The sequence below is a fragment of the Podarcis muralis genome, chromosome 11, assembly GCF_964188315.1.
Source record: "Podarcis muralis chromosome 11, rPodMur119.hap1.1, whole genome shotgun sequence".
Lineage (NCBI taxonomy): Eukaryota > Metazoa > Chordata > Lepidosauria > Squamata > Lacertidae > Podarcis > Podarcis muralis.
This window is the reverse complement of record NC_135665.1, coordinates 39,083,428-39,371,785: the sequence shown is the minus strand read 5'-3', so window position 1 is coordinate 39,371,785 and position 288,358 is coordinate 39,083,428. Positions and strand designations below refer to the sequence as shown.

Here is a 288,358-nt window from a genome sequence, read left to right as displayed (position 1 = left end):
AGGTAAACGGTGTTTCTATGCACTGCTCTGGTTCGCCAGAAGCGGCTTAGTCATGCTGGCCACATGACCCGGAAGCTGTACGCTGGCTCCCTTGGCCAAGAAAGCAAGAGTTGGCCACGACTGGACCTAATGGTCAGGGGTCCCTTTACCTTTACCTTTATGTTTCCCTTAAATAAACCGTCTTTGTCTTTTACATTTCCTTTTAAAGGATCCTGTCATTTAAGATTTTGCCTTGGGTCAAAATCTTAAAGGTAAAGAAAAACTTTCATTTACAAGTATGCCCTATGATGTTTCAGAACATAATAACTAATATCGTTCTAATAACGTTAAACGGGTCGGTGTAGATCCAGCCCAGGTGCCACATTGCAAATTCATCATTATAAAAAAACAAAAACAGAAACTGGGTAGGGCAGTGGCTGGAAAGAGGGAGAACATGAAGCCTCTCCTTCTTTAATGATGTATTGGGATTTCTGTGAGAACAAGTAGGCATGCTCAACAGGAATAAATGGTGACACATCATCAGGTGCTTGTGGAACGCGCTTTCTCCTTCTGTGATTGTGAGCACCAGATAACAGGTATGAAAAGCTTGGTGAAACCCTGTATGTTTCCCTACATTTTAGTGTTCTTCCATTTGACAGCTTAATATTAAAAATGGGTATCGCAAATAGGTTTTTGTTGTATCTCCCCTCCCCCCACCCACTTAACATATTTACCCAGATAGGGTAAATCCAGACTAAATGGGGGTAGGGGGAATAAGGGCTGGCATTTTGATGCCAACAATGCTGTGTGGGTGCTGGAAAAATCTGGATACATGTGCAGTACTGGTACTACAATAAACACTCATCACCATCAAGAAGAGCAATTTCAGAACGCTGTCACATTATTGTTCACACATCAGAAACATTTCCCACTTCTTTTTAAAGCACTGAATGATATATTGTTTTTCTGGGCAATGACATTGAAAATAAAACCTGTTCGTTTTTAATTTTTTAATTGCACGTAATACCATTAAAACAGTATTAGAATAATTTTCATATGAACAAACTGCCCTGATCCAGTTAGGCCCCAAATGTTAGGACACTACAATAAGAATCCAGCATTTTATGCTCAAACATCCTAGCAGATTGGAAACTCTGTATGTTTATATGTGCCACACTTGAGCTGCCAGGCTCTGCCTGTCAGTCAAAAATAAAAATAAAAATGAGTGTAACTGAAATCAAGATGGGCAATGTTATTAATATCAATAGGAGTGCTAACCTGGTCAGCGATTATATGAGGTGTAGAGACTGAAAGCAGTCCCCTCTAACCAAATCCTAGCAGCCCCACCCATCTTGACTGGAGGTAGGCCTGTGTGGGTCAGTCCTCAACCAGCTGGATTGCAGACAATGAGCACACTCCTCCCAATAATTTATTCTTGCTGGGCCCTGTGAAAATGCATTGGAATCAATTCATTTCAAAAGGGACCAATGGAGAAGTTCCTGGCACCCGACCCCAGTGAGTGTAGCACAAACATTTTGGCAGTCCTTTAGTATACATCACAGAAAGTAGTAAGTAAAGAGATAACTTGTGTGTCTTGGTGCTATGTAGGATCACAGAACCTAATACTGAGTCAAACTACCAGTCAGTCTAGCTCAGTAATGTTAGCAGCTGCTCTTCAGGGTACCAGAGAGCGGTCTCTCCTAGTCCTACCCAGAGATGATGGGGATCAAATCTGCAAAGCAGATGCTCTAACACTGAGCTATGGCTCTTCTTTCTGTGTATGTCTGCACGTGCGCCTTATGTGAATGATTCCAGTGAATAAAAACAACTTCGGAAGAGAGTTAACCACCACCCAGGGACTTCGCATGTGGGTGAGTTATGTGGGCTCTGTGAATAACCTCACACTTTTGTTCCTAAGAGGAGCTTCCTTGATCTGCTTTTGAAACTTCCCCCAAGTATAAAAAATACTTTACGAAGTAGTGTTGGCAAGGGGGAATGTATGATGGAAGTCCTGTTGAAGCCACTGAGTTCACAGAGCATTTCTCTGGCTTGTAGTTCTTAAACATTAACTTATCTTAGAAGAAGGAAACAAGGCCACCCCAAGCACATTCTATCCGATTTTTTTGTTGTATTGCATGTAGTTCGAAAGAAAATGTTTAGCTTTGCTTCACAAATTCTGGAAGCTCCATGCCCGTATGCAGGTGAAGGACTCCTGGCTCCTCCAACACAAAGGCAGGGTGAGCAGCATCGGTGAATTTCTGCCGGATGGCAAACAGGAGCTGCCCTCTTTCCGCGTTGAAAAATAAGAGTCTTCCAGCATTATAATCCAGCAGAATGCCAATGCGGGGAGGCTGTTCTGTCACAATGACATCACTCATTTCACCACGATGGAGGACCTTATACAGGAAACTGAAGAAGAGTGCAAGATTAGGTCAACAAGAATTCACTGCACAGCCTATCGCAATATTTCTTTCTATCTGCCAGATATTAGCAAATGGAAACCCTTAGCGGCTAAAGCTTTAATACACACATTTTCACACATTGAAATGCTCCCCTTTGGTGCAGATGAGTGCTGTGGTAAAAATAAGGGGGTACTATCTGGTTCTGATCATGTAATATATGCAAAAACGTGAGGTGGGTTGCAATGATTTTGGAAGCATTATGATTGGATGAAGGAACGAAGGAGTCTGGAGCCTGATGAACGGTGTTGTCAGAATTGCCAAATCTTGGGAGGATTTCAGAATAGCAGTAATCCTTGCTCCATGTCTGCTTGCCTGACGGAACCATCTGTCCTCTGCCTTACGCTGCAGTTCCCAAGCTGGCTGTTATGCAGTTGTGAAGCACTGTGACACACAGCTCACTGCCAACTGCTTAGCCCTCCCAGAATAGCTCAGTTGGTAGAGCACGAGACTCTTAATCTCAGGGACATGGGTTCGAGCTCCACGTTGGGCAAAAAGATTCCTGCATTGCAGGGGGTTGGACTAGAGGGGCCTCGTGGTCGCTTCCAACTTTACACATCTATGATTCCCCTGAGTGCTGCACAAAGGGACTTTGATGGATGGGTGAGACAGCCCACCTGTCAATCATCTGGTGTCATAATGACGCCAGGTTCTTGGCAGGTGAGTTGTCCCCAATGAAAGTTGGCCTGCTTGGGTAGAGACAGGTAAGGATGTGGCATGCTGGGCCAAAAAGGGTCCCCATCCACTGTGCCTAAGGTGGCGGGTTAACTTAGGAGGTGTAGGCCTGGCTGCATGGCTCACACCGATCTGTTTGAGAACAGACAGGAATGGCCAGACGGCTGAGGAGGAACAACTAGCAGGCTGCCACCACTGCCGCTCAACAGCTGCAATCGCCTCGCTCTGTTTAATGGTAGGGCCAGCCCAGGCAATTTATCTGGATCCAAGTTTTCTCAATGCATGCCTATGAGTAGCACTCACACACACAGTTGATTTCTATGAGGATGGAGTGATGGGGTGTCGAAGAGGGCAATTTACCCAGATCCAGCTTATACCAATGCATTTCAATGGCTATTTGAATGACTTTTTAAAGTCTATTTACCCCAGTTGTTCCTTTGGAGACAGTTCCTTAAAATGGCCATATGAGCAAGCAATCCATCACTCTTGTTTTAATGCATTCTAATGGTCCTTTGGCCAATTCAGCATCTTTGTATATTCATTTGGAAGGAAGCAATGCATTCCAAGGGTCATTTTCTGTCATTTGTTTTAGCGTGTTGTCCTCTCCCCTCCCCAATATAGAGCCACCTGCTGTGCCAAGCTTGATGAAAAAAGCTAAGATGGCTTTTACTAGCACTATCTGTTCAAAGCCAGCAGATATTTTTGCATTTCAAGGTGAATATCAAAAGCAACAGAAGCTTCTGACAATGTCTCTTTTAACTTTGGATCCTCAGTGGTACTGATGGAATTGCATTTGGCTCTGTGGCCTTTTATTGCAGACAAGCATTCCACATTCCCATGTTGCAGAGCAAAGCAGCAAGGGTGGCCTTCCCTTTTAACCCTAAACAGTTGCTTTTGCTTTGTTTAGTAAACTGAATGTTTCACACTGCAGAGAATATCCGCCCTCCCTTCCCCACAGGTGGGCGGGGTTTGCGGCACCAAGCGAGGCTCACCTGGGCGGGTGCCACCCACCTGCCTGAGCTGGCCTTTGACGCGCCCCCGGCCAGGGAGGACAATGGACAGCCGGCCGGGGGTGGGCCTAAGGCCAAAGGAAAAGAGGCTGACTCCGGGGCTCAAGCCTCTTTTGCTGCTCTTCCTTCTGGGATCAAGATCAGGATCAGGAGTGTATCCGGCCTTCTTTATTTTTGCTTGCATTTGGGCGGCGGGGGGGGGGCATCGCTCCCCACCACCGCCTGCCCGGTGCCCCTTCCTACCCAGGCGGGCAGCGCGGGGCTCCAGCAAGGCCGCGGCTGGGCCTGCTTGCTTTGGCAGCGGGGGGGGGCACTGCTTTTCCTTTGGCATCCTCCAAAGGACGCCCATTGTAAACGTTTTGCTCTGATATGCACATCTATTTCAATCAACAAAGAGTCCTGTGGCACCTTAAAGACTTAACAACTTTTATTGCAGTCTAAGGGTCCACTCCTCTCCATGAAAGCTTATGTCATAATAAAATTTATTAGTCTTTAGGGTGCCACAAAACCCTCTGTTGATTTTGCAGCAGCAGACTAACATGACTGCAACGCTGGAATTTATTTCAATGTAATTGATTGAAAGTCAAGTGATTAATCAAATGACAGACCTAGGAGACGCCAAACACAAGGATTAGGTCATTCTGGATGGATGGACTATTCCGGGTTTTACTTCCCTAATAAATACGCAGGTTGCTCCTAAGCCACAGTCCCTCCCCCACCCAAAACATTAAAATAATAACTTTGTGTAATCAGTCATTCATTTCCAGGTGGTTAGCTTAAACAATGGCTTGTTGGAAACATGCCAAAGTCATAGCCCATGGTTTGACGATGGTTTGTTTCAGCAGGTGATAGTTAAAGATCAACCACAGTTTGTCAGGTTTGGACAAGCTGCAGTTTGTGAAAGCATCTCAACCTCTCTTTACAGCCATACCAAAGCAGGGAAGGTAGAAGTGCATGAATCCAAAGATTGCCTCAGCTCATTCCCATCATGATAAACCATGTTTTAGCATGAGGTCCAGTTACCACCATTGTGCATAGGAAGCCTACCTACATTTGGGTAAAAACACATAGGCTCCTGTAGAAACCACACCTTGAATGGACAGAGATTAGGAGTGGGTCTAGACGATGCAATTCCAGCCCCTCTGGGTCAATCCCCTCTGCACACACAGTTCTACACAGAAGTAAATTACCACACAGGACAAATAATTCTGACCTGTTGCACAGAGCTGTTCCTGAGATAATTTATGTGATGCAAATTAAACACTTGAAATGTGTTACATACTATAAAATATTTCAGGAAGCGGGCACCTTGAAATGCAACATTACAAGCATTAAATATAACCTGCCATTGATGGTTATGGCTGTAATACTAAAACTCCTGATCAGATTATGGAAAGTGGAAGCCTAAGAAGCACCCACGACGTAACCTTATCTGCCAGTGTAGAGGACAGGGAGTATATCATCAGAGCACTATTCTCAGTCACCAATCATCCAGACTTTCAGAGTCCTGGATTCTCTCCAAAAAAACATCCCTCTCCTTCGCCCTGTCACCTGCTAAATCATCAAGATGACCCTGGGTGAAGCAGCTATGGTAGAAATGTCTCACATACACAGGAAAATCAGACCAGGGAACAGACGGGTCGATCTTGTGGTTGGAGTATTCATTACAGCTACAAATTCCAGAGGCTCAAATTTCTGCTCCTATTTCAGTTGATGAAAGTTGTGCCATCCAGAAAAACCGGGAACAAAATATTGAGATGGGATTTCTTTGAGCCACTATAATCCTAATCGTTCAGACTCAGTACCCCAGCTGTAAATGGGCCTTTTTCACAGGGTTGTTGTAATCATGGCAAGGGAAACTGGGTGCCAATAGATGTTTCCCTCCTGCAGCTGATAGCAGCTTATTACCGAGCACGGATAAAGGGCTAACATTCCTCCCAATTCATTGTGAACCTCATCTTGCTGCCCACAGCTGTTGCTTAGGATTGGAGCATTAAAACAGGATGAGAAATTGCAGATCGTGGTGATAAGCCAATGTGCAACTCAGCATCCATATTCCACGCCACTAGTGTAATACCTGGAGGGAGCATTTGCACATCTCTCCTGCACTGAGATGTATTGAGCTGTCCCTGCATCTGGAGCCTGTTCATCTCATACAAGAAGATGTCCAAAGATGTCCTCCTTTGGACATCACTTGTGCATATGCTTCTTGCCACTTTCCATAACATCCAAGCTGTCCTCCAAGGCAACACGTCACTATTTATCACTCCCTCTAATGCTCAACTCTGGTGGCACCAAGCCGATCATTTTGTAGGCCAAGCAGCACTACCCACAAACAAAATTTCCAGTGAATCTGGGGGAACCTTGAGGGTTGCAGAAGTACAACACTTAATAATAAATGACGCCCCTGTAAGTGCTGTATACCTTTTAAAAGTTGCCAAGTATCTTCTAGTGGCTTACAAACAGAAAATCAACACACACCCATGCACCCATAGGGGAAGGGAGGAGAAGGAATAGACTGGAAAGGACATGTAATTTCACAGCTTATTTAAAAAATAAGATGTTCTTCATTACCTTGTCTTGCTAGGACAATGCAAGCACCAGGAAGCATTGTTCTGACCTAGGATGCTGTCTTGTGGCATAGTAGAATAGCAGATCCCAACCTTGTAAGCGGAACAGCCACTCACAGTTGTTTCCCAGTAGTGACATCCTCGAGCAGACAGGAGCTCTCCTAGTACTGGGGAGATGCTGCACACAGAGATAACAGAAACAAATGCAGCATTATATTGGCCAAAGTCAAACAATGGTTTGAACCTTCGACATCAGAAAGCTCCAATGTCTTCACCATGGGTAGGCAACCTAAGGCCCGGGGGCCTGATCTGGCCCAATTGCCTTCTAAATCCGGCCCATGGACGGTCTGGGAATCAGCATGTTTTTACATGAGTAGAATGTGTCCTTTTATTTAAAATGCATCTCTGGGTTATTTGTGGGGCATAGGAATTCATTCATTTATTTATTTTTCAAAATATAGTCTGGCCCCCCACAAGGTCTGAGGGACGGTAGACTGGCCCACAGCTGAAAAAGTTTGCTGACCTCTGGTCTTTACCTTTAACAGTGAGATTTCACCTGCCTCAAAAGAAGAAACAAGCCTGTGTTGCATTTTTTAATGTATGCATATTGAAATTTATCAGTTGTCAAATATTCAGGATAGGAATATTTGGCTTTGTTTTTAATCCAACCAGTTCAGTAACGAGAGAGAGAGAGAGAGAGAGAGAGAGAGAGAGAGAGAGAGAGAGAGAGAGAGAGAGAGAGATGTGCCCAGTATAGATTTTTACAAAGCAATTTTGCGTAATACAATGCATTTTGTATGCTATTTTCACCAATTTGCACATTCTTTCACCCTAGTACACACATTTTTGTACACACTCCTTGGTTCTGAAATGAATTAAGAATTGAATTGGTTGTGTTTTGGTTTGGAAATTGCCAATTTGGTGGTTTCATGCTTCGAGGCAAACTGAAATGAATTCCTGTCATCCCTAACCTACATAGATCTTCACATCCTGTTGACAATAAAGCTCAATAGTAAGGAGGAGTAAATATGAGTAGACTTACCCAGTGGCTTCAGTTTCCTCAGGAAGGCATATCATGGTTCCACTTGGTGACACTTGCAAAGCAGGCGCAGCTGTTTCTTTCATTATGTGAAATCTAGTTCCTGATGTGATTCACAGGAAAGAAATAAAATCTACTTCAGGGATTATTATTACATTGTGCATTTGTAGTGAATCACAAAATCTTAAGGCCTACAGTAATCACTGCCAATGAAACAATGTACAACAGAATTTACTAAAAAGGCATTTGCATTTCCTTCTGAGACAGAAAGGAATCCTTTCCCACGAGTTAGAAAGTGTTTATCTACCTCTGGTCGAGATGAGAGCAGCTTCACTCTGTTCACTTGTCCCAAAGATGTTAATTGCTCTCACGTAAAAGAAATAATTTACATTGGATTCTAGGTGAACTTTCATTTCAGGTCGTTTAATTCCAGCCAGGGATCTGAAATATATAATAAACATATTCTGAATTCTGTGGAAGAAAATCCATAACTGTTTGCCCTCTCAAAAATCACTCCTGGCCCTCAAGCTGCTTTTCTCTCAGCAGGGGAAAAGATAAAGGAACCTTTATTTTTCTCCTTAAAGAGGGGAGAAAGACAACTTGGGATTTTTAAATATATACACACACATACACATTTTATCAGTATTGATACAAAACAGTTCCAACTTAGACAAAAACTCTAAGAAGAAACAAGGTAAAAAGCATTTTCTCACAGAAACCATTGCCCGAAGTGCAGTTTTTAAACAGAAACATTTATGGTGGGGTTGAAGAACAGGACCTGGCTTCCTGCAGTTCACCAACAGTGGGGCCACCCACCTGTCAATCACCAGGTGTCATCTGTGATGCCCATGGAACCACAAGGTTCCTGACTGCTATGTTATAGCTGCCTTTGGAAAGACAGTCCTTTCAAAAAGATGAGCATGATCACAGGGAAGGAACTTTGGAGACTCTCCCTGTATGAGATTGTCAGAAGCCATGTTTGCAAGAAGAGCTCTCAATGAACCACTCCCCTTGCCAACTTAGTGTGGTGCATCAGTTTTGCAGAAACGGCTACATGACAAAATCCCCCCAAAGCAGGTCCAAACTGAGAAGACTATGAAGTGGAAACAAAAGAAAAACGATGACAGCAATCCTAATGAGTGGCCGGGGATGCAGACAAGCAGATTCGCTGCCGTATCCAAAGCCTGTCAGGGCACAAGGAGTGTGTTTGTGAGGAGTTGCGTTCTTTTTTTGCTGCACCAGCTCAAAAGACCAAAGAAGGATGTTCTTCTCATTATAGGGGACTGGAATGCTAAAGTAGGGAATCAAGAGATAAAAGGAACAACTGGCAAGTTTGGCCTTGGAGATCAAAACGAAGCAGGGCAAAGGCTAATAGAGTTCTGTCAAGAGAACAAGCTGGTCATCACAAACACGCTTTTCCAACAACACAAGAGACGACTCTACACATGGACATCACCAGATGGGCAGCATCGAAATCAGATTGATTATATTCTCTGCAGCCAAAGATGGAGAAGCTCTATACAGTCAGCAAAAACAAGACCTGGAGCTGACTGTGGCTCAGATCATCAGCTTCTTATAGCAAAATTCAAGCTTAAACTGAAGAAAGTAGGAAAAACCACTGGGCCGGTAAGATACAATCTAAGTCAAATCCCTTATGAATACACAGTGGAAGTGAGGAACAGGTTTAAGGATTTAGATTTGGTGGACAGAGTGCCTGAAGAACTATGGATGGAGGCTCGTAACATTGTACAGGAGGCAGCAACGAAAACCATCCCAATGAAAAGGAAATGCAAGAAAGCAAAGTGGCTGTCCAACGAGGCCTTACAAATAGCGGAGGAGAGAAGGCAAGCAAAATGTGAGGGAGATAGTGAAAGATACAGGAAATTGAATGCAGATTTCCAAAGAACAGCAAGGAGAGACAAGAAGGCCTTCTTAAATGAGCAATGCAAACAAATAGAGGAAAACAACAGAATGGGAAGAACCAGAGATCTGTTCAAGAAAATTGGAGATATGAAAGGAACATTTCGTACAAAGATTACCATAATAAAAGACAAAAGTGGAAAGGACCTAACAGAAGCAGAAGACATCAAGAAGAGGTGGCAAGAATACACAGAGGAACTATATCAGAAAGAAATGGATGCCTCGTACACCCCAGGTAGTGTGGTTGCTGACCTTGAGCCAGACATCCTGGAAAGTGAAGTCAAATGGGCCTTAGAAAGCACTGCAAATAACAAGGCCAGTGGAAGTGATGGTATTCCAGCTGAACTATTTAAAATTTTAAAAGATGATGCTGTTAAGGTGCTACACTCAATATGCCAGCAAATTTGGAAAACTCAGCAGTGGCCAGAAGATTGGAGAAGATCAGTCTACATCCCAATCCCAAAGAAGGGCAGTGCCAAAGAATGCTCCAACTACCGCACAATTGCACTCATTTCACATGCTAGCAAGGTTATGCTTAAAATTCTACAAGGAAGGCTCAAGCAGTATGTGGATCGAGAACTCCCAGAAGTGCAAGCTGGATTTAGAAGAGGCAGAGGAACCAGAGACCAAATTGCAAACATGCGCTGGATTATGGAGAAAGCTAGAGAGTTCCAGAAAGACATCTACTTCTGCTTCATTGACTATGCAAAAGCCTTTGACTGTGTCGACCACAGCAAACTATGGCAAGTTCTTAAAGAAATGGGAGTGCCTGATCACCTCATCTGTCTCCTGAGAAATCTCTATGTGGGACAAGAAGCTACAGTTAGAACTGGATATGGAACAACTGATTGGTTCAAAATTGGGAAAGGAGTATGACAAGGCTGTATTTTGTCTCCCTGCTTATTTAATTTATATGCAGAATACATCATGCGAAAGGCTGGGCTGGATGAATCCCAAGCTGGAATTAAGATTGCCGGAAGAAATATCAACAACCTCAGATATGCAGATGACACAACCTTGATGGCAGAAAGTGAGGAGGAATTAAAGAACCTTTTAATGAGGGTGAAAGAGGAGAGCGCAAAATATGGTCTGAAGCTCAATATAAAAAAAACGAAGATCATGGCCACTGGTCCCATCACCTCCTGGCAAATAGAAGGGGAAGAAATGGAGGCAGTGAGAGATTTTACTTTCTTGGGCTCCATGATCACTGCAGATGGTGACAGCAGCCACGAAATTAAAAGACGCCTGCTTCTTGGGAGAAGGGCAATGACAGGCCTAGACAGCATCTTGAGAAGTAGAGATGTCACCTTGCCAACAAAGGTCCGTATAGTTAAAGCCATGGTCTTCCCAGTAGTGATGTATGGAAGTGAGAGCTGGACCATAAAGAAGGCTGATCGCCGAAGAATTGATGCTTTTGAATTATGGTGCTGGAGAAGACTCTTGAGAGTCCCATGGACGGCAAGAAGATCAAATGCATCCATTCTTAAGGAAATCAGACCTGAGTGCTCACTGGAAGGACAGATCGTGAAGCTGAGGCTCCAGTACTTTGGCCACCTCATGAGAAGAGAAGACTCCCTGGAGAAGACACTGATGCTGGGAAAGATGGAGGGCACAAGGAGAAGGGGGCGACAGAGGACAAGATGGTTGGATAGTGTTTTCGAGGTTACCAGCATGAGTTTGACCAAACTGCGGGAGGTAGTGGAGGACAGAGGTGCCTGGCGTGTTCTGGTCCATGGGGTCACGAAGAGTCGGACACGACTAAACGACTAAACAACAACAACAACAACTACTTATAACAGCTTCAATGCTCTTAAACAGGTTGTCAGACTCTAATGCTAGAAGCTGTTTTTTCACCAACTTCCACCAGATAGCACCAGAAGCTGAAGAATAAAGGACATACCTTCTCATGGTTGATTTCTTTTTTTAAAGCATTATTCTTTGTTCATAAATATAGTCAACGTCTTTTTACTTCATACATATTCTTTATGCTGAGCAAACAGCAGTCACTGTCAACACAGTTCTGCATCAGAGACCTTGAGAGGACTGGTCGCTACATCTCATTTATTTATACAATGCCCTTTCGCCATTAAAAAAACCTGAAGGGTTGAAATACACTCCAACTTCAAAGAGAGCTGTTTTCAGCTAGAGTGGAGTTCAAAGGCTTTCATATTCTTCTTGCATGCCCAGCCACAGAGCCCCCTCCCCAACCCCGGCGCACCCAACTGGGTGCTGTGTTTGGGGGTTGGCTGGGCTAAGTAGATGGAGGGTGGACCTGAGGGAAGCCTGCCTCCCCCAGGTCCACTCACCATGCCCCCCCCCCCCGGCTGCTGTGGATTGGCCCAGTTGAATGGATGGGTATTGGCAGGAAGACAGGCAAAGATGGTGCGGCATGCCCAAGGGGAGAGGAGGTGCCGCATCAAGCTGCAACCACTGCTCACCAGGAAAGCTGGTAAGCAACCATTTTAATCTGACCCGATTTATAGGCTCCTTCACTCTTATCCCAGAATAATACAATAAATACAAAATCAAATATAACTCAGCTTCATGAAAACGAGTAGCCTGTCAAAGGGGAATGTGACTGCACAACCTCAATTCAACAAGGCACATGTGTAATTTCAATCAGGTGAACATTTGTGCTCCTGGTTAGCATCAGTGACAGAGGTCACCTGTCCAGTTGATGTGTTGCAGTTGGGAAGGGGGATCTCAGTGGCAAGGTCTGCTTTGAATACCCACATTCAGTGAACAAAACCTAAATCAGGGATGGGAAACCTGAGACTTTTGAGATGCTGCTGGTCTAGAAACAAAGCCTTATGAAGAATGGTTGAAGGAGCTGGGTATGTTGAGCCTGGAAAAGAAGAGACTGAGAGGAGATATGATAGCCATCTTCAAATATTTCATGGGCTGTCACATGGAAGAGAGAACAAGCTTGTTTTCTCCTGCTCTGAAGGGTAGGACTTGAACCAATGGATTCAAGTTACAGAGGTACCTTGGGTTAAGAACTTAATTCATTCTGGAGGTCCGTTCTTAACCTGAAACTGTTCTTAACCTGAAGCACCACTTTAGCTAATGGGGCCTCCTGCTGCCGCTGTGCCGCTGCCGCACGATTTCTGTTCTCATCCTGAAGCAAAGTTCTTAATCCGAGGTACTATTTCTGGGTTAGCGGAGTCTGTAACCTGAAGCGTATGTAACCTGAAGCGTCTGTAACCCGAGGTACCACTGTACAAGAAAGAAGATTCCGACTAAACACCAGGAAAAAACTTTCTGACAGTAAATGCTGTTCAACTATGGAATGGTCTCCCTTGGGAGGTGGTAGGCTCTCCTTCCTTGGAGGTTTTTCAGCAGAGGTTGGATGGCCATCTGTCATGGATACTTTAGCTGAGATTCCTGCATTGCAGGGGTTGGACTAGATGACCCTTGGGGTCTCCTCCAACTCTAAGATTCTATGATTCTATGACTCTCACTCCCATCAGCCCCAGTCACCATGGCCAATAGCCAGGCAAAAGCAGCAACCAAGGGATCCAAGTGGTAGCAAAGACCACTGATATTATTCACACGTTCAGCAAAATGGGTACTTCCCCCCCACCGTAGATTGCCTGTGTCAAGTGTGCTGATTTCATGGCAAACTAGAGAATATTCAGTGCAGCCTTAATGAAGACTAGAGCAGTATATGCGCAGGGCCTTGGCACTCGGATACCAGTGCCCTCCTACATATCATCCACACATCCACAATATTTTCACATAACAAATGCTAGCTGTTCCACATTTCCGAGGAAGTGCCAGCATATGCAGCAAGCGCAGGAAAACAAACGCACACTCACTGCAAACAGAGATAAGCAGTCAAATGCAGTCAACCCTCCCATATGGGAACAACTTGTAACAGAACTGCAAAGGCAGAATGCTACATGGCAAGGTATATCCAATGTGGGTCACCTTGGGAGTTTATTTACTTAATGACAGATAGGCAGGGTATAAAAAGTTTTAAAGAGATAACAATTTGAGTGAAATGACTCCTGCACCATATATTTAAGTCTCTAGGGTACCACTTTGAACAGTCATGGCTCCCTTCCCCCAAGCATTATGTGGTGTAAACCACTGAGACTTGGGCTTGTTGATTGGAAGGTCGGCGGTTCGAATCCCCGCGATGGGGTGAGCTCCCGTTCCTCAGTCCCTGCTCCTGCCCACCTAGCAGTTCGAAAGCACGTCAAAGTGCAAGTAGGTAAATAGGTTCCGCTCTGGTGGGAAGGTAAATGGTGTTTCTGTGTGCCAGAAGCAGATTAGTCTTGCTGGCCACATGACCCGGAAAAACTGTCTGCGGACAAACATCGGCTCCCTCGGCCAGTAAAGCAAGATGAGCGCCGCAACCCCAGAGTCGTTTGTGACTGGACTTAACTGTCAGGGGTCCTTTACCTTTTTTAAACAACTCTCAGCACCCTTGGCCAACTATAGTTCCCAGGATTATTACAGTTCAAGGACACCTTCCAGCCAGATAAATGAACTAGAAGGGGATGTGGAGCAGGAACACATTGTGGAGGATGTGGAGCACATTGAGGAATATGGCCTGGAGCTGAGGTATAGCCCAAGGAGGCTCCAAGAGCCAGGCAGAGAGGGCTGGAGGGGTACATTTGGCCTCCGGACCTGAGGTACCCTGCCCTAGAGCTAGTGTAACTAAAGTGACAGCAAGGGAAGAGCACAGATAATGTATTGCTAAGATATTGATCACAGCAAAGGGGGGAATGGTTCATTCCTTTCTTAGTCTCCAGATCAGCTTTGGGGTTTAATATAATGTAAACTATCACAATCTGTTGAACAATAGGTTTATCCACCTTACCTTCCTCTGCTCTTTCCAGGCATGGTTCATGTTCTGTGTGAGAGTGCCCGACCTTTGTTTGCTTTCCACATGAAAACCCACTTAAAGCTCACCTGGAGCAAACAGCAATCTGCAGAGAACCCAAATTGACATTTGCTCCAATTGAGCTTTAAAGAGCAGTTTTTTACGGAGAAAGCTCAGGGCCAAAAACCTCCCCGATGCTCAGACCCAGAGCGTTAAGCACAGACCTGTGCCTAGAAACAGCAAGGCAAAAGGGAAGAGCGGATAAGCTCTATGTCACTCCTATGACAGAAGAAGGTGGTGGTGAGGTAATCAGTCTTTTAAAATACGCTGAGCACTACAGATGGTCTATATAGCAGAGTCTATATACTACAGCCACGCACTTTAAGTACCACTGAAAATAGAATGGCTCCATTGTACTAGCAGAGCGTGACAGATCCTGGCAGTCTTTCAAGATTACGCGGTTGCTATGAGAGCTTTTGACAGAATGCAGAGGACATAAGAAAGAAAGGGACAAAATACACTACTTTTTAAATGTACCATTCCTCTTCCTCTAAGACAGGAAGTTCCTACGCACATTCTACAACTTTAGGATTGATCCCCCCCCAAACACACACCCCCCCCGCTAAAAAGTTATGGGAATCAAACTCTATTGCTTTTGGCTACAATCTACGACTAACTGCGCTTCTCCTCTTCCCCTCTAATGTACAATGTTATCTCTTACTACACATAAAAAATGGTGAACTGTTATGCACGTCAATGCTTCATCAGCAGGATCATTTTTACCGTAAGCAATGCAACTGAATTATCTGGGAATTAGTGTGGATGAATGCAGCGGGAATTCTGTTACAGCGTCCCCTACAGGCAGGGAGGATGAAGGTGGACTTCACAGCTGGCAATGGCTGCTTTGTCAGGTTCAGTGTTGGTTCTGTACAAATTGCTAATCAACATTTGCTTCTCCTCCCTCTGACTTATAATGAACTAAAGGTAAAGGTAAAGGGACCCCTGACAGTTAAGTCCAGTCACGGACAACTCTGGGATTGCGGCGCTCATCTCGCTTTACAGGCCAAGTGAGATGGCATTTCTCCGCAGACAGTTTTTCTGGGTTATGTGGCCAGCATGACTAAGCTGCTTCTGGTGCAATGGAACACCGAAACCAGAGCAGCGCATGGAAGCGCTGTTTATCTTCCCACCAGAGCGGTACCTATTTATCTACTTGCACTGGTGTGCTTTTGAACTGCTAGGTTGGCAGGAGCTGGGACCGAGCAACAGGAGCTCACCCCATCCTGGGGATTCGAACCACCAACCTTCTGATCAGCAAGCCCAAGAGGCTCAGTGGTTTAGACCACAGCGCCACCCGCGTCCCTTATAATGAACTAACTTGCTTCAACTCTCCCAAACTTCTGTTCAGGAGAAATGACTGGAAATTTGACCAGTTATAGAAAACTCCACATTCTGCTAACCGTGGGTGTAATCCTTTGCACATGCAATAGGAAGTAAATTCCATTGGATTTAATGGGTCTTACTTCCAAGTAAATATGCTACATGTCCGCATTGCTCCTTACACTACAGCTAACAGATAAGCCATTTACTAAATGAAGGAATGAAGAGAAGCAGGTTGGATGGCAGCTAACAGATTGAAGTTGAATCCTGACAGAAGTAGTGTTTCTAGGGGACAGAGGGCGGGCAGGTGCGGGGGACTCCCTGGTCCTGAATGGAGTGGCTGTGCCCCTAAAGAACCAGGTGTGCAGCCTGGGTGTCATTTTGGACTCACAGCTGTCCATGAAGACACAGGTTAATTCTGTGTCTACCAGCTCCATCAGGCATGCCGGCTGAGACCCTACCTACCTGCACACTGTCTTGCTGGAGTGGTACATACCCTGGTTATCTCCTGCTTGGACTACTCAAATATGCCCTATGTGGGGCTCCCTTTGAAGGTGACTCGGAAACTACAACTAATCCAGAATGTGGCAGGTAGACTGCTAACTGGGAGAAGCCACTGGGACCATATCACACCAGTCCTGAAAGACCCCAAGTACATTTCCGAGCACAAATCAAAGTGTTGGTGCTGACATTTAAAACCCTAAATGGCCTCAGCCCTGTATACCTGAAGGAGAGTCTCCACCCCCATAAATATGTATACAGATATATATTTATAAAAGTAATGATGCAGTAACAGTAATTAATTATAAATACTTATGTTTCCATTAGGGGTTTGTTATTAGGGGAAACCCTCTGGTACGATATTACTTCTAACTCGTAAAGCCATAATGTTGGTGCATTGTAGGAGAAAGTTAAGCTGGAATATAAATGGCATTCTTTTTCTATTTTTTAAACAAATAAAAAGAAAACAAAATTTACTTCCCATCAAGAGACTTTACTGCTATATTCTCCCAACTGCATTTATCCAATTGCTTGCTGAATCGATGACCCTCATTTGCGGCTTTGATGATTCTAGGAAATTTGCTTTTATTGCTGATTCAATTCCCCTCTTTCTGTATGAAAGACACAAGGAATTATGCCTTCCATAATTTGCTTTCTTTTATTTAAGGGAAATAAAGAGAAATCAGCCACAAAAATAGCTCTCCTTAGCTTCCCCTCTAGCTAAGCATTCTTTATCATGGACCTCAAGTGACGCTAGAGAGCCAGGCTGCTAGGAATTATCCCATTTTCTTTGCTGCTGTTTGCAGCAGGATAGAAACATCAGTCAGAGAAAAAGCAAGCATTTGATGTTTGCTATAGACTGGGGTCTCGAACAGGGCTGGATGAGTTCCCAACTTTTAGTTCTCTCATTTTTCCAATCTTAAATTCAATTGTCCAGATTTCTGTATCAGTCTGTGATTTCCCCAAGTCCCACATAAGTCATCATGAAAATTCACCATCATTAAAGTGTGCATTTCTCCTCTTGTACACACTTTTGTATGAAAGTTTTCCTAATTGACACATTCTTGCAAACCACCATCTGTAATATAATGCACTTTCCCCTAATAAACATATTACTTGATTGGATAACAGCATCACACAATGCAGAGAAATACAAACTTCATTTTAGTTTGCATATCATTTCGGGAATACAAATCAAATAGGTTTGCATTAAAATGTGAGGCAAACCAAATCTCTCTTCCATCTGTGGACTAGAGATTTGGCAAATGCAAATTTCATCAGATAGCTGTTTTTTAGTCCTGTTTTCCCCAGGAGTGTGAATTTGTCAGGTTTGCATTAAAATGTGAACCAAACCCACCCGAATTCTCCCCGCCCTGACACTAAAGCACTATGTTATGGCAACATTTAGATGAGTCTAGTTTGGGACAGCAAGCTACTTGATACAGAGATTTTAAAAAACTTGTGATGGAATCTGTTACCAAAGCGCCTTCTGTCCATGTGGGAGTAGGCCTGGTTTCAGGTTGGACCTTACTCTTCACCCAAGTAACAAATGCTCAGAGCAAGACTGATTTTCAAATCATGTCCCATAACACAAAGCAGTGCTAATGCATCTAAAATTCTACTCAGGTTTCGAGTGCTGCTCTCTTCTTAATTTTGATCACAGGGAGACAAAAGTGTTCCTTCAGCAAGTTTTGCTATTGCAAGCTGTTTTGAACAGACAGCTTTCTGTGTCTCCACAAAGCTGTAATAAACACAGCAGATGTGGCAAGACTGAAGAGCTTGTGAACATCACTTCTGTTCTTCAAATGCGATCATGAGCGCAAATAGACCGTGTGCTTGAGATAAGAAATCACACTAGAGCTTTCAGTGGCTATTTCATGCAACCAGCACATTTTGTGTATGCACCTTCTGTCTGGGAAAATATGGCTTCTTTAGTGTGGCAGGTCTTTAGAGGAGCTGGAAGGGAGAGCTTTCCCTCTCAAAGAATTACAGAATTGTAGAGTTGGAGGGGTCATCTAGTCAAATGCCCTGCAACTCAGGAATTTTTTTGGCCAATTTGGGGCTCGAACCCATGACATTAAGAGTCTCATGCTCTACCAACTGAGATTTCCCAGGAGTCAATATCACAGAAAAGTTGCAAAGCTGCTTAACCCGCCCCCCAAATTAAAACAAAATGTGTAACCACTAAATGAATTGCAAAAATAAAATAAAATAAGCTTTTTTGAATCATAGCAATGCTCTGTCCCTGCCTTCAGCTAATGAATTAATTACCCCAGTCTTTGCTCTGGAGCTCATCCTTCTTTCCCCAGGACAGACACAGCTCCCGGGATGGAGGCCAGTATGCAAATACACATTGCTCCCTTTAACAACTTGCATTTGCCAGCAAAACAAAATGCAAACAAAAAGCAAAAAAACAGGAAGAGAAAATGGTTCTCAGGTCCAAATGAACCATTATGCTAAGTAAACTATAGAGGAGGTGGCACAAGCAAAATGGGAGCCTCCTAACTTATCCTTTTTAAGATAAGGAATTCACTGATAAGAAGAACATCACCATCCTTCTTCCAGGACTGGGCTCCTAAGCTCAGAGCAAGTTCCCCCTCCATCACATGCTCCATCACCTGGGCATCCCTCCCCAACCTGGTGCCTTCCAGATATTTAGGTTTGCAATGCAGCATCAGCACCAGCCAGCTGGGGAAGATCTGGAAGGTGCCAGATTGGGAGAAAGCTGATCTAGTGCATTATTATTTTTTTGCAGGTGGGGAAGACAGCGGAGATCTGCTCAGCATGTTTATTACACTTGTAGCCCACAGGTCCGCCAAGCAGCTCAGGGAAGCATATAGGAGGGATGTCCCATTGTCTCTTTATAACAGTCATTCCATCAGGCTGAACAATATCAGTTTAGGGTTGTACACAATGTAGTGGCATATAAAGCAACTGACATTCTTGTTCCACTGGCAAAACGTTTCACACCAGTGGAGCAGAGCTGCACAAGCGGAATCTGTTACGCACCAAGTTTCCATTGGCACAACCATTATGTTGGATTCCTCTGTTGCAGAACAATAAAACTCACCCATTTGCTAGCGTGAGAGCCCTTGACCTAGCAGACTGAGAAGCTGGGATACGTCCACATAGAATCTGAACTGCTGTATCTCTGATACAGGCCCAGCATCATCCACTAAGTGGATAGCAGTTAGGAAGAGTGCTGCAGTTATGCCGGCCTTGCTGTCTTTGCAGATGAACTCAACAGGAAAGAAAGCAGCTTGCATAGGATGTTGGTGCAGATAGGTCAGCCTAAGGCCTCGTACATCTAATCCATTTCTGGAGGGCTTGGACAGGACCCAAGGAAGCCTTTGGGGTTTAGTCTCTAGTAGTTTTGTTCTTTAGCAGCACAAATTAAAGGTATTTCTGATTTTCCGAGTATAATCTCAGAGATTAGCATCTGGCACAAATGTTAATCTCCATGGCAAAGCTGATCTCTCTTAGGAAGATCGAGCCGCACAAAATTATTTCCCCTCAAAATAATCCCAATTCTGGAACATTCCTTTTAGCTTCCAACCCATCCCATCTGCATTTCAGAGCACAGGGGACTGACCTCAGACCTTCTCCTTCAGGAGAATACTGTCTGCAGTACTCGAGCGTGAAAGAGTCTGTTGCTTCTGGGTTACTGGTGCTCCATCGGATGGTGGCAGCGTCCCAACACACACTGCATTCTTCTGCCTTTATTACAGGGGTTGGGGGAGCTGCGAATACAACATCGTGTTAGCTCTGCTACATAGGGATAGCTGCAGTCTTCATAAACCGAAAGGAATGAGCGCATTAGTATTGCTAATATCAAGCTGACACTCCTCATCAATTTCTTTAAAGTCTTATCCCCCCTTCATATGTTTTCCTTCCTCAAATGGGAATAATACACACAGTGATAAGATCTAGACAAGCTTATTATTACTATTACTATTGTTATTATTTATTATTATTATTTATTATTATTATTATTATTATTATTATTATTAGGAGAGGCCCTTTGCTTCATTTGCTTTTTTGGAAGGAGGGGGGAATAACAGCTAGCAATTAAAACAATTAAACTAAAAATAAAGCTGAGTGCAATTAGCCTAACTCATGAAGTCTTCAATCCTACACTAGTGGCCTTAGATTAAATGTGTTGCTTGCAGTAACATCAGGAGATTCCCCCTCACCTCCCTGTAATCCTAGGTATTGGGAGGGAGCTAGTTCCATCAGTACCACAATGTGTGGGAATACACCACCCTTCCACTATGAGAGGGGGAGGTGGGCTTTAAATGTAATAAATTAATTGCTAGCCACCAGGTGTTGAGTAATGTACATGCGGGCAGCACTGCATTTTGTCATGTTTAAAGGTAAAGGGACCCCTGACCATTAGGTCCAGTGGTGGCCGACTCTGGGGTTGGGGTGCTCTTCTCGCTTTATTGGCCGATGGAGCTGGCGTACAGCTTCCGGGTCATGTGGCCAGCATGACTAAGCCACTTCTGGCAAACCAGAGCAGCGCACGGAAACGCCGCTTACCTTCCCGCTGGAGCGGTACCTATTAATCTACTTGCACTTTGACGTGCTTTCGAACTGCTAGGTTGGCAGGAGCAGGGAACGAGCAACAGGAGTTCACCCCATTACAGGGATTCGAACCGCCGACCTTCTGATTGGCAAGTCCTAGGCTCTGTGGTTTAACCCACAGCACCACCCACATCCCTCTTGTCATGTTTAGCTGTATACAAATCATTGGCATCATTGGCATCATCATTGGCATGTATGAACCAGCCCAATATGCATCTCATAAAGACATCCATCTATTTGAAACATCTCCAAGGGCACACTCGTACAAAGATCAATACAGGGCACAGAGGCCACATTCTCCATGCATTCCATTAGACACCCTCTGTATTAAACACAGAAAAACTACAAACACCGGGGAAATTTGCAAGCTACTTACCCGTTCTAAATGTGGATTTGCCACTGGGAAAGCTACATCCTGAGTAGTTCACAGCCATAACCCACACACTATAAGAGTGACCTGGTTCCAAATCTTCCAAAATGCAGTTGCTCTCCTTCACAGTAACGCGGTATTCTTCTACCAAGCCTAGAGCAAGTAAATACACACACACACAGGAAAGAAGTCATGAGAATGTCACGGCAGGTCAACAATAACTCACAAGGTGTCAGTGAAATTAACTCTTTATTCAAAGATACAAAACAGCACAGGCCTAGTGAGCGCAACTCCTCCTGCTAGATTTTGCCCCAATAAGGCAGTTGCGAGGACTGAAGGTCCTTGCCTTCCCACCGCTCTCTAAGACTCCTCCCTCCAGGTCCTTTCCAAGCAATCTGAGACCACACCACCTTGTTTGTCTCTGCTCTGCCCTCTTCATACCTCTGCAGGTTCTGGAAGACTAGGGGGAAAGGGGCGTTCGGGAGCCAAAATGTCCAATTTCCAGGTCGTTCAACAACCAAGGTATGGCTATACTATATTTAGAAACCAGCTCTGCTATTCATAGTATCTAGGGAGGTACAATTCTGTCTAGTTGGTACTATTGTATCTTATTAATATTGTTCCTTAACAGTGTGCACCTTTATACAGAAACAAGTCCTACTTTGTTCAATGGAGCTTATGCTCAGGTAAGTGTGCCTAGGATGCAGCCTAAAGAGCACTTCGGGGCCAATGATTTTGTCACTTTTATTTTCATTCATTGTCACTACGACCCATGCATTTCCTGTATGTACAGTTGTACCTCGGGTTACATACGCTTCAGGTTACATACGCTTCAGGTTGCAGACTCCGCTAACCCGGAAATAATATCTCGGGTTAAGAACTTTGCTTCAGGATGAGAACAGAAATCGTGCTCTGGCGGCGCGGTGGCAGCAGGAGGCCCCATTAGCTAAAGTGGTGCTTCAGGTTAAGAACAGACCTCCAGAACGAATTAAGTACTTAACCCGAGGTACCGCTGTATATTCTTCAGCCTTGGCTTCCTACCCAGCCTTAATAAATTCTGAATTTCTACAACTCCACCCATGCATCCACGCATCCAGATTTTGATGCGTGTTGTCACAAAACTGGACACGTAAGAACGGGAAAACAGCACCTTGAAATGAAGATAGCAAAGTAGCCGTTTTAGCTTCAATAGGGATGCCGCACTTATGTAAGAGACTTACATTAAGATTGCCCTCCAATAAGGAAAGAGGAGGAATGAGAGAATGGGCAGGAAGTGGTGCAATGCAAGACTTGTGACCAAAACAACAGCAAGTTTAATGCGGTCCAAACATTTGCGCAAATAACTCTAGGAACTGGAGCATAAGAAACAAAAGATCACTGATGTAGTGCACATTTTCTGTGGCTGATGAAAACTGCCATTCTAAAACATTCTTAGATGCTATCATATTGCTTTTGTATCATGTCTTTTATTGCTTTTGATTTACTCCTATAATTTGATTCTATAAACTTTTCCCTCTCCAGCTTCTCCAGCTAGCAGAGAGGCACAATCACTCACGCACCACTTTGTTCTCTGTTTCCTGGGCATTCCTCCATACAATAGACCTGGAAAAAATCAATGACATCATCTTCATTCACAGTCCAATACACTGCAATCGATGTGCTTGTAGCTGAGTTTGGATCCTGAGGTTGTAATTTTGGAGTCTGTGGGACTGCAAGAAAATAGGCAATCAGTTATTCATACACCTCTCTGTTTGCTGAGCATTCCAGGCTGCAGCGAGGAATGGATAAATCTGCCAATATGTCTCATTTTTCTAGTTGTATATTCAGTCCTCCACGTTTCCACCATTTGCCATTTTTCTTTAAAAACATTCCTCAGGATAATTCCTTAGCATTGTAGTGCAAAATTCTCTCTAAAAATATATATTTTTCTATATAGTTTTGAAGCAGAAGTGTATGACTCCTAGAACTGCCCTCCCAGCTGCTCAGGAGTTTGAGCCTTCAACGTACCATATTTTTCGCTCTATAAGACGCACCAGACCATAAGACGCACCTAGTTTTTGGAGGAGGAAAACAAGAAAAAAAATATTCTGAATCACAGAAGCCAGAACAGCAAGAGGGATCTGGCTTCTGGGATAGCCGGGCGAAGCCTCTTCAGGGCAGCAGGATGAAGGCTCCCCCTGCCCTCAAGAGGCTGCGTGCGGCTAAGCCAGAAGCCAGGACAGCAGATGAAGGCTCCCCCAAGAGCCGCGCTCCCTTTAGAGAGCGCACGGAGCATACGTGTGGCTCTTGGGGGCTTTTCCCCGAGGAGGGAGAAGGGCAGCCTTTCTCCCTTCTCAGGTAAAAGCCCCCAAGAGCCGCACACACACTCTGCGCGCTCTTTAAAGGGAGCGCTGAGCAGAGCCTCCCGCCTGCATTCACTCCATATGATGCACACACATTTCCCCTTACTTTTTAGGAGGGGAAAAGTGTGTCTTATAGAGCGAAAAATACAGTAACTGATCAACACCTTTATGGGGATTTGCGAAAATCTAAAAATGTGTCTATTCCACCTAAGCATGCAGATATTGGGGCTATTGATCCCAACTATGTAGGATGTCTGCAAAGAGAGGTTCAAAACCAACATCTCTCAGTATTAAGTTACTTGGTTGAACAAAAGAAAATACTCCCTTCCTCTCCTTCCTTGGCAGATTTCCATTTGACGTGAAATGAACATTAAGATCCATATTAAAAAAAAAAAAAGTTTTCTGCTTTCGGTTATTTTCTGATGCAATCATGAATTCCTGTGGCACTAACAAAGCACATGCTGACACCAGCAGATTTTCTGTGATTAAGGAAAAGAGCTGCCTGTCATTCAAAACATTCATCTTTCCCATCACCGAACACAAATGAGATTATATTTCCTTATTTACTCAGGCTGGAGACAGAATAATTATTTCAGCGAGCATGAAAGCCTGTTAACCCACCATGGCAATGAAGTAGGTGCTAAAGTAGAGATGGAATAGTGTACATCACAACATTGGGGGGTTAGTTTCAACCCTTCCACACCCAATGCCATTTCCCCAACAAATTTCCCTCCAAAAAACCTGCTGTTTGTCCTACTTTGGAAATTTCCATTAAGAAACAAGTGCAGGGGGAATAATGTTATACACCTTCTTCAACATTGTGTTTCCCTATCAGATCCCAGCCCCAAGACTGATATTTTTTAAAAATGGATCCCCTGCTATTTAGTTTCACCCTCTTTCTACCATTTGAAGTTAACAAGTTTTTGTGGAGTTAAAAAAAATTACGAAACACAGATTGAAATCCAGTTATCTCATTGTCGGAGTTCCATCAGAATCGCACCAGCAACAAGTATACACACAGAGGTTTTTTAAATTTTATTATTATTATTATTATTATTATTATTATTATTATTTACTTATTGCAGGAATTTTTGACTGTTTGGCTTTGAGATATTGTGTATGTGTATGTCATCATTATTTTGTGTATATCATTATTATTTTGGCATTGTAAATATCATTTAAGACTCTCAAGTATTAGAAGGTGCTGAGTTTTTTGTATATTACTGTCAATGAAATCACATACAGAGTGATATACTCTGTATTCCTGGGAAAGTGGTATTGAGACTGAAAAATCTGCAAAATCTCTTTGTCTGGAGGCAGCGTCGGAGCAAAAGAAATGAGGGCATACCTCACGAGGTACCAATGCTTCTTGCTAAAACATTTTTGTTGTGGTCCAGTTTCCATCACTGTAGTGGTGGAACATCAGTCCAGGTGAATCAGAGTTTTCACTTAGGCATGCAAGACAGGCAGTGGAAGAATCAAGATCTAAGCTGAAAAGGGTTTCTGATACTCTTGACAGGGACTGGCCCAAATAACAGCTTCCCACACTACTGATTCATCACTAATCGAGAAATCGGGTCCTCCCTTAAAGAGGGCACGTATTGTGGTGAAACCTGGACAATCGACACCCTGTGTTGTGGGTGGGTACGATTGGTCAGCCACAATACCTGATTGGTAGGTCCCTCGAAGCTGGGTTCAATCTGGCCAATGGGACGCAGTCCAAACGGTTTGCAGGACCCTTTTATGCCCATGCGTGTGACCCAGAGCTTCCTCTTTCGGCGCATGCATTCGGAACACCCGCCCACCTCTCCCTACTTTTAGGGCTTGTTGCTCTTGACCTTGCTATGCCGTCGTGTGTCGTCTGTCATTGGGACAGGGGCATGGCAGGAATTTCCCCCACTTGGCTGATTGGCTGTTGCCATTTGGGTTTTGCCTGCCGCGTAGCAAATTGTCACAACTTGTAAGGTTGCGGATAGGCTCTGGTTCAGGTGATAGGGATGGGAGAACGCTCTCGCCATCCCTATGTGAAGGGTATTCTGTTAAAGGAATCCAGGGACTCGATGATTTGGTCAACACCTGTGAGGGGGTTGTGTCCATGCCTGAGTCCAGCGGGACATTTGGGTGGTGGACTGAGCCTGTTCCCAGCTTTCCGCTTATCCAGGTGTTCACCCTTGGCTGACCTATGCTGGTGGCCTGGGTCAGGGCTACCTGCGTGGCAGGGAGCTAGTCAAAACAGAGCCTATGCAACCAGTCACTTTATGTAATCAATAAAGTTGTGGCCTAAATTCTGCCAAAAACCAAACCAAAAATTTGAGTCAAGTGTGAATTTACATAGGGGGGAGGTTTCTGGGTCTGAACATGCAAATGCAGGAAGTGATTCAGTTCTAAGTACAGGAAGAAGAAGAAGAAGAGTTTGGATTTGATATCCCGCCTTTCACTCCCTTTAAGGAGTCTCAAAGCGGCTAACATTCTCCTTTCCCTTCCTTCCCCACAACAAACACTCTGTGAAGTGAGTGGGGCTGAGAGACTTCAGAGAAGTGTGACTGGCCCAAGGTCACCCAGCAGCTGCATGTGGAGGAGCGGAGATGCGAACCCGGTTCCCCAGATTACGAGACTACCGCTCTTAACCACTACACCACAACTGCTGCAGAAAGAGAGGAAGGAAGTTGATGCAGGACTTTATACATGAATCCTTCATCTGGATGGAGTCACCAGGGCTGAATCCACTAAACTGTGTAGTCTTCCACTCTGTTTGTGGGGATGTGTTACAACTCCCATATGTGGTAAATCAACACACACTAGACACTCTCCAAAATTCTCTTTTAAAAAAGAAAAATTGCTTTTCTTGTGTTTTTCAAATGGTAAACACTTGTATATTTTGAGGGGAGGTGTGAGATGAACTAAACAGCTGGCTTCTTGTGAAGAGACATATATTTATACACAGTGTCTCAGCTTTACCTATGGGCAAATAGGCGACCAATTTCTAAAACAGTAATTTGGATGGATTTTGTTGCCGTCGCAAACACAATTTGAAATGGTTTCACTTTAAAAAGCTGGTTATACATAGCTGATTTTGGCACCAAAATCTACTTTTCTCAGTAATGACACACACACACACACACACACACACACACACTCCCAACAAACATAAAATTAGATGCTGGGGGAAAGGTGAAGGAGTGGGTGGCTGCAAATGAGCAGTTCTCAGAATTCATATTTCTTGTTAAAATGCTTTACAAGAAGGCTAATAAAGCAACATCGGTGGGGTGGAAAATTAGTTGCTTTCTGTGTCCCTGAAGAGGAACCAACCTATTAGATATGTAGGACCATGCAAGGGACCTCAAAGGTAATCTGGGTCAACTCCCCGCTACCTCCAAACTGATGCAGGAAATCTCTAGCAAAAGAGAGATCCTTGCCTTCTTCCAAGGCAGGCTTGTTCCATCAGGAAGTTCCTGTCACAGATGCAGCTGCTCAGCACTGCTCAGAACATCAGGATTTGTTTGACTGGAGGAGGGGCAATGTGGGTTTCAGCCCCAGAAGGGACCTGAGGGCAAGGCATGTTGACTCTTCCTGGCCAGAAATAATTACTAAATAATGAAGTGAGCCATGTATTTGCAGGGGCAATGTTAAAAGGTGGAAACTCCAAGCACAAGGAGATCTTCCAGGGAGATGAGCAGGCATGTGGTTGGGCGCTGTGTGAACGGGACTCTGGGCTTAATAAGCCTCTGGCCTCACCCAGCCGGCTGTTACGTTAACAAGCTCTCCTTTTTCATATTGCCCCGGAAGCACAACAAGAGGAAGTGCAGCTCACTTGAACTCCTTCTTTGGGCCCTTGCTTATACAGTGGTACCTCGGGTTACATACACTTCAGGCTACAGATGCTTCAGGTTACAGACTCCGTTAACCCAGAAATAGTACCTCAGGTTAAGAACTTTGCTTCAGGATGAGAACAGAAATTGTGCTCCAAGCGGCAAAGCGGCAGCAGGAGGCCCCATTAGCTAAAGTGGTGCTTCAGGTTAAGAACAGTTTCAGGTTAAGAAGGGACCTCTGGAACGAATTAAGTTCTTAACCTGAGGTACCACTGTAATGTGCGAAGATGCTCTGCTACAGATGACTGGGGATCATGATTAATCTAGACCTGCAGGTGACTTGTCTTTTCAGCATGAACAAGAAGTGATAGTTGCTCCTTCTCCAGTTTCCTCCTCCATAATCCAAGCACAATCAGGCTTCACTTCAGACTCAGCTGATTACTAATTACATGCAGAAGCCAGCAATGTCACAGTTCCGTTCCTGTGTACATCTCCTCCCTTTTTTATTTTTTAGGTTTCATGCGTTTTCAAGCAATGCACCAAATGTTTGCACAGATTCTTACCAGGCATGTGTTTTAAGGTCTGGTTGCCATTCGCTGAGCCACTTGCAAAATGTTCAAACTGTGAGAAGGCAGGTGGTATCTTTTCCACAGCCAGAATATTCTCCACTGCAGAAAGTAACCTATGCAAAGGGAAATATATACCCATTGAAAGGCATTTCCATAATATGTGTGTAACATCAGCTCATGGTTTGCACTATGTACCTTTGACCCAAGCTCCCCTTTCCTTTCTGTCTTCTGGCAGCAATCAGAATATTGATTATTTCCCCCACTGCATGCAGGAAAAGAGAGCAGGCAAAACAATTGGCGAGCAGCAGAATGAAGACACAGCTGCCCAATTCTCTCCTGCTGCCTCAGAACCCTTTAGGGAAAAGATGGATGTCTAGATTCTTACCTCAAAACCCAATTTGGAATTAGACTAACAGGTTGCTCGTACTAAACCTCTCTCTTCTTCACAACTACTAAAAGTGCAGCAGCCCTGACCTCTTTTTAATATAACAACAACAACAAGAACAACAACAACAACAACAACCCTCTTTCCTCTAAGGAGCTTGAAGCAGTGTACATGGTTCTCCTTCTCCCCATTTTATTCTCACAACAACCCATGAGATAGATTAGGCTGAGACATAGCCCAAGCATGAAAGTCACCCAGTGAATTTCATGCTTGAGTTTGAAATTGAAGATATAGCACTGCCTGGCAGATGCATAACTGCCCAGTTCTGGAGCAGAGTAGTGTTCAGAATTAAAGTTCAATGCAAGCCCCTTAAGAAATGCAGGCGTTCAAATGCACAGACAATATCCTTTGAAGTGTTTCTTGAATGCAATAGAAAATTGACTGTAGCATCCAGGAAGCCGGCAGATTCCAAAGAGATAATGTACAACAGCTGGTGGTGAGTCGCTAACAACCCCCCAAAAATGAAAGCAAAATGGATTAGAAGTAATTAGCTCTTATTTGCCGAGCTCATTTTAGAGAAGGAGAAAAGAATATATTTTTAACCCTGAGACAGAAGAAACATCCAAAGATTTTTATGCAAAAGATTGGTGCCGCTGAATGCAACTGAATTATTGTTTAAATAGCAAATAGACAATGGTCTAGTTCAGTGTTTCCCAACCACTGTTCTGCGGCACACTAGTGTGCCGCGAGATGTTGCCTGGTGTGCCGTGGGGAAAATTTGAAAGTTTTTTTTTTTTTTGTAAAAGTCAAATTGGGTCCTAATCTATCCCTCGAGCGCCTCTTGTCCGTTATTGTGACGCATGAAGCGTGTTCCCGCCCACTCCCCTCCCTCCCTTGCTTCTCTCTCTCTCTCTGTGGCGTTCTCCGCCGCTTCCTGCTGGGCATGCGCAGCTCGCCTCGCGCTTCCATTCCGACCCCTCCTTCCCCCGACTACCCCACCGCTCCGTTCCTTTCTCTTTCTCGCGTGTCAGAGAGCGGCGGCGCGAGCGCGGCGGTTCCCTCAGGGCTGACGGAGGGCTCGAGGAGGAGGAGGCAGGACGTGGAGGCGGAGAAAGTGGCGGCGGCCACCCCCCACCTCCGGCTCGAGGCCCGCGTAGAAAGCTGAGGGGGAGAGATAGATAGAGGTGGGCGGCGGCGGCGGCGACCACGACCAACCGCCACAGTAGTTGTAGCGGTGGCGACGGCGAGCAGGGACTCCCGCTCTCTCTCCGCCGTGTCTCTCTCTCTCTCTCTCCCCCGGGCCCGTCCGTTGAGTCTCCCGCGCGCCTCGGCTACAAGATGAGCATCGAGATCCCGCCGGGTCTGCCTGAGCTGCTGCAGGGCTACACGGTGGAGGTGCTGCGGCACCGGCCGCTGGACCTGCTGGCCTTCGCCGCCGAGTACTTCGCCAAGCCGCGCTCTCCTTCCTGCCTCACTTTGCTGCCTCCTCCCCCCCACCCCCAAAGCTTGGAGGTTCCCCGGCGCTGACCCCCTTCTCACACCTGTTCGCGCTCCTTGCACGGAATGGGGCGGATGGGGAGGAACGGGGCTCGCCGCTGCCTCCGCTCGCCCTCCCCCCCTCCGCCGGCGGTCCCGCGATTCTTGGCTTTTTGGCGGTTGGCACAGAAGGAAGGCAAGGGGGAGGGGAAAAAATTGAATCTTACACTTTCGTGCGTCCCTCCTGGCGTGACGCTGTGCACTGACGTCACGGGGCTGTAATGGTGGCGTGCCTCGAGATTTTTTTCATGAAACAAGTGTGCCTTTGCCCAAAAAAGGTTGGGAAACACTGGGACTCTAGTTTGCACCTAATATTAAACCATGGTTTATTAAACAACAGCTTATTGTTATGTGGGAAACCAACCCAGCAGCTTAACTATGGGTTATCAACTATGCTTAAAGATTGCTCATTAACCAAGCTTTATAGCTGATTTATAAAACTTAGCTATTGTCAATTATATTTCAGCATTCTGTGTGAACCCAGAGCTGCTCTTTAACTATGGGTGTAAAAAGCCGTCACCATCCAGAAGCTACGGAGCCATGAGTGAAGAACAGGTCTACCTGGCTTGCCTCTCCCTCCTTTAATGGAGGAAGGGAGGCATAAAAGGTGTAAGTCATTGTCTGTCCAATGTCTCATCTTTGACTATGGCTTATTGCAGGAGCAGCCAATGTGGTGCATTCCTGATACTTTGGATGACAACTCCCATAATTCCTGACCATTGCACATGCTGGCTGGGGCTGATGGAAACTGGAGTCCACAACTTCTGAGGGACACAACATTGGCTACCTCTGTTTTATTAACTAAACATGCTTTACTGTTATGTGCTAATGAGGCTAATGAGTTTGCACTTCTTTAAATAATGCAAGTGGGAATTGCAAGAAAAAGTTGCACTGTGTAAGCCTCACTGTTCCTGTTCAAGGTCCCAGCCAGCCATGATGGTTCATTCACTGTGAGAAGTGAAACTACAGGGAACCAGGCAGAGGGCCTTTTCAGTAGTGGCACCTGCCCTGTCGAATGCCTTCCCATCAGGTGTCAAACAGATAAACAACTAGTTGACTTTTAGAAGACGTCTGAAGGGAGGTTTTTATGGTTTGTGTCTTATTGTGTTTTTTATATTTTGTTGGGAGCCACCCAGAGGGGCTGGGGCAACCCAATCTGATGAGCAGCATATAAATTATTATTATTATTATTATTATTATTATTATTATTATTATTCCCCCATTCCACTATTTTATTTGGCCTTGGAGGTTTTAGTAGTGCATGGGCAAAACAGTATTATCAAATAAGCTTTCAACTGTCTGAAATGCATGCCCCCCCCCCGCCCCCCAAAACCCTACAGTCTTATCTCTTGCCATACATCATTTCCAAAGTCAAATAAATGGTCCCTGGATTGATATTAATTTTACTATGGGGAGTAGCCCTTCTAAAAACGATCTCAAACTACATGCAGCTTCAATGTAATCCTCTTGGCAAAGGAAGCAGAAATACCAGGACAAGTTCAAAACTCATTGGCCTAGCAGGACTTCTGTGGTCTAAATTTAGCTCAGCCTACCAAAGAGACGCCTAGGATCATTTTCATTAACATTTCATCTAACATTGAAATTAAATCAGCAAAACAGGAACACTCACAAATATTGGCATTTTAACAGAATGCATCTGGAATTTTAAAATGGTTGTGTACAGCAGTGATAAACACCTGCTTTTTAAAAAATCAGCTACATAGATGCTATTGCAGGAAAGACAGAATTGAATAATGCCATATTTATTAGTATTTAAATGATGAATGAGAAAATGCATGCAAATATTTCAAACACTTTCAGCTGCATTACCAAGCACACAATTTCCTCCTTAATATCTGGCGAGGAAATGGCTGCATGCCTTCAGCGGAGCTTGGAAGTATTAAAAAGCATTCAAACATGCCGTTCCTAATACTCACTATAATGCACCAAAACTACATTTCATATACCTTTTATTTATTTCTTCTGATGACTATGGGAAGAAAAGGAATGTGGGAAGGAACAGATTAATGCGTGTCACAAAATTATACTGGACATCAAATCCACAAGATCCCATTCACGGACATATGCCCCAGCTCTGACATTGTACCAGTTCAGACATGCACAACCTTCCTAACCGCATATGCATTTTGCAGAATCTTGCCCTCCAGAGGTGCAACACCACAGTGATATGCATAATACCTGCATTTGAGACTTTGCAAGCTTCAATAACTTTATAACATGAGTTAAGAGCCCACCATGGATCCCTCAACCGTATTGCATTTCAGATTACTTCCAGTTGTACAAATTAATTAGCAATGGTATAGTTTCAGAGATGTGGGGGTTCTTCTCCAATGTGCCAGATGTATAGCACAGGGGAGGTGAGTATTTATCATCCCAGAGGCCACATTCCCTTCTGGACAACACATATGCACATATCTGTTTTCAATCGTAATCCATTCCGGAAGACCATTTGAGTTCCGAAACGTTCAAAAACCAAAACTCAATAGCCAACAGCTAGGCCTTAGGATCTTGCACTCAGCAGAAGCCGCGTTTTTTGTTCAACTTCTGAGGCATATTCTAAAACCAAAGCATTTACTTCCAGGTTTATGGCGTTCGAGTTCCAAAACGTTTGTCAACAGAGACATTCAAAAACCGAGGTACCACTGTACCAGCGGTGGGTGGGCAGGAAATGTAAAGGTTGCCTTGGTACAACAGGCTACTTTCACTTTCTACACACAATCTCACAATATTATAATCTAATTACTTGTGTTGCTCATAGCTCATATTCTGCCTGTGAGTTCATCATTCTATAGCATTTCTTTAAATAATCTGAAAATGGCATCCATTCTTCCATAAAACACTCATCATTAGATTCTCTTAATTTTGCTGTTAATTTTGATTGCTCTACATAGTCCATTATCTACCTTATCCATGAAAAAAGTGCTTTCTTTGTGGCAGCAATCTTGCATGGTGCCGCAAATTGTGCATTTTGGGGTGCCATGCCTGGAAAAAAACACTGTGATCCGATCTCTCTTGGGTGACATGACTTGTGTAGGAGTGTGGTCCCAGAAGCTGGCACCCCAGTTTTAGTCCACTTTCTATTGGAGGTTATGGCATCGTTCAGAAAGTCTACTGCAGGCATAGGCAAACTCGGCCCTCCAGATGTTTTGGGACTACAACTCCCATGATTCCTAGCTAGCAGGACCAGTGGTCAGGGATGATGGGAATTGTGGTCCCAAAACATCTGGAGGGCTGAGTTTGTCTATGCCTAGTCTACTGTGCTAAATATTCATATTGATTTTGAATTGTATGGAATTTTATTCTTTAATTCTATGGTATAAAAACTGTGATGGGATAAAAGAATCAACAAAAATATAATTAAAGATCACCCAGCATCTAGCATAGCACATTATGACTGCTACAACAAGCAGAAAAACCATTTAAGCGGTCTGCTGAGACCCCCAACAATTTTCAAGAGGTCCATGGGGGGAAGGGCACTGAATTAGGGTCACTGCAGCCCAACAGCACAATCCCATTTTTGTGATTCTCTTCCTCAGTGGGCTTTACTAAGTGGTAAGTGCACAGAATTGGAACCTGACAGTGGATTCCTATGTGCATTTACTCAGGAGTAAGTTCTGCTGTGTCCCATAGGGCTTACTCTTAGGTAGGGATTGAAGCCTAAGCCTCTATAGTCTCCCAGGTAAGTGTGTATATAGGTTTGCAGCCTATAATTTCTATCCCAGTTATGTGATGGGTCTATGAGTATTTGCACGTAGATTTAGAACAAATGGACATAGATTCTATTCCTTTGTTATGTGGGTAGGAATATAGTCTGTGTGTATATATTTTTTCAACACAATGCACACTTTTTACCAGCATTAAGTGTAATTTTATACTCACACTTAGGAAAACAAAATCATCCATTTCTTCAGTTTCCTTTAAGATCGCCTCCAACATGTCCTTTGCTGTATCAATGTATTCTTGAAAATTAACCATCTGTTCATAAAGATAGTCCATTTTTGCATTCTTTACTTCCTCAAAGCTCTGCTGCTTTCTGTCATGGTGCCCTATCACAGTCTTGATGATGCTTTCATTTTGCTCATCCAAAAGCTGCTCCTTTTCCTTACAGTTTTCCTAGAGGTTAAAAAAAATTCCAGATGTTGGAAAAAAATAAAATTCATTGGTGAATTTTTCTCCTGAGCACTGGAGATTTCAGGGCCACTTCTCCCTGCTTAGATTGTTCAGTGGTGACTAGCAACAGCTTTCCATGGGGTTCACAAAGAGGGTCTCTTTTAGTTCAGCCCAGAGACTATAGACGATTGAAAGGGAAATCACACAGTGATGTCAGGTGATTGACAAGTGAGTAGGTCTCGGGGACTAGGCAAGACTGGGAAGATCTGTGTCTGAGACCTGGGAGAGCCTGCTGCCAGACAATGTAGAACTAATGGTCTGATTCAGAAAAGTTGAACTAATGGTCTGAGAAAGAAAGGAAGGAAGGAAGGAAGGAAGGAAGGAAGGAAGGAAGGAAGGAAGGAAAGGAGGTGGCAAAGTGAGAGAGTGATGGGGAGGGAGAGAGGAGAGGAAGGGCATGACAGAATCCGAAAAGTGTGTGGTTAAAAATAAGGGAGAAAAAAAGGATGGCCACACTCACTTTCAGTTCCTGCCCTGCCCACTGCTGTCATGTAGCTCTCAAGAGATTAGACCTGAGGGAACGAAAGGCTTGGCAGGAGAGAGAAAAACCACCCACCCTTGGGCTAAAAGATTGATGGTTGACTTGAACCCTTCAGTAGTTCTATCTATTTATTTGAAAACTGCTTAATATTTTAAAAATCTCTAAGCGATATATAACATAAAAACAATAAGCAATATCACAAATACCAATACAGAATCTAAAAACAGTAGTATAAAGCCACAGAAATGCAAAGGAAACCAGAAATTCAGAAGATTCAATGAAATAATTTGAACTGAGTTTGTCTCTTTGACAACCAGCTTCCGAAAGGCAGAAGGATGGAATGTTTCATACAAAGCTGGAATGAGTTTTGTGTCCATTGCATGCTGGTAAAAGTCACCTCTTTCATAGAAAGAAAATGTTATGTTCATATCGTGGCCCATCCAGTTGAATGATTGTTTAAAAAAAATTATCAACAAAAATAAATTATCAACAAATAAATTCTCAACAAATGAGAAGGAAGGCAGATGCCACACACTTACCTCGAGAGAATTAAACAGAGCCTCAATCTCACTGACAAACCCCTCGATCTTCAAAGATCTTTCTTGCAAAACATCTAGGAATCCATCCAATTGGCTCTGAAATATTGAAGTTTCACAACCATCTAAATAAAGTGGTCAGGAAGTTGCGAGATGGTGCTATCATATTTTACATAAAAACTAGACCAAAACAAAATGTTTAATCTCAGAATGCATCTTATGGCTCAGTGCTTTATTGATATACTGCAAGGATCAGGCCCATTGTCCTGGTAGCGTCCCACTGACAATAATTTCCCAAATCCCCACCTCTGGGGATCACTGTCCCCACAGGGGTCTCGGGGACACTTGGTGAGGTTGTACTAGAACAAAAACCACACTGCAGGATAAGGAAAATTATACAAATGAGTGTGATGATTTTAAGCCAGGCAATAAGTATCACAAAAGATTAAATAAATTGGAAGGCACTATGGGGGCTTCTTCGTTTTTCCTTTCTTTATGCAACTTGAAAATTTTCATAGATTTAAGCAGTAAACTGATTAATCCACTAAAACTTTAGTTGATGAATTAATTGTCATTAGAGGGGTGAGACTGACAGGCAGACTTTACAGAAAAACCACCTGCCTTGGCTTTGGGATATTACTTAGATAGGGAATGGAAAATAAACGATTAAAGATGGCCTCTCCTTCTAGCAACAGGAGATTGTTAATTCAATGATGAAGCCATATCCTTCAAAAGGCACTCAGGCTGAAGCTTGGGCAAGACACAGTTTTTAATAAATGGAATCAATTAAGCAAGCAGTTCACTTAAGAACATAAGGTGAGACCTGCAAGATTGGTTCAAAGGCCCACCCAGAAGCACCCTGTTCTTACCACATGCCCATGGGAAGCCCAAACATGGAACCTCAGCCACAACAGCACTCTTCCCACTTGCATACCTGCCAAGTGCCCCAGAAAAGACGGGACATCCTATTTTTTCATGCAAGGCCATTTGGGGTGCAGCAATCTTGCACTGAAAAAAACTCCCAGTTTTGGGGGGCTGTATTTTTGGGTGTGGGGCAAGAGCGAGGTGCAGGTCACATGACTTGCCAAAGGCGCACATCCTGGAAGACACCTATCCCCATTTGGGGTCTCCAAGAGCTGGACAGTATGCATTTGTGATTCCCAGCAACTTCTGTTCAGAAGCATACTGATCTAAATAAAAAGGCTTTCTTATTACAAACTAAGGACAGGATCCCCAAAGGCCTATGCCTGCCTTCAAACCAGTAAAATAATCTTCATTAAATGATATCTAAGTGACTAACAGCCTGGTTTTATTTTTTTGATCTGCTTTCTTTCCTGTGCTTCTGAAGCTGTTTCTCAAAAGCTGCCCAGGATGTGGTTCTTGAGATAATAGAGACAGCACTCATGAGTTATAACTGTCTGCCATGCAGGAGCCTCCTTGACCTTCCTTGGGTGCACTTGGCCATCTGTGCAAAAGCAGTTTGTGCTTTCATAAACACTCTTGACTTTAATCAGATTCCTCTATATGCCTAAAAAGGAAGGTTAAAGGAAGGCTGGAAATTAGCATCACCTATGAAATATAAAAGCAGGGACGTGGGTGGCGCTGTGGGTTAAAGCCACAGAGCCTAGGACTTGCCAATCAGAAGGTCGGCGGTTCGAATCCCCGCGACGGGGTGAGCTGCCGTTGCTCAGTCCCTGCTCCTGCCAAGCTAGCAGTTCAAAAGCACGTCAAAGTGCAAGTAGATAAATAGGTACCGCTCCGCCGGGAAGGTAAACAGCGGTGCTCTGGTTCACCAGAAGTGGCTTACTCATGCTGGCCACATGACCCGGAAGCTGTACACCGGCTCCCTCGGCCAATAAAGCAAGATGAGTGCCGCAACCCCAGAGTCGGTCATGACTGGACCTAATGTTCAGGGGTCCCTTTACCTTTTATGAATTATAAAATGCACAGCAAACTATACTGTGTGCATAAATAGGGGGAAATCATTCTTCACTTCCAAGGTGAAAGTGTTTTGTGGGAAAAGAAATGTTTAATTCCGTGCGCCCCCCAATAGCCACGATCAATAGCTGTACTGAGCATATTGCATAGCTGATGAAAACTGAAGCAGTCAGAGTTCTGTTGTCTGAGTACCAAAGAACTCAGTAACATGTGGATAATGGAAATGAGACACACTGGTCAAGGATCGAAAGCCATCTTTTTCCTGGTGAAGCAGATCACATGAAGGCTAGATTTCATTCCTGGCTCCCTCTCCAAGTTACAGAGCCAGGGGATGATGTCATGGGACATGCTCAAGTCCTTTGACTTTGAAGAAACCACTCTAGGGAATGAAATGGAGGCATGTGACTTCTTTGATATTCTTAGCAACTGCTTATCTTTCACAGTTGTAGTATGATTCTCTATATACTGAGAAGGAGGCGCTATTAAAAATCAGTGGGAATTTGGCTATGTACATCAATGGATTTCACCCTTTAAAAAACAAAAAAAAGCAAAAACTCTTCACTGGAGTCAAACGTCATGAAAGGGCATGTTAGAAATCTTGTCAGGCGAGCCATTCTTTTTTTCAGCCTCTATCCCTCATCTGTAAAATGTACATACTAATGCTATCCTGCCTACATTCTGCTCTTGAAAGCCCCCTCAGATTCAAATATGATTTTCCATGCAGAATAGGGCCCTGCAGCTGAATCAGTGCTGGTGCAAAGACCCCCTTGGGCCTTCATGAGAAATTGTGCTGTTATTTGGATCCTAATCATTAAATTTAATCATTAAATAGGGATACTCAAGATCTGGTTAATCTGAGGAGGCATCACATTGAAGCCTGTATATTAGAGAAAGCTAACCAGTTACCTAGATTCAAGAGGACCAACAAGGAATCAAAGTGCTTATATAGAACTAGGGAGAACCACCATACCATTAGGCAGAATAAGAAAGACACCTTAGGCAAGTTGCGCTGTGGTGGAGTGGTTTTAGCAGCCTCACTCACTTTCCCCTGCACCCACTAACCTGCACTGTACATAAGTACAGTGGAGGAGGATGCCCAATCACCAGTGCTGAAGGAAGACTCAGTCCCATCTGGTTGGGTTATGGATGTAGAATGGTGGAGAGGGAAGTGCCATCTTTTCCTTCAGCTCAGGCAGGAAAAGCTCTTGGACCAGTTCTGCAAATAGGACTTTAAAATTCCAAACTAAGGGCCAAAGCAGATGCAATGCAGGAAAGCCATCATTGGATCACCCAGCTAATTTTGACTAATTTTGGTCAGAGTGGAGGTCCTGGAGCAAGGGATTTTTTTTAGTATTTGCATTCTAGCCATGTTCAAATATATAAAAGAATGTCATATAGAGGAGGGAGACAGGTTGTTTTCTGCTGCTCCAGAGAAGCGGACACGGAGCAATGGATCCAAACTACAAGAAAGAAGATTCCACCTAAACATTAGGAAGAACTTCCTGACAGTAAGAGCTGTTCGACAGTGGAATTTGCTGCCAAGGAGTGTGGTGGAGTCTCCTTCTTTGGAGGTCTTTAAGCAGAGGCTTGACAACCATATGTCAGGAGTGCTCTGATGGTGTTTCCTGCTTGGCAGGGGGTTGGACTCGATGGCCCTTGTGGTCTATTCCAACTCTATGATTCTATGATTCTTTCCAGCCAGAAAAAAGAGGTGACCACTCCCACACAAGGGGCTAAGAATATAGTTTAATTGTGGAAACACTTTCATTAATGCTGTTGCGCCTGGTGTGTTTCCAAGCAAAATTGCTCTTCCTCAGAGACAACTGTGAGACAAATTAAACACGATGGGTGATATCCAATGTTGGTCATAATCAAAGTAGATCCATTGAAAATCAATGGCTTTAATCTTAGCCTGTTTATGACTAACATTGGATGTCACCAAATACAATCTGCCTACATTAGGTCACTAACCTTTATTGGCTTGTCTGATACTGCAGTGTATCTTATATAGTCCAATGAAGCATCCCTAGTTAAGCATCAGTTTCAAAGAGAACACGGGGCTGTAATTCCAAAAATGTTAATTGCTTACCTTTAATTCAGTCACAGCTATATCCAAGTTTGTCACAGTGTGCTCTTTATGCTCCCCAGAAAGCTTGTCCTCAGCAGAGATGGGACATTTACACTGGCGGCAATAACTATCTAACAGTTCATGATCTGATTCTTTCTGTAGGACTTCAGTTTCTGGAACATTTCTTGGTAGCTTGTCGAGACCCGTCAACTGAAATTCTTCTTCCTCAGCATACGTATTTGCCTCTCTTTCATTCACAAATTCATAACTATCACTAATGCGGTCTGAGGATTTTCTGTCATCAAACAGCAGCTCTTCATGAACCACTTCTGATGATGTTTCTTCCTCAAAGACATCATCTCGGCTAACCATTTCGTAGTCCATGAGCTCAGCTAGATCTTCATCAATGTCACTGGACTCTTCCTCTTTAATTGAATATAATGGATAGGTATCAAAATCATGTGACAACAGAGAGTAGTCCAGTTCCCCAAAAGGCTTGTCAGGTATTGCTTCAGGTGGTGGTTGGTATGCTGCTTCTCTGCTGGACTCAGTTAGATCACCCACAATATTTTCTCCTACTCTTTTTTCAGATGTTTGTCCCTCAGTGTCCCTACAGAGAGTATGTTTATGGTCTAAAGGTTGTGTATCCTGTGCTATTAACTGGTCTTCTGGTTGTCCCTCACTTTGCCAGGGAGTGCTAACATGGTGGAATGCTGCATGAGATTGTGTGCTTTCTTCAACAGGTTTTGGGACAACCACATGAGCGTCTGTTATTTCAGATTGCTGGTTTTGGCCAACTGCAACTTCCTCTGATTCATCTTGCACAGATATTGCATTTTCAAAGACACTTGCTGCATAATCAAGTATTGGACAAGACTCCTCATCGCTCGTTTCTTCTGGTAATGCTTGGCCTGTTTCTTCAGGCATGGATTCTTCTTCACTTCTTTGACTGCTGTCCTCATTACTTGCACCTGAACCAAAGAGCCCACTTCCAAAAGGAACTGCATGTGTGGGCTGGCAAGTTTCAACTTTTATGTCACCCATGATCTCAACTGGCCTATCTATCAATGCATCATTCAACCCCTCCAAAATTCCTTTTGGAGACAAGTCCTCTGTTTCCACATGTGTTTCAGCTAGAATGTAAACAGGCTGAGACTCCTTGTCATCTAATTCATATTCACCTTTTGAAACTCTTGCTTGATTTAAGGCTTTTACAGTCCTAGGCTCATCTTTTAGAACCTGTTCTCTCTGGGATTCTTCCAAATTTGGACCATCAGCTTTAGAAACATCCCTTTCAAAGCCCAAGGATTCATCTTCTCTTCTCTGACTGAGTTCCTCATTACTTGCTCCTGAACCATAGAGCCCACTTCCAAAAAGAATTTCATTTGTGGGCTGACCATTTCCAACTTTTATGTCACTCATGATCTCAGCTGGTCTATCTACCAATGCGTCATCCAGCCGTTCCACCGTCCCCCTTGGTGACGAGACCTCCGTTTCAGCATGTGCTTCAGTTAGAATGTGAAGAGACTGAGGCTTCTTTTCACTTGGTTCATCTGCACATTTTGAAATGCTTTGTAGGGTTAAAGCTTGTTCATGAATACCTTTATCTTTTAGAACTTGTTTCTTCTGGGACTTTTCCAAAGTTGGAGTGTCATCTTTAGAAACATCCCTTTCAAAGCACATTCCAGTACCATCATCTCGAGTAGGGCCTCTGGTGTGAGCGGATACGTCAGTATTCTCAGTCTCTTCATTTGATGGATATTTATGGCTATCTTCCTTAGGTTTTTCCACAGCTTCTTCATAAAGATCTTTATATAAAAATGCCAAAGTAGGTGGCACCTCGAGAAGCTCAGGATTGACTGTAGTGGCAGGCAAAGAAATTAATGGAGATTGGGATAGCACATCTTTTTGTGTGTTAGATAGGGGTTCACCTGGCAAGTTAAGCTTATCCTCTGTGTTTTCATCCTTTTCCCTAACAGCATCAATTATTTCATCTTTGATTAATATTTTTGAAGGGTCTTCATGACTAGCTGTTGTGTTTTCTTTCTCAGCCATTCTATTGAAGCCTTCATCCAAATTTCTTTCTAGTGAAGAAAACTCTATAATATTTTTTGTGCCTGCAGTTGGAAATGTTGCAGAATTTTCTACGGTAACTTCAAATTGCCTCTGTACATCCTTAAAAGACTGTTCGTTTCCTGTCTGGATGAAGCAGGTCTCATCAACGACAGTATGCTTTTCAATGTGCTCTATACCATTATCATTTACACCACCATCTTCATTGGTTTCTTGAACAATAGAAACTTCCTTTTTCTTTTCTACACTTTCCTGGACCCCCTTTTCCTTGACAAGTTCATTTGATTTGCTTTCCTTATTTTCATGATTGTCCTCTTCTATGCCTTCTGAGGTTTTTACACTTATTTTGCACCTTGAAAATTCCTGGTCAACAGCCATATCTCCAGCATCATGGAATGGTTTTCTTTTCTGCAATGCAGCTGTTTCCAGGTGTTCTAATCTCTCTGGCATATGCTTCTCTTCTTCTTTATCAGCTGAAGAATTGAGTGGAGCAGCATGAATATTCACTACCTTGTTACCTTCAGAAATCTCTTTTCCTTGACGAAATTCAACACTAGGTATGGCCATCTCCCTCAGTTTCTCGTGATCTTTTAATTCCTTTTCAGGCTCTTTCAAAGTTATCTCCGCACTAGGCAAACACTTGATTTCTTCCATTTTCGAAAAGTCTCCCGCACTAATTTGTATTGTCTTGTTGTCAGTCGTATGTGAGTCTGCAGAAGATACTGAGGAATGCAAGTTGTGTGTTAAAATATCATTTATGGGCTCTGGTATTACAGCATCAGAAGGCTCATTTGGAATTAAATTAGGTAGCGTAGGAGTCTCAGAAATATTTTCCCTTTCATCTCGATAAGTAACATCTGCTTCAGGTTTACTAGCAAACTGTTCCACTTCAAAATGTGTTGTAGGAAGCTCAGTTTCTTCGTTAATAGTTACATTAGTCTCAGGGGGGCTAGTTGAAATGCTTTCTGATCTTTCTATTAACAAATCAGCTTCCTTGAAAGGAGGCTGACTGTCTAGATTCTCTTTTTCTGAGGTCAAAGTAGTATATATTTTCTTTGCCTTAGCAAAGAGAAAGGCTGCAAAAGACAAGGGTTCTTCTGGCATCACGTTAGCTACTTCGGGAGGACGCTTGGTCTCTTGTTCCTCAACTTCTGCAATTAGATCCAGTGAAGCAGAGCTGGATTGATCCAATACAGATGCTGGTGAGACTGATGCTGGTTGTGAACGAACTTCCTGCTCCTCTGCTTTCTCAGTGAGAAGAGATGCATCTGGTGGTGGCTCTCCTGGGAATTGTGTTTCTGTGGAATAAGATGAACCTAAATGTTCCAGATCCAGTGATGCAGTTACCAGTGGATGCTGGACTTTCTCATTTTCCTGTACTGACAAAGCAGACTCTTTGCGTTCTAACTTGACAGCTTCAGTCCTTGGTGCCTGGATTTCTTGCTCCATAACTGCATCCGTCAGCTCTGATAACTTAGAAACTCCAGAATCCACTTCTGCAGGTTTGTTAAAGTAGCCCTGACCTTCCTGCGATCCTGTCTCACCAGGAAGCTGCAATGAATCTTGAACAGCTGCAGAAGAGTAAGGCTGAGCCCTTTCCACCTGGGATTCTTTTGCTGACTGCAGTGAACGTAGGTGTTCCAACTCCTGTGGCAGGACAGGTGACTTTAGAGGAGCATCTTCCTCCTTTGTCTCTTCAGTGCCCAAAATTACCGTTCCTTGGTTTTCTCTTTCTCCCTTGTGATGCAATATTTCTTCATGTACAGATGGTACAATGGAAGGTGAATATAGGGGAGCTTCTTGCTTCTGGATCTCTTCAGTAGAATCCAGCAAGGTCACATCTTCTAGCTCTGGTTGTGCTGTTTTGGGGCAATGCAGCTCAATGTCCTGGCTCCTTGCTTCAGGCTGTGCTGCAACAAGCAAATGAGACTGACCGCCTTGCACATCTGCCCCTCCAGCATCCAGATGTTTTGACTCTTCCCTCAGAAGTGAATGAGGCTGATCTTGGTTCTCTTCTTCAACAGCAGCATATGATGAAATTACTTCCTTAGAAAGTTGTTCTGAGGATAAAGGTGAGGAAGGAGGGGCTATTTCCTTTACTTCCTCGGAAACAAAATCTTCTGGAATGGAATTTGATTCCTTTGGCGTCATCTTTGTGTCCATAGGTGACACAAGTGGCTCTCCCTTGGCTTCACTAATGAGGAAGGCTGCAAAGGACAGTGACTCATCTGGCGCCATTTTTGGAGTTTCAGGAAAGGGGGTTTGGTTTTCTTCTATCTTGGCTTTATCCTCAAGAACTGAGGAAGAGTAGCTTGGCTGCTCATTTAATGCATTTAATGCCTCATTTAATGCATCAGATAAATAGCTTTGGCTCTCCTGTGTTTCTGAACCAGCAGTAGGATATCCCAATTCAGGTGTTGGAGTTAAGAGTGGATAAAATTCAGATTCTTCTCTTTCTGATGAGATGACATGTTCATCTTCTGATTCTGGAGACACAAACGTGTGTGATTGAAGGTTTCCTTCCTCTGTGTTCTGAGCTGGGAAAGGTGCCTCTAAATGTTTTTCTGATTCAGATACCATATGTGACACTTTCAGATAGCCTTCTTCCATTTCTGCAGTGACAGCCTGAATAGCCTGATATGTCACCTCTTTCAATACTGGTTCTGTAGTGTCACATTTCTCTGCTTCAACATCAGTGTATGGTATACTTAAAGAACCAGATTCAAGGGCTGCTGCTGCTGCTGAAATACCCTGGTCTTCCTGTGGTTCTGTCAAATATACCGACTGGGATAAATCTTGTCCAGTTGCAGATAAATGAGTCTGGATCTCATTGACCTCCATTTCCTCCTCTGACTGCAGTTTACTGACTGATTCCATTGGAAGAACTGTACATGATAACTGATGAGTCGTTTGCTCAATCTCTGACTCCATCCTCCCTTGTTTTCCTGGCATGAATACAGGATGCAGTGAAGGCTCAGTGATGGATTTGTCAGGATGCCTCTCTTTCTTATCTGCATCATCAACAGAATGCAATGCAGTTGCTTCTTCTAATGGAAATGATGCAGAGGAATCCTGTTTAATGCTCTCCATTGTTGATTCACATTCAGCCGAATGTTCGGGTTCAAACTGTGTGGTTGCAAATAAAGGAAACCAACCATCTTGCTGGCCTTCCTCATCCTGGTCCTCAGAACTCAGCTTTGCATCTGAAGGTGGGCATTGCTGGTTTTCTTCTTTCGCTGCTTCTTGGGGTGGAACAGATGCTTTACTTGGAGGTTCTACAGATAAAGGCGAAACCAGCTGAGTTGTTTTCCTATCTATGGCAACATCCGGCTCTCTTGAAATAGACTCTGATTCTTCTGATGGAACTTCTGTGGGAGACAAAGGATGAACTTCTACTTTTGTTACTTCAGCTGTTTGGAAGGTGGCAGTGGGAAGTGATACTTCTGCTGTTTCAGCAGCTGTCTCAGGAGAACAAGGCAGGCTGTCTTTTTTCTCCATTTTCTCTGTTGGGTAGGGTAAAGCAGAGCATCGCTGTTCTGAAAGCAGTGTTACAGTTTCTAGTGAAGGCTGCTGAGTCTCCAGCGTTTCTACCTTCTCAGCAGATGAAACAGATGACAGCTGCTCTGAAGAGTCGAGTGCTTCAGCAGGAGAGTTTGCACTGACTTCGTTACCTTTGAGATGCAGTGGCTCCAAGAGTTCAAATCCCTGTGTTGCCTTTATAGGTTCAGAGATGACTGGATGTTCGCTTTCTGACTGTGCACATGCTAGAGAGTGTTGCTGGATTTCCTCTCTCTGTGCTTCGGGAATAGGGAGTGAAGAATCCAGCCACTGAGATCCTGGCTGTGCTGGCTGATTTTTAATTTCACTTATTGAGTGCAGTGCATCTGACTGTTCTGGCTGTAGTGATGCTGTCACAGATACCTGTGTCTCAACAGCTTCCTTTGCCAAATCTGGTTCCAGGCGCTCGTTTTCTCTTTTCTCTGCTCCACCCATGAAGTGTGTGGGCTGTGAAAGTCCAATATGTTCCTCTGCAACTTCACAGGAATCGCTCTGAGGCTCCGGTGTTTCTATTCTGCTAGCTGCAGAAGATAAATTGGGTGCAGTTTCAGCTTCCCCAACTTCCCATTCTTTCAACGGATACATCAAATGTGCCGGCTCTGCTTGCAAAAGTGTGGTTGATTGCTCCTGCGCCTCTTCTTTCTTTGAATATTCCACCTCCAGCTGTTTCTCTTCTTGCTTTTCTCTTTCACTAACTGGAGGAGGTAATTTTGCCTGCTCAGACACAGGCTCTGCGGGTTCAGGTGAGCAAACAGGGATGTCTTGCTTCCCTGCCTCTTCAGCAGAATGCAACAAGCCTGAATCTTTGATCTCAAATTGTGAAGGGATTGTGAAGCCAATATCTGGGTTTCTGATTTCAGTAAAAAGAGAGTCTTGGGACTCAAACTGCTCAGCAGCAATATTATTTGGGTACTGCACATCCTGAGCTGCAGATTCTGATAGCTTAGAGAAAGTTGAGTCATCCTGATTCTCTGCTTCATTAGCAGGCTGGGAAAGGGGTTTGGTAGAAACAAGTGGAGGAGGCTGCATTTCCTCCGCCTCCGCCTCCTCCTCCTCTGTTTCAACAAGGAGGCTGGGCAACTTTTCTGACACAGTATTTGCTGTATTAGAAAGCTGAGATTGCTTTCCCCTTTTCTCCATTCTGTCATGACGATCTGGTGAAACAAACCTTGCCTGTTCTGGGGCTGTCATTCGCATGGCGGGGGAATGTGATTCAGTGTCCAACTTCTTTGCTTTGTCAGTATAGAGCGGTGAAGTTGGTGGTACCATTTTGGAAGCCTTATCTGGAGGTTCAGGCAGAAAAGACCGCCGCACTCGCTCCTCATCTCTGCTACGGGGAACAGTCTTTGCAAGCATTGCCTGCATACGCTTGAGATGCAGGATTTCCTTCTGGTTATTCTTAATGGTGGCTTGTTGTTCAAGATGCTTTAAAGATGCCTGGAACATGGCTTGCCTGGTGAATTTTTTGGGTGGTTCTCTTGGCTTCCTGATTAAAACAACTGTAGGCGGAGGCAAATCCATATTGTTCACCCGGCGGAAAATCTTTTTATTTCTTTCTTCCAATGCTGCAGTGAGTAGCTGAATCTTAGCTCTTACCGTTCCTTCGAGGGGCAGCTCTGCTTTTTTCATGAAAACATTTTCTTTTTCTTCTGGCAATGGATCCACCGCTTCCTGTGTAATTTGTACCAAATAGTTTTTTATCTTTGAAGGTTGCACTTGAATGGTCCATGACTGTGGATTAGCAGGATCTAATTCTCTTTCCAATGCTTTTGCTTCCGTTGGCCTTCCAGAAAAGCCACGTTTTTCATTGTCTGGGCCCATTTTCTCATTTGGTGACAGGGGCACCTGAAATGGTGAGTTCCTTGTTCTTTTCTGTACCATCTTTCCTTCATCCATCAAAGATATAGATTTCCCTGGAGGACCTTCCATGTAGGAGTTTTCCATACTATAAACACCAGACGTAGCACTAGTTTCTGAGGCTTGGGATGTGGAACATCTACTTGAACTTGTCTCCCACGTCTGTGCACTATCTTCACTATGAATGGCATCCATGGCATCCGATTTTACCTCTTCATGCTGATTAAGGCTTTTTAAACTGCTAAAAAAACACAAATTTAAGAAACTATAACCTTATTATTATGATTACTATTATTATTATTAAAAACAGAATCACAGAAGATTAAAATATATCAATTACGTGTGTGTTTTTCTATTACAGCACATTATAGCATTGACTGTAAGTGTGATCTCATGAAAAAGAATTTTCATTTATTCAAGAATAAAAAACCTACACCCTGCCTACTTTCTAAGGAATGCAAGGCAGCTAACAAGTTATAATGCAACAACAATGTATTTTTTAAAAAATCCTCTAATTCAGGGGTCTGCAACCTTTAAGACAAAAAGAGCCACTTGGACCCTTTTTCCGAAGGAAAAAAAACTGGGAGCCGCAAAACCGGGAAGGTGACGTCGGGACAGTGCGTGACTAATGCACGCACCGCCCCCATGCGACGTCACAGCCAGTACAGCGCCCGCCACAGTGGGGAGTGTCGGGGCGCACAATGCACCTCCTCCCCTCGCTAGTATCCGCCCCGGAGCCGTGGCAAAGGTGTAAAAGAGCCACATGCGGCTCCGGAGCCGCGGGTTGCAGACCCCTGCTCTAATTAAACCCCCATAATAAAAAATAAAAACCACAAAACCACAACAACAATTCCAGCAAAGCCAAGCACCAGACAATCAGCTGTCAATCAAGGTTTCCCACAGGCATTTAGGTGGCCCCTGGAAGAAGAGAATGCTGGACTAGATGGGCCATTGGCCTGATCCAGCAGGCCCTTTGGAATGGATGCTGCCTGAAGCCATATAGTGACAGAGGCTGATGCACCTCATTTGTCAAGACACGCCACTCAGAAGGGTGCAAAAATGTATTTTTCAATAGAAATACAGTGGTACCTCGGGTTAAGTACTTAATTCGTTCCGGAGGTCTGTACTTAACCTGAAACTGTTCTTAACCTTAAGCACCACTTTAGCTAATGGGGCCTCCTGCTGCTGCCGTGCCGCCGGAGCACGATTTCTGTTCTCATCCTGAAGCAAAGTTCTTAACCTGAAGCACTATTTCTGGGTTAGCAGAGTCTGTAACCTGAAGCATATGTAACCTGAAGTGTATGTAACCCGAGGTACCACTGTATAGAACATCTCACCATAGTGTCTATGTGCCTGCTCACTTTGATATTTATGCACTAAAAGTTAATGGGCAACTTCAAAGTCCCTGCTCTTCCTTTTTGTGGTTCCTCGTCTTTAAACTGGACAGCCCTTCAGACAGAGGACCCCTTCAAAGAGAGAAGTGTCCTCTCTAAAGTAGGGCACATGGCCACCCTGTAAGATACAGAATACGTGCCTTTCAGAGTTGGATACCTACCTACATTAATCTAAGGTGTTTCAGTTAAAACATGAAAGCTATGGTGAGGCATCAGGCATAAGCCTGCATTTTATTAATGTTTGATCAGGACTTGTATATTAAAGAGGGCTTAGATTTTCAAAAGTTTCATGCCAGGCAGACCAGCTGCTTAAGAAAACACTGGCAATGTTTTCCTCCTAGACAAGGGGCCCCCTTGATTTATAGCAGGAAAATAACTTTCAAAGTCGTAAAAGCTGAAATTACAGGCTGAGAACGGACACTGACCCTACATGTTACAGAAGATAACAAAGGCAGAGATAAATATAATTAGGAATGAGTAAATAGTAAAATAATACCAATGTGCCTCCCAGTAAAATGAGCTAGATCTTCTTTCCAAGGTTAAAGACCAAATGGAGAAGCATCTGGCTGGCAGAAAGAAAGCATTTTTGGGAAGTCTTTTTTAAAGCTGTTTTCTTTCTTAAACTGAGAGAGTTTAAGGGTAATAAATGTTGGGAAGATCTAATGGGAAAAGCAACTGGCTGAAGAGGGGGGGGGGTAAACTAAAGAGGCTTCTTTAAAAACTGTTTTTTTACTGAGTTCCTTCCTTTCTACTTTGAGAAGCTTTATTCTTTTAAAAGGTTACCTATGATAATGTATGAAATATATTAGCTTAAATATATTGGTTTAAATGTAACTATGCAAAGGATTTAGAAAGTAACAAATTTAGATGTTAGATTCTTATTTCATAGAGTCCTAGAGTTGGAATAGACCACAGGGGCCATTGAGCCCAGCCCCCTGCCGGACAGGAAGACGCCATCTGGGCAGTCCTGATATATGGCTGTCAGACATTTGTTTAGAAACCTTCAAATGAAGTAGATCTTTCAATGTTGATGTGAAATTCAAGATCCTTGACATATGTTTAAGATAAAAATTTAAGATTAACCATTTGTTTTAGAAGGCAATAGGGCAAAGAGGGCAAGAGGTGAGCTGGTAATTAAGATTCCATGTAAGATATATTATTACTTATTTGTCATTTATAGATGTAACAATATATAGCTCTTTGTCTCCCTTATAAGGACAGGAGGATATGGGTGTATCTTTTGTGATTGGATATAGCAGGCAGCCAATAGGAATTTCAACCAGGCTGATTGGACAGATGCAGCCCAAGGAGGAGCAAAGGGGGCTGGATTAAGGGAATATAAGTGCTGGCCATAATGGCAGGAGGCCAGGCCAGAGCTTGGTAACCATATACCACTGTGCCTCTCATTTATTTGTCTGACAAATAAATTATTATTATTTTAATTTCTCTATTGCTGCGTTGAATATTTCATTCCAGCTAAGCGTTAACCACAAGCAGGGTGCTACAATGGGAAAATATTAACCCAATATTAACCAGGCTCTTGTTGCTTGAATAGAGACAAACCATTGTTTTAGATCTGTTTTAGACTCTTAAAATTAAACAGGAGAGCTAAGAAAAACAGATCAAGGGCCCAAACTTAGACCCTACGAAGAGATACAAAGCCTACTCACGGGTTGGTTGCAATATCATCAAGTGCATGACTTGTTAAAAGAAGACAAAAAGAGTTTAGGCTTTGATGATAAAAAATCAAAATTTAACGTAGAGGTTATAGATAGCAAGAACAAAACATTGTCTAAAATATATGAGATCTTATTGGAGTGGCAGACAAAAGATGAGGAGGTCAAGGAGGCAATGATTAAATGGGCCATTGACTTTGGGTATAATATTGATTTTGTAAGGTGGTCGGAACTGTGGAATAGTACCATAAAATTTACGGCCTGTACGGCATTGAGAGAGAATATTTGGAAGATGTTATATAGATGGTACCATACACCGGTGAAGCTGGCCAAAATGTATAGGTTACAGAACAACAAATGCTGGAAATGTGGCGAGGTGGAGGGTAATCTTTATCACATGTGGTGGCGTTGTAACAAGGTGAAAGGCTTTTGGGAAATTATTTATAATGAGCTTAAAAAAATATTTAAATACACCTTTCCCAAAAGACCTGAAGCCTTTTTGTTGGGACTGATGGGCAAAGAAATTAAAAAAGAAGATAAGACCATATTTCTTTACGCCACCACCGCAGCAAGAATTATATTGGCGCAAAATTGGAAAGTGGAAAATATACCCAGTTTAAGTGATTGGCAGGCCAAAATGATAAATTATGCCGAGTTGGATAGGTTAACAGTTAAAATTCGAGATCAAGACGAACAGAAATTTCAGAAAAATTGGAGTAAATATTGGAACTATATAGGAACAAATCTATAAAGCACTGGTGGGGATAGGAAAAATTTACTAGCGACTAAATTTGATTTGTGAAAAATAAGTACGGGAGTATGGAACATGTTTGATACTTACCAAAAGGGTGGAGGGGAGTCCCAGGTCTGAAAGAGTGTAGTATATTATGGTTTGTTAGAAATATGTGGTAAACCAGTTTCTTTTTTTGTATAGTCGAGGGAAGGGAAATAATAATTTAAGTAAACAAAGTATACTCTATATGTTAATGTATTATAAGATACACTTAGCTTGGACTTTGAGTATTTATATGTATTCTTATTGTTACCTTCTCTCCTTTTTCTTTGTCCGTGTTTTTTTCTTTTTGTATAATCTCAATAAAAAAGTATGATGCAAAAAATAAAAAAAAATAAAATTAAATTAAACAGGAGAGAAAGAAAGGTGAGAGAGGATTCATAAACAAATATGTTGACAGGAACAGTATTTCTGCTCCTGGCTCTTCGTCCACTGCCTCTCTCCTATCCCTGCAATATGTACTAGGATAAGAGTTCTTGCTTTTAACTAGAAGAAATATTGACCAGGTACAGTAATAGCAGCAAATCTTCACACTTTTTAATGCAGTGCTCACTGCCGAACAGATTGCCCAGACCTGCTGCAATCGATCAGTGTCTCATGCCTCACTGACACGTCTTCTGTGTTTTATTTTGAATGAAGCAAACCTCCCAGCGTAGGATGATATGAGGCCGGCCAGCTTTGGCTCTGGCAGACAGTCAAGTCCCACCAATTCAGTTGAGCAATTTCCTTCAAAATCAGAACTGCATCCAAGCCGGTGACTGAGCTACATATGTAACCAGAGAACTTTAGGGTCACTTGTTTGTTAAGTATTCATCCTGATTTGTTTGCACCAAGTTTGTAGGAAGGTTATACGGCATCCAAGGTTTATTGAGAATTCATGATGATCTGCTGGCAGGGAGGCTATTTAACATCATGTCACACGACTGTTATCCCATGTTTCCCAGTGCATTTTCCTCTCTCTTTCTTTAGTGCAAGAAAGCTATGTATTTTTTGCTCTATAAGACGCACCAGACCACAAGACACACCTAGTTTTTGGAGGAGGAAAACAAGAAAAAAAATATTCTGAATCTCAGAAGCCAGAACAGCAAGAGGGATCGCTGCGCAGTGAAAGTAGCAATCCCTCTTGCTGTTCTGGCTTCTGTGATAGCTGTGCAGCCTGCATTCGCTCCATAAGACGCACACACATTTCCCCTTACTTTTTAGGAGGGAAAAAGTGTGTCTTATAGAGCAAAAAATACAGTAGATTTATTTGGGGAGTGGATTTGTGTTCAAGTGTGCCAAATCCACTTAGCATCAGAACATAAGAAGAGCCTGATGGATCAGGCCAATGGCCCATCTAGTCCAGCATTCTGTTCTCACAGTGACCAGTCAGATGCCTATGGGATGCTTGCAAGAAGGATCTGAAAGCAGCAGTGCTCTCCCTGATTCTCAGCAACTGCAGTCCTCCTGCCTTCCGAGCACAATTCAAAGTGTTGGTGCTGACCTTTAAAGCCCTAAACGGCCTTGGTCCAGTATATCTGAAGGAGTGTCTCCACCCCCATCATTCTGTCCGGACACTGAGGTCCAGCGCCGAGGGCCTTCTGGCGGTTCCCTCACTGTGAGAAGCCAAGTTACAGGGAACCAGGCAGAGGGCCTTCTCGGTAGTGGCCCCCGCCCTGTGGAACGCCCTCCCACCAGATGTCAAAGAGAAAAACAACTACCAGACTTTTAGAAGACACCTTCTAATGTTTATTAATGTCTATTAATAGTCTATTAATGTTTAATAGACTATTGTATTTTAATATTCTGTTGGAAGCCACCCAGAGTGGCTGGGGAAACCCAGCCAGATGGGCGTGGTATAAATAATAAATTATTATTATTATACCATGAAAGCAGAGCAAAGCCATTGTGGTTAGTAGCCATGTGTAGCCTTATCCTCCATGAATCCCTTTTTAAAGACACCCATGCTGGCAGCCATCTCTACATCTTGGGGAGTGAATTTCCAGCACATCTCCTCAGTTGCACCCAGATTACATTTCACCCTGGATCTGATATCTTGCACCTAACCTTGGCTTGACCTTGACTTTCTGGGTGCTTTTTGCAACCGCTTGGTAGCACCATGTGAGAGCCAAAGTCTTCTGTGGATTCTGTTGGGATGTGGGCCTGCTCTGAATGGGGGTGTAACCCTTCTGGAGGAGGGGGCACCTAGCTTGGTGGTGCTCTAGGTCCATTCCTATAGCTAAAGAGCCTCGGTGACACTGAGTGTCTTCTCTATCAGCTTTGACTGGTGTCCCAGCTGTGCCCCTATCTGGACAGGGATAGCCTAGCATCTGCAGTCGATGCTCTGGTAACCTCTGTTCGGATTACTGCAATATGTTGTATGTGGGGCAGCCTTTGAAGATGGTTTGGAAGCTGCAACTGGTGCAGAATTCAGTGGCCAGATTGTTGACTGGGGAAGGATAACCTGAACATATATACACCAATTCTGGCATGACTGCACTGGTTACCAATTTGGTGCCCAGGCTGAATTCAAAGTGCTGTTTTTGACATATAAAGCCTCATGCAGCTCAGGACCTCAATACCTCAAGGATCAGCTCTCCCCACGTGAACCAAACTGGACCCTGCAATTGTCATCTAAGGCCCTTTTCCATGTGGCCCCTTCACTGGAGACCCACACTGTGGTAACAAGAGAATGGGCCCTTTCTGTGGTGGCTCCCTGCATCTGGGGTTGCTGTCCCCAGAGAGGCTTACCTGCCAACCTAGCAGTTCGAAAGCATCCCAGTGCAAGTAGATAAATAGGTACGCTGAGGCGGAGAGGTAAACGGCGTTTCTGTGTGCTCTGGTTTACATCACTGTGTTCTGTTGTGTCACAAGTGGTTTAGTCATGCTGGCCACATGACCCAGAAAGTTGTCTGTGGACAAACGCCAGCTCCCTCGGCCTGAAAGTGAGATGAGCACCGCACCCCATAGTCACCTTTGACTGGACTTAATCGTACAGGGGTCCTTTACCTTTACTTTTTTTTTTTACCTGGCACCATCTCTGTTTTATTTTAGACACCAGGCAAAAACCTTCAGTGGTTTGGGCTCTTAATTTCAATGGTTTTGAGTGCCTGTGGTCTCTTTTAGTGGGGGAATATAGTGCAATTTCCTCCTCTCTTCCCCACTATGCAATCTGCATTTTAAAAACCCCTGTTATTTGTGTTTTGACATCATTGCTTTAGAAGCGCTGATCTTGGCAGCTGCCTCCCATAAAATGTAGTTCTGCCCTCAGCACAGCAGCTGGCACAACTGGGTCATAAGTACACTTTGAGTGCTTGAGAGAGAGAAAGGGCAAGACAACTTCACTTTTCTGCTCCCACTTCCCTAATCCAGCTCGCTCTCGTGCTGAAGATGAATTTGCAGCTACATTTTTAAAAACCACTAACGCTACAGCCACCCTCACTTCAGGGCGCAGCGTAAGAGATCATTTGGGCGAGTTCCCAGAGACAGGCAACACATTTATCAAGTCACGTTAGTCATTTCCATTAATCACATTCCCATTCTTCTTCAGAAGCAACACACACAGAGAATCCATTTGGCTAATTAAACTACGTGTAAGTAATGCAAAGTCATTTATCCTTGCTATATTAATCAGGGGCGTAGTGGTACATGCTGAGGTGCAGGAGCCGATCATGACAGCTCCCATAACTGCACTGCTAAGAAAAGTCTGCAAATGCAGGCAATTGTATTAATCCATTATTAGAGATATGTACACACACACCAGAGAGCACCAGGACATGTAAGCACCATGCATATAAGTATCAGGGTGGTTGCAATTGTATGCGCCGTTCAACCCAGGAATGATTGCGCATCAACAAATTATCTTCGGCCCAGATGAAATGCAGCTTTTACCCTTTAATTAAAAATGCAAACCATCTCGCAAAGGAGTGTTGCCATTTAAATGGCTAGCATGAAGAAATAGGGACCCCATCAAAGAAAACAAAAGAAGTATCCAGCCTTAACTTCCTACAAAAAGGGTAAATGAAGATTTAATGGCTGGGGGAATATGGCCTGGCATTTTGATGCCAATGATATCCTGTGGGGACTTTCTACAAGAGGATCCATCACACAATAAAACATCCATCTGAAAGCACCTCCAGTATTAAATCTACCTTGCCCCAGGGGAATTTCAGGAGAACAAAGCTGAGCTGCAAATTCAGCCTCAGGAAATTCTTCACACAGTGCCGTAAATGAGCTACGGTATTTGCTACCATAAAACATAGTGGTGGGTCTCCAGTGTGGACAGTTTTTAAAGGGGATTAGACAAGACTAGAGGATAAGGTTATCAATAGTTATTCGCCATGCTTATATGCTACCTCCAGTAGCAGCAATATGTCTCTGAATACCAGTCACTGAGGAGCATGAGGAGGACAAGAGTTATGACACCCTGACCCTGATTGTGGGATTCTTATAGGCATCTGGTTAGCTGTTATGGGAAACAGAATGGTGGACAAGATTTGGCTTTGGTCTGGTCCAGCAAGACTCCTCTTATGTTATTTAGGAGGGCAGATGGGCCAAATTGGAGCTGCATAATACCTGTTCTGCCTTTGTAAGAACTTGATCATTTAGTGTGGCAACACCCTGCCTATTGAGATCAAGTAGGCACCTTCAGTTGGTGCCTGATAAAAAGATTCCCAGATGCACAGAAAGTTGAGTTGATTTTAATCTGCTTTTATATTTTAACTTTTGTAGGTTTTAAAGTACGGTTGTGAATTTCCCCTCAATTTTATCGTTTTGTCTTTCTGTAAACCACTTTGAGGGTTTTCACAATCAATTTTAGGAAACAAACAAACCGATCTGTGGCATGACGACTTTGGGGGAACCAGTTTTTGCCGCTAGGTTTCCCTCTTTTAAAAGCAAGATGTCTTCTTCTTTTATTATTATTAGATCTAGGTAGGGCAAACCAGTTGAGCAGGTAAGGCAGTGATCTAGTAGCCCCTCACCACCACCAGCATGCTGGCTAGGGCTCTGTCTCCATGGGGGACGGCTCCAGGGAGAGGAGAAAAGGACAATTCAATAACCAAGTGACAGCAGATCTTGAGCCAAAGCAGCAAGACAAGGCTCCCTGTACTACCAAGTGTTCACCTCCAGCAGTTCAGACCTCCCTGGTTTCAGTGGGAGTTTTTATTTTGTAGTCAAAATGGGCTTATTGCTACAAAGTCCTGAACCAGAAACTGGGAACCATCATGGTAAACTTTTCTGGCTAGGAATCTTCCTTAACTATATACGTACATCTGCTACTGCTTTTGGGGTGCCCTTTCCATTCATCTATTGGGTGCAGAGCTGAAATCACCCCATTTTTAGGAGCCCTGTGCTGTCAGACCAAGCAACAAGCCATGCCGAAAGTTCATGAAACCCAAACGGCCTGTAGCCTCCAAACACAAACTGAGTCACAACCACCACTCATTTCCACACACACACACACACACACACACCCCGCAAGCAATCGATTCTTTAATTAAAGTTCTCCCCCACCTCTCATTGCACCGTGGGTTATGGCGTTTTCAAAAGAACAAATTAAAGGACTCGTCCGCTTCACTTACACACACACACCCTGAGAGTAATGGAGATTGATATGCAGTGACGAGCCAGCTCGGAAGGAGCAGGAGGGGATGCCAATCCAACTGGCACAACGCAGGATCTTTAAATAGAAAATGCCTTTTGCACACAGGCCAGGCACTTTCAGAATCACAACCAGCTGCATTCAGAATCGTCAGAAAGCTCCCCCTCATCCTCAAAACTTTCATCTCCTTTTTGATGCCGCACGGCATTTGCACAAAGGCACTGCTCCCCGTTTCAGTTCTCCAGAACTTCTTGACAGCCTGTAAGTAGCCTGCAGAGTCTCATTTTTGAAAGGTATCGTACCTGTTTGGCTCATATTCATCCTCCTCTTCAGCTTCCATGGAGACGTCAGGTGATCCGTCAGACTCGTAGTTGCAGTCGGTCTCCATTTTGTCCCCCAGGTCACTTTCCCTAGCTGTGTTTATCCCCCTCTACTCAATACTCTCCAGGGTTGCCCGAAGCAAACTGTCATCCACAGCAGCTCGGCTCTCCTGACTCAGGAAAGTCTTTAAATAGAACGACGGAAAGTTGAAACATCAAACCGCTGCTGCCACCTTGGACTGGCCACTGGGTCCTAACACCACCTTGTTTCCAGGGCCAGCAAATAGGTGGCTGGCCTGCAAATTAGTGGCCTTGATCTATCTATGGCTTCCCGGGCCAGAGCTCAGGCAGGCCTAACCACCTGTGGCTCTGAATGCAGATAGAGGTCTTCCCCTGCAGCATCCAGACAATCCAGGAGACTACTATCACATTCTCTCTTGCTGGATCAAGACATATTTGTTTCTTATCATATTCACATCATGTTTTCCCTCTGAGGAGTTCAAGATGGTCTCTCCCTTCCTGTTGTATCTTCACAAGAAGCCTATGAGGGAGATTAGGCTGAGAGTCTGTGACCGGCTCAAGGTCACCCAGTGAGCTATGAATTGCCATTTATACTTTGTGTTATGTAAGAACTTTTCGCATGTGCTCTCTTGTCTATATGCAGCACATGCTCTCATACACACACAAAAGTACAGGGGCACAGGATTCTCATGAAATGTTACTGTCCAGCTGTGGAATCAAGTAACAGAAGGAGGTCTATCAGCATCCCTGTTTGCTCATTCGCTCTTTACCCTTCCCATTTAGTCGCCTCAGTTCTGAGGCAGAAGGACCTCAGCTTAGCAGTAGAACATTTGGCCTTGCATGCAGGAGGTCCCAAAACCAATCCCTAAGTCTACCATCAGGGCTGGGAAAATATGAGCTTACCACATGGCAGCAAAACTGAAATAGTTTCTTCTTGTTATCAACTTTGGTTAGTCTATAGATTTATAAACTGTACAAAAAGTGACATTCTATTATTTTTTTATTTATTATTATTATTATTATTATTATTATTATTATTATTATTATTATTATTATTATTCCCAAAGGTCTCAGGGTAGTTACAATATAAAAACACAATATAAAAGCACAAAAGCAATTGAATAACACCCCCCACCCCATTCCAGCACATTTTAAAAAGGGCATTATCTTGGGATCATTGCTGAAAATGTTCTGTCTTGTGTCTATCAACCTAACTCCTCCTGATGAGTACCCAAGCAGGGCTCCCACAGAGGCAGAGAGAGAGAGGTGATCTGAGTGATTCACACCATTGGCACATGCAACCCACTATCAATGCAACATGGAGCCCAGCCACCAAGAAACTGGTGTTTGTGAGTGTGTGTAGCAGTAGCAGCAACATGTAAACTGTGTCCCAGAACATACTTCTAGCCCATCATATTAGGGCTAGCCCCATAAGTCGTGTGCAAGGCTAAAAAGTTTAAATCCAAATTTCTTCACATCACTGAGATTCATAAAGCACTCTTCACAATACTACCAGGCTACACAATAAGAGCCGAGAAGCGGATTGAAAGAAAAAGGTGAAATATACAAAAGATAGCTTTATTTTCAATACAGAAACTTTATTCCACTTGACACAATAAAAATATTAAACTTAGAGGGGAAAGGAAGTTCGACATCAGTGAAAAGTAAACATTTGTTAACATATGAATTGGGCTGCAATAAATATTAGAGGCACAAATTGTGCAACAGCAGATCTAAAATAAGTCTCATACTTCTTGGGGGGAAAGTTAAAATTTAAGTTTTCTTAAATCCTGATTTATATAGCAGCTGACCAACATACAAATATTTACACAAAAATAGAAACAAATTAAAAGAACAACAACTTGGCTTATCGTAGCAGCTATTTTTCGCAGTTGTCACTACTTTATATATATATATATATGGAAAGAAAACGGTAGGAGAGGGCTCAACTCATGGTGGCTCCACAATTTACAACAGAGCAGTGGGATGGGTGAATGAGGAAGTGGAAAGAACGTATGCTTCCTTACACTGCTGTTGTGGCGCAGGAAACTGGGGAGGGGGTTGTACAAGCCATGGTACCATCCTTGTAGGATCCATATATCACAATGGAAGTGCAGTTAAGAGGAAGTACAATTCTCCCTTGCGTTTCCTTTCCCTCTGCTTCACTGTAATGTTCAACGCCACCCTCAGTCTGCAGTGAGCATCAAGCAACATAGAGCAGTCTGCCATAAAAAAAAATCTTACCTGCAGTGCCTGTAGATCAAGTAGGAACACAGAGCCCACTGACCATTCCTAATGGCAGGCAAACTGCCTGACAACATCCTGATTTTTTGCAGCCCCAGGGTGGCCGGAAACACACAAAATGCTTTTCAAACCGAAGGGGCTGCTATACATGGATGGCAGGCTGCATTCAGCTCAGCATGTCACACATTATGCAAGCCTAACAGATGATTCAACTGCCTTGAAGTTATTCTGCTGCTTAAAAAAAATCCAGTAAAGAATACAACCCCCAGAAATTCTCGCTGAGGTGGCAAACCTGCTGCATGAGTTGTGCCACTTCAGACTGCAGGTGGGGGGGGGGGGGCCTCACAACTTGAACAGGCTCTTCCATTTAACGAAATTCCTTCCACACAGGAAGCTGCAAGTCAGGAAAAGGTTGTAACCTGGCCTCCTTATACCCAGCACCTGGTTTTCAATGTGGAAGGGAATTCTGTTCTATGGAGGAGTAGTCAGTCCTACGCAATCTAAAGTAGCACAAACCAAATACATTTGCAAGCTCATTGAGAATTAAGCCAGATCAGCATCATCATTTAGGGTGTAGTTGTTATTTTTTCTTTAAAAGTTGCTGTTTCTTATTACAAGATTATTAAAAGCTGAAAAGAGCCAAGGAGAGCCAAAGTGCATATTGCATTTTGCAGCTGTAAAGCAGGAGCTACTCTCTCGCGTAAGGAAATGTGCACAGTATGCTATACTTTAAAGTCACGGCCTGACTGTCATACATTTCATCTATACATTTCAATATTCCATGTGGCTGAGTCAAACCACTACAACGTAAGTTAACAATAAATCAAACTCCCAACAGATTTGCAAAATTAGTATTACAGCAGTCTCTTTATTGGTCACTGATTCAATATGTTTCGGAAAGCCAGTCTTCAAATTGTTAATGCATTTCATGAAGGTTGCATTTAATTCTTACAAAAGTTTCCTTAACAAAATTTTGAAAGAATAATCTCCTCTTTAAAAATAAGATCAGTGGGAAGGGAGGGGGGAAATGCATCCCGGGGTTTCAGTAATGTCTTTTGTGTATTTCAGAATGGTCCACTTAAGGAGAAGGAAGCCAATTATCTTTTCTGTAGAGTTGCTCTTAAAGGTAGTACACAGTTCAAGTCCCTCCTGTCTCTCAATCTCTGCCATGACTATGAAACAGAACAAAATGCAAAAATGAACATACTGGAACATATTAAAGACAACATTAGTAAGATTCACAACCAAAGTAAGTACAGTGCACAGTGTGCAAGGGGTTGAGTGTGCCATAAGAATTTCTGACTCTCTTGAAAAGTGAATCATTGCAGGGCCATTTCCTCAAACCACATCCACCTGCCCCACACTGGACAGCATATGGACATCAAGTGTGGGACAGGTAGAGACACAGCTGTCTTAGTGGGCACTCCGACTGTTTCATGGCAAGCAAGACTTGCTGTCAGTGCTGATCAGCTGACTAGTGGTGACAGCAAGCCCTGGTGATATTGGCTGTGCTGCAAAAGTTTGCAAATGGAACTGCTCGTTCAGCCCGGACACTGAGATCCAGCTCCGAGGGCCTTTTGGCTGTCCCCTCATTGCGAGAAGCGAGGTTACAGGGAACCAGGCAGAGGGCCTTCTCGGTAGTCGCGCCCGCTCTGTGGAACGCCCTCCCATCAGATGTCAAGGAAATAAACAACTGTGACTTTTAGAAGACACCTGAAGGCAGCCCTGTATAGGGAAGTTTTTAATGTGTGATGTTTTACTGTGTTTGATGATTAATTTGCTAGAAGCCACCCAGAGTGGCTGGGGCAAGCCCATCAGATGGATGGTATATAAATAATAAAGTATTATTATTATTATTATTATTATTATTATTATTATTATTTCAACGGCCCAAATCACCAGAAGTTGTCATGTTGAATGACTGATGGGCTGGCTGACCCTCCCACCTCCATTGGCCAAAGCCCACTTCCTGCTCCTGCAAGAGGTTTCAAAATATGATTTACATTTATTACAGCTTGAATTAGCTACATAATGGTACCTCGGGTTACATACGCTTCAGGTTACATACGCTTCAAGTTACAGACTCTGCTAACCCAGAAATAGTACCTCGGGTTAAGAACTTTGCTTCAGGATGAGAAATTGTGCTCCGGCGGCGCGGCAGCAGCGAGAGGCCCCATTAGCTAAAGTGGTGCTTCAGGTTAAGAACAGTTTCAGGTTACGAACAGACCTCCAGAACGAATTAAGTACGTAACCAGAGGTACCACTGTATAAGTTCCCAGATACTTAATTTTAGAAGTCAAACTACTTTCCAAGTATGAAACACACTGAAGACAGTACTCTGATCACCGAGGTCATGACATGCGAGTTACAAGCAATCTGGCTACAAAAAGGTCCTATGGCAAGGCTCCTAAGGAGATGCATTTTCCTTCTTTGAACAGCAGGTACATTTGCCTGATTTGAAAGTCCTCTCAATTTCAAAGTCATTTGCCTTTGGAAGTTGCTGTTTGAAAAACATAAGGCCAAAATCCCTTTGGGTGCACAGAAAGAGTTGCACCGTTCTTTGGATTTCAGCCATGGAGGGGGGAAGAAAGCCAAGGATTAATTGCTTAGAAAAATCAGAGAAGCACAAATATGTCTTGGATCTCAAGTTTCACGGGGGGGGGGGGGGGGCAATTTTCTTCAAACAATTATATGTAATCACTTTTTTGTGAAGCTTTATTGGACTGTTGTGCATATTTACCTTGCGAAATTCATCTAGGATAATGTCAAACTTCTGTTTTTCATGTACCGCTCTAGCTGTGTTTGTTCGATCAAAAGGTTCTGAAAAGGTCAAAAGAGCATTACCAGTGATGTAGCTTTCACTAGGGTTTGTTTGGTGTGTTCTTTTTATTCTAAAGCAGCAGTCCTAAAACTATTCACTTAGGAAAAAATACACTGGAATCAACAAAGCTATATGAAAGTATAGGACGTATGGTGATCTTACATTTACTCTATTTTCTGAGAGAGGGGTAATCAAAGTGAAATATTTTTCTACTGTAGTTTATTTTTTGCATTGCAAGGGCCATAATCTGAGCAAATCACAAAACCCTAGCAATCATGAAGTTGTGTTGAGCCATATGAACATACTCTTCTGCAAACTACAATTTCAGTGCACAATTATGTACGCTTATCTTAATGAAACTGATACAAAGGGTTAGATCCACATAATGGGAGTATTTTTTTCAATTTTAGTAGAAATTATTACTTGAATGAATGAATGAATGAATGAATGCAAATAACAGCTGCATGTTCCTGAGAATCTCCAGGCTTTGCACAATTCTTCAGGATTCTCTTAAATACATACATGTTTAAAGCAATTATCAAAAGGAGAGAACAAGCAAAAACCACACCAATACGTGAAAAAGAGAACAGACTACACAGCCTCAAGGCAGCTTTTCTGGCATAAGGAAAAGGCCACTGCTAGGAAAACATTGATTTCTTTATATGATTTTTTACCCACTTTTCACAGAACCTCTGTGGAGCAGGAATTCTGCAGCTTAGGGACTGCTCTTCCAAGCTGCAACCGTCAGATGTCAGGGGATAGGAGAACTATTCAAGGGCCCCATCCACCCCATAGCATCTGAGGAGGTCTATGGGTAAGGAAGCTATCTTTCAGAGGACTGAGTAACGGTTGTTCCAAGATGAAAAGTATTTAAATGATGGTGAAATATATATCTCACAATACTTAATACGCAGCAGGGAATGATTCCATGGATAAATCAGTCTCTATTTTAATTCTCTCTTTGTAAAAACAACAGTAGTAGTGAGAGGCTTTGTAAGAATGGTACAAGCGTTAATTGAGTAATGACGTACTGTACTGACAAACTAAACATTGTATCTTTATGCAGTGGGGCTGTTCACACTTAACGCCAAACTATAGTTTAGAGCATGGGTGGTAGATGCTGTGGACTACAACTTCAATCAGCTTCCACTAGTTGTGTTGTAGCCCAACAACATTTGGAGACCACCACATTGGCTACCCCCAGTTTCGACTTATGAAAACAAGCTTTGGGCTTCCATGCACCCATCCTCTGAACATCAATATGCAATTTCTAATCCCCACGTGCAAAAAACATTCATTAGCCTACTTGGACAAAATAGCAAAGGATGCTTTGCAACAAACCAGAAATTGGCATTGTATTTAAAAAGCCCCAGTACTGCTTAAATGTTCTCAGCTTGCAGAAAAACACTCTTCACTCCAACAGATTATATATGTATAACAGTTAAGTTACAAAAAAGCTTCAGAATTTACCTTCTACACAAATGAACTTGTTTCTCCATTCAACACCATCAGGTCTTGGAATGGCCTTGCCTTCACGAACTGAAATCATTTGACTGCTCCAACTAGCAAAGGGAAAACGATTGTAATAAACTTTTACAATTTGGGTTTTAAAAAAAAAGTTATTGTGTAATGATCCTTATTTATTTGGTAAGCACATCACTTTGAAGCAGCTCAGAAGAATGGAAAATAACCTAGAAATGCCACTGTGGCTGTTGCAGGTGGCAGAAATCAGGAAAAGCTGTGCTAGGCTAAAGTAATCAGGGTCACAGGGAAGATATATATAGGACCAGGTAGAAATTTGGAAGATAAGAAACTGGACCTCAGATCTTGGATTCCCCATTTTTGCTAATGACTCCCATTAGCAAAGTTCCAAAAGGGGGGGGGGGGAATGTAGGTCAGTGAAAAGAGAAATGTTATAGCATCATTTGGCTTATATCCCAACTTGTCAATAAATTTAAGAAAAAATAAGCTAAAGGAAAGAGTTATGTAACAGAATTAAGCAGATCACAGCAGACAGTAATACCATTCCGCTGGACTCTGAACCAAGCTAACCATTTTTTTGCAAAATCCATCTGGCTTCTAAAAATCACTGGAAAAAAGCAGTTGCTTTTCAGCACAACAAAAAAGCCCAAATATTAATAACTGCCTTTTGATATTAAGTTATTGAGGCCGATATATGTACACACATGGGGAAATCAAAGACAGAATAACATATTTTGTAATTTCTTCGCTAAGTGGGCATGTAAACACTTCTGGTTTTATGGACACCTCCAAAAAATTTCCAGAACTATTGAACCTATAAGGGAAGCAATGCAAAAATTATGAAACTGAATGGAAGTCATAGGGTTATCCAATATGGCAATTATTTGCTCTAAGCTCTACAAAAAAAAAGGTTGGGGTGGGGGGAGAGGATTCCAGAACTTTTGTTGGGCAATTATTTCATTGGAAATAATGGCTGCAATGTTTAACCTAAAGGTACCCCTCTAAAACATATAAAATACTCACTAGGAGAACCCCCTTCATTATAAAAGGCAAGGAAGAGAGACGAAAGGACCACACATTGCAAGAAACACCACAACCAGGGCAGCAGCAAGACTTATCCCAATAACGGTCCTGGGAGTAGTATAAAATCACCATTCTACACGTAGAGAAGCAAATCTGAATGCCAGTTTGAAAGCTTTTGAAAATTTAAATCCATGTATATGAATTGTGTATGCACTTGATATATCTAATACTATTCATTCTGAGTTGCTGGTCAATCTAAGCTTTGCCACAGGAGGACACAGCAAATCCATACTTATTTTTGTTTTATCTATCAAAATACAGATTAACCATAGGTTGACCTTAAATCTGAACTTGGTAGTCTGTTATGTAACTAAAAAGCAACAGCTTAAAAGTAGGAGTTTTTGAAATGTCCCACTGAGACATTTTAAACAATTTTACACCATGAAAAATTCAAACTAATGGGCAGTTAAGACTGTGCATTATTGTAACACGGAGAAGATTTATGAAAATGTTATTACTGCCTATTTATCTTCCGAAATGTTCCATGTTTCTTAATAAAAGTGCAATTGCTTCATAAAATTTAAACTTTCCTATTAAGTGGCAAATATTTAAATTTTTATCTAGAGGGATCATTTAATCTTAAACTCCCTCTCACTGGAGATATGCATGACATTTACACCAGTAACTGCTTTGCTACTCATTGGTAGCTGGAAACCTACCACCTTCCCTTAACGGTATAAATGAAATAGGACATTTAAGAATTTTTGCAGTCAGAAGGACTTCAGGAAGCAGATCATTTCCTCACTCCCCTACAGAATATATTTCTAGGATATGTTTAATTTAGCTAGCATTTTCAGTAAAACAGAAGTACAGTGTTTGCTTAAGACATCCACGATTATGTACTAGTCAGTAAAAACAGCATTCACCCAAATTTAGTTGTGCGGAATAAGTGAAGCAAACTTAATCTTGAATTTGTATTTACAAATGGTACTTTTGACAGTGCTTTGCCAATTCTACTGTAAAACTGACTTCCATTCTATTACAGTGCTCAGCAATATTTCATCCTGCTAAACCAGCTGCTACATAGTCCTATGGTGGCATATATATCTCTGAACAGCAGGTCCATCCCATAGGCAGATCTTGCTCAGTACTTAAATGCACATGGGTACAACTGTGAGGAGGTTTTCCTTTACAGTCGTACATTGGTTTTCAAGCAGCTTAGTTCCTGAACATTTTGGCTCCTGAACGTCACAAACCCCAGAAGTGACTGTTCCAGTTTGTGAACTATTTTTGGAAGCTGAACATCCAATGGGGCTTCCGTGGCTTCTGATTGGCTGCAGGAGCTTCCTGCAGCCAATCAGAAGCCGCGATTTGGTTTTTGAACATTTTGGAAGTCAAACGGATTTCCAGAACGGATTCCGTTCAACTTCCAAGGTACGACTGTATATACAACACCCCCTAACTCCATTTTGGTAAACTATGAACTGCAGACTGCCAAATTATTTGTGATCTAAGTCCAAGAACTCTCCCACTGATTTATTAACTTTTCTTAGCTTGTGCCGTACATTTTTAACCTCCCTTTGCATGTAAACCATTAAGCCACCCAGCCTTAACCTCTCACTATGTGCATTTTTTACACATGGGCATGTTTTTAAAAATTCAAAAGGAAAGCATTCCCTACCAAATGGAAATACAAGACCTTTTAGTTCATTTGTAAATTGCAACCAGTGCAGAACCAGTTAGAACCACCAGAGGCAGATTAGGCTTCATTAAGTGACAAGCTGATCACTCACTCAAATTCTGTAGCATAGTATTTCAGGAAGCCCAGCAACAGGTCTCCAAGCGTTGACTGGTTTTTTGAAAGGTAAGGAGGAATGGTGCATGGGGCTCGATGCACAAGGTGCAGCTGCATAGTAGGATCAAAAGATTCCTGTAAAAACAATAAGAGACCGAGAGACTGATGCTTAATGTGTCTGTGTTCTGGTGCTATAATCTGTTAATATGTTACTGAACATGCAAAAAAAAAAAAAATGAGGCCAAATAAGTCCAATTCAACCTGTAGTACTCACTTCCAACTAACATGCAGTATGGAACAATCGGAGAGACTTGAAAAACTCAAACTTAAATTGCAATTTTTTAAAAAGGAAATCCAGATTTGAGCATATTATTGTCAGCTTATTTTCAAAACATCATGTCTGACTGTGCAATGGGAAAAACAGACCGCATCAGCATTAGAAGAAGAGCCAGACGCTGAAAAATATAACTCTGGTAACTGGAGGATCAGCTTCCTAGCCTCAGACAGATTCTCTCTCATCCATCCCAAGCACAAAGCTAACATCTGCAAGGAATGCCCCTCCCTGACCCTTTTGAGTGCTCCTCTGTCTGTATCTTGCATATAAATGTTCTCATCTGTAATACAAAGGAATGCCACCTCAGCATATATCCTTCTATTTTGCTGATTTGCAGCATGCAAGGAAGTTGGTTTTAAACTCTATCAGGTAATTAAAAGATGCCCATTAAAATGAAGGGGTAGCACAAGGAATGGTGCAAAGCTTTTGCTTGCTAAACATAGGAGCAAGTGTTTTGGAGAGAACAGAATGTTAGACATGGACCAAGGAGATCTGAGTTCCTGTCCCAATCAGCCATGAAGGTCAGTAGGTGGCCCTGAACAAGTTACCATCTCTCAGCATATATTTACTTCCTACAGTTGTTGGGCTACAGTGGGAAATTGTTGGGTACACAAGCCTGAGCAGCCTTGAGTTCCAGTTGCCTCACCTCAAAAAGAATACCGTAGAATTCAGAAAAGGGCAACCAAAATTATCAAGGGAAGGGAGCAACTCCCCTAGGAGGAAAAACTTGCAACATTTGGAGCTTTTTCGTTTTGAGAAAAGGCGTGTAAGGAGGCAACGTGATGGAAGAGTATAGACTTATGCATGGCATGGAGAAACACTAGGACTAGCGGATTTGCATTGAAGCTGAATGTTGGAAGATTCCAGGCAGATAGAAGAAAGTACTTCTCCACACAGTGCAGTTCAACTGTGGAACTTGCTTCCACAGAAGGCAGTGACGGTTGCCAGCTTGGGGTTTTAAAGAAGATTAGAAAAAAAATCATGGCAGATAAGGCTATAAGGCACAATGGCTATGCTCTTCCTCCACAGTCAGAGGCAGTTTGTTTCTGAATACCAGCTGTTGGAAACCATAAGAGGGAAGAACGTTCCTGTGATCAGGTCTTGCTTGCACCTGGTGGGTCACTGTAAGAACAGGATGCTGGACTACATGGGCCACTGGTGTGATCCAGCAGGCTTTTTTAAACTGAGGGAATGGCAGAATGCAAATGTACAAATTTGCCCCTACAGCTTGACTGCAAAACTGGAGCCCTAATATTAGAAATGTGTGTTGAAAGTTTGACAAAATTATACAAAATACTCAACATGCCGGCAGCCATAAGCAGGGAGAAGATGACGAGGGGTATCTTCTTACTGACAGGGCTAACTTTCTGTGTTGCTTTAACACAGGCCTTGCTAGGGTTTTACTGAAAAAGGTGAGAGGATAGTACAGTACCCAGCCTTTCCCCCACTCTTAACAAACCCAAACTGTATAGAGTAGATAAGGTGCATTAAGCAGGAAAGTTCATCAACGCTATTGCACATTGACAAAGTAAAGTAAAACCATGTTATTCATTCTAGATGCAAAAGACTTAGAAATGTTTATTTTGTTTGCCCTCAAAGTTATCAAATGAGGTCCATCACTAACCACATCTTACAACAGGAGAACTATAGCTAGGAGTACCAGCTGAAGCCCAGGCACAGACAGTATGCATGATGGGACTCAAATGCAGGTCTCATAACTTTGGGAGGATTATTGCCTTGATAGCCTTCTTGTTGGGTTCCCCAAGAGCATTTAAGACAGCCATTGTGGGAGCAGGATGTTTTACTGACTGGAACTTTGTCTGGATCCATAGGGCTTTTCTTACATTCCTATCATGTACCAGAAATTTAGCGAAGTTAGGAAGTGATAAAACTCTACTTAAATACTTGCCAGAAAAATGCAGTTACATCTGGTAATTCCCAGAGGTACACAAAAGTAACCAGAAATAGGAATGTAGTCCTTGTATAAGGATTTACAAGTTTCCCAAGATCTGTGGGTGAAATCCAGTTGTGCCCATACATAAAACAGATTTCCACAATGAGACTTCTCCTTCCTCACCAACCCTCTGCAGCTCCCCTTCTCCTCTGGAGAGTTGGGGGACCCTCTGGAGAAGATGGGGAACACAGGGAGAAGAGTGGGGAGGCAAATTCTACCGGCACAGTTCTGAATATCACTGTTGCATTTAACTAAACCCAAAAAACACTATGGTCAATGCTTCTTGTTTTCTGTAAAACTAACTGTAAAGTTCATAAGCCCATAGGGGGGGAAATGAACTGTCCATGATAATGGCATGCACCCAGAGCCTCACAAGACCCATGATTGCATATTAACTGAAAGTGCCCTCGTGCAAGGCAAATGTTTCAGAATCAGTACATGTCAAGCAATGCAGTCTGCTCAAACACTTATTTTTCTGTCCACTATAAGGGAAATGAGCCTCAGGCTCATATCCGCCTTCACTCCAAACTGCTCCTCTGAGCAGAATATAATGCCTGGTACAAAACCATGTTTACCCGGGATCTTCCTGAAACTGCTCTAAAGGGTAGTGACACAAGCAGCAGGAGCCTGAGACCAACTCCCCCTTTCATACTGAACCTTTTTGGTTTTTAAAAACGCTTTACTGTGGTACCTCAGGTTACATACGCTTCAGGTTACAGACTCCGCTAACCCAGAAACAGTACCTCGGGTTAAGAACTTTGCTTCAGGTTGAGAACAGAAATTGCACAATGGTGGTGTGGTGGCAGTGGGAGGCCCCATTAGCTAAAGTGGTGCTTCAGGTTAAGAACAGTTTCAGGTTAAGAACGGACCTCCAGAATGAATTAAGTACGTAACCAGAGGTACCACTGTATTCACTAATTTTGTAATGCAAGTATCAGCTCAATGACACAGCAGGTATATAACCCAAACCTTCTGACTACCTGAAACTTACTAATCGGGTGTTTATCATATTCCGGCACGTATTCATCAGGTACAGTGGTGCCTCGCAAGACGAAAAGAATCCGTTCCGCGATTCTTTTCTTCTAGCGGTTTTTTCGTCTTGCGAAGCAACCCCATTGGCGGCTAAGCGGATTAGCGCTATTAGCGGCTTAGCGGCTAAGCTGTTAAAAGGCTATTAACAACTTAGCGGCTTTGAAAAGGGGGGGAAGCGGGGGGGAAATGGCGAGACTCGCAAAACGTTTTCGTCTTGCGAAGCAAGCCCATAGGGAACTTCGTCTTGCGAAGCGCCTCCGCGACGGAAAACCCTTTCGTCTTGCGGGTTTTTCATCTTGCGAGGCATTAGTCTTGCGGGGCACCACTGTATGTGTATTCCAAAATCTCACTCAGTGCTCAACTGTAGTTGTGGGCCCTTGATTGCACAGTATATGTAAAAGAAACCACAACCACAAAAGTATCACACCCTAAAAAGCCAACATGAGATGAAAAGAAACAAGAAGAATGGGAAGTTGTGTTTACTTTGGATACAAAATGCATCTTGTCACTAGGCTTTGTATAAATGCTTTTTTTCTTATTTATTATAACAAAACATTGTGTAAGCGGCCCTTGGAACACCAATTGGCCATTGAAGGGCAAGATATACAATTTTAGAAATAAAGCACATGATTAGGAGCTACACCAATACATTGGCCACAACTCCCATTCATTTCAATGGAAACTGAACAGGAAATGATGTAGCCAGGTTATGCTCATAGGCAACAGTGTTTAAAAACAGGAATTTTAAGTTACACAGTAAAGTGTAACCATACAAGTGTGTGGTACTAGCTACACTTAACTGATATGTGAAAGTCAATTAAGCATTAAAAAACTAAATTTTAAAAAGTCAAGTGACATGAATATGTAGTATTAATTACATTTACAAAAACGGTAAAACAAAATTTCAGATTTATTGCAACATTATAAATGAGCTATGAAACTAGAGTACAGTAACTAAGTAGTTACTAAACTATGTAATTTTTAAAAATGCTGTATTAACACTAACCGAAGACATGAGATCGCAAGAAGACAGATAAATCTGCTTACTCTAAAATGTTACCATATGTCAGAAAGTTTTCCACTGTTCCTTGCTAGCCTTTGAAAAAAGAGCATGTAACTGCTGATGTTAATGTCTAACTGTGTATGATCAGCATTTTAAAAAGCAGATTCTCAATATGAGTTGATAAACTTATGCAGAGAGTGTGGATGCTCTACAGAACAGTTTGCTCAGCACAATTTTAAATAAGTAGTAAGGCACCAATATGGTGAACAATACATAAAGGTTTGATTCCACACAGATACATATGCAGGACGACAATAGAAAACAATATATTTTTGTGGTCGACAATGGCTATCCACTTGCGCAAAGCAACTTCTAGTTTCTCTTCTCCCCGCTTCCAGTCCCTGTGTGGCCCCAGATTTTAGGGACATGTGGGAAGCTGCTGGGAGAAGGAAGGACAAAAGAGCCCTACCGCATGAGTGGACGCCTGCTTCAACCTTCTCACCCTTGAAACTAAAATACTGTTTAGTTTAAACCACTTCGCTTCGGCATGCGTGCATGACAAACTTTTTTTAAAAGATGGGTTTATCTTGCAGCATAGGGAATTACTTTGTCAACACAAAACTTTCCAACACCCATTTCAATCCACCCTTAGCCTCTCTTGTTGAACAAATCGTGCAGCATCCACAACATGCTTTAAGGAACTAAAATTAAGGAATAAGCAACCTTGCTCATCTCTTATTCTTGCCAAATTGAGCCCCGGAAGTCATTACTAGGACCTATGAGAGGGCTCGGTTTTAAGCTGCTTCCACATTAGCCCAGCTTTCCAGAACTACCATCCTTTATTTACTTACTCTGTCATCAGCCTGCTGTCTTATTGTCCTCCCATGTTTCTCTCTCCACCCTGCCCCCCCCCCCACCGGCAGTATTTGATGTGGGTGGGTGTGGGAGAGAGAGAGAAAGAGAGATAAAATGTAATTGCAGCTTCAGTCAGGCTGGTCTCTTAATTGCATCAATGTCAGTTCCACTTTCTGCAAGGGGAGGCTTTAATTACATTTCCTCTCCCTGGCTTTTTTTAAATAGCAAAACTGTGCTATTTCAGTAAAAACAGAAAAAGAAAAAAGGGGGGAAAGCACAGAAGCCAGTAATTAATTCCCCACTAACGGGAACATGCATTGGGGCACTTAAGAGGCTATACTAATGCTCCAGCTGTGATCTCTCACGTCACCAAAAACCAGTCAGAAGGGGAGGCCCTGCTTGTGCTACTCTCAATGGGCATTTGTTATGGGGATATTACACATGGCTGGGCCTTCTCAGTGGTAGCCCTGCAGCTGTGAAGCTCTTTGCTCATGGAGATTCTGTTATCCCTCTCACTATGGCCGCTCAGGCAACCATTCTATTCTTTGTCACATAGTAAGCACACAGGTGGCGCTGTGGTCTAAACCACAGAGCCTAGGGCTTGCCGATCAGAAGGTCAGCGGTTCGAATCCCCCATTGTTCGGTCCCAGCTCCTGCCCACCTAGAAGTTGGAAAGCATGTCAAAGTGCAAGTACCGCCTCAGCGGGAAGGTAAACGGCCACCCCCGAACTGAGCTGCCCAGTGACTCTCTTCCACGGCTCCAGAAATTGCTTCTGCGCATGCGCCAGAAATTGCATCTGCGCATGCGCCAGAAATTGCATCTGCGCAGGTCTGCGGCACCGGAAATCGCTTCTGCGCAGGGGCGATTTCTGGCGTCTGGGCATGTGCAGAAGCGATTTCTGGTGCCAACGCGCCAGTCTGGCCCACAGAGGATCTCCGTGGGAGTGAGCTGGCCCATGCCCAGTAAGCCTTGCCGACCCCTGTGTTAGGTTTTACTTTCCTGTTGTATTTTATGTTCTTGATTTTTACTTGCAAACCATGCAGAAGACTTTTGTCATTAGGTGGTATGTAAATATTGGAGATAAATAAATAAATATGATTTTAATTATTGTTGTTAGCCATCCTGGGTAGGTTATTATAATAAGTAGAACCAAAACAGCTGGCCCTGCAATTAAAACTTTTAATTGACATTAGGAAGGACCTTTGCTGAATGGAACTTACTTGTGAGTAAATACTGTAGAAGGATTCTGCTCCAGGACAAGGGAACTACTACTTAATGTATTACTATATGAAGTGCACCTCCATTTTTATTCCAAACTCAGCTAATTATGGGGAAGAAATGCCTCAGCAGCACTAAGCAGCTCTAGTGTGGAAGCAAGCTTATTAATTTCATTAGATTCTGTATCCATTTACGCACTGCATAGTCCCAACATATACCTACAGCACTCACTTGTATTGCTTAACCTTCTGGCCTCACTTAAAAGAAACAAATCAAACATACCCCTAATCACTTGGCAGACCGCTTAAATCCTGATGAAGTGAGCTCTGGCCCATGACAGCTTCTGCCACAATGGATTACTCTTTAAGGTGCCCCAAGGCTCTTTGTTGCCTTTGCAACCACACACCAATATGACTACCCCTCTAGAATGTGAGACAATTATTTCCCAAGTGTCATGCCTCAATTACTGCCATTCACTCAGCTGCTCTGTCCCAGAAAGCCACACAACAAGCGCTCTGGGCACTGAAAAATCTATACTTGAAGGTCAAGGAGCACGCTTTCCTAAATACATAGCAAAAGATACTTTATGTAACAGCAATACCTTCCGAATATATGTATTACCTGTGCAGATTGAGTGAGCCGCCTTGGAAGAATTCCCTAGATACTCCTAACAGGTTACTGTGTTAGCAGTAATAATGTGAAGAAAGTGTATCTCATTGTTCAGCAGTCTGGGACACAGTGGCCTAGATCTCACCAATTCAGTCATGTGAGCCCCCACTTGAAGTCTGAAATAGTCCAGACATAGATTTACTGCCTTGGTCAGATCTAGGCCATTATGTTGGGACATTTTCCACCTGTTTCACAGCAGATTCTGTTTGTTTGTTAAACCCTTACAGCATAAATTTGTGGCAACTGAGCTAGTCTAGGATAGCAAACACTCCACTGCACATTTGCCCCAGGCATGATAAGAAGATCTAGGAGGGAGGCAAGCGAACTCTAATCATGCAGCTGCAAAGTGAGCCAACTTAACATGATCTTGAGGCATGCAGATGATCTGGAAAGAAGGCCAGCTTCAGGAGCATGTGAACTACAAGGCCACCAAAGGCAAATGGGCTACAGAGAACTAGAATCCAGAACAGTACCAGATAATCATGGCACGGCACTGATATGCCCTATATGCAGAACAGAAAGGACACAAGTCTGATTAAACGCAATGTGCTTCACTCCTAAGTGCACACAGTTAGAAGCAAGTCTCAAGGAAATAAATGGGTCTTACTTCCTAGCAATGGAACCTGATCAGAACTATTCTGTAAAAATTTAGCTTGTATGAAACAAAAGGGATTGGGGAGGGATCCAGACTGCAAGGGGAACTTTCTACAAACATGGGCATACAGTGATGGCTCACTGCACAAATCTAACAAGCATGGTCATAGGCTTATTTTGCCATTACCCAAATTTAAAAGCAACATTCATATTGTAGATCATCCATTTTTAATAAACATATTATGTAGTAATTTATAAGAAGCACTTACTGGGTAATTTTTTTGGAGGGATGGAAGGATAGGTTCAGGTAGGGCTATAAAAAAAAAGTTTAAAGTCGCTGTGATTCATGTACTTCACAGAAAACAACATACCAGCTACACCAGTGGTGTGAACTGAAGGTCTAGAACTAAATGCTTAACTCCAAATGTTAATTGCTAGGCCTTTAAATTAAGCAAAATTACCTTTCATAAGTTTGTGTGAAACTTGGTTAACCATTCTATAATATGAAAGTTACTCATCTAAGCCAAACTTAGTAATATATTGCTATTTGGTGTGTTTACACAGGGTTTTATCTAAGGCCATGTGGACATTTTTCACTATGAAAGCAATGGGAATTTGTTACAGAACACAGGCTTCTGAAGAACAAATGTAGATTCTTATCTATGAAAATGCAATGACTCTTTCAATACTACCTATTTCTCTGGTTACAGAAAGCATAGTCTGCCTCCATAAAAACAGCAACTGTTACTAAAAAATACTAAATAAAAAGGAGTCTTCCTAATTATTTACATCTTTTTGCAATTCCTAACCAAATCCCAAAACCATGTAAATACTGAGGATACTGCCTCATAATATATGGTAATGCCAAAAGGAGGATGGGGAAAAAAGTTTTCTTCCAGCTGAATTAACTTTTACAAACTTTGGCTGAATGACCATTCTGTCCCAATTGCTCCCCTTCGGTAACTGAAATGGGCTGGCATTTTATTAATTCTTCAACAAATGAAGATGATCTATACAATTGTACTGAGGCAGCAATCTTATAAACTGGAGTGTCAAAACACTTAACTGGGTCTCTTAACATCAAAACACATAACTGGAAGACAAAAAAGTAGCTACAGAAGTCACATTCTGCTATATCCAAAAATGGTTTGCAATACGATACATTAGTCCTCAGGCTTTCTCATTTTTTTGTGAGAAAGCATGAATGAATAATGAAGTTTAGTGTTATTCCTAGTGCATTTAAGATCCACCCTATGTTTTTAATTCAATGGAATTCAATACATTTTACCCAATTTATGGCACACCTCATCCAGCTCCTTAAGAACTGCTGTAGTTCACAAAGTGCATACTTACCAGTTAAATTTGCCAACATATGTATTCCAATTGGTCTAGAATGGGTATAAAGAAGCTGTGGTCTCCCAGATGTTAAGGCATTACATCTGCCTTAGCCACTATGGCCAAACATCAGAAATGATTTGTTTTAGTCTAGCAAACATCTGGAGGGCCATAGGTTCCCCGATCCTGTTCTTAAATAAAGCTAATAGTGCTCATACCAGCCTCTTCTAAAATAAATACTTGTCCACTTCCTAGTTTCTAATGGAAGCTTCCACAATAACAAGGTGAACAGAGGCTGAGTACTAATACATTTATAGGATTTCTATTTTTTTAATCTTCCAAATTTCCCATTTTATACAGCAAAAGAACTTCCTACCAAAAGCAAGATCTGAAAAAGTTTAATATTTTAATGACAGTTTGGAAACTTTAGCTGGTGCAGAACAGCAAGATGGTTTTAGCATATTACACTGATCCTGGCCCAACTGCACTGGCTGCTAATTAGTTTTCAGTCCCAATTTCAAAGTGCTGGCTTTGACCTATAAAGCCTTAAGCATCTCTGGACCACAATACCTCAAGGTCCACCTCTCTCCATATGAATGTACCTGGACCCTGAGATCACCTTCTGAGGCCCTTCTTTGTGTGCCTCCTCCACAAGAGCTTCGGAGAGCGGCCACCAGCCCATTTGGTTTCTATGCTGAGTGACTGGAAAGTCTTTGCCTCCTGCGCATCAAGCACAGAAGTGTCGTAGACAAGTGGTGGAAGGATAGAGCTATCCATACATCTGCCACTAGCCCACTTAGTTTTGTGCTGGATAAACTAACAAGGCTTTGTGTCCTGCACTTTCAGCATAAACACAAAGGGGGAGTGTGGCCCCTGGACAAGGAATTTGGTGGGGTGCCAATTTCCAGCTTGCTTACTATGCCGCATGGGGGAAAATGGTGAAGTCCTCCCCATTCTATATGGAGCCCAGAAATGCAGAAGGCTGTCAAGGGCAGAATGTTTTGTTTCTCTTCTAGAAGCCTGTTCACTTGCCTGGGTGAAATCCATCTAGCCCTTGAGATTTCCCCCTCACTCCTCATGTCATAATACTTGGTGCCTGTGCTCCAAGCAGTCCTTGCGCATTTTTTGCCTAGATGGAATGTGTCCTTTGACTGCAATAATGCCACTTCCTTGCTTGGATGGAAAGGCAGGTGTGTGTGTTTTCCATGGCTGGAATGTAACCTATTGTCAAATCCTTTGCTCCACCCACTATTGCTTCCTGCCCTGCCCAACAATGACCCTGCAGCTCCTGAAAAGATTGCCCCCAAAGGGAATGCAGCCCTGAGGCTCCTCCTGGTGATGAGGTAAGTGGCTTCCATTATACAAGAATGAAGACAAGAACAAGAATGGTGCAGTGGGGAAAAATGAAGGACTTGCACCCAGAACCAAATATATTCAATTTGCCAAAAATTAATGAATGGTCACTATTGAAACTTCACACCTCTATCCACTAAATGGATATTTTTTAAGGAAGATGAACAGCATTCTATTGCACGTAAGTGTAATAGAAATGTATAATAAATAATAGCAGCAGCATTAGTTACTTGCTTACATTAGCTATTACTTATATTACATTTTAAAACACAGTTAGTTACAAGATTATTAAGATGGATGGGAGGTATTCCAATTTGTTTCCTGCTGTTAGCTGTATTTTAAAATATCGCAAGAAACCCAACAATAATCCTACAGTATTTTTTCATGAAGTTAGATCACGGAGGAATGTCAAAACTCTGAAAGAAGAGGAATATGTATGCTTAATGTAAAAAAAAATATTCTAGGGTGATATACTGAGAATGTGGCACCATGTGAAGGTGTTAAAAAGCACTTTATCTAGAGATGCTCCTAGAAGTTCTAGAACAGTGGCGAAACGTAAGCAGGAAGCAATCCAGGTAAGTCAGTCAGGGGTTGGGGGCAGACTACCAAAGTTAAAAATATACTTACTTTGTAAATAGTGCAAAACCATCAACACGAGACTATAGCTGCTTAAAGTGCCTCGGCTGGCATCATTTATGCCACGAAAACTTGCCCACTTCTTAACAACAAGCACTAATGGACGCACTCGACTCTCAACTGTGAACAAAACAAAAATGTATCAGGCAGAACAGCTGAGCCAATCTCATTAGATAAACACCTATTATAAAGCTCCACACACACACACATGTATTCCCACTTTTTCAATGAATATATCATTGCCACCCACGATTCCAAAATTGTAGATATCAAAAGTGGTACAGTGGTACCTTGGTTTACGAACTTAATCCGTTTCGGAAGTCCGTTCTTAAACCAAGGCGTGCTTTCCCATAGCAGCGGGGGACTCAATTTACAAATGGAACACACTCAACAGGAAGTGGAACATGTTCTGCTTCCAAGGCAAAGTTCACAAACTAAAACACCTACTTCCGGGTTTGCAGCGTTCTTAATCCAAGTTGTTCATAAACTAAGCTGTTCTTAAACCAAGGTACCACTGTACTGTCTTTTAAATAGTTTTTACCAGTACTTCCTTGCTGTCCCCTATGCTTGGAAGTCTCTCTACCTATGGAAAGCCACCTCTCTTAATAGTGACCTTTTTGTATGAAGCCTTTTGGCTTAATCGCTGGTCCTTCTCCCTGGCCAAAATAAGAAAGAGCAACAATATTTGATCATATTAATCCCATGTTATAGTTTCTTCTCTTGCCCCATTTCCCTTCTTTGTTTTCGAACCCTAAGCTCTCCCTTTCCACCTCCTCTCTGTGCTGTCTCCTCGTCCAATTTAAATTTAGAATATTTAAGCTTCTTTGAGCCAAGTCCTGTCTTTTTAGCTTATATTCTTCAGTAAAAATGGCATTGATGGTGATGTCCTATATACTAACAGTAAAGTCGTTCTCTGAAGGTGTATCCTTAGAGCCAGCCATGCATTAGAAATATATTCAGGTTTAGCGGGGGGTGCCTCATTGTTTGCACAAGTCCAGAAAAGCTTGAAAAATATCTAAGGGGAGGGGAGAAGGAATCACCAAAACAGCTCAGTGGTCTACTGACTGTTTGTGTGGTGGTGATGGTAAGGAAACAGCACACCTGGAAGGGGGAAAGGAATGAAGTACAGTGGAAAACAGCAGGACCATGCCTTGCTACATTTTGTTGCAGGTTCCTTTTGTCTAAATAATAGTAATATTAACAACAATAGTAATAGAACAGTAAGTAAATTATGAGGCTAAATTATATCAGGCCTATATTAAACTAAAAGGGGACGCGGGTGGCGCTGTGGGTAAAAGCCTCAGCGCCTAGGGCTTGCCGATCGAAAGGTTGGCGGTTCGAATCCCCGCGGCGGGGTGCGCTCCCGTCGTTCGGTCCCAGCGCCTGCCAACCTAGCAGTTCGAAAGCACCCCCGGGTGCAAGTAGATAAATAGGGACCGCTTACTGGCGGGAAGGTAAACGGCGTTTCCGTGTGCTGTGCTTGCTTGCCAGATGCAGCTTTGTCACGCTGGCCACGTGACCCGGAAGTGTCTCCGGACAGCGCTGGCCCTCGGCCTCTTGAGTGAGATGGGCGCACAACCCTAGAGTCTGTCAAGACTGGCCCGTACGGGCAGGGGTACCTTAACCTTTACCTTTTATATTAAACTAAAAGCATTAGGCAGTGAACAAAGTAGCAATTTATTAAAAGTATGCCTCAACAACTGAATTTTGATACATTTGGTGTGTTTTTCAATAATAATAAAATGTTTGCAGCTTAATCCTATACAAGCTTCCTCAGAAGTAAGTCCCACTGAAATAGCTGGATTCACTACCAAGTATGGACGCGGGTGGTGCTGTGGGTTAAACCACAGAGCCTAGGACTTGCCGATCAGAAGGTCGGTGGTTCAAATCCCTGCAACGGGGTGAGCTCCCGTTGCTCAGTCCCAGCTCCTGCCAACCTAGCAGTTTGAAAGCACGTCAAAGTGCAAGTAGATAAATAGGTACCGCTCTGGCGCGAAGGTAAACGGGGTTTCTGTGCGCTGCTCTGGTTCGCCAGAAGCAGCTTAGTCTTGCTGTCCACATGACCCAGAAGCTGTACGCCGGCTCCCTCGGCCAATAAAGCGAGATGAGTGCCGCAACCCCAGAGTCGGCCACGACTGGACCTCATGGTCAGGGGTCCCTTTACCTTTACCTATGAGTATCTAGTATTGAAGCTTAGATACTGAGTAGCATCTCAGTTTGCAAACACAGAAAGAGAATCTTAGGTAACTGACCATCTATATTTATAAAAAATACAGACTACTTACTGTATGCATAGGTTCTGAGAAGGAATGTATTTCTTATTCCTACAACATTGTTTACATTCAAGTCAAACTCCACACAGCTAGAGGAGAAAAAAATAAATTTGCACAAATTTAACAAATAAATCCTATATATTTATTGGGACTTATATATAGCATAATCACAAGACTTTAACCAGTGTACATAATCAATAACACACAGCTAAGGAAAACTTTTCAAAACAAGATCCCTAGATTGTATTTTGCGTAGGTTTGCTGAAACAAAAAAGTTTGCAGCAGGCACCTAACACAGTTACTTCTTTATGGTATGATTAAAAACATTGTTGTGGAACTGATTTACGAACACAAGCCTGCTTTGCTTTTCAGAATACCATCTGTGTTTCATTTGTGTGCAAATGTAAACAAAAACAGGGCTAGTGTTTTCAGAACTGTCACTCGTCTGAAAAAGTTGGATTAAAACCCTATAATTTCTTGGTACAGCATGCTGTCATCTCCACCCAGTAGCTGGGCAATAAAACTCAAGTGTTCTTGCCGCTGTAACCTATTTCCCACTTCAATGAGACATTTTTCTGGAGTGATCATTCCCTAAGGTACATGAAAAATTTGGAAAGATTTATACCAATATATAACCACAGAATATGCTGAAACACCCAGAAGCATCTTTGCTGAGCCACAAACAATTGCAAGTTTTCCAAATATTACCATTTTCACCTTTATGTGATTTACAGATAAAGTCCCCGCCCCCATGAAAAGTGTTAACAGCCAAAACACCCTTTAGTGAGTGGACAATACCAGAAATGTGAAGCTTTAAGCAAGCTTTTTTTACTGAGCAGGTTATCATGCCAGCTCAGATCTGGTAGTCTCTGGCCTGGCAGCTCTGCCTCTGAATTCTAGATGTGGAAGGTTGGGCTATGGATCAGTGGGAAATAAAATGCACTTGGCTGCTGCTCAAAGGCATTTACTGCTTTATGTGTTCCAGTACTGAGCACAGGCAACAATTAAGCGCTGCTCACAATCTGACTCTCAATTTGCTCCATAGCAAGCCACATATTTAAGCAGACACATGATTTATCAAGGTCCTGGGAAAATGGATTCTAATGAATTCTAAAGCAGGATTGAACAACTTAATATAATTAAGGTAACTGTAATGGATTGATCTTAGCTGGAAACCAAAGCCTCGTGACAAGTAGCAAGTTAGCACAAAAGGTACAAAATTATTTTCCACTTTACTAAGAGAACCAGGAAATTCTGACAAAGTTTGGAGTAGCAGAAGTGTAGAAAATAATGCACTTGCCCCCTGATACTTGGCAGAAAACTATGTGCAAAGAGAAACAAAGAGCAATCCATGCAAGCAAGACTCCCTGGCAGAACTATGGCCACGTCCAAAGCCCTGCCAGCTAGCAGGAGCCAGTGTTGAATAGAGGGCTCTTTTCCCATTAAGAAGAGTCTTGTGGATCAGGTCAACTTTGTACCGTGGCCAACTAGATCCATAAGGAGAGCCCCCAAGCGAACATATGTGCAGCAGCACTTGTTTCAGCAAACCTACGCAACTGGTATTCAGAGACATTCTGCCTCCCAACAGCGGAGGTGGAACACAAGCCTTATCCTCCATGAATTTGTTTAATCCTCTTTAAAGCCATCCAAGTTGGTTGCAACCACTCTCTCTTGTGGGAGCGATCTCCATAGTTTAACAAACGACACTGTGAGTAAGTGTCTGTCCTATATCTTCCAACATTCAGCTTCATTGGATATTTGAGTTCTAGTGCTATGAGGAAGGGGGAAAAACTCCTCTATCCACTTTCTCCACACAATGCACAATTGTATATACCTCTATCATGTCTCCTCTTACTCGCCCTTTCTCACACCATCACTGAATATAGCTTGCTGCCTTAAGAACATAGGAAGCTGCCTTCTAAAGGCTCAGATGACTGAGCCATCTCGCACGGTATAGGCTACTTCACTAGCAGCAGCTCTCCAGGGTTTCTGGCAGACATCTAGTATATCACATCACCTGCCACCCGATCCTTTCAACTAGAGGTGTTGACCTAGGGGTTGGACCTTCTGTGTTCAAAGTCTGTGCTTTACCACTGAGATACAGCACAGTTAATAGTAAGACAGACACAGAAATACAGGGAAAACAAAAACAGAGACTTAAAAGAGGAAGTCTTAAGAGAGAAGCTGGAAGAATCAGCTGAAACAAAAGCAGAAGCAACCCCTGCAGACTTTGCTATTTCTATAAAGAATGCAAATCAGATGTAAACACAGACATGAAAACTTGTGTTTTAGCCACATTGGGATTCTGATGAAGCATAACCTCCCACAAAGACATGGCAAAGCAGAAAGAAGAGATCCACTGTACGCCTTTCAACCTACTCTCCAGCTCTAAAGTGAATTAGGGCCCCTTTATATTGTATTAAAATAATGAATGGAAGACAATCCATTTATTATGGAAGCCATTTATTGGAGAAATTAAATCAGCTGTCACACAGAGAATCACTCTGCTATAAATAAAATATAACAGCATAAAAGGCAAGCATATCAAAATACCAGGACATACCTTAAGCCCCACTGAAATCCATATACAACAACTCACTTTTGATTCATTTCCCACTGATTATGCAACAGGGGCATACAGTGGGTTGGGTAACAGTAACCATTATCTTATTAAGAACTATGCCACACAATAAAAAAGAACCCAGCACGTTTTTTCAAGAACAAGATTTAAAAACTAATGGAAATTATAGTTACCTGACTTTGTCCCTGAACTTCACTATTGGCACTTTTGCTCGAATCAGCTGAGGTCTCTCAATATAGTTTGCTGAAAGGGAAGAGGAAAAAGAACATCTCACAGATATATTAAACAGCATTGGGCAAAGCAATTACACTGTTTTAGCCTGGTTAGATAAGAGTTAGATAAAGGGTTTTATGACACAGCAATTCTTAAGCTGTACTGCACCAAACATGCACACATTTCAATCATTCTTATTCAGTTCATGGATAAAATTGTATTTGGTCAACCATCAGATCTCATTAATTTCCAAGTTCAAGACCGACTGCAGTTGTTTTTTAAAAAAACACTAAGAAAGCATGCAGATTAATGCCTTGGGCACACTGACAGATGACCTTAAAGCTGGTTTGGAAGCTGCAGCTAGCACAGAATGTGGAAGCTGTGCTGTTGAGTGCGGCTACCTACCATGAGCCCCACTTCTGAAATAACCGCACTGGCTGCCACTTTGCTACCAATCCAAGGTTAATGTGCAGAGTTGTTAAGGCAGCAGAGAGCATTGTTGGCTGCCCACTCTCCACCTTAGAGCAGATTTATGCCACAAGGTGCCATAGGAAGGCACTGGACATAGTAAAAGATCCATCGCATCCTGGTCACTGTCTCTTCGAGCTCCTGCTGTCGGGACGGAGATACAGGACGATGAAGACAAGAACGAGCCGTCTTAAGAACAGCTTCTTCTCCAGAGCGATCTCGGCCCTGAATGGGAAGCCTGGACTTTGAAAGTCATCTAATCTTCCTTGCTGTATTATACTGTATTGTTTTAATTAGTGTTTTTATAGTTGTTTTGATTTTGTGTGGAGTGCCCTACCTGGGTGGATGGAGCAGCCAAGTAATTTCGTTGTCCCCGAGAGGGGGCAATGACAATAAAGATATTATTATTATTATTATTATTATTATTATTATTATTATTATTATTATTATTATTATTTTGTTTCCTTATAAAGCCTTAAACAACTCAAGAACAGTAGGAACACCATCCATGCCCTTATATAGACATTGTAGAATGTGACCAGTCTACTGAGATCCATCTTGAGATAACCAGAAGGGAACAATGGCGGAGTGTATGTTAACGCCGCCCAGGGCACATGCGCGGGTCATTCCCCCCCAAAGGGTGCTGAGGGAGCCCACTACAGCTCACCTTGCAAAGGGGAGCTCCAGCCAATTCTCCTCCTTCTCTCCGCCCCCGGGTCAGACCTCTTCCCCTCTTCCAAAAGAACGTAAGGACCAACTAGGATTACGTCAAACATTTAGTACAATTGGGTGGCTTTACTACGGCTTTTGTATTTGTGTTCTATTTTAATGAGCTGATTTTAAGAGAAATATATTTGTATTGTTGTGAGCCACCTTGGTACCAGTGATGAATGGCAGCATAGATATGCCTTAAATAATGAATTGCGGGGAACCTCAAATCCAAGCCATTCACTTGGGCAGGCATAAATGCAGTCTTAATTAAGTTAAATTTAAACTTTTTCATGTAAGGGTTTCTTGCCCATTATTGCATATCACAAACCATTAGCCAACCATCATTTCACTATAACATAGTCTAGAACTTACAAAGCTTCCGACAGAAGTGTTTTTGGAGTAAGCTGAGTATGTGTCTTGCTTCAGTCTTCTGATTAATCTGAAATAAATTACGTCCATTAATACTCAGATGCATTCAGGAAATGAGTGAGGGTTGTATCTAGAAGTGCATGAATTGCATTCCACTTCCCCTCTTCTTCTCACGCACCCACACAATCTGCTTCAGAGGGTCCCCCAACCTTCTGCAGCAGTTTTTGATGGTGTGCAGGGGGCTGCAGGGAAGAGGGGGAGGTTTTGTTGTGCAAGTAGAATGGCAGTGTTGGATACAACCCTGAATATTTTATATCTATTAAAACAAACCAGGGGAGGCATCTGTTAAAAACACATGAAATTAAATAGAAGCTAATTAAAAGATCACATCTTTCTACATCCACCGTTGCAACAACCTATGCATTCGTAACTTTCATGTGTCATTTATGAAACAAGACCAAAAGGGTTAAAATGATCGGTGCTTGAATAAGAACACACTGGGAGTCCCATTCAGGGCAGATCCTACAACATACCCGAAGTAAAGAGTCCAGTTTGGAGGTATCATTAAAGGACAGATAAGTGTCGTGTGTGTGTATGTGTTTCATTCCCTGGATATAACATTGGTTTTTCCACCTCAGGCCCCCAAATTATATTATGTAACTATTATGTAACTATATTATGTGTGAGATACCGCGAATAAAATAATCAGAGTGATCTTGCCCTGTTATTTACATAAAAAATACTTGTTATGCTCACACACCATTTTTCACTTAAGATTAGAAAACAGAAAAAAAATTTTCAGAACCAAAGAGAGGCACTGTGAGTTAAGTTGCACTTCCTGGAATACAACTTAAACCCCTACTTGAATAAGGTGTATTTGCATAATGAGTATTGCTAATCATTAACAGCTTTCATGAGGAATGAGAATAATGCAAGTAGGTCTTTTTAAAAGCACGATTAAAGCTAATGCAGCGTGTAATGCAGTTACATTGTTAATCTAAGTGATAGTATGGTTCCAGAAATGTGATTATTTTATTCAAATTATCTGGTGAAGTTTCCATTCTATTAAGAGGTACTCTTTTTTAAAAAATGCATATGATCCATCACTAATTGCCCTTTTTTCTTCTCGGCTACAGAGAAGCAGATTCATTTTGGGTGTTTTTGCTACAGGTTCTGCTCCTCTGAAGTGTGCCTCCCCTCTTCTTAAAAAGCTGTCTTGTGTCAGCTGTCTTGTTTTCTGCCTTCACATACAGAAAAGAATGCATACAGTACATAAATTCTGCAAGTATACCTTTGGTGGGGCGGCTGTATGTGACCTTATGCATCTGATTGCCCAGCAGGCAGAAGGAACAGCCAGGTAATATGAACTGCCTCTACCATAGGGATGAGGAACCTTTGGCCTGGGGGCAACCAGTTCCAACTTGGCTGCTTCCTCCAAACCACGTCCACCTATCCCACGTGTGACGTGGCTTGCTGTCTCGCCAATCAGCTGATTGGCAGTGAAAATAAACCAGCTAGGATCAGTTGCAAAATTGAGTTCTCCATGGGCAACTCCACAGCCAGTTGATCGCAGCAGAAAAGCAGGATCCCTGGGAACTCCATAGCCAGTAAATTCTTGAAGAGACTTGCAAAGAGCTCAGAGTGCTTTAAAGAACAATTATTAACTGATCTGAAGTAGTTCAAAGTACTGTGCAGGGTTCTTTGCAAGACAGGCATGCCACTCTGAAGTCCTTGTGATGTCAGGTGATCGAAAGGTAAGTGGGTGGCCCTGCCCACCTATCATATTTGGCCTGTAAGGGTTAAGGGAGATAAGGACCAGGCCAATTCTTCACCACCGTTCTACAAGTATAAAAATATTTGCACTTGACCATGATTTGTTGGGGGCCCAAGTCATCAGGCAGGGGCAGAAAATGCAAAAAGAAAAAGACTCGGGTTTAGAGTTCCATTAATTTCCTTTTAACTAAATTTGTTAAAGATCTCTGGCATCACAGCCCCTTCCTACACCGCAGCTCTCCTTCCAACCTCTCTCAGAAAAAAGCTAAGAATCTTGGAAAGCTATTTTCACAGAGAGCAGGTTTTCCTTCTAGTACTTACTGGCTGCTCTTTAACCACCAGGCACAGGTCACCATCGCTGCTACGAGTACCAAATCCATTTAGCGAGGATCCAACCAAAAAGAGTCTACTATCTGCAAGGAAAGAACCATACAACAAAATCTTATTCTTTAGAAGAAGGGAATAATTAAAAACATGGCTATTTGAGTGTCAGAAATGTATGGAATGATAACATACTTGGAAAGATCTGCTGAATTTCTCTCTGGAGTTGTGTTCGGCAAAGCTCTTTTTTGTTCAAGTCATAGGTTTGTTGTTGACACACTTGAAATAATTCCAGTATTTGCTGACTTAGCTAAACATGTGCAAAAAACAAACCAGCATTTACTATACAACTATCAGTATGATCTTTTATACATATATAGTAAATACATTTGTGTACACACACACTTTTAAAAATGTTTCCCCCCCCCCAAATCACCTATCAAAGTCATACAAGAATTCACTGTAAATAAATGATTTAGCAGGAGCCTGATTAGTGAGACTGGTCTAACTAAAGGCACTCTAAACTTTGCTATTCTACAGACAAACATCTGTTATTGGACAGCACACAGGCAATTAAAATTGTTGTTCTTGCTGCAATAATACATGGCTGCATAGTATTACTATTGCTGCTTGAACACGATCAGCACTGTGGAAGTTTTACTATTAAAAGCAGTGTTCCTTCAATCTGCTCCCACAATAGAAGCAGGCATCCTCTTTGCAACTACAGGATAAATCATTTACTATTATCCTTCAACATTCTGCCATTCCCATTGCAGTCAGGGGCAAAGGTGACAATTCAGATGCACATTCCCCAGCATTCTTCAATTATATTTTAACTATTATTATTATTTTACAAAAAGCACTGGCTGTGGCAATGAATCCCAACACACTCTCCCTCCCTCCCTTGGGAATGGTGTTACTGGTTCTATATTGACTGACGGCAGGAGTGGCAATCTATACTTGCTCAAAGAGTCATCCTTGCTCTAAGACTCAGTGTAAATGTTTCCAACACATTGGCTCTTTAAGATACCCTTCAGCTCCTCTTGCAGCCCAGGATTTGGGAGCCACTGTCTTGCACAGAAAACTTTATAGAAAGGAAAAGAGCACCCGTTCTCAATTTTACCTTATCTTTGGCCACAGGGAGTGCAGTTTCTATAAGGTCAGGAAATGAAGCTTCTTGTAAGGGTGGCACACATCCCGTCAAATCAGAGATGTAATGTGCTGGAAATAATGGCGAAGGAATTGATCCAGGGAATGACCGCCTGTGATCTTCTGGTAAAGGCACTACTTGGTTAGCTGAAGCAGGTTCATGATGAGGTGAATGAAATCGCTGGCGCTTCACTTGATAAGGAACATCCTGATCTTTCAGCCTCCTAAAAATGTAAGAGGGGTTTGACTATTCCAGTTTCAGTACTTAAATATGCAAGCGGGGGGGGGGGGGGCTGAACTGTCAATGCTACCAATTAATCACTGTGAATATTCTAGCAAGACTGTGTATTATTTTTAAAGAGGAATGCCCAACTTTGATATGATGCAAATAAAGTCTTAAAACAGGGAACTCAAAAGAATGTGCAAGTGCTCAATTTGTGTCCCATAGAAAGACAATGATAGATCAAATTGCCAAGCCATTCTTATGCACAGCAAATACAGTTGTGTTTTTGTGAAATACTTCCTATTCAAGAGAGAAGTTCTGAATCTGAAGAGAGTGCTACAGTGAGAAGTTGTGTGCAATGTGTGCCCTGTGATAAAAGTGGGAAGGAAGAGGAAGTAGTCCATGGGGGACGATGATGACTCAAGATCCTGGCCAGTTCTTATTCCTCACACACTTCACCCTTATCAGTACAGCAGTAAATCTGGTTCACACATTCTCATAAGAGCAGCCTTTCCGGACCAGACCAAAAGCCTATCCAGTCCATCATACTGCTTCTGGTCTTGAAAATATTATTAACTTGTAAAATACCAGTAAAGATTCAGGGACCAACACCTAAAAATGCCAGGGTCTCTTCTGTTTATCTGCATATGGTATGACTCCATTGTTTTCAGTAAAGTTACCAAAGCTACAACAGATGTGTTCACAGCCATTTTCCCTTGTGGGTATGGGAAGGGAATAGTCACTCCCTAGCTTTTCTGTGGTTGCAAATAGAAAAAAACGCATGAACAGTGCCTCAAACACATAGCAATATGCACCCTTAAGAACAGTAGAGAAATACAGCTGGGTGGGAAAAGACTCCAGACTTCCCATTTTGAGAGTGTGTCAGCATCTAACAAGATAGGCATCATAATAAACAAAATGTGGGCAAAATGTCATAAAATGTCTCAAAGAGTAACACCTTTAATAGGGCCACTTCAGTATTATATTTATATTATTTTATAGTGCTTTATTCTAAGGGAACATAACATGGAAGAGAACCACAGAATGCACTTACTTTCTGCCTCGGAATGATGCAGGTGCAGCTGGTGTATGCACTGGGCTGCCATTTCTATAGGCAAAAGGTGGAGGTGAAACAGGTGGGATGGTCAGAAGATTACCACTTACTGGAGTTCTAGGAAGATTAAAATGCAGTATGATTATTCATACCAGTATTTTGAATTTAAATTTAAACATTCAGACAATAACTACTTAAGTAATAAAGTGAACATGCATGATACCATTCAGTGCTGTGATTAAATACAAACTACTCAAGTTTATTACTCAAACTTTATTTTCACTGCAAACCTAAAGCTCAACTGGACATTAAATTGCTTCTCTGTGGTTGTTTACGTCATAATGTTAACACTGCAAGTAGGCTTTTTAAAAATCCAAGATTTGTTTCTGGCAGCAAATTTCAGAATAAAATTCTACCATACTTACGTTGTACTCTGGAATTGCTGGTGAAAGAGAACAGGAGGTATGTTCACTGGAAGATTAATGAAGAAGTTGTATTGTTGATGTTCTAGTGGGAAGGGTGGATGACCCAAGTTGGAAGAATTTGGGAACATGCTCTTCTATGCTGAAAGTAAACATGTATTCTTCTACCTATTATTTAAAAAAGAAAAAACTGAAATCAGGCAACTAAAGTAAGTCATAAGGTTTACATATATTAGCCATTACTACAAGCTGATAACTTCTGAGTGATTTTTGGCAATAACGTGTTGTTACAACGTAATTTTCCTTAAATATTCACAAGCACAGACACATCAAAATTTGTATTTATTATTTTCCAGATGCATTGGGAAAGCAAGGTAGGCACTCTTAATATTTCCAATTCATGATCTTTAAAAGGGGGGGGGGGGTTTAAGGCCTAAGCAGACCAGATACCTTACCTTGAAATGCCCAATGTTCATAAACAGCACCCACAACTACTCTACAAGCAAATAAAGACTAATCAATCATGAAAATAATTTTAAAAACATTTATATGTTTTCCTCTATAAACAAGATCCCACTTTTGAAAAAGGAGTAGGAGCCAACTGTTCTATAAGAGTAAATTCATTCTTTTTCCTTCAGAATTTAAAACTTCTATAGATTCTAATGACATCTCCCAATTTAATAAAACAATATGCCAATAAAATAATGTGCCAAACAACGATCCAAGTGGGATTTTTCCCTTCAAAAATTAAACTTGTTTAGAATCCAATGAAACCTCCAAATTTTATAAATAAAAGAATATGCTGAATCCAGTTGCACGAGACTGTTACTATCACAAGTCTTGGATACATGCCCCACATTGGGCAAAAGATTCCTGCATTGCAGGAGGCTTAACTACATAACCCTGCTGGCCCCTTCTAACTCCACAGATCTGAGTGTAAGACCCACTTTTCCACTTGCCAATCTGTCTATATTTGCATAAACAGTGCCCACAAGACAGCAGGCCCCATTTCGCCATTATGGTTAAGAACCATTAATAGAGTTGTCCTTCATGAATCTGTCTAATCCCCCTTTAAAGCCATCTAAACTTGTGGCAAATTTTCACACACAATTATGAGGTGGGAAGTAAAATGTTATTTTACTCATCCTCAATCTACTGCCACTCAATTTCACCAGGTGACCAGCTACTAGCAGTTCAGAGAAAGTCAGTATGTACATGAACATGGTTAAGATTTTTTGCACTAACAGGCACCAATTTATTCATAACTAAACGTTATTTTCTATTTTGTTGCTCATTCACCTCATTAGACTTCTTAGCAATTTCCTCGTGTTCCTGAACAACTTGGTGTCATCCGCAAATCTAGTCAACTGCTCATCCATTACTCTAGATCACTTAAGAAAAAAGTTAGACATTACCAGTTCTAGTACGGATTTTTTAGCCTCCACTGTGAGAAGTTCCCATTTATTCCTACATTTATTCAGGAGCCTTTCAAGATGAACTGGGTTAGATCACCCCTACTCAAACCCCAAAAGGCTGCTGGTGTAGGAGTTACTTCCGCAGGTAACCTCCCATTTTGATTCATCTTCAACAAGGCTTGTTCTCCTATATGTTTAAATCAGGGCCCAAAAGCAATTTAATACAGGGCACAAATTATCATCTCCCTGTTCAAAGCACTCAGAGTGATCTGGAGATAAGGAATGAAGTAAAGAAGGTATCTGATGAAGAAAGCATAGTAATGGGCAACTTCAATTACCCTAACACACACTGATAAATACATGTTTGGATCATGATGAAAAGAAAAAATTTCTACATTTCCTAAATGACTCTGCCCTACAGGGATTCCTACAGGCATCTGGCTAACCACTGTGGTTGGAAACATGATGCTACCTGTTTGTTCTGATCCAGCAAAGCTGGTCTTCTAAGATTCCCTGTCATTTCCATACCTAACCACATTAAACAATAAACATGCCCCACTGATTTCACCGATCTCCATATGCCTACCTTAACAGTGTCCTCGTTTTAGGCTACTAGTACCAGCGTACATATAAGTATCTGTGTGTTCCCTTCCAAGATAGCTTGCTACACAATTTTTCCAAGAAGGCCAATCTTTTTAAACAGCCTCTCTCTCTCTCTAAACAGCCATCACTGATTTCTGTGTGCCAGTCACCAAATTCTACTGACAGCCACTTTGGTGACCTTAAAACATCCCCACCACTGTGTGCAGACCATGCCCCACGGATAAAGCATTTCCCCTGTACAGTAATCGTGAACGAGCTTGCTCTCGGGTAGAACCTTGCCTGTCGTAAGTAGCCCACCAGATACAGAACGGAATCATCACATTCTATTTTATTTTTTAATGAAACCGAGCAACCGTTCAGCGCGGCCTTGGGAAGAAGCTCTTTCTGCCTGTGTTGCAGACAGCTCCGTTCGAAGGATTTGGCAGCACATGCGAGTCCACGCGGGCATCGCCGGCGCGAGCGAGGCAACTTTCTGGTGGCCGATAAGCTACAGAGAAAGCAGCACACACACCCCGAACACCACTGACGTCACAAGAGCTGTTGTTCCTTATCGGTAATCCGTACCCGGAGCATCGGCCAGGCCTTCGGGCCCCACCAGAACCCCCGCAAGGCACTCGCGACCGCCGGGAGCCTCCCTCAAGTCTACCACCCTGTCTCTCCCCAGAGTTTCTAACACCTCCCCCCATGAACAAGTACCTCAGGCCCAGCCGCTCCCCCCAGCACCTCGAGTATCTGAGAAACGACCCCTCCCTTCCCTCACACACCCGCCGGGTCTGGCGCCCCGCTCGCTTCCAAGCGAGAATCTTGAGGGGGAAATGTGCGAACGGCCACGTAGAAACCGTTCCCCCCCCCAAAAAAAAAAGTCTCCGCCCCCCGAATGGTATCCGTTCCTTCAACTTACTCCGGTGCGGGAGAGGCAGCTGACTGGGCAAGGCCCAGCGCGCTCCGAAGCCAGCGGACTCGGCTCTGTTTTCTTCCCTTCCTCCTCTCTAGAGAGAAAGGGAAGGGAGAGGCGGGATCTTCCGGAAGTAACCCGGAAGCGCTTGCACCAGGCCATCTCTATGGCTGAGGCCTCGTTCTGCCCCGGATCCAGAACCAGCCAGAGCGGGAGCGAAGGTGTTCGAAGACGTCGCGAGCGCCCTTCCGTCGCCGCTCTCTCCGCTCCGCGGCGTTCCTCTCCATAGTAGTGGCTCCCGTCCCACTCTGCGCATGCGCCGCAGCCGGGTTTAAGCGCGACTAACCGCCTGGAGTTGGCTTGGTATTGCTTAGCGCCAGGCGAGGGTTGAGAACTCGACGTGATCCAGGGTGCTTCCTGGAGAGTGAAACCTTATTTCGGAATTAAATGGCAAGGCATGGTATTGAAAAGAACATGTTACCCAGTTATGTGTGTGAGGGTTTCTCAAAGGCAGCGGGAGAGTTGGCTCCGTGGAAGATTCACCCATTTTGCATGCTAAAATTCCTCAGCTTGGCTAAGAAACACGAAGGCGAATCAAGTCAAGTGTAGAGTAGACCGGCTGAAGGCAATGGAGTTAAAACTACATTAATGTCAGGGGGGCTGTTTCGAGCACGACTGCCTTGAGCCAGCCCAATACATATTTACTTCGAAGTAAGTCCCTCTGAATTATTAGGGTTTCTCCTCACCTAAAGGGCCATAACAGCCGATAACTTCTCAGGAAGTGTATTTTACCAGCTATGCTTCTTGTTTGCTAGCTTCTGACTTCTTCAAACGTTTTATATTGTGACGGATGATGTACAGTGGTACCTCAGGTTACATACGCTTCAGGTTACAGAATCCGCTAACCCAGAAATAGTGCTTCAGGTTAAGAACTTTGCTTCAGGATGAGAACAGAAATCGTGCTCCGGCGGCACAGCAGCAACAGGAGGCCCCATTAGCTAAAGTGATGCTTCAGGTTAAGAACAGTTTCAGGTTAAGTACGGATCTCCGAAACGAATTAAGTATTTAACCCGAGGTACCACTGCACACTGCTTTGGACACTTAAAATGTAAAGGTGAAATAAGATAGATGAATAAATCAGCCGTATAATGTGCATAGACATCAATTACAGGTGAGGAGAAGCAGGTAGGCAATCAGTCTTTAATCTAAAGGGTGTCCCTCCCTCACTCTCTGGTACTGTTAGCTTGCCGAGCCCCCAAAACTCTCTTAACTACCAAAACTGCAGTCTATCTCTTGTGCCTTTGCACAATGACACAGAACTAGATTACACCATCCTTATGTGGAGTTGGGAAGTGTATGCCCCCTCATCCCTTTTCTGAATATCCCAGTGGTCATGTATCAAGAAGTCATTTTCTAACCTTAGCTTCCTTCCATAGGGACACATCTTTCCATGAGTATACATCACCTGTTCTGGGCTATTCACACTCCTTTGTCAAGTCCAAGACATCTAGTATCATAAAGCAAAAACACAGAAACAGTCCTATTCACAGAAATTCACAGAACAGCAAAATCCATAGCACTTATAATGTGTTCCTTAAAATTCCAGTTTATGTTTGTATTTTTGACTAACAGTCTTGTGAGAGATTGTGGTATATTCCCCTAATTTCTGTATATGATTGGCTGCACATATTTGTTCTAAAGGGTTTTTTTCCTGATATTGCTTCCTTGAATAATGCCTTTTATGATGCTATTGTCTTTTAGTTGTAGATTTCTCTGTGGTTTTACTAATATCTTCACTGTTTTTATTATTCTGTATTGCTTTCAGGGGTTTTTTTTTGGGGGGGGGGGTTGTTTTGCTAGCTGCCTTGAATATTTATTACAAAGGCCTGGCCAACTACATTGCCAAGTCAGGATATAAAAGGTAATAAGTACGTAGCTGTTGCCAGTTAACTATGGTACACAATACCTACTTATTTCCAGGCTGAACTGGCAATAACAAGGTCCTTTTTATCCTTTCTGCCAAAAGCAACAACAAAATGGTTGAAGATTCAGCCTTCCTTCTGGGACAGCAGCCAAAGCAAGTGTTCAGCATAAATAAATACAATGCAATGCATATTGGGGCAAAAAAGAATCCCAGCTTCACAGTGATAAAATCTGAACTGGCTGTTAACTAAATAGGAAGCTAACTTGGGATCACAGTGGACAGTTCAATGAAATGGTCAACTCAGTGCACAGCAGTAGTCACACACTATTTATTAGAAAAGGGATGGAGTAAAACAAGCAGTATCACATTATTGGTGTGGAATAGTGTGTACAGTTCTAGTCATTCCATTTCAAAGAGAGATATTACAGTGAGAAATGAAAATAAGGGGTTGAAGCACCTTATGTAGTCACCTTTAGCTCAGAAAAGGGACAGTTAAGGTGGGGGAGATATGATAACAGTTTTTTTTAAATTATGCATGGTGTTGGAGAAGTAGATGGAGGTATTTTTTTCTGTGATAGAACTTGGGGACATATAATTGACTTGATATCAATTAAGGACAGACAAAATAACTTATTCACACGATGCGTAGTTCAGTGCCCTAAGATATGGTAAGGGTCACTGGGATTAGACAAATTCATGGAGGATCAGTCAATTGAGTACTCTTAGCCATGATGACTAAATGGAATCTCCAGGTTCAGAGAAACTGTAACCATAGCTCAATGTTAGTGGCTCAAGGTGAGGAATGGAGAAAGGCTATTGCCTTTATACCCTAAATGTTGGCTTCTGGGAACCACCTGGCTAGCTGCTGTTGGAAAGAGAATCCTGGCTGAGATGGACCTTTGTTCTGATCCAGCAGGTCTGCACTTACATTCAAATGGCACTGCATTAAGGTTTAATGGGGCTTATTCCCAAGTAAATGCGCATAGCCTGAACATGACCCTTCTTTCTTGTTGCCAGTTTGCAACAAGACGTTTTTGATATTTTTGCATATAATTTAATTTATATGATATATCAGAGGGACCAATATGACCTAGTAAACCAAACGTATTGAATACTCTCTTCTGGCAGCACAGACATAAATTACATTAATTGGGTTTAATTTCGTTCAGTTTCCACAGAGAAAATTGTAGTTTTCAAAATATAATACCCATATGAAGTACTTTGAAGTTCATTCTGGGAAGAAAGCCAAAAGATCAGCTTAGCTAGCAGTAAAGGAAATTTTCTTTTCCAGTGAAAAAACATCCCTCTGAAAAGGCAATATAGGCCTTTAATAGTACCAAAAATGCAATTCTAAAATGGACTTTTAAGAAACAGGGCAATAACAGAGCCCGACAAGAAAATAACAAAGCTTCTAAATGACAACCTAACTTTATTTTAAAGCCTAAAAAATTAATAGGCGAAAATTGGAATGCGACTTTCAGTATCCTTCTGTGCATATCACACACAATATAAGATCAGACTAAAGATTAGACTATCATTATTTTACTGTTGTCTTCAGTTTCCCTAAGCGTTCATTTAAAGGTTGATGCTGCAAGTCTTCAAAGAACTGGATCACACTGAAACCTCTGCAAAAGACTGGCCTTACACCCAGCAGATTGGATCTCCTGAAAGTTTTCCTTAAATAGACAGTGTGCCTGGGCACTTCTCTGCACAGCCTCTACCATGCCGTCTCAGGCACATCTGGTTGATTTGCCTGCTGACCCTCAGAGACATGGTATCCCCCTGGAACTGAGCAGGAGTCCTAGCTCCACCTCCTTGATAATTGGTAGGGATTCATTAGTGGCAGAGTCAGGTATCTAAGGTTCAATTTAGCCCTTCTTTGATCAGTGCTAGAAGGTATGGCAGGGCCAAGGAACCCTTTCGAGGCCCTCCTCCTGTCAATAAGATCCTATTTCCCCAAACCCATTGATATTGCTGAGGATTCCTCAGTCATAAAGAACACTCGGGTTTTGGTCCAGGATATTAGTTTAGATTAGGAGTAGCAAATGTGTTCCCCTGCAGAAGGTTTTGGGCTACAGCTCCCTTCATTCCTCACCATGCTTGCTGATGGGAGCTGAAGTGTGACGACATCTGGAGGGCACCAGGTTGGCAACCCTGCTCTGGAGGATGGGGCTAATAAAATGTGCATGGATTTCTTGTATTGCAGGGTGTGTTTTTTGTAGTCAATGATTATTTATTCACCTACCCACCCCACCTACCTTAAGCTGTAGTGATTTTACGTTTGCACCTTTTCCTAACACACATGTAGTTGGAAAGGGGGAAGCTTTTTCAGGAAGCTGGTGCAACTGAAGCCTTAAAATGGTGACCAACTTTGCATAAGCACATCAAAGGCAGAACATCTTGAATGTTCTGTGAGCTGAATATTAATACTTTTGTGATTTAAAATGTTGATGTGCAGATTAACTACAGGGTTAGACACTTTAGAAACGTCAAGCTCCTTAATAATCCTCTATTGGCAAATTTATTCAATGCAAAAAAATAGTATGTTAATGCAACACTGAGGCTAAAAATTTAAACCTGCAAATGGAAGAGAACTCAAAGTTAAGGTTTCTATGGCAACCATAACAGGAACTCTTAATATATGCAATATGCTATGGGTTTAATTACCCCCTTTATTGATCAGCTTTATATAAGAGCTCTGAATTATTAAATTCATTAACCAATGTTTAATTACTCCAAACATGCTGTTCATACTATTATATTTAAATTTCCTTGACACATGGTTCTGTAGGTCTTTGTTCATTATTACCAGTCTTGTATTTTTTAAAAAATCTGCCTTATGCCAAAAAGCTTTAATGACTGATTTGTAATTTTAATCCTTATATGGACACAAACTCTGTATCTTGAGTTATAAGCTTTAGTTAAGACAGCACAGCAGGTGTTACAGCTATTGCAAGCAGTAGCCAGAAGTGGAAGCTGCAACAAAATGTAGCAGTCATACTCTATGCCATCTTCCACCCAAAACTTGCTCAGCATTCTGTGGCCTGAGCACCCTTTGTAGGTTGTATGAGGGGAGGGTTCCCCCCTAAATATTTGTGGCATTTCTGAAAATCCTGAAGTTTCACTGAGCCACTTGATACCACCCTCTTTTGTGTAGATGGTGCCATTTTGGCTACATAAACATTGGCACCAATGCATGAATATAAGAAATGGAGAGAATAAAAAGTACCGGTAATAGATCCACTGTTATTCCTAGCATAACAACCATTTATTAAAGCCAGGCCTGGGACCAGGGGTCACTACCATCAGGCAGTTGTAATATTAATGGGCAGTTGCTGAAAGCTGAAGCTCTCAGGAAGCTTCGCCACCTAATACGTCACGATCCCATAATGTCTGTTATGGCCACCTGAGTGCAGCATGTATCTTGGTGCTGCAGCACCAGTGGCTTTGGTTGGTGACTGGCTATCATTCCTGGGGAGAAATTAAATTCAGTTTGCATTTTAAAGGGAACATACTGTATTTTTCCGTGTATAAGACGCTCCCATGTATAAGACACCCCCCACCCCCCTATTTTGGGGGACTCCAAATTAAGAAAACACCCCTTAGCACTACCCGTGTATAAGACGAACCCCAATTTTAAACCAATTTTTTTGGTAAAAAGCCCAAGTCTTATACATGGAAAAATATGATACATAATTTACACTTTCTGTAAAAAATCAAGAACTGAAACACAACCATCATTTGATATTTGGACAAACATAGAAACTTTCATGTGAGGTAAATGCCTACAAAGAGTATACTAAACCACTTTATATAAAAAGTGTGCCCCAGCAGTTGTGCATTATAATGAATTCAGCTTATACAATGTTTTTCCTTGATTCTACTATTTTCTAAAATAAGGTTTTCAGATCACTGGGGGATGAGAACTATCTAAAAGCTTAGAATTAATGAAAAATGAAACAGATATGTCCTTCCGTGAACCTAGCAGAAAACACCAAGTCTACGGGAGGTTTCCACCCCTTAAAATATAGTTAACAAAAGCATAGCTGGGACCAGAGATTAGCTATAGTTTTTGAACTACAGGAATACACCCACAGTCTGAGATTCTTACAAACACCATTCCAATTCTGAATTATTTTAATCACAAATTGTATGTTGTGCGCCTAAAGAGTACAGCTGTGCCTTTGGCAAAAGAAAATCTAACTGCACTACTGTGTATGTCTACTCAAAAGTCTAATAGATTTCAACTTACACAGGGTTTACATTCTGGGGATCACGCCTAAAGCCAAAATCACATATACAGTGGTACCTCGGGTTAAGTACTTAATTCGTTCCAAATGTCCGTTCTTAACCTGAAACTGTTCTTAACCGGAAGCACCACTTTCGCTAATGGGGCCTCCTGCTACCGCTGTGCCGCCGGAGCATGATTTCTGTTCTCATCCTGAAGCAAAGTTCTTAACCCAAGGTACTATTTTTGGGTTAGCGGAGTCTGTAACCTGAAGTGTATATAACCTGAAGTGTATGTAATCCGAGTTACCACTGTAGTCAAAACTCATTGGGTAACTCTAGCAGTGGGAGACGATGTCATCTAGAGATGATATGATTGGTGAATGTACAAAAATGCTCAGTGTGGAATAGTGGTTAGAGTGTTGGGCTAGGACCTGGGAGACCAGGGTTCAAATCCCCACTTGGCTATGACCTTGGTCCAGAGCTATGGTTTTGGAACCTCCCACCCAAAATCCAGTGGGGGAGCAAGATCTGCTGGAGTGCTAATGCTGTGAACCCATCCATATTATGCTCAGTCAGTTTATATGTGTAAATAAAACCATGTATAACCAGGAACATGGTGCACCTCCCCCCAAAAAAATCACACCACACAGAGATTGGGGTGTGTATCACAATCCTATTGTTAAACTTGTATCAGGCACACTGGAGAGTCTTTTAGATCAGACGCTCGCTCTCTGCACCAGGAGCATTGTTAAGAGATGGCCTAGGCACGTTCCTCAGACTTTGTTGGACGATGAAAGTGCAACTTCCAGGCTTCTGGAAAAGGAGACTTAGTTGGAGTCATAGTTCCCTCCTCTGCCCCATCATCTAGAAATCCATGGCACTATTTCCTGATCTTGGAGAGTCTGATCCTGAGGCCATTACATCTCTCTTCTTTATAAAATAATTATTGTTACAAATTTTGAAGCATTGAAACATTTATCACTTGCTGCAGCAGGGGCGGCGGGGCGGGGAATCCACTGCAACTTCTTACACTATTAGTCCAAATGATACGTCAGCATGACCCACAACACAGAAGATGATTCCAAACAGAGCCTAAAACTAGAAAGGAGGAGGAAGCAGCTGCAAAGCTTAAGAGGACTGCTGCTAAGTGCTTGCCAAAGTGGCTTCATTTTGCGGGGGAGAAGGGAATGGAAACTCAAGTTCTGGAAGGTCTGAAGCAGGGAACTTGCCTTGCACACATGGGCTTTCTTTGGGATTTAGAACCCTGTGTAATCAGGGTTCTAAATTACATGAAGAATCTGTAACCCTACCTGCACTGTACATTTAAAGCAGCGTCCTAGGACTTTAAACAGTCTTGGCTTCCTGCAAATAATCTTGAGAAGTATTGTTATGGGTGTTGAAGGAGACTGCTATTCCCCTCACAGAGCTAAAATTCTCAGAGTTCCCTGGGAAGAAAGATTTAACTGCTAAACTACTCTGCACTTTATGTTCTTTGAACACCTGAATAGTCATATTTGGGCATTAAAGCTTTTACTGTTGCTATTTTTGAGTGGGAGTCAATCACATATTGGCGAATTCAGGATGTGCAGTTATAGTTGATTGGGAATTCTTGTGACAGAAACTCACTTCCCCAAAAGACTGGACTTTTGTGATAAGGAAAGGGGTGGAAAATGCACTGGAAAGTGTGGGATAACACTTGCTCTGTCACAACGTCATCTAACCTCCTCTCAAACAAACCCGGATGCATGCTCAATAAGCAGGTGATTTGCAAGCGCCCTAGAAATCTTTCCCCCAATCAGGAACTTGGATTGCACAGGTTTCTCTTCCTCCAACCCCAGCTGTAGCTGTTCATTCTCAGTTCACAGTGAGGAAACAAAGTGAGCTGGTAATGCAGTAGGAGATCTTACGTGGCCAGATTGCCTTTCCTCTCTGCATGCTGTAAAGGGAAAGCCCTGAAATGCCTCACACAGGTTATTTTAACTCTGCCTAATGACTGCTAATGAGGGGACGGATAACTTCTATCCAGAAGAAAAGGCATTAATAAATCAGTTTGGATTGTTGCCTTTCCTTGCCCAATCTGAGATCTTGAGAAGATTGGAGACCCTTAGAAATAAGCTAACAGAGATGAATGCTCAGGAAAAAGTAAGAGAGAAAGAACCGGCAACGGACCAATTAAAGAAAGAGAACCTCTCTGAAAAAGCCAAGACAGACCCCATGAAAGATTACTCTTATAATACCTCTGCAATTGCAGAGATAAACCTGTTAACAACAGATCTAACACAGTGCGCAAGGGATAAACTACCATCTAAGAAGGAAACCATCCTTATGGCAACCATGAAAGACTACCCTTATAATACCTCTGCAGCTGCAGAGATAAACCTGACAGCAACAGATCTAACACAGTGCGTAAGGGACAGCAACAATCTACCATCTAAGAAGGAAACCATCCCTATGACAACCACAACGCGCTCTTGGACCAGCATGAGATACCTGGATGAGGATGAACTTGGTATCAGTCAAATAGAACACCTCAAGGTAGATTCGCCAAAAAAAGGAGTACTGATCACTAATGTTAGCACGCTGCACCCTTCAACTGATTCCATTGAGTACCTGGGCGATAATATATCTATGGACATTGCCAAAATGAATGAAATCCAACCAACAGATAAAAAGATAGGCCCAAAAAATCTTTCAAAGGCAAATTGACTAAGATCAATTTTTGGCAAGACAACGTGCAACCTTGCTTTGCTAACTTGGAATATTGCAGGTTGGCAAAAGAGGGTTTCTGACCAATCCTTTGCTAAATATATCCAGAGACATGACATTGTGTTTCTCCAGGAGACCTGGAGCACAAGTGAAGTGGAGTTAAATGGTTTTTCTGCGTTCTCCCTCCCAGGTCTTTTAAGTACTAGAGGGGGGCGAGTTAAAGGTGGGTTAGTTACTTTAATCTCAACAAGGCTAAGGGCCATATTTAAAAAACTAGACCCACTAGACCATCTGGCCACAGCTGTGCAAGTACAGTGGAGAACCCACAGCTTGCTGCTAATTAACGTATACCTACCCCCACAAAGAGAGAAAAGATTGATAAGAAATGCTTGGGCTCAGTTAGAACAGTATCTTGACAAACTATCAAATCAATTTCCTGATGCCTCTGTAGTGGTGGCAGGCGACCTAAATGCCAGAACTGGACAATCTGATGAGGCTTTGTATGCCCATTTCCACGAAACAGTCCCCATTATAGAGGAAACCCACCCAATACCAGCTAGAATCTCAAAGGATAAAGGCTGCAATTATGCCGGCTTATGCCTATTACACTTGGTCAACAAGTTGGACTTGGTTATACTAAATGGCCGTACAGAGGGGGAGAAGGTCGGAGAATTCACATTTATATCTAACAATGGCGCCTCCACAATTGACTATATAATCGTGTCGTATGATCTTCAAAACAAAGTTTTGGAATGCAAAGTGGAGGAGCGCTTAGACAGTGACCATCTGCCATTAAGTGCACTCGTAGCTGCGGGAAAGGATTTATCCTGCGCTGAGAAAATCGAGCATTCGAGCCCTACAGCTTTGGAGCTCAGATATTCGCGTATCAGATGGACAGATGAACTGCATAAGGAAATTTCAAGTAGGCTATGTTCAAAGGAATTCCTCACTAAGAGAGAAAACCTTATAACTTCCTCAAGCCATGAATTAAAGATAAATTTATTTCAGGAGTTAATTTCACTCCTTCAAGATTCCCTGAAGGAAAAAAGGAACAGGCCAAGTAGGCAATCCTCAGTATATAAAAACTCCAAACCCTGGTTTGATCAAGAATGTCAGGACATGAAGCTAAACTTACTGAAAAAATACAAGAATTATAGATCTGCCAATTTACCCCAACTCCCCACGGGTTGGTTTGAAGATAAACGAAATTATAAAATTTTGATCAAAAACAAAAAACTCCTGGCACAGAAAAGAGAATGGAAATGCCTAATAGATGCATCCAGAGAGAGAGATTCGGCCACCTTCTGGAGACTGGTAGCAAATGGAGTGCGATCTACTTCCTCAGAAGTGGAGTATACTATACCTGCAGGGACTTGGGAGGCATTTTTCCAATCTTCATATTCAGCTCTGCCTTTGACACAGCCACTAATACAGTGTGCGGCAGGTGATGAGTGGCCTCCGGTGTCGGTTGCGGAGATTAGGAGGCTTATTCAGGCACTCAAACACAGAAAAGCCCCGGGAGCAGATAATATCTCTCCTGAGCTTCTCAAAGCCAATATTGACTGGTGGGCCCCAGTCCTTGCCACCCTTTTCACCAGCATAGATCAAACAGCAATAATACCAGAGGACTGGGGATTGGCAATCATCGTTCCCATATTCAAGAAAGGCTGTAGACTTGATCCAGCCAATTACAGACCAATCAGTCTCTTAAGCATCATTAGCAAACTTTATGCAACTCACTTACGTGAAAAGTTTGCGGACTGGCTGGAACAGGAGCACATCCTAAAGGAAGCCCAGGCTGGTTTCAGGGCACATAGATCAACTCTAGACCAAGGACTGGTATTGCAACATCTAGTGGAGAAATACACCTCAAAGAAAGGAGGCTCTCTCTATGTAGGCTTTATAGATTTCAAATCAGCTTTCGATTTGATACCCCGGCACAGACTTTGGGAAAAATTAAATGCCACAAACATCGATAGACGTCTTTTGCTTCTTATCCGTAGACTACATGAAAATACTCGGATCCGTGTTAGATGCGACCGTTATGGGAACCTATCAAAGGAAATCCAAAGTTTCCATGGTGTCAAGCAAGGCTGTGTTCTTGCCCCTATTCTATTTAACTTCTATATAAACTCCTTAGTCGGAAAGATGGAGGAAGCAAGTACTCATTCCCCAAACCTAAATAATATACCAATCCCAGTCCTTTTGTACGCAGATGATGCGGCACTTATTTCCTTCTCTTGTGTGGGTTTAAGAAAACTTTTACGAGCTCTTACAGAGTATTGCGAAGCTGAACACCTAATAATAAATTACACTAAATCAAAAATTATGGTGTTCTCCAAGAGAAAACTCCGACATAAATGGAAAATTAATAACCAACCTATTGAGCAAGTAACATCTTTTAGATATCTTGGAATAATTTTTGATGAGAAGGGATCTTGGTGCCATCAGATTAAGAATTCCATTGTAAATGCGCAAAGATCTTTCAGAGCTATCATAAGATTCTTTTACAGAAAAGGAGGTCAATATGTTCCTGCTGCCTCCCAGGTCTTTGTTGCAAAAATACTTCCACAATTGATGTATGGCACCCAGATATTTAATTGTCAAAAACTCAAGTCCCTGGAATCTGTACAAACTAAATTTTACCGCTCCCTACTAGGGTTACCTACCTGTGTCTCCAACACTGCCATTAGGCTGGAGGTAGGTCAACTCCCTATTAATGCCAGGATATGGATCCTGAAGATTCACTTCTGGCTAAAACTCATATTTTTCCCAGTGGGAGTGGCTCCATTGACTCTACTAGACCCGTTCCAGTCTAAATGGAGATTGTCGCTTTATGAAAAATTGAAGGGCCTGGGGCTTTCCCCACAAGAACTTATAGCCTCAGGTTTTGAAAAGGCTAAAATGATGGTGAGCCAGCGAATAGGAGATGTAGAGCTTCAGGACCATATGAGCAAGATAGATAAATATCCAGCTATCCAAGATTATGGAAAAGGGTTTAATCTAACCCCATATTTGCTGGATCTACAAATCGCAAAATATAGGCGGGCGTTTACCCTTACCAGATTTGATGTACTGCCATCTGCCTTACTAAAGGGCAGATACGAGGGCACACCCTATGCTGAACGAGTTTGCCCATGTGGTCTGAAGGAGGTGGAAACGGCTTCACATGTGTTGTTACACTGCGACCTTTATGGGGATATCAGGTCACTGTTTATCTCCCCTATCGCTCAGAAATTTCCAGGTCGATCTGAATCTCAGCGGTTGAAAATCCTACTAGGAGATAAAAACCCAGAAGTAACACTGAAAGTGGCCAAGTTTTCTGCGGCCGCGATCAAGCGGAGGGCATTAGTTGTAAAAAAGTAAAAGATCTGACCCCTGGACAAGCCCCCCCTTTTTTTAAGTCTATACATATACTGTAGTGCATATATGAGTATATATGTGTGTGTGCATATATGTATTGTTTTTATGTATAATTTTACAACTTTTAATTGACACCATCATTCCCTCGTAAACTACTGTTGCCTTTTATGTTTTTTTCTTTTCTTCTGGTCTATGACCGTAATAAATTTATTCATTCATTCAAAGTGAGCTGGTAATGCAGTAGGAGATCTCACGTGGCCAGATTGCCTTTCCTCTCTGCATGCTGTAAAGGGAAAGCCCTGAAATGCCTCACACAGGTTATTTTAACTCTGTCAAAATCAAACCTACTGAAATCATGAATTATCATAGAATTTGTTACTGATTCTACAGCAGGAAAGGGCTGGTGTATCAAATGCTTTTTTAGCCACAGCTCTGCCATCTGCAATATAATGACAGGCTTTGTATCCATTGCCATTTACAGTGTAATCAAATGGGCTGTGTCACATTTTTTTGTATGAAATAAGATCTGAGTTAGAAAGATCACGAACTCTTTGTCTTTACTGCTATCTTTTGCTTTCTGGTAGACACACTGTTGCCTAATCACAAAAATCCTAGATTTCTGACTTTACTATGTGGAAGCAGTCACTTCTCCACCCCAGAAGAGCAGCAAATGGCTTAAAAATAAACCAGCAAGTTCCTTCTCCAGACAATAGATGTAGCACTCTAACTTTATTTCTGTCTAATTAGCTAGCTCTGATTCCTAAATGTGAATCATCAGCTAAAAACACTGAAAGGCAGGAGTAGACTAGTTTCTTACAAAATAAATAGGCAGAATTGTACCTACATCTTTCCCCTTGAAACTTGGAGCCTACAACAAATTGAGACTTGTTCTTTTTTCTTCTTTAATTGGAAATCCAAGGATTATGGCTCATCCAGAACAATTGTTTCTCCTGTTCCCTTGCAGACACTCGGGCAGGGAAGGGAGCTGAAGCACCATATATTTATTTCAGATCTTCCTCTAAAATGCTTGAACATAACACGGTGGTTTTAAAAGCACTCGAAGGAAATGGTCAAATTGCCCAAATGGGTTTCAAGGCAGGCTGGATGCTGATGATGGAGATGTTCACACACCACTACTCTTCGCAAGCACCATCGCACATTGAATAGCCTTGCCATTTATAATGGGCAACTAAAAGGCATATTGACTGAAATGCATATCACCATCCTCCTCTTTGCAGCACATGTGAATAAATGCATGATTGCCTCCCTGTTGTGACGCCGCAACCTTGTTTGCAGTGTCTTCTACAGTTAAGTCAACCAAACAGCAAAATAAATGTGGGTGGTAAGGAGCAACAAATATTGAATGAATTTTGCCAAGAGCAAAGATGAAAAGGTCAACATCGTTTGTACGGCAAGATCTATCAAATAATCGGTAAAAGTCCAGCCATGTCAATATGTGTCATCTGGTATTTTGAAGTTGATCCATGATGATGATTGCAATTTCTTGAATACATAATACTTATCCATTAGAGCTCTGAAGTGTTGTTTTATAAACATTTCACATAATGTGTGTTGATTAGGCTGCTCAGCAATCAGTTTTGGAAGGTTCATAAATTCTATTGAACTGGGACCATTACAATGTACAAAACTTCAAAAATGCAACATTTGCATGGCTATTGCTAACAATATGTGGATTCTTTTGTAGCGCTTGAAGTGTTTTCCAGACATGAATCCATTAGTGGAGCCTGGTGCCAAGACTCCTGATGCACACAATATATTCCCAGCTCCTGAAGGCTCTAAAAAATAACCAAGTGAACTAAAGTATGCCATTTGAATATGAAATGGGCCAAAGCAAATTAAAATATTGTCATAAACTGGTGCTTCTGTGAGTTATATTTGCAATGCAGGTTTTGCAATGGCTAGATAATAACGAACAACAGCAACATTTTCTCCACATTCCTCTGCTACAATCTACCAGAGTTTCAGAGTTTTTGAATTATATCAAGGGCAGTTTTAGATTTTCAGTGTACACCATCACCTAGTTCATCCATGCATTCCAGCTTCGATCTATGGGTGTCCTAGTGACGTGAGAGCACAACATTATGAGAAGAAAATCAATTCTATATCAGCCTTTTATGTTTTGAAATGGTTATGCTGATAAATTAATGCATGTGAAGGCTTTCAATGAACGTCTGTAACTCTGAGACTGGATGTCATTATGGTAGTCCATACATTCTGATACATTTTTTAAAGTTTGCTTGCAAAGTCATATCCTAAATTCAATGGAATACAATTTTGGGTTCTTTTTGAAAGACTTGCATCTGAAGCACCTCTGAATAAAAGTTTCACTACTGGAAGCTCATTGGGCAATAAGTAGTCTCTATGCATCTTTGAGAACTCCTTCCCCTTTGGCTCCTGCATTTGTGCATCCCCTTATTCCTCCCATTGGATCAACAATTCCTTTATCATTTACATTCTTGCTAACAGGATTTTAGCATTGGTCATTAAAATTTTGCAAAAAATTTTTTATCATATAATTTTAATAGTTGTATATAGTTTGATGTAAAGGCACAAAGCAGCACAAACCTGGGATTGCTGCTGGAAGAAAGTCTGTTCCCTGCTTCAAGACCCATTTCCACCTGGCCTAGGGGGCGGGGCCCAGATTCACCCTGATCAGCTAAAAGGCTCCTGGGAGGCTGGAGGGACATTGTTGGGTAGGGGTACCTGGCTAAAATGTTTTAAACTGTTCTAATTTTGGATCCTCCATTTCATTTTTGTCGGATTGGTGTTGGTTAAATATTTAGTTGGGGTTGGTGGTTAATTTGGGTATAAGTGTAAATTGTTTATTGTTGTTATTATTGCTATTGGTTTTTATTGCTGTATTGGTTGGTTGGTTTGTTGCTTGTATAGGATATCTTGTTTTTGAGTGTTTGATGTTTTGTTGTGTTTTATAAGTTGTAAGCAGCCCAGAGAGGCTGGGGAAACCCAGCCAGATGGGCAGGATATAAATTAAATTTATATAATTAATTTACTTAATTTAAAAAAAAAAATAGTCAAAGGTTTTTTAAAAGGTGTTTTGGTTTTTGTATACTTGAATAACATTTTTTAAAAATGTAACCAAGCTTTTCAAAAAACGTCTTTAAGTGTTTATCAGTCATCCAAATGGTGTTGCAGTCAGTTGTCTGGATTATTGGGAACTGGAAGGTTTACTGATTAATATTTCTGGAACTTAATGAACTAGGTAGTTACTTTAAAGAGAGAGAGAGAGAGAGAGAGAGAGAGAGAGAGAGAGAGAGAGAGAGAGAATGGAACATCTGTGACACAGCAGCTAGGCCTCCATAGGTTCTTTTGTGCTACATCTCAGGTTACAAATTATGTTACAAATTAGTGTTTAAATTCTAGTTTTGTGCTTTATTTCAAGCACTATATATAATTTTGTGTTCCATCATCAGGAATGCTTTAGTAACCAGGGGTTACTGTTTAAATGCCCAGCACCAGGCAAATGTTCTGGCCAATAAATCATGTCAAATACCCACTAGATCCTGTAGCATGCTTACTAAATTTTGACCAAGGCAAACCTTTGTATGTAATGTCCATATTCTATATATATTAACTGCTGCAAGGCTACTTTAGGCAAGAGCATGGAAAGATGCTAATAAACTAACTAAGCAATTACACACACACACACACACACACACACACACACACACACACATATTAATAAATTGTATATCACCACCATAAAATATCAAGACAATGTACAGGTGTATGAAAACATACAAAGTCATTCACAGCAATACAAAGCAGTAATTAAAATGGCTACTGAATATAATTTTTAAACAACTGCATAGACTTCTCAGCATAAAAAGTCTCTGAGACACTATTAATTAAATATTTATACTGATTAAATATAGTTATACACATATGTATATGTCATTTATGATAAATAAGGAACAATGAATGTACCACCCAACTTTTGGACTAACAACTTTCTTACTAACAGACAGTGGTGAAACTGCGGAGAGCAGACAGGGGTGTGGCTGGTGCCCTGGGGGGCGTGGCGCTCAGCCACCGCAATGGCACCCTATTGGAATAGTGGTGCCGGGGGCAGTCTGCTCCCTCTGTACCCCTGTTCCTCCGCCAGTGCTAAGAGAGCAATTCTAACGACTGTGCTCAGGAGTTTGTTTTTTTAAATGTAGATAATGGCACTGGCAGCTAGTGGTTATCTTATGCTTTCCAATACAATTTTCGGTTGCTTTTCATATGAGAGCTTTAGCAGTTAGCTATGTGAAGGGATAATTGCAGTAGAAAGTGTGGGACAGCCAATTTTTGTGTGAATAAATAGCCTATATGGACGTGTCCTTTAAGGAAGGGAAGCAAAAGGTAGTTTTGCTGTCAGCTTCATCTTGCTGTCAAGGTGGAGTCAATACTGTACAGTCATGGGTTGCCTCAAAGCTATAAAATGAAGATATGGTTGCCTCAAAGCTATAAAATGAGCTCCCTGCCAAAGTACATATATGTCTATCATTCTTACTTTTTAAGGCAGAGAAGTTGCATATCTGTGACACTTTCAAGGGCTTTGAGGAACCTGTTGGTGATGTAGTACTACAGTTTTATTGACTTTTTTCCTTTAGAGAGTGTTTAGTATTTGCTTTTGATATTTTATGTTAATTGTACATTTTATATTATTACACTTTATTAATCACCTTCTAAACCACTGTCACAAGTTGATTTACACATAAAATAATTAAAAACGGTTAAAAACACAAATATGACAAATGCATTTAAAACAAGATTAGAACCCTAACAAGTAAGACACTTGTGGGAAAGACCCGTTCCTTTGTGGTGAGCTGTCTTGTATGAATATGTTAAAACAAAAAATAATACTGGACAACTAGATCCACATAACTTTGGCTCCTAGCATCACTGGAGGACTTTCAAAAGCAGTTTCTGTTCTGTGGCAATGAGGGTCTCCTGTTCAAAGAGTAAAACAAATTCTGGCAAGCCGGAAGGAAAATCTACAGATCTTATTGGAGTTATAGAGCAGTAAAGAGTAGGAGTTTTTGCTGACATGGGGTGGGGATTAACCTGCAGAGGCTAGATGGGAGATAAACTAAGTCTGTGTAGTTTATTAAACTAATATAGAATAAAACAGAATATTGTTGTACTAGTCAAGGACCATATCAAAAAAGAACAAAATAGAATATATTTAAAGTGCATATGAAAATAAAATATATTTAAAACTCCAGATAAAATATACATTAAACAGATTTTTTTTAAATTAAGACTTTAACATTTAAAAAATAAAATAAGCATAGTAATATATGTCAAAATGAATTTATATTCTGAAAACTCACTAATCTCCACTACAGTTTTGGGAAATGGATTCCAAACATTTCTTTTCCTGAGGCTTGAGGCCTATACTGTAGGAGGTGCCCTTTCCATTTACATACTGATTAGTAGCTTGTAACAAGAGCTTAATTTTTCTTTCACGCTCCAATAGTCCACATTTTTTATTAAGGGCTCTAAATAGTGTTAGGTAAAAGCTTTCTGGTATTCTATTTTCTTGGGATATGACAGTTTTCATATTGATGCTGCTAATGTTTTGCTCTTTCTGACCCATACTTGAAGAAGAAAGGGCAACTGTGTCAACTCTTGTTTCTGTACCTTACATTTCCAAGTGAATTCCATACTCCTGTCATAAATTTGAACATTTTAAAATGAGAAATTACCCAAAGCTAGAGCCTATCTTCACCCATTTTAATTTTGTACCAATAATTACACTTCCTAATATGTATTAAGTCAGAGACTGCCTCACCTTTGAGCTGAAAATCAGTATATCAATAAACCATAGAGATAACAACATACTTCCTTCACAGTTTCAATGTAACTGACATTAAATACCAATTAATACATATTTCTACAGGCACTTGTGTTACTAGTATCAGAATACCTCTCTGGGAAGTTCACTATTATTGCTTGAGGCGATAGGTATCGATGTGAGGCCAATGTACTTGTTGAAACTTTGAATGGATGCATGGAAATTAAAGCATCCAATTAAACAATGTAGTTAATTCAAACTGTTTTCAAATTAGAAAGCTTGTTACCCATTTAATTTTCTTTGTTGTTTCCTTTATACTCCTTTAAACAGCAGCAGCGAAAGCAAGTCTATAAATAGCAGCATGTATGTTTCCCGTGAGACATTTTGGTTTTTATTAGCTAATCAGAACCTGAGGTAGATTTGAGTTAACTAATGGATCAGATGTGGGGAAATCTACTTCTTCCCACTTTGGCTGATGGCCTTTACAAGGCAAATGTATAATTTTCTCTGCCTCATTTGGAATGTGCTGTTCTTAAACAACTCTGCTTCTGGAATTAGAAGGTTCTAGAGGTTTCCATGGGGACGGCAGTTGAGACCGTTGAGAGATTTGAAGAGTCAGCACAAGAACATCACAAGAGTAAACGACAGGGCTATGTGTGTAAAGACCACCAAAAACGTCTCAATATGAGCAAAGAATGAATGAGGTAAAAAGGAACCACAAGGAAGTGAATAAAGAGAAAAAAGGCTAAAGAATGACAAAGGAAACAAAAGCTCCAGGTCATTGACATGCAGGTAGGAAGAGCTGAATTGCATTTATTTCCTTCCTTTGACTAAAAATTACAGTTTTACTCTTCTATCATGTTACAGAATACTATGTTTCAATTTCTTTTCATTCATCTGTGTAAATTCCTGGCCGTATATTTGTACGCAAACAATTAGCATTACAGGATTCCAATACAGAAATGTTTTCCTATCTATATATAGTATTACACGAACTCTTGTGGAACAGTACTAGCAGCTTATTTTAATTCTGCTTACAAATTCTTCCAGATCCAGCAGTAACAATTATATAAAAGATTTTGAGGCTGCTCAGTCACAAGTCTCTCTAAGCAGGGTCAGCGTGTCCTGTTTTGCCACTTGAGGCGAAATGGGAAGTGCTTCCCGCCCTGCTGCAACCCCCGTTGAAGCATCCCTTAGCTAGGTTGTACAGTGGCAGCAAGTTCTGCTGAGATCTCACAAACATCTTGCAGAAAATTGGTGCTTGCTTCTCCACAGGTGGCGGCAGGGCAGGTGGGGCTCCTGCAGGAATGCTGCCTTGGGGGCTTCCGCTGCCTGAGACAGCTGCTACATCCCACCAGTCTCTAAGTGGTGTACATAATAAAATTATTGATAAAACACAGCTGAATTCCACAAACTGCTAAAAAACTTATTATTATTATTATTAACAAAAACACATAAAATCAGTAAAACTTTTAATACAAACAGATAACTAAATTATATGTCTGTTGATACATGAAAAGTGGGTTTCTATTCAGTTCCCTGGTTCTGCCCCTGGTGTCTAGATAGGAACTGGGAAATATTTCTGTCTGACACCTGGCAAACAGCTGCTGGTTAGCATTCACAATTCTGCCCAAGAGGAACTGATTTGTTGGTTGATGACTTGGTAGAAACAGCTTCCTGTGTTCCAGTTCAAGAGGAGGATCGATTCCCTTTAGCAATTCACAGCATTGGCTTCTTTCTAAATTTTTAACGTTTTTGCCATCATACTTTCTAATTTAAGCTGTAATCATACAAGCCATCTTTTATTTGAAAATTTGTTTATTATATGCAATCATAGAAGTCATCTTTAACACAAAACCAAAAAACCCAAAGATGCGTAAAATTCTACTAAAAATATTTTACAGTGCAATCTAGTTGTTGCCCACTTCATCCTTAGACTATGGGTAGTATAACATTCTATTTATTTTAAGTATTTATGAGTTGCTCTTTGAGTAAAAATCTCCAAAGCAACATATAAACAACATCAAAGAGGACGTGACCCTTTTAGCATTGTGCTAGCTAGCTGCCTGCCTGGTTTGCAATTCAAATTGCAACGCTGACTCCCAGCATCAGAGTCTGGATTTGACTTGCTTCAGGGCGTATTTGCTACTTTCACGGCATGTTTTCAGTCTTTGGGTGGAAAACGAAGAGTCAGAACTTTTCTTTCCTAGACAAGCAATTTTTTGAGGGTATCTATGGGGGGTGGGTGGTTAGACGACGCACCAGGCGCAAGCCAAGATCCTGGAGGTGGGTCGCAGCAGCCCAGCCTATCCTTCCCTCTCTTTGCACTCGCGCGCTCCCCTATTCCATTCCCTATTATAGAAGCGCTTCCGGCGGCGTGGACCAACCTGACATCATCCCCCGCACCCCGGTGACGTCAGCGCCGGGAGCAGTGTGTGACGGCGATGCGTAGGGGAGCGTGGTGACGTGCCCTATTTAAAGGTCCCCGAGTAGAGGATGGAGGCAGAATAAGCAGGTGCTGCCGCGCGGGGGGTTCGTGGCTGCGGAGTAGCCGAGAGAAGACATTGCACCGCGCAGCCCCGCAGGGAAAGAGCTGGGCCCGAGTGGAGGGGCAGACCCCGCGCCTAGCCCGGGTTGCTTACACGCCGCTGCAGCCGCAGCCCTTCCACCGTCGCGCTTTTTTAATTGCATTTTTTGGGTTTGGGTGGCTGCGGGCGCCGGTGGGAAGGACGTGGCGAAGGGAGAGCGGGGCGCCCGTCTCTTCTCTGGCGCCTCCAGCTCTGAGCGCCGCCCTCCCGGCTCTCCCCCCTCACGCCCCCAGCCTGTCCTGCGCGGGAAACCGGCAGAGGGAGAGAGTGAGGGAGCAACCGACTGAGGCGGAGGCGTGTGCGAGGGCGGGGAGAGGAGGAGGAGGTGTGAGGCGGGAGGATGTGAGCGGGCGGCGCGGAGAGGCTTTTGCGGGCAGGGAAGAGCCTGAGTGGCCGGGCACGGATTGACCCTGCGATTGGAGAGCCCCGCGCCCTGACTGCCTGCCTGCCTGCCTGCCCGCTCGTCGGAGGAACGGTGCCTGAGGTGTTGTAGGGGCAAGCGCCCTCCTCCTCCTCCTCCCGCTGTCGCCGCAGCAGCCCGCGCTGTGGCCCCGCTGCTGCAGAGAGGGGCGCGAGGGGGCTCTGCTGCTATCGACGCGGTTACCACCACCGCCACTCCTCCTCCTCCTTTTTCTCCTCCCGCCTCGCTGCTGCTGCTGCTGCTGTGAATGATTGATCTGCCAGCTCCGAGCCGGAGGAAGATGCTCCCCCGCTGCAGAAACAGGCGTGCCTGAAGTGGGGACCTGCCACATCTCCCCTTTAGCCCCCCACGTCTTCATCATCCCGCCCTTGCAAGGGATGCGCGGCCGGTGCCCTGCCTCAGCCGCCGTTTTACCGGAGCCCGATGTCAGCGCCGGCGAAACGGCTTCTTCCTCCGCCGCCGCCTCCCGCTGCTGCTGCTGCCGCCGTCGCCGCTGCTGCTGCTTGGGAAAATGAAGCGACACCCCCCATTCTGCTGCTGCTGCCGGCGGGGGTGTTAGAAGGAAGGGCGGCGCGGAGCGCTGCGCACACCGCAAGCCCCCCAATCCCGCTCTGCACCTGAGACGGACGGCGATCCGGGGCTCTCGCCGCCGCTCCAGGGCATTTGTATTAACTGCCGACGGCATAAGCGCTGCTGTGGGGTTTCTAACCCCCCCCCCCTCCACCTCCTCCCTGCAGAAGGAGAGTTGGCTTGGTGCTGCTGCTTCTACCTCCTGTCCGCCGCCTCCTGGCAGGGAGCTGGAGCTGCCCCTGGACCCCGTGGTGCAGGGGGTGCGGAGGAGACTGGCTCCGGGAGGCTATGGGGGAGAGTCCCCTCGGGCCGACTCCCTAGCCAGACTCCCTGTCTTCTCTACATAAGGGTTTCTTCCCCCTCCCCCGGCCACGCTCCCACATGCCTGTAGACTCTAGCGTTTGAAATTCTGCTGAGAAGGATTATAGGGCCCCGTGGATTTCGTGGAAACACCTGGGATCTACTACAGGAAAAGGCAGAAAACCAGACCGAGAAGGAGTGTCAGCACTGCTAACTAGCTGGGGTCCAGTTGCCGCGTTGTAAAAGTGCAAGGCAAATCCATTTAGGAATTGGTCTGCTTAAACGACTCACATAGCACGTCTCCATTGGTCATCATGGGGTAAGGATTTCATACTGAATCTAGGAGTTGTAAAGGAGGGAAGTGGGTGTCTTTAACATGTCCAGGTTCCATGAAGTCTGGAATGCTTGCCTTTTAAAGGTAGGCCACGTCATTTCCACTATTATCTGTAAGAGAGGCACTGTAATAGGTAACTACAGTATGTTGGAATTTAAATCGGCACTAAGACTACCTTCCGTAATAGCTAAGTAAATATCTTGCTTCTTGGTTAGCAGCACCGAGAAATGTCACAAAGGCAATGAAACCAGAGACTTATTTATTCAGCTTTGAATATGGATAACGTTAAATATTACTGGAATGCTTCAGCCATAAAACAGGAAACATTTGTTGCTCTTGTTTTGTCAGCCAGGTCTGACAATCAGTGATCCTGTTTTCCATAAGTACTAGAAAGATAATGGAAAGAGGAATATACAGACTCTCTTTTCCTGCAAGCAGTTAACACTCTGAGAAAATCCTCTTTAGTCAAAATATTTTAAAATGCTGGGGATTTTTTTTTTTTTTTTAGCCCTGCTGGTTGCTTTCAAAAGTGAGGAAAATGGCTCCTTAAGCAGCTTGTGGGTTGGGTGAATGGCTATTCCAAAGTAGTTTGTACACTATTGTACTACCTTTTCGTTGATGGTGCCAACCACCAGTACAGCTATGAGAGTTTTTGAAAGTGCCACTTAATGCATACAGTATACATATGTGTATTTTTGCAGTTGCGGAATCTGTATTGGCTGGAATGTGCATGGAGTTTTTTGTTTTTTTAAAAGATGATATTCTGCTTTCTATCTTTGGTTAATATTATTTTACATATTCCCCTCTCCTCACCCAAAGAATCTAAGGATCATGTGATAGCTCAGCTTGTAGAGCATGAGACTCTTAATCTCAGGGTGGTGGGTTTGAACCCCACGTTGGGCAAAAAATTCCTGCATTGCAGGGGTTGGACTAGATGATCCTTGTGGTCCCTTCTAACTCCACAATTCTATGATTCTATGTGTGAAATGAACTGTAATCTAGATGCTTCTTATGTATCAAGATAATACATGTGTGGTTAGTTTACATAGTAAAGTGCATGTCATGGTTAACTAGTGAAAGGCAACAAACAATACTGTTATGGTTTCTGTTCTCCTATGACTTACGGTGTCTGTAGGGCTCGGTCATTAACTAATTGTCCTGGATGGTTTCTTCAAGAAGGCAAAGGAGGGGCCAGTGCCTGAAACCCCACGCCCTAAAGTGCCCTGAATTCAAGTTCTGTTGCTACAAATATAACTTGCAGCACCTCTATTTTTGTCTTCAAGTTGGCAGCTCGGGAGACCAGGCAATATCTTGGGCTAGGGAGATGTGGTCCAAGTTCCTCATTGTCAAGTATACATAATGAGCTTGCAAGCCATGCTAGACCTTTCTTTAGTTGATTGAACCCAGCGAAAGGATTCATCTGCATGTGTAATATTTTGTGTACAGGTCTAAGCTAATCATAATTTAACGTTCTCTTTGGTAGATCCCTGTGTGCTGTGGATTTTCAGTGAGCGTAATTGCTGGGAAGGCAGAGACCTTAGTAGAGTAGATGAACACCTTTTTCCTATTTCCTCTTAGAGTCACTGTGTGTTGCCTTGTTTCTCTCCTTTCTTCTTCTCCTTAAACCAGCCAGGGGCATCTCAATGGAAGAAAGGCATGCAGAAAGAAGCTGCTGGTTTTCAGTTCACAAACTCCCTCCCTAAACTGTCTTTTTATCTATGGGAGAGAGATGGAGAGGATAGGGAATAGAGAAACAAGGGCTAAGCACCTACCTACCCGCATAGGCATTTGGTTTTTTAAAAAGTAAGAAGAAATAACTATAAAATATTGCTTAATCTATAACTTGAGATTTAGTGTACCTTGATTGCACCAAGTAGCAGAATGCCAACTTTCCATCTTCAGTCTTTTCTGAAACCTGAGACTGCATGCTTAGGTTTTCTTTGCTTGCTGGGGACAATCAGTCTTGCCTGTAGATTTCCATGGCTTTTCCACTTCATGGGATTTTGTGGCCTTGCTTTCTCTCTTGCTTTTGGTCTACTTGGATCTGAGCTTCAGTATTGCCATTGAATGGTTTGTGTTTTATTTTAGAAAACCTGCTTCTGGCCTTGAAGAACCTAATCTATTACATCCTAAATCTAAAGGCCTGAATCTATGTTGCATGCAAAAAGGCCTGATGACCCCACTGCTTCTGTAACATGGCTCTTCTTGGGACAACAAAAAGATTCTAGTGTTCACTTACATGCTTTTTTGTGTAACATTTAAATGCTGCCAGCACAGTTATTAGAATGTGGATTCCAGTGAAATCAGTGGGATATTTACAACATACTGCATATGTTTTGTACTGAAGAACAAAGCACAGAAAATCTAAGGCATTAAAAATTATTCCCATTTGCCAAAGGACCTTGAAGCTTTACAGATATTCCTTAGGAAGTTGTTACTTGGTTGGATACACCTAGAAGCAAACATTTGCATCTACATGCAGGCAATATAGCTCCCTGATCTTAAGTTTTGTTAAAACTGCCCATTCCAAAATGCTTCTGTGTAGCATTCAGGTAATTTGTTTTCTGTCTGCTACTTGCCTTAGCCACCCATGTGAAAAGTTTCCCCCTCATGTTCTGTAGATTTGCCAAATACTTCCCCAACCTGGTTCACTTTAGACTTTGTTGGACTCCAGCTCTCTCATAACTCAAGATAGTATGGCCAGTTGTCGGGGATAATGGAAGTATTTACTGGAAAGGTGGGCCAGACTAGTTTTGGGGAGTATGTTTTGACATCTCAAATCCTTGTCAGATGTTTTTCCTCTTTTGTCATTCTGTCCATACATATCCATAAATTAACTGAAACTTCTTGATCATTCCATATCACGTGGTCCAACTTTTTTACCTCATGTCATCCAATTTTCTTAGGATTTTGTACACTTGTTGAATGATCAAAACTAAGTTTAGCAACAAAATAAATATCAAACAACATTATGACACTGCTGGGACTGTTTAACTGGTGCCAAGATAACATCCTTTCTATCTAGTTCTTATTTTCAACAAATGAGTGCAGAAAAGAAGAAATGCTCCTAAAATGACAAAAAGAGTGAAAGTGATCAAGGGGGAACACAAGGATTTCATTGCTACATCCAGTCCAACAGAAATTGTGACCAAGGTGTACTTCTTTAGCAATGAGAGGGAGAAGTTTGACATTGAAGGAGGTACAAAATCTCTGGATATGGCTGAGATAACTGGGTATGCGACCTGTTAATACAAGCTAACATGTGAATACAAGCTAACATGTTGACCCATGTGCTGTTGGTGGACTATAAAAGTGAAGAAGCAACTGTGACCTTCTTACACATTTTCCCCATAATTTTGTTTGATATGCATTTTGTTTTAATGGTCACAAGATGAAGTACTAACAAGAATTCTTTCAAAGTGTTAATTCTATCATGCAACAGCAAGCTATCAATCAGCTTTGGAATACATTTTTAAAAGAAAAGCTTGACTGGCTTTTCAGACACCTTTTAATTGAATAACTTTCTAAAGAAATGCCTGCAACGACTAATATTATAGTTGAAGTCTTGTTTATTTTGTTATATATTTCCTCCAAGAAGACCCATTTATCCTAAATAGAAGCCAATAATGCAGACATGTATAAGGCAGACAGATCCCATTGAGATCCCAAGATAAAATTTTACAGATAGCTATTAGAAATATTAAATAATGAACACAGTTTTTTGGAAACTTTTAATCATATTTTTATCACTTTTTAAATTTTGCAACTTAAATTTAAAATTTTCATTTTTAAGTAAGTCCACCATGTGACATATCCTGTTAAAGCCCACAAAGTTCTGAAAAGATTGGTGTTTTTAGTTTTGATGTATCTCAATCCTGGGCTGAGCTTTAAAGGTTTTTGTGTAGTCGCTAAGGCCAAAATTGTCAATTTTTTGAAATTTCAAACCATCATAACTCAAAAACAGGATGAGAGGAAAAATTAAAATTTTAGATTTAAACTTAGTTTTGATCATCCAACAAGTGTACAAAATATTAAGAAAATCAGATGACATGAGGTAAAAAAGATGGATCACTTGATATGGAATGACCCTTCTGTTATCTTGATGGCATTCTGTGAGTGCATAACCCTGTGAAAATAACAATAGTATAGACTGGTATATGGTTTTTTTAAACCCAAAACAGAACCTTTGTTGAACCTGTCTGGCTTGCTAAAGATCAGCAACTGCTGGAGTGTATAATACTCTTAGTCATGGAATGGTGGTTGTTTTTATCTACTCTTATGCAAAAGCTATAATGAGCAGGCTTGATCATCTAGAGAATCTTCCATAGACTGTATGTATAAAAAGCCCGATACAAATGGAAGCAGCAGATATCCACAACAAGTTGTGTGTTGAATTTTGCCTAAGCCTTTTTGGCACCTGGCTGCATTCCCATCAGTCATTGGGTTACTCTAATTTTGACTCAGGTATATATGATAGCCAGCTGCTACAGACATAACACTGCTGGCTAACATTTCATGTTTCTACAGAGTATATTAATGAAAGCTCTAAAATCATGTTACCAAAAAGGCCAGACTATATGTGATGGTGGCTCCTACTTGAGTTTAAAACCCAGAACTGCTCCAATTGCATATTTGTTGTTGTTTTTAAGTATTTATAGGCTACTTTTTGAGGTAGGGGAGCCTGAGATAGGGTTGTGGCTTAAGTGTGCGTTAGTGTGGAGCACTGAGCTCTGTATTTTGCTTCCTGCAGCATCTCTTCCTCAAGTACTGTCTTCCTTGGCTAGACGTCTGTACCAGAAATTACAATACTCAGTTGGACAAAAATGTGCTTGGAATTAGGGACTGTTTCGGCCCCTTTTTCCTCTTAAAACCCACCCCTCTTTTCTATGTGATTTTGGGAGTATTATTTTTAAACACAAGGAGAGCTATCATTACTACCATGGCCCTTTCTTCCTACAAGGTGATGATAAAGACGCGCAGCCAAGCGCATGGTTTGCCTGCATATGTTTGTGACATTGTTACTGCTTCCCTCTTTGCCCACATTGAGTTAGCATGTGAAAAATGACAATCTGACCTATAGTTTATTAAATGTAACCCGTAATTTACTAGGAGGTATCTCCATTGACATGTACTTAAATCACAGATGTAGTGGCAAAAAAATGCAACTATTTATTGCCTTAGAGACAGAAAGATGTTGAAGACTGGCAAATTATTGCAGTTTTAAATCTCTTCTTTTCATAGATTCCTGAAAAATTCTTAGTTGCAGACCTAAACTAGATAGTTATAATTTAGTACTGACATGTGCAGAAAAAGGACTTGTTTTCTTCAAAAGCAAGCATGAGCAGCATGGTTTGGCATGTGAAATTATTCTAACTGTTGTCAGATGTTTGTCTCTCTTGTTGTTCCATTCATACATAGTATTAAATTATCTGAAACTTCAGCTATCTAGGTGGCATTCTATGAGTGAATAATCCTTTGTAAGTAGCACTCCCGTTTACTTGAACCTCTTATTTGAAATATCTGTCCCAAAGGCAAGTAGTCCCCCTTTCCCCATGCAGCTTAAAGTATAAAGTCTGGCAGAGAGAAAATGAAAGAAGGAAGGAGTGCTCAGAGAGGCAAGGACAGGGGCAGGTGGGTGTTTGCAAATGCAGTGGTTTGAGTTGGGGATGGAAATTGAGGACTAAGCAGTGGCTTCATTAAAGGGGGGTTTGGCAAGGAGGTGGCATCACATAGGTGTTCTGGGGTGGAATTCCAGACCCAAGAGGCAGTGTTGCGGAGTGATTAGTACTAGAGTTTACTGTGGAGATCCTTGTTCAAATTCCTTCTTGGGCATAAATGCTACTTCATGATCCTGAGTCAGCCATTCTCTCTTTCTCAGGGCTGCTTTGAGGGAGGAAATGGTGTAAGTTGTATGTACAACACACTTTGTGTTGATTGTATTGACAAACAGTAATATGGAGTAAGGTGTCATCGGGGTCTTAGGGTGAAGGGCAAGTAATAAATAATTAAATGATGATGATGATACCCAGCTCTAATTGTAACATATGAATCAGGAAATGCCATGAAAGCCCTGGTTTGGTGCCCGGACTCTGTGGTGGGCTGTTGAGGGCCAATAAACTCACTCTTAACCATGACAGCTTTCCAGGCAATCAGTCAGTTGCCTGCTTTGGAAAGAGTGGGCTCCCCTCATAGAGCAGGTTTGTAGTCAGGGAATGTTCCTGGATCCATCTTCATCACTAGAGGTCCAGCTGACCTCAGTGGGTAAAAGCGCCTTTTATCAGCTTTGGCTGGTTAGACAGCTGCTGACATTTCTGAACTGGATGGCCTAACCATTGTCATCCAGGTAAGCGCCAGGTTGGATTACTGAACTGTGCTGTATGTAGGACTGCCTTTGACATTTGTTCAGAGGCTGCAACTTTTCCTGAGAAATTCTTTCACCACCGCTGAAAGAATTGCACTGTCTGCCAAGTAGCTAAGTTCAAAGTGGTAGTTTTGGTATGTAGAGCCCTATACAGCTTGGACCAGGATACCTGAAAGACTGTCTCGCTGGAGAGGGCCTCCTTACAGATGCATCTTATCAGGAGATCCGTTCTGTAAAATAAAGGCATCTGGCCTTTAGTATTGTGGCACTTACCCTTTGGAGTTTCCTCCTGTTAAATATTAGACAGGCACCATCTCTGTTGCCTTTTCAGCGCTTACTGAAGACCTTCTTCCAATAACCTTTTAAGTAGTGATCTTTCCTAGTTTGCATCTGTATTGGAGATGCGTTAGATGTGTCATCATTTGTGTGTTTGCCTCCCTGGGTTCCTTTGGGAGAAAGGACAGGATATAAATTTAATTAATATTAATATTATTAACAACAACAGAGAAGAAATGGTGGTTCAGAAGAACAGAACAAAGGCAGTTGAGACTGGCAGGGTAGATTACATTGTATCAGTTTTAGATTATTTCAGATTACAGTGATGCCTTGGTTTTTGAACGTCTCTGTTGACAAACATTTCGGGTTTTGAACACCGTAAACCCAAAAGTAAATGTTTCAGTTTTCGAACATGCCTGGGAAGTCGAACATGCCACATGGCTTCCACTGAGTGTGAGATCCTGAGGCCTAGCTGTAGGCTATTGAATTTTCGGTTTTCAAACGTTTCAGAACTCGGAACAGTCTTCTGGAATGGATTACGTTCGAAAACCGAGGTACCACTGTATGATTATCCTTGGAATGGAAGCATGGGAAACCACTGTAGAGTTCATTATATGCTTTTTAAATCTTTCAGCAGAATTTTGTCATATTCATTTGTTGTGTTTAAACCACACAAACAAATATATTTGCAATCTCAAGTACTCATGTGGATTGGACCAGTCATCCATTTGGTACAGCATTCTGCTTCCCACAGTGACCAATCGTATGCCTCTACAATGATGGCCTGAAGAGAATAGCCCTTGCCAGGTGATTCCACATAGCCATTATGGCCAATAGCTATGGTTGGAACAATTCTTCATCAACTTATGGTCATAATCACATTTTGTTATTATGTGTGGTATAAAGCAGGGGTGGAGAAACGTTTTGGTTGGATGGCCAGATGTTTATTTCCCACACCTCTGGGAGGCCAAATTTGGCAGGTAGGCAAGGCAGCCCACCTGTTGTAATACTAAATCAACCACTCTGTGGCTTGTTTCCCTGTCCGGTTAAGAGAAGCGATCAATAATCTTATGTACCGTAAGTGGATAGAGGATTTCAGGCAGCATACATTGTTCACCAAAATAAAATCATAGCAATTATCCTAGCTTCATGGCTAAGTGAGGTTTTGAACCCAGGTTTCCTAGGCCCCTAGCCCAGCAGTCCTACTACTGAACCTGTACACTGCAGTACCTCTATAAATCACAGTATAATAGAAATCTACCCCGCCTCCTTGCAGCGCCAAAAATGGTGTGTGCATCCGCGATCATGGACATGCCAATTGCACACAAGGGGGTCGGGTGCCTGTGTAAGCAAATGTCCACCTTTTCTCACAACCATTTCGGCAAAAGAGAAAGCTGGGTTCTTCCATTAATTTTCTCAAGAATTTCTAATGTAAAAGCAAAGGGTTTGCAAAAAAGACACACACCCCAACCTCACTCAGTGTGCCTGGACAAAATCCTTCTTCCTCTCTTTCTCACATGCAAGCATATTGAGGGAGGGAGGGAAGCAATAAATGAAACTGTGCACACTCAAAGAAGCAAACAACTTGGGTCTATTGCAGAAACCTCCCCATTGGATTCCACCTTCAGGGGCTTAGAGAGATTAAATTTTGCTAGTGATTTTTATGACAGGCTAAGCAGAAAAGACGGACAGAATCATCTCAGTCACTGGAAATGTATTGATATTATTGTGAGTGACAGGTCAAAGACTGGACCATGGTGTTGGAGGTTTGGAGAGGGGTTCAGAATCTTGGCAGAGCTATGCCCCTCTTTGCACATAAGACAAACCGTCCCTGGTTTAATAATGTTAATGTAATGTTGTCAGAGTGGGACGCAGGTGGCGCTGTGGGTTAAAGTCTCAGCGCCTAGGACTTGCCGATCGAAAGGTCAGCGGTTCGAATCCCCGTGGCGGGGTGCGCTCCCGTTGCTCGGTCCCAGCGCCTGCCAACCTAGCAGTTCGAAAGCACCCCCGGGTGCAAGTAGATAAATAGGGACCGCTTACTAGTGGGAAGGTAAACGGCGTTCCGTGTGCTGCGCTGGCTTGCCAGATGCAGCTTGTCACGCTGGCCACGTGACCCTATAGAGTGAGATGGGCGCACAACCCTAGAGTCTGTCAAGACTGGCCCGTATGGGCAGGGGTACCTTTACCTTTACCTTTTTAATGTCAGAAAACTCTGCTGTTATGAGCTCCTTGGAGGCAGAACTGTTAGCATTGAGAAAGTGCTCTAAGCTGCCCTGAGCCCATGGAATAGAGTGGGATATTTAATATAGTGGCCTCCTCTGCTAGGTGGCTGAGACACAGCCATTCACTTCAGTTTTACTTGCTGTTAACAGTGCCTCTAAATCCCCTGTTCTATGTTACTAAAACTGGTAAGAGATTGTGCTGGTGATGGAGAGGCAGGCCCTTAAGTGTAGACAATGTGCTCCATCATGTTCTTCATGGTATTGGTGCTCTCGCAGAGAACACCATCACACCTGCTGCTACTTTGCCAGTTGAAGATTAGAATTAAGATTCCACTAGTAGAACAAAGGGACAGATTTTGTTTCGATTCAGGAACCCTTTTGCTTTGCTGCCTCTCCCTGATGCTTCAGAAGCATATGGGTTAAGTCTGACACACTTTTGACTTGAAGAGTCATGCCTGGGAAGAGGCATGAAATGCCATTACCATTGCTACTGTGAAATTTTAGAGTGGATGTTTAGTGAATTTGATGTTAATCATTATGTGCTATTAAAGATGCCACACTCTGGCATCATAAAAGTTACTGTCTAAAAAGATCTATGCAGGTAGAAAATGGAAGAAGACACTGTTGAAGTAATGAAGACTACATCTGCTAGCAGTGTCATGGGAGCTTTGCACCTCTCTTGCAGAGGCAATATTTGTGTGATTGTGTGCTTCCTCCTGGGCACACAGCAGAGTTGCTTTGTGTTGCTGATGCACAACCCAGTCAGTTGGTAGAGCAGTTGCTTTGCACTTGAAGCTGTGTCAGTTGCCAGGTTATCTCATGTCACACCAATCCTGATTTACGATGTACTGAGTACTTACAAACCTTCCTGCATTATTCTTCTGCCTGAGAGCAGAAGCATGGAAGAGGTAGTCATAGTCTTGGAGTTGTTGAACACAGACCATGTCCTGGAATCTTCTGTTTGATAAATACGGTACTGCCAGATTGTCAGGCCTTTTGCATAGAAATGCTGTACATGAACTATATACAAATTGCTCTTGGCAGCAAGGTCATGCAGAGCCAATTCACATGATTAAACTGACATGTTGATATGTCTTGAATTCACCTTGTTGTGAATAAATTGTAATTTCTTATTGTTATTCATGTCCTACCACGTAAAGATGTCTTTTGCATGGTAACATAGATGATGAGTTGCGTACTGAATGTGCAGTAAAACAGTTGCACAATTTATTGCAAAGTACCAAATTGTATCAAACTAATTTAGTGTCCAGGGACGCGGGTGGCGCTGTGGGTAAAACCTCAGTGCCTAGGACTTGCCGATCGCATGGTCGGCGGTTCGAATCCCCGCGGTGGGGTGCGCTCCCGTCGTTCGGTCCCAGCGCCTGCCAACCTAGCAGTTCAAAAGCACCTCTGGGTGCAAGTAGATAAATAGGGACCGCTTACCAGCGGGAAGGTAAACGGCATTCCGTGTGCTGCGCTGGCTCGCCAGATGCAGCTTGTCACGCTGGCCACGTGACCCGGAAGTGTCTGCGGACAGCGCTGGCTCCCGGCCTATAGAGTGAGATAAGCGCACAACCCTAGAGTCTGTCAAGAATGGCCCGTACGGGCAGGGGTACCTTTACCTTTAATTTAGTGTCCAGGTTTTGACATGTGGTCCCAAGTCAAACTGTATTATGGTTGCCGTAGGGAACCTGCTCTTTCCTTTTAAAACAGTGTGGAAGATTCTTTCACATGAAATGTCTATACTCAGTTGTTACTATCAACTTGTAGAGCTTTTGCGGGGGGGAGGGGAAGCACAATTAATATGTTCCTGCTGTAGTAGGTTATCTAGAATACTGATAGGAGACTGTTGTCTAGAATACAACACCCAGCTGACACATTGTCATTAGAAAGCATTCCAGACCCTCAATCTCCCAGAACCCAGCAAGCCTTAAAAGTAGGAGAGCAAAGAGCTCAAAGACAGAGGGCATGTAGCAGCACCCGTAGAGGAGACGATGAGGATGATGAATGTGTAAGTGGAAGAGACGGGGAGGGGTGGCGATTCACTCGGGACAACGCCATTATCCAAGAGGCTGGGTTCTATAGCCTCTCTCTGTAAAGATTGAAATAAAAATGGAGGGTAAGAAACTTTTCCTTGTCTTTATACTTTCCTGGGCAACCAGCCGGGAGCTGCTAACAGTCAAGATCCGATGATCCCCAGGCAAGCACCTCCAGATAGTGGAGATGTCAGGTGCTATCCTGGTGCCCAGGCGTCTTCACTTGGTCAATAGGTGGAAATTTGAACACTATATATGAGTATATTATATAGCAAGTGGGGACTCATGAAAATTAGCAGTGCTTGGTAGGGGCTAGAATGATGGGTACAGGCACACACATAGGTCCTTGGAAACAGTTGGCAGGGGGTGAAAAACCCTTCCAACACATGCTCACAAAGGAACACTCTCAGACAGACACCCCAGCTTATCTTTTAATTCCATTGTAGGTGCATAATGTAAAGAGGTACTAAGGGTATTGAGTTGGAGATCCTGCTCATTACTACAGGATTAGTGATTGCCTGAGCAAGACCAGCTGGATGTCATCCCTAAAGCAATAAGTGATTGTGGTATTTTGTTTTAGGGGAAGTATACACCAGGCCCCCCAGAATTTACTTTGTCTTAGGCAAAGCCTAGCCCAGAACCTTCCCTGTGATAACTTTCTATGTGTACGGGATTCTTTTTGCATGAAGGATGATTCAGTTAAATAAGCCAGCCCAGTCTATAGGGTTTTTTTTGGTTCCCTCTGTGGGGAGAAAAATAGAAACCACAGAAAGGACACTGCTAAGCAGCAGGTCTTCTGCTTTTCATGGCAAGTCCCAAGACTCCTTTTCAGTTAGAAAAAAAGAAAAGAAAAAAGTGTATCTTGTAGTTTGGCTCTGACAACTCTGTCTTATTATAGGAAGTGACCTGTAGAAAACTCTGAAGCCTAGAGAAGCTCACTAGGTTACTTCAGGATTGTTGCCTCTATTAGCAAACAAGTTCAAACATTAATTGTAAAATTTAAGAAAATCTTTTTTTTATTTAGCTTGACTACCTGATCTACTGGTACTATCTACCATATATTTAAAAATAAAAAATCCAAACTAGAATTATGCATAAAATGTACTTTTGCATAGTGATGCATGCAACTTGACTTCATTCAGTTTTATTCTGAATCTGGTGTGTTGTCTTCTCTAAAATAATACATCTGATTTTGGAATTTCCATGATTCCTACTAAGGAAAGGTGATTTGATTTTTGGTGAAGACGAGGGTGTACACATGGGGTTTTGCCTCTATATTGCCTTTTGAAGTTGTAGAATTTTGCCATTTAAGTTAGTCAGAGTAATCTAAGTTTTTTAGCAAAATGTTTATAAATATAAAATATAAAGCTTTTTAAATACAATTTTTAAATAAAAACTCTCATACTGAAAAGCTAGCAGATTGTAAACTACATGGGTACAGTAGTCTTTTTTCCATGTAATAATGCTGAACTTGACCTTTTAAGAGCTATAATGCTAGGCACCAGTTGTTGAGAAATAAAGAGCTTCAGATAAGCACTTGAAAAATAAATCTAAAATAAATGCTGTGAAGATAACAGAAGCACTGGAGCCTCCTAAAGCTGATTATAGCAGTAGGCCTGGTAGCTCCTTAATGCTAAGCACTATCAGCTATGGAAATTTCTCTTGCACTGTTTTGTTCTGGTATAGCAAGAATGCATTTAAACCAGATGTGCTTAGGAACAGAACTATAGTTTTCATTTTCCTTTTAAACACACTGAAAACCTACAGCTGTCTCTCAGCAACTGCTTGCTGGTTGACACTGAAATACATACATAGTAAAAATACAACCAGAGCTACCTGTGCCAATTCTGGTATCTTTTAAAAGCTGAAGACATAATATGGGCTCCTCCTACCTTCAAGTTAATGAAGAATGTATTATGGAAAAATACTGAGTTTTCAAAATGGAGTCTTCCACTTCCTGATTAAAAATGGCACTGCGGGAGGCAGTGGAAGACAGAAGTGCCTGGCGTGCTCTGGTCCATGGGGTCACGAAGAGTCGGACATGACTAAACGACTAAACAACAACAACAGAACAGAAGAGTACCTAATGCTACAATAGTTTTGCCAGGGTAGCTGTGTTGAACATTACTCTAAATATGCTAAAATCAAATCCGTATGCATCTAGACTTGGTAGGTGTTCTTGTAGTTTAGAAAGGCTTGCTGAAATCAAAATTGTTTTTTTTTTAAAAACCTGTCACATGCACAGAATCTCAGTTCTTATTAGAAAAGAAGTGCAACTGGATTTGTTATTCTAAGTATATTATCTGTGGGGATAAAAACCTGTGCTACTAAGTGGTGGAAAAGATTAAGGTTTGGATACTAAATTAAGAATCAACATCCCAGTCATAAAAGAAGACAATGGCTTGTTGAAGGAGATTGTTTCAGTGGTTCTCTGGATCAAAGGCAGCATCTTCGGTGGTCACTGGAGCCTGGAGGTTTCTTTCTCGCATTTTATGGCTCGCCACATACCAAGCCTGGAGCATCAGCACCTGGAGGCTCATAAAAGCTGGAAGCAAACAAAGAGAGGTTTGCATCAAGGTTTGCTTCTCTGTGGGAGCAGGCCACCCTTGTTGTTTCAGAGTATGCACAACTCCTTCCAAAGGCAGCATCCCATCGGTGTTTTGATGGGGGCATGCAGGTGTCCCTTTCCTTCACACAAGAGAGTGAAGGAAGCCTGGCTTTTTAAAATCCCAAACTGGATATATATATAAAAAACTGATTTTCATGCTTTGCCCTGACTGTTCCTATTTATTCCCTTTTATTCCTCCAATACAAAAAGAAGGCAATGTCCCTAGGCAAGCCCCTACATGTTCCAACTTCAAAATCTTATCCTAACTTTAATAGCTACCGTAGTTCTTTCATGGCAACTAATAGAAATTTCTCTCTCCTACATAAGAAAATGGTAAAGTGCTACAACCATTGTAGTTTGAAGTAGAAATATTGATGCTCTGTGTGGCATCAAATTGTGGTGTGTCTGGGGGAACAGGGCTAGACAATGGAAGCTATGGGTAGTGGGCTGTCTGGGGCTGGATAGTAAAGGTGTTCTATATTCTAAATGTTCCTGTCTATATCCTGCAGAAAGCACATTCCAAACAATTGTTAGTTTGCTAGTCTTGATAGTGCTAAATAGCTTATTATTCTGTAAGAAAGTGATAGAGTTTAATAAAGGTTTAGTACAATTCAGAAGTCTCAGTGATCCCACTGAGACTTAATTGCTTAATTGCTTTTGTTTAAATATGGTGATTTCAATTGCAGTTTGGTACACCTAGTATCATCTAGATGAGTATCCCTATTTGTCTTTGTATGAGTGCATTGAGAACAATTCCATATCCAAGGTTTTGGGGCATATCATTGAATTGATGGAAGAATATGACAATGTCCGAGGTAGAAATTGCAATTAGTGGTTTTGAAGAACAGACATTACTGAAATAATAGTGTTTACACAGGTGGTTATTTCAAAGTAATACTGTAACAACAACTCCGCTTTTAAACTTGCTACTGCTAACATCAGTGTATTTAACTTTTGGAGAACAATTAAGTTAACTTCAGCTAATAAGTAACACCCCTCTGCAAAGTAGTTGTGCACAGAAACAAGTACAATAAACCCTCCTAAAAGTAGACTATAAAATTAATAATGCAACAGGTTTTTACTCACTACTATCCTTAGAATTAAGTTTGTACAGCAGACCTCTTTTCCCTACTGTCTCTGAACAATGGCAAATTAAACCTGCTGGAGAATGTGAAAAATTATTGGATTAACCTGATTCGTAAAGAATGTGTAGATGAGCTTTAAGATGCAGGTGGTGAAGTTCATTGTTGGTGCCCTTATTTTAACCCGAAGAAGAGTGGTCTTGAGCTCTCAAAAGCTTTCAGAGTCACCATCTGGAACTGGCTCAGCAAGAGGTGCTGTATACCTAATGGCTCATCAAGAGCTTTACTCCGCCAAGTGACAGGCTGGTTGAGACAATCTTTCCAGCATTTATTTATTTTTGTCTGTTGGTATGTTAGAATAAATACATATAAAATTTTTTAAATCTACATTTATAACAGAAGTTACCATTTTTTGTAGTCTTGCAGGCACATCTGGAATTTTAGAGAATACAGTGGGCATCATCCCTTTCTTTGCTTTTCTCCCCGCTTTCCATAGTGTTACAGATAAAACAGGGACAGTAGGAGAGAAAGAGAGTTCACATACATATTCTTTTGATTCTCATGAATCTGCCTGATTTTACACAGTGAACTTCAAAACACCATCAAATTAAAGCTTACCTTGGTAGACTACAGAGTAAAATTGTACTTCTTGTTATTGTCATCACCTCAAAAACGTTGATCAAAGGCATGTATCTCAATGATACATTTTTTAAACATAGGGTGACAATAGAATCACCAGCAAATTGGAGAACACTTGTGTGGAAAAGTGGTGGCCTATTTAATAGTGGCAGTTTTGAGAAGATCCTTTGTAAAAATTGAGTACCCATGCCTGCACTGGGTGGTTTTTTAAAAGAGGTGATTAGTGATGGGAAGAGTAGGGGAAAGAACCCATTAAAAATGATGCCATTTCAAGGGGATCCAGTTTACTGAATAAGATGTACATGTTTTCATGTGTGTGTGTGTGTGTGTGTGTGTGTTCTTTCTCGCGGTGGCATGCCTCTTCCTCTGCCTTGGTGGCTTTTGTTTCCCTCCCTCTCCCCAGTCTCCCAGATTACTGCCCTTTCCACACTTTTCCTCCTACCCTTGGTTGCTGCACCATCCCTCCAGCTGCTCAGGTGTCAGCCTGTGCTTTGATGAGCACACAAAGCTGAATGAGGGCTGTGGGGAAAAGTGTTACTCTTACTCCTTTAACTCTGTACTTTTTATGGTTGGGGATGCGGAAGGTAACCACTTTCCCCAACTTATGACAAAGGGAGAAATGGCAGGGGGAGGTGCTTAGAGGCTTTGTGGGCACTATGTTGGAACCCTAGCTTTATACTGAGTCAGGGCATCGTCTACTTGAACAATATCTATAGTGTTTCTGGCAGTTATTATCTAGGGTTTGGACTAATGTCTTTCCCAGTCCTATTGCATGAGATGCTTTAACAGGAAATACCGTATTTTTCGCTCTATAACACGCACCTGACCATAACACGCACATCGTTTTTAGAGGAGGAAAACAAGGAAAAAAATTCTGAATGAAACAGTGGATGTATCGTTTTTGTGCTTCATGCTGTGGCCACAGACATGTGATCTGATGGTGAATTTGGGGTAGCTCAATGCAAAGATCCTGAGGATCCATGTGGATCCATGCTTTTTAACCACATTTTTGCACCATTGCAGCCCCAGGCAACAGTGGGTGTGTGATTTTTGGGGGGCAGGCTGCTATGTGATCTGATGGTGAATTTGGGGTGGCCCAATGCAAAGATCCTGAGGATCCATGTGGATCCATGCTTTTTAACCACGTTTTTGCACCATTGCAGCCCCAGGCAACAGTGGGTGTGTGATTTTTGGGGGGCAGGCTGCTATGTGATCTGATGGTGAATTTGGGGTGGCCCAATGCAAAGATCCTGAGGATCCATGTGGATCCATGCTTTTTAACCACATTTTAAGTGGGGAGTGAAGGAAAAACACAGAAGGGACAAGAGAGCGGTGTGCAGAGAAGCAGCTGGCTAAGAAAGCAGGAGAGGGATTTAACGGGAGGTAGGAAAAAAAGGCAAAAGTTTCCACAAACCGAAGCCAGCTTTCTCTCTCCTCCTGCATGTTTTCTGGCTGCCTGCGAGGAGCACGGAGAGGAATTAAAAGGAAAGACCTCTGCTTTCCCCTCTGCTTGCCTGGAGGGGAGGGGATTTGCCTGCTCTTTGTTCCGTTTGAGCAAACACAGCAACGAAACAGAGGAGGGTGGGCAGTAAGACCCTGAGGCAGAATGCAGGAAAGCAGCCACTTCCTCTTTTCAGGTTTCCCTTCTCCGACACAACGCGCTTTGATTTTTGCTGATTTTTGTTCCTGTGCTCCCCTAATCGGCTCCAGGGACACCCCCCCCCCACATTCGCTCCATAACACGCACAGACATTTCCCCTTCCTTTTTAGGAGAAAAAATCTGCGTGTAATAGAGAGAAAAATACGGTACCATGGATTCTGGGATCATTATATATTCAAAGTATGTACTTCTCTCTAGACCAGGGGTCAGCAACCTTTTTCAGCCATGGGCCGGTCCACCATCCCTCAGCCCGTGTGGTGGGCCAGACTATATTTTGAAAAATAATAATGAATGAATTCCTATGCCCCACAAAAAAACCAGAGATGCATTTTAAATAAAAGCACACATTCTACTCATGTAAAAACACTGGGCAGGCCCCACAAATAACCCAGAGATGCATTTTAAATAAAAGGACACATTCTACTCATGTAAAAACATGCTGATTCCCAGACAGTCCATGGGCCGGATTGAGAAGATGATTGGGCCGCATCTGGCCCACAGGCCTTACGTTGCCTACCCTTGCTCTAGACTCCTGTTGACCCCAAAGGAACCAATGTGAATTAGACTTGGTAGCTCTCAAGCTAAACATGTATCTCCCCCAGATATCTTTTGAAATCTAGTTAGCCCTGAATCTGAGTGTACATTAAACTTGCTAACTTACCTACAGCCCCTAAAGGGATGGAGATTTGTCCCTTTATATGCAAAGATTTGACAATGAAAATGGCTTCTCCACCATACATTCAGAACCAAAAGGACATTTCCCCCTATTCTGGGTTCATATTGTGTCCTGCCCCATGTGGTGGCCTAGTTATCAAAAGAAATAGATACATAGCTATTCCAGGGGTAACTCAGTCACAAGCCAGTTCTGAAAAACTGGTCTCCTTGAGTGGTGAAATCATCCATAGCAAATTCTAATATCAGGAACCAACTCAACAATCTCCTAGAGAAAGTCTGTGGCAAGTGATCCTGAGTTTATCAAGAAACAATATTCTCTGCATTTTTAGGTTCCAGTGCATCAGTAAAGCTCTGGAGATTATGAAAAGATGAAGGCAGTTCTAGCTTCCATGGCTTTCCTTATGGTATGGTATATACCAGCGTCCGCCATGCTGGTGCCCTCCAGATGTTTTGAGCCCAAAACATCTGGACGTTCCCAGTATGAGGGACACTGGTATATTCTTCAAGTAAATACAATAGCTAGGCACATTTAAAAAAAAAAAGGTTTGTCATATTGGCCATAAGGAAGAACTTGAAAATCCACAGTTGGACAAAACCTATACGTATTATGACTAGTGTATCACATCCAGGATTTTGCATAGCTGACCTCATGGCTAAAATATCCAACACAATGCTTGTACCTTTTTGTTTTTCCTTGATTTCTACCCCACAACCACTGCTTTGTGCTACTTCTTGTGACAATTTTTGTTTTTGTGAGAATTTGGTGCCCAGCTGAATTTTAGAATAGTAAAGCAACAACTCCTAAGTTTCAGATCTCTTAACGGTATAATTTTTAATGAGGCTCCCAACTAGTGGTGTTTTTTAAACACTTTAAAATTGAGTGATTTTCTTCATAAGGGGCAGTTTAAAGCTAGCAAGATTGCCAAACGCTTCTCACAGAATCAGGAATAGAATATGTTTAGTGATTGGGTTGTTGACTGGAGTGACTGGAGTGCTAATCTAAGCAAGGTCTCAACATATATTTTAATCAACTAAAATTCTTTAAGGACTGGTAGCAGAATTGTTTTTCCCATTTAAATTTTAGTGGGTACTGTATTGGTGTGAAATGCATAGCAGAGTGCAGCTGTAAATGAATTTCGGCCTTTTGAGTGGCTTTAAGGTTGACTTGCCAATTGAATATACCTTATATTTGTTGCTAGACTTCCATTAAATATCACTATCAAACGTTGCTTTTAAAACTGTCTTGTCAGATGTCCTTGGTGCATTCCATATAAGATAGCATGTTATACACGCACACCATGAGAGGAGAAAACGAGTGCATAATACAGATGCCTGGGTCACAATGACCTTAACTGAGAAGCATATTGTCTACTGTTTTGTTTAGCCTGTTATCTAAGGTGGATTTTTTGTGGGCATTACTTTAGATTGCTTGGCTTGAGATGAAATTTTATAGGCATGGCAAAGTGTAGCAGGCTGTGACATATTTGCAATGTGTTTACACTACCAAGCACATGTAGCAGCTGCTTCCATCTGTGTTCCCCACACAATTTCCCCACTCATTTTAAAACGGTTTGCTAAAATACCCCGTGGCTTAATATTTTGTAGGGAGCAGAACTTGCTAAAGAAGCAACAGCACAGCTTTCCTTGTTTTCAGTGCTGAAAATATGTGTGACATAAAAATGGCTGCCCCTCGGTGGGTATTTTGGCTGCAGGGTGCCCGTCTTTTTCCTAGTTTCTCAATGAGAACAACAGCATACACATATCAGTGAATTCAGTATATTCCAGTAGTTAGTCTTGCTTCTCCCATGTTTCAAGTGGACTGCTTGCCCTTTAAAAGAGAGATGCATTTTGATTGACTGTAGTGAGGACTCTTCCAGGTTGGCTCAGCTGCTTTAAATATTTATGCTTGTCTTCTTCACCCTAACTTTTTCCACTAGGTTTTTCCCTTTGTGCCTTCTCTACTGATGAAGCATTATAATGCATTGCATTTTTTTTTTAAAAGCCTACTCATTTTATCCACTGTGAAAGAAGAGCAGTATAAACATAAGCCACAATATTGCCATTTTGGTCACCCAGCTACTAGACTTGGAAAGAGTGTAGCTTCATGGATAGACTTTTCCACCCTCCCCACTTCTTTGAGCAGCGAGAAAGGAAAGAACACTGGGAAATTATGGAGTTTCTGTAACACTGGCTTTATTTACAATTACACAAATAGTGTGTGAGAACAACAAGCACACCTGCAAGGCAGCAAATCAGATTCCCACATCAGATTCCCCAGAAAGAGATCCTGAGGCACATGTGCCATCCACTACTTTCTTGCTTATCTGTTTCCACCTGTTTCCAAATTGCTAGAAATGCTATTTCTCCAAACATTCACTCCCCACTTTATGCACACACATGCATGTGCACATAAGCAGGGATGCTCAAAGAGTTCAGTGCAGAGTTTTGTTCAAATTCCGCCCATCTACCACGGTGTGCATGTTAAAAATCAGGGAGTGGATTGTTTAAATCAGGGTTCAGCAAGATTTATCTTGCCTGGGCGGATCGATCCTGCGTAGATCCCTCCATGGGCTGGATCACGAGTGCGAGTGCATGCGCCCGTGATTTTCTGTGTCTGCGCATGCACGCCCGCGATTTTCAGTGTCTGCGTCTGTGCAGATGTGATTTTCGGAGTCTGCACATTCGCAGATGTGATTTTCGACGCTGCAAAAGTGAGTCCCCGCTCCGCGCTGGTTTAGCACAGTGTATGTGCAGGCAGCTCAGTTCGGGGGCAGCTTGTGGGCCGGTCAAAAGACCTCCGCCGGGCGCTTCCGGCCCATGGGCCTTAGGATGCTGACCCCTGGTTTAATTACATATTTACAGTGGTACCTCAGGTTACATACGCTTCAGGTTACATACGCTTCAGGTTACAGACTCCGCTAACCCAGAAATATTACCTCGGGTTAAGAACTTTGCTTCAGGATGAGAACAGAAATCATGCAGTGGCAGCGCAGTGGCAGCAGGAGGCCCCATTAGCTAAAGTGATATTTCAGGTTTAGAACAGTTTCAGGTTAAGAACAGACCTCCAGAATGAATTAAGTACTTATACCGAGGTACCACTGTATAGTATTACAAGGTGGTCCAAGACCTGCTTTAAAAAAATCCCCATCTTCTCTCCCACACCCCTGCCCTTCCCAGTATGGTTGCTCTAGGAGAGGGTTAAGGAGTAAACCCTACACAGATCCAGAGTGGAGTCCCTAAGACAGTTGGATGGAACCTTGTATGCCTCCATCTGGCAACTCCTGCAGCCAAGCTGGTGCCTAATGTATTGCTCTATTTCCCTTTGGACCACATCAGCAGGATGAGCAGGGGTTGTTATCATCTAGGCAACCCTGGACCTCCATACACGCTGCCCAGAGAGGTCACTTCTGTGTAGCTAACATAGCAAAAACTATGGGAGGCAGTTACATGTTACCGGTCTCTGCAGGCACAGGAGGTGCTGTGATTCTCCAGTGGTTTGCCTTCACCCCCAGAGGAACACTCCATTGTCTCTTGATACATGTGGATGTCAACAACCAATGACATATTTAAGTATGCGTTTCTGTGTGGACTTTTAATAAAATCAGATTAATGCAGAAGTAGGATGGCACAGACTGAGGAATGATCACATGTGGAAGTGACATGAACCAGAAATAGACACATCAGTCCACCCCTACAGATACACTGTAACAGAAGAGTGAGTGGAAGAATGACTGAAAGCCATGGAGCGTGATGGAATGCTGGGTGGAGTCAGAGTGACTGACAGGTGGAGGGTGTCTGAGAATTACAGTTGAAGTGGAGTTGTGAGAAAGTGTATGAAAGCAGAGGTAAAAAGTAAGGATAGCCATAAAGAGGAAAATTGGTAATTTTAGATTAGGCTATACCAGTAAATGGGGACGCGGGTGGCGCTGTGGGTAAAAGCCTCAGCGCCTAGGGCTTGCTGATTGAAAGGTCGGCAGTTCGAATCCCCGCGGCGGGGTGCGCTCCCGCCGTTCGGTCCCAGCGCCTGCCAACCTAGCAGTTCGAAAGCACCCCCGGGTGCAAGTAGATAAATAGGGACCGCTTACAAGCGGGAATGTAAACGGCGTTTCCGTGTGCGGCTCTGGCTCGCCAGAGCAGCGATGTCACGCTGGCCATGTGACCCGGAAGTGTCTCCGGACAGCGCTGGCCCCCGGCCTCTTGAGTGAGATGGGCGCACAACCCTAGAGTCTGTCAAGACTGGCCCTTACGGGCAGGGGTACCTTTACCTTTATACCAGTAAATATACAGTGTTCTTCTGTACTATCTATGGTAACTCAATAGGTAGTGGTGGCAGGTATTGTGAGGGTCTTAAAGGGAAGTTGGTGAACTAGATGTTTGAACTAATTACTTCCAGGGACCTGAGCCTTGTCACACACACCTTTTTCTGGAGATGGTGTGATAGGTCACCTCCCCCAAATTCTGACTTTCCCTTTGCCAAACAAGAGAGGTCTCAATATAAAGAAACAATGAACTCCCATAAAAAAGCACCAACCAATCATTAAGGACTATTAACCAGTGATCTACTAACAAAACAGAATTATTAGGTCAGTGATAGTGGTGCTTGCTAATTCCTTCTCACCCTATGCTTAAATGGTGGGAGGAATTCACTCAAATACCATTTTTTTGTATCAGGCTTTTAAGTATTTTAAAAGAGTTATTTCTTACCTTAATGTTCAAGGCTGAGCATTTTAAGAAAATGATTCCAAGTTCCAAAAGTGACTTTACTAGAATTAAAATTAATTAAATGAATTAATTTACTTGATGACTCTTGGGGTTCCTTCCGACTCTATAATTCTGTGCTTTTCTCACTACTGTTTAAGTCGGGGTAGGCAACAAGCAGCCCACAGGGGTCATTTAACCAGCCCACGAGTCGCCCCCAAACCGAGCTGCTCGCTCGACGAGTCCCCGTGCATTGCGCTAAACTGGCACAGCATGTTGCGGGGACTTACTTCCACGGCGCTGGAAATTGCGTCTGTGCATGCGCAAATGCTGGAAATTGCAGGGGGGCATGTGCAATCCAGCCCACGGAAGGATCTCTACTGGAGTGAACCGGCCCAGGCGAGGTAAACCTTGCCAACCCCTGCTTTAAGTCTTCTCTGTGCCCTTATTTCCTCTGTCTCCTAAACCTTTTCCATCCTGTTTCTCCTTAATTATAGATAGTGTCATCAATGTACATAGCACCATCCATCTTAAAGAGAAGTTACCCAAAGTGAACACAATAATCCAGCTTTATCTTTACTAATGCCAAACAGTGTGGAAGTATTTGAGGCTTCTCTTAGTATAACCCTAGATAGCACTCTGGCTCCTTCAGTGCAAATGGAAATGGGAAAAATCAGCCCAGCCAGCCACCCACTCTGGGTTGGCGATAATCCTATTAGGAGAACAGGAGATGAGACTAGATGGTGCCTGCTGGCTGGGTGGGTGTGTGGGGGTTTTTGCTTTATAATTTTTCTTTAAAATATGTCTGTTCAGTTACATCACAGTTGTATTTCAAAAATGGAAACTACACAAGCAGAAAAAGCTACAAGCAGGCTCAAAGGATCTTTGGCATGGTTTACTGCTTAAAGGTAAAGGTAAAGGGACCCCTGACCATTAGGTCTAGCCACGGACTACTCTGGAGTTGCGGTGCTCATCTCGCTTTATTGGCCGAGGGAGCTGGCGTACAGCTTCTGGGTCATGTGGCCAGCATGACTTAGCTGCTTCTGGAGAACCAGAGCAGCACATGGAAACGCTGTTTACCTTCCCGCCGGAGCGGTACCTGTTTATATATGTGCACTGCATGCTTTTGAACTGCTAGGTTGGCAGGAGCAGGGACTGAGCAATGGGAGCTCACACCGTCACAGGGTTTCGAACCGCCAACCTTCTGATCTGCAAGCCCTAGGCTCTGTGGTTTAGACCACATTGCCACCCACGTCCCTGGTTTACTGCTTACTACTGGTCAAAAAACTACTTCATTTTTCATCTCTCCAAAGTCAATCCAAATGAGTGTTGGGATCAAACTGGGGCTGTAGCTAGGGTGGGAAAATGAGGCTTAATGGAGCCTCTGAACATTGATGGGAGCCGCCCCTTAAAAAAACATGGGAGGGAGCAAAGTGCCTCAGCCCCCAGGAGCTGGCACTTATGCTGCAGAACTTGCATGCAACTCTTGTGGGACTCCTTCCATGGCAGTGGTGTGTGGTCAGTGGACCAAGGGAACAAGGCTAGTCCCCTAAATGTTTCCCTGGTGTCTCCTTTCCAGAGCCCAGGAAGCTTCAGCCTGGCTTAGGGAGAGAGGTGCAGTGCTCACAGGCATGACATCACAGTGTCCCCCGTCCCCCCCGCCCCCAATCACCCTTGGAAGCTGGCACCTCTGGCCCTAACTCTTTCCTAAGAAAAATTTCACTGCACACCATTGTTCTGTGGAGAGGCTCACCTAGTATATACTCTGCTATTTTTTACGTATCTGGCAAAAACCTTTCTATTTTATCAGGCTTGTTAGGGATGTTAGATTTGAGCCTGCTATTTTAATTAGAATTTTGATTCTTATGCAAATGGTATTTTCCGTTCTTAGTAGTGAAGTGTACATATACATTTTGTAACTAAATAAGAATACCTTGGGTAGGATGAAGGGGCAGAAAGGTTCCCTCTGGTGTTGGTAATGTTTGGAGACAGTGATTGAAGAATGCAGAAAGAACCTGCCAAGAAACCTGGTTTTTATTTTTGCTTTGTGTGTACAAGCATGTATCAGGGTGGTAAATGTTAAGCCTTGTTGTGGCAGCTGTTGTAGCAGCTCTCAGTGCTTAGGATATTGTTGCGAAATATTAAAATAACTTTGTTATGAAGTGTAGAAGGAAGTGAACTGTGAAAATATGATATAACAGGAGTCAGATGGCATTTACCTGAGAGTTACCTCTAATGTGTGAAGACATACAATGTGAAGTAGCTGAACTAGTAAATAAATTATGCCACATCACTAAAATAAGAGGCTATAAGAAAATAGCCAGTGTAATACCAGCTTTTTTAAAAAGAATGAGACAGGATCCAGAAAATTACAGACCTATCAGTCGCTACTTCTCCCCTACATAATTAGAGAATGGTGCTAAAGTCTTCAGATTGTTAATTACAATTGCAGTGCAGTAGTAGAACACTGATGAGTAGCTACTAGATAACATCAGCAATCCTAGACAGTCTATATGGAAAAAAATCTTTCCATCTTTTAAACTTTAAAAATGGAAAGGATTAAACCTGGAAGAGAAAAAACTGGTAGCATTAACACTCTAGATCTTTTAAATGTACAAAGTTACATAAGTCATTTATTTACACACAATCCTATGAAGTTGGCTGGTGGATATTCTGCATTTGCCTTAGGCTATCCAATGAGTTTTGTGACTTAGAGATTTAATCTAAGGGATTAAATCACATATAAGACACTTAATTTGATATTTCATTGATTAACTATTCAATACTATAAACAATTCTCTGCTATCACTTTCAAATTGCCCCTGTTGTGCAGATTCTCCTCAAGTGCAAGCAACAAGCCCCTAGCCTTGACTTACCTTGATGTCCAAACTAGCGCATTGTTTCTGTCCAAACAAGCCAGGTTTGGGAAGCCAAGGACAAACCTTAGCTTAGCATCATGACTTGTTTGGAGAGAAGCAAACCATTTTGTACAGAGTGCTAGATTCCTGATCACAGCAACACGATGATTGAATTAATGAATTCATTGGAGTTAATGGACAGCTCAGATTCTGTACTTTTTCCCCCCTAGGCAGACATAAGCAGATATTTTATACATGCCTCAACAGCCATAATATTAGATTGTGAGATAAAGGCTAAAAGAGACAGTAGTTGTGATCTACCATGTGAAGCATTTGACAGGAAAGCAACAAATATTTTTCAGTAAGTCATAGCTCATGATATCTAGGGCTTCTAGGCTATTGAGAAAAGGATGAGAAAAGTCCTCTCACTAGGTTTCGCTCAATGGAAGAAAATCACACTTCTATTATTGACAGTTAGTGTTAAAGAGGTTGACAGATGGAGAATGAGGGAGGGGGAGGTGGTGTATCAGTAGTGCCTCTATATTTAGATATGCCTCCTTTATCTGACTGTACAGCTGGCCACTCAATTTATTTTAAAGGACTTGTGCTTCCCTTTCCTGTGAGTACTTTTCATGTGCTTCACAGATATATCCTACTCCATGCACGCAAGTCTGTGGGGGCCAAGTACATTACTCATGCAAAGTGAAGTTCATAGGGGCCAATGGATGGACTATCCAAATGACTTGTGTACAACCATATTGCGTCCAAATCAGATTCATCACTTTTACTTTCTGCCCTTCAGGGAGCAACCCATCTACAGCACCCGAGCTCATGTCTTCCAGATTGACCCTAACACGAAGAAGAACTGGGTTCCCACCAGCAAGCATGCTGTTACTGTGTCCTACTTCTATGACAGCACAAGAAATGTCTATAGGATAATCAGCTTGGATGGCTCAAAGGTAAGCTATCTGACAGTTTAAACTCAGGTAAACTTCTACGTTTAATCTGTGTCCCCCCCCCCTTTTTAACGTTACTGAAAAGTGATGCAAAATGAGAGCACCACTCTTGGAACTTAACATACAATATAATACTTTATTAACATTTGAAGTTGGTCGAGAAACCTGTTTGGGGACTGCTTGTCTCCTCTGACTTCTCTGTCTCTCAATTCACTGTAAAGGAGGAAGGAGGCTAAAAGGCATTCTGCTTGGAGTATATATCTTTAGTTCTAAGTAATATGACAGATACTATGTTGAGTAGTTTTATTTTTTTATTAATATTAATGTAGAAATCCATTTCCCACCAGAAAATCTAGTCTTATTTTCCCTGTGTGCCAGAATGTCAAAATGTCTATACTAAACATAACACTGCATATTGAGGAACGTTCTAATGTTTGCATTTAATCAATCTGTTCAACAGCAACAGTTGATCCATTTACTAAAATTTGATTGCTACCCTGGGCTCCATTGGGAGAAAGGGCAGGATATATGATAGATAGATAGATAGATAGATAGATAGATAGATAGATAGATAGATAGATAGATATGCTGATAATATTGAATGTGAAGATTTCAAGTCTAAATTACCATTTGGAAATCAACAGCTTGATTATTTCAACTGGCATTTTCTCTCCCTCTCTGAATCTTCTTTAAAATCCTGACATGGTTCAAATATATTGTATCTTAGGTAAATTGGTTCATCAATGTGTTTAGATTACATTATCCAAAACTCATCCTTCCTGACTAGAGTTAAAAAAAAAAAACCTTCAAGGAAAAGGCCAACTTCCTGCATACTTGTGCAGAAAATATAGATTATGTCACCCAAGTTCATGGTGTAACATAAGCAAAAGAAAAATGGAGGTCCCTGCCTCAAAGGAGTTCACAATCTAAATTTTGATAGCAGGAGAGACAATAGAATACTATTAAAACATCTGCATTGTTTGCTCTGTGGTGGAAAAAGTTTTTTTCATTTAAAAAAATGGCATTTTGCTAATTGTCCTATAATTGTTGGGGCTGGGGTGTCTAAAGATGTGCTGATTTCATGATCAGGCACTTATAAAATCCAGCTGCCTGGCCTCCAGTATTATGAGCAGTTTGTATTCTTGGAGTAAATCAGTCTGCTAATTCATTAAGAAAACTAATAGATGTCAATATGCAAAACAGATATGGATGCTGTACGATTTATTTCAAACAATAAAAGATCATGTAATTTTTCTATTGTATCCTGTTGGTAAGGCACAAAGTAAACTTCTGATAATATTTCCACTGCCATTCAATTTCGTTCATGCTGTAGTGGACTCTTGCAGACATTTGAGTAAACATGCAGTGTTTCATGTAAGGATTCAGTTTGCACAATTATCTAGCACCACCAACTGGATGATTTAAATGTAGAAAGCTAAAATATTCCTTCATTTTTCAACAACTATATGGTACCAACTCCTCATCTGGATGAAAGGCAGCTGCTGTCAGTACAAAAAATATGAACCTTTGACCTAGGCATTTTAATTAGGATTTCATTGGCTTCAGTGTCATTTGTATCTTTTGAAAACCTATTCCTTGGAATGAGGCGCAATTTAAAGTTACTGAGGTTTGAATGAGTATTTCTTTCTCCAGTTTTGCTGAGTGGCAGATTTCAAGCTGCTGTGGTAAGTCTCGATTTCTAATCCCAGGGAAGATGACCTTTGGATTCAGGAACTGATCTGACTATAGGTGTCAAACTTCCCAAGGCCCTGGTCTAAATTCAGAGCTAATTATTGCTTTAAAATGAACCTTCTCCAGTTTCTGAGCAGTAGTTTACTAAAACAAAGTGCATAGATATTATATAAGCTACATTTTTTGAAAAACCTGAAAAACACAGAATAGAGTTTATGGCACATACTTGCTAATTAGGTTTCATTAACCTAGACTTCTGAAATAAATTAAATGTGGAGTATTATTGCTATCTTGTTCTTGACTTTTGCTCAACTGTTTCATCCAAAGAGTCACATACAAGAGCACATTATAAAACTACATGTGATGCATAAGATCTGTGGATCGAATCATCCAACATTTCAAAGCAACTGTAGGAGAGCTCAAAGTTGAAGATGTGGGACTATTTAACTCTATCCTGATCTTACTACCCAAAGCTGCTTATTAGCCCAGCAGAGGGGGGATGTGCTGTAACTTTTTCTCCCTTTGGGGCTAGTGGCTGCTTTGTGATGAGACAGTTAAGCAACCCTTACTCAGTCCCACAAGCTTTGATCCAATTTGGAGTTTTCCTGTGGTTGCTTTAAATTGTAAGGAAAACTGTGTTTTGGAAAACTGAATTACAGATTTTCTGTGTAATGTACATTTTCACTCCTCTATACAGTGTACCTCAGGTTACATACGCTTCAGGTTAGAGACTCCGCTAACCCAGAAATATTACCTCAGGTTAAGAACTTTGCTTCAAGATGAGAACAGAAATCGTGTAGTGGCGGCGCGGCGGCAGCAGGAGGCCCCATTAGCTAAAGTGGTGCTTCAGGTTAAGAACAGTTTCAGGTTAAGAATGGATCTCCGGAATGAATTAAGTACTTAACCTGAGGTACCACCAGCCATTTTTAAAACTAATGCAGCATGTTTCAAAGCCCCTCTTAACAATGCCTTTTTGGTGCATACCGGCAGAAGAAACAAACCTTCCAATACAAACTCCTCCCTTTTTCTACACACTGTTCCACATGGTGCTTTGATGTTACAGCAATTGCTGAAGGGAAGCACAACATTCCTGATTGCCTGTTCAGTCTCTTAAAACAATGATAATCCCAGTAAGCTTTTTCAGGAAGGCTGCTAATAGCAAACCTCGCCATGTGAATTAAGCAATAACATGCTCTCTGAATCTTATCTGATGACTGTTTCTGCCACCTCAGCAGGTTTTTTTTTTTTTTTAAGGCTATAATCTTGTGCCCAATTAGCTGGGAGCAAGCCTTGTTGAATTTAATGGAAATTACTTCTGAGTAGACATGAACACGATTGTGCTGCACCAGATGTGTTTCTGCCAATCCTGTGCTAGCTTCCTAATTTTAAGGAGGTGCTATCTGTCAAACCTGATGGGTTTGTAATTCTATAACTTCAATATCTCCAACATTTTTAGTGTAGTGATGCTGTCATACAACAGGCTAATAGAGAGCGACCTTCATTTGAATCTTTGTACTAAGACTTTTTCAAGAGGATTGGTCTCAACCTTCCATAAAAGCCTTAAACACGATTTTTAAGGGTGACACAATGGCTTACTCATTAGTGCTCTTTCTAAAAGCTGTACTTGGAATTGTTTGCAATCTTCATTGTAAATAAAAAGAGTGCACTTGATTGTGCCTTTCTAAATGTTTAACATTTTCCATTTTCTGGTTTTCTGAATGCCATCTGCATATAAACATTTACCTGCTTCAGAGGTACAGCCTTTGATTTTTCCAAAGTCTCTGGCTATTTAGGGACTTGTAAGGGAATAGAGTGATGTGTCCACTGCAGATCTAGCTGCTTCCAAGTCTAACTAGCAATAACCTGGAGTAAGGCTAGAGACCTGTCAGCAAATAACTGTAATGAGAAAAGGTTCCTACGAGAATATCCCCAGGATAGCAAGTTCAGGGGAGTTTGGGTAGAAAAGAAAGGTAGCTTGCTCTGCCTCTTTCAGTTGCTGCTGTTAGCCTATCTCTGAAAAAACTCCTCTGGGGAATGGTTGCATAGCTTTTCACCCCCCCACCTTTATCTCTGTTAATCCTATGGGGGGGAAAGATTCCGTCATTATTACACCCATTTTACAAAGGGGTGGGCAGGGCTGTGGCTGAAGGTGTCCCCGTTTTTTAATTAAATTTTAATTAAAGGCTAGGATAACAACAGAAAAAGCTCAGCATGCAAGGCAAAAAATCCGAGGGTGAGCACAGCTCTCTCCAGCTTTCCAAAAGTGGGTCTAGCATCATTCTGAAATTTTGAGTCTTCCATTCTGCCCTCCTTTTATCCTTACAATTACTCTGAGAGCAAGCAGGAACTGGAATCCATAGCTGGATCTACACTGATCTGTTAATCACTAACAAAATTCCACCTTCTCCCTCTTCAGGTTGCTGTTCAACATGCGAAGCTGACTCCCATGGCGTTAAGGGAAGCTTTATGAGTATATTACTTCGTTATTTCATAACTTCTTTTCTTTTTTGCAGGCAATAATAAACAGCACCATCACTCCCAACATGACATTCACTAAAACATCACAGAAGTTTGGTCAGTGGGCAGATAGCAGAGCAAATACTGTTTATGGCTTGGGATTTTCCTCTGAACACCATCTCTCAAAAGTAAGTAAAAGGCAAGGTAATATCTCAACAGGGTCTTGAAGTGTTGTCTAGTTTGTGTCAGCAAAGATGCCTCCCTCCCCCTGCCCTGGAGGAAGACTCATCAAGGAAACCATAAGTTGCCATTATATTCCTCCAATTCATAGCAGCAAAAGCAAAATAATTGCAGGTTTGGGAAGAATAATGCCATATAAACATTAATTCTCAAATTTATTCTTTTGCTCTTTTAATATTTTACTATTCCAAAGGCTGAAATAGATTTTTTTTAGCCTATAAAAAGTTACTAAAACTACTAAAGCCATCAGTCATGAATTTGCAGAACCCTGGATACCAAAACTAAGCCTGGGCTTCTTGTTAGGCAGAGTGAGGCAGCTGCCTTAGGTAGCAAGTGCTGGGTGGTGCAGGAAGTAGCAGCAAGACGTTGGAGCTGCATGGGCCTGCCCTGAACCCCATAAATGAGCTTGCTGCCCTCGTGGGCAGTGGAAGATGCTTGACCCATCACTAGAGTCAAACCAAGATACAACTGCCATTCTGCTTAGTTTCTGTACATGGAATGGGGTGAGTGGCATCATGTTGCTTGCCAAATGACCAAAACCCACTCAACATTCAAAGTCCTTAAACTTTGTTCAGGATTGGACTTGGCAGCACTTCTCCATGTGCATTACCTGTTTTGGGTTGAGAGTGCTCTCATCTAATCTTACATTTATATAACCTGATGGAGAAGGTGAACCTTATGTGTTGGGTTGGAGTCAGTACAAGTTACATTGGCCAATGAGTGGTTTCCTTGAATTGACCAAACCAGTGGCACTGAAGACCATAATTCATTCAGGTTTTGTTCTGATTTCTGCTTTGGTTGGCTTGCTTTCATTTTATGATGGTGAGGCATGAAGCAAAGACCCAAGCTGGAGAAGAGGCAAATAGTGAGCTACATGGTCAGAGCACTGATATTGTCTTCCTCAGCTCTCCATATAATCTTGTTCAATGGGTTTATATTCACTTTTAAAGTGGTATGGGATCTCAAATGGAGGACACCCTCTTAAAACCGCACTTGACTATTCTAGTGAACGTTTGCCCAGTCCCACAGTTCACACTCCCCCTTCCAGCTGAGAACCTACAGTGGCCATGGTAACAGAGCTGTCTTTGGTGCAAGAGAGATTTGGCAGTGGGCACTCACGGTAATAATTTTCAGGGTTTAACCCCAATAGTGCTATAGTGTAGCTTGAGCTCTAGGAATACAGGAAGCTGCATTTATACTGCATCATATTGTTTGCCATCTAGCTCAATATAGTCTGCTCTGACTGCCTGTGACTCTCCAGGGCCTCAAGCGGAGGCCTTTCTCATCTTCCGTTACCTGACCATTTCAACTAAGGATGCCAATGGATTGTATCCAAGACCTTCTAGATGCAAAGCATGTTCCCTACTAAGCTATGATCTATCCATATAGCTATTAGTTTCTGTGTGTGAAAAGTAGGCTTTTAAGAGTATCCTATATATGGAGCAGAGTATTTGAACAGATGTAGCCCAGGGAGCATTGACTTCTTGCACATTCTTTTGAATTGTTACAGCATGCAGCTGTTCTACAGAGAAGTATGTAGTGGGGTACATGTGGTTTTGTGCACGGTATCTGAAGAAAGCGTTGAATTTGGAAATGGTTGTGCTGCCTACTTGTCAGAATTGCTGGAACAGATAGTTCTGTGGAACCAGACAGGTGCTTGAGTAGTGAAAATTAAACAAATGTAAAAGCAAGTGTAAGCCAGTTAGATTGGGAACAAAAATGGCTTCTTGGCAAATTACAAAAGGATTATTTTTCAAATATAGATGCCTGCACACATGTGGGGACAATTCTTGGTGATAAAATGGTCAAGTAAACCAGAGGTTTATATGCAACAAAGAATTAAAGAAAATAAGGGAAAGCTTGTCCTCTTTCCTCTCAAATTTCTCCACTGGCCCTTGGGAATCTGTCCTCCTATATGCTCCCCAGCTCAGAGTGTGACTTACTTGTGAGAACCAATGACAACAACAACAACAACAACAACAACAACAACAACAACAACAACAACAATTTATTATTTATACCCCGCCCATCTGGCTGGGTTTCCCCAGCCACTCTGCAGGTAGAGACATCAGCAAGTGTAACAGAGGAGCATATGCCAGACCCTGTACACTAGGAGAATTCTTCTCTGATTTACTGTTCATAATGTCTGAATTCAAAGGTTCTCATCCACTGATAGAGAGAGCCTTTCTCCAGTGGAGAGAGGAGCCTTTGGCTCCCACCTAAAGAACTGATGATTCATATCATCTGAAGTAAAATGCCATTTAAAATTGATTACTTACACGGGATTAGAAAAAACCCACAGAGCCTCTTGCTGAGGAAAAAAAAAAGGCTAGCAAGCTGTATTCTGAAAATTAATGGTGACTAGTACTGTAGAAAAATATAGTAGGATCAGAACAGCAACAGTTTCCTTATCAATCTCTAGGCAGGAATATTCAGCCATGGCCTTTCAGCAGTCCTTGCTTTACTTCAGCAGAAACCCAGCCAGTCAGTGGGTAAAAGAGCAAGAGCATTCAAGTATACCTAAAGGTCCTCTTCCCTGATACTGCAGGCTCTAAATGGTTAACTGTTATACCAAAAGTTCCGCGCATAACTGACTTTTGACTACAGGCTAGATGACAGTTTTTGAAGAGTATGGGTTAGGACATTTTTGAGAGGTAGCAACCTGGTTTAGCAATCTGAATAGCTGTTCCACATTGCATTTTGCAGATAGAATGACAAACAGAAGACAGATTCTTTGTGACCACAACCACTAGAACATGGTATTTCAAAAATGGTCTCTATAAACCCCTGTTGATTATTGGAGAGCAAATGTTTTTCTCTAGCCCAATTCATTATATAGAATATGTTCTGCTTAGCAAAGCTATGCTATATACAGTGTATAATTATGTAATCTTTGCCTTTAGTTTGCAGAAAAATTTCAGGAATTTAAAGAAGCTGCACGGCTAGCTAAGGAAAAATCCCAAGAAAAGATGGAATTAACAAGTACACCCTCACAGGTGCGTTTGTTCTGGTCTCTGTTCAGATTGGATTCTGAATGCTACTAACTTCTTTGCAGATGGGCTTCATTAATCCATTTTACTTTGCAGTTTGGGAAGGACAGGTGCTTAGTTGCATGCAAACTGTTTCACAGTCCTGTACCTGGTTTGACAATAGTTATGTTGAAGAATGCTCTGTAATAGATTCTGTGGGGCTTTTGTGGGAGTGTGTATGCAGCCCCAGTAGCAGTAATTTATATTGTCTTAAGGTTGGGATAGGGACGCGGGTGGCGCTGTGGGTTAAACCACAGAGCCTAGGACTTGCTGATCAGAAGGTTGGCAGTTCGATTCCCCATGACGGGGTGAGCTCCCGTTGCTCGGTCCCTGCTCCTGCCAACCTAGCAGTTCAAAAGCACATCAAAGTGCAAGTAGATAAATAGGTACTGCTCCAGCGGGAAGGTAAACTGCGTTTCCGTGTGCTGCTCTGGTTCGCCAGAAGCGGCTTAGTCATGCTGGCCGCATGACCCAGAAACTGTACGCCAGCTCCCTCGGCCAGTAAAGTGAGATGAGTGCTGCAACCCCAGAGTCGGCCACAACTGGACTTAATGGTCAGGGGTCCCCTTTACCTGTACCTAAGGTTGGGATAGCACCAACACTGGGTGAGTGGCATAGCGAGCTTGCATACAGCCCTTCACTATTGCAAGTTCAGCCCACTTTTGGCTCTGGCTTCACTCATCATAGAAGACATGTGCATGCACTGTTTTTCCCCCATGGGTCAATCAGTGACCCTTTGTAAGAAGATGATTTCATGCCCCTGTTAACCTAATCACAAATACCTAAGTTTGGGTTTTAACTTTTATGCTGCACCAAAGGAGATCTGCAACAAAATGCTGCTATGCAAAATGCCTCTAGCAGGAGTACTCCTATTCAGGATTCAGATAGCGACTTTTCTAGAATACTGTAAGAAACTGTAGGGACCAGGTGGAGGACAGCAGGATTATTTCCTAGACTGGCAACTGGCTGCAGTGTGCAGTTGCATTCTTATCTCCAATCTAGGGCAACTGAGGAGCTAGGGAGGAGGGCAGAGAGGATTTTGGGCAGTGAGGATAATAGAGGAGGGCAAATCTAAGCAAAGTGGGTGGGTGGGAATGCTGAGGAAAGGTGTGCTGTGGAAGATGGAAAAAGAAAAGGCAACTTAGGGGCTCCTGGCCTCAAATTGTTATATCTTGCCCTCAATAGCTATTTCTTTCCCCAAAAAGCTTGCCAGGATTAGAGGGCAGGGAATCCTGAGAGAAGTATGGGGGCACAGGACGCCTGCAAGGAAGACTGGAGATTTAATCCTATCTGCCTAGGCTGTGCATGGTTGCCAAGCAGGCAAGCAAAAGCAAGGAAGTACTCAAGATACTTATGTCCTTGCTTTGTCTCACACACCAGCTAGCGGCTGTTTCTCACTTTGCTTTTGAGCATATTTCTCAAAAAATGACTGCTTTCAATTGAACTCTGTCTCAGTTTTTCCAGTCCACATTAGTGGCAGTTATTGATGGAATTTAGCGCCCTGTGTGTTGTTGTTTACTCCCCTCAGTTAGTACCTGCCTACATTCCTGAGTTCCAGAAACCTGGGGTCCATTTTGGGGCATGCACACGTGCATTCATTTACCTGTGCACATGGCCATAAAAAAGAGAGAGAGATACAAACTTTATAATATACCAGACTTTCCCAAAACAGACTTGAACAAAACTATGGATTAAAAAATAAATTTTTAAATGTGTGTGCTGCACCAGTGGAAGTAGAGGGTGTGGTGATAGATAGGAAAACATCACCACAGAAGTTAAAAAAACAAACCACCTACACAATATGCTTCAGTGTGTCCACAGCTGAGTAACATGTGATGTTATCTTTGATATTTTTCTTACCACATTATCCATGGATGGAGAAAAACTGAATTAAATGGGGGAAACATGTGGGCTGCCACTTGGATGAGGACAACTTTGTGTGGGATGACATGAAAAACATCCACACATGGCATGCATCAATTTAAACTGTGGTGTGTATGTATCTGGGGTGCAATATGTTCAGTGTAAGATATTAGATACCAATGACAAAAACTGCACAGGTTGGATTTTTCCTACTGAGCACATGTTTCTACTAAAACTGTTACAGCAAAATATTTCTATTTCACAAGCTCATGAATGATAATGGAAATCAAATGATAAATGCTCCCATCTACCCTACAACAGTACATCCTAGATATTCTATAGGATAGCTGCTTCTATCTTACATTACAGACAATTCCACCTAGGACATGTTTTGTGTCTTGGGGGCCTAACATCCTTGGGCACTTTGGCCTCAGTACAATATGCAGAAATCCTAATATCCTCCTATGTGTATTCTGGAGTCTCTCTGTCCTCCCCCGCCCAAACTGAGATTCTAGCAGGGTGTCCTAGCAGGTAACATTTAGAAAAGACAATTGGCAAGGCACTTATAGAGTATATGCATAATTTTCCTGGCTGAGGTGAGGTCACTTGAAGCTATAGCTGTAGTTTGGTGTTAGGTACTAGCTCAAGAACATAGAGTACAAACACAAAGCTTACTCTCAACAATGAGAAAAAATTAATGTTTATGTGTGGTGTGAAATATATGTTACTGCTCTGTGGAAGCTTCCATCGGATAAAAAATTCAGTATGAAAATTCTTCAGTTAGAAGGAAGATGTTATAAATATGGAGGAAAACCAGGACCAGTGTTGCATGTGGATTCTATCTCCTCTCACTCTTTTCCTTATGTAGTAATTCACTTGCAAGTATCAACAAGGCTTTCATGAGTGGCATTTGGTATTTATATTTTAATCTGAATTTATTTATTTATTATTTACTGGTGCATTAATTTAAATAGCTGCTAGAAATGGTCAGTTGTTGTTTTTTATTTGTCATTGCAACCCCGTACCTTTATTACCTATAAGTCTTCTGGCACTGCAGCTTTAAGAATAGTTGTTGAAAAGCTTAGAGGAAAGCTTTTAAGTATACCCAGTGAATATTATAATATCATTGCCCCTGTTAGTTCTCTTACCTTCCTTGTAACCACCGCAGGTGTTCAATCTGCACTGAAATACAAAATAAAGCCTTTTAGAAATCAGGCAACTTTCTGTTAAAATGCAGAATTTCACGCTGCTTTGTCTGGAGTTTCTTGAAAATAAGAAACTGCTATTTGGTTTTACTTAGAGAACACTTCAGCTGTTATAGTTACAAAAGAAATATTGAAAATGTGAACCTAGTGCATGTCTTAAACACTTTCTTAAAATACTAATAGCAATATGTTCTGATACTTAAATGATTGTATAGCAGTAATCATTTGCCCCTCCCCGCCCCAATCCTATAATTGGAATGTAGAAACTGGTTACCCTTTTGTCACAGAGTAAAGGTAAAGGGACCCCTGACCGTAAGGTCCAGTCGCGAACGACTCTGGGGTTGCGGCGCTCATCTTGCTTTATTGGTCAAGGGAGCCGGTGTGCAGCTTCCAGGTCACTTGGCCAGCATGACTAAGCCGCTTCTGGCGAAACCAGAGCAGCACACGTAAACGCCATTTACATTCCTGCCGGAGCGGTACCTATTTATCTACTTGCACTTTGACGTGCTTTCGAACTGCTAGGTTGGCAGGAGCAGGGACTGAGCAACAGGAGCTCACCCCGTCACGGGGATTCGAACCGCTGACCTTCTGACAAGCAAGCCCAGGGTTCAGTGGTTTAGACCACAGCACCACCTGCATGTCACAGAGCAGCTTGGTCCAAAGGGTTAGGTTCATGCAATATCCAGGACACTGTGTAAACCTCCCTGACCAGTCAGCCTGAATCACATTACTTTAAATGGCCGTGAGTGTCTTGAGTTTTTCCTCATACAAGACCCAGGACTCGTATATTTATTCCTGTGGATGGATGATAACGTAATAGGGAACATAAGAAAGTTGGCAGTATGCAGTTTGAACTGTATTGTTTCCTAGGGCTGCTATACATGCGGATTATTCCAGACATTACTGGGATTTCAAAGGCAGAATTGATGTTCGGGGGGAATTTCTGAAAGCTGGTGCTTTTTTGTATTTGGGGTGCCCTGGTTTTTACTTTTTGAAATATGGCAACCTTACTGTTTCCTAATTCATGAGTTTTTTTCTGTTTACATGTATGGTAACTGGTGAAGACTGTTAATTAACATTAAATACCAACATGAAGAAGAATCATTATCGCACGATCACCTTTGCTGACAGTTGCACTATTAATTCTGTGCTTCTAATCCCTAAATAAATTTCAGTTACTAACAGAAATACTGTGTTATTTTTTACAAAAAGTAAACTGAAAGTTACTTACAATATAATACAAAAATTAAAACCAATACAACAAAACCCTTAAAACATTCATATATATAAAATACGGTCTAACACATCCCATCCACTAAAGGCGGTCACAATATTTAAAACTCTCCAGGTTGAAGGCCAAAAGCCGGGCTAAAAAGAAACATTAGTGCCTAAAAGTTGCTAGTCATGGCACCAGACATGTCTCCCTGAGAAGCATTCCATAAGCAGGGAGCCACCACTGAAAAGTCCCGTCCTCATGTTGCCACCCTCTGTACTTCCCCTATTCCACAGAGAAGGACCTTAGGTGATGAATGCAGGGTCTGGGTTGGTTCATATAGCGGTAGGTGGTCCTTGAAGTATTGCAGTCTTGAGCCCCATAAAGCTTTATAGGTCTAAAGCTTAGAATTGGGTCTGGAAGTTAATTGAAAATGTACCAGAATTGGCTTTATATACTCAAACCATCTTGCATCAGCCAACAATCTGGTTGCTGAGTTCTGCATCAACCATAGTTTCTGAACTGTCTTTAAAGGCAGCCCCACATATAATGCATTGCAGTAATCTATTAATTCATGAGGTGTTGTAAGTTCCCGGACTATCATATGGATTCTCAAGCACACAGGGATGTGGGTGGGTGTGGAAAAAGAGAGGGGAGGGATTTCCATTTGATTCAGACCTAGCCTTAGGTGATAAGGCATCTTTAAATATGCTGCAACCAGATGGTAAATAATTTTCCAGCTAATGTGATTTTTATTAATATGTGGCAAGAAGTATTTGATCTATCTTGGTTTTTTAAAAATTCCTATGACAACCTGACTTACAGAATTTGAGTCATTTATGCAAACGTACAGGACAATTTTGTATTCATTTGCTCTGGATTTTAGTACACATGTTTTTAAGCTGTTGTGTAAAACTCCCGTTTCATATTGGTACACAAATACTGATTTAAATGGATATCTGTTATATAACGAGGAACATCTTAAATACAGCAAATGTAATAACAGCTGTGTCTTAGTCAATGGGATATACAAACTACTACAGTATAGGTATCTTAGGTCTTTTGCATTTGTTAGTTTATTTCCATACAAAATGGAACTTAAATGTGGTGTATATGTCTTTAACTACTAGAAAAGTCAGAAAATGGGATCCAGAGTCCCCAAAGTGGAAACATTACCATATCCATAATATTTGGAGTACTACCATACTGCTCCCAAAATTGAAATTTGGAGTGCACATTATCCTAGACACCCTGCTTAACTAGAGAAAACTGAAAATTGTCCCCCTCTCCTTCAAAAGCAAGGGTCTGGAGTTTAACCCAAAATTGTTAAAGTACTCCAGATCAACCAGAAAGCTGTAATTTGGTATACATGTGGCCCAAGGCATACTGATTACTAGTAAAGATGGAAACATGGTCATATATATGATCTCTTATGGTCAGATGTGACATTTATTTTGTAACAGAAGCCAGTACTCTACCACATAAAACTAAATGGTCTTAATGGGCATTCTAGGCCAGTTCCCTATGGAAGTAAAGATCACCAATTAATTCATTTGTTTTTCTTTCAAATGATGGAGGAAAACATTGCCATTTCCCCACCCCCTTATATCTGCTAAGGTGTAAAATTCAACTCTGGTACTTGGATGTTTGTCTATTATTGGAAGTACATTTGTGCATAATTCAGTGTGTAACCATAATTTTCTTTTTTTAAGGAATCTGCAGGAGGTGATATTCAATCTCCTCTTACACCTGAGAGTATTAATGGAACAGATGATGAAAGAACAACCCCAGAAGTGACGCAAAACTCAGAACCAAGGGCTGAACCAACCCAGAATGCATTACCATTTGCGCATAGGTACAGATTTCATTCACACATCCTTATTAAGTAATACGTGTGCACTTTATTAAGACGGCCTCTTTCTCCATTTGTTTAATTTAAATTTTTAAAAAGACTTAATGCTTGCAGTGTGGATCTGTGTCCAAAGAGGCATTTGTGCAGAGGGTGCAGTGAAGGAGACACACTATTATTAAGGGACTACTGTTCAGTTTTAAAAGAAGCTTGTCTCTTCAGGAGGGAAACCACTGCAGCAAAAACAAGAAAATTCACAGGTTTTGCCCTCCTGTGTGCATAGCTCACTTATGTAAGTCAGTCTTACCCTTTTCTTAAAGCAAAGAAAAGGAAATGGAATAGAATGGCTACTTTTGAGCTTCAATTTTTTTTGTCTGGGAAGCACAATACAGATGCCTCTGAGACTTTAATATTTTGGACTAAATGTAGATTAAAAGAAGAAGAAGGGGGGGAAAGTAGAAGCTACAACAAAACGTTGCAATGTGGAGTGCTTCTGTCCAGGGTGCCAGTCAGCCATGTCAGAATTTCTTACCTCCTGTTTTCCTCTCTGCCCCCACCCCCACTCACCCGCTGTTGGTCAGCAATCCAGGCCTACTGAGCATGCTCATTCCTCACTGGGCTATTTTGGGGAAGTGGCTTTAAAGATTGCTTGTACTTCTGCAGCCCTTTGGGTTCCTCCCAGCTGGCAGGTTCCTCCCTCTTGTGTGTGGATGGTGCTATTATGGCTACATAAGGATCCACACTAGGAGAATTGAGTTTGCTATTAATATATAGGATGAGTGATCACACTATGCTGCAACCTTTTATACTGCTTCAAGAATTATTGGTCTAGTGTGTGTATTTTGTGGGTAATGAGAATTACTTCAGATTCTTGAGCTACGTGGTATTATTCTCTTTTGCACTTAAAAATGGCACTTAAGCAGGTCTTGAATGTCAAAGGAAATGCTAATATCCAAAACAAGTATGTTTTATGGGAAAATATGACATTATATAATACCTTCAGCCTGATGATTAAAACATTGATGAAATCAGAATTGTGATATTTCACATGAAGATGATCAGGCAGGTGTTTGACATTTATTATATAGTGAACCATCTTTTCGCATCTAGAAGGGCTGAACTTTAACTTTTCTAATGTAATTTTTATATATTGCACTAAAGCACATTAAGTTGAAGCAGAGTGTTTGAATTATTTTGAGCTGCTGTAGTTTCCAATTCTTATCTAAAAATCTGTGGGCACAGAACTGTGCCCACCTTCTATTTTAGATAGTCCCAATCACTTGTGCAATGGGGAAAGAAGACCAAAATACAATCTTCTCATCCCCATATCAAACAGCTGATTAATTTGAGATTGCATACCAGTGATGAGAACTGTATGTGCAGATATGGGTTCTGGATATTGGGATCCAGATTATGGTTAAGGTGAAACAGTACCGAATTTGTCCAGACACATTTACTACTCTAGCCCTCAAAATATATGATCATGAGTTGAGCTAAGTAACTTGAAAAGTATATGTTGAAGTTACTTTGGTAACCTATCTTGATTATTGCAAAATGACCAATTCCTATTTATATTGTGGTAAATTGTGTCTGAAGACAGGAGTGCCTGGCCTGCTCTGGTCCATGGGGTCACGAAGAGTCGGACATGACTAAACGACTAAACAACAACAAATTGTGTCTGTTTTTAATAACAATTTAAAAACTGTCACTCAGACTAACAGCAGATATTGTTATTTTCCTGAAAATAAGTAATTGTACTACAGTTTAAACTGTATCATTAGTAGCAGAAGTCTAAATTTGATCTATGTACATTTCTACAATATGTATACACACTTTGAGAGAGAATCTTTTACAGTATTGTGCTAGCGGGCTTCAAAATTTTGAATTGGTCTTCCAGTACTGAACCTTCTGCTGAAACAAAAGAATATTTGTTGCCTGAATCTCATGTGAACAGTCTTGTCTTAAGTTACTTTACAGCTAGAGTTCACCAGCAAGTTATGATTTAATATGCAGAGGGGACTGTCAACATACTGGTATATGTTGTAGTTCAGTGTAGATTTTTATAGACAACTGCTTTGCTATGGGCTCTTCTTGATGGAGAGAGTTTGTAGACTTTTAGAAACTCCTAGGACTTTTTTTTTTATCAGAAAGGTATGTTTCTTTGAAGATCAAAAAGAATTGTGTTCACAAATACTTTGGTTTCTATTCTGTCAGTTAGGGGTGTGCGGGTGTATGCGGGTATGAGTGAATGAAAGGGTGGGGGAAGAATCTCAAATTGACTTCTGAAAATGGACTGTTGTGGTAATTGTGCTGATAGGAACATATAACTGAGTGGGAATTACATCCCCTGTTCTGTGGATCTTAAATGCTGAAGATTTATACTTACTGTTGTATCTGCTGCCCACTTTTTAAGAACAAAAAGGCGAAATTTTCAATAGAGCACTTTCCCTGATATGAAAACTTTGGCAAAAAAATGTATTAATTGGGTTTTTGGATATATTTTTAAAGGAGACCATGGGGGGGGGGGGGGCGGAATAGCCATCCTAGATGTTTTAAGTTTTTGCATGTGCACAATTTACTTATTATTGTGAAAGTTGGGGGGGGGGGCTGCTGGAAAGCTAGCCACATAAAATTGAATCCAATTTTGGATGCTTCTAAAATCAACCTTTACATTATTAAATGTTCATTTTACAAGAAAACCAGAACACTGCTTGAAAACAAGTGGAATGTTGTTTAATAACCTTTAAAAACAGGAGATTAATAAGTAGGTTGGAGACAGTTTCTCAGATATTTCGGGTGTCCTGTTAAAATTGCTTGTCAACACTGACTTGAAGATGTTCCTAAGTATCTTTTCAGTATCATAAACTGTGTCATATATCTTCTTATTGGAACATTTTAATATATAGTGTGTTTGGAAAATACATTGTAGGACTAACAGAAATAGATTTATAGTGATGTGATTGCTTGCCTACTTAAGTAATTGTTTTTTCTGTTCAAAGTTTTGGCAAAAAAACCCCACAAACAAACCTGATTTATTGCCATAGTGAAGAGGTTCTTTCAGATCATTGATTTCTTTTAATTTTTATTCTCTGTATAGCAAACCGTTTGATAATGCTGCATGTATATCCATTACTGTAACAAATTTGTTAAGACCCTGTTTCTCTCCTATGGGTTATTATTAAAGAATGACTATAGAAATTTACCTTTTGAAGACTGGCTTGCATTTTTTAAATATGTATTACGTTTGTACTGAGGCATTTATAACTTTACTGTTTAGCAAAAAGTTTTTTTTTAATTAAAGGCTTTACTATATTCCTTAAATATCTTAAATTTGAATCCAAACATCATCTTTGATTTGCACAACCTTCCTTGCTTTAAATCACATAAATAAATGGTAAAGATAAATTGGCTTTTTACCTGTCCTTCATCATAAGGTCCCAGGGTAGAAGATTATAACAATATAATGGCACTGCAAGCAAAAATGTAGCAACCCTAGCCCACTATTAATTTTTCTATAGGTCCTTTCCATCCTTGGTTCCTTTTTTACCCCAAGTTCTGTTCTTGCACCACTTACAGTTGCATCAAACCCTTGTTTTGCTTACTGCTCCTTCTTCTATCAGCTACTTTGGCTCATGCTCAGCATTCTTGTTGTACAACACTCCTGTTTCATTCTTTCCCAGCAATATACAGCTTAGACTATGGATGAGTCTTTTCTCTATACGAAGAGAGGCAGATGTGCACATGAACAGTTTTAACTCTGTGAAACTGCTCCTGCAATCCACCAACTCCTAGCTTCTCTCAAAGGACCTTGCATCTGTGCTTTCCATGGTTCCTATTCCCATTCTCAGTTCTTAGAATGTTTGCAAATATGTTAAGGCGTCATCAGTTGATGCCAGAAGTTTCACCATCACCACAACCAAAATCCTTTTGTTAGGTCAATTCATTATCTTATATAAATAACAGCAAACTAGGCCTTATTAAATAGAAGTGGAATGCATTGCAAAAAAAAAAGCACTCAAAACTCCAGCTGGTCTGGTATCAGTGTTGTCATCCTTTTGTTCAAAAGTAAATTATTCAGGAAATTATCAGATTTTAAATTCTGAGCAATATTGTTTCCTTCCTTTGCTTCATACCCATGAAGCAAAAGTACTTTTGTATAAAGTATGGTCAACCCTTATTGGGATCTGGCCAGACATCCCAAGGGTAGCCCTCTTGCCTGAAGGGAAATGAGCACAGATATTGCAGTGCTAGCTTTCAGGAAAGATTTGTGCGGATTCATATGTTATGGGTACTATATAGAGAAAGGTCCTTTCTAGCAGCAAACAAACTAATTAAAAGCAATGGTGCCTAGCCACAAATGATAAGTAAAAATAATATAAAAGTCAGGGTAAAAATTGCTGGAGTATTTTATTTACAAATAAATACAAAAATTCAATGATAGAGCACATGCTTTTCATGCAGAAGAACTCAAATTCAATCTCTGGCATCTCCAGGTATGGCTGGAAAAGGCTCTTGGCCTGAAACCCTGTAGTGAGCCACATGGACCCCATGGTCTGACATTGTAGAAGGCAAGTTTCTATTATTAAACCAGTGATATATCTACACGTCAGCAGACAAAAAGCACACATTATTTTGGAACTCTACATTCAGTGGATAGAGTTTAAAAACAACAATAATAAACATGTTTAATAAACATGTTGCTGACCAACGTTCTTAAAAACCACAATGCATTGTAAATATGTTTTAATTGAAAGTAGCACAGGAAACATCTAATAACAGATAGTTAATGCATTTTAATACATAGTCTTCAATGGCTCAAATTTACAAAGCAGTGTCATATTTCATTTTCAGAGTTTTCCTCCAGTTCAGGCTTGCATATAGTTACGTAGCCTAACAGTAGAAGCCTGTGCATATTTCATTGGAAGTAAGTCCCATTATGCTTAATGAGGTTTACTCCTGTGTAAATGTGTATAGGATTGCGATTTAAAGCAGGAGTTCTTCTCCTTATTGAATTCACTGTAATTTAAATCTTAAATTATTTTCATCATATGTTTATCTCAATCATCTCATAAATATAACAAACATTTATTTGGATCTTAAGAGAAATTAATTCAAGGATGTTCGCATAAGTAAAGTTTCCCTCCCCTTTTCATTTGCAGCAATCTGCCACCTTCCAAAAAGCATTTTGTTTTTATTAAATGTTCTTTGTAGAACTGGCAATTCCCTCCTGAACAAAACTGGATGGATCAGGGGGGAGGGGAAGGGAGGAGTTGAGCAGCTGGAGGAAAGCAGAATTTCCCAAAATTGGGCTTGAAACCAAAACTATGTTAAGCAAGTTTACAGAAGGAAAGTTTTAATTTGCATCCCCACACACCCCTTTCTGCATTGTTCAGGAGAGTCCCTGACCCTCTTAAGAGGCTTTGCCTGGAAGGTGGAAAGGGCACACCTGGCTGCAAGGGGCGGGGAGGGGAAACTGCCCTTTCATGAACATCCTTGTTAGCTTACTTTATAATCCAGGTCTTTTGTAGAAGTAGAAGGATACCATGTCCATGCAGGGCCTTAATTGATCTTCATCATAATTGAACGAAATATTTATTCTTAGTGTAAAGATTTACACTGAGAGAGAAGTGCTCATAGAAGCGAATGTAAATGCTAAGCATGTACAGTAGGCAAATTTCTATCTACACCCCTCTCCATTCTGCTTCCATACCAAACAGGGATATACCCTCTCAAGGCAAAACACACAAGGGTGTGAAGTAAAGTTGCTGAGGCATGTGGCTTGGAGAGAGAGGATACAACCTAGAGAGAGTCTCAAGAGCCAAAGGCAGTTTCCCAACCCTGATTTTAGAATAATTCAAGTTGAAGTGGCTTCATTTATGGCAAAAAGAAAATATGCCAATAGCAGCACTATGGGTTACACAAGACACTAATCGTGTGGTTTTCTCTTGAGTTCTGTATTTTTCCTTCACAAATATGGGAACTAGTTCCAGACCCTCTAAGTGTCCCTGTTTTTCAGAAGCCATTCCAGTTTTGATCTGATTTGATCCCAGAATGTCCCACTTTTTCTTAAGGTGTCCTTATTTTCATTGGAGAAATGTTGGAGGGTATGGAGTTCTTTACCTCTGCCCTGGAATGCATTTGTGTTTTTGTGGCAGTTAATACTACCTTTCATGAGGAAGTAACAGTAAACGAGAAGATGAATTCAACTTGCTTACTACGCAAACTGCTTTGAGAATATTTTGAAGGATAGTGGTGTATAAATATTTTAAATAAATAAATTTGTAAACAAATTTTAGTCTTGAAATTCTGTTATTAGCCAGTTGATTCTTTTTGGGGGCGGGGCAGATTGTATCGATCTATCACACACTAATTGCAAACTCCTCGTTCTGTATGTAGCCAATGTCGCACTATCCACACAACACCAGCAAAGCTGACAGAACTTTTTAAAAGAAAAAAATGGAGGCAAACAGCCCAATGATGACTAAGCATGCTCAGTGGGCAGTGAATGCTACTTAACTGTGAGGAAATGAAACAGAAAATGTGGTGGGGGGTGGAACAGTTGGAACCCTGAACTGCGCACTACAGAATTTTGTTGCAGGTCCCTTGCAATAAAACTAGTGGCAATCCAACATCGCAAGTATACTGTCCTATTTCTTCCTTCCATCTATAATGGAAGGAGAGAAGCCTTAGTGCAGGAGCTATTCCTACACTGAAAAGAATTGGATGGCATGTGTACTTCACTGTTTGGAGAAGAAGTAAAATGACAGACTTCCAGGAAATTGTGAAGGGAAAGGAGTGGTCTTGCTGGTTATTACCATGGGGGGGGGGGGATGCCAAAGGGCCACATAACTTTAACACACACACACATGACAAATACTGTAAGAGAGTGCAAATGATCTGAGAGAACTTTTGCAGAAGCTCACACAATATTGCTGGCTGCCAAGGAGAGAAGTTATGACCTTTTGCCTTGACCCATATTGGAGGCATTATCGAACAGGTGTGACTCTCGTGCAGTTGCATTCATTATGGTGCTAATGATAGCACTTGACCTCCCAGCGTCCAGGAAAGGCATAATTATTTATACTCCAAAATCACTATACCAGATGCCATATGAAATGTGGCTCTCTCTTCACACACATTTAAAAAATATTTTCCCCAATCTACTTTGAGTTAGAAAAATGCAGTAATAGCCCTATCAAAATATTTTTAAACAAAAACCTAAACATTTTAAGATGACAGCGGCGTATGTATATAATGTGTGTATTAATTAAATAGTTCATTCAGATATAAATAAATAAAAATAATTAAAACAGCAGCATAGATTTATTTTAAATAAATGAAAATACCAAAACACTTAAAAATAGCCCAGTCATTCTTCACAAACAGCATTTAAGAAGCAGTGGCCCAAAATAATTAAGTTTCGAAATCCACTTAAAAGTTTGTGCCCATCTTAGTGGGGAGGAAACTTTATAACTTGGGTACCATCACAACAAAGGCCCTATCTCTTGTGCCTGGCAGCTGAATCAAGCCTAGATGCATGGCCTCTGAAGCACATTTTCATACCCAAGCAGGCTTGTATGAGTGTAGGCTGACCTTCAGGCTACTTGATCACAAACTCTTTAGGACTTTAAAATGTTCCAGTAACCAGTACAACTGGTACAGGACCACTGTCACATGGGACCAGAAAACATCTGGCAGGGGGGCTGTCTTCTGCACCAGTTGAGGTATCGGAACCATCATCAATGGTAGCTCCACTCAGAGTGTCTTACAGTAGTCCAGCCTAGATGTGAGCAATCAAGGCAAGATCTGACCTCTCTCTAAATGGGATGCAGCTGGCATGATTCAGATTCTACTCTTGGTCACATAGATGTAGCTGGCATCAAATTTCAGTCATTCCATGATGTAGAATAGTACAAAGGTAGCTCATTTGGGAATCCCAGGTTTACAAGAGCCAAGAGAAGATTTCAAAAACCCTGCATTGCATGCCAAAAGACAGATAATAACTCAAGGTGTTGCAACTAATTGTCACATAAGGGATTATTTAGCTAGCAACTATAGAGCACTTTTTATATTTTAAAGAAAGTGTCCAACAGCTTTTATTGTGATGAATATATTTCACTGCGTTGAGCATAGAGAGAGTTCTTAAGCAGGGTGGCAAAGAAAAAGGAAATTTGTACATTTTCGATACCACGTATGTTATATTTATTTGCTGCTTTTTACAGCCAAGTGTCTTAAACTGACCCACAAGGGGGGGGGGGGATAACAAGAAACATTAAAGCCAAATGTCAAAACAGCAGTAATACAAGTACTCATTCATATGTAAAAAATCCTACCTATCCCCTTAAAAGATGAGCACAAAAGAGGCCACAGGTATAACTAGTTACCCACCGGATTAAGGGCCAAAATTTGGCTGACATCTAAAAGTAGACCATAATGGTGCCAGCTGTGCTTCCTTGGGGGAGAGCATTCCACAAGCGGGAAGCTACCAGTGAAAAAGCCTGTACTTGTGTTGCCACCTTCTGCATCCCCTTGGACGAGAAACACAGAGAAGGGTCTCATATGATGAACATGGTGTTTGGGTTGGTTCATGTAGGGAGAGGCGTTCCTGAGGTATTGGGGTCCTGAGCCACATATTGCTTAATAGGTCAAAACTAGCACTTTGTTATGGACACTTACTGGTAGCCAGTACAGTTGTCTCAGGATGGGTGTTACATACTCAGTCCACCTGGCTGTTGAATTCTACACCAAGAGTGGTTTCAAAGGCAGCCCCATGTATATAGTACATTGCCGTAATGTATACTGGAGTTTACCAGAATGTAGGCAACAGAAGTCAGTTTATCTCTGTCCAGAATGCAATCTGCTCCACCAAGGCCAGTTGCGCATCAAGCAGCAGTAATGGATATAGAAGTACCCCCAGGCTATACACCTGCTCCTTCAGAGGGACTGTAACCCAATCCAGAGCAGGCCAAACTCCAGCCATTGATCTGAGGGAAACACCCACTAACAGCACCTCAGCCTTATTCGATTGAGTTTCAGTTTATTGGGTCTTATCCAGTCCATTACTGAGGCAAGACACCAGTCTAGCAGATTCACTGCCACGACTACATAGAATCGTAGAACTGTAAAGTTGGAAGGGATTCCAAGGGTCATCTAGTCCAACCCCCTGAAATGCAGGAATCATAACTAAAGAGTCAGTGTGGTGTAGTAGTTAAGAGTGGTAATCTCGTAATCTGGGGAACCGGGTTCGGGTCTCCGCTCCTCCACATGTAGCTGCTGGGTGACCTTGGGCTAGTCACACGTCTTTGAAGTCTCTCAGCCCCACTCACCTCACAGAGTGTTTGTTGTGGGCGAGGAAGGGAAAGGAGAATGTTAGCTGCTTTGAGACTCGTTCAGGTAGTGATAAAGCGGGATATCAAATCCAAACTCTTCTTCTTCTAAAGAATCCCTGACCAATGGCCATCCAACATCTGCTTAAAAACCTTCAATGAAGGGGAGTCCATCACCTTCCGAGGGAGTCCATTCTGCTGTTGCATAGCTATTGCTGTCAAAAAGTTCTTTTTAACATTTACGTAGTTGGAAACTCCTTTCTTGTAATTTGATTCCACTGGTTTGGGTCCTACCCACCAGGGCAGTAGAAAACAAGCCTGCTCCATTTTCCATGTGACAGACCTTTAGATATTTGAAGATGGCTATCATATCACCTCTCAGTCTCCTCTTCTCCAGGGTAAACATACCCAACTCCTTCGACAGTTGCTCAAAAGTCTTGGTTTCCAGACCCTTCATTTTTGTTTCCACCCTCTGCACACTCTTTAGCTTGTCAATATTTTATCAATATATTATACAGTGGTACCTCGGGTTACATATGCTTCAGGTTACATACGCTTCAGGTTACAGACTCCGCTAACCCAGAAATAGTACCTCGGGTTAAGAACTTTGCTTCAGGATGAGAATAGAAATTGTGCTCCGGCGGCGCGGCAGCAGCAGGAGGCCCCATTGGCTAAAGTGGTGCTTCAGGTTAAGAACAGTTTCAGGTTAAGAACGGACCTCTGGAACGAATTAAGTACTTAACCCGAGGTACCACTGTATTGTGGTGCCTAGAACTGGACACTGTACTCCAGGTGGGGTCTGACCAAGGTAGAATAAAGCAGTACTATTACTTCCCTTAATCTGGACACAATACGTCTGCAACTGCGATAGAGCAATGTATCACCAGCACATTACTGAAAATGTACTCCAGAGCTCTGGGTGAGCCTATTCAGTATAGGAAAACCTAAACCTGCAGCACTGAGGACTGTAGGAGCTGAACAACACCCCACCCCCATCACCAGCCTCTGAAGATATCCATCCCCAATTGTATTGGAGCGTGAAAAGTGGCACTGCCTACCCTAAATTTGGATAGTCACAAATACTGTGGTCAATGGTATTGAAAGCCACTGAGAGATCAAGGAACAGTAACAGAGACACACGCCGCCTGTCTCTCCTGACAAAGGTCTTTGTGACCAAGGTGGTTTCCATGGCCAAACCCTGATTGAAATAGATCTGGAAAGTTAGTCTTACACAAGAGAGCCTGGATCTGACCTGCAGCCATGCACTCAAGAACATTGCTCAAGAAACAAACATTGGCAACTGGTCACTAATTGGTCACTAAGGACCACCCCTTCTTGCATGGCCAAGCGAGCTGCTGCCTCCTTGTTAGATTTTACCAGCCTTGAAGAACAAGAGTAAGAACAGAAATGGTCACCTGTGCTGATGCCAGCACCTTGTCCACATCTTCGTGCTTTACTAACAAACTCTGGATGGCTCTTGAGAATCACATGCTAAAATAGTGGAGTCAAGGTCTCAGCTGATTCAAGTGATTTTATCTTCAAATTGCTCTGCAAACAAATCACAGCAAGCAACCACTGGTTTTAGCTCAGCTAGATTATCATTAAAAGGTAAAGGTAAAGGTACCCCTGCCCGTACGGGCCAGTCTTGACAGACTCTAGGGTTGTACGCTCATCTCACTCTAGAGGCGGGGAGCCAGCGCTGTCCGCAGACACTTCCGGGTCACGTGGCCAGCGTGACATCGCTGCTCTGGCGAGCCAGAGCCGCACACGGAAACGCCATTTACCTTCCCGCTATAAAGCGGTACCTATTTATCTACTTGCACTTAAGGGTGCTTTCGAACTGCTAGGTGGGCAGGAGCTGGGACCGAACGACGGGAGCTCACCCCGCCGCGGGGATTCAAACCACCGACCATGCGATCGGCAAGTCCTAGGCGCTGAGGTTTTACCCACAGCGCCACCCACGTCCCGAGATTATCATTAGGATTTATTAAATTTGTATACTGCCCTTCATCTCAATATCCCAGGGCAGTTCACAACAGATAAATACAAAATGAGAATACAAAATACTTTACATACTAAATAAACAAAAGGAAAAACAAACCAATAACTCACAAACACATTGGAAACAAAGTAAGCTTTATACCGCCTTCATTTATACCGCCACTGAGTAAACTTGATAATGAGCCCTCACTAGTTTTCTGTTGCATTCGCCTGAAGATTTTCTCCACTTGCATTCAAGTCGTCTTCCAGCTTGTTTCATTGCCCAAGGCTCTGGTGTATACCAAAGAAGCCAACAGGGTTCTATCAAGTGGCAGAGGGAACTCGGGGGATTGTGTCAGTGGCCCAGATCATCCATGTTTTCTACAGGCAACCAGGGCCAGTCATGTCAGCTGGAAAACCCTCCATAGGGTCTGGGAACTAATCGGATCCTTCAGTCTCCAAGGACATTCCCCTGCCTCTGTGGAAGGGGAAAGCTGCTGAAAACCTAAAATGCAACAGGAAGTGATCTGATCTGGACAACGGACTGGATCACTCTCCGATCACCCTATTTCTGCTCAGTTGATGAAATCAGATGTATAGGCTATGGCCTGCTACATGTGTGAAGCCAATGGCCTGTTGAGACAGTGCCATGGTTGTCATGGCAGCCAGGAAGTCCTGAGCTGTCCCAGATTTAATGGCCTCAACATGGATGCCAAAGTCCCCCAGAACCAACAATCTGCATCTCCTCAACACCATATCTATGGTTTTAATTTTTTGATTGTTTTAATGGCTTTTACTTATAATTTATTGTTTTATTATGTTGGTTAACTGCTTCAAGGTTTTTTTTACAATCAAGTGGTATATAAATTTTATGACAGATGTAATGGCAAACTGTGGTTAGTTTACAAATGAAAGCAAATGTTTCTATCTTCCTTGAGGTTGAGCAGGGGAAGGGAGAGTACATGGGCCTTGGGCTTGTCCAAGTTATTTTCCATATTGCTAATCTTTGTCTTAGGCATACTTTCAAACTCTCTCTTTGCATATTGTAAGATGGTTAATTAATATAATGCAACTAATTTTTTTACTAATTAATTTTTACTAAAAATTAATTAATTTTTATAATGAATGATTTTAGAATGTTGTTTATGCTGTACCTTTGTACTGTTTTATTGTTGTTAGCCGCCCTGAGCCCGGCTTCGGCTGGGGAGGGCGGGATATAAATAAAATTTATTATTTATTATTATTATTATTATTATTATTATTATTATTATTATTATTATTAATTCCTGACCTGTTATTGGAGAAGATAACAATAGGTATTTTCATTGTTTACTTTTTATCTTCTATGATTAGGCAATATCTAGTATGAAAATTCAAAAAAATCATTCACATATTCGCAGTCAGATATTTCTCTTCCAAAACATACAGAGCTACCTTATATTGAGTCAAATAATTGGGCCATCTGCCCCACTAATGTGGCAGTGGCTCTTAGGGAGAGGTCTTTCCCAGCCTTGATGTCCTTTTAAGTGGCGAACCAGAGTTTGAACCTAGAATCTTCAGCATGCAAAATATGTGCTTATCTACTAAGCTTCCTCCCACCCCAATCCCTAGGCAATGTGTTTTTGCATCATGCTCTACTTTGGAAAAAAATATAATCATAGAACTTGGGAGGGACCACAAGACTTGTTGGCTTCTGAAGACAATTGTATAGGCATGAGCCAGAGAACAAAAATAACCCAGTGATGCTGTGGTCTCCACTATTGTGACAACTGTTTTTTTGTCCATAGTTCAGCAATCGGCAAGCACTGGGAGGCAGAACTTGCAACACTCAAGGGTAACAATGCCAAGCTTACAGCAGCTCTGCTCGAGTCCACTGCCAACGTGAAACAATGGAAACAACAGCTTGCTGCATATCAAGAGGAAGCAGAACGTCTACATAAGCGGGTAAGTTTAAAGCTTTTGACTACATATTGTTAGTGGATCTGCATGTTATGAACTAAGAAAAAGGTGCAGTAAAAATCTTCTGGTCATCTGACAATTAATAGCATTCATGCAAGCTGAGCTTTATTTTCTCTTCTGATGAAATATAAAGTTTTCATGTAATAAATTCTCCCATAGTAATAAATTGTATGTTATTGTATTATATAGTTTGAGTTTTATCTAACAAATCATATAAATATGTATTACTAAGTGATGTCTATAGCTCTGGGTCAGACGTATAAGATTAATTTAGTGTACTTGGACTTGCCTGCGTGTGAGTCACTTTTAACCATAGCTAAGCATTATTTTGGTTTAAAGGTGAATGTGCAGTGTACTGGTGCGTGGGGCTAAAATTGTGGGCAAATTTGCTTTTCTTCTTCTCATGCTGCTGCTTCAATGCTGGAAGCTAAACCATGGTTTGGTTTGGTTTAGTGTTAGGTCTCAACCTGGGCTCATGGTTTTTCTTTCTCCAAACAAACCATGAGCTGCAACCTACTGTAGGTTTGCTTTTGTGAGCTTGTGCCCATTAAGATAACTGAAACCAGTGCAAAATAGCTGGAAAATAAATTCTGTATTCATGGAGAAGTGCAGGGGCAAACTATCTCAGTCCAGATATATGGCAGGCACGGTGTCATTTTGTCTGTGTATATTATGTGCCTTGTGAAATGGTAGCAAGCACAATTTTTTTCACTTTATATACTGCATTGATTCATATTCAACTGAGCACTAATTTGATAAACTCATAATGTAGACAACTGTAGATATTCAAAATGATCTGCTCTCTTTTTCATCTCCTGTTGTTTCATTTATCCTCCAGTTTGTACATTCCTCCCACTCTAAACTATATTCTCTCTTTAGGTTTGTTAATAAGATAAACTAAGGCAAGTTAAGTAACTGCATGAATTAAGATTCTGTAAGGGTGAAGGCATATGTAACATTTTTAGAAGAGCATTTGCCCAGGAAGGACATTCACCACATTCAGTTCAAACATACCTTGTTGACCTCTGGAGGGAAATAGCTCTGCAAGGATAAAGTAGAAGCCTGCAATGTACTCTTCTGCCCAGCTGTTCCTCTTGGTGTCATCCAGAAGCAAATACTCCTAGAGAAGTTTTGTGCTTTTGAATTATTTTCCGTCTTCAATTTATGAGTTGACAAGTGAGCAGATTAAAATAAAATTAAAAAGTAGATAGCCATCTGAAGTATGGGAGGGAAGGTCAAGAATGTTGGCTGAGTTCATGCATGATTTGTTGGTATGTGTGTCTGTCATTTCAGCTGTAGAGCTGGAAGGAAGCCCATCTTGCATTGCTGTTAGAAACACCCTTGGTCCTGTTTTGTTACATCAAGTTTTATTAAATGTGTTGGGATTTTGGGTGGGTGATGGTTGTAGACAAAAGGGAGCTGTATTTTGTATGCAAATCTGTTAAAGCCATACATCACTGGATGCAAAAGATTTTTCTATGCATATCCCATTCTCCAGGGAGGATCACTGCAAAGTATTTATCCCAGCATGCCACTGTGATAAGAACCTTTCAGAGGATAAAGGATGGAAGTTCTGAAACTGTCTAAGGGGCAAACTACATATCATATGCAAATGTTTGTAACAAATCCCTGACAGCTGCATTTCTGAATAAAAGTGGGTTGGGAGGGGCATATCTTCAGCAGAAAAGTGGGGAAAGGCTTTTAACCCTTCCCCTGACAGCTAGTTTCTCATACAAGGAAATACAGTGGTACCTCGGGTTACAGATGCTTCAGGTTACAGACGCTTCAGGTTACAGACTCCGCTAAGCCAGAAATAGTACCTCGGGTTAAGAACTTTGCTTCAGGATGAGAACAGAAATCGTGCTCCGGTGGCGCGGCAGCAGTGGGAGGCCCCATTAGCTAAAGTGGTGCTTCAGGTTAAGAACAGTTTCAGGTTAAGAACGGACCTCCAGAACGAATTAAGTACTTAACCTGAGGTACTACTGTAGATACTTGCATCCTGATGGTAATCAGGATGGTAATCAGCTAGGATAATTTGGAAAAGAAAAGTCTGTCTGTTGGGAAAAGGCTTAAGCGCCTGCTCCCTATCTAATGCTTCGCTGCTCAAAATGGTTCTCTCCCAAAGCCTATTTTCTTCAGAAAAAATGGCTGGAGGAGCAACATTCACATGTGGTTCTTTTTGTCTCTAAAAGAATGTAGTCTTGTTCACACTTGTTTCACTAAAATCCATCCAAGCAAGATATTTCAGTAAGTTTCAATACTGTTTTTTGTATGGACACAAATTGCTGACAAGCAATATTGCTGAAAGGCCTTAGCCTTCACAATGCTTAGTCGTTAACCCTTGATCCATCCACTTTTCTGGGAGCAGCAGACTTCAAAGCTGTAAGGATGATTGAAACAGGTACCAAGAGCCTCCATAATATTAATATAAATAAAAACTTCAGAATATTTGACAGGTACAGTAAGCACTTTGTGGCCGCTGTAGGTCAAGTCAAGTCGAGTAACCTTTATTGGCATCACATAAGAACATTCGCTACTGTAGGTGTGGGAGCGTCTCTCATTCACCATGAAGAAACTACACTGTCCAATTCACTCCAGATGTTTTTAAGCATGTTCATGTGCCTATAAATACAATTTAAACTTAAAGAAATAAGAAAATGTGTATTTTGCAAAAGCTGGATTTGCATGTGATACCTCCTTGCCACATTGTTTTCTATAGTTTTCTTTCCTTCCTTTCCTAGTAAAGTTTCTCCTTTGTTTTGTGAAATTATTGACTTAAGTTATAATAACAGAGGGTTAGTTACGAAGTTGGCTGCATGTTTATGCTGAGAAATGTAAAAGGCTGACCACATACTGTTTGTTTGTTTGTTTGTTTGTTTGTTTGTTTGTTTGTTTGCTTGCTTGCTTGCTTGCTTGCTTTGCTTGCTTGCTTCCTTCCTTCCTTCCTTCCTGGGCTACTTCCATCCTCAGCAATAGCAGGTTTTTCTGGCTCTCTCTCCCCCTGGCATAATGGATCCTCAGGAATGTTTAGTAGGTAACAGGCAAGCCTTAGGCAGAGAGCACAAGTTTTGTGGCTTTTTTCCCCCCTTTTCCTTTTCCATTTTGACATAAAACTATGGCCCTTTACTGATATGCAGTGTAAGCCTATCCATGTATATGCCAAAGGAAGTCATCATGTATTCAGTAGTGCTTACATCCAGTTAAGTGTGCATAGGATTTCAACTTCAGTTTTCTTTGGCATCCTTCTGCCGGTGGAAGACTTTGATCCAGTGAAGGCTCTTGTCATCAGAATGCAGGGAGAAACAAAGTTTGCTGATTCCCCTCCTTCTGCACCAACGCTGTTGCAAAGGGTCAGCTGGCCTCTGGAGCAGATTTTGCATAGCGATATCCTCAAAGGATGAGGGGGAAAGGTGAAAATTGTCTCCCTTACTGTTTCGCTTACAGAAGCCTCTACTGAATTAAAGAGGCTTTTGTTAGCATGGGGATACCATTGGTTATCCCTTAATTAAAGCAATAAAATATTATATATTAAATATATTAATGCAATAAAGCAAGGAGGTGAAAAAAATGCCCCAAAGCACATCTTTGTTCATAGTCCTTTATTGGCATTACTGGAAGACTTAATTTGCCAGGAAAAGTGTGTCCCTTGTTGTTTTTTCTTTATTTGTCCATCCAGTAAGAGCTGGAATTGTAGAATTTGAGGTTAGCCATGCACATGAGAAGAATCCAATTAATGCAGAATCTTATCATAGTTGATACATTCATATTGTAGGTGAAAAAACAAACTGCTAAATGTGTCAGCTGTTCTGTGCGTGTTTTGTGCCCAGTACCGTTTAAATTGTCACAGGCATTCTGAATATTCTACATTCCACTCGGAGTGTTTCTCCCAATTCCTGCTTCAGCTTCTTGCCCAAGTATCATGAATGTTCTAGGACACAGGATATTGTTTTAACAGGTCCTGGAACATCAGTTATAATAAAAACAAGCTAAGGAAACAGAGCAAAACAAAATTTCATCCATACATTTTGCCTGGGGCCATTATCCTTTTGTTTGTTTGCTCCCACTTCAGTTGTACAACTCTACTGCAGTGCTATGCAATTACTTGTTTTGTAGATATTGAGTGCTGCATATACAACTTACCTTCCATGCTTAGTTTAAGTTGATCATTCCCTCCTGGATACCTAGAAATGTGACCTATAAACTTAGCAAGCCAAAGGATTTCCATTTAAACTGATGCAACACCTATTCTCATTTGGAGTTTTAGAAATAGAAGAAAGTATAAATTTATAAATGGGAGCTCCACTCTATTTTGCTTCTTCACATAAGACAGAGGCTTTCAACCTTTTTGAGTCCACAGCTCCCTTAACCAATTACATTCTTTCTGCAGCACCCTGTGGGGCCCAGGAGCCCAGTTATGTCACCCCTTGCCTGCAGAGCTGGCAGCCTCTCACCCTTTTTTCAAATACCTTCCCTTGTGGGGTGTTCCCTCAGCCTCTCCCCTCTCATTGGGAGTCCTCTAGGCAGCTGCTGCTGCCGCCCCTGGCCTCTAAGCCCCACCCCCCCGCCCCAAAGAGAGATGCCTCCCAGAGGCACCATTCACCTGTAGAGTTTATAGCCAGGGCTGCTGTAGTAAACAGCTGTGCAAGCCTTTGGGAGGCAGAGACACAAGAGAGCATCAGTGGAGGGAGGGATGGAAAGAGGGACAGAGGCCAGTGCTGCCCACGGCACCCCTGACCGTCATTCAAGGCACCCCAGGGTGCCACAGCACACCGGTTGAAAACCACTGACATAAGGGATTGATTACATACAACAGTGCCTTCATGTAAGTACATAATTATATTACAAGTTGCCGTTTTTAACCTAAGGGAAGTTTAAAAGCAACTTTGGATATATCAGGAATGGATAAGCAGAATTAGATATAAATTGTTATATGGGTCTTCTGTTCATGCTTTGCTCGATTGGGGTTTAAGAGTAATTGTGGATTCTGCTGATACTACCCTTCTTTTAAAGCAACATGCTGGTTGTATATTTATTATAAGCACATTTTGTAGAGAGTTCATATTTTCTTGTGTTAGGTAAATTAACTAACTAACTAACTAACTAACTAACTAACTAACTAACTATTGAAATTCTATGTGTTACCACAATGTGTTAAGGTTAAAAGTGCATGTAAAAATGGTTTCTACACTGAAAATGTAAATTCTAAGCTTTCAGATATCCTTGGACAATTTTTCAACCCCCTGGCAATCAGGAATTGTCTAACTAACATCAAGGAAACATTGCTTGAAATATAGAAAACTTTTATTTTAATTGTTTGATATTTGACTTCATTCTTCATGTAATGAGTTGTGTGATGTTTCTTTTTCCTCTCTCTTTTTAAAAACTGTAACAAGACCCTTGAGATTTGTATTCTGATTACTTTGGAAATCTAGATTAGTCTTCTTTAGCAATGCCTTTTAACATAGTAAGCACACCAGCATCTTTTAACAGCATATTGCTAGAAGCCAAAGAGTAATTTGGTTTATGACAATAGGGCCTAAATCCAGTTAGAGTCATGTGTGCTGTTAATAAACCATTGTAATTATCAGATGATCAGGACCAATACATTGGCAGTAGATCCTAATTAATGGTTTTCTGTGAACATGCAGATGTCTCTGGCTCCACTACTCCCATAGCATAGGCAGGAGCAACAAACCACAATCCCTGGTTTAGCATGATGTCCAAAGACCCAGTATGAAACTGACTGGACTTGTATTTGAGAGCACAGTCAGGCCTTTTGTGTGGTGGTGAAGACAGCAGAGAAGGCTTAGTGTGCTGACTGCACTGCATATTTGAGTAGCTGGCCAGCAGAACTGTTCCATGTGGTAAGAGGAATGTTGACATCTGTCCCAGGGAATAGTGTTGGAACCATGGGAGGGCTGCTGTGACAAGTTTGACAGGCCTTTGAGGATAAAAGTACTTGTCTTCTTGCTGAGTTTAGTGGCACCATTATTATAGAGCCAGGGAGCTGTCCAGCAAAACATATTGCCCAATCCTGTGGGATTGGTTTCAGCTGATGAGGCCTGAAAATATGGACAAGGTGCTTGCAGCTCTTTAGCCTATAACATGCCCCCCCCCCCGGCAACCCCTGCCCATCATGGCTTATTTGAGCTGGTCTGGGGGGAAGGTGGGAAGGTGGCCAGGTGACCTAATGAGGAGGAGGAGGATTTATTATTATTTATACCCCGTCCATCTGGCTGGGTTTCCCCAGCCACTCTGGGTGGCTGCCAACCAAATATTAAAAACACAGTACAGCATCAAACATTGAAAACTTCCCTAAACAGATGCCTTCAGATGTCTTTAAAAAGTAAGATAGTTGCTTATTGCCTTGACATCTGCTGAGAGGGCATTCCACAGGGCAGGCACCACTACCGAGAAGGCCCTCTGCCTGGTTCCCTGTAACCTCACTTCTTGCAGCGAGGAAACCGCCAGAAGGCCCTCAGCGCTGGACCTCTGTGTCCGGATTGAACAATTATTGCTTCTACCCTAAAAAAAAGGTCCTGGAGTTGCTAGTTACAGGATTTTTATAGTAGCTATGTCATGGAAAACTCACTTTCTACATCTCAGGCCAGAATTACATGCCAGCCAACTGATTTTTCTATAGGAATGTGAGATAGGCATCATTTTCTCTTCCACCCTGTATTTGTCATATGCAGCGCTGTTTCCATTCTGCTGCAGTTCATCTTCCGTCAAATACTGTTATTGACCTTGCTGTCTGCTGTGGCAAAATTTAATAATTTACATAATGAATTAGAAACTTCATCTGCATGTAAAGACAGGCTCTGGTGGGTTGAGTGGATAAGACCAATAGTGGGTCCAATGGTCAAGAAGGCAGTTGGATAGTGTCTTGTACGCCTCCTTCCAACAACTCCTTAGGCCCAGCTGGTACCAAACGTATTGCTGTGCTTTCCTTTGCACCACATCAGTGAGACCAAGAGAAGGATCTTGTCGTGTGGGCAGCCCAGGATCTCCATACACACTGCCCAGGCTTGCATGCCAGGGAGGTCAATTTGGTGGCATGACCCTGCTTTGCTTTAATCACAGAGAATTTCTTCTTTATGAAAAGGGATACAGCCTGCCTGACTTCTAGTTTCCCTCTTCTTTTCTAAAGGTTCAACTCCCCACCGCATTCTGTGGGCTCACATGTTGTGGTTGAGCTGTTTTTATTAATTTCCTTTTTCTCTTTCTTTACAAACCTCTATACTTCTGAGTACCTAGGGAGTCCACAAAGCGTGCAGAAATTACACCCTTGTATTTGAGTGGCCCCATTTTGCTTCCAAAATGATAGGCGCTCAAACACCTGAGCTTGCTATTATGTGGAATGATGATAGTTAAATGAGACCTTTGAAGTTAAAAGCAGTCTGCCTCTGAATACTAGATGTTGGGAATAATCAATAGAGGAGGTGTGTTTCTTTCATGGCCTGCTAGTGGGTTTTCTTCAGGCCTTTGGCTGGTCAAAAGAGAGAGCCAGTGTGGTGTAGTGGTTAAGAGCAGTGGACTCATAATCTGGGGAACCGGGTTCGCGTCTCCGCTCCTCCACCTGCAGCTGCTGGGTGACCTTGGGCCAGTCACACTTATGTGAAGTCTCTCAGCCCCACTCACCTCACAGAGTGTTTGTTGTGGGGGAGGAAGGGAAAGGAGAATGTTAGCCGCTTTGAGACTCCTTCAGGTAGTGATAAAGCGGGATATCAAATCCAAACTCTTCTTCTTCTCTTCAAAACAGTGCCAGATTAGATGAACCCTCTTATCCAGCAGAGTTTTTCCTTTCTGCTCATGTTTTAATGCCCTCAAGTCACATTCAGAGGATTTGGCTGCCGTTAAATAAAAATTAGCATTGGGCATAATCCAGAGAAAGTTAAGCATGCTTCAATTCTATTAATGTTTTCTACAAGCACCTGAGTGACAACATGCACATGGTCTGTAGAATTGTAAGTACTGATGTTTAAATCACATTGTTTTAAGCGTCCATTGGTTTTGTTGTACAGTGCTGGTGGAAAAATGCAGAGGTTAATTAGAATTTTGGGGAAGTCTTTGGATGGTAAATTAGTCTTTGGATCTAAATTCAATAAATAATGATGATGATGATGTAGTAGGGGGTTAAAAGCTTTGTGTGAATGATTTTAGCAAACTAGTTCCACATCATTCTATTAAATAGTGTCAACTAGAAGAGTGTAGTTTGAAGGAGAACAGTCTTCATAATTAAATAAGCCATTCTTAGGTTTATATTTATCACTTTAATTCCCAACCAACCCATTATTAGATTCAAACTTTGCCACTTTTAGAAGCACTGGCATCAGGCACAGCACTTAAACAATGCTCCACCATCATTTCATAAAATACTGTGCAAAGCTAATGAAACCATTTCAATAAGTGTTAATGCTGTGATACAGATGCTTAGTAAAGCAGAAATGTCCCATATGGTCCTATAATTGTATATTATTTGTATTTATTTTTACAGGTGACTGAGCTGGAGTGTGTTAGTAGTCAAGCAAGTGCAGTCCACACACATAAAACAGAATTAAACCAGACAATACAAGAATTAGAGGCAACGCTGAAGAAAAAGGAAGAGGTACTTGCTTGCATTTGTTGATTGACTTATTAACAGCCCTGATTATTTACCTTATACACCATTCATAGTATTGCATTTTAAAATGGTTGTGGAAATCAGAATAATTTTTAAAAATAATGTTTCAGTCTGGGACTGATGATGATGATGAAAAATCAATCAGTTTCTTAAAGGGAAGCTTAGCTTGTATCAAAATACGGGTTACAAAAATAAGTTGTCTAATTTGTTGTTGTTTTTTATTCTGTTGACTAACATCTAGAATGAGATGCAAAATTCTTTGCATAGGGAAAAACATTTAGATACCGGTAAATATGGGTTGTTTCCCCCCCCCAAAAAAACCCACACATTTCTTTCAAAAGTCAGTAGCTTTCCTCTGTCCTTCTTGGAAGTGTGAAAGCAGGCTGACAAACAGGCCATAACTCATTTCTAAAAGGTGGCTTTTATATACTGGTTCAAAGTGCCTGAAGAGTCGGGAGTATTAGAATTAAAAGTACTTCCTCTAGTGATGATGATCGGCAGACTGACCCCTGCAGTATGAGGCCATGCATTGGTGGGAAGTTCAAAAAGCGTCTTTGTTGCCTTTGGCAAAGCACACTCACTTCCCCAAAGAGTGAATAATAGGTAGGGATTGCTTTTTATATCACTTCTCTAGTCCTAGAAGCACGCTATTATTTCGCTGTCAGTAATTGGCGCCAGATGTTTCAGAGGACAGTTCAAGATATCTCACTGCAGTTCCGAAATAGCATGCCTTCAGGGAAGTTTCTTCCTAGTCACCTAACTGGTAGACTTTTATTGCACAAAGAAGTGTTGAGATGTTCACTACTTCCACAGATGTCTACTTTAATTCTTGAAATCATTCTCTTCACAGAAGGCAAGTTAGGCTCTAAGCCAACGTTATTAGTATCTAGCCTGACTAAATGATTCCAGTGTTGCTTTAGACTTGGTCATGAATTGTTGCATATATTTCATTACGATTCCTCTGGCTTTCTTCTTGCTATAAAACAGACAGTTGTTCACAGTCCCTTGTAACTGAAATTTCATCTTTGTTCTTTGCAGCATTCCCTCCCTGGTGTCTTTAGCCCTGAAAAACTGGCTCTCTGGCAGCCGATTCTTATGACTCAATTTCAGCTATTGCTGCATAATCATTAGCAGATTTCTATGCTTATGAACCTGAAGCACAAATGATGCTTCCCACTGGGAACTGTGCATGTTTTGAGAAGCATGCTGAAGTTCAAAGCTCTAGGGCCAGCCAGATGGCTCTCAGGGTGATACAGTTTGGCCCACTCTCTGACTCTAGTTTTGCTGCATAAGTACCTGGGAGAAGTACCAATGGGTTCTGCAGCATTGGCAACCCTGTCTTGTTTGTCCTGATATGATGAGGGGGATTTGTCCAGGATGAAAGTTAGGTTGACTTTGGATAATATGCTGTTTTATCTCCTTTAGGAAATAGAAAAATTGAGACAAGAAATCGACAATGCCAGAGAACTTCAGGCACAGAGGGACTCTTTAACTCAGAAGTTACAAGTAAGTTACAGGATGAATAGGGTTGTATCTGCTTGTAGATAACAATAAAAAAGAGGAAAGAAGTTGGATAATTTTGGATCTCGAAGACTTGTACAGACAGACAGTTTGGGGTTACAGTATAGCCCCCACCCCATTACTGCTTTGATGGGGCTAACTGTGTTCCTGGCAGTGTTTGTGTGAACATTGTACAAGTGTGATGGAAGAAGGGAAGCTCTGTCACTGCGCAGGGAAAGCCCGTTCACGTTAAACAAACAAACAAATTATGAGAATGGCTGTCCTAGTGCTGGAGAGAAGGTGCTGTACATCTTTCAAGGGGGGAGAAAACATATAAAAGAAGTGATATGCTCTGTGGATATGTGAATTCTCTTTCAGACTTCCTTTTCTTAATAAAAGGTTACATACGGTAAGCATTCCTAGAGTTCCAGGGTGGTCCAATGTGTGGCCCTATTTTGGCGGCTTTCAGCAACATTTGATGTCCCTGTACAGCCCTCACTTTGCCTTCCCAAAGCTGGGTAAGTGAGGTGCTGGCCTTCAAGAAGGAGGTGTGAGGACTCTGATAGGCTCCTGGAGTCCCCCTGCCTCCTTCCTGGTTAGCACTTTCCTAGCTTTGGGGAGGAGGTGGGAGGGCTCTAGGACCCTGCCAGAGCTTTATGCCTCTTTTCCAAAGAAAGGCCCTTAGAGTTGAATTTCCAGATCACTCCAAGATCAGCAAAGAATTACAAGCCCAGAAGCACAAGCTGTTCCTAGATAATCCTCCCATCTCATGCAGACAGGTCAACAGAATGCTCGGATGCAATATATTGCCCCTTGAGTTACTTGGGGATATTTGATGCTCAGGAACACTGCAGTGTATTTTCTTGGGAGGAAGCAGAAGAGGGCTGTCTAGAGCAGGGAGGGGTGGGGAACATGTGGGCATTTGAACATAGTTGCGCTCTGACCGCCATCATTCCTGACCATTAGCCATGCTGGCTGAAGCTGATGGGAGTTGGGGTCCATCAACATCTGGAGGGCCAAAATAAAGCCTTATGCTGATGCCTTCCTGAGCAGGTAAAAATGCTGAAATTAGTATCTGGAAATTTTGAAATTTTATATTTCTATTGAAAGGCAAACAACCAAACTTTGATAAGCAGGTGGGAGTAATTTCTGCTAGAACACAAACACTTCCTCTTACATATCTGTTGCAATTTATGCTGGGAATTTTAGCGTTCATAGCTTTTGAAGCGGCATTCTTTAACAAATTGCTGCAGGCCTTGATGTCTTTCATCTCTTCAAATGAGTGTGTGTTTTAGATCTTGATTGCCTGTAGATTCTGTGTTCTCAAAACTGACTGGTCGAGTTACTTGGAGATAAGCAGCAAGATTATATACACACTCAAATGATGTCATGGTCTGTTATTAGCCAAATACTGCACAGTGCATTTTCATTTGACATATATGACCATTCAGTGGGATTTATGCCCTTGACAAACTTTTAAAAAACAAAAACTTAAATAAGTGCAACAAAAGAATCCTTTGCAAAACAATTTTACGTCCGTACCTGTTCTTTCCTACAGGTAACTCATATCTTATGCTTATTTTACTTATGTGATCACAGCTTTGTGTGGGGCTTGGGGAAGGATAAATAAATAAGGAGCAGAGGAAATCCACACCCACACACCCCCATGCAAAGCTGTGGTTGTGGACTTACATGGCTTTGGGAAGGCTGTGTGAGCACTTTGGCAGCATCCCAGAGCCCTTGCACTGCCTTCCCAAAGCCAGGCCAGCGCTAACTTTAGGAAGGCAGTGGGAGGGCTCTTGCACACTGGCAGAGCCCTCCCACCCTCCCACAGCCAGGTAGGCAGCCTTACAACTTGGGTGGGGCTTGTTTCAGGGGCTCCTGACTTTACACATTTTTGCATATATGTGTGGACCCACAGAACTGAACGCTTGTGAAAGATGTGAGTTATCTGGAAGGGGGGGTGAGTTCTTAACTACCATTTAAAATCCTGTTAACAATGACCTGGCTCCTGACACTGCCAAAAACAAAGTTTTCCTTTTAAATCCATTTGTAATTAAATGATGTTTAAATGACTAAAATATATATTTACTAAGATGCTAAATCATATTGTGTAGGCTAGTCCATGCATCCCTATCTATCCTCCATTCCCTTCCTAATTCTATGTGAGGCAGTGGCAAAGCACACTTATATAGCATGCGGCCCTTGAGGCCATTTTTGTGAGCACTCTGAGGGGGTCCTAGACTCCTCCTTCCTCCATCCCAAAGCCTACTTAGCTCTTTCCCAGCTTTGGGGAGGGGGTAGGAGGGCTCTAGGACCCTGCCAGAGTCTCTGTGTGTCAAATTGTGGCCTCACCTCTGCCCCCCAACCAACAAAGCAGTGTGGAGGCTACAGCTTCTGGGTCAAAGTTCTGTTGCAGTCCACTGCAACAGATACCTCCAGATGGGAATGTGAGCCTCAATCCCCATTTGTGAGTAAGAGATAACCCTGTTGAGCCTGATGATCACTCCAGCTCCATGTTAACTGTATAGAAAACTGATAAAGATAATACTGTATTTACAAATGACCTATATTGCTGCTGCTTCTTTTTTTTAAGGAAGTGGAAGTTCGAAACAAGGACCTAGAAGGACAACTGTCTGACCTAGAGCAGCGTCTGGAGAAAAGTCAGAATGAACAAGAAGCTTTTCGCAATAACTTGAAAACACTTTTAGAAATTCTTGATGGCAAAATCTTTGAACTAACAGAACTACGAGATAACCTGGCCAAGCTAATAGAATGCAGCTAAAGAAAACGGGATCTCAGTGCCAACCTTCTTAAAGATGCACTGTCTCTCTTCGTAGGACTTTGTTGGGCTCTGCATCAAAGTTGCACAAAATTAGGAAAACGCTCCTCCAGGAGGGCCTGTTTTAAATTTTCAACAATATATTTCAGTGTAAAATTTTAGAATTCAGCTTGTAGCTAGTTGGGGAAAAATAATAACTTGAACTACAAATTACCTCCTTGTATATAATTGGCCATAGATAACTCGAAAGATATTAACGGTAATTGAATGCAATCCTTTTCTATTATTAGCCAGTGAAATAATGAGAAGTGCCCCATATGGCATCCCTTTTAGTGTTAGACACATTGTAGATGATCTGTCTTATTTTGTTTTTATTTTGTTGGTTAAGACACTCAATTGCTGTGTTTTGTGCAAGAACTTTGCGATGACAGCCCTCTCTTTTGTTGTAATCTTAATAATTTCTCAGGATATTTTGCACTGTTAAGAAATAGTGCATTACTAATTAATTCTTGCCAGGCGTGAGAGAGAGTTGCATCTTTAATTCATACCTAGTGAGTAACTGCTTGTATAGAGTTCTTCCCTTTTTTATACTGGAAGATACTGTATTTATTTATGATGTTCACTCTGGTGTTCACTAATATTGTCCAGTGTATGGTTTACTTTTCTCTATTTAAGTTCATGTATGTAGAAGTTCTGTGTTCCATTTTGAAGCCTATCTATGAAGACAGGTGAGTCCCTGAAAAGTATTTTCAAATTTGCTATATACAGATAAGCATCAATCTAGTCTTATTTATTAATACCACATATGTTTAATATTCACTGTTACCAACATATGTTTTAATAATTCTTTTAACCAAAACTTCTTCAGAGTAACCAGTGCAGCTTGTTATAGATATACTGTGGATATACAGCAATTGCCAGGGTGTTTACGTTGACCTTGCTCATTCAAAGAAACTGTATAATCACAGGAAATTGGAGATATTTCCCCCTCCTCTTTGAACCTTCACATCACATGTTTATCAAAACCACACCAGGCAATATTCTGAATTTCAAAACAGGAATTGAATTCAGTTATCCTCAGTGAACATGTTTTTAAGTTGTTTTGATGTGATTTACAAAGACTTTTTGCCAAACATGTATTTCTTTATATAATATTTTTTATTTTAAAGAGAAAAAAATGAAAGGTAAGCCAAGTGTCAAATGTCTGCTTACTGAATGGGAGTTGCATTATGGGACAATCTTGCTGTAAATTGTCTAATATTGGAGAGGATTTTTAAAATGAATGGGGGGGGAAATCAAACACAAAGATGCACTGACCTTTTCTTTACACCCAAATTAATTTGAATGTTAAATGCAAAATCCAGCTTGAATATAAACTCTGTACAATAGAATTTTTTTTCCACTTAAGGACTGCTATTCAAAACTAGATAATATAAGTCGGGTTTTTTATGTGTGTACTGTATGTATATACTGTATAATACACGCATTCTAATTTGTATTCAAAGTGGGAGAAATACATGGTGGGTTAATTTATAAAATGCCATTTTCTTTATCTGTAATTTAACAGGTGTCTCCTGAAATGTCAGGATTACTGTTTAGCTAACAGTAAATTATCATGTATTATACTGTATGTACTGTACACATCATTTGAGTTTCATCCATATTTTAGAGTATTCTGCCACTTATTTTATTTATTACTGGAGAAAATATTTGTTCATTGCATTCATAGGTAAAAGCTTTCTATGGTGATTTTTTTTTTATAGCTAGATGTTAACGATGTGTAACTTTATCAGGTCCAGGACAGTAGTGATTACCTGATTTTAATTTACCTGGAGAAGTTTGTACCTGATTCTCTTGCTATATGAGTGTCAATTGGAAACATCTTCAGAAAAGTATAAAATTGGTGTAATTGTAGGAGGAATGAAGTATGTTCATGAGTGTTATTAATTATAACAAGTTAGAACAGAAATTTGATGGCAAAAAATGTAACATTATTTTTAATGAGATCAAAATTTTTAATACAATGACATTTACATGTGGGAAAATAGTTTACAAAATATTTCCACTGAAATGCTGTGTATATGTGTGGTACAAGAAATTTATTTGTATATGTACACATACACACACATGTATATACAGTACATGGAAAAATTTAAATGTGCACATTTTTAATATTTTCCTATTGAAATTAAATTTGAAAATTGGAAATCAATATTTGAGAATTTCTTTTCTCATGTATATTAAGATGCTTGACTTTGGGTTCTTTTGTTTGTAAAAATAAAATCTATGAGGGCTGCACCATTGAACTCCCAAAAGTCATCCAATATGTATATGGGATAAGTGGAATTAAGTGCACATATAAATAAAATCCTATTGTTAAGAATATTTTAATGTTCATTTACGGTAGGTGGGTGTTTAGAAATTGTATTCTAGAAATTGTATTCTGAAATTCCTAATTAGGTGATCATACCTACTTTAGCCACTTCTGTATTATTAAGGTAATAATTGGCATAATGGACAAAGTCATGTTTTCCCCAGAGACTGGTATTACATATTGTATCTATCTTAAGAGAAACTGTGGGAATATATATGCCAGAAAATGTTGGGTACTGTGGACAAACAAACAAACAAGAAATTACATAGGAGAACCCTGTGTACTTGTCATATGACAATTATGGAGACTTGTTTTAAAAAAACACCTTTCTTTTAAAACCCAACAAATACAGTTTTTATTTTGAAATACAATTGCTGTTCTGGAGAATGTACTTTACTCAATTTTTTCTTCTTCAGCTCTTTTTAAGTATTACAAACTGTTCAATGGATGGCAGCGTTTACCTTAATCCTTCAGGTGCTACTGGATTTTGAATTAGAGTGTCATGTTGTGAAATTCTGACTTTGACATAAAAAGGTTTTATAAGTACATCCCCGTCTGGAAGTTGGTTATTGGAGCCTCTTTCTCATAACTCTACTCCAGAATATTCCAATATTTCCCCCAACACCTAGTCTGGATTCAAGTAGATCCATTGAAACAAATGGGATTGAAGTTAGATGCTTTGAAATCAATGGGAATTATTAGCCATGAGTAGCTTAAGTCTAATTGGTTTCTGTGGGTCTACTGTAATCATGACCAAGTCTGGTTCCATCCCAACAGTACCTTAACTACAGCACATGTATGGAGCCTTAGTAAGCAAGATGGAGCATAACAGAAAGTCCGATTGATTGATTGATTGATTGATTGATTGATTGATTGGTCAGGTCTCGAAGAAACCAATTGATAGGCAATCTGGAGTTTACCGTGGCCAATTTCCTCCTTGCTGCTTTGTGAGATCTGTGAGATCTGATCGTAAATGTAAGGTTGGATCCAGAGTTGCCCTTTGATAAACAGAAGGGATGACAATCCAGTGAATGCTCCCAAGATGCCCCTTTCCTCTTGCATCATCATCACCAGCCCCAAGCCACCTCCTACCCTGTTCTCCCCTCTGGTGCAAGAGGTCAGCTTCTTTGGAAAAGGCTGCACACTCAGTGTCTGGGCTTGAGAAGCAGTCGCCTACATATCATCTGCAGGAGGCAGGGCCTCCACCTTGAGCTCCATTTCAACTTCCTGCCTTGTGGCAAAAGGCAAACCCTGCACTGGGCACAAGAGCCAATAGCAACAAGAAGAAAGAAGGCAGCAGCTGCCACTGTTCACCCCCCACCTGGAACACAAGCGGCCGCTTTGGAGAGGCACCACACACTCCTTCCATGAGAACATCCTGGGAACGGAATTCTGCTCATAGGAACCCAAGCCAAAATAACAATTTAAAATTATTACATGAGAATAGATACTTATATAATCCATTCATTAATAAGGATGTGGGTTCAAAGGACACCTACACTTGAACAACCTCAATTAATTCAGTGTGAATTACTTTCAACAAAACATGTATGGAACTAGACAGCAAATTAGCTTTTCCCATCCTTTGTTGCAAGCCAGCTCTCTACAAAATCAAGGTTCCTTATGGAAAACGTAAGTAGAAAAATTCACTTCCATACAGTACTTGTTCTTTGATTCTTGTGCCAAAATGGCAGCATGATTGGAAAATTTCCAATAGATTTTCTGATCCTGGCAGACAGGAGGGGGTAATGGTTAGGGAGACTCACATAGAATAATGCCACACTTTAATACTTCATAGCAACTTTGTAGCAAGCAGGTCTTTCGTGTGAGTAGTCTGGGTGGGTGGTTGACTAACCAGTTGCACAGGATCTGATTAATTACACGCTGGAACTCATAGCAATCTGCAGGGCTTGTTCATGGTTCTTAAGTTTGGTCTCAACAGCACAAAAAGAGCTTGAAATTTGGTTTTGCTACCAGGGAAAAAGGAAGCATTGCTGATACTACTTGAATGTGCAGACTAACAAATGTATTCTCTTGTGTTAAATCAGGTGTACCAATTTACACTTACACTTGGGGGAAAAGAACAGACTTACCAAGAGTAATCCTAGGGACAGTCTATAACAGAGGAGCCACCACTTCTTAAGCCTGATCAGGTTCACATGAGCCACAAAAGATGGAACGCACCTTCCCCTCTTCTTTTGGAACTTGGTCTTTTTATTATTTCTCCCATTGACATAGGGTAGTTTGTCTGAGGTATGTCAGGGGACTGCGGGGGGGGGGGGGGAGGGATTGGAATCATGCAGATCCAAGACTTCCCCCCAGGGTGGTCCTTTTCATTCCCTGCCAGAGTACCATCAGTGGAGTGACAGCAGCAGAGCTTTCTGCCGCTGCAATGAAGAGAAGGGTTCCAGGCACATACTTTCTCCTCAACCTTCAGACTTGCCTCATTGCCAACAAAGAGGCCCACAACACACAAGGTTGCAGCATCCCTGGTCAGCCAGCTGCCTCCAAAGAGGACTATCCAGGACTGGAACCAGACTTCAGGGGTCCCATGGTGTCCTGATGAGTCCTCAACAAGCACACAAAACCCCTGCCACTCCACTATAGCCACATTATTTTTCCTTGATGGCACAGGAGTGGCTGCAACACATTTGCTGCTCTGCCCATCAACTCTGCATGCAGTGTGAATGGGACTCAAGTGTGGTTCCTATCTGTAGTGGTTGCCCAATTTATCCAAAATGAAAACTTTTGTTTTCAAAGTTTTACGTCTCATTAAGGGAATCTTGCATGATGGAATGAGAGGGTCAGAACTACCTGTGATCCTTCGATTGCAATGAAAAAATCATCTTCTGACACATCAGTATAAGAATGTACAGAAAGTTGATAGGGATTGCTTATGCCTAACATAACCGTACAATATTATACTAGCATGTCTGCTTCAGAGCTCCACAAGTCCTTTAAATGAATGTGAAAGAAACTGTATTCAAATAAATATCCTTTATTAAAGAAAAAAAAGGAACAACTTTTAAGCACCAAAATTTTTAAGTATGTTGTTACATTGCATGTACACGAGACAAGTCATTCAGGACTTTGGGTATAGGTTTGAATTTCGAAGCCATGATAGTAAAAAACATGAAGTACAAAGCAGTACAATAAAGTTGCAGGAAGGCTGCACTTAAAGGGAAAAAAAGCAAAAGGGCAAACAGTTAAAACTTTTAGTTTTCAAAATATTGCTAACAATGCTCTTTTCGTTTATACTTCGTGCTTAATACTTTGGAACACTGAGCATTATAAAGGTATTGCAACTTTGCTGGAGCATTTCAGAAATGCAATGTCCATTTACAAATGTCCATTAAATACAATTGTTTTAAAGAAGTGCAGCACAGCACACCGATTTTCATTCTTTTTGCACTATGTTAGTGAATGGTGAATTGGTTTTCTTTTTAATTTTTTAGCTGTTCAAAAATGAGGCGTTCCATTAATGTTTAACAAGCTTTATCCATGCAACATAATCAACAGCCGTCTACATTTCAGCAAATATGTTAACACAGCTCTGCTCTTGGCAACTCATAAAATGACAAACAACAAGTGGGCTGTAGCCAAACGAATGTAAGACTAAAGACCCAAAGTTAAGATGTGGTAGTGGGAGTTCCATGACAGGCTCCCCTGAGGTTTGTTTTTTTAAAAAACAAAAGGGGGGGTTAAAAGCAATCAGTGAGGGAGAGAATTAATTTGGGCCATAATGCTGCTTTGTTTTTATCTCATTCCTAAGTTATTATTTCCCCTATTTAAATCTCCTCTCCCTTTGAAATTGCCATTTACTTCACTGAGGAAACATACAGTTTCAGGGGGCAATTCAAATCAGCAAAATAGAGCAGCAGGGAAAGGGTTACAAAAAATGCATCACAGTCCAACTCCTATATGGGAACCTTGTGGATGCTTTCACCTTTTAAAAAGAACCATGCAAGATCTGGTCCTAGTTCTAATGTCCTGCCTTGTTGAGGTTGAAGTTCTGCATCAAGTGTGTAGACACCGCATGTGATAGTCATTCCTAAACTGTATGATTTCTGAGTACATGAGGATGAGTGCTTCCTGTAAGATTTTTTTAAAAACTCCCCACATATAAAGAACAAACACATTAGTCTAGGGGCCTCCCTATCTCCTAGCTTTCAATCTGCAGAAAACATTCTCACTTGTAATCTGCCATAGAACTGTCTATATATCTGAATCAGCTCTGAAAGTAATAAACTCACATTTCCAAAGGAGGAGTGGGGAATAGGACAATGGAGTGGAGAAAACAGTTTGACTACAACTCCTGTCATACCTAACAATTGTCCATGTTCACGGGAGTTGATGGGAGTTGTAATCCAGCAACACCTAGAGGGCCACAGGTTAGCCACCACTCGACTATGTGCAACGCAGCCAACTATTATATGCTCATACCAGCTAAGCGCCCTTCACAGCACCGCATGCCAAATCATACAAGCTTGGGGCTGTTCAGGGAATGAGACGACTTCCAGGATTATACCCAATGTGAAGTCAGGTTGACATGCCCCTTCACTGCAGGAGATTGTTGTTGATCAGTGACGTCTTAGCTGGGCTTGCAATCATTTTTCTTACAGGGAAGGGTGTTTCCCTTTCAATCCATGCCACTGCTGCCATTTCCAAATTCAAGATAATGCCTGGTACATTTGGAAAGAAGGCACTTTGTGCCTGGCTCAGATATAATACTAAACCACGGTTTAGCCAGTGTCACGTGAACAAGCCTGCTTAAGAGTTTAATCCTGGTTTGTTTCAACAAACCATACTTTAAAACTAACCACTACTTCAGACCTACCAACGAACAGTGATTTGTTTAAACTAGACAGTGATTATATAGGAGTGTAAGCCCAAGGTTTGCAGCTCATTTCTGTAACATTAAGCTATGGCTTAGTGTTACATTCAAACCCGCCCTTGGGCCCTTGCTGTTACTGACAGCTTTTTTTAAAAAAGAAACATTGTTTTTATGGTGCGGCATACAAATGGCTTTCTCCCGTTGGCTAGAATTTATTTATGAATGCCACTAGTGATTGTGGCTCAGTTAGCCCTTTTCAGATATTCAGCCCAAACATATGAGGGCAAAAGATGTGTAGGAGGCTGGGGACACATATACTAGTCCTGCTTCCACTTCAGCCATTTGCATGTTTAGCATCAAGTCCTGAAGGAAGTCTCAAAGTGCCCCAAAATCTCTCTGCAACCAGGAGCCCAATCTCAACCATGAGGGTGCTTATTGGCATGTTGAACAGGCTTAGAAGCTCCCCACTCAACCTGGCAAGGTATTGGAGGGGGTGAGCCCACCATGTATACCCCTGGCCCCCCCTCTTTTAGACCTCACATGTTCAAGCCGAGTGACCAGAGGTTCTGTTTTACCTACAATTAATGGTGGGGAGGGACCACTCTAATCTGCAGCCCACTCTTCAGCTCCTCCTGGGAATAAAGCCACAAAGAAAGTATTTTCTGAATTGGACTCTTAATCACAGATAGTGTGAACACCCATACTAGAAAACAGAATAAATAAAATTCTGATGCCCAGGTCTAGAGAGTACATAGGCCAGATATAACAGGCTGCTAGCCACATTGACCATGTTCCACGTCCAGTAGTGGGTAGACTGCTGCTGTGCTCAGGTCCTGCTCCCATGCTTCTCATGGGCAACTGGTTTGCCACTGTGAGAACAGGATGTTGGCATAGATGCGACATTGGCCTGATCCAGCAGGCTCTTCTTATGTTTATCTGCTTGCTGTTGATTTTTATGCTCAAAGCTAGGAGTTCCCAGGAAATGGTCTTAAATAGCAGAAAAGGTTGTGCAAAACATTAGAAAACAGCTTTGCAAAATAGAACGTTCACCATGGCCCAAATTAGATTTTAATTACGTAAGATTTCATGTAGCAATTAATATACATTATTTTTTGTTGGAAGCTTTCAAATGAGTTATAGGATAAAACCGTTAGTGCTTTCTTTTTCAAACCATTACACACAGTAACAAAACAATGTGCTTTTCTCTACTAAAGAACACTTGGCCCCAATCCAGGGAAATGAGAGTGCAGCAAAAGGCTGTGTGACTGCTGCTTCACCACAGAGCATCAGCCTGCCTAAGGCATGATCGAAGCAGTCAGAAGACCAGGACACCATATTGAATCTGGATGTCCCCTTTCATGGTGGTTGGTGCTGCCATCTGCTTCCATGAATAGATTGCTAATAGATTAGGGTCAATATTGATAGCACACAACTATTGACACTTGACTCTAGTAGCATTTTAAAATTCCACATCCTCTCAATAAGGTGCTTACATCTCTTGCAACAAGCATCTCTTATGCCTCCTTTTCAATAAGCTTATTTGCTTGTTAACAGTTCACCAACACTAGATATACCTTGTTTCATGCTTCTGGGTTTGTTATGAGTAACACAGGTAACCAAATTACAAAAGCATTACAGCGAAAATAAAAGAATGCTCATAAATCCAAATAGTTTTACAGTTCGCTCTTTAAAGTCAGTGCAAATAAAAAGAGAACATTGACTTTGAGTGAAAGTTTCCCCCCTTTTCACTAGACTGTGACAAAAATGCACATGATTCTCTGAAGACAGTGTCTACATGAAACACAACTCAAAAGCAAAAACTTGGAATGCACCAGCAAGACATAATTTAGTGCTGTTAATTTGTTTTTGTGGTTACCAATTTTATAATATAAGCTGCTCTACTCTGAAAAGCTTTACAAGCAAATGGTTGAAATAAGAAGCAAAACTATCTATACTAAAGAATATAGTCAGTATACAAATAAACCAAGCAACTAAAATTAAAGACTTATGGGATCATGCTGCAGAAGATAAAACCACTTTAATAAATGTTGCTGTTCAACATAATTTATTTTTCTAGTGGAAATAAAACACATTGACCCCCTTGCTGCCAAACTGCCAAACACACGACTCATCACCTCCTGGCATTTATAGTTCCTTGAGCTAGTCTACCACCAGTTCAGGGGCATCCAGGTAGATCACCACATTTCTTGACAGAATGCATTGTGGACAATAAATTGAGAACAACGGCTGCAGTACAACCATGTACCGCAGACCGTCTACAGCATACAAAATACTGGAATGCATTTTTTCATGCATACTTGTCAGCTGCATAGATTTAGGTGTGAATGCCAGTTCAAGCAGCATTCATCAATAACTTTTCTTAAATGCCCATATATTTGCTAAGTCTGCTGCAATAAATGTACTAGACTAGAGTACTGTGAGTTCTCAGCTGGTATGCAATGGCTTCAAGAAATAAAATTAGGAATCACTATTAATTAAAAGCAAAAGCAAAACATGTGGGAATATAATTATAAGGAATTGCACATAGATAAGATGGACAAGGTCCTAACTTGACAAATTTGTGTAAAATGCTATCCAGGCACTACTGGCACCCAGATTAATCTCTTCTTCCTAACAGATTATGGGAAAAAACTATACTCAGTCTAAAGGAAAACTCTGGATAGGAGATCAGCCACAGTACAGTGGTACCTCGGGTTACAGACGCTTCAGGTTATGCATTTTCAGGTTGCGCACCGCGCCGAACCCAGAAGTACCAGAACGGGGGTTACTTCCGGGTTTCGGCGCTTGCACAGAAACACAACCCGTGCGTGTGCAGACGCGGCGCTGCGGGTTGCAAATGTGCCTCCCACACGGATCACATTTGCAACCCGAGGTTCCACTGTACAGCAGCCAAGTATGTATAAAATATGTTCCTCTGAAACAGCCATTTTTATAGCGCCAAAAGCCGGTTTTATTTTTTTGCATTAATTAAACTGTCAGAAATAGTTTAAAACAAAAAACAAAAACAAACTAGAGCTTTCAAGGCAAAGATTCCATATATACAACCTGAACATTTCACAATCATCTTGAGAGCTTTATAAACTTTCCATATGAATTTAAAATTTATAGTTGCAAAAGAGTATTAGCATAAGGAGTGTTAACTCTCAATTTTCAATAAGTTATGTCTCCTTGATTATGTGAATTGTCTAGCAAAATTTGCCATTCAAAGCTCCTGCTGCAACTGATTGTGTAAAGCTTTACATGATCCATCTCATCCTAATTTTTAGAAGTTCGTGTTTTGGACTACAACTAAAATTTCAAACACAATATATTATACAGTGGAAATTTGGAGTGTGACTAAATGGAGGTGACTAAATGGCAAAGGCACACCAACTACATATATTATGGTTTATGCTAAAGGTCAACAGTTATATTTTGCAGCTATTTAATTATTGCCACCACCAAATCTTGCATTATCTGTGACTGTAACCACACAGTGCATAATGCGATTTTGGTTAATATGCAGTAACTTGGAAAGGAAATGGGTTGTCTTGTTTTTCAGAAAATTAATGTTCAGTTCCTAATACAGTTCTTTGTCTCCCCAACAGAAGGCGTTCTCACAATAATTGAACTCATGCTATTCTCAAGCTTACCTTTGGGAAAGGACAGCATTTCAGACTATATAAGGCAATAAGCTTTTTTTAAAAAAAACAACACCCAGAATGGCAGGTATCCTGATAAAATATTTCTCATTATTATTACTGGCCTAGGTAGTAACTTTTGCACACCCAAATATTTCCAAGAGTTGAGCTGGACTGTTACATGTATTGTCAAGTATTCAGGGTACTTCCAAGTATTTTTAAAATGAAAAACAGCAAGACATTTATTTAACCTCTTACTATGAAAGGTGAGTGGGCTTACTAAATGCATTCCATTCAATATGCATCTACTTATAACAGGGCAGTGAATATAGTAAATCATTTTAAAATGGATATTTCCTATCATATGGGATCATAGTTTGTCAAGCACAAGATTCTCCTACAAGCAGAAATTTTCATTAGAGAGCATTTTAATAAGGGTAAGATTAGCCCTGGTGCAGAAATACTATTCCGTACAGTACTCTGTTATTAAAAAATGAGCTGCCTGCAGCTATTAGTCATGCTGTTTGGGATTACGTTGCTTTAGATATTCACTGTACCAAAGGCTGTACTTCCTTTAGACCATTATACAACCAGGGTTAAAAATGAAGTGTTTTTCAAATAAGCAGGCTGTTACATAATTCAAATATTTTAACAATGACAGGAATAATGAAAACTGGGGGAAAATGATAACTTCCACAACTTAACAGTAAAATGGGATTGCAGTTTTGAATTTTCTTTAAATAAAGGTTCCTTAGAGTAATCAAAGAACAGTCAAACTAATAGACAAAAATAATTTTAAGTATTCTCATTACAAAATATTGCTTCTATAAATAAAATTTTATGTAACTTTATTATCTATCACTCAGTCCTGCAATTAAAATGTTTCTATTTATACGAGCATGGGAAATTCTAATTTAAAAATACAAGATGTACACAGTATACATGGCCTTCTAAAGGGTTTTGCTATATGCCATTTTAAATGTACTAGGCTGTAAACAATACATTCTTAAGTATATGTATTCCACTCTTAGGGGGCTTCCTGTTATTCTGTAGAGCCATTTGTTCCCATTTTCAAAATAACTTGTATTTTGTACAATGAATAGTTAAAATGCATTATATCTCTGAAATCCACTTCCTACATGACAAATATAGTGAGAAATAAAGACCTTTAGGAGAATTCCTGTTGCTGCAATAGAAGCTGATGTGAAAGTAGCAATTTGTTGATTAAACAGTGAAGTCTTCAGTGAACCAAAGGTCAGATTGCATACCTGTCCTGGTAAATTATGCTGGGAAGAAGCTCTGCTGCAATAGGTGCTGATTTAGTGTTTCACACGACTGTAAAAAGTGAGTGAAGAACCAGAAATATCTTGAATGGTTTGTTCTCCTCAGTGTTCTGCAAAATACACATCTAATAAGGTAGTTTTTGATCCCATCAGAATTTTGTACCATAATTTTAAAAAATGCATTTTAAGCTCTTCTGCACATATCAAATTGTTTGTCAGATGACGCCTTTCCCAGACAGAAGGTCAAACTGTTGACTATGGATGTTCAGAAGTGAAAGGAAAATCATTATTCTGTGGAATCCTCACCACCTGTTTAAACAAACAAAAAACAGCTGAAGGACAAACTGTAAAGTTGCTTTTAAAATCAAATTCTATTATTTAGAGGCTGCATCAAAATGTGATTTTCAAGCACCTATTCCTCCTTGGCATCTGAGTCTGCAGGCCACGTTCTGTGACAGGCTGCTCTAGCTGAAGATATGACAGAAACAAAATTAGTAGAAGAAAAGGAGAGGCTTAGCTCTTCCAACAGCTCATTAATATGATTAGTCTTTCTCTCCCCACATCACCTGCTTGGAATACTGAATCAAGAGGACCCTTTCCTCCTCTGCCCACAACAAGAGTGCTAGTGTTAAGAACTCAATGTCAATACTGTTTTGCAGGTGTGCGTATGAAAACACAGATACCACAGCAGTAGTACCTGCTTTGCTTATCGACAGTTCCATTTTCAATCCCCCAGTACCTCCAGTTAATGTAATCTCCAGTTATATACCAGGGCTGGCAGAGAATCTCCTTTCTGAGAACCTGAGAAGAGTTGCGGCCAGTCTAAGTCACCTATACTGGGCTAAAGGGACTCATGAGCCGACTCACTGTAAGGCAGCCTCGTTTAACTCAGGAATAGGCAAACTCGGCCCTCCAGATGTTTTGGAACTACAACTCCCATCATCCCTAGCTAACAGGACCAGTGCTCAGGGATGATGGGAGTTATAGTCCCAAAACATCTGGAGGGCTGAGTTTGCCTATGCCTGGTCTAACTACTGTACGTGAAGATCTGTGGATGAATGGAACATTTGTAGCTTTAATTTATGTATGCTTTACTTTTTATAGAGATTTTTCCACTGCAGATTGATTTACAGAGTAAATTAGTAATTTCATCCTTTAAATTGATTTCCCCTTTACGGGAAAACTTGCCTTGCAGACTTTGGAAGTGACCTTAATTTTGATTAAATATATTGCAATTAGTTATTGGCATGCCAATTCACACATTAATCCAGTAGGGTCACCTCTGTCAAATTGGTAACAACCGTGATGAGACAAATCTTACATTCCACTAATGCAACATATGTTTCCACCTGCAACCCAGAAATCAGATTAAGGTTTTCACACAATTTTTCACTAAGTCTTAACCCTCTCCATGATCACAATCTTTCCCACTTTGTTCATGCTGTTGATTCAAACAGCCAAGGTTTGCTTGCAAATACTGCCTTTCCACGTTTCCAGCATCCTGAAAACGTATCACCATTTAAGAAAGATGCTATAAATGGGAAAAGATCTTGCTTTTCTTAAAAAAAAACATGTCTAGAGCTTTTGTTCAAATAAGCACAAGCATCAATATACCCAAAAATTCCATATCATCAAACTGTAATTTAGATGTTTTAGATGAGTTAGGGAGGAATATAGTGTGCATCTCTCTTCTCCGATTAGAACAGTGGAATATAACACCCCTAGCCAGCCAGCTCAACAACCCAGAAAAAATGGGCAACAGATCTCTGAATTAGGAAAACTCCTCCCAAATCAATGACTAGAAAGGAGGCCACGTCATATAACTCTAGGAGTACTAGCTAAGACACACTTTGGTAAAAATGGAAGCAGCAGAGGCATCTGTCAGTCTGTCAGTAAGGAAACTATATCCATTCTGACAAAGCAAGTTTCCTTCAGAGAAGTATCTTGTGAGAAGTTCCAACTTTCTTTTTCCATACACTCCCCCCCCCCCGCCCCTGCCTCAATCCTACTCAATTAATGAATATAGTTCTGGGATTTCCTAAATGTACTAACATCCTCGTCTCCTCTGTGAAAGTTCAGGAGGATGGCAACATGAGAGCAGACCTTTTCTACTATGGCTCCCTGCCTGTGGAAAGCTCATCTTGAGGTGCCAGGCTAAAACATTCCTCTTTTCCCAGGCCTTTGGCTACTTAAACAATATTTGGCCTTTTAAACTGTGGGGCATATTGTTTTTTCTTGTTACTATGGTGTATGTATTTTTGTGTTTTTATATTGTAAACCGCCCTGTGATGCTCAGATGAAGGGTGGTACAGAAATTTAATAAATAAAAATAAATAAAACTGATCTATTTATGAACAGCAGTGCTCTGCACTGAAATATTAATATACAAAAAATTGCCTGAACTTGAAAATGATTTATTGCTAATAAATATTTTGGATAAAGCCATTTTATGTTTTAGTCTAAAAGCTGAAATAAACCCAGATACATTAATCTGCCTATTTTGAGCTTATACAGTGGCTGCGGATCTTAAGCCACACATGCACTTCTCTTGTGTAAACGTAGGAGAACTTAGGCACATTCCTAACAAGCATCTACTATTATAGGTGCTACTACTATTTGAGGAAACCAGATATATACCAAAAGAGGAAACATTACTCCTTAATTTTCCCAGTCTGTGCAAGGCAGGTTATCCTCTTCATCTTCAGACTCTGGTGAGGCTTCCTTAATTCGCCGTAGTGCTTCATGGATGCTGCGTGTCAAAGGGTCATCATCAGGTAGAATTGTGAATGATTCTCTCATGAGGTCCTTTTGCACTTTCTTCAGTTTCACACCTTTTCTTATCTGTGCCAAGATGTTATTGCTGTCGTCTTCATCAGGGAAAGGCGGGAGATTTCTCTGCTCAACTTTCCTCAGGTGGAAGCTACCACGTTTCAAGGAAGCCAACACCTCATCCATTGGGGAACTCACTGCAGAAAATCAAGAGTTCAGTAAGCATTGCAACTTTTCATATTTTATGCTATGAAATTTCAACAAGACAGTCAGAAAAGCCAACGATTTCTGAAATCTCCTTTTCCTCTCCTCCTCCTTGCGGCTCCACCTCCTCTCCATTGGGTTCCCCAACCCACAAAGCACATTTCCTACATGGAAGGTAAAAAAAACCTGCTATATTTTTCTAATGCATTGTTTCTACAATTCTGGAAAAAAAAATACCTTATTTTCAGATCACAGTAATCAAGCCCATAAGAAAGAAGATCAAAACAATTGGAGGATTATGTAATTCAAAAGGTGAAATGAAGCTCCTGCATCAAGAGATGAGCCCCCAACTGTTGTCTTTGGTTCTCACAAAATGTCCGGTAAGTATCTGGCTCAACTTTCTATGTTAGGATAATGCAGCTGGTATTGAGGGAGGCTGCTATTCCTTAGAGAGCCAACCCAATCCCTCCACATACCCAACTGCCCTTGTGTACAGGGGCAATGACCAAACCTGGACACCTCCTGGTCTACCTGCCCACACATGCATGTCCACCTAGGGAATGGGTTGGACTGTGCCCTTAATTTTTAAGATCCACTGTATCATGTTTACTATTTTCATTTAAAAACCACAGATCTGCTAAGATACACCACTTCCTACCGGCAGAGGTGTGGAACCTTGTTCTTAAAAGTTCTGTTAAAAAAAACCACAAAAAACTTTTGGTACTAGTACAAAATAAGTACTCTGAGCTGCGGACTAACACCCTGTACTCAAGACATTGAAAATGTCATCATTTATTAATTAAAATATACCAACGCCACCTTTCCCATTGTTCAATGTTGACAAAACAGAAATCAAAATTTGGATAAAAACATCAACAGAGTTATCAAGAGTTTTCATTAATTCCACCAGCTGGAATCCAGAGATCTACTTCAGGTGTAAAAACTTTTTTTTCTTTTTTTGCCACCAACACCCCCTCCCCTGGGAAACATCACAAAATGCTATTAAAAGACACACACACACCCCAGTTTCAAACATGATTTGGGGAGATCATGTTCAAAAATCACAAAGCCATGCTCTCTTGGGGGGTAAGGACCCTTTAATTTTATTACTCAAGGTAAGAAAAACTGCTTTTTCTTTTCCCCGAATCACATTCAAGAGAAATGAAGTTACCTCTTCTCCTCTGCAAGCCTTCCATATCGCCCATTTTCTTTAGTTTCTTCTTGGCACTGACCAACTGGCTGCTATCAAAGAAATGAGCTGATGGTGCTATGGTGGTCAGCAGTGCTGGCTTCTCAATGCTGGGTTGTTTCACAGGGCTACTGCTCTTCTCAGAGCACTGAGTAGACTCTTCCTTGGTGGGCAGAGGTGGTGGCGGCGGTGGTGGAAGAGGGGGAGGCATTGGGGCCTCATTAACTATATTGGGCTGAAGTTCATTACTGAGAAGAGCAGGAGGAGAAGGAATTTGAGAAAATTCAGCGATAACACCACAGGGAGGTGAAGTATCTTCAAGTGGTCCTAAATTTCTAGACTCCTGGATTTGTAAAGGTTGTATTCTTTTTTCTTGCCCCACCACATCAGTCTGTGTAGTTACAGGTAGCGACAGACGATGATCAGCACATGACGTTGAACTGACCGTACTTTTTCTTCTTGCATGGGCCAGTCGAAGTCTGGTTGATTTGAGTATTACCTGTCCAGGATAGCGCTTAGGAGGGGGGAAATGAGTTAAAAATTAGGCAAGCATCAAAAGCATGGTGACTAACAGCACAATTTTAACCCTGCAAACTCAGAAGGAAGTCCTACTGAATTCAATGGAGCTTACTCCCACGTAAGTGGGGTTAGGATTGCAGGCCAAGAGACTTATTACTGCTAACCTCAACTGTTCACATATAATTATGATTCAACCCTTTCAAAATTGTCAGGTTAACTTGTAAATTGAGAAACATAAACATGGGAATTAATTAATATGAAGAGAAGTATAGCACAATTTTTTCCTAAGAATAATTCCAATGTTCTTTTCTATTTTCTTGTGAATATGAATAAATAGTTTAATAATTAAGAAGGTTTGTTTCACACATTATATGGCAATGATATATGGTTGCCATCACATATGCAAACAACACGAAGCCATAGCTAATGCATGCTCTCTGGAACAAGTACTTGTGTCAAAGGCGCTATTATTGGTGGGCAATCTGTATATGTATATGTATATGTATATGTATATGTATATGTATATGTATATGTATGTATGTGTAACTTACAAAGCATCAGTAGAATGTATACCTTCTTCCATTTACCTGTTTAAATGTTCGAAGTCTGTCCAGTGTTATCTGTCGTTCCTGAGTAACCCATGAGCTTTTTCTTTCTTCTTCAGCTTGCAACTGCTCCCTCTTCTATGAATGAAAACAAAAAGATGAAAGTCGGGGGTTAGAAACACCAGGCTGGGAGGGACGAATTTGGATGGAATAACTTTCACCCACTACTGCTTAGTCCCAGTTAAAGTTAACTTTTTTCTTCCTTTCGTTAGAGGTTTTAAACCAAAACTTCTTAATCCAGGCATCATACACAGCCTGTCTTTGATGAGACAGGAAAATGGGATTGTTAATCTTTGTTTTCATTTTAATCACCAGGAGCTCAATGTTAAGTGTAAAAAGAGTTGCTTTTTGCCTTAGGAACCATAAATCTTTGGAACCTCCTGAAGAAACTTCACTACTTCCACACAACACCACTTCTTGTGGACAGCTTTCTTTTCTTTTCTTTTCTCTTCTGCCCTCTGCCTCTTCTCATTCCAGTGCAGAAGAGATCTCCACACCAACCACCCATCAAATTCCAGCTTTGCAAATTAAGGACAGGTACTAAATCTCTCTCCCCTCTCCTGGCAAGTACCTCAGCTGACCATGTTCTTCTCCTCCCCCTCCATCCTTCTGTCTCTCCCCTCCCCTTTTTCATGTCCCCAGACATCCTACTGCTCTGTCTGTCTGTCTGTCTGTCTGTCTGTCTCTCTCTCTCTCTCTCTCTCTCTGTCTGTCTTTCTTTCTCCTTCTCCCCACCCGCATTTCTGCTGTCCTGAGGTGACCTGCTCTTTGCCAAGCCCTTTTATTCTTCCTTAGTAGTTCTGCTCCTTTACAAAAATGGAACTTATTTCAAACCATGTCCCAAAGTCATCCAACTGCTTTCTTCCAATTCTTGCCCTAACCCCTTCCCAAAGCCTTCCAAAAACAATATACCAACCTCCTTCTTCTTGACAATTTCCCCATCTCTTCTAAAGCAACTGGCCCTAGGCCTCCGTCTGTATTAATTGACTCCAATCAACCCCTTTTTAATGAACATGCTGATTTCCTTTTATTGTAATAAATTGTTTGAATGATACCCTGTGGTATTCTTTGACTCCATAAACTGCCAGGTATGGGACATGTTCCGGTCTCAATGTCAAAAGATCAGAAATGGCTTGTCAAGGTTGCATGTGAGAACTACAAGTTTACAGGCAAACTGTATACTTCATAACATCTGTCAGTTAGCTTCTAGCTAGCTGTAGGGTTGCAGCCATTTTCATTTTAAAAATGGCAGTAATTATCAAATACAGCATTCATTGCTTTGTAACAAGAGCAGGACCAGACCAGTCATAAATGCAAACTAGGACACCACCAGATACCAAAATTATAGGTGAACGTCCCTCAGCTGCATCATGACTTAGAAAGAGGCATAACCTGCATATTTAGACTCCTTCATGCTTTGGGATTCAATCTATGTTAGTGATGCTGCCTAGGAATCTGTAGATAGTAGTTAGTGCAGATAAACTAATGTAGAGCAAAAGATGACGATGATGATAAATTATGCTACAAACTGTTATTTTTCTGATGCTGTATTTTAATTGTATCTTATTACAATGATTTTATACGTGAGCTTCCAGAGTACAATGTTATTGCGCAGCTTTATAAAAAATATAGCAATTTTTAAAAAACAGAATTGTGGTTAGTAACATGAAAAATGAAATCAATAAAATAATATTCTTGTCAGCTCTTGGTCATTTAAGATACAGTTCTTTACCCACTTACCTTGGACAAAGCGTCACTGAATTCAAAGTGACCTACTTCTGAGGAGATGTGCATAGGATTGTAGTGTTAATGTCCTATTACTGTCCTATTGTGTATTGCTCAGTATACAGTAACATTCAAAAGCAAGGCGGGGGGGATTTAAATTTGCTTAAGTTGGGGGGAAACCTTGAGCTGGAGGCTTATTTTAATATTAACCAAGATAAAACTCACAAACTGTGCAGTATGCTGTGACTCTTCTTCACTCTGAAAGTGCTGCAAGAATTTTTCATGATGTTTTGCAATGCAGATCTCCTGTCAATACACAAGATACTGTATAAGATATAATTAACAATTAATAATAATAATAATAATAATAATAATAATAATAATAATAATAATTTATTTATACCCCACCCATCTGGCTGAGCAGCTTCCAATCGAGTGTTAAAAACAATACAGCATTAAATATTAAAAACTTCCCTAAACAGGGCTGCCTTCAGATGTCTTTTAAAGATAAGATAGCTACTTGTTTCCTTCACATCTGAAGTGAGGGCATTCCACAGGGCAGGCGCCACTACCGAGAAGGCCCTCTGTCTGGTTCAATTGAAATGATCAACAGTAACCAAGCTAAGAAAGTATAAAATGAGTAGCACAAAATAATTTCAGTCTAAACACAGCAACAAATGTGAGGTTTGTTTTAAAAATACGCTTTAAGTATTTTCTGTATGTTTGTTTTTTAAAAACCTGGAAAAGCAGTCACTGGTAAGGTGTAGATGGACACAAAAGTCAACATCTAGACTAAAAGAAAGCCACAGTCAGGATAGGAAAGGAACTAGATATGCTTCGTAAAGGATTTTGTAAAGGGAATACATAATAACAATTAATCATGTCCTGGAAAAGAGTGTGAAACCTTATCCATGTTTATGCATTTCAGTGACTTTGTTGCAAAGGAGATTTCAACACAGCAAAGTCAGAACTAGGAGTAAGTGGGCAATTGTGTGGCTTTGGAAACTTGTGCAGTTTTCTGTATCTTTTTGTAAAGTGGGTCTGTGTTTGTGGAATCTATAGCCTCAGCTTGACAGCCTTAAAGGTGTCAGTGAGTTTACAGAAACAATCCAGTGTGTGTGTATCTGCCTGTTTGCTTAATAGTTTAAGAAGTTTGCAACATCCATTATTGTGAATTCAAAGACAAATACAGCATTTATTTCAGAACACATATATCCACTGGCTGCTGTGCTGATTTAGTTTACTACAGGAAAACCTCAATCAGAACTAAAATATTCTGCCAAACAGTGTGTACAATTTCAGCATTTATCTCCTATTACCAATTTATTTCAAAACTAGCTTTCCTAACACCAACAGTTGCTTGATACAATAAACCAAGACTACCAGTGCTTAGCCAGCAGGTGGTAGCACCGGGATAATAGGAAACTGTTTCCACAGTGATCCCATATCAACCTGCTATCAAGACATTATCAGGAAGGTAACCTTACCTATAAGTAGCTGTTATAAAGGTACTATGAAAAGAATTACATTATCCAAATAAATACATAAATACACAAATACACACACACACAATCTCTAACCATAGCAAAACAGACACCACCTATGAAGGAATTTCTAGCCTCCACACTATGAACATGAACCTGAGATCGCTGCATGCAGGAACAGGATACATGCCCACTGTGTATAGTAACACCAAATCGCCACTTCGATGGTGCACCCCCTAAAAAAAAAAAAATATTCCTCCTCTCTCCACAGCACACAGCTTACAGAGGAAAGTGGGTGAAAAATTAAAAAGGCAATCCATGTGTGAAAATCTAGAATTTACTCCCTTAACCTTAAAATCTAATGATTAGTTTCTTTGGAAGAAAAGGCTGTTAAATTATGTCCATGATTTTGCTTACAGCTGATCAAAACAGCAATATATTAGCTAAAACTTATAGTCAATTCAGGGAACAATAATATCACTTTTATAATGCAGCTTACGGCATGAAAGCAAGTACTTACAACTAGCATTATTTTGTGTACATCTCAACATATTTTAAAATAAAACATTTATTTTAAACTGCAGGCGATGGCCACCCTAGAGATGCTGCAGGAAATGGTTTTACCATGGTAAGGGCTTTCCCTACTCTCACCCACAGCCCCACAATTTCAGCCCTAATGTTTGAAAGTAGCATGTTGTGAATCAATATGCTTCCCAGTAATACTACGTTTGGAAATACCATTTTTCACACCCACATCCTGCTGCTAGTGGCCTCCCTTCCCTTCTACTACTCCCAGGTATTTTCTTTCCCATCCGCCTCCTATTCTAAATTTCACGTTTTATCCATTTAACTTCTGCTGCCCCCAAATCTTTATTACCTTTTTTTCCTATGTGTTTAACACAACACTTTGCTGCATGTAAAAAGAAATAGGTTCCTCCACATTAGGGACAAGGAGTTTAGCCTAGTTTGTTCTTGATACTCTATGCTAACTTTATACATGCAACAAAGCAAAGGAAAACGCCAAAATATGTAACACACACATCACCAGTAGGCTGAAGTGACAAGACTCTTCCCTTTGTGCAATGTACTTTTCATTATTACCAAAACAAAACAAAAATTACTGTCATTACAGTGCTGGGGTGAGCTAAAAGGTTTAAACGTCCCTGACAAGAATGCAGGGACACGGGTGGTGCTGTGGTCTAAACCACTGAGCCGCTTGGATTTGCTGATCTGAAGGTTGGCTGTTTGAATCCATTTGATGGTGGTGAGCTCCCATTGCCCTGTCTCCAAGCTTCTGCCAACCTAGCAGTTCAAAAGCACATCATTGAAAGCAGATAAATAGGTACAGCTGCAGTGGGAAGGCAAACAACATTTCTGTGCACTCTGGCTTCCATCATGGTGTTCAGTTGCATCAGAAGCAGTTTAGTCATGGTGGCCAAATGACCCAGAAAGCTGTCTGTGAACAAAGGCCGGCTCCTCAGCCTGAATTGAGATGAGCGCTGCACCCCATAGTTGGCTTTGACTGGACTTAACCATCCAGGGATCCTTTACCTATTACCTTTTTACCTGCATTAACCCTCTACTTCACCCCATATGAACTGATCAACTAAGAAGAAAGCGCAGACGACCAATGGTCTGATCTGATATAAGGCAGCCTCCTATGTTCCTGTGCCAAATAGGCAAGGAACTCTTTGCTGAGTAGTGAATGAATTAGTGTTTTACCTTTTTATTTCTGAGGTAGGCTTTCTTGGCTGAAATGCGCCCACGCCTTGCTTCTAGCTGGCGGACTTTCTGTTGCAATTTCTGTAGCTCTTCTCTTTGCAAGTGTATAGATGCTGCCATATCTTCTTTTTCGAGCATGGCTTCCATACTTTCATAGGTATCATAATACACTACTTCATCTCTTTTCTCTGTTAGAAAATACTAACAATTTTAATAATTTTAAACATGCACACACACAAACTACACAATGCAATAAAATCTAGATCAACCTTCAGTTGTGATAAACAGAATTATGTAGAAATAAATTGTTTAATGATATTGGAATGGGTCACAGAGCCAGAAGGGCTTGAGGGTTATAGTCACACACCAACACTGATCTAATACCACACAAAATCCCAACTATAGTGTGACCAGAGCAGGAAACAGGAGCAACTAATGGAAATTACATTAGAGGTGACTGAGACCAAGGCTACAAAGGTATTTTCTCCCAAACAGATATAAGGATTGTGGTGCTCGAACCGACTCCAAGTGTGGCAAACTCCACTCAACATGGAAGTTACATCTCTCATCGCCCTCAATAATAAATTCAACTTATCCAACATTTTGACTCCAACTGGGACAATCTTTGATACCTCAGAAGGAGAAAGAAATCAAAAGCCAAACAGTTAAGGCCACAGTTCTGTGCACACTTACCTGGAAGTGAGCACTACTGAATACAGTTAGATTCACTTCTAAGTAAATATGCATAAGAACTGGAGTGGGAAATTTGTAGCCACAGGATAATCTCAATAACCAACTTGTACTACAGCTGCCTATGGCATATTGTTATAAATAATATACATGTAAAATGAATGTATGTCACCTGAAATAAGTCTTTTGATGCTTTCAAGTTGTGCTGTCAGCAGCAGTTCTTCACACTTCAAAATTTCAAACTGTACTTCATACAACTGAAGTTGCAGGTCATAATAATCAGATTCAAGTTGATCCAAATGGGCTATGGCTTCTGTGCCACCTTGTAAACTCTGCATCTGAACAGGAAATATATAATAGTTACAACAAGATGACCTATTAAATCTTAACTCTGTCACAAAACGTTTACAAAGCCTCCTATCAAGAAGTATTGTGACGTTATTGAGCTTTATGTGGGGGTGGGTGGGTTATTGGCTTGTTGTTTTTACAGTGGTACCTCGGGTTACATACGCTTCAGGTTACATACGCTTCAGGTTACATACGCTTCAGGTTACAAACTCCGCTAACCCAGAAATAGTGCTTCAAGGTTAAGAACTTTGCTTCAGGATGAGAACAGAAATCGTGCTCTGGCGGCGCGGCGGCAGCAGGAGGCCCCATTAGCTAAAGTGGTGCTTCAGGTTAAGAACAGTTTCAGGTTAAGTACGGACCTCTGGAATAAATTAAGTACTTAACCTGAGGTACCACTGTATTTTAATTACGTCTTTGTGATTTTATAATTTGAATTTATTCTGTCTGAATTTTATAATTTGAATTTAACCGCCCTGAGACCTCTGGTTATAGGGCGGAATATAAATTCAAATCAATCCATCAATAAAATAAAACAAAACTATTTAAAGGTATTTTAAATGAAAAAGTATACTAATACTACATAAACCTTAGCTTCATATGCATCATCTAACTCTCCCCACTTTATTCAAAGGGACATATCTCCAATATGAGGATAATAATATTGACCTATATATATTGCAGGCCTTTTGGAATGACCGAAATGTACATAAGCAAACTGAACCCTTGATGTGAGCTGTAAAAATGCTAAGTGTAACTATTGTTTTATAAAACTAAAGACAGCCACACAGAAATTAATTTTCACACCGAAAACCTTATTGGAATAAAACAAGGGCTGAAGAAAAACAGGACACTTTTTTTCTTCTGCCCCATGAAATACACCCTCACTTTTGGCAATTTTTCAGACTGCAGAAATGGGAACAACAGTATTTGTATAGAGGGAAGTCTCCCTGGCACACATTCAGGTGCCCCGATGCACATGATGTTCCCTTGGCACTTGAATTTCAGGCAGCAATGACATCACAGAACGGGCTCTTCACACCCCCCAAAGGCCGCTGCTCTGGTACCAATTATGGCAAAAAGAAAATCTCCCAAGTAAAACAGTGACACTGCCACACAATTATTTTCATTTCCCCTTGCTAATATTGTCGCACAACCAAACCTGACTAGCTACTTGACAGCAAACAAGGCAGCAGCTATGTTTTTAAAGAAGAAGAAGAGCCAAACCTGCTGTGAACCTCTCTGAAAAGGTAAGCTTTGGAGAAATCTATTGAAGAATTTTTTGGGTTACCAAAAAAAGCCCTATTTTTACAGTAAGTGGAAAATGTTTGCCTGTGAACATGCAGTTTAGCCCTTAATGCAATGTCCTAATATTCTATTCTAGGTACCTACGCTGTTTTACACATTTAGAGAACTACAAAGACTACTTGATGATTTGGCGTTTCTGGCTGTCATCACAAAGACAAGGCCTGGCAGCTGAACTGCAAAACAGGATCTGGTATGCCTCCAAGAAAACTCTTCACTGTTCCTTTCACGCTTTAACTACCCATATTCTATGTATTTATATACAAGTGCTTAAAGGAAGAAACTAACTGTGCTCATGGGTTTTAAAAAAAATAGTTTAGATGTATTTGGTATCAAGTAAAATAGAAACTCAGTCTTGTTTTCTTTCCTTGCATCAAAAGTCTTTATCCACATTGTCAAATTAGGACCCAAAATCCAGCAGGGACTGCTAAATGATGCAAGCAAGGGACAAAAAAATCCCTAATTATGTTATTAACAACTTTTATGAGTGATAGAACTACAACAATGGTCAACATTATTTCAGTATGCCATTTTCAAAGAAGGGACCCAAATTTTAAGCACAAATAGTTAAAGCAGAATTATCTAGCAAAAGAAAAGCACACTGGAAAACATTAAAAAAAATGACAGCATATAGGACACTATGGCAAGATTGCAAAGTGTAACACAGAGAAGGAAGAGATATCAGAGAACCATCAGTTCCCTCTATATGGCATGACACAAGCCAGAGGTCCAAGAACCAGAGAAAATATCCAGGACCAGATTTAAAGAGGCAAGTAAAAGCTGCCAACAGAGGCAGATCCAAGGTGGGCCTGGAGTCTTCCCAAAGTTATTTTAGAAGGAGCATTCATAGCAAATATCCAATGATCCATTCTCTGGATAATGTCTAGAAGTTCTCCAGTACCACCATGGGATGTGCCAAAGCTCAGCCCTTGAGGACGGGAAATACTCATCTACCCATGAAAACTAGGAAGCAGGAATAACCTTTTAAAGTACCTTTTCCCCAAACATTGCCTCAGCTAAAGCATTGTCGATTTTATGCTTGGTAAAAGTGGTTGGAGTAGCCCATATAGACATTGCACATTTCCAATGAAGAGGCATTATTTGAACAGGCAGCAGAGGTAGTTGCAGCCCTAGTAAAAAGAGCAGTAACATTAAGGGGTGAAGGGAGATACTAAGCCTAATATGCTGTAGTGATTCAGGCACTGAACCATCTAGATTCTAGACCGTGTAGAGAAGGACATCTTTTTACCCAAAGTTATGGAATGAAAGATGAACAGAAAGTCAGATTTCTGAATTAGCTAAGTTATTTAGAGATATATTGTGAGAGCCCTTCAAACATCCGGTTAATGCCTTGGCCACTCTAATGAGAGAGTTTAGGTAAAAGGAAGAGAGCAATTTTTTCCTGCAAACAGTGAAATGAGGAGTTCACTTTAGGCGGGAAGGGAGGCTCAGTTGGCAAAAATACTGAATGAAAAGTGCAAAAACAAAACAAAACAAAACATCCTACCCACCCAAAACTATTGGGCAGGACCTCAAAAAATCCTCCTGTTTGTTCTGAGTTCCCAGAATATACTCGGTCTTGTGGGACAGGAGATTGGACTCCCTGTGCATTTAATGAGGCTAGTTCATTCTCCCCTACACCTTCCTCAGTTGATCTGATGTATTGTCCATAGGCTATCATGGGTGAAGGCAAAAGAGGCTGCCAAATGAGGGGAAACTAGATGGTCTTTTCCAGAGCCCCTAGGGGCAATATTGAATCTAAAACAATTAGGGCAGCCAGTGGATGTGACCAGAGTGGAACTTGGCCCACGGCAAAACTTTGATGCTGGAAATCAGGAGACCAAGCACATTTTGTTGGCTAGATTGTCGCAATTAAAATGCATCTTGTATCTTTAATCATTGTATTTCTCAGTTGGCAACCCCAGTAAGCAGAAGCACTAGAGCCCAACTTGTGTATTTGATAACGTTGTAAGTACATGTTTGTTAAATAAATTTATGTTCAAGCATTACATATAATGCTTTTAAGAACATGCATCTTATCTCTGTATTCTATTATATCATTTTGGGAGTTAAAGTTGCATTTTCAGTTGGACTGAAAATTTGTTTGTGAACTTTGCAGAACAGAATGTAACAACTTTGATAAGAAATAATACAAGGCTTAGTGACTTCATGGAAACCAGGAGTTACATATGTGTTTTTATGCGAATGATTTCCCTTAAAGAGGGTTAAGAAGCAAAGAAACAGATGTAGCCTAGCAGATGAGCGAGCTGGCAATGTGGACTTTGCTATAAACAAATGGAAGAAGTTCCTATGCAAGCATAGAGAACAATATTGAAACAATTCAAACCTCAATCTTGGCAGAGATGAATGATGTTTTCACAAGCCAATTGAAATTATGGATTCTATGAGAAAGAACTTTTGTATGCCACAACACATGACTATAAAAACAGTTCTCTCTCAATATCAACTCAGAGGAAATATGGGACAGAGACACCAATGGTGGAGAAGATCAAGTAGAACCAAGAAGGCCAACTGGAAGAAGCCAATTGGGAAATGGATTACAATTTGAAGAAAGGATTATAATTCAGGTCCTTGGGGTATGTGAGTTTAGAGTTAGTGTGCTGGGTAGGGTAGTATCTTCACTCCAACTTCTATTTCCCTTTTCCTCCAGAGTCAATCTTCACAAGGGAAAGAACACCTCACTGGGTAAGTATTTTTAAATAATAAAGCTTTGGGTCTTCATTTTTGGTCTATTTGTTTGTCCTTGTGTTCCCTTGCGAAGGAAGACCACAGGCTGCCATCTTTGCATTCCCTGTGCAAAGAAATATCCTGAGCTATCTGTTTTTCAGGCCTGATCACTTTGACACACACACATAGCAATGCTGTTGTTCGAGGTTTACTATCCAATTCCATCCCCAAACTGTGTTGTAACAAGTTCCTCCCTCGCTTGAAGCAACAAAGGGGACCTGACCAGCAGGTTGTCTAGATAGGAATAAATGTGAATACCTTGCAGACTTGATGCAACACCTTTACCATCATTATCTTTGTTAAGACTCTGGGCAGTGAAGCAACACTGAAGGGCTGGGCTTTGAATTGAAAGTCCCTAGAATTTATTTTCAGCAAATACTATTACACAATAAGGATGGGTGTATGTTTAAGAATCCCCCTCTCCCAGAAGGCAAATGTTAAAACTTTGCAAAATAGCATAAGCATGTCTCCTGCTATGTAAGAACTAAAGACCAGGCACTCTTTAAGGATCCACAGTACAGTCTAATTAGATACAAGTCTCTTTGCAGTTAAGTGGGTACAGGATGGCAGCCTAGGCTTTGGTTTAGGTTCGGCACTGCGGGGCGGGAACAGGGTTCTTGTACCTTTGACAGCTGTATGGTGGGCATAAATTCAATAAGTTAAGCATTTTCTAGAATAGAAATACAATTAGGGGGAAAGCTTCACCATGACAGTACTCCCTCTTAATTTTCTATTACAGCCCTCCATGACAACCTTGTTGCGTTATGCCACTCCCCCCTGCAACAATTTTGTGACTGATGCCCCCAGCACTCTCTCAAAATTCAAAATGTACCACCGGTCCAAAAAAGAACTGGTGACAACCCCAATCAAAGTCCTTCCTGGACAGTAAGCCATAGCCGAGAGACATGGGAAAATGGAAACTGTTGACCTTTGGGCTAACACCTTTCTTTTACAATGTGTTTTAACTACTTGTTTAGACAGGTGGGAAAGACCATCCTTAATCTGCAGGAAAAGTGTGTGCTGCCCATGGTGGCTTAACAATCCAGCCTCCTGAGAGGGCGAAAATGAAAGGCAAATAAATCTGTCCTTCGCCTAGGGAGGAAGGAAGGACAGTCTAATGCAGAAGTGCTAACTGGGTGCTTGGGGCTATGGGTGCACCAAAATTTGTGGGTGCCTGGTCCCTTCATGGGGAATTTTGTGGGTGCCCGGGCACCCAGGGAGTTGGGACCCATGGTCTAATGCAGTGTTTCCCAAACGTTTTTGGGCAACGGCACACCTGTTTACCGGAAAAAAATCTCGCGGCACACCACCATTAAAGCCCCGCCCCCGTGACGTCATTCGGGGAGCCGGCGGCCCGGGCCTGAGCTGGAAGGAGAGGCGGTGCTTTTCGGCACAAGGCAATCGGCCTGGAATTGTTTCCCGCGCGCTGCGAAAGGGAACAGCTGCGGTCGCGCGAACCCTCCGGCGCTGGGAGGGGAAAGGGCGGAGTCGCAGAGCACCAGCTGGCCGAGCGGTTGCGCGCAGCGTTGCGCTTTTGGAGAGCGTGCGGCTGCTGCTAGGGGATCCGGGGACGTGAGCAGGCCTGGCCCGACCCGGGTTGAAGGAGGACAAGCCGGCAGCGCGCCAAGTGAGTTCGGTTGCGCACGACGGCCCCCGCTCCCCCCACCCCCGCCGGATCCTCGCCGCCGCCGCCTCTCGCCCGCCTCCCTCCCACGGCACACCACCCGATGTCTCACGGCACAGTAGTGTGCCGCGGAACACCGGTTGGGAAACACTGGTCTAATGAATCAGCCTTGATCCAGAAAGGGGTATGTGTGCAAATTCTATGGCAATAATCATGGACAGGAAGATTAGGTTTCTGCTACCTGAAGAGCGCTGCCTCTTGGGTAATTGACGGAGGGTACCACAATCATATCCTGAAGCTAAGGTGGTGTTTGTTGACTTTGCTGATCAAACAGGACAGCAAGAAAATCTTCTCTTTTCCCCACCTACATTTGCTGCCTCATCAATCTGTCCTCAGTTAAAACCATTGGTGGAAAGGCAACAAGGATTGGAAAAGTAAGAAGGAAAGTAGACAGGCAAAAGAACTGGGGAGAGCTGAAACAGCAGTTTTTACATTTCTATCATCTGACCTGTCTATTAACAGCAGCCTTAATCCATGGTTATACTGAAGGCCTGTAGCTTGTCACCCAGAGAATCTATGTATATAATAGCATGCACATTTATTTAAAATAACTAATGCACTAATTCACAACAAGCATGTTGAAACAACTTGTGTGCTTCAAACTTCCAATGAATTACTGAAGTAGTATTTACTTGCAGGGCTAGTTTTTGCAGTAATGCATGTCTGGTAATAAATTTCAACATGGATAAGCACTTTCTTTGATAAATGTCCCTCAAAATGTTCAAGAGAATGAGAATCAATTAAGTGAGAGAGACATAAGTCAGATTTTGCAGTGAGTCAGTTGTACAAATCAGTTCATGTTATTCCTTTTAAAATGGAGCTCTGGGGAAAAACAGAAAATGCTCAATATTTTTCTATACTGGCTGCAAATGGAGACTACAGTTTTAAATGATGTCATCAATGTGTATGGCCACTTCACAGAGTTTTATAATCAAAGATTGCTCCTGACTCAAGAGCTTATAAGCTGCATTTTGACAACATGGAGACAGTGGGAAGAAAAGGAAGAAAGAAAATGTGGTGAGTGTCACAATATTCTAATCAAAAACGGGGCACTCCATATTTTGAAGTGACTTTTTTCTATACAAGGATAACTTCCAAGTGGGGGGAAATATTCATACTATCTTGCCATTCAAATTTTCATAGAAAGTAAATCACAATTAGCTCCTGCATTCTTGAAAGAGAAATACATTTATGTAAAAAAAAAAATCCAGTCTCTCCAATAAGTCAATGCAGTAGCGGATTTTATATTGTTTTCAAAGCAGTTTGAGGTAACAAGCCATTATCTTTTTAAAATCTAATTACTCAAAAAAATTACCTCTTCTTTTAACGCATGTTTCTTCTGTTCCAAACAGATTTCTTTTGCTCTCATAAGCTGCAAAGTCTCCTTAGACACTGCATACTGAAGCTTTTCCATTCGTTCCACTGCTGCTGCCCAAGCTGCCTTACCAAACTTTTTCTGGTCTGCTCGCATTCGATCGTATACAGCTGTAAAAAATGATTTTTTTAAAAACAGCAGGAACGACAGGAACATTAATTAACAGGAACAGACTAACGTATATGTTAGAAGTTTACAAAATCCCTTTTCACTTTGTTAGCAGCCTATAGCAGCAGTAATGTCAAGATCTTTCAACATCAATATCATTTTCAGTCCGAACATACAAGTATTCAGTTTACAAATCGAATAACAAACCAAGAATGTTTTTTAAAAATATAAGGGATCTCTCCAAATTTAGTGTGAAATCTCAATACCTCAAGACTGAGAAAGAGTTGAGTAATTGGGAGGCTATGAACACAAGAAAGAATCAGACAGAAGGATGCATAAATGAATATCAGGGCCTTCCAATTTGAGAAATGGCCAGTACACTATAAGGCACAGAAATACTATCCTAGGAGGGAGGGGGAGAAAGCAGAGGTGAGGAGGAAGGAAATGACTCAATTAAAGCCTATGCCAGTCCCTTTCCCTACTGCTATGAACCATCGTGTAAATGTTTTTGAAGATTTTGAGGAAGGAAGGAAACCGTGTAAGATTCTCACTTTTCCAAAATGATTAAGCTTCAAGAGCCAAGAACCAATGCATCAATCCACATTCTCCATATTGTACAATGGACTTTGTACAAAAGCAGCACGACTGTCTCCATGGAGGCAGCCCGCCATCTTTTTCCATACAATGTTCCTGGGAGATTCTCCGTTACAATGCAAGGAAAAACATGGCTGCCTCCCTGGGTACAATACCATCTCTCTCACTCTCTCTCCTTCTTTCCTTAAACAAAATCATGTTCCATTGCTAGCATGGGCAACACTGGACCCATTTTAATGCATTTTTTCTGGCCATCCCAGACAGCTAGTATGTGGGTTTATTAAAATAATAATAATAATGTAATGTTAGACTTCATATTGTATGTACTTAATGAAAAGGATGTGCTAAACCTGTACTGATTTTTATCATCCACATGGAAGGGCAGATTTAATCTACAGATGAATACACGTGAAAAGTGACACAAACCAGATGAAGTCTTATTTGTTCATCTCTACTAGCAATTCATAAAAAAGCAATGACAGTGATTTGAGGCAAAGTAAGAAGGTGCAGCTATAAGACCTTGGATCATGTGAATAAGACTTCCTAGTTCTTAAAAGGCCTTTACTGGAAATCATGAAGTAGTAAAACTCCATTACCTTTCTGTGCTTTTGCTGTTATTTCAAAATATTTAACAGTGAGGTCTTGAATAGAAAGCACAGCCATGTGGGCCTTCCGCTGCCAGTCTGCATCTTCTTTTTGTAGACTCTCAATTCTTCTAGGTCCCAGGTAATCATTCTCTATGGATATCTGAAAATAGATCAGTCCATTATTATCCACCATCAAAGCTTAAAGGCTACACAGAAAACTTCAAAAAGTTAAACTGTTTAACAATTATGATATAGATGAAATAATTTAACTGGGAAGGACAGATGAATGATCATGTGCTTTCCGGAACTGCTTAGAAATAACTTAGGGAGATAAATCTCACAAGCAAATGTTTCCTAAATTATTTGCTCTTAGCTACTAATCTGAGTAAGCATTACAGCATGGGTAAATCTTCATAAATTTGCATTGGATCGAAGCATGAGAAAGGGACTTTTTGAAGTGACAAGCTCAGTCACAGCACACTCATTTACTCTGACATCTGTTTTTTTACCAATGGAAGGACTCAAGTAATAGGATGAGAGCCATCCTTGAGATAAAGGTTTGGAAAGGTGAACAATACAGCTTCTTGCTGAGAATTCACAAGCAATCAAAGCTCCCACAGAATGCTACTGTCTGGAAGGAGAAATTTCCAAGACATAATTTGTACTGAGAGGCACTCTGCAAATCAAGTATCACATGAGCAGTTGCACACAAATTCCACCCTACTTCAAATGAAAAGCTTTTGCAGGGGTCTGCAATTGTAATATATCACTTTTCTGTGGGGAGAGCATGCTTAACTTGGGCTGTTTTTCCTCACAAATGAAAATGATTAGCATGTTACTATGGATAACATGCCGTTCATATATTAAAAGCGTATTTTGGCATATCTCCCAATCTCTACCCCTTAAATGATCTAACTGATTTGGTTTGAAGAGATTTATAAAAAGGCATATTAGGAAAGCAATCTTGCTCATTAAACACAATTATACCCTGTGTTTCCTATCCTTAGAACACTATAAAAATGTTAAGAGTGCCTAAATTTTTAACTATTCCTTGTACAAAGGACAAGAGCAAAATGAAACATCAACTTATCTTTGCTTTAACAAAGGTTTTATTACACTGGTAGGTGAATTCGCGCTACGAAAAATTTGATTGGCTGGTTCACAAAGTACATCCACGGAACTGTCTTTTAAAGGATATTAGTATTGTTTCAGGATTTTCTATATGAAATGTGCTTGCATGACTATTAAAATTTAAATCCAACTTCTAAAATGGACTCTGGTGTCTCCTACATGATTCCAGTCTTTGTTCAAAGAAAGAGGCAACTGCGGGAAAATACTTTGAAACATGTAGGCCAGTGGTTTTCAACCAGTGTGCCCTGAATGATAGTCAGGGGTGCCATGGGCAGCACCAGCCTCTTAACCTCTTTCCTTCTCTCCCTCTTCTGATGCCCTCCTGCGTCTCTGCCTCCCAAAGGCTTGCACGACTGTTTACTGCAGCAGCCCTGGCTGCAAGCTCCCTAGGCAAATGGTGCCTCTGGGGCTGGCCAGGCCCCTGTGGGGCAATGTGAGGAGGCACCTCTCTTTGGGGCGGGGGGGGGGGCTCAAAGACCAGGGGTGGCAGCTGCGGCTGCTCAAAGAACACCCAAGGAGAGGGAAGAGGAGAGGAGGCTGAAGGAACACTCCAAATTGGAGGGTGTTCAAAAAAGGGTGAGAGGCTGCTAGCGCTGCAAGCAAGGGGTGACATAACTGGGTTCCTGAGTCCCACAGGGGTGCCGCAGAAAGAATGTAGTTGTTCAAGGGAGCCGTAGACTCAAAAAGGTTGAAAACCTCTGATGTAGGTGATTAGCTACCAAAGCACAGTGCCCTCCAGATGTTGTTGGACTATTACCCCCATTAGCCACAGTCAGCGTGACCAGCAATTAGGAATGATGGGAGTTGTAGTCCAACATTTGGATAGCACTGTATTGGCTATCTCTGTGCTAAAGACTCAAAAACCATAGTTGAAAGGTAGAGCTAGAGGTGTGTTCCATCTGTCCCAGGCAAACTTTTTGAAAGATAACATAACCAAGCATACTGAAGAACAAATAACAGGCTCTGCTGAAGTGGAATCAACACTCAGACCCTGCTTGTGGGCTTTCCATAGGCATTTAGTTGACCACTGTGAGAACAGGGTGCTGTATGAGATGGGCCAATGGCCTGATCCTGTAGTGGCTGTATGCAAATGCAGACAGGTAGGGAGTGAAACATTTCCATATATCAAGAGTTCTCATATCTGAGGCAATGAGGGTAAACATAACTCAAATGAGAAAGAGGGGGGTACTTCACTGCTCAGTCCCTTGCCCTGCCTTGCATAAGTCTTTGCTCTAAACAGGCACCTACAGCATGAAGCTTCTTGTGTCAAGGCGCTCAGGGGTACACTCAGAATGACATTAGGACAAAGCACTTCAGTAACACCTCAGGTGGTTAATGCTTCATTATAAGAAGAGTGGTCCCTGCCACCTTGTAGGAAGCAGTCATTAGATCAACTCTAACAACATCAGAAGCCCTCCTTCGATGCAGACTATTGTAACAACTATAAATATCAACAACTATCAGCCAGTCACAAGTTTTCCCTTTGGGGGATATTTGGGGATTCCACAGGTGGTAGAGCAGAGCTTTCCAAACTCTGTTGCAACACATTAGTGTGTCGGCTGCAGTGTGTAGGTGTGTCATGCGAACGCTTCCCGCACTACTCCGGGGACTGGAAAGGGGTTAGTTTAACCTCTGGTTTGCTAGTAAAACTGAATTAATGTGTCATGAAATGATGCATGTCTAAAAAGTGTGTCACCAACATAAAAAGTTTGGAAAGCTCTGTGGTAGAGGATCAATTTTAGCTTTTATGACCACCATTAACTATCTGGACCCATTCTGATTTGGCACCCAAACACAACTATATTTTTACACAGCAGGTCAGTGGCTTTTTATTCTTCAAGACTTCTAGTCACTGGCCTGTGGTTCTGCCATTTTCAGATGTTCACCTGACTTTTAAGGTAAAGGTAAAGGTACCCCTGCCCGTACGGGCCAGTCTTGCCAGACTCTAGGGTTGTGCGCTCATCTCACTCTATAGGCCGGGAGCCAGTGCTGTCCGCAGACACTTCCGGGTCATGTGGCCAGCGTGACATCGCTGCTCTGGCGAGCCAGAGCCGCACACGGAAACACCGTTTACCTTCCCGCTAGTAAGCGGTCCCTATTTATCTACTTGCACCCGGGGGTGCTTTCGAACTGCTAGGTTGGCAGGCGCTGGGACCGAACGACAGGAGCGCACCCTGCCGCAGGGATTCGAACCACCGACCTTTCGATCAGCAAGTCCTAGGTGCTGAGGCTTTAACCCACAGCGCCACCTGCGTCCCTGACTTTTACTAGATCTCTATTCTGCTGCATATGGCTGCTGCCACCTGTACTGTTTTTATTGTTTTAACTGGGCCCACTTTTATTCTAAGTCACTCTGGATATTTTAACAGGAAAGCAGCACAGAATTTAGATCAATCAATAAAAGCAATAAAAATACGGAATTCCAAATAAAAATTCCAAACTCTCCAAATTCATGCCCTAATTATAGATCAGATAGATAAGACAGGCAGAACATACAAGTAAATACAGAACTCAAACTTTCAAGAATTTCAAACAGAACCATCACAAGGTGATTTGAAAATGACCAAAATTTCTAAAAGACAAAAACAGATTATGCATAAACACATGTAACACCTTTTAAGATTTATATACATTTTATCTTCTTTGTTATTTTTCAAAATAAATTTAAATTATACGATTTATGTTAATGTGTACCTTTATCTGCTGTCTTCTGAGCATTGCAAGCTCCCTCATATCTCGGAATGGCTGCAGCAAGTACTGATAAAGTTCTGTAGTTGCTTCAGCAAGAATGCTATATGCTTCATCTTCCATTTGATATAGTTCAAGCAGCTCCACCATGCTTTCGGTATTCTTGTGTTTCTCTAGGAGCTAAGTAAAGAGAAATAATAATACATCAAAGCATAAACACATTTTCCTGCTATCAAAATGCAACCAGATATAATGACTAATGTTTTCAAGTTTTGTATTCTGATACCTTGGTGAATAGCACCAGTATCACTTAATCCTACTTTCTCTCTTTTGCATAAATTTATAAAACTAAAAAAAGGGTTAACAGGGCAATCCAACTTAAAAGTAAGCCAGACTGAATTCAATGAGGCTAGATAAGTGTGGTTAGGATTGCAATCTAAAATATCTGATCTCCAATTTTATGTCAAGCATGTAGGAAGTACACAGCGTTAGGAAGGCATTCGAAATCATGGTCTAACAGAATTAGAGGAGTCTGAAACAAGCAAATCTCTGGCTGGGCTCAGGCTGGGATACAGCGCCTGAAGTCCCTCATCCTGTCCAAGTCAAAAAATAAGCTGGCATAAGCCCCCTAAAAGGGGTCTGGTGGCACAAGGGGAGACTTACTCCTATTCCAAACACTTTCCACTCAGTTGTGACCTAGCAACCCAGTGGAAGTTACAATGGCAAAAAGGGTAGAGTAAGTCATATTTTACTTTAAAGGCTTTGTTCCCCTCTGCCAGGCTTGGGCTGGCTCAGCCAGCAGTAGCTTCACTCCTAAATGGTTTCTGAAATAGGGGTAAGTTACACCAGCATAATTTATCCCAATGTAAATTACACTGGCTTCCTTTGGACTGTTATGCCCGTATATTACTTACAATTATATCTTTAAGATTTTTTTTTTTTTTTGTCATTTAGCAAAAGACATACCATTAGGGACATGGGTTGCTCGGTCCCTGCTCCTGCCAACCTAGCAGTTCAAAAGCATGAAGTGCAAGTAGATAAATAAGTACCGCTCCGGCAGGAAGGTAAACGGCGTTTCCGTGCACTGCTCTGGTTCGCCAGAAGCGGCTTAGTCATGCTGGCCACATGACCCAGAAGCTGTACGCCGGCTCCCTCGGCCAATAAAGCGAGATGAGTGCCACAACCCCAGAGTCGGCCACGACTGGACCTAATGGTCAGGGGTCCCTTTACCTTTTATACCATTTCTACATTGCACTAAGTTTTTTGTTCTTTCTGTAGTAGTAGTAATAATAATAATAATAATAATAATAATAATAATAATAATAATCCATCCTGCTTTAGAAACCTCTGCAAACTAATTTTATGTAGAAGTATATAATATCTGTTCCGCATCATTTCTATGTTCTCTACAATTTTATGATGAAATCTTCCTAAAGCAGGAAACCTAGTTTGATAGAGAAGTAGAAACTAAGAAAGCCAATTTGTTTTTCTAAACTGTCCAGAGCTTGAAGATGTATAGTTTGTCTGTAAATATTTAAGATGTTGAAATATCTCACTGCTAAACAAGCAGTAAAATATAAAAATACATAGCACGATCTACTCCCAAGAAGGTACAGCTGCCCATGCACAGGGGGGCTGCCACAAATCTTAACAGAGTGCGCTGTTCGCACTCCCATCACCTTGTGGGTGCGGACAGATTTGCCACACGAAGTACACTAAACATGAGTAATTTGTACCAGGCAAGGAGCTGTGGGAGTGGGACAGAAGCCCCCCCATTCCCAGTAATGGCTTGGCAGATTGCAATGTGGAGGAGGGGAAGAAGCAGGGAACTGGGCTCCACTGAGTCCCATGCTGACCTTTTTGTGCACCTGCAGCTGTGCTCATGAAGAGGTGGATCATACTTTTAGATTAGAATCAGGAAGAAAATTGAAAGCACATTTCCCAACTTCCCAAGAATCCCAGGAACTGTAGTTCTGTGAACTGTTAGTGGTACGTATATTACAGCTACCAGGATTTCTTTTTGTGGGGGCAGAAGGCTTTAAATGTATGCAGCCCCAGTTTTTCAGAGGCCAGGTCTACCCAGCTCAGTAGACTCTGCATCCAGGCCTCTCAATCAGGAGATGTACTACAGCAGATATTCTCCAACACTATGTAAGCGAGTATATACTGTACCGCTTAGGTCCTTGAATGCAAAGTATGCCCAAAATCCTGCTCAGTCAAAGGACAAGAGCTCTTTATCTTTGTTCCTCCATATCCTTGTTCTTATCTTTGAATCAAGTGACTCAAACAACAAAGAATAGTGCAAACCATATTCTAAAACCCTGAACAGGAAACAGCTGATCAGAGAATTTAACTGCCCTTACTAAGAAATGCATAGTTCATATCAAGACAAAACTGGAATACAACTTCTCATGCTGTTTTATCTACCAATTGAAGTATAAAAACTCTATAAGGCTATGCCTTGATGTTACTTATTTAAAAGTAAAGTGGAAAGTGTAGGTATAAGGGGAAAACAATGTCCATGCCCCTGGCTGCTTTTTAATGGTTTTACAATATGTAATCAATATACAGAACTTAAAGAACTTTCATAAATGCTTACAGTGAAAATCTTTTCTGGACAGTCATTAAGCTAAATGATGCCAAGATAAGCATCTGATGGAATTAGAATATATATTCCAAGATAAAAGATGCAAGAAGATACTTGCATTTATTATTTGCACAATATTTCTTTTATATTCTTCAAAGAAATCTCAATTAAACTAAGGCTTCAACTGACAGAACTGCCTGGCTAGCTCTGCTCACACAGCAGGGCTTTTGTCTTTTGGCTCCTCCCTGAAGCAGAAGTATCCAACATCTTATGACATACTACTTGTGAAATTAAGTAGAGTTTATAAACAGCTTGCAATGTGGTGTAAAGGTAGAGGGAAATTGGGACAAGGGAGTGGGAATTAGGCAAAAGTGTACTGTGTACACAAACCCTCCACAGTTGTACCCACTGAATAAAGTAAATTGTTACACCAGCAAGTTATGGCATTAGCCTATTATATGCTGCAGTACCAAGTTTTAAAACGAAAGACAAGGCATAAAGAACTTCTCTAAAATATGCAAGGCAAATTTGTCAGACCAGCACACATTTTGTTTAATATGACATCTGTCTGACCCACATGGCAGCAACACTCCTGAGACATTATTCATTACTTTTTATCCCATCCATCATCCATCCCTCCATGGAACTTAAGAGTGGCTTTCTACCCTCACAAAAATCAAAGCAGAGGAACAGAGACATGTCTGAGGCTACACTGTAAGTTTAATACCTGAATAAATATTTTAACCTGGATTTTATACGTTCCAACCCTACTTATTACCCACTTAACATATTCGCCACTTGATTTGACCACCTTGCCTAGGTAGACAGAATGTAGATTATACTAAGCTGTCAAATACTCTATTATATTACTATTTGTAAATATCAATTATTTTTCACCAGTAGCAAAAAGTAGACATACAGTGCTCTTGGTTTAAGAACAGCTTAGTTTATGAACAACTTAGATTAAGAACGCTGCAAACCTGGAAGTAGGTGTTTTGGTTTGTGAACTTTGCCTTGGAAGAACATGTTCTGCTTGCTGTTGGGTACCCTGCTGCTATGGGAAAGCAAACCTTGGTTTAAGAACGCTTTGGTTTAAGAACAGACTTCCGGAAAAGATTAAGTTTGTAAACCAAGGTACTACTGTATATGATAACTAAAACTGTGAGATCACAAACTTGCATCACAAAATAAAGCAAGGGATGTACACACTTAAACCATACCCCGTAACCCTCCAGATCAGAGCTATCCCACTTCTGACAGCACAGCTGGATATGATGCAAGAAATTTTCCTCCCTTTGATTTCCAATGAGGGGGGTATTAAAAATCCCCACTAAATTGAGGACCACCAAACATGGGATATAATGTTAGCACCAAATCACAGCACACCAAACCTCCAACAGGAAGACCATAATTCAAATAAGACATATGACACGGAGTACAACTCTCTGTCCCTGTGTTACAATATTTAGAGCTGCAAAGGAGAACTTTGCACAAAACTGTCCTCAGAATATTCTGGGACATTATTAACACTTCTCTACCTAGAACCTTGAGAAGTACTCCTGCCTCAGGACTCTCTCGACACAAACAGCCAACACCCCACTCCACAACTAGGACTGCTAGGCTAAGCAGAAGTATAACTTCAGAATCCTCTCCCTTGTCTTCTACCTACCCCTTTTGCCATACAGTGGTACCTTGGGTTAAGAACTTAATTCATTCTGGAGATCCGTTCTTAACCTGAAACTGTTCTTAACCTGAAGCACCACTTTAGCTAATGGGGCCTCCCACTGCCGCCACACGATTTCTGTTCTCATCCTGAAGCAAAGTTCTTAACCTGAGGTACTGTTTCTGGGTTAGCGGAGTCTGTAACCTGAAGCGTCTGTAACCTGAGGTAACACTGTATATGAATATCAAATATTGTCTGAAATGTACTGCTCTAATGCTGTTCCCTATTATCAACAGCAGGAAGCAGTGTCTTTCAAGCAGAGGAGAGGCACTTATTCCCATACAGTTAAGCTCCCAGTTGGCAAAGGCCAGGCACTCTGTCCCCAACCGTCACCGCTGCTGGCCAAATACTCATCAGCAGTTTTGCTTTAGAGGAACAACTGCATGCATGTTCTGGATTCCACTGCAACCCCCAAGGGATGGATACACGGTAGATACAGAGATATGTAGATAAACACACACACACACACACACACACACACACACACACACACAGTCACTGCATTCCTCTCCTTCCCACATGAGAGAGGGGAGCCTGAGGCATAAGTGCTGTCTAAACATACAGGTGGCACCACTCCCTCTGCTCCCACCCACGTACAGCCACTGAGTATCTAGATTCAGGAACGATGAGCGCCGGCTGAGGTCTATTGCTCATTCTCCCTGTCTCTCCCTTTGTTCTTCACAATCTCCCCCACAGCTACAGGATGAATTTTACACCCTGTTCTATGCAGGTCCCAAACGAGATCTACACCATGACCAACAACAGTGACCAGGATGTTCCAGTTATTCCTCCTCCAGTTATTCCTCCTATATCTTAGCAAGCTCAATGAGCGACCGTCATGCAACAGGCAAAGTTGTTCCTACCAATGGCGTTCCTGAGATAGCTCAGGTGGTAGAGCCTAGTAGCATGCTTAACCTCAGGGTCATGGATTCAAGCTCCACGTTGCAAAAGATTCCTGTGTTGCATGGGGTTGGATTAGATGACCCTCATGGTCCCTTCCAACGGTACGATTCTAAGCATAGGACTGATGCTGGTGCCATGAGTGACACTGAACCTAATATGATGCTATCTGTTCAGCCACTGTCCAAGGCACAAAAAACTTGCAAGGGTGACTGATAGACATGCGTCTCTTCAGAGTACATTTCATCCTGGATAAAAAGGCATTGACTTTGCACAAATTTTTATCTTGTAACAAATATTAGGTGGCATTCTTAAACATTTTTCCACAAAAACACATATCCAAAAACTTACTGTTTACAATTCCAAACTTACAAATGGATTTCAGCAGCCCTGCTTGCAAAAGAAAATCCCAAAAAAAGATTACTAGCTCGAATAATTACTCTTTTACTGTATTTTTTAAAATGCCACTCCTCGGTGAGGAGTTTACTTTCATAGTTAGTGTTATGGATGCTCAATTAAGAAAAAGCTGCAGTCAGAAACCTTAGTATTTTTAAAAACATGGCCAACATTGTCAACAATAAAAGGGAAAAATGCAGCTAATAGGGTCAGGATGTCCAAGGCTGAAATTGTACATAATATTGGGGCATTTTGTTTTGTTTGAATGACAGTTCATTCTTTCTTTAAAGAAATAAAGTCACTTATCTACAAGAAGACATGTAGGTGTTAGAAATGGAAGGTCATACATACTGTAATAAATAAATTTTAGAGTAAAACTGGGTGAGCAACATTAATCCCTAGCCTACAATACTATTTTCTGGCCAAAGTCACTACCCTCACTACCACCACTAGGCAGGCCTGTGCAACACTTGTCTGAGGCCCAGGACGGGAGTCTAGTTAGAATAAAGCTATAAACTCAAACAAAAAAGCAACCAGTCCCTGGTGGGGTTCCCTGACCAGCTTAGCCGTCTGAGGCCCAAGGCAAGTGTATCCAGCTGCCCTGCTCCTCTGCATGGACCTGCCACTAGGCCCATAACCACTGACACACACACACACACACACACACACACACACACACACACATATGAAGGATGATTCTCCATGTCATGGGAGCAGTTGTAACAAGCCAGAGCCTAAATCTAGGCTCTTGTGTCAGCAGCGGCTGACGACATCTTGGAAAAACTCAATAATCATTGGAATGAAAAATTATGGAATACTATTAAAAGAGAATCTATGTTTATCCCAGAAAAGGGTTCAAGCAGTAACACTTTATAGCAAGAGAATTATTTAGATTAAAAGGACACGAAGTGCAAGAACTATAGAAACCCAGCCAGATTGGCAGGGTATAAATAACGAATTATTATTAATTATTAATTATTATTATTATTATTAAGGTAAAGGTAAAGGGACCCCTGACCATTAGGTCCAGTCGTGGCCGACTCTGGGGTTGCGGCGCTCATCTCGCTTTATTGGCCGAGGGAGCCGGCGTACAGCTTCCGGGTCATGTGGCCAGCATGACTAGGCTGCTTCTGAAGAACCAGAGCAGTGCACGGAAACGCCGTTTACCTTCCCACCAGAGTGGTACCTATTTATCTACTTGCACTTTGACGTGCTTTCGAACTGCTAGGTTGGCAGGAGCAGGGACCGAACAACAGGAGCTCACCCCGTCGCAGGGATTCAAACCACTGACCTCCTGATCCGCAAGTCCTAGGCTCAGTGGTTTAACCCACAGCGCCACCCGTGCCCCTTATTTATAATAATAATAATTATTATTACATCAGCTATTAATAAATCTCTTCATCTTCTTAGAAGTATACTGTTCTAAACTCAACACAAATGTTTTGTGAGAACAGGCTTGCTTTATCAGATCTAGGCACCCATAGCCTAACACATCTTCTAACAGAAGCTATTCTTATGTGTCTGGGAAGCTCACATGCAAAGTACAATAAGAATAACCACCCCCTATTATTTTTCTCTATGTGGTAATTAGCAGTTTGCTCCTTTTGAATACTGTGATTCCATATAGATGTCAAAACAACTGGTAAGAGGTAACCTTCATTAATTTTGAAAGATATCTAAGCCTTAATGCATACATTATGACAACTATGGAGATGCCACCAAAAATGCCAACCCCATTAGTGAGTTCTGGATAACATTTTGAAGTACTCAATATGTGGAATGCCACCATAGCACTGAGAGTCTCCACATCTGTACCAAAAGCCACCAGTTACATGGTATGAGGGCATGGAGAATCACATGACGGTAGCACCCCACATGATGCACATGGAAGTTTCATTGCTTCTGAAAAAACTACTCTTTTAACTTACACAGAACTGATAATTTATGACAGATAAGGTTGGAGTAGTAGACTATTACAACCTAAGATCAGTTTAAAACATTTCAGATGGAGATAAGCAGTAAGCAAAGCATTTCAAGGCCTACCACCCACACACAACACATGCCACAGTCTTTACCAATTCGGATTCTAGATTACTCTGGGCTTAATTGAGCAGAAGTTTTATCTTTTCTAAAGTGCAAATGCAGTCATTAATGCCCATTCAAATTACTGATCCTCTAATAAAGTATTTTAATAAAGATAAAGCATTACAGTTGTTATAGAAAATAAAATGACTGCTCCTCACTTACTTATTACATTGTGATTAAAGCTGCAGAAGGATAGATAAGGATGAAAAGCCTGGAGTTACATTTACTAGGTTTTTTTAACAGCACCTTGATCTACAATAGTATACAAATTTATACCTATTGAGAACAATGGGACTTACTGCTGAGTAGACATGTATGGGCTTGAACTGTAAAAATCACAGGTAGAGGAAATCACTTGGCTACTGAGCTGTCCATCTTGATCCCTTGGGCATGTATAGTAGGGGAAGATGGGGCTCGACAACCTGGGAAGGTAGGGGAAGGAAAACTCTGATCCTAAACCTCTGCTGCCTTGCGCATTCATGACAAAGGCTTTGGGAGTAAACCCCAATGAAAAATCTGTAACTGACCCTTGTGCGACATTTTTTGGGAGGAAAAAAAAGACTAAGGAATAAACCCTACACAAATCTGGAGTAGAATACAGTTGGATGGCACCTTGTATGCCTCCTTCCAGCAACTCCTGCAGTAAAGCTGGTGGCAAATGTATTGCTGTGCTTTCCTTTGGACCACATCAGCAAGGCCAAGAGGGAGGATTTGTCATCTGGGCAGCCAAAGACCTCTCCATACACACTGCCCAGGCTTGTGCCCCAAAGAGGTCACTTCGGTGCTTGTGAACACAGCGAAAACCATGTGGGAGGCAGCAGTTATGAGTTACCAGTCTCTGCAGCCACAGAGGGCACTGTGATTTTCCAGTGGTTTGACTTCATAGTGAAGAATTTAAGCAAATGATGCTTTCTTTTTAAACATAAATCTCCTGTGTGGGAAGATAGACCAGAATTCCGCTCCCTTTGTGTGATTGGCCTTTTTTAAAAAAATTACTATACTTCCTTTTAGCACAAATCATAGCCATTCTTTTATTTTCATGCCTTGAAGAACATTTACGGTGAAGTTCTCATATTTTATTTGTTTATAATTTTGAGCTTTCCAACCTGGATTCTAATGCACTGCCTCATTTAAAAGCATTGCATACGGTAATTTAGAAAGATTTAGAATTTTACAAATAAATCTAGTACTGTACTGATCAGAACAAGTTTTAAATGTTGCAGAGTTAAACTAAATGATATATTAACCAACTGAACAAAAGACTGGCAGTGTTAGCACTCTAAAACAATAAGAATTTTGTTCAAACAAGTTGAGTCATACATACAGTAGAATCTGTCGGTTAGAAAGAGTTTTAGCATAAGTCTAATAACATCACACATTTTTGAATATCTTTGTTTTCTGTAATGTTCTTCATTTGTTTTATGCTAATAAAATATTATCTTCATTATTTATTAAATTTGTACAATGCCCTTCATCAAAAGATCACAGGGCAGTTTACAATATATCATTTTATGAACAATGTCAACTTTTATAGTTTCCCTTTGAAACCAAGACCACATTTTCCTGAAAGTTCTCCTAGCTTTTTAATCACACAAATGCCAGAATCCAGTATCTCTATCTGCATCTCTAGTCTTTTGAAAGCTACTTTCAAAGTGCAGGTGGCAAAAGTAACGTGGAAGAAAATATATGTGAGCTTGGTTAGGTTCATATTTCAGGAAGAGAACAGAGTCTCATCCTGAAGTATGGAAAAGCACTGCATCAGAATTACACATTAATATTAAATGGCTGTCATCTATTGTTCCATTATCATGGAATAACTTAGCCAAATGAGATATGAGCTTCTTGTTTCAAAGAAAGCCACTATCAAGCGTGTAACAGACAGTAGAAACCTGAGAGCCAAAGGACAGAGAGCTACCTAAATGATCTTCTTTCTTAAATATGAAGCACATTTTAATTAAAGATGGGTCAATTTACACCACATACATACACTAACAGAGATACTGACACCAGATATGGATTAATATTCACTGGATTAAATTAATTGAGTCACCAAGAGAGCTGCCTTGCAATTAAACACAATATCTTACCCAGTTGGATCATATCTACACTACAGGTTGTGGTGGGTGGCACTGTGGCCTAAACCACTGAGCCTCTTGGGCTTGCCGATAAGAAGGTCAGCGGTTCGAATCCCCACACTGCTCTGTCCCAGCTCCTGCCAACCTATCAGTTCGAAAGCACACCCGTGCAAGTAGATAAACAGGTACTGATGCAGCGGGAAGGTAAACAGCGTTTCCATGCGCTCTGGTTCCCATCACGGTGTTCTGTTCCACCAGAAGCGGTTTAGTCATGCTGACCACATGACCTGGAAAGCTGTCTGTGGACAAACATCGGCTCTCTTGGCCTGAAAGCGAGATGAGCGCCGCAACCCCATAGTCACATTTGACTGGACTTAACTGTCCAGGAGTCCTTTACCTTTTTCTACACTACAGGTTACTTCACATTATTTTGGAAAGTTCCACACATTTGCCTTTGGTTCTTAGCATCTCACCTATTCATGTATCTGCCTCACATTTTCTCTGTCTCCATAATGCATTTGTCCCACAGAACTACAATAGAGGAACTGAAATTTTACTGAAGTCGCTTGCTTGTTACTACGGGTGGTAACAATTATTCTTTCCTAGCTTTCAGTATCAAAGTTTTTAGGCACTTAGGCAACCAGGTGTCTTCCACCATCCTTTTTTAAAAAAAATGTCAGAAGTGAAGTTTTGCATATATTCATGCCAAAAGAATATACCTGTGGCAACTCTGTTTTGAGAAGCTGAACAGTTGTACATGGCCCTAAAAACCAAAAAAGAAAGAGGAAACACAGAAGGCATTGAATTTTAACATAAACTAGTAACTATTCATTACCCTGGCAACAGCATTCCCAGGTCAACTAGGTAAATGTAAAATGAACACCAATTAACACTAAATTACAAATACAACAGATTTTCACTAAAGTTAGCAGCCTTCAATCCATGCAGATTATTAAAAAAATATATTAAATGAATCAAATCACACTTTTCTAAAAATAACCACAACCAGCATTTCCTACAAATGCCACCATACAGGCATATAATCATCAGAACTCTGAAGCAGCCAAGTCAATGGCTCTAGAATCACATTTAATTCAAGCCAAGCATGGCCTTCACATCATGCTGCAAAGTTTCACTTGACAAGCATGTTGGGCAAACAAGAGTAATTAGTTACTTGGGAAATGAGTGAGACTATTTTTGGTCCTTACCCAACCTCTTATTCCAAATACTGTAAATATATATCTTCATGAAAACCACAACTAGACAGACTCGTGAGGTATTCACACAATAGGATAACAAAGATCACACTCAGAGTTGAAATACTGTGGGCAAAATGTTGGTCCTCTGCTTCAAAACTGACAATGTTGGAAACATCATTCACTAATTATCTTCCTCATTAAGTTCACTAATAATATGATTTCATCATAAATGGAAATATATAAAAAATTCAGTATCTGTTGCAAAATGATGCATGTAATTTTTGCCCAATTAAAAAAAATACGAAGTATTGTTTGATGTATCCACCACCAACTATAAATAAAAAATGCACAAGGTGAATGGAAGATATTGACTCACACTGATGCTGATCTTAGATGTAAATCTGACAGGACAATTTAGTTCTGACTGATTTTATTACAATCCATTTCCTTGTATTAGGAATAGTGTCTAGCTAGCAGAATAACTGGCAAACATATCCAAGTACCAGAGTAAACATGGTCAAGTACAGTACCCACCCACCCCACTGACCCAGCCAGTTAAAATAAAAACATATGGCTCCTCCTTAAAAAGTCAAGATACCAGTAAGTACTGTATAAGAATACACCAGTTTTGGAAAGATACAAAAAGGGCCTTAGATACAGAAAGCCAGATCCTCTGGAAGTTTACTTGGAAGCACATGTGACTGGCTATAGATTAGATAGATAGATAGATAGATAGATAGATAGATAATGCACTGGATTCAGCCTTTAGCATCTTTCTGCCCTTCTCCGAAGTCTTATTTCCCCCCATAAAGACTTTACATGAAAATATAGTCAGGTCAGCAGCAGAGTTGGAGGCAGAAATCCAACGAAAGCTTATACTGAGAGTAAGTTGCATGGGGCCCAGGGGAAATTGCTTCCAGGTAAGCATGTTCAGGATCGGGCTAAAGGGATTTCTATTTTATCAGCACTGGGGACCTTCCTCACCTCCTGGATGCGCTTGCGGGCCCGCTGCAGCACTTCCTCGTAGCCCTTTTGCCGCAGCTCGCTCAGGCTCTCGTAATACTCCTCCGGGTCGTCCGTTTCGGTGAAGAGTACCTGGGAGAGGATCTTCCACCCGCAGGTGTCCAGGCAGTGGCCCAGGTAGACCTGCAGCCGGCAGCACAAAGTGTCCATCTCCTCCTCCGACATCTCCGGAGCTCCGAAGAGGACCGTCCACATGCCCGACGGCTCCTCGGGAAGGACCGGCAAGCAGGGCTCCAGCTCGGAGCTCACCGAGCACAGCAGCTGGTGCACGGCCCGCAGGTCCTGGAAAGAGAAGAGGCCGGCCCAGCTGCACTCCTCGCCCGACGGCGCCTCGGTCTCCGCGGAAGGCGGCTGCGGGGCCGCTGCAGGCCCGGCGAGCGGGGACGGCAGCAGGAAAGCGGCTCCTCCCGCAGGCTCGTCTTTCCCCAGCTCCAGCACCTCGATGTCCTCGGCCGCGCAGGCCGCGGGGCTGAGCGGCGCCTTCGCAGCAGGCTGAGGCCTCCGGGCAGGGCTGCTCCGCGCCCGGGCCGGGCTCCTCTGCGGCGGCGGCGCCTCTGCCACTCGGCTGCCGGGGCTCCTAGGCAACGGCTCGGCCCGGGCGGGAGAAACCGGCGAGCTCCTGGCTTGGCCAGGCTCGGCGCTGCTCCAGGCCGGGCTGCTCCTGCGGACGGTGGGGCTCCCAGGCACCTTGGAGGAAGAGGCGCAGGCGGTGGCGGCTCGCTGGTGCTCGAGGCCGGGGCTCCCCCCGCGGCGGATCTCCCTGGAGCCGCTGCGCTGCCTCTGCGCCGTCCGGTTGTGGCAGGTGATGGCGAACTTGCCCTCGATCTCATTCCAGGCCACGATGAAGACGAACTTGTGCTTCTCCCGTTCGTGGAAGGCGTGAGGCCTCACGGCCACCCAGTCCGCCTCCAGGGTCTCCTCCAAGGCGAAGGTGCTCATGGTGGCCGGGGGGGCAGCCGCTGCCCGCCGCCGCCCGGCTCCCTTGCTTCCTCACGACCACCAAACCGGGACCAGGGCGCTCAAGTCACTGCCCAACAGCCTCAGCCATTTTAGCGGCGGCGGCGGGCAGGGAGGGAGGGAATGTGAAGGGAAGGATGCGCTACTGGCGGGGCCGGGTGGGATGCGAGGGGAAGGGACGACGAGGGGGATAGGCTAAGAAGGCGCTAGAGAGTCGTCAGCAACTGCAGCTGCTGCCGCCGCGGCGCGCGCTCCCCTCGCGCTCTCCCGCTCGGCTTTGTTGTCATGAGCCTGGCGGCGGCGGCGGCTCCTCTTGCTGCTGCTGCTGCTGCTGCTGCTGCTTGCCTGCCGGAGACAATACGAGAGGCAAGTCAATACAGTCCCCTCACACAGGTACTTGAGGCGGTCACGTGGAGGCCCCGGATCTGTTTACAAGCCGCTGCGGCGGCGACGACAACGACGAGGAGGCGGCGGCAGCTGCGTTCCGGCTGCTCAGCTCTTGCCCCGCCTCCAGGACTCTCTTCTCTCCCCCTCACGACACACACATACACTGCGCCCCGGCGCAGACGGCGACTCCTCCTCTCCGACGCCAGCCCTGGGTGTGGGGAGGCGACGGAGCGGGGGGGGGGGGGAGGCTGCCGAAGCCGTTTGCACAGCCCTTCCCTCCCCCCTCCTGTTGTCTCCGGCCCGACCAGATTGCCTCCTTTCTCCAGTTTCTCCCTCTCCCGCCTGCCAGGAGCGCCTTCATTATCCCTCTCCCTCAAACAATGTTCCTATTATTCAAGCCACGCAGGCAGCGCACGTCAGGCTTAGCCTCCTGCTCCTCCCTCGCTGAGGGACTTGCACCGTACCCGAAAAGCACAATAACCTCACCGTCCTCCCAACAGAACAATACCCCTCGCCACGGCCCTTGTGCCTATGGAAAAGCAATGGCGATTGTGGACCTGGTGTGTGCGAATAAATATGGTAGCCCAGCTGCTGGAGGCTCTCCTGACAGCTGCATCTTACAACCGCTTGCGCCTCACGAGGACACGCCAGCTTTTGCTAGTATGAATGTTGACAGTGGGTGTGTTATTCGGAGGGGGGTGGTATTTTATTCATTGTAAATGTCTATACTGTATTCCTAAATTAAATTTATTTATTTCAAATGAGTCCTTGTTAATATCCAAACGCTTTGGGAAGGAGATGTGTGCAACAACACAAATGGGCATTCATGTGCTACTGGTCAGGTGGTCAGAAAGGACATCTCTGATTCCCCTGGAAATCAGGAGGACTTAATTTTGAGCTGGTTTAGTCTGTAGAAGCTGTTTGGTACTTCCAATGCCTATCTCTGATCCTGGAATATATTGTAGCAGCCACACCAATCTCCAAGCGGCGCAAGATTCCAGGGGCTCCAGGTGCTTACCCAGGTTTTGTGCTGCTTTTTGGAATGAGGCACAGCAGAGACTGTGATGTCTTTATAACACAGTGGTACCTCGGGTTACAAACACCTTGGGTTACAGACTTTGCTAACCCAGAAGTAGTACCTCTGGTTAAGAACTTTGCCCCAGGATGAGAACAGAAATCGCATGTCAGCGGTGCGGCAGCAGCAGGACGCCTCATTTGCTAAAGTGGTACCTCAGGTTAAGAACGGTTTCAGGTTAAGAACGGGCCTCCAGAATGAATTAAGTTCGTAACCAGTTGTACCACTGTATATGGTTTATTAACACAGGTATACAACCTGAGCCTACAAGGGAGGAGTTCACAGCATGGACACCCCAAAAGAGTCTTGTTTTTCCCACAGCTGCAGCCTTGGACTGAAACAGAAATCTTGAATGCCTTGAATCTAACCCATTAGCAAATTGGCAGCCGATACAATATTTTCAACACGTGTGTTGCATGTTGCTAGTAGGTTGCCCTGGAGAACAATCACACAGCAGTTTTCTGCACAAGCTGCAAGTGGTGTAGCATGGGTTGCCAGTGCCCGGGCAAGGCAAGTATGCTCTCCACCACCTGCCAGTAGACAGAACAAATGGGCAATAGCTTGGCAACCTACATGAGTGGCAGGCATAGTGCCCAGTGAGCACCGAGCACGGCAGAGAGCAGGTATATTTCTAAAGCCCATGTAGAGGGCACCCTAGCAACCAGCTGTTGCCAAATCCACTCCTCAGTCTGCCCATGCAAACATTGGGAGATTTTATGTGCAAGGGGGAAGGCACACTAATTTGTATTTAATTAATTAATTAATTAATTGATGATGATGATAAATTATTTATACCCCACCCATCTGACTGGGTTGCCCCAGCCACTCTGGATGGCTTTGAGCATATATAAAAACATAGTAAAACATTAAACCTTAAAAGCTTCCCTATACAGTGCTGCCTACAGATGTCTCCTAAAAGATATCATTACTAATTATTATAATGATTTATTATGACTATTTTCTTTCCTTTCCTTTTGAAATTTTGTACCCCAAGAATTTTGCACCCAGGGCCCCTGCCCCTCCTATGCTCTTACAAGCTGCAGCTTCCAGACCAAATTCAAGGGCAGCCCCAAATAAAGTGTATTACAATAATCAAGTCTATTAATTAATTTAGTTTCTAATGCATGCACCACTGTATCCAAGCAATCCCTGTCCAGGAGCAATTGTAGCTGGCACACCAGCCAAAGCTGGCAAAAGACTTTCAAATACATTGAAGACACCTGAGTAGTACCCCCCCCCCCAAGGAGTTCCCCTAAGCTATGCACCTGTTCTTTCAGAGGGAGTGAAACCCCATCCAAAGCAGGCAACAGACCATTTCCCCAGACCTGGCAGTCACTCACCCACAGGGCCTCCATTTTGCTAAACTTCAGCTTCAGTTTATTGGCTTTTATCCAGCCCATTACTGAGTTCAGGCAGTGGTTCAGGACTTGCTCAACACCTCCTGGTTCAGATGTTAGAGAAAAACAGAGCTGTGTGTCATCAGCATGTGTATAACACTGTGCTCCAAACAGACTACATACTGAGTTCCAAGCAGATGCCTTGGCTACTTAGCAGTCCAGGCTCTAATGCATAGTGTTATTAGTTGCAAGTATTAACAAAGCTCTCCCAGATACCGCCCTGCAGCTTATGCAACTGAAGCACATACAGTCTTTCTTTCTTTCTTTCTTTCTTTCTTTCTTTCTTTCTTTCTTTCTTTCTTGATTTATATCTCTCCTTTCTGGTGTATTTGCATTATTCAGAGCATCTTACAACAATGAAACTACCACTTCCCTAATAAAACAACCATATAAAACCAAGCAATATAAAAACCAGCTCAACAGATATTAAAACACGCTCAGCAGTTTAAAAGCCCTAAGCAGCGTTCACCATATGAAGACTCATCTGCCCGACAAGATAAAAGCTTGCTGGTCCTTGAAACATCACAAGATTATAAGACCATCTCCAGTTAAAGCAGCTGTCAATTGTAATCCTGTGTTTACACAGCAGTGGGTTATGCCCTAGTGCAGGGGTTGCCAACCTTTCTGGACCTAGGGACACATCTGGAATTTTGAAAAAGTGCCATGATTGCCAGTCACAAAATGGCTTCTGTGGGGATGTGTCATTGCAAATATAAATTTTAAAAAATGGCTACAGTGGGATAACACAAAATGACTGCTGTGAGGAGTAATGGCTGCCATATTTAAAACAGCATATTTCAGAGGGGGGTATTCAGTGTGGGAGAAGCTGAGCCAGTGCAAACAGGAACTGAGCAGGAAGACAAAAAAAAAAAAAAAGGATTTTTGAGGGGATATTGACATTTCATGGGCACCATAGCAGGTACTGATGGCCCCTGATGGTGTGCTTTCCAAGTGTTTTTGGAAATATAATTTTGCAAAACACCCAAAGGCTATTTTGAGGGTTGTTCCCAGATTCACTTATGCAAATATAAAAGGGAAAATGAGAATTAGTCCTGAGAATTACATTGGTAAGGAGAAATATAGTGAGTTTGCTTAATAAGGAGACTCCTGTCAACTGTGAATCATATAATAGCAGGTTATATTCTGGGATGTGGGTGGAGCTGTGGCCTAAACCACTGAGCCTCTTGGGCTTGCCAATCAGAAGGTCAGAGGTTCGAATCCGTGCAAGGGTGAGCTCCTGTTGCTCTGTCCCAGCTTCTGCCAACCTAGCAGTTCAAAAGCATACCAGCATGACCCGGAAAACTGTCTGTGGACAAAAGCTGACTCCCTTGGCATGAAGCAAGATGAGCAACGCACCCCATAGTCACTTTTGACTGGACTCAACTGTCCAGGGATCCTTTGCCTTTTTACCTAAGTTATATTTTAATGAAATGATGGAGAACCTCACTAGCCAATGAATCTTTACTTCCCTTTCCTACAGGAATAGACGTATCCCATTCCAACAATCATGTCCAGTTGTGTGCACAGATATTTGCCCTATAAAATAAATAGGAAAGACTGCATCAGGACACTCTAGATTATGGACCAATGCTATAATTTCACTAGAACAGAATACTTATTCCAAAAACAAAATTAAGTAATTTAGCAAGTAACCACAACTGGAAGCTGGTCCTCCAAACAGTAAATCAGGAACTGAGGGAAACGCCACAAACCACACAATATGTATTATGTAATAGCTGCTGGGTACATTTATTTTAAAATGGAAATGTAACTCATTCATAAAAGAAAGGATTGACCAAGGTTAACTATGAAAACATTACTCTAGCACTGGTTGGGACCCACTATCTGGTCATGGGTTTGGGTCTTATCCCTAACCTTTATCCAAGGTGGGTCATAACAGCAGTACCATCACCATACAAATATATGGTAAAAAAATTTAATAAATGGGTCCCAAAACACTAGGTGGGTCCTGAGTTTGAAAAGGTTGAACTTTACTACTCTAGTACAGTGGTACCTCGGGTTAAGAACTTAATTTGTTCTGGAGGTCCGTTCTTAACCTGAAACTGTTCTTAACCTGAGGTACCATTTTAGCTAATGGGGCTTCCCGCCGCCACCACACAGTTTCTGTTCTCATCCTGAAGCAAAGTTCTTAACCCAAGGTACTATTTCTGGGTTAGCAGAGTCTGTAACCTGAAGTATCTGTAACCCAAGGTACCACTGTATTCTATAAACTAAAACGTCCAGGCCATTTCTCCATTAACTTTCCAGAAAGAAGCAAATAATATTTTACCCTTTCAGCACTGCTTTTTAGATGAATCTCCCACTCTCCCATTCTTCAACAATAGTTCTTATAATTGAGGTGTCAGATTTTGACATGGATATCTTCATGTCACTTTGCTTCCCAGCACTGTCACAATGGAAAACACCAACCCTTGCAACTTGGGAGGCGATAGGTTTGCTAAAGAAGATGGAAGAGATTTGTTCTCTGTTGTTTACAAGGGTAGGACTAGAACCAAAAGTCCAAACTGCACAGAAGTGTATTTCAGCTAAATATTAGGGGGAACTTTATTTGGTAAGGGGAGTTAAACAATGGATCAGACATCCCCAAGGGGTGGTGGACTTACTCTGCCAGTAGTATTTAAACAGAAGCTAGATTAGACAACCATCTGTCAAGGCTCCTGCAGTTACATCCTGCATTTTGGATCCTGCACCGAGTAGCAGGTTGAGCTGCATGACCTCCAGGATCTCTCCCAACCCTATAATTCTATGAAAAGTAACAACTATGTTGAAATATAGTGTCTAATTAACAGCAGGCAGGTATGTTATTGTTAAGGCAAAACTTCCTTCTTGTTAACGCAGATACTGATTCATAGAAAACAAACAATATTATTTAATATATATATTTTACCTCACCTCTCAACCTAGTTTCCAGGTGAGCATATGCTAATGATATACTATGAATAAATGATGGTCTATTTAAGCTTGCATATTGTATATTCATAAAAACATTGTGCCCTTGTTTAGTGAAACAAAAGGACCAAGGATTCATCCTACCTTGGTATAACTGAGGAATTACAGATTAGATATGCTATGATATATGTGTCAGGAAAGTAGATATTTAAATGTTGTTCCATTTTGGCATTTTTAGATCCTAAAATAGTTATCAGCTTAAAGCGCTTCTCTGAAGTAAAGCCAGGCTATCCTTTCTCCCCCCAATCTCTATCTGGTTTGACAAGTTATTTTGCCAGCGCTTTGCTGCTAGAGGTGTGTCAGAATTTTTGCATTCTTTTTCATATGAGGCAGTATTTAAATGATATCTCAGTTGTCATACATTCCTGTTTGGTGACTTAGTATTGCTTGGCTTTAGGGAACTCTTTGTCAACAGAAGTATTTGTTTGAAGCATTCTTGGGGAATGCAACTTGGGCACATACAGGCACTTTGGTAGATGTTATTGTTTTTCATTCTTATTTAATAAAACTTTTGTATCCTCATAAATAAAAATATAAATAAAAATGAAAAATTGAAACTTCTCTCTAATTTTACACATTTTCTTATCAAACACTGCATATCTGCTGAAATTTAAAATCAACTGAGTGATGCTTCCTTTATAGTTTCCCAAATTGTAATTATGAAGTGCATTGCTTCAATTTACCGTCTCTCGGAAATATAATTATTCCAGAATTTCTTTAATAACAGTTTACTAATTAATCCAAACACTGTATTTGCTGCAACAAATTAATAGCTACATCTTTCAAACAAATTAATATAATCAGCTTACTTCCTTTCTTCTATAAAACTATCAAACAATTTCAACCAGGTATACTTAAAAGGTATCAGCTATGTGCAGATCCTCACTTATTTTGGCTAAGGAAAGTAAAAAAGCTCAGTCTCAGGAGCTTTTTTAGCTTGTCCATACAGCTATACAGTAAAGATGGATGGATAGATGGAAAATCCTAAGCTGTATTGGTTTTAATGGATGTGTCAGCAATGTCAGTACTGTACATTGATCAGAATTTTTTTAAAAACAGTTTATTTAACTTTACACACAGTGTTTGGGAAATTTTAATATCCCTTTGTGTAATGAAACAACATTTTGTATTTACTGGATCAAAGATCACTGAGTTTGTGCAATATTAATGACCATGTGTCCCCATAATGAAAATGTTCTTTAATCCAAATTAGAAGCATACTGTTGCACACAACCTCAATCTCAGAGTTGTGCAAGATTTCAGGGTTTGCAGGCTCTTTAACCTGGTTCGGTGTTTTCTTTTGGAAATGTGGAGCAGAGGAGATTGTGGTGTCTTTATTATATATGTTTTATTTACACAAATATACAGCCTGAGCCTACAATGGAGAGGTTCACAGCATTAACACTCCAAAAGTCTTGTTTCTCCCATATCCATAGCCTTGGATTCAAGCAGAAACCAGCCATGGCATTCTCTCTGCCTTTCCAGATCACAGCTTTCCCCTCTAGCTCACATCATAGGAAGATCTGCTCTCAAACCAGACTTTTGTTTTTCTCACTATCTCAGGAAACTGAAAGAAGGGCTCCAATCGTTTCCCTTCTGGCACAGAGCCCCCTTTCCTCATTTCTCTGAATGGCCCATCAACCCAGACTGCATTGGCTATTTCACCCACTGAATCCATGCTGGATCCAGGAATCAGAAGGTCTTCCATTCAGCCTACTTCCACCCTACCTCCAGCAAACTGGTCTGGCACCCACAAACTCATAAGAATACATATTGGAGCAACCCTGATTCTCAAATCTACTGGCTAAAGGGGACTAGGACTAGGCTGAGGAAGACACATTTACCACACAACATCCTGCTGTGGCTCAACCCACAATGTAAAACAGAGAAGTAAGGCATCAGATGAAGTGTGCTTGAGTCCACGAAAACTTATTTCATAGGAAATTTGTTAGCATTTAAGATATCACAAGACTCTTTGATTCTTTTTTATCAGTGTTGGCCAACAAATCTTGAATGTAGAAGCAGTTGTAAATCATTGAATGACTGTGGGAACAGGAGATAAATGTTGATGTGCACTCTTCACAACTGAGTAATACATATGTTCAACACAAGGTGAGCACGTGTAAAACCGGGGTCTAAAATTACCTGTGCTGCTCAGCATGCTGGACAAAATAAATTGCTTGCCTGAAACCACAAACCGAGTACAAGGCGGTACAGGTGGGGGTCTTCTGAGCCCCACTTATTTGAGCCCAATTTGCTACTGCAACATCCATTCCTGAAGGCAAGCTAATCAGATTCTGAGATATTGTGAAATAAAAATGAGAGACCCCAGATCCCAAACTTAGGTGGAAGGTTAAGTTCTAAGGTTTCCAAAGTACCATTTCCTGAAATGCTTCCTATTCTATTTACAAGCAAAACTTTATGGTCTCAAACTGTCAGTGCATGTATGACAAGATGGTATTAGGAAAGAGGGATTACATTTGTTAGGCACAGATAAATATTTTTAGCTATAACTAAAATGTGACTCTACTGCTGGTACTTAAAATGAATTAGGTTGCAGAGAGGCTTTTAAACTAACATCTGGAGGAAGGCTGACAGGTACTGAGTTCAGTTTGGGATGACTCATCCATCTGGCATGATAATAAACACACACAGCTAGTGTGCTCTAAAAATGGTTATAGAATAGAAGCTAACACTGTGTACATAAAATCCAGTGAGCAACCAAATAAAGTAAAGTGTCAGGTAACAAAATATACAGTTGATGGTTGTGTTGGTCACCACACAGTTACAGTTGCTAGAAATTCCAGGCCCCTTAACCAATCTGGTGATCATGGCTTTGAAATATTAAAAAGAAATGGGACAAAAGTAAACAAGGGAACAAAACTGGCTGACTTCAGCTCTCCTTGTATTGAAGAGGAAGAGGAAGAAGAGTTTGGATTTGATATCCCGCTTTATCACTACCCTAAGGAGTCTCAAAGCGGCTAACAATCTCCTTTCCCTTCCTCCTCCACAACAAACACTCTGTGAGGTGAGTGGGGCTGAGAGACCTCAAAGAAGTGTGACTGGCCCAAGGTCACCCAGCAGCTGCATGTGGAGGAGCTGAGACGCGAACCCGGTTCCCCAGATTACGAGACTACCGCTCTTAACCACTACACCACACTGGCTCTCTATTGAACAGCATAAATGTTAAGAATCAAGGCAGGTCACTATTAAGTATTACTGATTCCAAATAATGATAGGTATTATTCTTCACACCAGTGATCTGAAGGCAGGCTCTTGTCTAAACACCTGGTTCTCAGAATTCGGTAGAAGGGATAAACACAGCGAAACGACTTGATTAAAGTGACTTCAGTCTACCTGAGATGGGCAAATCTTCTCCCAAATCATTATTAACACTAAAATTGAATGGGAAAAACTTTTTTGTGCTTTTGAAAGGACTAGTTAAGAGGAAACATAAATGTATATTATGTGGTGGGTCCAATCTCTTCAAGCAACATGATAGTTATTTCAAATACTACAACTGAAGCTTAATTTAGCATATGCACAAAATTCTGCAAAGCATATACAGAACCAATATGATATTTAAATACAATAAATCTATGAGAATATGAACGTGACAATAAAGTTGATTTTATCATATTGAAGTGTAAGAGTCTCCCATTCTTTGAATTAATCTGGGTAAAGAAAAGACAAAGGTAAGTGATTAAAATAGAATATGAGATTTGAAGGATCAGAAACAAAATGAGTGGATCAGGATATATGAAAGGAAGAAGCGACTATTAGGTTCTAGTGGGGACACAAGACACTGCGCTGGGCAATATTCTCTCTGTCTTGCTACCTGAAGAGGGCACCTACAAAAGGTGCAGTCTACAATTCGGAATTGTGTCACTGGCGATCATTCTCAACTGGCTTGGGATTCTAGTCTCTATGCTTCCAAAGAAACTTTCTCAATAATGGTAGCGACAGCAAATTGGGGTAGAAAATAATGCTAGGAAGGTACGCAATATAGCATGGAATTTCAAAGCCAAGGTTGTTATGGATACAGTCAAGTTGAAGCCATTTCAGCATCACCCACATGGATCCAGCTGGTCAATTTAGACCATGCAGGGCTGGATCAAGGCAAGTTCTAAGTTATGTCAAGTTTAAGAGATGCCATAGCCTTAACAACCACAACAAAAACTGTAATTTTAACAGAAAGGACAATGAAAATAGAAATAATTAACTTTTATATTTGCATATAAACTGGTACATAGCTGAGGATGCAACTAAAAGCTAAAAAAAATGTGTATCTTGCAATAAAACTATGTTTTTTTTAACCAATTACATAAAACTTGAAATTTAGTTTAGTTTTTGTTCTTAGAGACCCTAAATTGCAACTTACTTAGCCTACTTAATCTGAGACCCTAAACTGCAGCCTGCTTAGTTTGCACATATATCTAGCACTGTGGACCAGCAACGATCAGCACGTGGGCTACAGGTGCCAGCTGCATAGAATCATCTGGAAGCGCTTCAATCTGGAAACGATTCCAGCATATCTGGTTACCATCTGCACAGCAGATTCACCTTTCCAGGTTTTGAACACAAGTCCTGAATATAGGATTGTGGTATTAGATTGACACGAGCCCAGTAATGACAAGGCAGTTATAATGGCCTACATTTCCTTCAATTAGTATGCAATAGCTCTGTCTTCCTTACAGTCTGAAGGAATGTATCTTCCATTACACAGACTGATCGCTCCTTTTATGTAAGTACTGTATTTGGTCCTCTTGTAAACAAACTTTGCTTCAGGAACTTTTTGGCTCCCCTGTGCAGTAACACAAAGAGCCTTTGTTATGCTCTGGTTAAGTCTGCCAATTAAAAAGGAGAAATGCTCTGGAGCTATGAACTAGTTCTGCAAAAGAGTTTTCTGCAAAATTATATGAGGCAGTGATGTTGCAATACTAATGGAGTGGGTCTATAATACCGTTAACATTATTCTGATGCCACTTTGCTTAAATAATCATTTTACAATCCTGGTCTTGCAAGTTGTTACAATTGTTACAGGTTTTAGCTTCAAGGATTCTACCATTTCCCGCAAATTCTACTTCTACAGTGGTACCTCGATGTACTAATCTACATACAGGGGTAATAATTAAATCTATATAATTTGAATCCCTTATGCTTGACTCCCTGAACATTTGTTTTATTTGCTATTATATGCTTTTACACTGCTGATTTATTGGTCTTACATTGTATTTTTGTTTTCAAAATATAGATCTATAGAATACTGCTAACAGGTTTGTAAAGTATCAAGTGGTTTATAAATGATTTTAAATACAGAACTTAAAAATAAAACAACACAGAATAATAAAGTCAGAGATTATCTAAACTTTCTTAACATCCAGGAACAGTAAGGGAGACACCAACGCATATGCCTAATTCCTATAAATTATAATGAGCACATTATAAATCCCTTAATATAAGCCTTGTTATTTTCTTCTAACATGCAACAATATGCCTAATTGTGTATACACCCAGTTTGTATCAGGAGATGCCTTTTCTCTCTTACATTAGCTCCCCTACACATCCTGAAACATCACAGAATCCCTTATACTGCTTTGGTACCCGTGATCCAGACTTTTCCATTCATATTTATACATTACAATCATATCAAAGAGCCAAGACTTACAATTAAAATCACAATTGATCCCTACATTTAATTGTACTCAATGAGAGATAATGGAATAGTGAAGTGGTGGCTTATTCAGGGCAAAAGCAATTTATAGCCCAGCTATTTTGGTGATTTTGATTAGTTTCCTGTGGTTATGAATTCCACTCTGGCTGTCCTAACATATTGGCTTGCAAGCTGATTTTGATTGATCATTGTTATTATTTCGCCTAACAGAATTGTCCTGTTGTTCCTTCCAAAAGCTACCAAAGAACAAAAATAGTTTCGTACTGAAGTAATTTGCATTTTTCATCAGTAAAAAAAAATGTTTGGATGCAAGTCACAGATTTTATAGGTTTTACCCCTTTGCACATATCCTGGTCACACGTCACTTTCTGCCATTTCTGATACATATAAAAATCTGGCAACAGTGATGGATGAATCTCAGTCATTCTGAGTCTCTCAGAACAAGGAAAGAAGCTGAAAATACCATGACAAAATAAAACCAAAGCATCAACAGCTAATAACTGTGTATAATGTCAACATTGTACATAATGCCAAGCTCTTAAGAGGGCAAGGCCCTACTGGACTCCATAAGGCTGTTGTTTCTCAAAGCTGCTGCTGAAAGCCAGTGCCAAAGGCAAATACCTTTTAAATAGGGTTGCCACACCTCCAGGTCTGACCTGAAGTCCAGGTGGAGGGCTTGAATCTCCAAGTGGTGCATTTAAAGAATAATAGCAGCAGCAAAAACAGTAGTTTAACAACAACAACAACAACAACAACAACAACAACAACAACAACAACAACAACAACTTATACCTGCCCATCTGGCAGGGCGGGCAGGGCATCAGCCTGTGTACCTGTTGGAGCTGGTAGACAGCTGCCCTGGACACAGAATTGACCTGCGCCTCCATGGACACCTGTGAGTCCAAGATGACTCATTGGCTGCGCACCTGGTCCTTCAGGGGCACAGTTACCCCATTCAGGACCAGGGAGACCTCCATACCCACCCGCCCCCTGTGCCCCCAAAACAGTACTTCTGTCTTGTCTTGTCAGAATTCAACCTCAATCTGTTTGTCACCTTCCATCCTCCAACCGTCATTAACTTCTGTTTCTTTATTATATAAAGTTTAAGTTATTAGAGTTTAGTTGTTTTAAAGCCTCTTAACACCCTTTGCCTTCTTTTTACCTGTTTGCTCATGTCTCTTATTTGTCTTCTTGCTGTCTTTGTTCTTCCCTAACTTTCCTCATAGCTAAACCTTGAGTCACTTATTCTCCTTCATGCCTCAGCCCTTTTCTCTAGAAATTGCAGCCTCCCGGCATCTGAGCCTCTCCCTCCTTGCTGTTCAAACAGCTTTTAAACTTTATCTCTTATTCTCCTGTGCCTTTGACCTCTAATACTAGCCTCTCCTTTTCCTTAACCCACTTCTTTTTGTATCTTTCCCTATTTTCTAAGGTCTTATGCCCTCCGTTTTATTGCATGTTTCTTCTGTTAAATGTAATCAGTACCCAGTGCCCAGTTCTTCAGACTTACTATTATTACTGTATTGTTATTATTTTACCCATCATTAGAACTTCTCTGGGTCCCTCCTCTTAGGAAGCCGCAGAGGGTGGTGACAAAGGAGAGGGCCTTTTCAGTTGTGGCTCCCCATCTGTGGAATGCTCACCCCAGTAAGGTCTGCTTGGCACCTTCACTGACATACAGGTATTTCTGGCTCTAGATAAAGACTTACTCTCCCCGCCCTCCCCCTGGCATTTTTTTTGATCGATTGAGATGATGTTTTGTTATTAGTGTGCTGCCAAAATTCACGTGACTGCTATGGCGTTTAGAAAATCTGAAAAATATTTGCCATGGTATGTATGACTATATAACTCATACACGTTTGCAGGTGACACAGAGCATATTGCCTCTCAAAAACACCTATACAGTACTATGTTTGTATTCTGTTTAAAGACATAATGAGAGGGCACAAAAACATAAAAAGCTATGCTGCATACATGGTAGTTAGGCTTATTTTAAAATTGTAAATGTTACCATGCATATATTCATACTGTAAATGAAAGCGCATTAGTCTGGTATGCTTATTAAACAAGACATAGGCATACCTAATTTTCGAGATGATGAATAAGGTGGATCTCTTAGACTCTGAGGTTATTAATCCATCAAAACTATTAGAAACACATCCTTGTGAACAGCAACACACCTCTTTCTATTCATTTCTGAAGCTGTTGGTTCATTTCTCAACTCAATAAACAATTCTCCATTCCTATTTACTGGATTCCTTGATTTGTTGAAATTCAAGTACACCTGAACATTAGAGAATATCTTTTTATAGAGCAGGATTTTCCTTTGTACTTCTTAAACAGGGTAAACTACTACACAAAACCAAGCGAACAAAGTCTGACTTCCATAAGATAAATGCTCTTTTAAAGGCATCGCTTCAATATGTAAAGGTAGATTGTTATCCTAAATTAGCTTACTAGGGGATAAATCCCACTGGAAAAAGTGTGACTAATTTCTGAGTAAATATGCTTCTGATCCAGCTAACAAATACACTATCCTAATAATCACACTATGCACAAAGCAATATACACTTGCTTACAAAGTGTGCCGTTTGCCCCAAAACCTTGACAATCCTTTTGGTGTCTTTTGACACTGAGACCTCAATGTGCCCCTAAATTGGCATTCTATGAAGTCAGAAAACATCACTGAGTATCATTCAAGCAATTTAACACTAACAATAGCTTTAAATGATTCATGCCTAATGATTCAAGCCGCCAGTTGCAAAAGCATGCATCAAAACACATAGAAACTGTAAGATGTAGAGAAATGGTCAAGGGGGAAAAAAGATGTTGACTAAAGATAGAAGGGGAAATTTTAGCTGGAGGTGGAGGGCATCCAGAAGGGAACCAGATAGAGCCACTTGCTTTAGAAATAGAGAGGAAGGTTGTCAGAGGAAGGAGGATGCAAGACTTTGGGGCATGGCCAAAGGTTGAGGTGAAAGTGGGAATGGGAAGAAAGAGAGCAGGTCTACCCAAGAAAGAGGGACCCGATAGATGCTGAAAGCAAAAGAAGATTGCTCTTCATATTTTGAAGATCAAAAAAGCAGACACATTTGCTGACTTCTGCATTTAACTATGGATCACTATGACTCTGATTTTACATACCCATGAAAAAGAGGACACATGGCAAACCTAGGATGGACTTGCCAAAGGGATTAATAGTCTAATCGTTCAGCCCGGACACTGAGATCCAGCATTTTGGCAGTTCCCACAATGCAATAAATGAAGCTACAGGGAACCAGGCAGAGGGCCATCTCAGCTGTGGAATGCCCTCGCATCAGATGTTAAGGAGATGAGTAATTGTATAACATTTAGGAAACACCTGAAGGCAGCCCTGTATAGGGAAGCTTTTCAAGGTTTAATGTTTTACTGTGTTTTTATATGTGTTGGAAGCTACCCAGAGTGGCTGGGGCAAACCAGCCAGATGGACGGGGTACAAATTAGTGATGCTGATACTGAGCTGATTAATGGGGGGGGGGGGTCAGCCTGGATGAGACTCTGGGTACCCTTCCAAACCTGAGATCCTGTATCTGTGAGGGTAATGACTTTGGCTGACTAGTTTAGTACCATGATTTAGCATATCCAACGAAGTTATAGCAGAGATTGGGTTCTGTTTTGGGCCACTGCTAGCTGATTCTATTTCGAAGTCTGATGTGGAAGCAGTGGCCTTTGTTTGTTTGCCAGAGCTTTTTAAGCTGTGCCTTCACCTATGCTCAAGCAATTCCTTAAAAAAACCCCACGGAAATGTTATAAAATGTCAATAAGCTTCTAGTGACATCCTTTCAAAAGAAACTGGACCCAGGTAAATGCTGCACCCATTGAACTTCTCAACAGGCCTAGCAACCTACCTGTTAAATGGTGTGGATTTGCCTCGGCATAACTGTTCTCTGTCTTGCCATGTTCACACACCAACCCTTCCAGATAACAAAGTAACTTGCATAATGTACAGTTATTTATTGGAGGATAAGGTCCACATGCACTGTCTGGGCAGTTTTGGTTACTGTATGACTTTTATTGTGTTTTTATTATGATGGTGACATTTGTTCATCTGTAATTTTTTTTAATCAGGATAACACACCAGGAATTCGATTCAAAGCAGGATGCTAAAACTTGGGGCTGAAGAGACCACTGGGAGAAAATAAATTACACTTTGGTTACTGTTGTCCACATTGGCTCTATCCTCTGGGGAATGGCCATAGCTCAGTGAATAAGCATCTGTTTGCATGCAGAAGGTCCCAGTTCCAGCATCTCTAGGTAGGGAGATGACCCTATCTGAAACCCATCTGCTAGTCAGTGTAGACAGAATTGCACTAGATGGGCACATTTCTATGTGATAATTTAAATAAACCATGGTTAGGACCTTTCCAAACTGTCCTAGAATTCAAGAAGCAAAGTGTGGACAGCAGGAAAATACCCCAACCTTCCAACATTTATGTGGCACTGGTGAACTTTATATGTTGATTGTGTACGCACAAATGTCATGGGCTGCAACAGAACTGTATGTATATCGCTGTGAAGAGCAGCACAGTCTCATCAACCCACATCTTATTGGGCCCTGGCTGTGATCCTCCCCCCCCCCCCATGTCCAATAAGGAAACAGTCTCCCGTGTTTCACAATAGTGATGTTCCATTGCTATACTCCCTTTGGACATCACTATTGGTGAGTGTCTGCTCTGTACTACCTGAAAAGCCACATGGGTGGCTTGAGCACTGGGTGCCTGCGTGGAGAAGTTGTCCCTGGAGTGTATTCACCATGACAATGTGGCGTAGGTATCATCAGTCCGTTGCTCCTAGAGCAGCCTCCCACCTGACAGTATATTTGTGTGCAGCAGGTAGATATGTGACAGTATATTTGTGTGCAGCAGGTAGATATGTGACTTGATCAACTGCACAACTGAGTTGCCCAATTGCCTGTGGGGCTCTTGGTAATGCAGCGGATCCTTTCAGAAAGTAGAAGCTGGCTTCAAGCCTGTTGCCTAGAGCCTGTGCAGGACTCTTTGCAAGCCTTGTACGAGGCATTGAAGTCCCGATTGGAAGTCGTTGTGATGCAATATTGGAACACATTAAAGTTACATGAAGCCTTATTCTCAGTTTGCAAGTATATATCCTCATGGATATAAGTAGAAAAATTGTAACCAGTAGGGCCACATGGCAATAAAATGTATAAACTAGCACCTGTGGCAGTTGAATTTAAGCTTAAATGTATGCAAAATAAGCACAGCAACTGTTCACAACTTAATTAACTGGGAATAAATCCCTTGGGAGGGTTGCCTTATCTTCCACTGCTCTTGTAACTATCTCACTTACCACAAGGAGGCAGTGCTTTTACATTTTTACAGTACTTTAAAAAAATCCACCTAGTGATGTGTAGGGTGGGGTGGGGTAGGGAATGCTGAGATGGAAAAAATAATTATAAAGATGTTTTCTAGGGACATTACCTATTACCTGCTTTTCTAGATTATTTTTTTGTATTAGTGTTGAACTACAAATAAAGAGTGTGAGATTCTGCTCTGCTGCCAGAGCAACACCCTTACGATGGTTTTTCAAGGCAAAATGCCTCACAATACCACATAGTTGCACCACTTTCTGGGACAACATAAAGAGAAAGAAGCTGAAACTGTTGATGTCAAAATTCAGCACAAGCACATCCATTTCGTGCTAATGCATCACCTTGGGTTTCGCCAGTGTTTAGCTCATGTTTCTTCTGGTTAAGTGCCAGTCTTCAGTTTGGGGCAAGGAAGGAAGGATGGAAACAGAGGCTGCAGAACTACAAATACTATTCCATCAGATAGTAACTGTTGGATGTCCTTGTTGAATTACCGATTTCTTCCCATTCTTCACTTTATGGCTGACAACCAAGGGCACTTCTAGACAGCCACTGATTTTGGCTTGCAATTTACACAATAAAAGTTTATTCTGATCTATTGTGCAGCTATCCTGCTTCCTCCTCCACTCCCCCCCCCCAGAAAAAAACCCCTAGACTTTTTGCAGTAAGAAAAACAGTGGGGGAAATGCACTGGAAAGTATGGGATAAGATTTGCTTGACTCAGCATCAACTAACCACCCTGCAACCAAATCAGAATTAATACTCAAAAATTAGCTGACAACGTCTCATCTCCCTGCAAACCTTCTGCAAACAAATCTGGACGAAAGTTCAACTAACAGGTTGTCTGGAAGTGATCCCAGAATGGCAACCAAAAAGCTGCTCTAATATGAAGATCATGGAATTCAATTCTCCTTAATTAAAAACTGACCATCATGCACATTCAGTGCATGTGAGAACGTTGATGCATTTCCATGATGCTATCTCACTCAATGGTAGGGAAGAGTTGCATTGTTACCACGAACTGCAAACAGATGTGCAGCAATTTTATTTGTTTTTGTTTTTTAAATACTATATATAGAAACAGTCACACTATTGTTTATGGAATAGGAAAAATTTCATGTGTGTTTTAATAAAAAAACCTGTTTCACATTTTGTTTGGTTTAATTCACTTTATTGCCAGCTGAATGGACATTTTATATGTAATGGAAAAGTTTCTCAAGTTGAGTGGATGTGCTTAATGGAGCATTCTTCTGAGGCAGCCATCTATTCCAGTTTAATAAGCAATTCATGTTATTTACTCTTGCTCAGAGACATTAGTGAGGAAGAAGCAGGAACAGCATTCCATTGTTACTATTAACATTTACTTGTAAATGTTTTTCCACTTGAAGGCTCTCTAAACAGTGGATTAAAATACAGTCAATGTAAAGCAAATAACCTGTGGGCCACCATATATTGTTGGACTCCAACTCTCATCAGCCCCATCCAGCATAGCCAATGGCCAAGAATGATGGGAGCTGGAGTTCAACATCTGGAGGGCCACAGGTTTCCCCACCCCTGATTTAAGGAGCATATATTCCTAAGGACTGTTTATTACCATGTATATTACCAGAACAGAACACCCTTATGCCCAACCTAAAGGCTGTCCCAGAGAATTGTGAGAGGGTGTTATATGATTTCCCTCAGCCAGCTCCTCCTTGTGGAGAAAATAGAGAATGAATCCAAATACCTTAAATGTGTGTAAAGGCAACACAAACTCCTCCAAGTAACTGCTGCAGAAATGCCCTATTTGGCTTCCAGGATGTGCAGCAAATGTTCAATTCTCAGTGGATGGTTAACTGAAAACATTCAAGGCTTGAAAAATTGCCTGTTGATATTGTTTTAAAACAAACTATGGTTGCTCCAGAACACCCAGGCAAAGCATCTTCTTGGACACAAGACACACAAAATGAAGTAAAGTCCTAGATTCAAGTTGTTGACAGCTACAGTATTAGACTAGACCTTTTGGACACCAGTGACAAAGAACAGGAATGATATATATACAGTCAAACCTTGGCTCCCAAACACCTCCATTTTGGAATGTTTCAGCTCCTGAACACCGAAAACCCAGAAGTAAATGCTCCAGTTTTTGAACATTTTTTCGGAAAATGAACATCTGATACAGCTTCTGCTTGAAGAGCTTGGATTTGATATCCCACTTTATCACTACCCGAAGAAGTCTCAAAGCGGCTAACATTCTCCTTTCCCTTCCTCCTCCACAACAAACACTCTGTGAGGTGAGTGAGGCTGAGAGACTTCAGAGAAGTGTGTCTGGCCCAAGGTCACCCAGCAGCTGCATGTGGAGGAGCGGAGACGTGAACCCAGTTCACCAGATTACGAGTCTATCGCTCTTAATCACTACACCACACTGGCTCTCAAGAGTGCAGGAAGCTCCTGTAAACAATCAGAAGCCTTGGTTGTTGAACATTTCAGAAGCCGAATAGGCTTCCTGGACAGATTATGTTTGACAACCAAAGTTTAACTGTATATATATTGTTACAGCTACATCTGGAGGGCCAGAACTTCCCATTCCTGCTTTATTGTTACAAGATTGATATAGCCTTTTTTATGTGTATGCACAATTACAAAAGAGTTCTATAATGTGTCATGGAGAAGAAAGGTGGCAGGGCAAACACATTCAGGAAGAATATTTTGTGCCAAATGAAGCATGTTAAAACATTGTGTTAGGTACCTTTATTCATTTTTTCTTAACACTGCACATTTTAAATATAATTTCACTCTTAAAACAGCAAGACATTAGGGTAATTTGTAAATCTTTATTGGTATTAATACAGAACATTGCTCTTAGATATAAAAGAACTGAATGATGTCACATATAGGCCAAACCCCTCAGTATATAGCAGATATTAGTCATCTATTTAGCTTTTTCAGGCAAGGTGAGGCAAGCACCTTAAGTGGCAGGAACCACAGGGGGCAGCAGATTCTTTATTTCTCCCCTTGTTCCTGATGCATATCTTCACTCACCCCTTCTTCCCTAGCAGGGAGGGTGGCGCCATTTTGTGGTTTGCCTCAGGTGCCAAAATGTCTCGGGCCGGCCCTGAGCCACATGCCAGAAGATTTTCAGTCGTTAAGGTTTTAACATGTGACCTTAGTTTCAGTGAGAAATGGAGATTTCCCTTTTTAAAAGCGGGTACCAAAGCCCTCATACGATATTAGATGTAAGAAAGATTATTTCAACTACTTGATCAGGTGCACCAGTGAAGTATATTGGAATGGATCAATCATGCTGAGTGGTGAAAGTAAATGTGATCAGCTTCCACAGATGCTACATTGTGAAGTGGACCTAAATATCTGCATAGTTATAGAGTGGTATCCAGTGGCAACTATTTATTGACGGAAGGAATTGGTCAGCAAAACAGGGAGGGTTTTTTTTGTCCATTTCCCCTTCCTGCTTAGCACCTCTCAAAACCCATATACGGGGGGGAGGGGGGCAAAAATCTGAGGGATTTAGAGAGGGCATGGAATTTAGGGGTCATTGAAATGGCCTCCTCCCCATTCCACTGGTGGATTATTTCAGTACCATCACTTCTGGATACCACCCACAGTCTGGGAAGCTAAGCTGCTCAAGAGGAAACTTCAGTCATGATCTATATAAGACTTCTTGCTAATTTGTGATGGAAAAGCCAAGTGGATTTCATACATTTCCAGAAGTTACATGTTTGGATTTCACATGCAGAAAAGAGTTTTATATTCTTGTATCTTTTTTACATTTTTCTGTTTCTAATTAGGACTGTAAATAACTCTTTTTAATAATTTTTTTTTAAAATGCAGAATAATTCTTAGCTTAATTTGATCTCCTGCAATATGCATTTAGAGATCGCAATGGCATCTCAGGTCTGGGAGAATAAAACCAAGAAATATTTTGAAAATAGTCTGCTGTTTATCAGAAGTATTTTATTTTTTTAATTATATAATTGCAGTGATTTAAACTATTCCTATCCTGAGAAAAATATATCTTTCCAAAGTAAGTATTCATCTCTCTTTTTTTGCTTTCATAAAGAGTGCTATGCTTGGGGGGGGGGGGGGGACAGAAGACAAAATTTATCCATCTAAGATAATGGGCACAATCCACAATCCATATAAAGTTCCAATTAACCCAAGTTCTTTGGTGAAATCCTAAGCACATTCACTAGGCAGGAAATTCTGTTAAATGCAGTGAGACTTAATTTTGAGAAAAGTTGCTTAGGATTGGACTATTTTACATGTAAGCATTAAATCCCAATTATTTCAATAGGATTAGAGGTTGAACGTGCTCTGAATTGTGTGTACTGCAAATAAGTTGGAGTATTCAATAAAAGTGCAGCACATAGCATGGGCGCATTTTCATTTTTAAAAAGTGTTTTGAGATTTATTATACTTCCAACTTGCAATTAATAAATTCTGTCTGATCTTTCCACTGAGTTGTCAATTATACAGTGACATGCTTGTTTTTGCATAGACAAAATTGTTAATAATCTATGCTACAGTGCTGGACTTGAATTTCTGTCTTTTGAAGAGTTCTTTCTGCTGTTGTTCAGATGTTGCTTCTTTCTGCTGTATCAACTCAGCATCCCCTTTGGTCACCCCCCAGGCATCTGGCTTTGAGAGTGAGGGGCAATATGGTCTTCCTGAAGCAGGCAACAGATTCTCCCAGTATTCCTTCCTAGCCCTAGGTTAAAAAAGGGACAAATCCTATTCAATATATTTTTAATAAAAGAGGGATACAGTACGAGATATTTTACAAAATGTTTTAGCATGTAAATCAAGAGATTGTCATAGAATGATTTTGGTTGTAAACCTAACAGTGCAAAGGATTGCTTTAATAACTCAATTTAAGGTGTTCTACTTTTAACTATGGCTCACTATGACGACTCTGATTTTACATACCCATGAAAAAGAGGACCTGTCCTGGAAAAAGAGGACATGTGGCAACCCTAGGATGGACTTGCCAGAGGGATTAATAGTGTAATCATTCAGCCAGGACACTGAGATCTAGCACCGAGGTCCTCAAACGCATAAGGGGGCACATCAACATTGGTAGTGCTGTATTGTTGCTAATTCTCCCCACCCCACCTCCCCAAGGATATTGAGGAATAAAACCCTAACATATCACTACTGAAATACAGGTGCTTTTGACAGGGTTATATGCATATTTCCTAGTTTCTTTTCCTCCTAAGGCCAGGTCAAAAATAACATTGACATATATAATACAGTGAAAAGGGGGAGGGGGCTAAAATGAACTTTGTAGCCCCAGGAATATGGATAGTAGTTTTCCAGAAATCTTGACTATAGCTTTAAACATTGTTGAATGTTCAAAGGCAGCACATTGTTGAACTTCAAAGGCAACCTATATAATGATTGCAATGTAAGACGTTTAAATGAGGTTTCAGGACCTCAGAAAACCTTCCCAACCATGCTACAGATATATGCTGAACTTTTTAGTGGCCCTCTGGCTTAGCTGCAACAAAAAGGAGGGCAATACCACACAACAACAAAAGAATCCCCAACATTTTGTGTCAGGGAGGGAGAATATTTGGAAATCTGAGAAACTGTTATGAGCACCACAAAATACCCATTTCACAGAATGAAAGTGGTGATGCTCGGAACTGCCCCCACCCCCTGAAAAAAAATATCCCCAGGGGCCCAGGCAACATATCTACATACTCAAAACAAAGAAAACACAGACCCCCCCCCAAAAAGAGAAACCCCTGGCCTGAAATAAAACCCTCACAGGTTTTTTTTTTAAAAAATTAAAAATTGGTAGGGACAGAAGGCCATGATGGGCACTGCATCGAGCGCCCAAGAAGTAGTATGAACAAAACAAGTTAATTATGAAATTGATTTCTAAATGTCCCCACATGTTTGGAGCATGAGGGCAAACTGCACAACTAAGAAGCTAGTATTCTGATAGAATTCAGTCTCTCTAGCTTTTCTATACATAGCAAATGCTTCCAGCCTAAAATGAAAGGAACAACATTTATATCATCAGGAAATCTGAATGAAACTTGACTGTACAATGGTTGAATAACAGGTACCCTTGTAAATTGGAGGGTATTTAACTCAGTCAGTGTATTGATCTAAATGCACATATTTAGTAATATCCTGCATCCATTACTTCCATCTTGGTCTTTAGGTCTATAAAATTACTGTTCAAAACTGCTTGTGTGCATGGTTTTGTACCATGACATAGAGTTCTATTACTACCAAGTAATTTGCTATATGAAGCAATGCATTTCTGAAAAAGAAATATATATAGTGGGTTATTTTAGTATCAGAGTTAAAAATATACTTTACCTTGCTCTGACCCATGGTTTGGTATGCATGCTCAATTCGCTGCCCCAGCTGCCATGTTTTTCAGAGGCTTGTGGTAAAAATCCTCTTTCAGGGGCCAGCTCCTCGGCAATTGCTCTGATGTGATATGGTTCAAACCCACAGCACCCTCCAATATATCGAACCCCCAAATTATAGGCCTCTCTTGCATATTTGTGAATATCCCATCTGGATAGAATTCTTGGCTCCAAAGCTGTAATGATATGTAATTACTTTAACTTCACTATTATCTGAACATTCGGTGATAGAAATCAGTGCAAAACACTACCATTGTCATCCAAATGCTTTACAAAATATGCTTATTTTCTTTAGACAGCGCTAACCAGGGCAGACAATTGTGTATTTATTCACAACTATTTAGTTTGCAAACAGCAGCAAGGAGTGAATCAACCTTGGGAAACAGTCTCTTTCTGGGTACCATAAGGCAGAGCCACAATAGCCACTCTTGGGGAGAAAGTTTTCGGTTTTGACTTTTCTTAGGTAGGGGCTCCCTATTCCACAAAGTGATCTAAACAAATTTTTCAGCACTCTTTTCTAGTTCCAAGAATTACCTACATGTTTTCCCAACCAAATGGAATAGATCATCTGATGAACAGGGAGATTCTCTCTCTCTCTTTTTAATCCCCAGTTCAGCATGCTGGGTGGGAAGCTTTAAGCATACTGAGATGGGGATGAAAATCAGTAGCTTTCTCCTGCTCCTTAGATGATATTTGCAGATCATCTGGGAAGCAGATGGCCCAATTTCATCCCAGTCTCAGCACGGACATCAAGCCCAGCCCTATAACAGAATGAAAATAACACACACACCCCTCAGCTGATCTGCATGGTAACTGGCCCTGTCTACTTTTGGGCCCACGTATGAAATATGACCCCACCCCTAATAGCTTTTTGCTGAGTAACGTGGTCTGTGGCCTGAAAAATGGTTCCTATTCTTGCTATAGACGTTTACCTGCCGGTAATCTTTAGGTATAAATATTTAGACTCTGACCCTACTGTTTTAGTGTTGTATTTTATAATTAATCTAAGTAAAGGTAAAGGGACCCCTGACCATTAGGTCCAGTCGTGACAGACTCTGGGGTTGCAGCGCTCATCTCGCTTTATTGGCCGAGGGAGCCGGCGTACAGCTTCCGGGTCATGTCAGCATGACTAAGCCGCTTCTGGAGAACCAGAACAGCGCAGGGAAATGCCGTTTACCTTTCTGCCAGAGCGGTACCTACTTATCTACTTGCACTTTGTCATGCTTTTGAACTGCTAGGTTGGCAGGAGCAGGGACCGAACAATGGGAGCTCACCCAGTCGTGGGGATTCGAAGCACCGACCTTCTGATCGGCAAGTCCTAGGCTCTGTCGTTTAACCCACAGCGCCACCCGCATCCCTATAATTTAGGTAAAGGTAAAGGTACCCCTGACCATATGGGCCAGTCGTGTCCGACTCTAGGGTTGTGCGCCCATCTCACTTAAGAGGCCGGGGGCCAGCACTGTCCGAGGACACTTCCGGGTCACGTGGCCAGCGTGACAAGCTGCATCTGGCGAGCCAGTGCAGCACACGGAAACGCCGTTTACCTTCCTGCTAGTAAGCGGTCCCTATTTATCTACTTGCACCCAGGGGTGCTTTCGAACTGCTAGGTTGGCAGGCGCTGGGACCGAGCAACAGGAGCGCACCCCGCCGCGGGGATTCGAACCGCTGACCTGACGATTGGCAAGTCCTAGGCGCTGAGGTTTTACCCACAGCGCCCCCCGCGTCCCTATAATTTAATTGACTATAAATCACTCTTGAAATATGAATAGAATGATGCTGCATTTTAAAAAAATTAATGATACATTTTATACAATGCAACATGGCTTCAGTTCCAGACCAACTGTATGCTTTTGAAGGCAATGGGGCCTATTTCCAGTACATGGACTGGATATTTGATGTATACTGTATACTGCTATTTGATGTATAAGTGCTATTTTTCTCGCAGCTTCACGCTAAGAACAGCAACAACAACAAAAGTCTTACCAAAAGGAAATTCAGGTAGATCAATGAACCCCTGCTTCCCACAGTCCGGAGTATGAAACGCAAGTGGCTGTGACATGAGGTGCGCTTTTAGTTTAGCAGCTGCCAAGCCCTCCTTCATGAGTTTCAGAGTTTTGAGGGAAGTAGCTGGATCAAAATGGCAGTTCACTCCAACAATAGAAGCACCTAAAGAACAAGAAGTGAAGTGTTTCACAATATCTTTCAATTCAATGTTTTTAAACTAATGTGATCTGTGTATAAAGGGCCCCTTGTAATGTTATGGTGTTTTTTTTATCTGCACTTTAAATATGCATGTATGGAAACAGACATAAACAGCAAAGTACTTATTGTCTTTGAAATGCTGGGAGCGTCAGATTAAAGTATGAGATCCACACCTTGCAGGGCTGGGCTGAATGTACTCTAGACCTGGGGTGGGCAGACTTCAAGCTTGAGGGATTTGCTAAATTCCCACCCACAAAACCCAAAGACCACAAGCTGGCACCTATCAATCAATCAATCAATCAATCAAGCAATAATAAACAAACAAACAAACAAACAAACAAATTTTATTTGTATCCCACCCTCCCCGGCAGAGGCCAGGCTCAGAGCGGCTAACATCATAAAAACAACATAATATGCATAAAAACAGATATCAATTAATTAAAATACATCTTAAAATTAATTCAGACAAGTTAAAATCTGGGCAGGTGGCAATTATCAGGTTCTAATCACATGCAAAATACTACCTCAGAAAGGGAGGTAAATGTACACTTAGAATTAAAGGGCAGGATGTACCTCTTAGTGATACCTCCCAGTCCAGAAATTTGGTTGTGTGTGTTTTTGTTTTTGTTTTTGCTCACAGTCCTTTCACACAAAAACCCATTTCTGGTTCCTCCCATCCAAAGCTTATTTGTTTTAGCTCCCTGATTTAAGTGTGGAATTGTTGGTATTGTAAAGCAACCAAGTATGGGTGTGGGGTACAAGCTTCAAGTATTTTGTGCCGGGATTTGCATCTCGTGCACCTTTTCAGGCAGAATCAAGAGACTGATAGCTGCTCCCTACTTGCCTGTTTTTCTGTGCTGCAATAGCTAAGGTGGACGATAGGGTCATTTGTAAAGCACGTTAAAATGCCCTTTTTACTTTGAGCCTTAATAATAAAGCAGATTCAAAATTTTAAAATAAAAAGTAGAATTATTTGAGTAATTGGTCCATTAGGGAGAATGAGGCAATGTCCCTTCCCCCCATAGGCTGGGTCCACTATGATCCAACAGGCCTTCCCTTTCACCTTTCTCCCTTGTCCAGTACAGTGGTACCTCAGGTTACATACGCTTCAGGTTACATACACTTCACCTTACAGACTCCACTAACCCAGAAATAGTACCTCGGGTTAAGAACTTTACTTCAGGATGAGAACAGAAATCGCGTGGCGGCGGCGTGGCAGCAGCGGAAAACCCCATTAGCAAAAGTGGTGCTTCAGGTTAAGAACAGTTTCAGGTTAAGAATGGACCTCCGGAACAAATTAAGTATGTAACCAGAGGTAGCACTGTATTTTCCTACTCGAATATGCACCTACTTTTGCTGAGCTTCTTTCATCTCATTCCATATCGCTAATATTTTAACTTGTATCACGATGGATACGTCAAATATATAATCTTACCAGCGTTTACAAGTTTGACAGCACATTCTCCAGGTAATATGCCATGCATATCTCCTTCTGGACCAATACAAAGAGTTGCTGCAACTGGAACCCCAGCTTCTTTTAAGGTTTCAACTGCCCACACAGCTTCTTCAACATGTTCAAAATACTAAAAAGAGATGAAAGGAGTAAGTAAGAGAGAGAGAGAGAGAGAGAGAGAGAGAGAGAGGATAGAGAGGAAGAGTTCAGAGCATAATACTACCTTTGGTGTGAAAATGTAACAAAAACAAACAAAAGACTAAAAGAAAAAGTACATTTTTATTTTTTTTAAATTGGGATACAATGCAAAAACCCCACCCCCTGACAAAAGGGCTTTGTGGAAGGTCAGAGCCATCGTTACATTGGCCCCATATCTATGCATGGTGGCTGTGGTGAAACGGAGGTGGACTACGATTAGCCCTGATCACTGCCGGAGCTCCAGACTGGCACAGTGATTGACTCCACACAGGGCCTAATGCCTAGCTCTGCTCCCTCCCCACCTTTGGAATGCTCCATATTTCAAGGCTTTCTGCTGCCCTCCAATGGCAAGAAGAATACCACCAGTGGGCCACTCACCTGCATGTTCAGTTGGGAGACACCTTTGCTGAAGCCAGTGCTTCCCCTTCCCAGCCCAGCAGAGAGGGAAATGGGGATTCCTGTTATTTTCTAAATATTCAAAACTTTCCCTCCAAAAATTGCATTTGCTGAGTATCTTTTGTAATATACTAAACTCATTTGTACCTCAGGGTATCTGTTTAAGGGTTCTACCAACCTATTCACTGAGCATCTACCCCGATTTGTTCATGTAAAATTTATGTGGAGGCTATATGATATCAGTTTATTGAGCATTCGTTCTGATTTGTTTGTGCAGAGGCTAGGCCCAAGTCATTGTTATCCCACACCTTCCAGGATTGGGGTGGGGCCTGAGGGGCACATGGCCCTGGGCACAATTTTCTGAGGGGGTGCCCTGCCCCCCCAACTCTTTCTGGCACTCTTTGATGAAGCAGATTTTCTAGATCCATTTCAATAGGGGTTTAGGCCCGGTTTTGGCATGCCTTGGTCACTCTTTGGTGGCAGGTGGGTTGCAAACCTGCAGAGCCCCATTGTGCAAGCAGTTTTTCAATTCACACAAACTCTGGATACGAACCTATCACAAAAGCTGTTTCCCCCATTATCACCGTTTACTGTTTCCTTAATGGTTGCATTTACCTCTGCAATTAAGAAGTCCACATTCTTTTTGGTAAAAACCTCTAGCTGCTTTCGAAAGATTGATTTAACTTCAGCTTCGCTCTTGCTACTTAAGTATGAAGGGGTTTGGCTGACGCCTCCAGCCACCAAAGCATCCCCTTCTTGAGCCACTTCTTTTGCAATATCACAGGCTGCTTCGTTTACTTTCTTGCCCTGATAATACAGAAATAGCATTAGTACGGACTTACACCATACACATACCTACACTTTTATTGTAGGAAAAATGAACACACGTTACATTTGTTGCCCAACTAAGATGTCTCACATCATCACTTACCAATCATCACAGTACAATTTCACAAGGGGGTGGTTTTTATTACAGGACAGTGTAAAGGATTTTACAGAGAGTGCTTCTGATCTACCTGTGCAAACCTAGCAATGCATTTCTGTTCCTCCAGCCTAAGGTTCTGAAAAGGGATCTTGGAGAAATGCAACCTACAACTTGCATGTTTAATCACAGAATTATAGAGTTGGGAGGTACCTATAGGATCATCTAATCCAACCCCCTGGAATGCAGGAATCCCGTTGTGGGAATAGAACCTGCGACCTTGGTGTTACCAGCACTATGCTCTAACAGAACTTTCTAGCCTTCCGCTTTGCCCATCATGGCTTGTAACACCTGCCAAATGTTTGCCTGCTTCAGAGGTCCCAAAAATATTTCCTGCAAATAACTCCTTCTAATCACAACATAAATATAGTTCGCCTCTCTTTGCTGCCATTGAGCTAGCCTGCTTCTGTTTTGGCAAAAGCAACTAACCAACCAACAACTAACTAGGTCTTGATCAGTAGTCCCACCCAGACAGTCAGGAGTCATGCAGCAAATGTCATTTATTCTGTCACTCCAGGCAAGCAAAGTTAATTTAGAGTGAGGACATGTGTGATCCTAACCAACTACCTAAAAATAGGCAAATGATCCTTAAAATATTGAAGAGGCGAGTGCTTCTCAGTGTTGACAAAAGTGTCTGTATCTCTTTTCTGGTTCTGTCCTGACATTGCTGACATGTTCTCAAGTGAGAGATTTAAAAGCACCTGAGGAAAATATTAGGGTGGGGAGAATGTTTTCAAGTCTGAAAGGTAACCACAGTGTTACGATATCTCTAAGGAAGAGCAAAGGACAAACTGGCCTCCAACTTTAGTTTCTAGATTAAAAAATAGTAACTAGGTTTTACTGAAAAATCAAACAGAAACATTCTTCTTGGCAATCATGTCTTGCACATAATATTATGCCACACTATAAGGAGTTACTTCTGTATATGGGTATACAAACTTTTCTTTGTCACAATTAATTGATAAATTTAGCACTTGTCTGCTCCTGTTTTCCACAGTATTAAACAACTTGAAAGTGCTTTGTGAGAAATAACTACAGTAAGAGTAACTAGCTTGCTTCTTTCATCTGACAGGCGGTTGTTCCTGTTTTTTTGGAAGGTAATCCAGGCAGCATCTCTGTCATGCCATTTCAGTATACTAAATCTTCATATATTTTATTTCTATTTGAATTTTTAAATCTACATCTTTGTATTAATGAGTTAGGTCTTGCAAAGATGACCTATGTTTCTGTGTTGAGATCATGTAATTCTGCTTGTTTGTCAATACAGTAATAATAAAAAGCAGTTGAAACTACTCACAGAATGTTTATCAGCTACATAGTTCCCCCTGTTTTCTAATTTGTCATCACTGGCATAAAAGGTGAATGTCTGTAAAACATTTGATCCAGCCCTGAGGAATTCTCGATGCAGCTGACGAACTGTAAAATGTTTAAACAAAATGGAGAGTCAAATATGATGTTAATATTGTGGCAGCAGCTCCTTTCACATGGTATTGCCTTATCATGCTCCATTTTATGACCTACACATAGTGATTTGCTTCATTTTTAACTGAGTTGTTATACTGTTAAAAAGAAACACTCCCATTGATTTATTAATAAAGGGTATGCGTATTTAATCAATTAAAAAATCTGCACATTAATTTCCCAACTTGCAATTGGTACATGATTAATGCAAAAGGCATCTGAGACTGTTAAACCATTTCACTTGTAGGTCTGACAGTTGGACAAAATTGGATTTGAACCAGGAAGGTTTAAGGTTCATCTTTATAGTACAGGTATCTTGGGAAAGCAAAATCACTCTCTCTCTCATCCTCTTTTTCCTGCCTGTAAAATAAGAACAATGCTGACTTGAATGTTTTGAAAAACTCTGCAAATTAGAAGTATAAATAAATAGGATTCATATTATAATAACTGATGAAAGACTTCTAGGTAGATCTGAAGTTGCAAAAGAAAGGCACATTCTTTCCTTTCCTTAGAGCAATATCCAGTGTTATCCAAGCAGATTTCCCCTTCTTCTCTTTCCCTCTGCAGCCTCCTGCACTCCTCCCCCAGATTGCTCTAGACTCTCAGGGACATCCAACTCCCATATGACTGCGATCTACTCACAGTATTAAAAAACTGGCAGTGATCTACCCATTGTTGTTGTTGAGCTTTCTTAGGAAAGGCAAAGTTGTTAAACTTTTTAGGAAGCCACAGGTTTTTCCCCTTTTTTGGGGGGGGGGGGGAGATCACTGAGGGGCCAAAGATCTACCAGGAACACCCTGCGATCTACAAGTAGATCACAATCTACCTGTTGGACATGCCTGCAGAGGGTCCACAACCCTACACTGCAGTTTTAGTAGGCATGCAAGGAGCTGAATGAAGAGGAGCTTGGCAGGGGGTTGGACTTGATGGCCCTTGTGGTCTATTCCAACTCTATGATTCTAGGAAGGGGAAGTCCTGTTGCATGGATCGAAGTCTGTTCTCCACTACTGGATATTGTCTTTAGCCAATTAAGCTATTTTTCCTTAGTCTACTGGTGCAATATGCAATAGCATTTTTAACAGGCAGTGTATCAAAAGTAGATTTTAAATGGGAAATGTGCCACCCACAACTACAATGAATTTATGGAGACAATAGAACAGAGACAGTCAATGCAGTGTCCTCCAGATGTTACTGGATCCCAACCTCAGTTGGCCGTAGTCAGCATGACCAAAGGTCAAGGATGATAGAAATTGTAATCCAACAACAACTGCAGAGTAACTATGTTGGTATCCCTGCAGTGCAGGATACTTAATGTGCACAGGTAGGCCACTAATTACTTCTACTCGTTACCTCATTTAGGAAGCATTTTCTGCCACAATAAAAAGGACTTAATTCCAAGCAAATGTGTTTATAATTATGATGCCAGAATAGCTGTCTCAAATCCCACAGCAGTTACTGTGCAATAGCTGGCACCATCCACACTCTAACCAAAGGCCAAAAAAACAGGCTGTTTCTTCACTTCAAGACTGTTTGGTTTCCTATCCAGTTTCAAGGTCACATCTGACACACTGACACTCTCTGTCACCCCCCCCCCCATTTTGACCCATACAAATGTAATTTAAGAATGATTTAAGGTCATATCTATTTCACACTTAGAACACTGTTTGCCTGACTGGTATGGGACTTTCGCAATACACCCCAGTTGTGAAATAGTTGTTTGTTGCATTTTTAAAATCTTGCCTTACTTTGAAGGAGTTGGAGGGATACATGGAAAACTGTAGTGGTGGACAGAAGTAGTAGCATCAGGCTTAATTTCACTCTCCCCATACTGTGGCAGGGACAGTTTTGTCTTTGAAGAGGTACAGGTTTTGCCAAATGATTTTGAACATAAAGCTACTACTGAAAATGGTACCAGAACACCTAGTATTTGACACCATCAGATATAAACAATGTGGTAGGTTACTACTGTTCACCTGACCTCCTGTTAGTTGCATCACTGCTGCTTACCAGGAGGTAGAGGGGTGAAGTGCTGGCAATGCCCACATGGTGCAAATGCAGAGGCAGAGCCAATCCAATACTCCCATTAGCGCATTTGCACCATAGTCACCACCCCCCTCCTGGTAAACATCGACAATGCAATGACTGGAGGTCAGGTGAGGAGTGCCATCCCACCACATTGTCTGCTACTACAGAAGCAGAGGATAACCAAAAGCCCACTGATTACATTAATAAGGCTTTTTTTGTGATTATCACAGTATTTGCTTGCATCCCCTTGTCTTTGTAAATCCAGGACCCTATCTTCAAAGACCTATAGATGCCTTCAGACACAGGATAACAAACAGTATACTTTAAATCCTTATTTTAAGGCAGTCCAGAAACTGCAAAAATATAAAAAAGATTAAATATTACTGATATAATGTTAAAGCAATACTTCTGTAATAACCAGTTCAAAGTGTCATAAAATACAAAATCAGGTATAAATCAGAAAATGTGCCCATTAAAGAGCCCATTAAAATTTGTTGAATAGAACCAATTTTCATTGTGCCCAACAGCTGCTATTTAGCTAAAGTGGACTATGATTAAGTCCATTGAATGAAATGGGATGTGAACTAATTGCACCCGACTTATTCCACTGATTTCAAGGGGCATAAAGTACAATCCTCTACACTTACTCATTGTATTTAATGATGTTTACTCCCTAGTAAGTTTGTTTAGGGTCACAGCTTTTATCATGACTAACTTTATCAAGCATAGGGGTCAATGTGTATTCTACAACTGGGAATTTTACACAATTCATAATGTATACATTGCAAATTAAACTAACCTGCTTCTGGGTGTTCTAGAGCAGCTTCTGGAGTCCAAGGACCAGCTTTTACATATCCCCTCTTTTCGAGAGCAATGACAAATCCTCCATCGCCAATTACAATTTCTCCAGCATCTAGACGTTCAAGAATACCCTAGAAGAAGAAGAAGAACAACTACATAGTGTTTATATAATATTTTAGAACGTTCAGCTAAAATGTCTGCAATATAAATATAAACAGATATAAAATGTCTGTTTATATCTGAAAACATATACCATACATATCATGGGGAGGAGAAAAAAATCATAAAAGACATTAACATTTCATACAACATATAAAATTAAGCCACTGCACTTAAGTGATCTTCCTGGGGTGCAAGCCTGGGCAGTGTGTATGGAGGTCCTGGGATCTCTAGACAAGACCCCACTTGTTGGTGTGGTCCAAAGGAAAGCAGAGCAATATGTTTGATTCCAGCAGGGCAGCAGGAGTTGCCAGAAGGAGGCGTACAAGGCACCATCCACTCATCTTAAGACTCCATAATGGATTTGTGTAGGGTTTACTCCTTAGCCTTATCTTCTCCACAAGATATCATACAAGGCAGCAGAGGTTTAGGATCAGAGTTTTCATTCTCTGAAAGTAGATGGGCTACTTTCCCAAGTTGATGAGCCCCATATGTCCCTAATTTCCCTCTACAGCATATGCAGAAGCCGCCTTCTTGACCATTGGACCCACTATTGATCTTGTCTACTCAATCCGCCGCAGTCTGTCTTTGCATGTAAGGGAAGTCCCTAACTTGCCAAGGGTTGGAGACTCATCAGCTACCCTCATCTGGTTTAGCTTGCCAGTTGAAGCTGTTCCTGAAGCTGTCGCATACTGACAGCTTCTAGGAGCCACAGATGAGAGCTGAAGAAGTTTCTGAAGAAACTTTGTAAGATTCCACTGGTGGATTGCCATGTAGAAAGCAGCTATCATCAACCATGCCAACACATCTGTCTTAAATCTCTCTTTGTGTGCTAGTTTTATATCATTCCCACTGATAAGAGAATGCTTGCCAGGAGAACTATGCCAAGTTTATTACTCAACCCTCTGAAACTCACACCAAGTCATTTTGTGTCATTGTATTAATTCTTTAAATGCAAGACTATTACAACAGCCACTAAATTCACCAGTTGTGTGCTGGGTTCACAGAGCACTATTTATTTTTTTGGACTAGTTACTTTGAATCTGCACGACAAAAACTACAGGAAATATGTAGAGGGTCACATTCAGGTTCCAGGATGGAAATTACCCCTTCCTGATTTAAGAGGACTATTGAAACCCTGAAAGGTCAAAGGAACACAACCTTCACCCTTCATGGCACTTCATTATCACCAATGCACTTGTTGGAAATTCTCTCCATTACAGCAAATTCGTATATATATTTATAAAAAAAATATTTGTACAAAATATTTTACTACTTTGTCTATAGAAACATATCTGGTGGCTATTATGGGCCTAAAAGGAAAAACAATACTTGCATTCTGTAAAATACCCAGTCTGGAGGTGATTCTTACCACTGACGGTATTTATAGTATATCATACTAGCATCTCTTGGGTGACCAGGTAGACTTGAACCTATTTGTGCCCTATGTTGGTTTTTATATCAAGTCACATCCATCTAGCTCAGAATTTTCTACACTGACTGGCAGTAGTTTGCAGGATTTCAAGGAGGAGTCTTTCTTAGTCCCACTTGGATATCCTGGGGATAGAAGCTCCTATACTAAACTATGCCCTTCCCTAAGATGAGGTGTCATTTTGGGTTATTACTCCCTTATGTGCTTGATGGCAGATCCTGTTCAAAGTATTATTTCCCCTTGAGTATGTAATGCTATTTATTAGGAAAAAGTTTGCTGACAATTGCCTGGGCTGCCATCTGAACAGCTTTTTGTGATCCCTCAGTCGTAGTTAACTGAGGCATTAGTGACAGCTGTCCTGTGTTTCTTTTCATAGCTGCAGTGACAGTTGCTGTTGAATCTCAAACTGACCTCTCCCTAAATGTCTGTGCCCCCTTTTTTATTAACTGCTTCACGATTTACCAGACCTGCTTCATAAAACTCTGCTTCTGAAGTGAAGACAGTGTGAATTGAGTCTAGCAGTACTGTACACATGTTACACACTACACTTGCCCATGGAACATATAATCTGGACGCTAACATTTTTTAAACAAATCTGAAAGGCAGTGTATTTCCCTATCACCAAAAAGTTCACCCTTCCGTTAGGAAACAGCTGTTCTGGAATGGGGCACACTGCCTTTCTAGCTTAAGTAAAAGCTTTACAGAAGGTTCCACCAAATGCTTTGCCAGGTGTTGGTCACCCACATATGCAAATACTGTACTTATAAACACTTGCAGAAGAATACCGTAGTTCTCTGCTACAGCAACATGACAGTGTCTCTCATTCTTAGTTCTATGCTTCTTTTTCTCCTCCTCTCTCTGTGAGGCTTTTTGGGCAGCATGATTCCCAACACAGTCTTTCTAAATCTAAACGGTATCACAGTATAATCTCCTGCCCAAGCATTGTTTACACTTCTCTTCATTTTCCATGCTTTGTATGCAAGAGGTGCCCACATTTTCCACTGTAGTCAAATATTTTTGTTCTTCTATACATAACATTGCCCAGATTTACCTTTCTTTCTCCATTAACACTGCCAAAATCATGGCCAAGGAGCTGTTTATTGGTTGACTGGTGCTACTTTTTTATCTCTGTTTTTCTGAACACTATCTAGTATCATATGCTAGATTATTAGATTTTATCAATACAGCTTTTATGAAGATGGATAATCTATTTCTTCAGGTTTCCCCCTGCATGTGACTTTCCTTCAAACATATAACTCCATATAGCTATGCACACATACATACTCCATTCTCCAACAGGCATATTATCCATAGGTCTAATATTTAAGAGTACTTTTACCTCTCCTATTAGGTTTTAGTCATATACATCATCAAGCAACAGTAACACAAATATTTAGATGAATTCCTTTGAAATCACACGGAGTAACGTTTATGAAAGGAATTAACAATGAGTCTTCTAGTGAAGCTTTTTAATGACAATGAAGATTCACATCTGCGGGACTGCAAATTTGCATATTCATGGAATAGGAAGTCACCCAACAATTCTGACTGATTACATTTTTATGCAGAATCCTGGCCAAAATGTGGAAAAAGTGTATCTATCTAAATCAGTATCACATTCAGTTGTTCCAAATGCAGAAAACACACTTTGCTATCATACTGAACATTCCCATAGCAATGTGAATAATCAGATGTGTGTGTGTGTGTGTGTGTGTGTGTACACACACACAAAATGAATGAAAAGTCCTGGGATATAAAAAATTTGTCAGAACCAGGTGCCCCTGGCTTCAATACGCCCCCTGGCTTACACTCTACAGCGTGTAGGGGCAGCTGTGATAGTTAAGGGTGTAGACCAGTGGTTCCCAACCTTTCTTTGGCTATGCCCCACCTAAGCATCTCTAAAATCCTGATGCCCCCCCCCCCCATATATAATTCTTATTATTCGAAAAGTGAACTCCTATTCACATGGAGGAAGCCTAAAAGGCCATTCACTGTTAATAACCCATTCTCGAATTGGCCCCCTGTGGGGCGTGTGCCCCACGTTGGGAACCACGGGTGTAGACCGAGGTGTCTATTTCTATACCTCAACTCGTGGAGCGGACTTTCACCTTTGACCCTCTTGAAGCCCCCAGGGTCTGCCTATTAGCAAAGCCCCAAACGACCCCTCTCGCTCACAACTTTTCTATTAAAACACCATTGTTCTTTTTCTCGATGACGCCTTGCAGGAGATAATCGACCACCTCTTGCCCGAACACTCCAAAGACAGAGAAAGGTCTCTAAGTTTGACGGCTCTATTACACCTCGGGGCTTCTCTTCCCAACAAAACCAAGAGCCCCGAGCAGCCGGCGGCTTTACCTTCTTGTTTTTCGGGGTCCCTCCAATAGGTGCCATGATCCGCCGCCCTGTCGATCCTTGTCGGGAACTGCACTTTCCCTCCTCTGCCGCCGAGACAAAACGAACGGAGCGCGCCCCAGCGAAGAGGCACAGAGAGCGCTGCAAACCGCTCGCGCGTTTTATATCCCTGGGAAGGGGCGGCCGGAGGTGGGTGGATCCTGAGCTGGACGTCGATTGGAGAAAGAGGCGTCTCAATATAGCTGCGTTCGCCCGGGCAAGACCCTGCTCGGACTTGCTCCTTTCTGCGAAGGGCGAAAAGTAACGGTGCCTCGAGAACTCAAGCACCGGATAACGTCTCTCTCTCACTCTCGAAGAAGCAGCACTGTAGAATTACGGCTACTTAAACGCTCCATACATTTGAAGCGCCACTTCGAGCATTTGGCAACTCATAGCTACCTATAAATAATTATTAGCGTGTTAAGTGCTAACGGCACAGCATTTTGCCTCGCATGCAGGAGGTCCCAAGTTGGGGAAAACTCGTGACTGAAACCCTGGGCAGCCGCTGCCAGTCAGTGTGGACAATACTGAGCAGGATAGACCGATGGTGCCGCTCAGTATATGGCAGCTTCCTACGGGGCGGGAGGAAGCAATGCTTCAAATTCCCACATAATTCCCCTCGCCTCCCTCAAGCGCCTAGTTCATGGATGCCACAAATGCATCATATTTCTCAGTGTGCTGTTAGAAGCTGGCTGCCAACGGCCATTTTTAGGATTTCGTGTACACTTCCCAAGGTTTTGAGATTCCTCACTGCAGGAAGCAAGTCATTTTTCCTAAACCCCACTCACCCAAATATGTATCTTTACCGGGCATAAAAACATGGGCCGCTTACAATGGGTGGGAGAGGGCGCAGGAGGAAAAGCACTTTTTAAAATACGAAAGAGTTGGTCTTCGGTTTGGGCGCGCCTCCACCGCGTTTCGCCTCCCCTCACGGCGCCAATGTCGTTTTCTTCCTTAACTTCCCCTGAGCCTCAGTTTTTGTCTCCTCGCCCTGACACCCGCATCCCTAGCTCCCAAGAAGCAATTTCGGGGGGGGGACCCATCCAGCAATTATTGCTCCCTTTCCCCCACCCCTCAAAGGGAGAAAGGTTTAAAGATAATAACAACACCCCCATAAGCTGCTCTTTCGCCTTCGAGGGGCGGTCCTGGTTCCCTCCGCAGTGGGGATTGGCCGCAGAGTGAGCTCTGCCAACTGGAAAACGACGGCTCAGCCTGTCTGTCTTGTGGGGAGCAGCGGGAGCGGGGTGCACATTGGGAAGGAAAGAGCCTCGGCTGGCCGAGCCACCATATCCTGAGACAGACAGAGAGAGAAGAAGCCATGCTCCGGGGAGCCCTGCGGTCGCTCCCGCCAAAGCTGTGGGGCAGGGAGCCCGCCTTCTCGCTCCCTGCTCGGCCTTTTGCCTGCAGCCCGACCACTGAAAGGTGGTGAGTCCAGCTTCAGGCACTTGCCTCCACTTCTTCTCTAGCTGCGTTATTCTCGAGTCTGGCCTCAAATAAAGGCTGGTTCCGTGTGCATAGGCAGCCAAGCTGCTCTGTGGTGTTGGTGGTGGTGTAATTTGTCCCAGACCCGAGACTGGGAAGTTTTGGGGTGCTCCTGACTTAAAAAGGGATGTTTCTCCTATTTCGTGAAATTGGTCTGAGGCAGAGAGACTTGGGGTTGCGTTTTACATGCGTGAAATTATTAAAACATAGCAGGGTGAGGATGCACTGAATTACACCTGAACAAATTTAATGTAGATCCTGTGAGAAGTCAAATTAATATTTAGTTACATTTTTATTGTATTGTTCCTTCACAGAGTTCAGGGTAGCATACATTGTTCTTTCATCTTCACAACAGCGGAGAGAAACTCATCCCTTTGTCATCTGGGAAGCTTTGTGGTTGAATAAAGATTGGAACCCAGGTCTTAATGTCATAAGTCATTTCTAAAAGGCTGCATATATTCCTGCTTGCCTTTGATCCATTCTTGGCATACTTAGAACTCTACAAAATTGCCTTTTTCTCCTCTAACAGTGTATATGGAGGCGTTTTGGGGGTGCATTTGTATGCATCCTGTTGTAGCCCATATTCTGTAAATCCTATGCAGGTGTGAAATGCCTTAGCTAAAAAGGTAAATACTTTCTCCAAAATCTTTGCATGTTGGTGACACTGAGATGTCCCTCCCTCTCCCCATCCCACAACTATAACCTTTGTGTTTAGAGATCAACCAAAATTGAGAGAGGTCCATTCTGTGTTCATTCCCACATGGTGTATCATTAATACACACTGAAAGGTAAACACAATTGAAGACTTTTGAACATTAAATTGGTGCACCTCAGCTCAATATGGAAGCTGCCTTTAGGGTGAATGAGCCTGTGAATGGTTGTGAGTAGTGAACAGTGGTGGTGGCTGCTGCTCCTCACTTGAGCTGGTAGGGCAGTGGGCAGGGCAGCTAACAGCAACTGGAGCTAGGGATAAGCAGAGCCAGAGGTCACAAGAGGCAAGCTCACTTAATCCAGAAACACACACCACTGGGCACTTCTAGACTGTCGCCATTGTATAACCTCCCTGCCAAAAGAATAAGAATGAATGCTCAATAAATAGCTCCATAAACATGTACAAACAGACAGGGCCAGCCCAATACATTTTGGAACCTGAGGTGAACCACTAAATGGTGCCCTCCGCCCCACCAAGAAAAATGGGGTGAGTGAAGACCTACATCAGGAACAAAGGAGGAATAAAGATCTACATTGGGACCTGCTGCCCCTGTGCATCCTGCCGCCTGAGGCAGTCATCTCACCTGTACTCATGGGTGAGCTGGCCCTGCAAACAAAGCAGGATGAAAGCTCGATAAGTAGGTTATATGGAAGCAAACACAGAGTTGACACATACACAAGTGAGTGTGTGGCAGGGGAAGAAAGCTAGGCTGGGGACTCGGAGAACGACAAGTGGAGATGTTGAAGGCAGGCAGGGGGGGTTCTGCATGGCACTGCAAGAAAGCGAGTCTTTCCCTCCAGCACGGAAACCAAAAATCTTGCTGTGGCTCATTGCCTCTGCTTCAAACAAAAGTGGCACAACCTACCTGCTCTTTCTGCTGCTTCCTACCCAGTGTCTGGAATGGTATGTTAACTAAGCTCCTCTCAGATTTGCAGCAACAGCAGCAGCAGTGTGATTAGCTGAAAGCATTCTCAGTGAATCCTCGTTTCGCAACCTGGATAAAATGGGAGGGGAATATTTTGAAGTGCTCTCAGCGGATTGGTAGTGGGGGTCATTCTGAAAGCAACAGTGTTATGAATAGAATCGTTGAATTGTAGAGTTGGAAGGGACCATGAGGATCATCTAGTCCACCCCCTGCTATGCAGGAATCTTTTGCCCAACATGGGGCTCAGACCCACAACCCTGAGAGTCTCATGCTCTACCAGCTGTGCTATGATTTTGCACAAAGTGCAGCAAATAAGTCTCATAATTGGCTAGCTGTTTTCATTCTCTAGGAAAGAAGGGAATTTGATTTTCATTCTCTAGGAAAGAGGGGAATATGATTATTTATTTATTTATTTTTATATAATTTATTTTTTAAACTGAGGCTTCTTTCACTCTGCCATCTATACTTCTTGAACTATTTATGTAAAATACATAAGAAATACAGTATGTAAAAAAAGGCAAAGAAGCAAGATTTCTATGTTTTTCCTAGGGAAGAAAAACCTTCTGTAGAAGCAAGATGGAAAGATGCAGCAGAAACAGTAATTATTGGAGGTGGTTGTGTTGGTGTGAGTCTTGCCTACCACCTGGCCAAGGCTGGCATGAAAGATGTACTTCTGTTGGAAAAGTCTGAACTCACTGCTGGATCTACATGGCATGCAGTAAGGGAAAGTTCTAACATATTAAATATGAAACAAGCCATCCGATTTCTAGCTACTTAGATAATAACAATTTCATAAATTATATAATTATTGTCATTCTAATTATAGCCTTTCGCAACTCATTAAATTGTCTCTCATAAACACAGTGGAAATTTGCATAGAGCTGAAACTCATTAATTACTGATGCTTACTATGGGAGTGTGACAGAATAGCTCATCCATTGCATGTTTGGCAATTGAAGTTGGGCCTTGCAAATGCTACCATTATAGCATGTAACCTAAGCAAGCGGAAGCAGGTTAAAAAACAACAACTATCATGTTTAGTTACAGCTCCTTGTCAAGGGAGCCTAGGTACACCTCTGTGTCTTCTGAAGCAGCAAAATTCTTCTTGTACCACCTGCAGTTTTCAGGAAGATTGCTCCCCACCCATACAACTGAAGCCTTTTTGCAACACTGGGTTTTGTTGTTTTTTTTGCAGGGGAGGCACAGCACACAGGGAGGAGAGTTGTAGACCTTTCTTCATCGTCTGCAACTTCCCTGCAAAAAGATGCCACATGCCACAATTATGCATGAAAAAGGCAATTATTGCCTCCAATAGAGGGCTTTTAAAAAGACTAATTATAGAGGGGTGGGGAGGCAGAGGTACGAGAGGTCTGCAGGGTGGATGAAGGGTCCCCAGGGGGTGTATCTGACCCATGGGTAGGGATGTTTGAGAATTCCTAAGAAAACAGAAACAGGAGTGGCAATTGGCAGTGTTTGCTTACTTTCCCATGTCTGGAACAGAAATCAATCCAGCGAATGTGTTTAGCATTCAGTGTTGTTGTTGTTGTTGCTTTCAGCCTGCAAGCAATACGTAATTGATTACCTTCGCCTCACATTTTCATTGTGTTTCCTTTGCATTGAAATGAATGGGGTGGAATAATGTAACGACAACATAATTTATATAATTAATTACACGTTAGGTAATTTCACTACAGTTGACAGCAAGACGAATAGCATACTTTTTGGCAGATGATGACTACAATGGAGTGGAAGCAGCGCTGCCTGCTTACAAATACAGGAATGGAAAACAATGCCTTCTTACATCACTACGCATAGACCAGCAGTTCCACATCTCTGAAAGTGACAGGACTCCAATGTTTGACTTGAGTTAATGTTGTATCTTAATTCTGCCTCTGCCTCGTTAAGATTGTCAGGATTGCATTGAAAGGTGAAAAACTCTTACACTGATTTAATGGAGAGAGGAAGACCATTTGGCAAGGTTCCCTGCATATACTAACCATAGCATTCACAGAAAAACAATCTATTTATATTTCTGTAGTTATGCAAGGCATTCTGCTCCATGTGGGAATTACAGATTAGTAGCTGGATCCATATTACGCAAACTGTGCAGTGACCTAGCTAGTTACCAAGAAGAAGTTGTTTTCAGTAGCTTGCAGCCTCAGGGTAATCCTAGATATCATATCGTGTGTCAGTGGTGGTGGCTGTAGTAAAGCCAAATTAGACATTACTAACATGTACCGTATCTGCTGAAGTGGTATACATTTCTAGTCACCTTGCATATTCACATACTATTGTAAATTATCAAAGTAGCACTTGATAGGCTTTATGAAATATAGTGACTCTTTCTCAAATTTTGTGTGCATAATTCTGCACAGTGTGTCCTCCCAAGACCAAACTTCAGTGTGTATTTTGGTTCCATAAATTCCTTGAGCATTTGATGCTGCTCTCAGCATTTGATTCTCAAGCTGTGTTGATGTGCTTGCCATTGAAATTTTAGGCTGAAATCAGATACACACTTAGCTGAGAGTAAGTCCCATTGAACTCAGTGAATTCACTCAGTGTTAACCACTTAAGCGATTATGAATAGATGAGCTTCCTCTGGCTTGCTTCATAATTAAAGCTGTTGCAAACTTTGAGAAAACTCAAGTCTTTCCAATAATTTTCTGAGAATGCTTTCTGAGCCCAGTGGAGCTCTCCATTAGCTCTCTTTTATCGCTAATTCTCCATCCCAAACTTACACATTGAAGTGGTGAGGGAATTGGTCTAGGTTGGCAAAGCCTATTGCAGATGTTTTGAAACACTCCTGCAGTATAGATATCACTGAGGATATTGATCATAGAAGTACAGGCAGCACTAACTAGTATGATACAGACAGCACTAGAGCAGAATTGTAGTAAGGCCCTGCCCTTGCGTTCCTGTAAGGTAGAGATGACTGTGCTGGTTATGAACTATGTTGTGCTAGAATGAACATACTTCTATGCCATTCGTTTCCAGCCAAAGGATAGGATCAGGTTTTTAGACAAAGAATAAATTGAACTCCCAGAATTATGCAGCTTAGATTTGCAGAATACAACATACAGGGATTATTTCATCTTTCAGTGAAGCATGCAAAGTGTAGCCTATATAAGAATACTGTTTTTAGTCTTCCTATGCTCGTGCTTATGCACAAGAGAAAAGTATAGCTCTAAGGTATGAACAAGTAAAACAAATCTGATGGAAAGAAAAACCTTAAGAGGGAAAATCCTTACCCCCCAAAACCCCAGCTCCATAATAATTCAGTGGCATGGAACATTGAGGGACTAAGAGGGGGAAAACTGGGTGGAAGGAGTATAGAGTAAAATGGCTAGAACTGAGAACAGAGAAGCATAGCTACGTAGAAGGAACTGTCTCAGTGTTCAAATAGGTCACTTCTTGGTTCTCATGGAGAAGCTCTTTTTCATTTTTCCCAGGGGTGAAAAAGAGAGTTGCTCATACATGTTAATGGAGAAATTAAATAATTTAATGTAGCAGGGATTGGGCACAAATGTGTCTTTCTCCTCCCTCACCTCCATAAAACCCCAAATGTGGCAGTGGTGGAACAAAATTGTCTCAACGGTGTGGGGAGCTCAAAAAAGCTCAGTGGGGGACCCAACATGCTTAGTGGGGAAGGGGGAGGAAAACAGGTAAGTGGGGATGGAGTGGGGTGGAGCGACTGGAACCATGAACAGAAGCATTCCACGCTGCAATGTTTTGTTGAAGACACCCCCATTTGTATCCTATTTTTTTGTTCTTTTTTAAAAGGCAGGTTTGACAACGTATTTCCACCCTGGAATAAATCTGAAGCAGATCCATCACTACAGCATCAAGCTTTATGAACAATTAGAAGATGAGACTGGACAAGTGTGTATCTTTAAATATATTTATTACAGATCCAAAATCTTGTGAAATACAGCATTCTGCACAAAGCAAGAACATTCTGCATGCTTGGGGTTGTTTAGCAACTTTAGAAACTCCCTAATGATTGCTCCCAGTGGCTTCATGTAGATTTTAAATAGCACTGAAGACAACATAGTGCCCTGTGGCACACTATAGCTCAAAAGCCAAGGGGCTGAGGTCCAGGAATTATTGCAGCTGCATCAAACACAACCCTCTCAATACCTCCCCCCAAAGGGGGTATTTGTGACCAGGTGGTAGTTGTTAAATATTGTTGAGTCTAGGGTGGGTTTTTACAGGGGTGGCTGCACTATTCCTTCCTTCTTTCCACCTCCTCCTCATACAGAGACCCATTCACCACATCCTGAACTCACCCAGTCTTATCCCCCACCTTGCTAGCCTATATATATATATATATATATATATATATATGCAGGTGTAGAAGTGAAAAATCATGGGAGACGAGAGAGGCAGGTGTAGCTAGGCGTCTGTCCAGTTTTGGTGTCCTCGGGTATCTTCCCGTGTAAAAGTTGGGGTGTCTAGGCGACGTTTCGACGAGGTCTCACTCGTCATCTTCAGGCTGGTGCTTTCGGCTTCTTGTTACTGGAACAGAGCAGGATCTCAGTGTTTGAGTTCCTATAAATACTGTAGAGGAGGTATGGTGTATAGCCTCCAATGTTCTGGGCAGAGAGGAAGTTCCCAGGCTAGTGTGCCTTTTCTTCTTTTGTTCCTTAATTGCTTGAGGGATATCTTGAGTGATTTCTTGAGTGATATCCTGAGTACCACTTAGGTGGGTCATTAGGTGTGGATTAGTTGCTAAAGCCTTTGTGTCTTGACCTCTTGAACTTTGTGAAGAGTTTTTCTGAGAAGATGGGTGTACTACATTTAGTTGTGCTCTGGCTTGGCTTCGTGTATAGGGGCGAGCTGTGGTTTTGTGGCCTGTGCCAGCCAGATCTGTGTAGGGATTGCAGGGGGGTGCAGCATCCGGAGGTGCCACCATGTTTGGCTACTGGATGGTGTCTGTAATTTATCTGTGGAGAGGGTCTGGGTTTGGGTCTGGTGTGGTTGATTGGTGATGGCGTTCTGTGTGCCTCTGGATCTGGTGTCAGTTTTTGTGGGGAGGGCTAATTTCCAGATGTCTGGCAAGCGGGATGTGTCGTCACGCTTGTTCATGTTGTGAGGGTGTTTCTCTATCTCGATGGCTTCATGGAACATCACCACAAGAGAATAATCATGGAAGCCATCGAGATAGAGAAACACCCTCACAACATGAACAAGCGTGTTTGCTTTCGTAGACAACATGTTTGCTTTCGTAGATTTTCACGGGTACAGGAATGCAGGTTTTGGTGTCCTCGGGTATCTTCCCGTGTAAAAGTTGGGGTGTCTAGGCGACGTTTCGACGAGGTCTCACTCGTCATCTTCAGGCTGGTGCTTTCGGCTTCTTGTTACTGGAACAGAGCAGGATCTCAGTGTTTGAGTTCCTATAAATACTGTAGAGGAGGTATGGTGTATAGCCTCCAATGTTCTGGGCAGAGAGGAAGTTCCCAGGCTAGTGTGCCTTTTCTTCTTTTGTTCCTTAATTGCTTGAGGGATATCTTGAGTGATTTCTTGAGTGATATCCTGAGTACCACTTAGGTGGGTCATTAGGTGTGGATTAGTTGCTAAAGCCTTTGTGTCTTGACCTCTTGAACTTTGTGAAGAGTTTTTCTGAGAAGATGGGTGTACTACATTTAGTTGTGCTCTGGCTTGGCTTCGTGTATAGGGGCGAGCTGTGGTTTTGTGGCCTGTGCCAGCCAGATCTGTGTAGGGATTGCAGGGGGGTGCAGCATCCGGAGGTGCCACCATGTTTGGCTACTGGATGGTGTCTGTAATTTATCTGTGGAGAGGGTCTGGGTTTGGGTCTGGTGTGGTTGATTGGTGATGGCGTTCTGTGTGCCTCTGGATCTGGTGTCAGTTTTTGTGGGGAGGGCTAATTTCCAGATGTCTGGCAAGCGGGATGTGTCGTCACGCTTGTTCATGTTGTGAGGGTGTTTCTCTATCTCGATGGCTTCATGGAACATCACCACAAGAGAATAATCATGGAAGCCATCGAGATAGAGAAACACCCTCACAACATGAACAAGCGTGTTTGCTTTCGTAGACAACATGTTTGCTTTCGTAGATTTTCACGGGTACAGGAATGCAGGTTTTGGTGTCCTCGGGTATCTTCCCGTGTAAAAGTTGGGGTGTCTAGGCGACGTTTCGACGAGGTCTCACTCGTCATCTTCAGGCTGGTGCTTTCGGCTTCTTGTTACTGGAACAGAGCAGGATCTCAGTGTTTGAGTTCCTATAAATACTGTAGAGGAGGTATGGTGTATAGCCTCCAATGTTCTGGGCAGAGAGGAAGTTCCCAGGCTAGTGTGCCTTTTCTTCTTTTGTTTCTTAATTGCTTGAGGGATATCTTGAGTGATTTCTTGAGTGATATCCTGAGTACCACTTAGGTGGGTCATTAGGTGTGGATTAGTTGCTAAAGCCTTTGTGTCTTGACCTCTTGAACTTTGTGAAGAGTTTTTCTGAGAAGATGGGTGTACTACATTTAGTTGTGCTCTGGCTTGGCTTCGTGTATAGGGGCGAGCTGTGGTTTTGTGGCCTGTGCCAGCCAGATCTGTGTAGGGATTGCAGGGGGGTGCAGCATCCGGAGGTGCCACCATGTTTGGCTACTGGATGGTGTCTGTAATTTATCTGTGGAGAGGGTCTGGGTTTGGGTCTGGTGTGGTTGATTGGTGATGGCGTTCTGTGTGCCTCTGGATCTGGTGTCAGTTTTTGTGGGGAGGGCTAATTTCCAGATGTCTGGCAAGCGGGATGTGTCGTCACGCTTGTTCATGTTGTGAGGGTGTTTCTCTATCTCGATGGCTTCATGGAACATCACCACAAGAGAATAATCATGGAAGCCATCGAGATAGAGAAACACCCTCACAACATGAACAAGCGTGTTTGCTTTCGTAGACAACATGTTTGCTTTCGTAGATTTTCACGGGTACAGGAATGCAGGTTTTGGTGTCCTCGGGTATCTTCCCGTGTAAAAGTTGGGGTGTCTAGGCGACGTTTCGACGAGGTCTCACTCGTCATCTTCAGGCTGGTGCTTTCGGCTTCTTGTTACTGGAACAGAGCAGGATCTCAGTGTTTGAGTTCCTATAAATACTGTAGAGGAGGTATGGTGTATAGCCTCCAATGTTCTGGGCAGAGAGGAAGTTCCCAGGCTAGTGTGCCTTTTCTTCTTTTGTTCCTTAATTGCTTGAGGGATATCTTGAGTGATTTCTTGAGTGATATCCTGAGTACCACTTAGGTGGGTCATTAGGTGTGGATTAGTTGCTAAAGCCTTTGTGTCTTGACCTCTTGAACTTTGTGAAGAGTTTTTCTGAGAAGATGGGTGTACTACATTTAGTTGTGCTCTGGCTTGGCTTCGTGTATAGGGGCGAGCTGTGGTTTTGTGGCCTGTGCCAGCCAGATCTGTGTAGGGATTGCAGGGGGGTGCAGCATCCGGAGGTGCCACCATGTTTGGCTACTGGATGGTGTCTGTAATTTATCTGTGGAGAGGGTCTGGGTTTGGGTCTGGTGTGGTTGATTGGTGATGGCGTTCTGTGTGCCTCTGGATCTGGTGTCAGTTTTTGTGGGGAGGGCTAATTTCCAGATGTCTGGCAAGCGGGATGTGTCGTCACGCTTGTTCATGTTGTGAGGGTGTTTCTCTATCTCGATGGCTTCATGGAACATCACCACAAGAGAATAATCATGGAAGCCATCGAGATAGAGAAACACCCTCACAACATGAACAAGCGTGTTTGCTTTCGTAGACAACATGTTTGCTTTCGTAGATTTTCACGGGTACAGGAATGCAGGTTTTGGTGTCCTCGGGTATCTTCCCGTGTAAAAGTTGGGGTGTCTAGGCGACGTTTCGACGAGGTCTCACTCGTCATCTTCAGGCTGGTGCTTTCGGCTTCTTGTTACTGTGTAGGGATTGAACAAAACGTCGCCTAGACACCCCAACTTTTACACGGGAAGATACCCGAGGACACCAAAACATATATATATATATATATACATATATATATATATATATATATATATATATATATATATATATATATATATAATTTTTTTATTAGGTTTTACACAAATATCACCAATCCAACAATTTCACAAATAACATATTTCCATCTTTTGGACTTCCCTCAGCTTCTCTGACAATCATTCATGTCAAAAATTTTATCTACGCAAATTTTGTATCACCTTTAAAAATACCTTTCCTAACATATTTACATTCTTGCAATATTCCTTATACTTTTACAAAGCTTCTTCAAAACCCACTAGCGTTGTTTGTTCATCACATACAGTCTTCAAATAATCTGTAAATTTGTTACTGGAACAGAGCAGGATCTCAGTGTTTGAGATTCCCCAGTCCTCAATGAACTTGTGATCTCGTTGATATCTTATTTTTCCAGTTAATTTATCCAGTTCTGCGTAGTCCATTAACTTCATTCTCCATTCCTCCAGAGTCGGTAATTCTTCCTGTTTCCATTTTTGGGCCAATAATATTCTCGCCGCTGTTATTGCATACTGAAAAAGTTTACAATCCTTTCTATTTATTTCATTTCTTGTTATTCCTAGGAGAAAGGTTTCTGGTCTTTTTACAAAAGTATATTTCAACATCTTCTTTAACTCATTATATATCATCTCCCAGAACCCCTTCACCTTCTTACATTCCCACCACATATGAAAAAGGGTTCCTTCTTTTTCTTTACATTTCCAACACTAATTACAAGTTTTAAACATTTTTGCTAATTTAACCGGTGTGATATACCATCTATATACCATTTTCATAACATTTTCCTTTAACGTGGTGCACGCTGTAAATCTCAAATTATCATTCCATACTTTAACCCAATCTTCAAACTGTATATTATACCCAAAATCTCTGGCCCAGTGAATCATTACCACCTTGCTAGCCTTAATCATCCAAGAAGGGCAAGGGTCCAAATGGTATGTCATTGGGAGCATACATGCAGAGGGGTACCCAGGCTCCCTTGCACCCTTGGTCAAGAATCTGGCCTGGCTATTCCAACAATTTAATCTTTGCTAGACCCAGGAATTAGAAGTGACTCAGGGATACAGGCTAACATCTCCCCACCACACAAACTCACAATACTATGATAATGGCAATTTGTCAGTGCCCTCTTATTCAACTTCATGAAGGTGGAGCGGCAAATAATTTCCCTTGTTTTGTTTTAATGATTGGTTTTATTGTTTGCTACTTTGGAAAATACTAATGAGTGTTTAAAAAATATGTGTGAACATTAAAGTATGACTTGTATTAGAATAATAGAATTGTAGTGTTGGAAGGCGCCCTGTGGGTCATCTTGTCCAAACTCCTGCAATGCAGAAATCTCAACTAAATCATACATGTCAGATAGCCATCCAGCCTCTTATTAAAAACTTCTGTTTGTCCACCACTGTCAAACAGTTCTTGCTGTAAGAAAGTTCTTTCTGATGTTCATAATCTCCTTTTTGTAACTTGAAGCCACTGGTTTGGGTCCTACCTTCTGGAGCAGGAAGAAACAAGCTTGTTCCATTTTCTATGTGACATCACTATAGATACTTGAAGATGACTGTCCTATCTCCTCTCAGACTCCTCTAATCCAAACTAAACATACCCTAATCCCCCAACCATTTCTCATAAGGCTGTGTTTCCAGACCTTTGATCATCCTGGTCGCCCTCCTCTTCACATGTTCCAGTTTATTATTGTTTATTATTTTGTTATTTATTTCATTTCTATACTGCTTTATATTTTCAAGAAAAATCTCAAAGCAGTTTACAGCATATTAAAACATCAATAAAACAATCTGAAGAAAGTCAAATATAGAGTATACAGTCAAAGCAACATAATTAGCGAAAAACTAAAATATTACCGTATCTTAAAGATTTCAAAATAAAACATTACAAAGGAGGTCAACTACAGAATGCATATTTAACTCAAACAAAGTTAACATAAAACTTAAACATTAAAAAACCCCATTGCTAAGTGAAGTCAAATATAAAATGCACATTTAAAACAGCATAATGAACAAGAGAATAAAATATCATAAGCATGACACAGCTGTTTAGCAGGCACAAAAAGATGGGGCAAAAGAATCCAGTAGTTGGGGTTTGCTGTCAGGCGTATCCTTCTTAAATTGTGGTGCCCAGAATTAAACAGAATTGAAAAGAAAACTAAAAATTAAAGTGGTTAATCTGTTGGTACATTTCAAATAACTATAAAGTTAATTATAGCAACTCATTATTTATTCTGTAGCCTCTTCTGAAGATACACTATGCCATGGTTATCATTTAGGACTTTATTGGACTGCTTGTAAGTATTCTATATTGGGAACCTGATAGTCTTTTTTCTGTTCCTGTTAGGCTGTTGGGTTTCATCAGCCAGGAAGTATTAGAATTGCTTCAACTCCAACGAGGGTGGATGAGTTTAAATACCAGATGTCTCGGGCTGGTTGGCACCCAGCAGAGCAGTATCTTATCAAGCCAGAGAGAGTACAAGAATTATTCCCTTTAATAAACATGGAAAAGGTAAACAAATTCAATTATTTTATTTCCAAATGATGTGAAATTTATTTTACATGCAGAAAATATGACTCTATGATTCAATATCCCTCTTCAAAATTTGAAGATTATTTTATAGTACACAACTCTATTAAATTTTCCTAACATGAAACCATTTGAAAGAAGTTGCCTCAGGCAGCAGATTTTACAGAGGGCGCCATTTTTATGTATCCAATATCCAGCTTAGTATGTCATTTACAGAATGAGCTTCAGTCTGGGTGAGAGGTCATTCTGACAGGAGCTACAGGTGCAGAAATGTTACTGGCATTCTGCAGGCTGTGCTGGGTACAGAAGCAAGACTTGACTATTAGGATTTATTGCAGAAGGCTCAGCAGCTGACAGTATTGTAATGTTCAATGTATATTTGTGATCTATTCAAAACCAACTTTATCAGTGTTGCAAAAATGAAGCAGAGCAACTTGGACATGGTAGAAGAATCCTTTATTAATATGTGTAAATATATTGGCCTCTTGGTTTTACAAATCCTTGGTAATTCCTAAGGTTTTGATCAGAAACAGCCACCAGATATTCAGATGAGGGAACAAAGGACACTTTGAGTACAGTGGTAGCTCGGGTTAAGTACTTAATCGTTCCGGAGGTCCATACTTAACCTGAAACTGTTCTTAACCTGAAGCACCACTTTAGCTAATGGGGCCTCCTGCTGCTGCTGCGCCGCCAGAGCACGATTTCTGTTCTCACCCTGAAGCAAAGTTCTTAACCTGAAGCACTATTTCTGGGTTAGTGGAGTCTGTAACCTGAAGGGTATGTAACCCGAGGTACCACTGTAGTTATGTTGATCGTCGTGACAGTAACAATGTATTGTAGGGGGCCAGTGCTTTTTTTCTTTAAAAAATGTTTAGGGGGTACTCTCATTTTCCTACTCATATTGAAATACTGCCCCTCGATGAGGCCAAACTTAGATTCACAAAATGTTTAGGGGTATGTGTACCCTGTGTCCCCCCCCCCCCCCCCAGAAAAAAGCACTGGTAGGGGCCTATGGGAATTGTAATTGAGTGACATCTGGAAGGCCAAAGGTTCCGCACACCTAAATTGGTTGTAATTCTGTTCTCCTGAACTGAGTAGCAAAACACCCATTGGCTGCATTTCCATGTCATGGAAAGCCACCTACACTGTGGCTTACCATACATGAGCTGAACCTGTTTCACTCTTTGCATTCACACTGTTGAGAAACAAACAGTGAACTCTGGCATTGCGTTTTATCCGGACTAGGTATCGGGGTTTGTTTCTCTCCAAGCAAATACAAGATTTGTTATTGGCTTACCAATTGTGGTTTATTTGAATGAAACAAATCATAATCTCTGATTTGGAAGTAATACTAAGTAAAGGATCATGATTTTTACAATGTGTAGGAGTGAAGGAAGTCTGATCAGTTCATGTAAAAAAGACACTATTTATGTGTTGATACAGCCATTGATTTTAATGAATATCTTTGATTAACATTGAGGTAAGTTGAATTTCCATGCTATATTTGTTCTTTTTGGTTTTTGCTGAAACCCTTAGCTATTTTGTTTTTTCTTACATCCAGATTCTGAATTTTTCTTTCCTAGAAATTACATACAAGTCTCCAGTTCCTTGTTCAAAGAAGTCCTAATATGTAGATATCCTCCATTTCTAACATGTTGGTTAAGAAAACATAACAATACTAACACAGTTTCATTTTGTTTGACCCACTTAGGTTTTAGCTGGTTTGTACAACCCTGGAGATGGTCATATTGACCCTTACTCACTCACCATGGCTTTGGCTGCAGGGGCCAGGAAATATGGTGCTCAGATAAATTATCCAGTCCAAGTAACTGACCTAAAATCTAGAGCAGATGGAACATGGGAAGTTGAAACTCCACAAGGAATAATTCATGCAAACAGAGTTGTGAATACAGCTGGTAAGAAATGAAATATATTTGCATGTCTTTGGAAAATTTAATACCCTAACTAGGCCAGATGAAGTAGCTCACACTAAACACAGATTGAGCACAAATGCTCTAATGAATGCCATGCAGAACGCAAGTGATATATGCTTTGCATTAGCTATTTGATGACCTCCTGGAAGATAATTTGGCATGAAGCAGTGACCCCCCCCCAAAAAAAAATATAATTTTAATAGTTCCTAGAATAGCATGCCTCATTGCTTAATGATAGGATAATGTACATTCCATGTTATTAGCATTCTGGTTTTAAAAAATGCCATTATGTAAGTCTGTGAATCTTCCTTCCATGTATATTAGTTTAGGACCAGGATATGAGAACAGGGCTCCTGCCTGTAGATTGGCCTTTGACTTTGAAAACTGAGGAAATAGGCCACACTGTTAGGCAATTCCAGTCCAAAATGTCTCCATGAATTGTGGAAACACTTGCTTGGCATTATATTATGTTTACACATTAGAAACACTTAGAAGATTAAAATGGAAATAGCTTTTGCCTTTTTATTGAGTTAAGATACTGTTAGACACCACACCAATCTCCACAGCAGTGCAAGATTCTAGGGGTGCAGGTGCTTATTCAGGGTTTGTTTCCTTTGGAAAAGAGACATAGTGGAGACCATGGTGTCTTTATGATATATAGTTTATTTACACATATATACAACTTGAGCCTAGTATGGAGGGGTAGACACAGCATTACACTCCAAGAGGGTCTTGCTTCTCTCATAGGTGCAGTCTTGTGTTCAAACGGGCATCAGATATGTTGTCTGTTGCCCTGCAGCTTACCCTTCTCTCCCTGTCGCGTAACTCTTAACTTTGCACTAGGCAGCTGCCTAGATTGATTCAGCTTACTGACTGAAAAACCATTTCCCCCAGAGCACACCAGTGCAAACTGCAATCCTGAAATTCTACTTCTGGCCTTTGTCCTTCTACCTAATTCTGAGCTCAGGGAGATGTTCTGCTTTTTCCAGCTGGCACAGAATCTCTGCTTTATTAATCACCCATCTCCCTGCCCCATTTGTTTGCTTAAAGATTTGACCATTATCAGGCTGACCTGGACATGGAAAGCTGAGCCCAGCACTTACTAAATCCAGGCACCCACAAATTCTAGCACGCCAAACCAACAGCAGTACATTCGGCTCCTAAATGTAATGCAGTTGCTGTCATTTAGAAAATGACTTATTTTTGTGTGAGTAAAGGAGTATTTTATTTGGTATTTATAATAACGGAACAGTAACCTTATGCACAGAATGCCAGAGGTGGTTTTTTTAGGTCTTCCATTCATTCACACTTCCACATATTTGTGGAAACTTCCTCTTCCCTTTCCTCTCCACATTACTGCTACTTACCTGGATGAATCAGGGGTGAGTCAGGACATCTGCAAGGTCAGGGCTGCACAGGTACCCCAGCCAATCCAATCCCACAGAGCTCCAACCTTGCTGCTACTCTGCCTCACCCCTACCTGGTAAACAGCAGTGATGCCAGTGGCCCCAATCTACTGTTCTGGTCATTCCTGATGGTAGTTTTTGCCAGTAATTGGAAATTGCTTATATCTGGTGCTTTTGAAAACAAAAGTTTAAATTCCTATTTATGTATTAACCATTTGGCTCTAATGTATTAATGTTTATAATTATAGCATAAATACCACGAGTAAAAAGGGCTCTGATGAGTACACTGGAACATGGGAAGCTGCCTTATTCTGAATCACATCAGTGATCCTGCTAGCTCAGTGTCGTCAGTTTTGAGTAATAGGCTGCAACATTACAGCAGATGGTCATAGGCAGAGACTGTCCAGGGTTTCAAACAGGGTTTATTTCCCTGCCCTCCCTGGGGATGCCAGAAATTAGACCTCAAATCTTTTCCAAGCAAACCATTTACCCTATCACTTTTCACAGTTCCATATCATCAGTACACCCCATTTATTCAGTGCTGAGGAATAACCTACAACAGTAAAATGAATGGCACAGGAACCCATTCTTGCAGGCACTGCATGTGACTTGGACCTTTGACATGCATGCCACAGTTTCCTCACTGCTATTTCATATATCTTCTTACATACTCAGTAATTAGCAATGTTTTACTCTTGAGATGTGAAGTTGTGACATCTCTTCAGGCTCTTTCATTTCTTTTTAACTTATTAAACCAAAGGCATACTTGTCAAGTTACAATGTTCAACCAAAGGGAACATTTAGAGCTGGCATTGATTAATGTCCTGGGTCAGGGTAGGTAAACAGCTATGATGTTCCTAATACTCTAGCAGCCAATCTTCTTCCTTCCTTCCATACCCTCCTCTCCAAAAGAAAATAATAATTTACTGTGAGCTTTCATTCCTGTTATATTGCTAAGTTTATATTGCCAACTCAAAACATAGCTGGGTTCATTAGACAGCCGCTTACCTTTCAACCCCTTTCTCATCCAGTTGCTCAATACAGACGGTACATTTCACATTTTCCAAAGCGTGGTCTGGATATTTCACTGAATTATTCTATTGTCTTCTGTCTTGTTGCCTCATTTGCTCACCCCTTCACTGCCTTTTTTACATACCCTCCTCCATTTCCTAGCTTTTATGCTGTTATTTGCAACGATGTTTGACTCAGTAACCCATGGTTAGTGCTCATCTCCAAACAGTTTGCAAACCCACTTTGGAATATGGTTTAAAATTATGGTTTGGGGGCAATTTGTACAGCATGACAAACTATTAGTAGAGAACATTAGGAAAGACCAGCACCCCATATCAGAGAAGGAGATATAAGGGTACAAGCCCTGCTTATGCTCCCAGCTTCCAAATCACTGTTTGGAAATTAGTCTGTATAATGTCTGCTGTTTTTATATTTGAGCTTATTTTCAGTTAAATGAGAAATTACTGTGTGTGTGTGTGTGTGTGTGTGTGTGTGTGTGTATCCCAAATCTCTTACACAAATCCTGCCTAGATCCCACAGCCACTTCTTATTGCCACTCTTGCCTGTGGTGTTGGTGCATGGAAAGGAACAACCTCAGTGTTTTGTGAGTGTTCTAGGAATTGTGGCTCATTAACTACCTGATAACTTATTTCTTGTTTGACCTACGCAGGGTCCTTATTTAATGTTAAGTTATAAAGTGGGACAGAGGGTTTTAACCAACAGTCTTTTGCCTCATTACCAGGTTCTCTTCCATTCCTCCTCCATGTTTCACTTTGTCTTTTTGCTCAGCATATACTTCATGAAACTCTTAATCTTAGGGTTCTAGGTTCAAGCCCCACATTGGGCAAAAGATTCCTGCATTGCAGGGTTTGGACTAGATGGCCCTCATGGTCCCTTCCAACTCTACAATTCTATGTATTTATGATTCGTGGCCAAGACTAAATTGGCTGTTATCAGCAGCAGACATTTATTCTGCTATTTCAATCACAGCAGAAATCTGAGGCAAACGTCAGCCACAAACAACTGTACAGTGGTGCCCCGCAAGACGAATGCCTCGCAAGACGGAAAACCCGCTAGACGAAAGGGTTTTCCGTTTTTGAGTTGCTTCGCAAGACGAATTTCCCTATGGGCTTGCTTCGGAAGACGAAAATGTCTTGCGAGTCTTGCCATTTTTTTTTCGCTCCCCCCCCCCTTTCTAAGCCGCTATGCCTTTAATAGCCTTTTAGCAGCTCAGCCGCTTAGCCTTTAATATCCGCTAAGCTGCTAAACCGCTAATAGCGCTAATCCGCTAAGCCGCTAATGGGGTTGCTTCGCAAGACGAAAAAACCGCTAGACGAAGAGAATCGCGGAATGGATTCTTTTCGTCTTGCGAGGCACCACTGTATTCATGATTAAGCTTGAGAAATAGGAGCATTAATAGAAATGGGTGGAGTTGAATGCAAAAAGCTGGACTTAAATTTTTTTAGAGACAGCCCCCTAAGAGGTGGCCTGTGGTGTTATCTTATTCTCAGCACTGTCCAACACTGTCTATAGAAACTCTGGGTGCTATTAGTAGTTAGCTGGAACAGTGGGAGTTTAACTAGAAAAAAAGGTTAGTAGAATAAAGTAGGGGAAGTGAAAACTATCAAAGCCGTGGTGCCCATAGATGACGCCTTGTTTGCCTCCTCCAACACAGAAATAAATTTTCTCTTCACAGGCAACCTCTGCCATCCTGAAGCAACATTCCCACCAAATGTAGGCATTCTGTTTGTTTTTCCTGTTTGGAAAACAGGATGATCTTTGGCATAAGGAGGAGTCCTCCAATGAGTTGTCTCTTTGTCAAAGACAACAACCCAAACAGTTCCACACTATTGAATCATCTCCTTGTTTAAGTAATAGTCTGCTTATATTATTAAAACTCCTCTTCCAAGTTTCATAAATAGTTACATACACAAAAACTTGACATTGTTCCCATATGAGGAAGTTGCAGCTTGGTTGCAGGGAGAGGCAGCAATGAAATTTGGTTGCCCTCCCAAAAAGCGTCCTAGCATTAAGCTCAGGTTGACTGCAGAAGGGCAGGGTTTAGAAATGTGAGATATCTGGGATGAGCAGGAGAGCCATTTCCGTACTATAAGCAGCAGAGAAAATCAAGGAGGGGAGAGAAGAGAAGGAATTACACAAGAGAGAGAGAGGTAATGAAGAGGAACCATAGTAGCAAAAGTTTCAGAGGTCAAGGAAGATGCTAGGAATGGTTAACTGGTTTGCAGGACACAGACAGAGAGAAACTATCTTCAACCTTTCCCTATGCTGAGTAGGGAGTCCTAGGTTTAACAGCTGAGATCAGCAGTGGTTCAAAGCCTTACCTTCTGATGTAAGAGGGGATTGAGAATACACTCATCAACAAGACTGTTCCTTTAGATTCCAAGTATTCTGTTCTAACACTTTCTGTCCTTTGTGTTTTCTAGGTTTCTGGGCTCGTGAAATAGGGAAAATGATTGGATTGCCCCATCCACTTATACCAGTTCATCACCAGTACATTGTTACTGCAACTATCCCTGAAGTAAAAGCCCTTAAAAAGGAATTTCCTGTGATTCGTGACCTAGAAGGTTCATATTATCTAAGACAAGAAAGGGATGGGATTTTATTTGGCCCATATGAAAGTGCAGAAAAAATGAAATTACAGGAATCCTGGGTAAAAAATGGAGTCCCGCCAGGTAATTTTGCTGCTCAAAACTTCCAACCTCCCATTGCTTGGGCCATCACACCTCCTTAGTGATGGGGATCCTCATGGATCACAATCATGGGATAATAGCCCAGTTCTGCTAATTAGTGCTATCCTTTGTGTAGATCACAGTGGTACTATTTTTGTCATTGCGCTGATGGTTGCAGCCAGATACAGTTACTGATACAGGGACAAAACTTTATACCAATGCAGTGAATGAAACTTTAGTGGCACTGGTGAAGTGTGGAAGGCCATGGCTGCAAATTGCATGTCTGCATCTGGGTCTTTTGTTGCAAATAGCATGGAGATCATGAACATACCTGTGTGTCCCCCAGATGAAGAAATTAGCATTTGGTGTACTGGGGGGGGGAGGGGAATGGATGTCTGATGAACTCCTTGTAGGCATGTCTTTGCATCAGTAAACTAGATAAAAAGAATTTTGTTAAATAAATGCCAAATATTTCTTGTATTGTTTTATGTGATGGGAGGTAGAAATTAGTTCATTTTCAGATGCAAGATACAGCTAGGTGTATTGTTATTTTTGCAAGATACAGGTGGCGCTGTGGGTTAAACCACAGAGCCTAGGACTTGCCGATCAGAAGGTCAGCGGTTCGAATCCCCGTGATGGGGTGAGCTCCCGTTGCTTGGTCCATGCTCCTGCCATCCTAGCAGTTCGAAAGCACATCAAAGTGCAAGTAGATAAATAGGTACCGCTCTGTCGGGAAGGTAAACGACATTTCCGTGCGCCGCTCTGGTTCACCAGAAGCAGCTTAGTCATGCTGGTCACATGACCCAGAAGCTGTACGTTGGCTCCCTTGGCCAATAAAGCAAGATGAGCACCGCAACCCCAGAGTCGGCCACGACTGGACCTAATGGTCAGGGGTCCCTTTACCTTTACCTTATGTTACACATGCATATTCATAAAGACAAAGAGCCTTTCTGGCATCATTAACTTGTTCTCAGATTTCCTATATAAGCCTGCCTTTCACTTTGTGCTCTTCAAGGGGGCAGATGGGGATTCTCAGCATACAACTCCTATCCTGCAACATTTGTGTGTACCCTGAAAAAATAAGCGCTTTGTTTTGATATCAGCGCAGTGTGTAACTAAAGAGCTTTTGGAATTTGAAAATAACAAATGCATGACTCAAAACCTTTTTTTCTAGGATTTGGGAAGGAGCTTTTTGAGTCTGATTTGGACCGAATAATGGATCATGTTGAGGCTGCTATGGAAACGGTCCCAATCCTAAAGCAAGCAGACATTATCAATGTAGTTGCAGGCCCTATAACATATTCTCCAGATATCTTGCCTATGGTGGGGCCACATCAGGGTGTTCGAAATTATTGGGTGGCTATTGGTTTTGGGTGAGTAAATTGATCTATTGTTAGGAGAAACCTTGTAAATGTTAAATTTATACTTATACGTCTGTCTTCACTGAGTCCTGGATGGTATCTACATTAGTTCTTAAAGAACTCAAATTTAATATTGCTGATCTTATAGCAAAATATGTACCTTGTCCCAAAAACTGGCCTTTGTAACACCATTTTGTTAAAAGGAATTTGTGGGTGGGGGTGAGCTCCAATAAGTTAGTCCTGTTAGCTTAAAGTCTGTTATCAAGCATAAGTGCAAGTTTGGGTGAAGAAGAATCAGCATAGCTTCTGCTAATGTACGTCTTGTCTCATTTTATAATTCTTTGAGAGTTGTTAGCAAACATGAAGATAGGGGTGAATCTGGTTGACATTCTTGGACTTTCAAAAAGCTTCTAACAAGTCCATGGCCAAAGACTAGAGGGTGAATGTATCACAGCTTTTGAATTGCAGAAAGGAACGTCAAATGCATCCTGGTACAAAGAAAATTTGTCTAAGAAATTTAAGTTGTGGCATCTAAATTTGTGGTAAATGCTGGTGGTATTAGTTATTCTTCCTAGGCAGTCTGATCTTGCTTAACATATTATTTCATCATAACGTAAAAGCCAAGGTTATCATGCTGTTACAGGGAAAACAGAGCAACAACACAAATTTAATTCCAGCCAAATGTAGCTGGAACTCAGATGTTTGTTCTGTTGCTGTAATCACTTAATCTTTAGTTCAAAGCCTAACTGGGCTTTGCCCGGGTTTCATGCACCTTACATATATATTATTTGTACTTATACGTAGTCAGCCCTGTCACTGAACTGGCCCAGGGCAGGTTACAAAAGATCTCAGGTATAATTTAGCTTGAAATCATAAAATAACACAAAGCAAACAAATGATATAATTAACAAATGAGCACACTGTCCCATCTCAAATTCCAGGCTGCATAAGTGCTCCAGATTTTTAACAAGTTTAACTTTCCAGTAATGAGAAAGCACCCCTCCCCCAAAAAAAGGTCATAGAGAAGATAATAAGAGGTGAGTTTATAGTCCTCAAAGGTTGTACTGAAATGTTATGTGAAATAAGCTAGTGGGGGAACTGTCTATCTCTTCTTCTTTCCCCAGATACGGCATCATCCATGCTGGTGGCATAGGAAAGTATCTCAGTGACTGGATACTCAATGGGGAGCCTCCTTTTGATCTAATAGAATTAGATCCAAATAGGTATGGGAAGTGGACCACTCCAGAATTCACAGCAGCAAAAGCAAGAGAATCTTATGGATTTAACAATATTGGTAAGATGTAATTTCCCCCATAGAAAAATAAATAAATTAGCAATTGAGTAGAGAATTCTTGTGCTGGTTTTCTTCACCTTCCCCCCGCTACTAGATAGCAGGGCTTTGCCTTGTACAGTGGTACCTTGGTTTATGAACTTAATCTGTTCCGGAAGTTTGTTCTTAAACCAAAGCGTTCTTAAACCAAGGCGTGCTTTCCCATAGCAGTGGGGGACTCAACAGGAAGCGGAACATGTTCTGCTTCCAAGGCAAAGTTCACAAACTAAAACACCTACTTCTGGGTTTGCAGCATTGTATAAGTTGTTCATAAACTAAGCTGTTCTTAAACCAAGGTACCACTGTAGTTTGCTGGGACAGTGTCAGGTGTGAAGAGTCCTCCCCTCCCTTCGGTAACTTCACAGACAAGA

The 288,358-nt window shown here is 41.7% G+C and overlaps 6 protein-coding genes and 1 long non-coding RNA gene across 17 annotated transcripts in view; 2 read left to right on the top strand and 5 right to left on the bottom strand.

Moving 5' to 3' along the window:
* Positions 1–974: 974 nt before the first annotated feature.
* On the bottom strand, positions 975–56,997 carry CMYA5 (cardiomyopathy associated 5). The gene is made up of 13 exons (XM_028749055.2): positions 56,408–56,997; positions 39,195–46,902; positions 35,171–35,266; positions 33,860–34,093; positions 31,927–31,949; positions 28,033–28,151; positions 22,878–23,027; positions 21,325–21,471; positions 19,957–20,104; positions 8,040–8,173; positions 7,736–7,835; positions 6,698–6,871; positions 975–2,388 (listed from the first exon to the last, which is right to left on the bottom strand). Exons 1-13 carry the CDS (start codon positions 56,491–56,493, stop codon positions 2,136–2,138), a joined length of 9,372 nt encoding a protein of 3,123 aa, XP_028604888.2. The 5' UTR covers positions 56,494–56,997; the 3' UTR covers positions 975–2,135.
* A 992-nt stretch (positions 56,998–57,989) lies between these two features.
* On the bottom strand, positions 57,990–91,403 carry TENT2 (terminal nucleotidyltransferase 2). Of its 2 annotated transcripts, XM_028748361.2 has the most exons (16): positions 91,272–91,383; positions 89,652–89,743; positions 88,356–88,520; positions 87,931–88,047; positions 86,628–86,877; positions 85,700–85,814; positions 85,505–85,596; positions 83,414–83,480; positions 81,823–81,892; positions 79,081–79,157; positions 76,787–76,915; positions 73,741–73,784; positions 65,810–65,946; positions 62,982–63,073; positions 61,431–61,510; positions 57,990–59,862 (listed from the first exon to the last, which is right to left on the bottom strand). In XM_028748361.2, exons 3-16 carry the CDS (start codon positions 88,481–88,483, stop codon positions 59,788–59,790), a joined length of 1,473 nt encoding a protein of 490 aa, XP_028604194.2. In that variant the 5' UTR covers positions 88,484–88,520; positions 89,652–89,743; positions 91,272–91,383; the 3' UTR covers positions 57,990–59,787. The 2 variants fall into 2 exon arrangements, with proteins under 2 accessions (XP_028604194.2, XP_028604193.2); XM_028748360.2 differs by lacking the exon at positions 89,652–89,743 and having other exon boundaries at positions 91,272–91,403.
* An 18,537-nt stretch (positions 91,404–109,940) lies between these two features.
* Positions 109,941–182,231, top strand: HOMER1 (homer scaffold protein 1). 3 transcript variants are annotated; one of them, XM_028747967.2, is made up of 9 exons: positions 109,941–110,101; positions 139,440–139,596; positions 143,799–143,930; positions 146,886–146,978; positions 153,005–153,147; positions 166,235–166,391; positions 174,904–175,014; positions 176,455–176,535; positions 179,126–182,231. In XM_028747967.2, the coding sequence occupies exons 3-9, from the start codon at positions 143,829–143,831 to the stop codon at positions 179,312–179,314; spliced, it is 876 nt and encodes a 291-aa protein (XP_028603800.1). In that variant the 5' UTR covers positions 109,941–110,101; positions 139,440–139,596; positions 143,799–143,828; the 3' UTR covers positions 179,315–182,231. The 3 variants fall into 3 exon arrangements, with proteins under 3 accessions (XP_028603800.1, XP_028603798.1, XP_028603801.1); XM_028747965.2 differs by lacking the exon at positions 109,941–110,101 and adding an exon at positions 111,774–113,507; XM_028747968.2 differs by lacking the exon at positions 109,941–110,101 and adding an exon at positions 113,541–113,606.
* Positions 110,082–112,840, bottom strand: LOC114590327 (uncharacterized). The gene is made up of 2 exons (XR_003705028.2): positions 112,733–112,840; positions 110,082–110,670 (listed from the first exon to the last, which is right to left on the bottom strand). It is a non-coding gene; the product is annotated as an uncharacterized LOC114590327 (long non-coding RNA).
* Positions 182,232–184,667: 2,436 nt separating the features above from the next.
* JMY (junction mediating and regulatory protein, p53 cofactor) lies at positions 184,668–228,467 on the bottom strand. Of its 6 annotated transcripts, none has more exons than XR_013394690.1 (12): positions 226,865–228,467; positions 214,922–215,095; positions 211,106–211,256; positions 209,748–209,917; positions 202,523–202,688; positions 201,661–201,848; positions 198,680–198,760; positions 196,712–196,807; positions 195,588–196,119; positions 194,081–194,409; positions 191,856–191,911; positions 184,668–191,775 (listed from the first exon to the last, which is right to left on the bottom strand). XR_013394690.1 is itself a non-coding variant. In XM_028748403.2 (11 exons), exons 1-10 carry the CDS (start codon positions 227,840–227,842, stop codon positions 194,102–194,104), a joined length of 2,844 nt encoding a protein of 947 aa, XP_028604236.2. In that variant the 5' UTR covers positions 227,843–228,467; the 3' UTR covers positions 184,668–191,752; positions 194,099–194,101. The 6 variants fall into 6 exon arrangements, 2 of the variants coding, with proteins under 2 accessions (XP_028604236.2, XP_077792440.1); XR_013394689.1 differs by having other exon boundaries at positions 184,668–191,752; XR_013394692.1 differs by having other exon boundaries at positions 194,099–194,409.
* Positions 228,468–247,524: 19,057 nt separating this feature from the next.
* LOC114606168 (betaine--homocysteine S-methyltransferase 1) lies at positions 247,525–264,731 on the bottom strand. Its single transcript, XM_028748062.2, has 8 exons — positions 264,573–264,731; positions 260,625–260,757; positions 257,637–257,755; positions 255,973–256,164; positions 254,746–254,893; positions 253,092–253,274; positions 251,056–251,284; positions 247,525–249,430 (listed from the first exon to the last, which is right to left on the bottom strand). The coding sequence occupies exons 1-8, from the start codon at positions 264,606–264,608 to the stop codon at positions 249,238–249,240; spliced, it is 1,233 nt and encodes a 410-aa protein (XP_028603895.1). The 5' UTR covers positions 264,609–264,731; the 3' UTR covers positions 247,525–249,237.
* Positions 264,732–265,746: 1,015 nt separating this feature from the next.
* DMGDH (dimethylglycine dehydrogenase) overlaps positions 265,747–288,358 on the top strand; it is a 249,919-nt gene continuing 227,307 nt past the window's right edge. For 2 of the 3 annotated variants that reach the window (XR_013394686.1, XM_028748059.2), the window contains exons 1-8: positions 265,747–266,033; positions 268,277–268,445; positions 271,508–271,606; positions 278,073–278,237; positions 279,967–280,171; positions 285,051–285,299; positions 286,471–286,669; positions 287,782–287,951. Coding sequence is in view for 2 of the 3 variants with exons in the window: in XM_028748059.2 (XP_028603892.2) it covers positions 265,927–266,033; positions 268,277–268,445; positions 271,508–271,606; positions 278,073–278,237; positions 279,967–280,171; positions 285,051–285,299; positions 286,471–286,669; positions 287,782–287,951 (1,363 nt within the window). In the remaining variant the exon portion in view is untranslated. The remainder of the gene's footprint in view (positions 266,034–268,276; positions 268,446–271,507; positions 271,607–278,072; positions 278,238–279,966; positions 280,172–285,050; positions 285,300–286,470; positions 286,670–287,781; positions 287,952–288,358) is intronic. The other variant, XM_028748060.2, reaches the window with a different exon arrangement.

Coding starts and splice junctions, on each gene's coding strand:
- HOMER1 (XM_028747965.2), top strand. Junction 166,392..174,903: donor CAGAACGTCTACATAAGCGG/GTAAGTTTAAAG, acceptor TTATTTTTACAG/GTGACTGAGCTGGAGTGTGT. Junction 176,536..179,125: donor CTTTAACTCAGAAGTTACAA/GTAAGTTACAGG, acceptor CTTTTTTTTAAG/GAAGTGGAAGTTCGAAACAA.
- CMYA5 (XM_028749055.2), bottom strand. CDS start 56,493: ATGGAGACCGACTGCAACTACGAGTCTGACGGATCACCTGACGTCTCC. Junction 35,267..39,194: donor TAGCTGTGACTGAATTAAAG/GTAAGCAATTAA, acceptor TCAATATTTCAG/AGCCAATTGGATGGATTCCT. Junction 20,105..21,324: donor CAAATCCACATTTAGAACGG/GTAAGTAGCTTG, acceptor TTGTATTCGCAG/CTCCCCCAACCCCTGTAATA.
- LOC114606168 (XM_028748062.2), bottom strand. CDS start 264,608: ATGGCACCTATTGGAGGGACCCCGAAAAACAAGAAG. Junction 257,756..260,624: donor TCTAGAACACCCAGAAGCAG/GTTAGTTTAATT, acceptor AACATTTTACAG/TTCGTCAGCTGCATCGAGAA. Junction 256,165..257,636: donor ATGTAGCTGATAAACATTCT/GTGAGTAGTTTC, acceptor CTGTATTATCAG/GGCAAGAAAGTAAACGAAGC.
- TENT2 (XM_028748360.2), bottom strand. CDS start 88,483: ATGTTCCCAAATTCTTCCAACTTGGGTCATCCACCCTTCCCACTAGAA. Junction 85,815..86,627: donor TCCCTGTGGCCAAAGATAAG/GTAAAATTGAGA, acceptor GCACATGTTTAG/CTAAGTCAGCAAATACTGGA. Junction 85,597..85,699: donor AATTCAGCAGATCTTTCCAA/GTATGTTATCAT, acceptor CTTTCCTTGCAG/ATAGTAGACTCTTTTTGGTT.
- JMY (XM_028748403.2), bottom strand. CDS start 227,842: ATGAGCACCTTCGCCTTGGAGGAGACCCTGGAGGCGGACTGGGTGGCC. Junction 215,096..226,864: donor CCCGCAAGCGCATCCAGGAG/GTGAGGAAGGTC, acceptor CTCTTTACTTAG/CTCCTAGAGAAACACAAGAA. Junction 211,257..214,921: donor TCAGAAGACAGCAGATAAAG/GTACACATTAAC, acceptor ATCTATTTTCAG/ATATCCATAGAGAATGATTA.